At 37.1% G+C, this 288,358-nt stretch overlaps 2 protein-coding genes across 2 annotated transcripts; one reads left to right on the top strand and one right to left on the bottom strand.

Annotated features, from left to right (window-relative positions):
• Window positions 1-51,883: 51,883 nt before the first annotated feature.
• BHLHE22 (basic helix-loop-helix family member e22) lies at window positions 51,884-53,461 on the top strand (the record flags this gene model as incomplete). The annotated part of the gene is made up of 1 exon (XM_081265912.1): window positions 51,884-53,461. The coding sequence occupies exon 1, from the start codon at window positions 52,373-52,375 to the stop codon at window positions 53,459-53,461; it is 1,089 nt and encodes a 362-aa protein (XP_081122038.1). The 5' UTR covers window positions 51,884-52,372.
• Window positions 53,462-65,526: 12,065 nt separating this feature from the next.
• Window positions 65,527-268,562, bottom strand: CYP7B1 (cytochrome P450 family 7 subfamily B member 1). Its single transcript, XM_081265965.1, has 6 exons — window positions 268,262-268,562; window positions 102,997-103,133; window positions 94,007-94,594; window positions 93,333-93,539; window positions 76,943-77,118; window positions 65,527-68,440 (listed from the first exon to the last, which is right to left on the bottom strand). The coding sequence occupies exons 1-6, from the start codon at window positions 268,357-268,359 to the stop codon at window positions 68,153-68,155; spliced, it is 1,494 nt and encodes a 497-aa protein (XP_081122091.1). The 5' UTR covers window positions 268,360-268,562; the 3' UTR covers window positions 65,527-68,152.
• Between the last annotated feature and the right edge of the window lie 19,796 nt (window positions 268,563-288,358).

The raw sequence follows: 288,358 nt of genomic DNA, 5'->3' as shown, positions 1-288,358 counted from the left end.
TGCTGCTGAAATACACTCAACAAAAAGACAGCAAGACTTGCTGCACACAAAAATTAATGACACTTGGTCTTCAGCTATGCTTTTATACAAAGAATAGAAGAAACCAAGAACAACATTCAAAATTATACTTTGAAATTCCTACACCCCATTCAAGTTGATGTGACCATTAATATGCTAGACAACGTAGTAGACACCTGCTGTCAAATTCCTGATCTAGTTCATGTTTCTTTTTTATTGTTGGTATTGTTGTTAAATTCTGACCACACCATTTGTGTATAGGTGCAATTAGTATTATAAATGTCAACACAGACACCAGATATTTATTATAAAGCAATACATCTGTTGCTGACATTAGTGCCACTCCTGGCTCCAAGTTCCCTCAGAGAAGGGCTAGAAAGAGATTGTGACACTTAAAGATCACAGAATAGAGACCCTACATCTGAGAAATACATCTCAACCATGTGGATTGAGACTCATTCCACACACAATTTATCCCACCGAAGCCCTGACATTATTCCAATTCAAAGAATTCAGGATACAAAAGCCTCAAACCAACAGCAAAGGACCCAAAGAAAACAATCAGAGAGGAACCTCAGATCTCCCCACTGGACATATACTCATATAACAAAAAAAAGAAAGAAGTCCCAAAACAAATAAGATAATTACACACAAGAGGACACATGTAAAAAGAAGAATTCATTTAAATTGATGTACAAGTCCAAGATCTCTGAAAACATGAAGAAGCAGGCAAACAAATCTCTCCCCAAACTTCATGATCCCCCACCAAAGAATCCCACTGATAGTGATGTGGATAAGATCCCAGAGAAAGAATAGTTTTTAAAAAACCTGATTACCATAATGTTCAATGAGCTAAAAGAAGATCCAAAGAAGGAATTAAGAGAGCAAATACAGAGATAAAAGACCACTGTAATAAAAAAATAGAAATAGTGAAAAGAAACCCATCAGAACTCCTAGAAATGAAAGACACAACCCATCAGATTTAAAATTTCACTTGAAAGCATCAATAAAGGGTTAGATTCAATCCTTAAAAGATAGAACTTCAGGTCTTGAAGAAAGTGTATATGATTTTGAGTACACAGAATACAATAAAGGGGAAAAATTATAGAACATATCAGATTACACAAGAACACTGGTACAGCTTTTAAGATCAAGCCTGAGAATCATTGGGATAGAAGAGAACATGGAGATACAAACTAGAGGCATAAAGAAAATTTTCAATCAGATAGTTACAGAAAACTTTTCCCATATCAGAAATGAGATAACCACATACAAGAGGTTTATATGACCCTAAATAGACCTATTCAAATGAGAAGCTCTCTAAAACATATAATAACCAAAATATTTAGAACAGAAAATAAATACAGAACATAAAAGTTGCAAGACAGAAACCAAGTCATATTCAGAGGCAAACCAATAAGGCTCACTTTTAATTTCTCAATTCAGACCCTGAATTCAAGGATGGTCTGGAATGAGATATTCCAAGCTCTAAAAGAAAACAACTGCCAGCCAAGATTACTATACACAATAAAGCTCAGCTACAAATCCAAGAAGGAAATAAAAACTTTCCTTGAAAATACTAAAGAATTCATGAGCACTCAGCCAGCACTACAAAGAATAATCAAAGATAAACTAAACACAGAAGAACTAAAAAACAGTTCTCCAAGCTCCCAAACAGAAGCAGTCCAATAGAAGAGTAATCCAGTAAATGAGAATCAAGAGAAAATTAAATATAGAAAATATCAAAATGGCAGAAAGCCAAAACATATCCATATATGTTAGTGGTCTCAACTCCCCAATTAAAAGACACAGAATAGCATGGGTAGGGGGGTGGGCAACAAGACCTAACTACATGCTGTTTACAAGAGACTCATTTTATAGGCAAAGACACCCACAGGACGCAGGTAATAGGATGGGGGAAAATGTTGTATGCATTTGGGCCCTGAAAACAAGCAGGATTAGCTACTCTCATATAATAACAAAGCCTATTTCAAGCAAAAATTAATTAAAAGAGAAAAGAAGGCCACTAAATGCTGGTAAAGGGAACAATCCAGCAAGAATATATAATGATAGTAAACATTTATGACTCAAATATCAGTGCACCAAATTACATTTAAAAAAAATACTCCATGACATTAAATCTCAGATAGAGCCCAACAGAATAGTACTTGGTGATTTCAATACACCCTGATTACCAATAGGTCATCAATATATAAAATCAATAAAGATATCTCCAACCTAAAAAATACTATAAATCAAGTGTACCTATAGATATATAAATAATATGTTATCCCCAAACAGCTGAATTTACCTTCTTCTCAGCAGCACATGAAACTTTTTTCTAAAATAGACCATATTCTAGGCTATAAACCAAATCTTAGCAAATACAAAAATAAAAAAATTATATAATCCCATGTGTCCTATCAGATCAGAATGGCATGAAGCTAGACATTAATAGTAAGAAAAATCACAGCCAACTCATAAATACACAGGAATTGATCAGTACTCTCTTTAATGAAGAATGAATCAAAGAAGAGATGAGAGCAGAAATCAAGATATCTGGGACAAAAGCAGTTCTTAGAGGAAAATTAATAGCATTGAGTATTCTTACATTAAAAAAATAGAGCATTCCCAAATAAATAAGCTTATGCACCTCCTGAAGGGCTTAGAAAGAAAAGAATAAACTAACTCCAAATCCAGCAGAAGACAAGAAATAGTTAAGATGGTAGAATGAGATGGCCATCATTACCCTAGGTACATGTATGACTGCACATATGGTGTGATGCTACATGGTGTACAACCACTGAAATGAAAAGTTGTGTTGTGATTGTGTACAATGAATCAAAATGTATTCTGCTGTCATATATACCTAATTAAAATAAATAAATAATTTTTTAAAAATTATTTTAAAAAAGATAAAGGGAAGATCAGTAATGAAGAAGAAGGTAGAGTGCAAAGATCAGTAAGGGGAGGCAATGCAGAATGCATTCTTAAAAATCAAAACTACATTAGGATTTCATCTTACTCCAATCAGAATGAAAATGGTCAAGAATACAAACAATAATAACTTCTGGTGAGATTATGGGAGGGAAAAAGGTACACTTGTACATTGTTGGTAGGACTTCAGACTAGAACAACTCTGGAAAGAAGTCTAGAGATTCCTCAAGAACCTAGAGATGGAACCACCAAAAACATTAAGATTTTATCTGACCACACACACACACACACACACACACACACACACACACACACACGAGTTCTACTCAGCCATAAAAAGAATGAAATTTATGGCATTTGCTAGTAAATGGATGGAAATGGTGAAAAAATCATTTTAAGTGAAATAAGCAAAAGTCAGATACTCAATGAGATACTCAATGGTTGAGTGTTTTCTCTCATATGCAAAAACTAGAGTAAAATAAAATAAAATGGAGGCAAAGGCTAGAATATCTAAAGATAAAGGGAAGCTCAGTAATATAGAAGAAGGCAGAGTGAAAGGATGGGTAAAGAGAGGCAATGCAGAATGAATTCTTAAAATCATGTTACATGCATACATAAATACACAACAGGGGATTTCAGCTTTATGCATAAGTAAAAAGAACAAATCACCTATAAATAAATAGATGAGCAACAGGAAATCTAGCCGAGTAGAGGAAGGATAACAGGGGAGGGGAGGGAGGATGGTAGGGGAAAGTGGGGAGGGAACGAAAAAATCACAAACTGAAATTGAATTCCATGCATGTATGAGCTTGTCAAGATAAGCCAAATTACTCTGTATAACTATAAATCTCTAATAACAAATTTAAAAATATAAGCTTAAAAATGAGTCTGAATATTCTGAGTGACTCTAATGCACTAATAAAAATGTTTTAAAAGAAAAAAAATAGAGTGCTACCAATCCTTGAACATTCTGTCTACTTTCTGACATATTTACAGAGGGAAGTAAATTAAAATATTATTTCTACTATCACCCCACTCACAGAAGCCAACAATGTAGTGAAAACATCAAATTGAGGGAGAAAAATTTGAGGGTATGAGTGGCATCAGGCAAATGGGAAGGCACTCAAAGTAGAGTTGAGAGGAAAAGGGGAGGAGGGAGCATTGTGGAGAAGCTATAGAAGTCAAGGAGGAAAATGTCTCCTTTCCCCCAAAATACATTAAATAAAAGCTATCCATATGGGATGTGTTAACTCTCCTATGAATTCCTAGTCTTCCTCCTTAACTTGTTTTCTTTCCTTTGTGCTTAGTATTTTAATTCTGATTCAGGCCACAGGACTGAGCTATTTCAAGATCCTGAGATGAGCATTTGTATAAAAGTGACTTCTTAGGAAGTATTTCTAGGCAAGACTAATAGGGGAGTGGAGAAGTGGGACAGGAAGGGAAGAAGGGCAAGCAGGTTTGTAGTACCTGCCCCAGGGAAAACCTTCAAATAAGAGAGGTGACAACTCCAAGTTTTTCTGGCCAAAGGACATGGGAACTTTGCCTCTTGGCTCTTCATAGGACTATCCTTGTCAGGAGAGATTGGATTCAGATTTGTATTCCCTAGCAGTTTTGACTCTCCATGCAGCCAGTCAAAACATGTTCAGGTTGGATAAGAACAGGCTTCAAAGAAGAAATGCAGGTACTCATGATTGGAAGGGAACACACACCAGCACCCAATGTGACAAAAATAGTATTGTCCAAGGGAGGGATGAGTGAAGCACAGACAATGTTTACTATAAGTTTGCTGTAATTGGCTACACGGCATGGGTTCTGTACACAATAAAAATATTAACTTCTCTCATACTTGTTAAATATGTTTTCCCAAGATCATTCTTTCATTTTTAATTCTGATTATGTTATTTCCTGATATGCAGATTGTTTATGTAGAAGAATGTTAATTATAATTTCTTTGCAAAGAATGCACAATATCAATCTTGCTTATGAGTACCTACCAAAAGGTTTATTAATTTTGAAGTTACACTGTGAATACAGTTTTGTACATTCAATATTTTCCACTTTTGGAAATGGCTAGCATTTTTAAAAAATCCTAAGAACCTCCCCAGATTTTAAAATATTTCTCTTGAGAATTTATCTTCAATGTAAGGTGTAGAAAGATGCAAGAGAATGTCACTCTCACCCTAAAAATTTGAAAAATCTAGATAATTTACAAAAGTATACATTTTCTTAAGCTCATTAGCAAGCTGAGGTTACAAGGCAAAAGTAAATTACTTCTGGGAGAGAAATAAAACCAAACACCATCTGCCCTCAGGAGAGGAGGAAAAGATACATTTGAGCTCAGGAAACTATATAGATACAAAGCAAATCACAAGGTAAATAAGAGAAATACATAAAGATTTTGTCAACTTGGGTAAAGAAAGATTTTTTTAAATAAGATACAAAATATAACACAAAAAAGGAAAAAGGAATAAATTGGAATTTGTCAAAAAAAAAAACTTTTAATCTTGGAAAGCCAATAACAAAAAGGACAGGTCAATCACTAGGAGACATTATTTTCAAAATACACACCTGATAAGCGATTTGTACCCAGAATATACAAAGAACAATAAAAAGAACACACAAAAAAAGCAAATCTTTAAAAATGTCCAAAGATGTGGACACTTGATCAGAGAAAAGGTATTACTGATAAATTAGCATGTAAAAGTATACTAAACATTAATAGGTGTTAAGTAAGCAAATCAACATCACAATGACTGCCCAAAAAAGGGGTAACTCAGCTGGGCTGTTCAAATCCTGGATGTTCTGCAGAAAGGTTTTCAGATTGTCCCTTGGAGTGCTTGGTCCGCTATAAGAGTTGTTGTATGCGCCATGCCATTCAAGTTTGATGAGATAAGTTTGTCCTAATAATGTGATTTATGATGAATGCCTGGTTTTGCTCAGGTGGGGTTGGGGTGAAGTGTGGAGACACAATAGCTGTTACTCATAAGCACAGCATGACTGCTTTTGTCATCCCCAGAAAAACTCTGCACACCAGGGCTCAGGTGAACTTATGTGTGTAAATGTCTTCTCATGTGTTGTCATACATCATTTGCTGAAATAATTAAGCACAATCCCCAACACTGTAGAGGGACAGAACAGCTGGAAGCTTGTACTTACTATATTCTTCTAAACTTCATCCCACATTCCTTTTTCTTTTGCTGATTTCAGTCTGTATCTTTTCACTGTAATAAATCATAAGCATGGATATCATCATTTATTTGAGTCTTATGATTCCTTCTAGTAAGTCATTAAGCCTGATACTGGGGAACCAGTATAATGAGATAATACTCCATACCACCTTGAAAGGCCAAAATGAAATAGATCGACACATTAAGATTTGGCCAGGAGTGAAAGCACCTGGAATTTTCCCATATTATTTGTTGGAATGCAAAATGTACATGCAGCCCTTTTGGACAATAGTTTGACAGTTCCTTATAAAGTTTAGTATACTTTTCAGGTGACCAAGAATACCATTTCTATATATTTAGCAGAGAAATGGAAATATATGTCCACAAATACATGCATGCCAATATTTTGTAAAGTTTTACCCCAAATTGACAAACACTTCAAATGTTTAATGCCTGGTGAATGGATTTTTTTAAAAAATGTGAATAGTAGATAGAATACTACTCAGCAACAAAAAAGGAACAGATTACAAATACATGCAACACCATGGATTAATTTTAAACATATTATACCATGTAAATGGAGCAAGTCATGAAAAACTAAATACTCATATGACACCATTTATGCAATATTTGGAAAAGGGCAAAAATTACAGGAATAGAAATCAGATAAATGGTGTCTGAGGATTGGGAGGGGGAGATCTCAAAATGATGTAATGGAATTGGGGACAATGTTATGACTGTATATATTTGCCAAAATATTTAAAAAATGTATTTTTCTAAAAGTAACCCTTGTGAAACATATCCTATAAGACACATTGTCTGGTTGAAAAGATACAGGTAGGTATATATTTAAGTAAGTTCCAAAGGATTGAATCGTTGCCTAAGTTCCATATATCTAGCAACAGTTCACCTAATAAATGCCTAATAATTTGCAAAGAAAAATCTCTCCTAAAAGTATTCCACCATAAAAAAAATATTTCTTAAGTAATTTAACCATTCTCACATTGTCAGTAGTTTGAGTATTTCACTATTATAAATGATGTTTTAAGAACATCCTCATGTATGTTTTCCCACCTTTTCTTGAATTTTTTACATAACCTCTAAGTCTTTCTTTTTGTATATGTGTATATAGATATGTGCCATATATGTGATAATTTATTAAATTTCTACTTTTTAAAGTTTCCTTGGAAAAATAAACTTCTATTTTCTGTGGAACTTACTGCTCTTGCTTTTGGGGGGGAGGGGGGAGTTGGGCTGGCTTTGAACCCCCAAACCTTCTGTCTCAGCCTCCAGAGCCACTGGAATTACAGGCATGCACCACTGCACCAGGCTCTGTCATCACTTTTGATGTAGAAAGCTCTCTCCACTGGGCATGGTGGCACACATCTGTGATCCCAGCTAACAGGGAGGCTGGGGCAGGAGAATCATAAATTCAAGACCAGCCTGGACAATGTAGTAAGACCCTATCTCAACATAAAATACATTTTTAAAGAAGAGCTTGGGATGTAGCTCAATGTTAGAATACTTGCCTAGTATGTAAGAGGCCCTGGGTTCACTCTTCAGCAGAAAGAAAGAAAGAAAGAAAGAAAGAAAGAAAGAAAGAAAGAAAGAAGGAAGGAAGGAAGGAAGGAAGGAAGGAAGGAAGGAAGGAAGGAAGGAAGGAAGGAAGGAGGGAAAAAAACCCTCTTCTTTCAGATATTTTACTTCTGAACTTCCTTGTTTCACTTCGGTTTCTCTTTTGTGATCTTTAAGGACTTGGTTTAAACCAAGTGGCAGGAGGGTGTGGCTGATTTATAATTATTAATTTGTCTGTCTTTCCCTGGAGAGGGTGTAATTCCTATGAGAAAAAAAAAGGGGGTTTTAATCAACTTCTTGTGTTCCTTCTCTCCCCACAGTGTTTGACATAGAATATGGGCTTCACCAGAACACCTTGGCTAAACAAAAAAATGACAGGGGTCTGGAGACCTGAGCCCTATTGCAGCCCCTTGTTGCCACTGGGTAAACAGACCCTACTCACTGTTCAAACAAGCTAAATTCTGCTTTTCAGTGTCTTGAAGTGTAACTCCAAAGGAATGAAGCAACTCTCACCAGAGAAACATTTGAGTAGGTACGTGGTTCTTTGTTCTCTGCCTCCTGTGTTAGTCAACACTCCATTGCAGTGACAAGATATCTGAGAAAATCAACATAGACGTGGAAAGATTTCTTTTGACTCAAAATTTCAGAAGTATCAATCCATGGTCACCTGGCTCCAAGGCTTCTGGGTCTGCGGCAGGAGAGTGTGGTAGAAAAAAAAGAAACACATTTCACAGAAACCAGGAAGTAAAGAAAGAGAAAAGGAGAAAAGGACCAGTGACAAGATTTGTCTCCAAAGGCACAACCCGTGTGACACTTCTCTTCCAAGTAGGCTCATCCTCCTAAAGGTTTTACCACCTCCCCAAATCACCACCAGCTGGAGACTACTCCTTCAATACATAAGCCTTTGGGGAACATTCAAACCAAAACTATGACACTTGTAATGACATTGTAGCACCTCGTTAACTCAGAGAGAAGAGGGTTTCTTTGTTGTAATGCAGTATGGCTAGAGGTTCAGATGATGGGTTCTGTAAACAGAATTCTTGGGATGAAAGGTGACTTTTGCCACTTGCTGGAAAGTTAGTGTCTTCCCCTGTGATATGGAAAACCAGCTACACTCCCTTCACAAGACGAGCTGACATAATGTATGCAAAAATCCCTGCACATACCTAAGGCAAAATAAGGGTGAGATCCTTTTATATTAGCTATCACCTCCCTCCATTGCATCTGTGTTGAGAACTTACATTTCATGGAGAACATGGGGAAGGTGTTTTACCCAGGCTAGTACATTAGGATCAGAGCTTGGGGCAATGTGCATTGCCATGCACACTCACCTTTCTCATTCAACCAAGGCAAGTCTCTTCGTGCTTCTGTACGAAGTCCCCTGTATGGTCCATCCCTCCAGCTCTGAGATTATCCTGTCAGTCATCGATGATTGATAGAAGAGCCTTCTCATCAGGCTTTGCTTTTTGTGCTCTGTCTGCACAAAGATGAGCCATTATTTTTCATCACGGTCCTGTCACCAGTGTCCCCAGTCATCACTTGGTGCTTTGGTATTTGATGAAAGGTCTGAAAACCTGGAGACCACGGTCATTCCAGCTTCATTCAGGCTGTGATTTCTCACCTATTGACAATGGTTCCACTTGGTTGTTGTTCCAGCAGCTGGCTTCCTCCTGCTTTTTTTATTTCACTTGTTTGCTTTACGAATTAGAGAGAGAAAAAAATCTTTCCTCATTTTTTATTTCTGTCATGGGACCAGGAGCTGGGCAGAAGCTGGTTTTCTAATGTATCTTTCTAGATGCACACACATACAAAAAAAAAAAAAAAAAAACAAGAACGCTAAGCACTAAGGGAATCCTAGAATTTGCTTTTAAGATTAAGTACCTGCTGGGATTGTACCTGCTGGGTTTCCAGGCTGTAAATAAATACTAAACTAGTGGTTATTTCACCAGGATTTTAACTACAGTCTCATTTGCTTCGGTGAAATTCTAAGTGAGACTCATTTTTAAAATGACTGGTGAAGAGAGACTTCAAACTCTGTATTCTAAGCAAATGGCATAGCCTCCCAAGGCCATCCACCATCTGCCAGCTATGTGTCTAAATTGCCACCGCTCAAATCCCACTCCAGTAAACAACATTAACCAAAAGGTTCATTTTGCTGAATCATTTTCAAGTCCTGAAAGTGGTCCACACTGACATTCAGTGTGGCAAAGAGGGAAAAACATCATTTTAGAGGAAGGATGACTTCACTTTGAATAGTTGGAAGAAAAGCAGGAGGATTAATAATAAAATTATACTAAATAATGCTTACTGGGAACATATTCCATTCTGGGCCCTGGGTGGGTTTAGTTCCTCATAACATCACCTGATTGAATTCTCAACACAATCCTTCGAGGCGAGTACTCTATCACCTACTTTTGCAGATGACAAAAATGAGAACATTTAGGTAGGTCGGTGACCTACCTAATCTCATACAGATGGTGTTATGAGTTGGATCCAAAATGTCCTGCAAGAGCTCATGTGTTTTCAGGAAATAGTCCGAGAAGGGCAATAGCTGGGTCAAATGGTGGTTCCATTCCCAGCTTTCCCAGGAACCTCCATACTGCTTTCCAAATTGGCCGCACCCGTTTGCAGTCCCACCAGCAGTGTACAAGAGTACCCTTTTCCCCACATCCTCGCCAACACTCGTTGTTGTTTGACTTCGTCATGGCTGCCAATCTTACTGGGGTGAGGTGGTATCTTAGGGTGGTTTTGATTTGCATTTCCTTGACTGCTAGAGATGGTGAGCATTTTTTCATGTACTTGTTGATTGATTGTATGTCGTCCTCTGTGAAGTGTTTGTTCATGTCCTTGGCCCATTTGTTGATTGGGTTGTTTGTTTTCTTATTGTCTAATTTTTTGAGTTCTTTGTATACTCTGGATATTAGGGCTTTTCCTGAAAACCTTAAAAGAGCACACTACAGGGATACTGCCACATCGATGTTCATAGCAGCACAATTCACAATTGCTAGACTGTGGAATCAACCCAGATGCCCTTCAATAGATGAATGGATAAAAAAAATGTGACATTTATACACCATGGAGTATTACGCAGCACTAAAAAATGACAAAATCACGGAATTTGCAGGGAAATGGATGGCACTAGAGCAGATTATGCTTAGTGAAGCTAGCCAATCCCTAAAAAACAAATACCAAATGTCTTCTTTGATATAATGACAGCAACTAAGAACAGAACAGGGAGGAAGAGCAGGAAGAAAAGTTTAACATTAAACAGAGACATGAGGCGGGAGGGAAAGGGAGAAAAAAAGGGAAATCACATGGAAATGGAGGGAGACCCTCATTGTTATACAAAATTATATATAAGAGGTTATGAGGGGAATGGGATAACAATCATGGAGGGTAATGAATTACAGTAGATGGGGTAGAGAGAGAAGATGGGAGGGGAGGGGAGGGGGGATAGTAGAGGATAGGAAAGGTAGCAGAATACAACAGTTACTAATAGGGCATTATGTAAAAATGCGATGTGTAACCGATGTGATTCTGCAATCTGTATTTGGGGTAAAAATGGGAGTTCATAACCCACTTGATTCTAATGTATGAAATATGATTTGTCAAGAGCTTTGTAATGTTGTGAACAACCAATAAAAATAAAAATTAAAAAAAAAATTTTAAAAAAAGGGCTCATGTGTTGAAGGCTAGGTCCCCAGTGTAGCACTGTTCAGAGGCTGTCCCTTTGGGAAGTTATTAGATCATAAGGCCTCTGACCTCATGAATGGATTGCTCCATTGATGGATTCATAACTTCATGGGTTATTGGAAGGTGGCAGAATCTAGGATGTGGGGCCTACCTGAAATAAGTAGGTCAATGGGGCACATCCCTGAAGGTTATATTTTGCCCCCAGCCCCTTCCCCCACCCTCCTTCCTGAACTCCATTAGGTAAAGCTCTGCTCTACCATGTGCTTCCTGCCATCACATTGGATTGGATTCTGCCTCACCACAGACCCCAAAACAACAGAGCCAAGTGACCATGGAATAAAACCTCTGAAACCATGAGCCTGAGGAAAAGCTGACTGGCACAACGATCAATAGTAGAACCAGGATTTGGACTCTGTGCTGTCTAAAACCCAAAACTATGGTATACACCACTGGTCCTCTTAACCAGGACTGGAAAATTATAGTGCCTTAGCTACAAAAGCAGTCTCTGAGGAGCTCATTAAAAAAAGGGAAACCCTCAGCTATATGAGGTGGTGCACCCCTGTAATCCCAGCTACTTAAGAGGCTAAGACAGGAGAATCAAAAGTTAAGGCCAGCCTAAACAACTGAGTGAGAACTTGTCTCAAAATAAAATGACTGGAGATGTAGCTCATAGCATGAGGGCCCTGGGTTCAATCCCAAGATGACAAAAGAAAAAAATGAAAACCTTTGGCTTCATGCTTACAGATGATAATTCAGAGGGTTCAAAATTGGAGCCAATGAATTCTGACAGGAGCACAGTTTAGCTTCTATTATATCATGACTCCTGGACTCTGTGTCTGTATCAAGAATTAACATAAATGCTTGCTAGATTGTTGCTAGACTGAAGAAAGAAAGCTGGGTTTAAGGTTAAAGGCTGTCATCATCTGACTAACCTGTTTGATGGCAAGGCCTCTCAATTTCATACATATAAGACCAGTATGATATGTGCTCCCTATACCGTTCAGGGTCATGGTGGATGTCAGAAACATGGCAAGAAGAGCTATGAAAATGGTAGAACGCCAGATGCACACGTGCCTTGCATTATCACTACCATGTTCTATTTCTCGTTTCCTGTGTTCAGCAGACAACTCAGTACTGTATCCACAACTTGGATTCTGTTTTTCCATTTTTCTGCAAATCTCAACCCCTTGCATTCACATGCTGTGCCTTTTTCTCCACACCCATCCCTGTGGCCCTTCTAAAGTCTATCCTAGAGAAACTGAGGCTGCTTTGTCCTTGAGGTTCACTTCTGTTAAGAGAGGCCCTTGTCCAAAAGTGAATAGGTGTGGGAGCAAGAGAGGCAGCTCACTGGCCCAGATGGGGACAGTTTTGAGGTGTATCCTAGTTTCCAGCCCACAGATCAGGACTCAGTGTGAGTTAGCCTTAGATCAGACCCTCGTGGGGCTTTTCCTCCTCTCTGTGCTACCTTTCCCTCATCCTTCCTGATCTCTCCTTGGAATCATTTGTAATCAAATATTTGTCCTTCAATCTTCTGATTAGCACCTTCTTCTAAGAAACTCAATCTCTAGTTGTTTGCACCAAAGTCTTGGAGAAGGATTCTTCTTCGCAGGATCCATCAGCATGGACGCTGTGGTCACATCCTCTTTGTTTTTCCTTCTCTCCAAGCCTAGTGTCTCTTCAAGTTTGGGGGCTGGAGAGCAGTCCTCAAGTCCTTACCCTGCACTTCAAAATCATTTTCTGCCTTTCAGGCCCTAGGCATTGAGAAAGCTCGATAACAAGACCAGGAAAGATGTGGGCCATTTGCTTGGTGCTGTGCCATTTCTGTTTTCTGGAGTAGTAAATAAAAGGAAGGGAAAAAGGAAAAAATGAATGGGGTTATGCTTATTAAACTTCACAAAATATTATTACCCTCTTCCACACAGTATCACAATTACTTTTGGAGTTTTTATCATTGCTTTCTTTTCACTCGGTGGTCAACATTTTGGGAATGTCGATTCCCAAAAGCTACTTTTGCCTCTATTATCTTTTGTTTGCTTCTATTACTTCTGGGTAGCAATGAAGGGACCCTAAAAAATATGACTTCATGATTTCTGATACTTATCTTCAACTTTTATTCTAGATTGGACAAAATTTATTGGATGCAAGTCAAAACTCCTTTATTACTAAATGAAAGCAAGAATTTCTGTTTTGAATTGTTTTTTTAGTTATACATAGACACAATATCTTTATTTTGTTTGTTTATTTTTATGTGGTGCTGAGGATGTGCCTCACATGTGCAAGGCAAGTGCTCTGACACTGAGCCACAACCCCAGCCCGAAAGCAAGAATTTCTGACCACTAGAAGGATTAAGTTGTTAAGTACCTACATATTTTCCACAGTATAGATATTTCAACTTGGTTTATATATTCAAGCTACAGTAGGAAAATCTCTTAAAAGAAAAAACAGAAGCTGAAACTCAGAGTTACTATATTCTTTTGCTTGAATATTGAATAGCTATAGGCCCAAAATAGCTATAAGGAACTATTTTAAGGAGCATATTGACACAAGGATCCTAAAATGAATGTTACCAACTGCTTCATATCATATATTTAGAAGAGATCTGTTTGTATTGTTCTGTTCTTTTGAATAAAATCTCAATGGTTTTATCTTCTTTTAAACATCAAATAATCTTTATTCTGACAAATGTTCTATTGTCCCAACATTTCGAACCCTAACCACTAGAGTGAGACAAGCCAGTTATTTTCATACCAACAAAACACAAGTGTGGGGGGCCTTGTAGACAACAGAAGAAATTGCTATACACCCCATCTTACTGCCCCGCACTATTTATGTGATAATGAAACAGCTGGTTGAAAATCAAAACATTCATCTCCTCCCACCAGTTGTTTCAGCTGCACATTAATAAACAGTTGGATTGATTGTCTTTTATTTTTGTCTAATATATTCAAGTTTTTAATTAATGACTGAGCCTGTGCATGAGAGGCCAGTGCTCTATCACCGAGCTACCCCCCTATCCCAGATCAGCTTTAAAATGAGCACTTGGGCATGACTTACCGAGCTCCAAAATGGAGCTGCATCTTGACTCTAACATTCAACACTGATGACATAACTGCCACGGCCCCGTTCCCTGAAATTTGGAACAAATTCCAGAGACAATAGCCGGCTGCATCATAAACCCTCATTTGATGGTTTGGACTTAACTCAGAACCATTGGACTCCATAGTGTGGTGAGATTTGGGGGATACCTATACCAATTTATTCTGCTTCCATTTTCCTCTTTACATATGAATATAGGATGAAATATGACTAAAGATATGTGGGTCTAACTAAGGCCAGGAGAACTGTTTTCAACATGTATAAAGCGAATAATCTAAGTAATAAAGAATAGTTATGGGACAGTGAAATGATATTGAAACTGAAGATGGTGTAAAAAAAATAATCTCAAGGAAAACAGATAAAAGTGACATATAGAGACTTCTAATTATTTGAGAGAAATACCCGATCCTTAGGGACAAACGTGAATATGAGCTAGAGAGATGAGAGCTGTGGTTTTCATCATCTCAATGGAAACAAAATCAGGGGAAGAGAACATTTGAACACTTGCCACTCCCAACTTTCACCTAGTAAGTGTGTTAGTAAAATCCACTTTGACTAGTGGCTACTGCTTACTGGACTATAATACAAGTAACATGTTTAGTCTTTTAATAAGATGCTGATGAGTTCCATAAGCGTCTTATTCTATAAAAAGAAGAAAATATTTAGTGTCATTTTCCTCTTCAAAATCCAAGTTTTACAGAAAGAATGATAATGGAGATCCCTTTTCTCAATTTATATTAAAAGTAACATCCTAAAGTTTACCTGGACCTCAGGATATTTTAAAACTCTTGATAGACATTAAAAAACAACTGTACAGGTATTGAACTAACTATGGTTGTTCCACAAATCCTTTTTAAGACCAAAGAATCCAGACTTCAGAAAGCCAATGATGTCAGATGATTATGTGATAATCTCCTTGGCTTTATAGAGCCAGGCTCTCCCTTGAATGGAGAAAGAGGCTTCCCAGAGAAAATTAATGTTACCAATGACAACTCTTCTAGGAAGCGTTAAATTCCAAGACTCTGCAGAGGGCTGAAGATATAGCTTAATGATTAGGCATGTAATTCGCACAGAGAGGTCCTGGGTTCAATCCCTAACACCAAAAAAAAAAATTAAAAATTAAAAAGACTATAAAAAGATTAATTAGCTTGGGAGCTGGTCAGTAGCTTGCTGGGTCAGAGCTGTGTAGTCTGTAGATACCTGAAAAATTTAAAGGAGTACTTTACAATCGGTACTGTTTATGTAAAGGCAAGCTAAGATAAGATTGAGTACAAGGCCAACTGAACCCTCCTGTGTGGGTCTTAGCCTATTTAATTTGTCTCTGTGTTGTATTTTCCTTATGTAACAGTTTAAACATGTTGCCTTCTTGCCTACTTTCTATGACATTTGTTACTACAAGAAAGGGGAAAGCAGCATGTCCCAGGTTCTGTTTATGGGTCACCCCAAATCCATGTACTTGCTGTGCTTCTGGCCTGTGAAGTCCTCCGCACACTCATTGTCTTCCACAGGTCATAAAGCCAGGGTCTCCTGCATTCACTGCAGCTAAATTCTAGATGTTCAGTGCATCTTAACCCTTCCATGTGTCTCTAGAACTTTTGTCTTGTATTGAGATTGGGCAGGATGATGTGGGAAGGACACCAGGAGCTGCTTGGTAATCATGTCTCCAACAAAACTCCAGGAGTCCACTTTGACAGTGGGATATAGAAGTGAGTAGACAAATGCTGCTCCCTATCTGTCCCAGACAGACAGACAGACACATCTGAATATACAGTTTCTTCATTTATCCTTTCCTAAATATATCCCTGGACATTAAGAAATTTGCTTACAATTTAAGCTCAATAACACACTTCTATATTTCTCTCTCTCTCTCTCTCTCTCTCTCTCTCTCTCTCTCTCTCTCCCACCCCCATCCCTACCTCCTCCTGCCTCCTGCTCCCTTAGGAATTGCATTTCCCTAATCAAATGTTGTTAAGCCAGTTTGGACCTCAGATTCTGCTTTACATGGCTTTTTAGGGGAACTAGACAAACACAGTTATCTCAAAAGTCTGTCCTAAGAACATGGAAGAGAAGAAATTAGAGATATAGGCAGGTGGGAAGGAGAAAGGAGAAACAATAATATAATGAAAGCTTTGACTCTGAAGTCAGCCTTCCTGGATTCAAATTCTGGTTCAAGAACTTACTAGCTGTGTGCCCTTGAGCAACTTATTCAGCACTTTATGCATACTTTCCTGATTTTTGAAAACAAAATAACAACAGAACCTGCCCTGCAGGATTATTATAGGGACTGAATGAGTTAATTAATAGAGAAGTACCTGATACACGGTAATAGCTATATTCATGTAAGTATTAATCGTCATCATTATTCATATCATCATTTTAAGGCCATAATGGTGTTGAGAGAATGGGAGAAAATATGAGATTTTATGCCACATCCTTAATTCCAACTCCCATTATAAGAGAAGTTGATGCACTGAGTGGTAGGTGGTATAGCTAAAGATGGTGAAATAGGTTTAGAAAGGTCTAGGAACACCCAGCTTCCTCCAGCACAGCATAGGTAAATTGAGATCTTCATCAAAAAACATTGAGTTCAGTCCCACATGTGATGTGGCTTTCCATAGTATTAGGGGACAGCAAGATGATATGGAGCATCCTGGCTCTGCATGGCCTATGTGTGTTATACAGCAAGTCTAGAAGGGCCACACTAGCAAAAACCAAGGACACAGAGTTGATATAGATGTAGCAATGTGGATACTTATGAGAGAATAGAAGGCCCAGAAGACCCATGAGAGAAGAATTTCAAATTATACAGGACTGCACTAAGACCATGGCCTGAGATCTAAACTATGGGAAGGACTACAGCTTTCAATATGGGCTGACACAGGACAGGATCTGACCTTAGTAGACACCAACTCTGAATACCCAGGGGCTCCAACAAATGAGAGTTTCAGAGTAATATAGCCATTGCTTGGAAAATAGCACACAGCCAGGGCCACCTACCCCTATCCTGACAACAAAGTTATCTCTGCTTTCCCCTGCACACAGATGCCAACTTGCAAAGGAAGAGAAAATTTTCTTTTCTTTATTTCTTTTTTTTTTTTTTTAGAGAGAGAGAATTTTTAATTTTTTTTTTTTTTTTTAGTTTTCAGCGGACACAACATCTTTATTTGTATGTGGTGCTGAGGATCAAACCCAGGCCTCATGCATGCCAGGGGAGCGTGCTACCCCTTGAGCCACATCCCCAGCCCCGGAAGAGAGAATTTTTAAGAAAGAAGACTATTCCTGAAAGGAAGTATATCTTTGAGCTGATTAACTTTTTATTAAAAAGATATAGTATAAACTGGAGGAAGCTGAGATATATTTTCCTGGAAAATTTAAGCCTCTGACCATCTCCCTCCTAATGCCTGATGGCATCCGTGATAGATCATAATGGAAGTGACATTATTTTTACACCTTAGAATTCTGAAAAATAACCAGGGATTTAAAAGCACCATTGCAGAACTCAGGTATGTAGAGTTTCTGACAATAAAACTTTTCAGTGCTTATAATATTGAGTAAAATTGAATTTTAAGATTATTAAACCTTTAAAATTCCCTTTATGTTACTATTATCCCTCTAAGGCTACTTCCATTTATTATTATCATTTTTTTTGCCAAAGGAGAGATTAAAGTGGAAGAGGTGGACACCACCTGATACTTGATATGTCTGAAACCATAAAAGGGGAGGAAGGACCAGTTATATTTATTCAAAATGGCAGCATATTCTGTCTAATCCTCACTGGAGTAAACAGCACATAGTTCTTAAGGTCAAGCAAGTACAGAAGCTCAAGCATGAATAATTAATAAGGATGTACAAGATGTCAGAACTCACGCTCCCTGGATTTGCTAAGATACAGATAAATTGGAATCTGACAAAAACAAATTGTGTTTAATAATCCTTAAAAACGTGATCCCTGAAGCATTCTGCACTGCTTCAGTTGCCCCTTGTCCAACTTCTTCTATCTTAATTTATAGTTGACAACGACTAGTAAGGAAAAAATGCTTAAACTTAGGTAATAAAATCAGTTACAAAAGCACTTACTTTATCACATATTTAATGTGATATATATCATATATACATACATATTATATATATGTATATATATATTTCTATAATTCTATGAAGACATCTAATTTCAGCTGAGAGAGCATCTTCTAGAGTCAACCCGAGCCTCAGAGACATGGAATGAATCATCCTTGCTAACTTTCTTGCTTAAGTGAAAGACATGGGTGATAGAAACTTGCCTTACATAGATCAGGAATATAAACACCCTCTGATACCTTAAAAGCAGAACTTCCAAGTCTGGACATAGTTCTACCCTGGACAAATTAGGTAGCCAAGGAGAAATTATATGGCTATATAATTCTATATACCTCCAAATTTATATCCACCATTTCTCCTTGGAACCTGGAGTATGATTTCAAATCTCTCTATTACTACATGGCAAATATCATTTATCTTGCCTTTCTTAAATTTTCCAAATATTTTCTTCTTTTAAGAATAGATATGCTTAACTTAATTAAGGCTCAATCATATGTATGTCAAAACTAAAGAAGAGAGCTGGGCACAGTGGCACACACCTGTTATTCCAGTGGCTCTAGAGGCTGAGTCAGAAGGATCACGAGTTCAAAGCCAACCTCAGCAAGTCAGTGAGACCCTTTCTCTAATTAAAATACAAAATAGGACTGGGGATGTGGCTCAGTGGTTGAGTGCCCCTGCGTTAAATCCCTGGTACAAACAAAAAAAAAAAAACACAGTGAAGAGAAAGCATGAGTACTGTGAGCTATTTTTAAGGAATATAATAAAACAATCCTCCTCTCAAGACACCCAAAAGGGAAGCAGTAAAGAACTCAAATTGGGTCCAAAATGTTTTAGCAATTCTATGATTTATGCAAAGTTAAATTATGTCCATGTGGGTCATTCATGGTATACTGTGCACCATAAAATAATTCTAATTACATATTTCTTCAGAGCCTTGACAGAATATACAAAAATAAAGTAATAACTTTTTAAATCTCAAGCAGTTCACTTAGAACTTCTTAATATATTAAGAAAAACTGTGAGAATAAAAGTGGAGTAGGAAAGAAGGGGAAAATACATTTTACAAGTTATCAACCATTGAGTATAAACACTGCATTAAAAATAACATTTTCTGATCATGTTGGAACTTCCCATCATGTAGGAAGTGATGTATTATTCACTGAATTGTGTTGGAGCAAATTACCAGTCATTCATATGACATTAGAGTAGTTCATATATTATACAGCACCAAAACAAGGTTGAAGTGAATTACGGATCTAAGTAGAAAAATAAAACCACAAAATATCAACAGGAAGTGGGAGTGGTGATATGTATAATCATGAGTGCAGAAAGCCTTTGTAAGTATTATGCCAAAAGCATAAATCATTTTAAAGAAGATATTGTTAGATTTGCTCATATAAAAGTTAGAATGCATATGTATATCAAAGATCCAAGGTGGAAAAAATTGAAGCAATACATAAAATCATGGGAAAATTATTTGCAATGTATGAGAGTAATAGAATTGAGATACTAAATGCCACCCACAAATTAGAAAAATGAAAAAAAACACAGTAGAAAATTTATAAATAAAATGAATAAACACTACACAAAAGACAAAATCAACAGTCCATACACGTGAGAGAAAATAAAAAAGTGTAAAGCAGCAGTAATTAAGGCAGAGCACACTAAAACAATAATGAGATGTTACTTTTTTATCCATCAAATTGGCAAAGTGTTTTAAAATTAAAATTCCAAAGGCTGACAAGTATTCAGCAACATGGTCCCTCGGAGAAATATAAATTTTGGGCCAATACTTACGCAAAGACCTACAATTGTTCTCACTCCTTTACCCAAGACTCTCAGTCTGGAAATTATCCTAAAGTCAGAGGCATGAGTGGCAATTTAATAATATATGTCTGAGAATCACAGAGCAGCTTGGCTCAGTCACCTTCATTCCAACTCCCTTGTTGCATATTTTTGTCAATAAATGTGGATCCATATAATCAATTTTAATGGCTTCATAATATTGGGTTGAGTGAATGTATGATAACTTACATAGATATTTCCATGATAATAAACATTGAAAATATTTTGAGATTTTTTTTTACAATAGTTTCAGAAAACATGCCAATAAGTACATCCATGTTCATGCTTCCAGCTCGTTGTTTAAGAATAATTTCTAGGGTCAGGGAGTTTTAGCCCAGTGGTGGAGCCCTTGCCTAGCACGCAGGGGGCTCTGGGTTCAATCTTCATTACTACACACACTAAAATAATAATAACAAAATAAATAAAGATTAATTCCTAGATGTAGAATTATTGAGTCAACGTGTGCCCATTTAAAATTCAAATACACAGTTTTGAAAAGTTATAACAATATATTCCCACCAGCAACGTATGGATGCCATTTTTTACATCCTTGCTTAAGAGAATCTTAACAGTCTTTTTAAGTGTTATCTTCCTAATAGATAAATAATAGTATCCATTGCTTTTTTCCTTAAGTTTTATACATAATCAAGCATTATTTGCCCATTTATCTATTCTTATTTTTCCTATTTATTGTTCCTGTTTAAAAAAGATTTTATATCAAGAATATTTTTCTACATTCACCTACAAGTTGTAAATAAATTCTCCCAACATATTTACTTTTTAACTTTATGTTGACTCTTTTAGAATCAAAGTTTCAAATTTCTGTATGGTTGCATCTCTAGACTTTTCCTTTAGGATTTCTATACTCAGTGTCATTCCCAGAGTCTCTCCCACCAAGCACAAGTAATAAAAATATTCACTACATATATGGTTTAAAAGGGTTTTATTGTGGAAAATTTCAAAAATACATAAAATGAAGAAAACTAACATAGACCCATCCTTGAGTCATAATTATCAAACATTTGTTGCTTTTACTATATTTATCCCATTTTTTCTTTGCTAAAATAATTTAGAGCCAATTTTGGACATCATGTGACCTTCATATCATTCACTATGTATCTCTGAACAATTTTCTTTCTAATCCCCAATAATATTTTCATATCTAACAAAAATAGCAATTCTTTGTTTTCTTATATCTCAACCATAATCAAATAGCCTAGTTGAGTAAAAATTGTCTTTTTACAACTGTTGATTTGAATCAGTGTCTAAAAAGGCTTACACACCACTTTGAATTTTATGTCTTCTAGATCTCTTAAATTGAAACCAGATCAATTATACTAAAGAATATTCCTACTCTTCAAGTCTACCTGTCTACTTCCTTGTGATGTCATTTAACTTACTCCTCTATTCCTACAATTCCTATAAATCGATGTTTTAAAAAACACAGAGGAATATAAATTTGGGGGCAATACATAGGCAAAGACCTACAATTGTTGTTACCCCTTTAGGTAAGAAACTCTGTACTTCATTCATAATTTTTTACCTTTTACCTAACATTTTTCCCACCCAGAATACTATTTTGCAGTTGGTTATATCATCTCCTATGATCATCTTAGCTGTGACAGTTTCTTTAATATCTAAAGTTCATTTTGTATGTTTCCTATATTTCATAGGTGTTACTACATATTTCTATTATATAAAAATCAAATAACACCTGATTATACCACTTAATGCTATACTGATGTATAAGTTTAACTCTCATGAGCCAGAGCTCTATGAGATTTCCATGATTTTGTTCTTTTAATTGCAAAATTTCAAAGTAATAATTTGGTACCTAGTTATACAAAGAATTTTTAATTATTTTATTTATTTATTTATGTGATGTCCTGATAGAACCCTGGGCCTCATGTATGTTAGGCAAGCATTCTACCCCACTGAGCTATGTTCCCAAAACTAATTATTTTTTTATGTTTTGCATAATGAATCTATGGGGTTTTGTACAAACTGTGTGTCAGTAATTAGCAATTTTTATGTAATTTTGATGCTCAAATAAAATTAATAGGTTTTTAACTAAGTTTTAATTTCAGAATAGTTTTACATTCATAGAAATATTGCAAATATAATTCAGTTTCCACATAATTCATACCTATTTTCCTATTGTTAAATCTTACATTAATATGGTATATTTGTCATACTTAATGAGCCAATAGCAATACACTGTTATTGAACTCTATACTTCATTCATAATTTTTACCTTTTATCCAACCTCTTTCTGTTTTATCCCACCCAGAATACCATATTGTAGTTGGTTGTATCTCCTTATGATCTTAGCTGTGACAGTTCCTTAGGCATTCATTGATTATTAGTGTCTTTAAATATCTGAAGTTCATTTTGTATATTTCCTGCCCTAGACCAATAATCAAGGTACCCTGGTTTCTTTAGTAGAGAATCAAATGTAGACTGCAAATTAAAAGCAAGTGTGCTCATTGCTGTTGTCATTGTCTTTGGGTTTTCTTCAGTAAACACAGCTTGAAATAAATATTTTTTGAATAGAGTATATTCATGCAGATATTTCCAAAGCTAAGTCTACATTGTAGAATTTTTACTTAAATTATTTCACTTTACTTTTTAATTTCTTTTCTTTTACAATGAAAATCCTGTTTCCAAACAACATAGATATAATTATTTATTAGAATTATTTTGCAATGTATAAAAAGGTTTCAAAATAATAATATCATTACCACTAATGATAATTCAACTATTAAATAGATTTTAAGATTTCTTGCCAGGGCTGGGATTATAGCTCAGTGGTAGAGATTTTGCCTAACATGCACAAGGCTCTGAGTTTGATCCCTACCATCACAAAAAGAAAAAAAGAAAGAAAGAAAAGGAAAAAGAAAAACCACTTTAATGATTTTTTTTAAACTTGGAGTATATTCTCCTAAAAATATATAACCACCAAAATACTTTATTCTAAAATCACTCAAAAGAATGCTTTTCCTCTTCAGTCTGTACATTTTCATTTATTTTTCATTTTTATGGATTGCCTATTTTTATCATTTGTTTATGATTATGTAAGATGTATATTTCTACAGTCATTTTCAATATATAATTAAAAATTAATTTTAAATATGTGCATTTAAAATACACTAAAATATATACATATAATAAAGGATATTATATGTTAGTTTATAGTTAAAATAAAGAACATTGTATTAACAATAGGGACTTTTAAAATAATCTCATTTCCTTCCCTATTTCCTCCATTTTCCCTTCCTTTCTCTTGTAGAGAAGTGTTTTAATTTGGTTTTGTTTATGAAACTATTTTTTTTCCTTTGGCCAACATAACATATGTACATTTGCATATGTGTTTGTTTATGTGTAATTGCATACATGGAATAAAGGGATCTATTCCTTTCTAGTTGTCAAATTTATATTGGTTTTATTATTTCGCAACTTTTATATACTGTAGAACAATGTAAATAAGTCATCATAGACATGCAAAATAAATTAATCTTAGTGTAAAATAAGAGAAAAATTATGAAATAGAATGATGTTAGCCCTGTGGCAGGAGAGGGAGCCCTAGACCCTCTTCCTTCCCCAGAAACCTGATTCAGCAAAAATTCATGGACCAGTTCCCTTTATGTGAAATCCCGAAAAATGTTAAGAGGCTCCTCCTAAACCTTGCATAAAAATAAAACAAACTACAATATAGCCAGTAGGAACAATTAAGGTACCCTCTCACCATAACACCTGTTGTACAATGATACAATTGAGAGGAAACTCTCAGCTCCTGGACTTCTTTCTGGAGAGGAAAGAGAAGATCGGACTTTACATGCACTATTCTGATAATGAGGAGGCAGTGTGAATGACTGACTTTTATCTTTCCTGTCCTTTCCTGTCTTGTATGGCCTGGTAGGACTCAGTATACTTGCCACATCTGGGGAACTGCTGAGAACAAAGGATCTGGATAACATGTTAATACCCTAGATGACCTACAATCCATAAAGCAGAAGCTGATACAGCTCAGTAGCTTCTCCCTCAAAGGGAAAGAAAAGAATCAAGTATAGATCTATCATTCTGGTGTTTTGGAGGGCTTCCCTAGGGACTAGTTTGCATCTTCATCTCAGAGCACTGACAGGATCTGATACTTTAGAGGCCTAGGAGATACTGAAAGGGGGAAAAAAAGTACCAGATCCTAGCATGCCGCTTTGCAGGATCTATGATACAACAGATAAACATCAGAGGGAGCAAGAGATTGTGATTTTGTTAAAAAAAAAAAAAAAAAAAAAAAAAAAAAAAAGAAAGAAAGAAAGAAAGATAGAAAGGAAAATGAAAAGAAAAAGAAAACATATTCACAGAAAAGGTTAGAAATGGCCCTAGAATCTCTAGCCAGGCTGACTGGTGAAAGTCTTTCCCTGTACAAAACTAGACTGTAAAGACTGGGTGAGATGGCAGCTTTTAATATTTATTTTTTTAGTTTTCGGCGGACACAACATCTTTGTTTCTATGTGGTGCTGAGGATCGAACCCGGGCCGCACGCATGCCAGGCGAGCGCGCTACCGCTTGAGCCACATCCCCAGCCCGAGATGGCAGCTTTTTAAAAAATGTGACTATCAAAACAAAGTTATAATGAAAATAAAGAGACAGAGAAAAATGGCCCAATCAAAAGAACACAATAAATTTCCAAAAACAAACCCTAAAGAGGAATAATATTACTCCAAAAAAGAGTGATAAAAACCTAACAAACCTACAGGATGCCATCATGCAAACCATTATACACATTATGGGATGCCAAGAAGGAAAAGAGAAACGGAGTTTATTTAAAGAAATAATGGCTCAAACATCCAAAATCTGGAGAAAGAAATGAATAGCCAGAGTGGAGAATCCTAACAGAACAAAATATAGTAAATCTGAAGAAGTCCACACTGAGATACATTATGACTAAATTGTCAAAATTCAAGACAAAGAGGATTTTGAAAGCAGCAAGAATAAAGTGACTTATCAAGTACAAGGGAAATTCCATAAGACTATCAGGGGATTTTTCAGCAGAAACCTTTAAGCCATCAGGGAATGAAATGATACAGGCCAAGTACTGGAAGAAACAAGCTGCAAACCAAGAATAATTTAACTGGCATCTGAAAATATCTCTCCAAAAATGAAAGGGAAATAGACTTCCATAGGAAAACAAACTCTGAGGATAATCATGATGACTAGACCTAGCTTACAAGAAATGCTCAAGTGAATCCATCAAGTTGAATCAAAAGACACCAATGCAACATATAATATATAAAAGCATAAACTCACAAGTGAATGTAAATATATAGAGTACAGAAAAACTGTAATATTGTAACAGTGATGCATTAATCTTACTTTTAATTCTAGTATAGAAGTTAAAAGACAAAAATCTTAAAAATAACTGGAACTATGAAAATGCATTGATGGATTCACAATATAAATATATGCAGTTTATGATATCAGTAATATAAGTGTGTGGAGGAAACAAGCAGAAGTATAGTATATGCAACTAAATAAATTGTTATTCAGCTTAAAACACATTATTTTTATTGGTGCATTATAATTACATGTAATAGTGGGATTCATTATGAACAAATTGAATGATTTATGCCAGTCCCATGGTAACCACATATGCAAAAAATGCCTGTACAACATACATTAAAAAATAAGAAAGAAATCAAAGTATGTAAATGTAAAAAAATAAAGGAAGTCAAGAGAATAAAAAGGGACAAAGGGCTGTAGGACAGAAAATGATTAACAAACTTGCAATATTCTCTCCATGACAATTAGTTTAAAAGCAAAAAGATAGACTCCGTGATTCAAAAGCTATAGAATAACTAAGTGTGTAAAAACATAAGATCCACTTACCTAATTATGTGCTGTGTGTAAGAGACTCACTTGAGATTAAAAAATACACATAAATCAAAGGGAAGGGATAGAAAAACATTAAGTTCAAATGGTAATTATATAACAAATAAGAGAGATTGGTGATGCCCTTATTTGTAATAAACAAGTAGTCTTTAAGTCAAAAACTCACACAAGAGACAAAAAGAACACTATATAATAATATGTAGATTAATTCACCAGGAAGATATGGCAACTATAAATATGCATATGCACCCAATTTAGAGCACCTAAATATATAAAGCAAGCACTAACAGAACTGAAGGGAAAATAGCAATGAAGAGTTGAAGATTTTAATATCTCCCATTCAATAATGGATGGATCCATCCAGACAGGAGATCAATAATAAAAAGATGACTTGAATAACACTATAGACTAAGTGAACCTAAAACACATGTACAAAACATTCCATCCGACAGCAGCAGAATTCACATTGTTCTCAAGTACACATGGAACATTCTCCATGATAAACTGTATGTTTGGTCAGAACACAGACCTTAAAACATTTAAGAATATTGAAATCATACCATGTATCTTTTCCAGTCACAGTGGAATGAAACTAGAATTTAACAACAGAAAGAAAGGGGGTAAGTTCACAAATATGTGGGGATTTAACAACATACTTGGACAACCAATGGGTCAAAGAAGCAATTAAATAAAATGTCGTGGACTAATAAAAATAAATAAATAAATAGATAGATACATAGATAGATAAACAAGAAACTTAGAACAAATTAAGCCCACTGCTCAGAGAAGGAAGGACATAATAAGATTAGAAGAGAAATAAATTAATAAAGGATATTAACAATAAAAAAACAGGATTTGGATTTTTTTAAGGATAAATATAATTGACAAATCTTTATCCTGCACTAAAAAAAGAGAAAAGATTCAAAATCAGAAATGAAAGAGGTGATGCTACAATTGATGTCGCAAAAATATAAAGTATTTTGGAAGATTATTATGAACAATTATATGCTAACAAATTGGATAACCTAGAGGAAATGAATTATTCCTAGAAATGTACAATCTACTATGACTAAGTCATAAAGCAATAGAAAATCTAAATAGACCATAATTAAGAAAATTGAACCAGTAATCAAATACCTCCCCAAAAGGAAAGTCCAGGACCAGATGGCTTTACTGATGAATATGAAGAAACATTTAAAGAATTAAATCAGTCCTTCTCAAACTCTTGCAAAAAATTGAAGAAGAAGGAATACTTCCAAACTCATTCTATACTACCAATATAACCCTGATACCAAAGCTAGAAAAGGACTTTACAAGACAACAATAGGCTAATATCTCTAAAGAACATAGATACAAAAGCCTTCAACAAATATTAGCAAACTGCATTCAACAGCATGGTAAAAAGGATTATACACCATTACTAAGTAGGATTTATCTCTAGGAGGTAAGGATGATTCAAACTATGAGACAATTTTATACACCACATTAACATAATAGAAGATAAAGATCACATAATCATATCTGCAGATGCATAAAAAGCATTTAACAAAAGCCAAAACCCTTTCATGATGAAAAAGAATTCACTCAACAAACTGGGAATAGAAAAAGATTACTTCATCATAATAAAATCATCTATGAAAACTACACAGTTAACATCATATTCAATGTGGAAAAGCCAAAAACCTTTCTTCTAAGATCAAGAACACGGAAAGAATGCCCATTTCTATTCAAAATAGTACTGGAAGTCCTAGCTAGAACAATTAGACGAGAAAAAGGAAATAAAAAGGATACAATCAAGAAGAAATATTTAAAACTATCTTTCTCAGATGCCATGATCTCATATGTAGAAAACCCTAAAAATTCCCCCCCCCACACACACACACACGCAAAACTTTTAGAACTAATAAGTGAATTCAGTAAAATTGCAGGACACAAAATTGACATTAAAAAAATCAGTTGCATTTCTACACACTAATAATAAGCAACCTAAAAAGAAAATTAAGAAACAATCCCACTAAAATATCATCAAAATGAATGAAATGCTTAGTACTAAACTTAACCAAGAAGGCAAAAAATTGTATGCTGAAAACTAAAATACTGCTAGAAGAGTTGGGCACGGTGGCTCATGCCTATAATCCCAGCTCCTGGGAAAGCTGAGTCAGGAGGACCACAAGTTCAAAGTCAGCCAGTCAGCCTCCATAACTTAGAAAAGATCTAAGCAACTTAGTGAGACCTCGTCTCAAAATAAAAAATAAAAAAGTCTTGGGGATGTGGCTCAGTGGTTAAGTGCCCTTGGGTCCAATATTATATATATATATATTGCAAAAGAATAAATTTAGATTATTATACCACAAAAAATGAACTCAAAATGGATTAAAGATTTAAATGTAAGACTTGAAATTGCAAAATCCCTAGAAGAAAGCATAGGGGAAATTATGACCTCAGTTTGGGCAATGATTTCTTGAACATGACCTTGAAAAACCAGGCAATAAAAGCAATCAGGTAAGCAGGACTGTATTAAGCTAAAAAAGTTTCTGCACAACAACAACAACAACAACAAAACAATCAAAAGAATTAATGTACAACCTGTGAAATAAGAGAATATAATATAAGCCACATATCTAATAAGGGGTTAATATTCAAAATATAAGAGGAACTTCTACAACTAAACAACAAAAATAAAACAAACAAAAGAAAACAAAAACCTAATGAAAAACCAGGCAAAGGACTTGGATAGGCAATTCTCCAAAGAAAACATTTCAAGTGTCCAACAGGTACACAAATAAATGCCCAAGGTCACCAGTCACCAGAGAAACACAAATCAAAATTACAAAGCATCTCATAGGCATTAAGAGAGTCATTTAAATTAAAAAAAATAGAACATAACTACTGTTGGTAAAAATGTAAAGAAACAGAAAACTTTCTGTTCTGTTGGTGTAATGTAAAATGATGCAAATGCTATGGAAAATAGTTCAGAAGTGCCTCAAAAAAAAAAAAAAACTAAAAATAGCACCATCTTTTGTGATGCTGCAATCCTACTTCTGGACATTTATTAAAAGAATTTAAATCAGTATCTCAAAGACATATTTGCACTCACAAGTCCATATTTCCACATTACAATGGCTCATAGGTAGAAAAAAACTAAATGTCCATCAACAGATGCATAAAGAAAGTGTAATACAATAAAATATTATTCAGCCATAATAAAGAATAACATTACATTACATGTTACCACGTTGAAGAACATTGAGGACATCATGCTAAGTGAAATAAGATGATCCCAGAAAGATAAATCCTTCATGATTCCACTTATGTGAGTTTCCTAAAGTATTGAAACTCATTGAAGCAAAAAGCAGAATAGTAGTTGCAAAAGGTTGGGGGAGAGATGGAAAATAGAAATTGATATTCTACCAGTATAGAGTTTCATCCGTGCAAGATGAAAATGTTCTACAGGTCTGCTATACAACATTGTGTCTATAGTTAAAATGCTATACTTCTCACTTAGAAATTCTAACTGAGGATAATCTCGTGTTTTTTTACCATAAAAAGTTATGAAATAAAGTACAAATTCTGCAATGTTAAATTTATATTGAAAATAACAGTATCAAATTCATAATTGTTATTTCTGTTCAAAAGTATATATTTTCTTGCTCTGTTCATTAAAATATATTAAATCAATGAAAATCTGTATACTGCTTTATCATTCTGCTTGTGGCTTTTTGCACTTTGCATTATATGCAAGAAGTTGCCCTATCTTAGCCTACAGATGTTTTATTGAGGTAAATTTACATACCATAGAATTTACCCATGGCAAGTATGCAACTAAAGTGTTTTTAGTAAATTTGTTGAATGTATTAAATTTGTTGAATCAAAATCTACTTTCAGGACATTCTCATCACCCAATAAGGTCCCTTGGTCCCTTTTACAGCTAATCCATTTCTTTATTCGTAGCTCCAGATAACCACTAAATTGTTTTGTCTCTATAGATTTGCCTTTTACATCTGTGTGGTTTTCAACTGCACAGATGAACAATAACTTATTGAATCAGTGCTCTCTTGATAGACATTTATTTCTTATACCATATTGGGATTACAGGTATGCGCCACTAAGCCGAGAGGTAGTTTTATATAAATGCACATATGACATGGCATATAATATTTTCCTCATTAATTCTGAATTTTGAATCATGTTATTTTCCCCCAATTCCAGATTATAAAGGTATTCATGCATTTTTTCTTTGTGTACTTTAACACTATGACAATACCTGATGTTACTGGAACTTTATGTTACTGGAACTTTATGAAACTTAGTAAGAAATTGTCTTTCATGCTGAGGAATATATATCTCATATTTTTAAAGGACCTGTTAACTACAATTTCATCAATTTTTTGAAAATAAAACATAGGTGTTAAATTTTGTCTAATGTGCTTTCTATATTTATGGAGGTGGTTACATTGAACATCTTTGTGTTTCTTCAATGAGCTGCACTTGGATATTTTGTGCTGCTTTTTTAGAGTACTAATGGATTACATTTGCCACTATTTTAAGACTTTTTGAACAATATTAATGTATGATTTGTGTATTGGTTTACTTTTTGCATAATCAGAGTTTGATATAAATGTGATGTTTGTATGATAAATGAATGAGTTTGCCCTTTTTTTCTATCCAGGGCACTTTAAGAAAAACTGGTATTTAAATTTCAAAAGCTTCACACAATGCCCTCTAAAACTATCTAGTAGAGCTGGTCTTTTTTTGTGTGGAGAGAAGTGCTCCATGTTCTATTTTGTCTGCAATAACTAATCTGTTTGGATTTTATCTATTAGGGTCAGTTTGGGTCATTATATCTTCCTAGACAATTTTTATTTTATTTCATTTTTCAGTATTGTTTATTTGCATGTAGTTGTGGAATAGTAATTTATTTTTATTCTAATTTCTTATATATGACAGCAGAATGTATTACAATTCATATTACACATATAGAGCACAATTTTTCATGTCTTTGGTTGTATACAAATTATATTCACACCATTCCTATATTCATACATATACTTAGGGTAATGATGTCCATCTCATTCCACCATCTTTTTTACCCCCTTGCCCTCTCCCTTCCCATCCCTCCCCGTTTCCTATCTAGAGTTCCTGCCTGGCCAGTATTTGCTTATACTATCACTACATAGCCCATCAGGATGAGGGGGGACAGAGTGTCTAAGTAGGATGGGATCATTAACAGGGGCAAAGAGCATATAAAAGAATGGCCAGAAAGGTGAGATTAAAAAGACACTTCAAATTTTTGTTTCATTAGGTATGTCTTTTTGTTCTTCATTAGTTAGGGATTTCTACCAAAAATTCCTTAAAACACTCACAACAAGCATCCTATGATTCACTTTGAAACTGCTTATTACAGGGCTTAAATTTTTGCCAGATTTTGAACTCAATCAATTATTCTTCCCAGTAGAAAATAAAATTTGGACTAAATTCTACTGAAGCTGTCTTCGTGACCAAAGAGATCCTTTATACAAAAAAAAAAAAAAAATCTCACCAGAAGATATTTGGTAACTAATAAAGAGTTATAACAAATATTGCTGTCACTGGCCTAGAATTGATCAGACTACTCATTTATGATTGAATCGTGACATTTTGTACTTCTCTTTATGCCTTCTCATCACCTCCATCACCCCGCCAGTGAAAGTGCTTCATCAGAGTCTAATTAGCTGATTGGACATGCTGGTCATGAAAAGATGAGATTCAGATGGCCAGGAGCAGAAATAAAAGGCATACTTTTTAACTTATCCACTCACTATATATCAGGAACATATTAACTGAAAGCTGCTGACCTAGTGCTACTCTGAGCTATCTTCTGTAACCCATGTGAATGAGGTAACAGATTGTGAAGCACAACTCTTCACCACATGTGACTTGGTACTACATTACTGAAGGCTTGACCCACATAAGGTGTTTACCATGGTGTCACTGAAGGACCTCAACATATAGCTGCTAATGATCTTATCATTATAAACTTCCATTAGCATTGGACCAAAGGGAAGGAATTTAGCACAGATGTAGCTCTGAGTTAAAGTATTTCTCCCTTTGTCCTTCACTCAGATGAGCTATTCATTTAAAAAAAAATACAATTAACTTACCTCCCTGGAATTTTTGATAATTTAGTGATTAATAATGTAAAGTGTTTTGGAAACAGCATGTGAGATTTTTAAAAATGATAAAAGTTGTGTAGCAGTTTCTTTTAAATAGCATTTTCAATACATTTAATTAAATAATACAAAGTTAAATAATAAAGAGCAGAGGAAGAAATAAATTGAAAGACATAGTCCAGGGAGAAGGGCATGTTTTCAGATGAGATTTGAAAAAAAAAGATGCTAAATCAATGGGGCAAACAGATACTAGAAAGCTGTTTTACTTGAGAGAAGATATAGACAAGGTCTCTCCTTAGACAATCTGCTGCATTCCCTGGTCCCTAATTATAACATTAAATGCATCAGCATCTCCAATAACATGAATGTTAATGATGATCATTGCTGAGACACGAAAGAGCGCTTAATTATCCTTTGGGAAAGTAAATGCCATCATTACTGAGAATTGTTGAAGTCATATAAAAGTTGAAAAATGTAATAAGTCCTGGCTAGCTAACAATGAAGATCTCTCTCTCCTTCTACAGTTTATGAAGTTGCTGCTGTACCTGGCCATCTGGGACCTATGTTTCCTGCCACTTTGCTTCTATGGGAGGCTGGTGGCTAGACTATAGTTCGAGAGCTGAAGGGATGTGTGTCATTTCTGGACTAAGATACATAACCAGCAGTTGTGCTTTTACTATGATAATTTGCCTTCCCATAGTCACCTTGGAGCCTAACTGTAGAAAATAGTGGCACCGAAAATGTAGAAGAAGCTTAAGTTCCAGAGTCCCCTCTTGAAGAAGGAAACTTAGGGGAGCTGCCCAAGTAGCCTCATCCACATTGGATAGGGCTTGAGTGAGAAGACCACTGGTATTCTATATTTGTTCATAGTGCCATCATTAGTAATGCATATTTATTTTTAAAGGCATATTTTTTTTACCAAAACACCTAGTTATTAAGAAATAATGTAGATTATGCAAAAAAATGAAATGAAGGGTAGGGGAAGAAACAAAAAGGTCAAAATTTAGCCAGGTGTGGTGGTGCATGCCTGTAATCCCAGCTACATGGAAGGCTGAGGAGGGAGAATGTCAAGTTTGAGGCCAGTCTGGAGCACATAGAGAAACACCATCTCAAAAAAAAAAAAAAAGTAACGTAGCTACAATCTCAGCTGCACATGAGACTGGGCAGGAGGATCACAGAATTGCAAGTTTGAGGCCAGCCTTGGCAATTTAAGGAGACCCTGTCTCAAAGTAAAATAAAAAGAGCTGGGGAGTTATTACCTACTGTGCTCAAGACCCTGGGGTTGATCTCCAATGCAGCAAACACCCCTCTAGTAAGGAGAACACATAAGCAAAATAGAGAAGTGAGAAAGAAATAAAGAAAGTTGCTCGGCATAACTGGAATGAAGAGGTAGGCAAAGGTCGACTCTTAAATAAAGCAGAGAGGTCAAATAAGAAGAAAAAATTTTGTTCTGTGTTGGATTTAGTAACCAGGATATCAAATTATTATAATTGTCTTTTGTCAAAGCAGTTACCAAGGAGTGTTGATATAATGAGTCCAATTGTAGTGGATAGAGAACTAAGTAGGAACTGAAATACAGAAGAGAAATGTACTATACTTTTTCAAGAAACTTGGCATTAAAGGGGAAGATAGGTATTAGGAGGGTAACTAGAGGAAGCCATAGGATGAGGGAAGTCTTTCTTTGTTTTGCTTTATATTGTTGTAGGACTGGATAGATTGGTAGATACCTAAATGCTACTGGAAATGCTACTCAGAAAGGGAGTATGTGAAGTATAGAGATGCACCATGAGAAAGTGAGTGTCTCATGGAGAGACCTGTCTTCAAATGCAGAAAAAGCACCTCTTCCTCTCAGACAACCAGGGGCAAGAACAGGTGCTGCAGCAAATGGAGGAATGGCTACCTGCTCTAACTATGGGGCGTGCAAAGAATTTAGAAACCATGGGCAATCATGTTTCATTCAAAAATAGAAAGATATGGGAATAATGTCAAGACAATGTACAATCAAGTAAGCATGAAAACATGTAAAACTTAGTAAAGCCAAAAGCTGTAAAAGCACAGATATAGAAACAGATGTAGATTCACACAGAAGAATGTAAATGTAGGGGCTGGGGTTGTGGCTCAGTGATAGAGCACTTGCCTAGCAAGTGTGAGGCACTGGGTTCAATCCTCAGAAGCACATAAAAATAAAATGAAGTCATTGTGTCCATCTACAACTTTAAAATTTTTTTACAAAGGATATAAATGTAAAATGTAGTAAAACAATGTATAGAAGGAAAGAAATTTTTTATAGATACTGGAAATATATTTTATACTTATCTTGCAAATATTAATTGGGGGGGGGGGAATTATCACCAAGGGAATACAGTGTGCCAGAAAGCAAGTTATACTCTCTCATTTGAGAATGAACTGTTCACATCACAGTTCCACAAGGTAATATCAACTTTTTTGCTCTGGAGTTTGATTCACAGTTATTAGTTAACAAAGTCATATCTGTCTGACTTAACTTATATTCTCATCACACTTCAAAACTGCTGTTGCTTTGGGAAATGAAAAAGCCTTTGGTCTGGAGACAAATAAACCAGAAAGGACATATTTTACTTCCCATATTATCAACTTTCTGAGAATAAGGCCTGTGTCTTTTTCACTTTTATATCACGTGTACACAACACAGTGCTTAAGTATACTAAAGGTACCTAATAAGTTAGTGTAGCATTGAATTTAATTTAATGCTTCTCCTGATGCCTATTTCAACATTCATAGCAGGATAAAACAAAAGTACTACAAAGACATATGAAAGAAAAAATGTTATTTTAAAGGAAAATATATTAATCAAGAAATGACTATGGTGGAGAAGTAATAGATGGAATAGATGGCATACAGCAGTATAATTGCATACATTATTTGAGTGATTTGTACTTGTTAGTGATAATACAACTTATAGCACTGTCCATGAACAGGATAGCACATTCTTGTTTTAGGTCAGATTCCAATATTTTAAGTGAGTGCACTCAAAAAATCTAAACAGTATATTTTTGTTAATTAACACCTATCAAATATTCCAGAAAGACTGTTTTTCCCAAAACCAATATTGAATTTTAAAATTCCACTTCCATGTTCACACTACAAATAATGATTTTGCTTAAGTTTAATTAACCCCTTTTCAGGATCCATGTGGGAAGCTCAAAGAATTGGCCTTTCAAAATTCAGACACTAATATATACAATTTTAACAACATGGAGTTAAGAGTTTGGAATCAAAATATTGCATATTCTAACAAAAGTTCACAGTTTTAGGTATCAAAGGAAATCATAATATGCATAATGCACAATAAGCAACATTTGCAAACTACACGTATGGTGTGGGTACATCTGGTGTAATATTTAATTTGAATACTATCTTTGTGTTATGTACTCAGCATGTCAAATAGATAGCTTTCTCTATTCCCCCAAATAACAAAATATTTAAGATGCTTCACTCCAAATCTATGATTAACAGAGCTCCAAAAGCAACAATCATAATAAAAAAGAATGGTGTGAGCTAAAGTTAAAATGCTAACATTTATTCTTTTATTTAGGGTTCAGTGTGCAGCTAAGTGATAGAAGGCACTCTTGGTTACATCCCCAGCACCAAAAACAAAAATAATAAAAATATTATTTTATTTATAAAGTATTTTAAAATTAATTTATTGCTCTTTTAAATGGTACAGCTTTAAAAAATAGAATTCAAGTCCAAAAAGAGGGGGGGGGGGAATAATGACTTCAAATTCAGTAAGTTTGAAATTAATCTAATTAACCATAGGTGACTATCAGTCTATTTATTTCTATATGCACAAATGCAGATAAATAATATAGACATAAATGATTATAAAATAAGACTTATTCTGTGTACTTTTTAAAAATATTTGATTTTATTGCACTTAATAACAAAATAAGAGTGAAATATATTCTAACTTTAGATAAAATTTTCACTTCCATCAAAATTAATTAAAATCACAAACAAAAAATTTAGTCGTTGGAATTATGGTCATTTTTAAAATCATATTTCACTTTTAATTATTACTGCTTAACAATATTAAAAGATAAGGAAATGATCATACTTTCTCTTGCCTTTCATTTTATTTTTGTTCATGAACTATTATTTAGGGGCTGTCAAGGTTCACCACAGTTATATTCCGTCCTATTGTAATTCTTCCCCTCCATGTTCAGCCTTAGTTTTAGGTTGAAATGACACTCATGTTCCTTTCTTTTTCCAGGTCTTCCTCATCCCTAAGTTCTGTATTTTAATTCATTGCATAGCTGGCTGAATTTCAGCATCCATTAGTTTTTCTGGGAAGAACTCAACAATACTTAGTTGGTTCATTTTGGAAATGGCTGCCTTCATACTTAATGGATGACTTTGACAGGCATAATATTCTTGGACTACACTTTGTCTGATTTAAGCTTATTTGACTCATTGTCACAGCATCTCAGCACAGTTGTGCAGAAATCTGAGGCCAGCCTGATTTTCCTCCTTTTAGGTGACATCCAAGTTTTTTTCTGAAATGCCTCAATCATCTTTATCTGTGAAGCTTGGTAACTTAAGATACAAATCTAGACTACTCATTCTGTCTTAATCTTCTGTGGAACACGGTGTACTTGTTTACTCTGCAGTTCACTTCTTTATTTCAAGGAAAAAATATTTTAATTGATGTCTTTCAACTATTTCTCTACTTTATTTGTTGGATTCTCAAATTCACAAACACCAATTTTCCTTACGTTGGACACCTCTTTTAAACATATCTGATTCTTTCTAATAACTACAATGTATGTCTTTTTCTTGTAAATTCAGATTTTTCTCCTAATCACTAATATGATTTTCATCTATGTTTCTGTTTCTCAGTTCTTCTGATGTTAATTTTTATGTTGTTTGTAACTTCAAAGAAATAAATTCTGGGCATTCCAATATAATTAAGAAAAAGAAGTTTAGATACAAGTAGTAGACACAAGCCATTATAAATAATAGTAATGTTTATGCTTTTTAAACAAAAATTATTGCTGTTTCTAATGATATAAATATTTCTATGATATAAGTGTGTGTTTTTTTAATCTATTTGTTCCTCAAACACCCTTGTAATGTCAATTTTTGATTAGGTATTCTGAGCCCAGGGGTATTAAAAAGAAAACAAAACTATTCTCCCAAGTTGCTGATCTGATGTGCTCTAATTATCATTTGAATGGTACAAATCAATACCATTATGTACTAATGGTACTAATTATAGACTTAAATATTTTGTACTCAATATTTGTGCTTTTCTCACCAGCCTAGATAAACACTATTTAAACTGGAGTTTTTTTAAATGCTGATTTACTGCCATTTATAGAACTAGGTCTATAAATTCAGGTCTGTATCATCACTAGGTGGCAGTGGCACCATCTAGGGTAGTTCTGACCTCATACAGTAGTTTCATATAGCAGGATGCTTTAATGTCAAAGAAAACATAACTTAAAAAAAAACACTATTTTTTTTCATTGTGAAAAACAATTCTCCTAGGTTTGTGAGGACAACTTGGAGTTACCAAAAATACTGGAATGTCTGGATAATTTTATTTTACTTGAGTCTTTTTTTTTTTTCGTTCTTTCTTTCTTTGCAAAGAAGCAGATAGCTTAAAATAAACTGGACTAGGGTAAATAGATCTTGAAGCAATGAATAACAAAAAGAATGTTATTAGAAAAATCAAATATTACACACAAGGATGTAAACAAGAGTTGAATATTACTTTAAGGTATAAAATCATATTAACCCCCCTATGGAAGTGACAAATCAAAATATCTATTCTCTCTTTTTATGGGTGAGAAAAACTCTGCATAAATGTTATTCTTCCCTATCTTCAATTCAAAACTATGTTAGGGAAAAACATTGAGAAATATGGAACTTTAAAAATATATATTTAACAGTATTTAGGCCAGAGGTAGAGGTTTGAGAGAGGTAAAATATCCTGAGGATTTTTTTAAACACACAATCTTATATCCATTCATTCAGAAAAACTTATATAATTTAGAGAGAAATAATAATCAATAACAATGCTGGCTAATAATAATAATAATATTGCTCCCCAAAATTATTCTGCTATTCCCTTCAGGTCAGGTCAAACCTATTTGTTTCACAGGTTGGAAAACTTGATATAATTTTAGAGGTTAAAAAACTAAGGATCAGAGAAGTGAAAAGACTTTTTTAAATTCATACAATTTAATTAAGCAGAAAAGTGAAATCAGAATCCAGGTCCCACGACTCCATAAAGTTTGTCACAAAAATTCAAGGAAATGCTTATTGTAGCCAGCTAGGCACATAATTTTCTTTTTTCTTTCTGCATGAACATCATGTTTGAATCTGCATCAGACAATGGCCATCCCTTAGTTATTTCTCCTGCTTCTCTGGAATATGAAGGGGCAATCAATGGGGTAATCCGTGTTCCTAGACAAGATTCAAAAAATACAACCATAATTTTTTTCTTTAAGACATAAAATTATGTGCATAATTAATCACAATCAAAAGTTAAAGTAAAATCTCCTTGAAAATAACATACAAACTGCATATGATGAATGTGAAAATTTCAAATATACATTTGCAGACGTGTTAAAAACAAAGATAACAATCAGTAAAACAGAGAAAGCTAAGATACATGAAAGCATTCAATAATCATTTATAAAAATTCTAAATAATTACAAGGACATGAAGTGTTGCAATTATGCATTTGAGCAAAAGGAAAAATCCATAAAATCCACTTTATATTTTAAAATGATATCTTAAGAACATCGATGTAATGACCTATTTTGCAATCAGTGCTTTTGTAATCTCAAATAAATTTACAAGTTTAGAACTGTATGATTATTTTCTAAAGTAAATTCTGTATATGCAATTATAAGGGCAATAGGTTGTATATAGAGTTAAGAAAATTTTTCCTCTGTGTGGTCCCTATTACTGGAAATATACTGAATTAACTAAATACTCTGTACATGTTTATAGTCCATAGAACTAGGTCTATAAATTCAGGTCTGTATCATCACTAGGTGGCAGTGGCACCATCTAGGGTAGTTCTGACCCCATACAGTAGTTTCATATAGCAGGATGCCTTTTCTCCTCCATAACCTCTGAAGTTTCTGAAGAATTAATACATCTCATTCAATTTTTTCTTGTTATTAAAGAGCAACTGAATTCACAAGTAAAACATTAGTTAGATATTTCTTTGAAAAAGAAATAATGTTAGCCTCAAGATTTAAAGAAAGCAAGCCTCATGGATCACCATTGAATATTTGTTGCATTGCTCTCCAATCAAATTGAGTTAAATTGTATTGCGCTAGATGGAATCAAGTTAGCACAGATAGATGCAAGGCAGAAATGTTTAAATAGGTTTTGTCACCACTTACCTTAATTTAGGTTACAAAATTACTCTGACATGCTTCACAGAGGCAGGAGCTTTCCTGATTCTGTTCCTTCAGGTGAGTTTTAAACTCCTTGCTTATTCTGATGGAGATGAAGCATCACATTTTATCTTAATAATGAGTTCTGAAGAAATTTCACCTTGCAGGATTGTTACTCTTCCAAGATAGACTGAAGAAATTCTTGCTACAACCACTGCTGTTTCTTTTATCTCCCAAACCCACCCATGGTTCAAAACTGTCACCTCTGTTATGAGTCACACTCACTGAGAATCAGTGCTTTCTTAGAGACATTGTCAACGGTAAGCCTCTTTAATACTTTCCCTCTTTTGAAGCTTCTTTTAATATGGAAGGTTGCTTTTCCCCACACAATCATTTAAGACATCTTATTAACTTAGTTAACAGTTCTCAGTCTCTCCTTCGAAAAGTTTGACTCTCTTGTCTTCTCTAATCCTTTGAAGTCCACAGAAGAGATTGATTTTTAAACTGCTACAAGCTAACAACCATGTCTTCAGACCTTAACTAGGATCAGATTCTACCAAAAAAAGTCCCTATGTTCATTAAGCAAGGAAAAAAGATCCTTTTCACTCTAGCCTGAGATTATTCTCAACATATCTATTTTCTATACTATAATCTCTTTAAAAAATTAACAAAATAAGCTCACACACTGAAAAGAAGAAAAGCTATAATATCAGAATTGGGAACTAGAAAATACAGGATAAAACCAAAACCAAAAAAAAAAAAAAAAGAAAGAAACAGTGAAGAGCTGCTCTGAACTTAAGTAGTATGCAAATTGCTTTCTTTTAAATGGTAGCATGATAACAAATGATATTTCTGGATCTTGGCACATCAAACTACCCACAGATGAAAGATGACTTAATTGCTTTGACCACAGTCCGAGTCAGAATAGCTCAGTTGGCAAATATAAAAATAGCTTGGTGCTGTTTGCATTTGCATTTGAGCACGGAGTGATTTGATTTTAATGTCCAAAGTCTAGGTGACAAAGCAACCCACAGGTAGTGAAACACACCTTGCAAGAAAGAGATGCAATTCCTGACCATAATGTCTAAAGGTTGCATGGGACACATTGATCTTGTCAGCTATATCCCCGTGCATAGGAAATAACACTGTCAGTGCAGAGCCTTCAAATTCAGATCACAGTATATTGAGAGTTTATGTCTTTAGAGGTTTAGCAGTTAAGCATTCACAGAGATTTGTTGCCTGTGCCATCACCTTTAAATAACCTCCTAAAATTTTTTAATAATTCATTGTTATTCTGAATGCCTAATGTTATTGTTAATAGCTTAAGTTTCTGCTTATAATTTTACCTAACAACGTGTTTCAAATAAATAATCATAGCAGAGTGAGATTTACTATATTTTAGGCTTTACTATGTCGCAGTCCAAATAAAGTAAAAATATACAGAAGAGGAAAAATATGACACAAAGAATAGGAAATTTCCCCAGGCCTTGTATTAAATGTGAGTCTAAAGCAAGTAATAGTAAAACGTGAACAATAGACTCTCCATTTTTTTCCAACCAGCTATGTTTGAAATGATGTTACTTTCATATTTTCTAAACTTTGCAATCTAAACAGCAAACTTAATTCAGAAAAAAGAAACTACCTTAACTGATTACCATGACCAGGATCCCAGACATTTAAATCAAAAGTCACTTGAGTTGGAAAAGGCTTAAGTTTTTTCAATAAATTATTTTTTATAATGACTATAAAAGTTATATAGTACACAGAGGCTAGCTGGAGCTAGATACTTTACTGTACCTGAATTGCAAGGAATACTTTCTGAGATATAAAGCTGACAATCAGACATCTGAGTGTGACTGGAAAATAACAGTCCCTGAAAGATTAAAGTGGGAATGTTAGTAACCTCGAAGGCAAAAACCATTGTTCTTTCACTTTGAAGCAGGAGATAGAATGGAAAAATTCTAATACAATCACATTTAAAGAGATCAAAAGAGTAAAATCATACCTCAAAGCAGAAAGTGAGAATTCTTGCTCTACAAAGTAAATATTGCTTCTGCTATTTACAAAACAGTTCTATGGTCATGCTAAGCATAAAACGGCTTACTTTATAAGGTAAAACTGAGTTACTCTTTATTGAAATTCAATAAACTCACTACTTTTGCAATATGATTACCTTGTGTTTTGAATGTCAGATTTTCTTCAAAAATTTAATGAATAGTAAAGAAGGGCAGATACATATCTGAGCTTATGCAAAAAAAAATATTGCTCATAAATATCATTTTTACTTTAAAACATATTCTTGGCTGAAACAACACATACACAAAAATGGTTTAAGGTGATGAAATTTGGGGTCAAATTATGGACAAGTATTTAAAATTAGGAAAATTACTGTGGATATATTTTTTAACATTTTTATTCTTTTTAGTTATACATGATAGTAGAATGTATTTTGACATATTGTACATACATGGAGTATAACTTCCTGTTCTGTGGTTGTACATGATACTGTGGATATTTTTAAATGGATAAAAGAATGAATACTAATGCCAAGAACTTGGGGAAACATTAACATTTTATTTAATCTTTTATTCTTAAGCTGTTTAAATTGTTAATGAATAAAACTGTACCCAAACCAAGTAAACTATTATTCTTCACTTTTTGTGGAACCATTTAAAGAAATTTGTGAAAAATCCCACCCTTGACCTTCCAATCTCAGGGAAACAGGGTTAACTATTCAGTAAACTTTCAGGTTTTTCCCTGCATGTATCCACCGATCAAAATAATAATAATGATAATAAAATAATAAGGAGTTGGAGTATAATTGTTCATAGATTTGTTTCTTTGTTTTATAAAACCTGTGATGGCAGAACTTTTCATCTGGAGGACCCACCAAGTACTACCTTTATTGTTTTGAATGTTGGATAGAGGCCCTTACTTTTTTAAAAACGAAATATGACTATGTTATTATAGTCTATATATCTTGCTTTTTCAATTTAATTATGTGTCCAAAATGTCTTTCCAGGCATTGTTTATAAAAATCTACCCAGTCTTACTTTGTATTATAAGGGCATATAATTTTATAGAATGGAGGTATTATAATTTAACCATTTGTTTACTGGCAAATATTTAGTATGTTTCATATTTTCTGTCCTTTAAGAAAATCTTTATACATACATCTACTTTATTACTGATCCTGAATATTTTGTTATATCATTTTGGGACATTTATATTTCTTTCATTAATTGACAAATTCTTCTGTTAGACAGAATCTTCTTGTTTTGTAAAAGTTTTTGGTATGTTGGATGTGTTTATTTTCTCTCAGTCTTTCATTTGTTTTTTTGACTTTGTGTATGCTCTTTTAGTTTGTTGTTGTTGTTGTTGTTTGTGTGTGTCTTCTTAAATACGTCAACATTTTCCTTTTTGACTCCTTGGATTTTAACTTACTTAAGAAATACTATCTACTCTTAGTCTATAAACATCAGCTCTACATAAATAGCAACATTATAGTTTCATTATTCTAAATGTATTTCTTAATCAATAATATTGATTTGATTATAGCACTGACTTGACTCAGATTCTAGTTAAAAAGTGAAATAAAATTTAAATATAAGTTATATTCAAACATGTAGAGAATAATAAAACCTGGGACAATAAATTGCTGAGATTCAAAAAGAAAAAATAATTCAGCCAAACCCAAACCTGATTACCTTTCTTGATTAAAAATATTGATAATAAATAAATAAATTAGCAGGGGACAGAAGGCAGGACCTGTGACATATATTGTCTCCATAGTTTTTCATTTAGAAACAAATTCATATTGGCTTCTTCAAGGTAAATACTGTCCACTGAATTGAAAATTGTCTGATGGACCATAAACAAAAGAAATAGTAATAGCATTAATATACTCAACCCTAGGGAAGAAGAAACAAATATCACACTAAGATTGGTCATAGACCCATATTCACAATGTTTTCATATTGATATAGAAGGAAGAAAGAAAATAATATAATCATTACTTTCAAAATGTCACTAAACTGAAAAGTGTGCTCCACACATCTGGAAGTACTATACCAAAGACTTTGAAGGATAGAAACATAAGAGGATGTCCGAGTAAGATTTGAGTTTGAGCCAATTCATGGCCATTTCTCTATCCATGTAGCAGTAAGTTCAGTCAAACCACACTATGTCAACCACTTTGAAACAGAACATAGACAAATTCATTCAGTTTCACACAGCAAATAGAGAGCCAGGTGCTTTAAAAAGAAGATGATAGAGATATTTACAACAGAACGGAAAAGAAGCTCTACTCCTATAACTCCTACTCCCAAGCAGTGAAAGATGCTCTAAAATCTGCCAGTATATGAAAGTTATGATAGAAAAACAATTAATAAAATATAAACCAACAATGATAATGAAAGGCAACTGTTTTAGCTGAAATTGTCAAAGAAGCTTAATAAAGTATTAACATTAAATTCACATACCATTTTAGTGTATACAAAATGCTTTTGCAGTTTCATTTGATTAATACCCAGAGGTAGTCAGGAAAACCATGATTAATAGATCCATTTTCTTCTTGAAGCTAAATAGGATCAAGGATATTGCCAAATGTTATGTAGTTACTTTGCTGTAGATTTGCTATTGCTTCTATAGCAACTTATACCTTGTAAAACAATTCAGAGATGTGCAATCAGATTTGACATATATAAAGATTATAACTCACAAACTCTTTTTTAAAGAAAAGCAGACTGTATCTTTGTGAGGCAAGTATTTTCCCCATACACTATAGATACCAAATGCATTCTTAGGCCTCAAATCTACATATTTACTTCTTTGCTCTCCTTCTTTCCATCCATACTTTCTCCTGACTTGTCCCTGCCCATGAACCTGTTCTTAAACATATGGAAAGCAACTCAAGGGAGTAAGAGCAGTTAAGTGCATGGATCACAAAACAGTCTTTCTGGAGAAAACCTCAACTTCTCATTCATGATAGCAGTGGGAAATACCCGTGACCTAGGAGTTTCTTAATTAGTCATGAGATTTACTTTAATGTTTCCGTGCCACTCACATGGTAATGTCCATTCTCCACGTGGGCTTTGTACTAGTTAGTACACAATGTAGTTTGTCTCTTAACTTTGTAAGATGGCCCCCTTCTGACAGTGAGGATGAAGCATTTCATCAGAGGATGTTATTCATAAGTTAAGATACTCTTGTCAGGATACCTTGTAGTTGTTTGTTTCCTTTTAACAATGCTTTGCTTATCACTGTGTAAATATAGCACAAACATGTGTGCACATGCATGTGTAATTAGTTTTTTTAAGCAGGCAACTCAATCTGATTTCAGCCAGATACATTACTTGAACAGCCAAGTTAAATGTTTCTTAAATATAAGTTAAAATGACTATGTGCAACAATACTGCGTTGCTAAGACAGATCAAATGACCTCATCAAAAATGTTTGAGAAGGTGTCAAACTTATCCATGTTAAATTTTAAAATTTAACTGTGAAAAGCTCTCTGGCTAACCATCTGTTTATCTAGTACCTCCTATATATAATCAAGTTTTTTTTTCAAACAGAAACTCTTACATTGACAGAGTAGATGAGTCCAAATATTTGGTTTAATAGTTCTTCACTTTAATTTATCAAATAAAATTAATCTTTCAATTGAAATGAGGTTTACATTTGTCTGTTTGATCTACAATATTTTTGAAGGATATTCATAATATTTTGTACACTACAAAAAGCATATCTACTTTTATTTGTATTCAAGCAGCTGTCCTATGTGTACATACAATCATAGATGAGAAGTGTTTTCACAGGCATATCATCACTAGTTTTTTTTTTCCTCCAGTGATAAGGACAAAACTCATGACCTCACACATACCAAGCAAGTATTATACCACTCAACTACATCCCCAGCCCCATCTCTAAATTTTGCTGGATTTTAATCTTATTTATAAAAGGGAACAAATCTTTAAAAGCAGTCATACTCCAGAAATATTTTAATTCAAAATGCATTGGGTTTTCATGATTCCATTATTGCAACTAAATTTTTGGAAAATTATTTACTTCCACAATAATACTTCAGGGTCATACAACTTAAATTAGAAATTCTGCAGGATTGTATGATGAGAAGGCTATTAGATAGACAAAGCAAGTGAAGAGCCGGCTGGGGCTGGGGCTTAGTGGTAGAGTACTTGCCTTGCATGCATAAGGCCTTGGGTGTTTAATCTCCAGCATGAAAAAAAAAAAAAAAAGCAGTGTGAAGGGTTATTGAGAAAAATGTGGTTAGGACTACTTACTAATGTTAATTAGTAAAGGGCATTAAGGAAGCAGGATAATTTATGTTCAATGTATCGTCATTTCATATTATTCTCCTTTCTATCATCTATTGTAAATACACATACACAGACCTGCTTTTACATAAAATAGTCATATTTCAAAGAAAAATATTTGGGTGATTAAAATACTTGAGAACCTGGTCAATTTTTACTAGTCAACTAATTTTTTTTTTTTTTTTGTGGTACTGGGGATTGAATCCGTAGATTGGCACATGCAAGGCAAATGCTCTTTCACTGAACTACATCCCAAGCTCACTGATAAGCTAATTCTTGAGTACTGATATTACAGTATCTTTTGCATCAAATGAGTAGTCCAAACATGATTTAAAAGTTAGTCTGTGATTTATTTTCTTCCATCAAATTATGTACTTATAATAAATTAATCATATTTTTTCATAAATTTCCAACACAATAACATATCTGGATCTATAAAATCTATTTGTGTAAATAAGTTTCTTCTTACAAATAATTTGCTTCCAGGATTATTTGACAGCTTTTAATGATCATTAACACCCAGAAAATGTTTGTAGTCATAATTAACTTATCAGAGAAAAAAAATTGAGGTATAAATTACTTATTTTATATTTGTCTAGTTCAAGTTCAGTATTTAAGTATTACCGTGCACATAGATAGTCTCTTCATTGTCAGGAGATGGCGCTGTGGGTTTTAAATCACAAAGCTAAAATTCCCAAATCAGTTGAATTTTTAGTTTGGTTCTTTCTCTATTCGTGCACACCGGGCAAGTCCTAAGAGAGTTCACCTTTTTTGTTAGAATAATTTTAACTTCTAAAAAAAATTGAATGTTTTTCTTCATTCTATGAAGATAAGTTTCCAGGAGAGAGACAAGTGTAACACAAACAAATATGTTACATCAGCCCATAGAGAAGGCAACTAAATGCTGGACTATGTCCCAAGCAACGAAGGCAGGAGTGAATTTTTCATAAACTCTATTCACTAATTTTGCACTATGTTTACCTCATACCTAACACCGTTCTCTGGGCTTTCGGCAGTGGCTGGCTGACTCTGAGTAACTCACTTGCCATGCAGAACAACTAGCCTTCAAAGTTATCAAAATTGGGAGTCTAGGCGGGAACCAAGCGAGCCTTTTGCTGCGGGCTTGGAATCCGTCTTAGCACAGGCGCTTAAAAAAGAAAAAAAAAAATTCTGTTTCTCAGGGGCTGAGGGTTCCTATTTAATGTCTCTTCGAACTAATTGTCGCTAAACAGCAGCAAGGATCAACTTCTTCTCTTTAAAATACATTAACAAAAGGAAATTGTTCTTGAACTTTATATCAACAAGTTCCAACTTTTCCCCTGTGTTAGTCCTTGGAATTGCCAAGCACCTTGGAGCAGTGGTAAGGCTGGGACCCTTGGCTCACTGCCAGGAACGTTCCATCTGGAGCTAGTCTCCTGGCCCCTACATCCTGATTGCCTTCCTCTTTATCAGACCCTCCATACCCCCGATAAGCATGGACCAGTCTCTCTTTTGTAGTGAGCTTTACCGGACTTACAAGTTGGATGGGAAAATACGACAAAATAAAGCTGAAAAATTGACCTCGGGAATGAGATCGGCTTGATTCTTTCCATCACCTGGTAAATCCGCGCTCCTAAACCTGGCAGGGGTGCAGGATGATGAACCCCAGACCCAGCTGCCTCAGACCCTCAAGTTTTAAGCTGACCCAGAAGCCACCAGACTGTGCAGAGTGGGCAAGGCAAAGGCAACTTCAAGGTCAACGTTCCTCTGACTGGGCTTTGAGGACGACCAAGAGTGCCTTGGCCTCCAGACGTGTGGGAGCGTCCCCATTCATTGTGTTGGACGCCGCAGCTGAGAGGCCTCTGAAACCGTACCACCAGCTGGGGAGGTTTCTCACAGAGGATCTCTCCCGGATCTCGGACATTATTAGTCAGACTGGACCTTTTCTGTTGTACTTTTTCAGCCAGAAGACAATCCCCACCGCTCTCGGGGAATTCGCTTTTTCAGAGCATCTCCCAATCTAAAGTTGAGGTTATTTCTGCCAAACTTTGTTTTTATTTTTTAAAGTGTTCTGAAATAGAAAAAATGAGACACACGCACACAAAGTTCTTCTTCTCAGCCACACATAGTTACCCAAATCCAGGCTTCTCCTGTTTTATCTAGATAAGCAATAGACTGTCTATCAGAGCTGTAGAAATAACAAAGAGGAACTCCTGTTTTTGGAATTTCAAGATAGTTTTGTGTTCTGCTCTAATTTTATTTGGGCCCCTATTTCAAATTTCAAGAAAATATTAGGCTGATCACTAGGAAAGTTGATTATAACATAAAAACTTCTTTGGTCTTCACCTTAATTTTCTAATTACAATGCTGCGCTGTTTGATGAATATTTTAGAATCCTTTCAAAGCCGCAGGTGTGTTTCTTTCCACAGCAACAAAACTGTATTCGTCTTTACTCAACGTCCTCTAGTGTATGTATATTTGCTATCCAGCACTCGACCAAAAATGCTGATGTGTTCGCCAACTGGCCTCACTGAGTCAATCAATCCAGTTGGGTGTTCTCCCAAGTGAGTGATCAGAGCTGCCCCACCCTGCTGCGGGCAAAGAGGAGGAATTTTTCACATCTCCTATCCTTCAGTAGTGCATTACTTCGCAGTGCTCCTCTCTGAAACTGTAGAGTCAGTATTTCCCTTCTGATGCTCCACTTTAAGGGGTCATCTATGGGCCAGGAGATTTCGCTGTGGGTGATTTCTTACCCTCATTGCCCTTGCAACAAGGCTTTTATTTAGACTTTCCTTTTGCCACCTTTCCAACTTGCCAATTCTCTCCGTAGCCCTGGCTCTTTCCCCGATTCTTGAGGGAACAAAGTTCAAGCACACGTATTTCTCGATTTCCTGCGGCCAGGGGGCACTAAGTGAGCAGCTGAGGTCACCCCCTCCTTGGAGCCTGAAACCCGCTCGCGGGATCCCACCCAAGTGAGGAGAGGGAGTTCAGACAGTGACTCAGAGTTGGCGACGATTAAACCAGGTAACGAGACACCGGGCAGATGTGTTTTCATTGCCCTGTAAGATAAATGCAGTGTTAAGTGCCTGACAACTTCCCAGAAGCAATCAGCAAAAGTTTACGAGTGCATAAACCTCAAAGACCATTCCCCGGCGGTTGTTATAAGGACCGCTTTTAGAGCTTCTATAAATTCTCTCGCCATTTCCCAAAGCAAAGTTTCTAGTGACTATTAAGCAGCCACCTCCTCCGAGGAGACTAGGGGGATTTTCTTGAACCGCCAAAGAAAGAGGCTTTTGCCTTCTACTGAGTGAAATAAAGTTGCGCAAAAGTTTGTTCCAGAAGTTTGGGAAGAGGAAGGAGGTGGTGGGAAGTCGTGGAGGTGGGATCCGGGAAGGGACAATAGATGCCTTTGGGTGTAGAGTTACTAGATTCTTGCGAAAAAAGCAAGATCCGGTGAGGGTCCGGGGTCTAACACGGGCACGCAGCGCCTTTGCCACACTTGGGCTCTGCAGAGTACAGGACCTCAAGGCACCTACCGCTAACACGGCGCTATCACCAGGCCCGGGGACTGTCGACCCTACGCCCTTCAAGTGGCCACTTCGAGACCCACATGAATCCAGGCGTCCAGAGCAAAGTTTTGGACCACAGGAAAGGGCAGGCTGAATGGACATTTAAGTCTGACATCAGGGGACGTGTAGCCACCCCACCCAAAGCCTTAAAGGTGTTAGCTTCCATCATTCTATAAGTAGCCCGAGAACTTTGAGATGTTAGGATCCTAGGCAAACACGATCCACCTATGTTTATAGAGAAACTTCCTTTATAATCCCAGTGAAAACAAAGCTAATTGAAAAAACAATAACAGTAGCGTGTCTTTAGCTTCCTAAAGAGAGAGGTTAACAGCTGCTAGCGCCGGGGGAGGGAATGAGGGAGGCTAGCCGTGAGCTTGGGACCGCCCTGCACGTAAACTAGCCTTTAGGTCCCCAGCGAGACACGTGGCCAGGCTCAAGCCTTCACAGGCGTGGATTTGGGCCAGGCAATAGAGCCCCTAGCAGTCAGAAGGCTTTCTCAACCTCTGAGTTCCAGTACATCCGAAGGAGCTTAGGTAACCAAGGACTGCGTGGATCTAAGCAGGGGGCTGTGTTTCTGTCCCTGCAAGATGAGATCTCAAGCAATTTTTTTGTAAAGATAGCGCTGGCTGGGCCCTTTTTCATCCTTTCCAGGTGAAAATGCAGACATTTTTGTGTCACCCTCACCCTTCCATTATGAAATAAGGCGCCCAACTGTTCTGATATTACCATTCAAAAACAGGTTCTGTGGTGAACCTCATTTGTGAATCTATTACAGAGATTAATAGATTATTTCTCCTTTTTCAACTAATTCTCAGTGGGGAAATTTAACCATATGGTAAGGAGAGAATTAGAATTTCATCACATTAGAGCAAAATGTAATGAAAAGAGTCCAACACCTGGGGCCAACTCTGAAAGCCACAATTAAAAGGTTTTTAATGAAACCAGAGAAACCAAAAAACTGCACAGCCTTCAGTAATTCTGCCACATAAGAAAGAATTATTGGAGGTGTTGGGAAATATTGTTTTTACTTATGTCATAAGGATGAAAACCAGCTGCTCAATACCATGTGCTCCTAAAGACTCAGCTTTGAAGCAAGAGGACCCAGTGTACCATTTCCCATCTGGAGAGAAGCACTTGTTTTCAGTTCTTCCCTTAACTCACCCTCCAAGAACAACCTAGACAGATCCAGATGTCCCTGAACAGTTAACCTAGATGTGGTAGTTCCAGTTCCGGTTAAATAAATATGCACAAGTGCCCACACTTGGTGTGTGAGAGGATCTAACTCTTGGTATTGACTCTTGTAAAGCAACTGGATTTTAATCTTGAGGAAAGTTTGAGACACCAGTTTCTTCCTGTTTAGAAAATAGTGTGCTTTATAGTTACCATCACCACAGCAGTTATTTGGGTATCATTGTGTAAACACACCGGCTACTCCTTCCTTAAAAAAAAAAAAAATCAAATGGGCTGCATAATAATCAATTTATTCTTCGTTTTGCTTTTTAATTTTTTTTTTCAATCCGGGTAGGAACTGGGCAGTGGAGGGGTGTGGAAAAAAGGAAGAGTGTTGGGGTGGGGGGGACACGATTGCTTTGCTCTCTTACTAGCTGAAAATCTAGAGCGAATTTTGGACAAGCCTGCTGGGACACCACCTTCCCCCTGGAAAGTCCCATTTCCAAATCCAGACCTGAGACATCCGATGAACAGGGGTGGAGTATAATTCTCGCCTGAAAGGGTAATTTAGCACAAGCTGAAACAGCAGTGGTGAGGGAAGGGCAGTGGGGGTGGGGTGCGGTGGGTGGGGGCGTCTGCTTTCCATGGGACTCCCAGGCTTCTCCGCCGATCTACAATTTGCTGAAGGAGCAAAGAACATCCTCGGCTCTAAGTAGGGCTTTTAGTGTGCTCATTGATGAGTGAAAGTCGCCACACATGTCAAGCTAAAGGCAGTTGTTGGGTTACTAACAGGACCCAGCGCCTTGCAAACATATGCGCTAAGCTGTGTATACAGATGGCAGGCAGAATAATGGAGCAGGCGCCTTTTATAAAGCTCTAGCTGCTGCCTGTCTTCAGACCTGGGAAATGAAACTATTCAGACTCGCGGCCAGATAGCGCCTGCGATTGTTTGTTACCGTTTTAATCCTATTAATTAAAACGTTAACCTGATTGGGTAGAAAGCGCTGTCCCAACAGGCGAGTCTTCTTCATAATAACCTACTCAGAGATAATGATGTAAAAGACTCCCCCGTCTGTGGCGGCGGCTGGTTGATGGGTCCGGAAATCTCTTGAAGGTGAATCCAAGCAAGATAAACGGTGCGGAGAGGAGGCGCGGGGCTGGGCTCAGAGCGGCGGCGGCGGCGGCGGCTCCACTCCCTCTGCTCCCACCCTCCCACCATGCGGGGCCGCGGCCCATGGTGAGCCCCAGCAGCCAGCACCATCGGCTGGAGACGAAAAAGAAAAAGAAGAGGAGGCGGCGAGCGCGGGGGAAGGCGAAAAAGAAAAAGAAAGAAGGGGAGAGGGCTGCCGGCAACACCGGGACCGACGCGCGCACCAGCTCCGGAACCCTGCTCGCGCGCGTCTGTGAGGCCGCCTGACTCCCGAGCCGAGGCGGCGGCAGCGGGTGCGGAGGGCCCGGGCTGCACGCCGGCACCGGACCATGGAGCGCGGGCTGCACCTCGGCGCGGCGGCCGCGGGTGAAGACGACCTCTTCCTTCACAAGAGCCTGAGCGCCTCCACCGCCAAGCGCTTGGAGGCGGCTTTCCGCTCCACGCCCCCGGGCATGGACCTGTCCCTAGCGCCGCCGCCTCGGGAACGCCCGGCGTCCTCCTCCTCGTCACCCCTAGGCTGCTTCGAGCCGGCTGACCCCGAGGGGGCAGGGCTGCTGCTGCCGCCGCCTGGAGGAGGTGGCGGAGGTGCGGGAGGTGGCGGCGGCGGGGTGAGTGTCCCCGGGCTGCTCGTGGGCTCAGCCGGCGTTGGGGGCGACCCTAGCTTAAGCAGCCTGCCGGCTGGGGCCGCCCTATGCCTCAAATACGGCGAGAGCGCGAGCCGCGGCTCGATGGCCGAGAGCAGCGGCGGAGAGCAGAGCCCCGACGACGACAGCGACGGCCGCTGCGAGCTGGTGCTCCGGGCCGGAGGCACCGACCCGCGGGCATCCCCAGGCGCCGGAGGTGGCAGCTCCAAGGCGGCAGAGGGCTGCTCCAACGCCCACCTCCACGGAGCCGCCAGTGTCCCCCCGGGGGGCCCCGGCGGCGGCGGGGGTAGCAGCAGCGGTGGCGGTGGCGGCGGCAGCAGCAGCAGCAGCAAGAAATCCAAAGAGCAAAAAGCACTGCGGCTCAATATCAACGCCCGGGAGCGCCGGAGGATGCACGACCTGAACGACGCGCTGGACGAGCTGCGTGCGGTGATCCCCTACGCGCACAGCCCCTCAGTGCGTAAGCTGTCCAAGATCGCCACGCTACTGCTAGCCAAGAACTATATCCTCATGCAGGCTCAGGCCCTGGAAGAGATGAGGCGCCTTGTCGCCTACCTCAATCAGGGCCAGGCCATCTCGGCCGCCTCCCTACCCAGCTCCGCGGCGGCGGCAGCTGCAGCCGCTGCTCTGCACCCAGCACTCGGCGCCTACGAGCAAGCGGCTGGCTACCCGTTTAGCGCTGGGCTACCCCCAGCCGCCTCCTGCCCGGAGAAGTGCGCCCTGTTCAACAGCGTCTCCTCCAGCCTCTGCAAACAGTGCACGGAGAAGCCTTAAACACACCCCCGAAAACCACAAGACCGACCCAAAAGCTAGAGGAAAGCGAAAAGCTGCTCCCCACCCCTTTTATTTTGGTCCTCTCGTAGTTGTGAAACACTTGCTGAGCAAACAAAGCAGAGGCAAGAACTGAGAAGTATCAAAGACAAACGGGACTTTTAGCTTTGACATGCCCAGAATCTCGGTCTTTGGGGTGGGGAGGGAGGGAGGAGGGAGGTGGAGTTGGGAATGGAGTATGGATGTCTATTTTTTTTTTCTCAGAAAAGTGGCAACTTTGGTGGCAGCCTAGACCTCAAGGAAGCAAAGTCTTCCTTAAAGGTGAAAAATAAGTTGAGAAATAGTGCTTGGTTATTAAGCGTTGAGAATATTGAATGGCAAAAATACTAATCCTACTAATAATTGTGAATTTGGCTAGTGCTGAAGGGGAGAGAAGGAGTCCAGGCTTGGGAGACATGTGGAACGGAATATTCATTCAGACAAATCAGAAAGGGCACTTGAAAATAAATTTTGATTCTGAGCCAGGAGAAAAACTTGAAATGTAGACTTATTTAAGTGGGGGGAAAACAGAGAAAGAGACATGTTGCTATGAAAGACTTGTATTTTTTATTGTCTCTGAACTTTAATCCTGTGAAAATGCTCAAAGTTCTGGCGAGAGTGATATAAAAGCAAACTGACTGTGGCTGAAAGAATTGCATTTAAAAATATTTATGTGCACCTTGTTACTTTCTACTCTGCAATGATGTATTAACAATTCATGGTATTTATTTGTTATTCTTCAATGACCCTTCCACATCAACAGTATTTATCATGTGTTAAGGTCATGGGTCTTATGTGCAGATTTTTTTAATGCCTCTAAAATTCTGTTTTATAGATTAACTTATACCGTGTGCCAAGTGTTAAAAGGTTTATTTGCCAACAAGTATGAAGAGAAATATTGATGTATCTGAGTTGCTTAGGTTTATGAAAGGTCACCTGGATATTTTCAGTTGCATCATCCCTGTATTTAAATTGAGCTTTAATAAATTGCTTCAGTCCAAAAATTACAGGAAAGGTGTATTCTTAATTGATGAATGAATTGATCTCTTTTTTTGAAAGGGGACTTATTTGCATTCCAAAAGGGAAATAAACATCACAGCAATAGATCCTATAAGTAAAAACATACTAAGCAAATATTTTTTTCCAGGCTATGCTGTGCTTTTTCTTTTTTTTTTTTTAAAGAGGTCTAATTTAATTGCTTTTAAAATATATGTACATATATAAGTTATTTTAACTGTGGAAAATTATTTAAGTTTAAAGACTGGTTTGTTGTTTTGTCTATGGTGTGAAATCCTTTGTTATTTTTCTAAAAAAAAATTAAAAAAATAAAACTAAGGAAAAGCAAGAAGCTATTTACCCAAAGTGAGCTTTCAGTTTTAGTTTGCATGGCTGTTTGCCTGCATTTCCATCCTATGAAAATCAAGAAAATCTTTTTTTCTTCTTCTTCTTCTTCTTCTTCTTCTTCTTTTTTTTTTAATGGACTCCTGTTATTTTCCACTCCTTGAAGATAAAACAAATTCAGTTTGTCAGGTTGGATGGTGAGTTGGGAGCTGTGATGGATCTGTTGGTGGGTTTGGATGTGTAAAGAATAATATATATTAAATAGGTCAATCAGAATATGACAGCTATGTATGACCATTTGTATGTGTATCTATGTCAGAAAGAATCTTTATTAAAATATTTTGATCAAACATTTTATTATGCTGTGCTTTGTGGAAGGAGCAACACCTCTCTTCTGTGTTACTTTTTTGCTTGAAAGGTAACAGAACAGAAAGGAGTTTTCAGAGAAGGTGGAACTAAAATTTTGGCAGGAATGCACAATTAGGAATAGTCCTAGTTTACTTGTTTACTTGTTAAAAGGACAATTGCTAGGCCTGGCCATGCAAAGAGAGGTGAATGGGGTCAGTGGTGGGACCCAGAAGAGATCCAGAGCTCCTGGCTGCTGGAATGAACTCAGAAGGCCATGCTTTCCCTGGAATTCTTTTCCACTTGAATGACATTGATAACCTTGCCAGAGCCCACCAAAGTGGGTGAAGTTTCTAAAGAGTTTTTATTCAAAATTTCTACTTTCAAATACTTGAAAGCCAAGGAAAAAGAGATGGATTTAGATTTTCTGAACAATGAATCTTAATGTGGTTTTCCACTTTTTTGTGTGTGTGTTAAAAGAGTCAATTGGCTAAGTTGAATTACATGTGTCAACAAATGCCCATAGAGATTTCCAGAGCTTACTGTAGGTGTTGCTGGTTAAAGAGATTTTTTTTTTATATATATTTGGATTGGTTTGGACCTGTATGCTACTGAAGGTTGAAGGATAATCTTGTATTTGGACCTCTATATTGCTCTCAAATGTAGAAGGTGTGATTTGTATTGTAGGGGAGGTTATAGAGTTGGTGGTGATGGTGGTGGTGATATGGTGTTAAGAAGTCATGGTGTTTCCTCTGTAGCCAGTAATGTTAAATGCATTTTTGTCTGTGTAGCCTCAGCTCATAAAGATATCCCTAAATGCCATCAAACTTAGTGGGGGGTGAGGGAGGATATTTTCTGCTCCACTTGCCATCAAAGAAGATTAATCAGAACCTGTAACTTTTCAGAAAACATAACAGCAAAGGGCCTTGAAGCTGGAGCCCTCCCAGTCTGGGAGTGGGGGTAGAGAGAGGGAAGAGAACAGGGCAGCCCCCAGGCAGGAGAAGAACGTCTCTTAGCATTTACCAGACAAAGCCTGGGTGCATCTAATTATGATTATTAAAACAATTTCCATGACGATGTCTAATATTATGTTAATTTGAAAACAACTGTGTATGAAAACTGTCGACTATAATACCTAAATTCATTTAATGAAACACATCGTTAAGGCAATTAAACCTCCTGGATGTGATTAAGAAACATAATTACGACACTGTTCTGCGCCATAATTGGGTGTCTTTAATCAAGGGGTAAAGTGATCAGCAACACAGCCATTAGTTTGTATTGTTCTGGCCCTGCTGTCCATCATTCTGATTAGGAATTAACCACAGCTACCACCAGTCGGATTTTTTTTTCTTTTTGCATATTAACATTGTAGGGGACACATTTGCTGCAAGATTTACTGCTTAATATTTCTCATTATTAAAAGGCCTCCTTGAAATACTTCCTCTACAACCTCTGTACTGTTCGAGTATTATTAGGAATTGGGCAGAATAACAAATCTTGAAATTCAGAAGGAAAAAAAAAAGAAATACTTACCCTTTAATCACTCAGCCTCCAGGTTTAGTCCTGAAGAGACTTGAAATGGATGGGGGTGGGAGCAAGAGAGGTAATTTGAAAATACGTTGAAATGTCAGATGAATAAGCAACTATTAAATGTACCAGAATTAATGGTGTTTATTTTCATTTTAATAATTTCAGACAAATCAACCTTCTTTCTATACCTAAGAGTTTCAGCATGTGGTTGTAGGAATAGTGTGGGACATCTGAAAGAACAGAATGTCTTCCAATTTACTTATGTGGCTCTCCCTACCCGAACCCCAACCTTTTCAAAATTTATGCTGCAGCAGTTTTTGGAGAAAAACAGTGGTTGGAGTGAGAACATTTCCACCCTCCAGACAAAACACCTGAGGCCGCATTTCTTCTGAGGTTTGAGCCCTGAATTTCCGCTTGATCTGGAGAGTTTGGGCCGTACATCTCTGGGCTGGGCCCCAGATGTGAGCACAGCTTGGGCAGCTGGATCAAGACTGGGTGACTGAACACCAGGGGGTCCAGTGTGTTCTTGACGAAGTGCCCTTGGGCCAGAGCAGGCAGTCAGGCCCTTAAGACTGTGGAGAGTGGCAGAGCATAGAGGTTCGCAGGGGAGACTGCTCTGGCACCCACCGCGCCTGGGAACACTTCTACCAGGCGCACCTCGGCGGGCCAATCCCTCAGTTTGGGTTCCTTAGGGAACTAGGAGTGGGCAGATGAATCCCAGGGAAAACTTAAGTTTCACTTGGCTTTTTTAGACCCACTTTGAGTCTCTGGTCAGCTTGACATTGGACACAGAAGCTGCAGCTTTTCATTTACCCAGGACCAACAAATGATCTTCTTCAGAAAGCTCTCTAGTTACCCCTCCTCCGCTCTTCGCGTGGTGCGTCTGTGTGCGCGCGCGCCCGTGTGCGCGCTTTGCAGTGCGCTCTGGACTGCAACTGGCAACCCCTCCAAGACCCTGTTTTAAACCGAAATTCTTCTTCTCGTCGCCCCACTACCCATCCTCACAGCCGACAGTCCCCTAGGGAAAACCGAGTCTCACGGAGTTTCCTTTTTCCACGCACTCTTGGTCACCGCCGCCAGAACCGAACCTTTCTAGGCGACCCCGACCCTGCGTTTGCTCCAGGAAGTGGCATTGACTTTTCCAATGTAATGACTTATGAAAGATATAATCATGTGTTAAATTGAATCCTCCGTTTAACTGTTAATGGTGTGCTGTGGGCACATTTACGTATTAGATGCTATGGTAACTAATTACCACTAGGAAAAAGGATAATACACTTCCCAGACTTTGAAAAATAATGATGGGAGTTCACTTCCCGGCTCGCAGCACATTGTGGCGGCTCTGCCCGGCGGAGCGAGGGAAGAAAGTGGAGATCCGAAAGTGTGCTCCTGGAACGCGGGAGGTAATGAATCCTGGTCAGGCGAGGCTTCTCAAGTCAAACCTTTAATGAAAATGAGATTCAGCTGGGGAATGGGGGGGCGGGGGTGGGGCGTCAACTACACAAAGATGCCTCTACACCAAATTTAACTGCAAAACCTTAACATCAGAAACAAATGAGTTTTCTTTTAATTAAAATGCCGATCAGACTAAATTATCCACGTGCCAAGAAACTTTACATCAATGAACAATTTTGTTGTTGTTTTGTGGGCAAAATAATCTAGCCTGTCTCCTGTGAGCTCTGCGTTGGCATTTGTAACTCGAAAGTCCCAGTATTTGCCAAGCCAAGTGAGCTGCAGGTTGATTTCAGCCCAGCCTTTTAAACCAAACTTCAGGCACAGTACGAGGGAAAAATCAGGAGACAACTTCAGTTGAGGAGTAGAAACAGCTTTCGGGGTGACAGTCTTTTCCGCTGGTCCCTATCTATGGCTCTTCCCGTCTCTCCATGGGTTTACTAGAACCACGGTGCTGTGCGGAATAATCAGGAACTTGTTGGGTCCCAGGATCTGGGCAAGTGTTTGTGCTGGGAGCCCGGCCCAGGTGGAGGAGGGAGACAGCGGCCTTCAAGTGGGCCTGCTAGCCCCAGTAGCAGATAAATTGAAAGATGCCCACCACAGGCATGCCCATCGCACTGTTTTTCGCTCTGCGACTCTAATAGACCAGATCTGCCGCCGCAGGGCACCCCTTCTTCCTAGGCTTCTCTTACGCTGGAATTTCGGGCCACCTCCTGCTGGCGCAATAGCTGTCCACCCTCCAAGTTCCACGGACAAAACGCGAACTTGAGGGGGGCTCTGCCTAGAACTCTTTACCGGTAGTATTGTTAAGGTTAGGCTGTTCTCTGAACCCCGCATCAGGGTGGGTTCAAGCACACCTGTCAGGTTTCTAAAGAGCAGGCGCTGTCACTCAGGACCGGGAGTTCTGCTGAAGTGCTCCAGGTTAAAACCCCCAAACAACTCTTGCTCTCCCACACGGCAGGAAATATTCTTTGCTGGTCTTCCCTGAAGTTTGATTAGGTTAAATTCAGACACTTTTTCTAAATTACTAGCCTTAATATGATCCAGAAGAGTTTTCTGTGCTGTTGCAAAATAATCAGGTACCCTTGAATATGTGTGTGTGTGTGTGTGTGTGTGTGTGTGTGTGTGTGTGTGTGTGAGAGAGAGAGAGAGAGAGAGAGAGAGAGAGAGAGAGAGACTGAGACTCACTTTTCTTTGCTTCCCTTCTTCAGTGTTCCCTAATTTGGGCAATACAGTAACAGATGAGAGAATTTTGGAAGAGAAATGACTGGGTTGGGAAGGTTAGACTGCAAAAAGAAAGAGAAATTTTACAGTTACCCCTTCTCCCCCTTGCTACTTAGATGATGGACAAACCTATCTTACAAGTCACCAGGATGCTTTGATGAGGAGTTGAATTTAATTATGCACAATGTGATATCATTCTCCTTCCAAGCTTGGGAAAGAGTTAATTCTTTCCCAAAGACCATAGTTGCCCTTGTCTTCTCAACCTGATTCAGAGATGCAATAAAATATGAAGCAAATTTATGATCTGTTTCAAGCATTTTATTGCTGTATTTTTAAATTCATATATGCACATATAAGAACTATGATCTGTGAATAATTTGAAATGCTATAGTAGAATGATACATTTAAGATAAAACATAACCATATCTTTATATAATTGTCTCAAATTAAAATAAAAAAGAAAAATAGATTTCTAATGTAGACCAAACTGAAAAACTAATGACAGCCATAAACTGCTAACCAACCATAAATTAACATCTTCATCAAATGCTAAAATGGTATCAGTGGTTATATAAAGCAATTATTATTTCTCCTTATAAGTTTTAGAATAAAGTTCAGGGATATTTAAAGGATCCATTATTTACAAATGTTTCTCAATCTTAGAGATTTCATTTTTTATTAGGAGGATGGTCACAACTCAAATCTGCTGTTAATAGAGGTGTTTAGAGATGAGAATTTAAACATAAAAAAATGTTTCATGGCCTAATCTCCTTTTATACATTTATTCTGCTTTGGAAATTACTAAAGAATTTCAAGCAAGGATTTTTCTGTTGAGTATCCTCATCTACTCTTTAAAAAGAGAAGATAAATAGTATCTTCTTCTGTGAGAGACTCTGATTATGTACCTAAGTAGTTAAAACATTAAATCATGCATTGCAGATTCAAGTAAGTGCAGCTACATTTGCCATGTACAGTTTCTCTGCAGAATTATGGTCAAAATTCAGATGCTACTCTGAGCCTATGCCCTTCATTTGAGAGGAAAAGACATGTATTTATTGAATCCCAATGAATCAGGGAGTGGGGTCAATACATACATACCTGGGTCTTGGAGAAGCATCAGGCATACACTTAAAGTATAGGTTTCTCAAAAGGGGTTTTTAAAAACAATCTATAATTATTCAACAAATTAATCTCTTTGAACAACTTAGAAAATTGTTTTTTTTTTTTTTTACGAAAGCAAAAACTAATTATTTGAACTATGGAGGATATGGGTGGCACACATCCTCACTTTATCTCTGTTACTCAGGTGTTATTTGTTGCCCTACAAGATAGTTATGGTCAATTATCTTTGAAAGTCAAGGATTTATGAAGATCTTCAACTTGTTAAATCCTGGGATCTTTCCTTAGTTTTAACTTTTTGTCAATATTGTTTCATTTTCTCTAAAGATGAAAAGTTTTTATAACTTTTCTGTAAATATAAATTTGTTAAAGGTTTTAAAAAATGAGCATCTAATTGTACAACATGGAGAAAGTATTACTACATGTATACTATTAACTTCATCAAAAATTTAAAAGTGATTTCAGTATCCCATCTAAGGTATAAAACAAAGACACTTATAAAACTTTATACTGCTTAATTCTTAGAATTGTGGGATTGAAGCACTTTTCATTTAAAAAAATTAACAATAAAGCAAAATGTTTTTGTTATCTATCAGGTAATATGATATACATTTTATGTTAACTACAATGGCTAACTCTTAGAAGTAACAGTTATTTGGAGTAAGTGTTCCCTTATAAGCAAATAAAAAATCTACAACTAGTGCATGCTTCCTACTTACAGATGTTTAAATTTGACTCAATAATGAATCACTAGATAGTAATACCTTTACCTGTTATTTCCATTTCTCTAGTTTTCCTACAAGCACAAATTGCTGTAAGAGATATAAAAATGCTTCAAGATTTTATCTCTATGTATTTTCTGTGTAGACTGCAAAATATCATGTCTCACCTTATAAAAATCAACACATTTAGGAGCTGAGAACATAAACTATACTTTAATTAATAATAATAAACAATATCAAATTCTTTTTTTAAAATCCAGCATAACTATCAGTATTTTGCATCTATATCTTGAATAAAAAAATGCACATTACTCACATGATCATGACTAAATCCAGAAAGTTCTGCAAATTTTTATTTATTGTTTTATTAAATAAAATTGAAAGTAAAGATAATGACTTCACAGATTGCCCACTTAATGGGCAATTTACCCTTGTTGATAAATAAATAATATTGAAGTGACTACTTCAAATGAATAGGAGGACCTTCCAGCAGAGATTAGCTCCTATTACCTGCTCACAGAAGTGCCTTCTAACAGAACTCTCACTGTGTGATGTGAGTTCATGTAAAATGTTAGTGACTCACACAAATGTTCTTTAGAAAAGTCAAGTGTCCCAGTGAAATACTATAGGTACAGTTGCTAAAAGAGCCACATTTCATTATTTCACATTCACGTTTTCATCAACTGTATTGTATTACACACTTTATGATTTGCATTTCAGTTTTATGAATAAATTGAATACTGTCCAAATATCACTCAGCTTTATTCATTATCTGTGATAAAGTGAAGAAAACTGCAGAAGACAAAAAGATCACATCTAATGAGATCTCCCATTTCCTGTTGTTTTTGTATGTCTCTTTCTCCACAGAATAATAGTGAGTATTAAGAAAGGTAGCTCAGCCAGCTAAAAATAAACATTATGAAACTTGGTAATATTTTTTGGATCTGTTTTCACCTCACATATAAACAACAATGTTAAAATACAATGAAAAATATTCTGACTATAAAATGCATTTTAAAGACAGCAGCATCGTTTTCCAAATAATTTGCTATTTGTAATAAAATCTTCTGTCACCCAATTTATTCCTAGTAGGGAAATAAGGAGACATAGTCATTAATCTGTGAGTCAAAAGTTGATTTATTGAATTTCTGTTGTAAATAAAAGAACACTAAATATTACATTTGCAAAATAATTGTATTTCTTGCTTAACATTTTAAGTTTACTTTCCTATGATCCACACATATGCCATTTTAAAAATCAAAAGATAATAGTAAACAAATATATCAGGACTATTGCTTTTTATAATTCACAGCACTTTTCTAAAAAACATTTAAAAACATAACCATGGCCAAATTATCACCTATTTAAGACTGCTGAATTGGGTTTTTTTCACCAAATATATTTAACATACCCTAGAAAGTAATAAAAACAAAATAAAATGTTCAAATTTCAATGATCAATGATTTAGAATTACACTCTGCAGTAGAGTAAGTAATAATTGCTTTAGATAAATACTACTGTTTTATGAGACTGCTCATTTTAATTTAAAATAATGCTATAGGGAATGTAATCTTAGCATGCTTTTTCTTAATTGAGTATGTGAATATGAATACCTAATAATGCAGTTCAAGTAAAAAATAGTTTGGCAAATTTAACAGGTTAAAAAAGTGCACATTTTAAGGGCATGAGATAATTATTGACATTCTTTCATACTGAGATCAAAACCTTGATAAACTTTGTGCTTTAGTCTTTGATGGGTTTTTAAGACTCCATTATTAAATTAGAAGATGCTTAACGGAAATATTACTAAAATCATTTTTTTAAATAAAATAAGCACAAATAACCATGTAAATTTTGAGCATGGAAGTTCCTTTGCCTTAGACACGTGACTCAAAACTTAATGACAAAATGGATGTGATAGGATGAAGTGTGCCAGGGAAGATAAAACCAGGGAGACCAAAGTTCACACATACTTTCCCTATCAGCAATCCTGAGTTAGTGATAAATGGCTTTAAGGAAAATATCCTTCAGGGCATTTACCTTCCTCTAACCAGATGACGGCTTCATTATTATTGGTCAGTGATATAAAATGATAACTTGATTATTATTTATTTTCTTTAAAACTAAGGTGAAGCTGTAAAAATAAAAGATGGATTTTTATAATATATAAAATAATTTCAAAAACTTTTGGAGCCTCACTGGCCATTTGGTTTTGTTATTCAATTGGATAATTGAATGCATAGTGTCATATCTAGAATAGAGGAAATGCCCAATGCTTGACTGAATAAATGAATAATGAATTAATTAATGACCAGAAAATTATTCCCTCTACCATAATGATTTTTAAAAGGCACAACATTTTTAAGTATCTCTGTTAAAGTTTGTAATTGTATGTAGCATTGTATTTTTCAAAATAAGTTCATGCATATAACTATGCTTAATTGTTACAATTAAACCAAAATGTCAAAAGGTCTCATTATTGTTATTATTATTTTTTTGCTAATGAGAACACTGAAGTAATGAGAGGCAAAGTAACTTATTGATGATAACAAATTAATTATGACACAACTAGAATACATGTCTTTTTGCTTATTTCTTCATGACATTTTTTTTCTATTCATAAGCACTTTAGTAACTGGATTTAAATCTATCATATGACTCTTTTGCTTTGTTTTGGTTTTACTGTCCATTCCTTTTATATGATCTTTTCTCTGCCATCTTGATTTTTACTTTCTATTCTAAATTCCTTTATATACTTCTATGTATTATTAGAAATTAGAATGCAATATTTTTTTTGTATTTCCTCTACTACAACATCATGAAAGTATACTACTAAGTTGAATTTGAGAATATGGAAGTTTCAGGGGAAAAAATATGAAGGTTTCCACTTCAGGACAGATGGTGGACTAGATGCCCTAGTACAATAGTACAAAGTGAATGAAGTATGCTTTGTGGCAGGTAGGAGATAAACTCCAGGGCTGAAGCTGGGCTCAAGTGTGTGTGTGTGTGTGTGTGTGTGTGTGTGTGTGTGTGTGTGAAATTCAAGACTCTGCAGAGCCAACGCACTTAGTAGGTGAACAGAAAAATACTTTGCAGAGCAAGACTGTGGATATATTTGCCTGTCTCAGCCTTGCGCCTGGGTGAAACGAACAAGCAAATGTCTCTTCTGTATATTCCTAATCATGGGGTTACATTCTACCTGACTTAGGGCTAGAATTCACAACACCTGTGTCATGCTTTGCTTCCTCCCAAATTCTCAAGCTGAAAATTTCAATCAATCCGAGTTTGATGGTAACATCAGCATTTGGACAAAAGCAATAACACATTTTTTTTTTCCTGGAGGAATAAACTTTAAAAGCTTGGGTCTTAAAATAAAAATTTCCAGAGATAAAATTCCAAGGAACATGAGTTTGGTAATTAAGCTATCCCAAGTAAGTTAAAGAAAAATAAACTAGAGAATCAAACACACAAAACACCAATGAATTGGCAATATTAGATACAGAATACAAAGTATGTTTGCTTAATACAGTTAAAGAAATGAAAGAGCATTGAGTATATGATGAAAGAACAAGGTATTATGAAATAAAGAACAAAAGAGAATTATCAGACTAGAAAAAATGTAACTATTAAACTTAGTAAAGGCAATGGAATGGAGAACTTAAAGGTTTACAACTGGACTCAAACTCAACCGTGGAGACCCCACAGATGGGGAAGGGACAGATGGATCTAAGGATAGAGCAAACAAATTTGGAATGTCTTGGGGAGAGTGCAGACTGTCACAGACTAAATGTGTGAGGTGGGCCAGTTGGAGAAGAGTTTGTAGAAGCCCAGAGCTGAGGGTTGCTGGGCATAGTAGGAGGATGGGGCGAGAGAGTTTTGAAGTTCTGCTTTGGCATCTCTCCCACATTAATTGTCTCACTGAACATAGGATCAATCACTGAGTGAACACATCATTAAAATATAGTGAGTGCAATCGGGGGAGGCTGCGACAGAAGGATTTTGAGTTCATGATCAGCCTCAGCAACTTAGTGAGACCCTGTTTCAAAAAATAAAAAGGGCTGGGGATGTGGCTTAGTGGTAAGACAAATACTTGGGTTCAATCCCCAGTAGCAAAATGAAACAAAGCAAAACACACTGAATGTACATTATGGAATACTATGGTGCACTTAACTGCAGTAGAGTAAATGTGAATATATTTTTGAAACCACAAGCCTTTATACAAAAGTTGAGAAGGATATTATTTATAGAGAATGTATTTATGTAAGTTAAAAATATGCCCAAGATATTTACAAATATACACACTAAACACTTTAGAATGCTTGTCTGAGATGAGGGAGGTATGATAAAATGGAATAGATAAAGCCAGAAGGGTGTTGCTTAGACCAACTATAATTGTATACCATGAACTAAAGAGTATAAGAAGTATGATTACCCAAACCTGTAGACCTGAGGTTTAAATATAAAAGAAGAAACAAACTCAATATATGGGTTAACGAGCAGATTAGATATACTATATGGAAAAGAAACTAGAAATCTAAAGAAATTATCTCAAATGTGAGAGACGAAAAATGTGGGGAGAAAAGGCTACACAACCTAGAAGACACAGTGAGAAGATGTAGTATAGCATCTGAGAGGGGTGATCAAGAGAGGGTGGCCGAGTAATACTTCCTACATGAAATACCTCCTTCTCATATTCAAGAAGCAGCATGAGGCATGAAAGAGGCTAAGAACATCAAAAGCAAGCAGAAGAAGTCCAAGTGGTCACAGTTAAGCAGTGAGCCATCAAGTAACCGTTAACCCCTCAAAAACAAGAACAGAAGCCTCAGGAACATGCGACATCTTCAAAGTTCTATGAGGAAATTACTATCAGTTTATGTTTGTGCATCCAGCAACACCAACAACTTTTCAAGAATGAGGACATTTAGCAATCCCACTTCTGGCTGTTTACTCTGCAGATCTGAAATCAGTTTGTTGAAGAGAGATCTGTACTCCTATATTCACTGCAGCACTACTGACAATAGCCAAGACAGGGAATCACCCTATGGATTCATCAAAAGACAAACAGATAAAGAGCATATATAGTATTTTATCATGTACAATGAGGTATATGCACATGATAAAATACTATTCAGCCTTAAAAAAGAAGGAAATCCTGGCATTTGTGAGAACATGGATGAAAGTGAAGAACCTTATGCTAAGTGAAATAAAGCCAGGCATAGAAAGACAAATACCACATGTTCTCACTTATATATAGAATCTAAAATAATCAAACTCACAGAAGCAGAGAATAGAATTGTAGCTACAGAGGCTGAGGGTGGGGAGAATGGGGAGACAATGGTCAAAGGCTGCAAAATCTCAGCTAGTGGGAATACTTTTTCTTTTTGAAATCTATTGCACAGTGTGATAAATATAGCTAATAAAAGAGTATCTCATATGTTTCAAAATTGCTAAGAGAATACAATTCAAATATTCTTAGTACAAAAAATTGTTGAGAATCTGAGGTAATGGATATGTTATCTGTCTTGATTTAATTATCCTATGTTGTATTCAAAGTCGTAACATCATTTTGTATCCCATAAACTTACACAATTACAAATGGTCATTTTCAAGAAAATAAGAAAAAAGAATAAGGGTGAAAATAAACACATCCTCATCCAAGCAAAACCAAACTTCATGGCATTAGATTTTCAATAAAGAAACATTCAGAGCATGTAATTATAAAAGGAGAAAATAATGTTAGATAATCATGTTTGTTTATTAAGTATAACAAGCATTTTATTTAAAAATAAATTTCTCATTTAAAAATAGAAAATTTCTGAACTATTGGATTTTATAATTAATGCAGCATGAATTAACTGAGCTTAATTACCTGTATTGACTGTTTCTATATTGGTTCATTCTTTAGGTCAAATGTCAACTACTTGGTAATCTGATATTAGAAATCTTTGAATTGATGAGATGATGTTGCATTGTGCCATGAAATTATACTGCATTATAAAATGTTATAATTTAAAAGATTACAAGTAAAAAAGTGAGATGTCAAGAACAAATACTAGTATTTAGTTTCTCTGTTTCTGTAATTAAGAAAAGTTCATTGCAATGTTGGCATAGCCCCTGGAGTTTATACAAAGGCCAAATGCTGCAATCAATGCTGTAATGATTTCAACATTTGTGCCTATAATAAACCTAATACTAATGTCTAGGGCAATTTCTGAATATAAAATAGGTTTTGTGTTTTCTTATACATTTAATCTTATCAGTATCTAACTTGAACATGAGAGGTCTTACATAACAGGGAATTTTGTTCTACTGAGACATAGTATACAAAGTAATAAAAGAGCATTTATGGATGATTAAATATTGAAGTGAAGTTGAAGCATTTAATCTACTGCAAAACTCATTTAATGCAAACGTACCCTGGCAATATAGATATTATTGATATTACACTTGAAGGGAACATTTTCATCCAGTGTAGCTCATGGAAATTTAATTTCCTTGTTCTCTGAGAATTTGGAATTTGTTAGACTGTGTCCATTTCCAGTACAATTTTTCAGTGGAACATAAAATGTACTCTTACATATTAGCAAATAAGTTAAGTGATTAAAAAAAAACCCCACACTGCCAAACTGGGTGCTGTGAAGGTAAACTCAATATAACAGGTGAAAATCACAATAAGTAAAAAGTAAAAACAAGTTTTGAACTTATCATGAAGTTGATTTTGATGTCCATTTTATGATATCATTCTGTTTTATTTTTTGATAGACTTTGTAATCAAACACAAACTGGACTAATCTCAGATCAAATATAAATTGGTACTTCTTAAATAAACATAGCAATTGCATTTGCAGAAATTAAACAAACAGATAAGCTTAGGATGTTTAGGTTCATTTAGATAGATTTCTTTTTTTTTTTAGCTTCTCTAAGATTTTGCCCTGTACCTAAATAAAACATCAGATTCTGGATGCTGAACACCAATCATTAAGCGCCTGTGGTCTAGTCCGATAGGCTTTTTGTCAATTATCTCTAAATCAAAATAAGTTACAAATACAATCAACAATAGTTTTATTTCAATAACTGCCAAATATCGACCTGGACATTTGCTGGTACCAAATCCAAACGGCATTATGAAAAACTTCAGTTTTTTGCCTCCTTTGAAAAAGGTGGTTTTCTTCTTACCATCTTCAATAAAGCGATCAAATCTAAACTCCTATAAAGAACAAAACACAATGTCAAAATCAAAATTTTACATGAAATAGTTTGATTTCAGGTCCACAAAATTACTAGCTTTTCCTGCCTCTCTTAAAAGATTCTTTCAATCAGCAACACCAGAAAGTAAAACCTGATTATGTACAAATCATTCATGAATTTCAAAAACAAAACAAAGCCCAAAACTCATATGCTCCTAGGAAATTACTTCCCCATAGTCAAGTGAAGTCCAAACACCATATGATTTCTCTTCCCTATTCACATTTTCTCCTAATGTCTTAGTCAGTCTTCTGTTGCAATTACAGAATATCTGAGAATAAACAATTTATAAAGAAAAGAGGTTTATTTTTGGTTCATGATTCTGGAGACTGAGAAGTTCAAGAGCATGGTGCTGATGAAGGTCTAGTGCTGCTTCATTTCATGGTGGAAAGCAGAAGGGCAACTGGGCAAATTTGGAAAAGGTAGGCTCACTTTATAATAACCCACTGTTTTTTAAAAAAATATTTTGTAGTTATAGATGGACAGAATGCCTTTATTTTATTTGTTTATTTTTATGTGGTGCTAAGGATTGAACCCATGCTCACACATGCTAGGCAAGCACTCTGCCACTGAGCTACAGCCCCAGCCCTAATAACCCAATTTTGAGGTAGCTAGTCCAGTCAGTTCCAAGAAAGACCTTAATCCCTCTTAAGGATACCTCTTATGATCCCCACTGCCAAGATGGCAGACTTCAACATGACGTTTGGAGGCGGACAAACCATATTCAAGCCATAGCACCTAAACCGAGCTTTGTAAGTGTAGAAGCTATATCTCTATTTTTTTCTCTAAGGTGGGTATTGACATATTGGGTCTTGACATATTGGCCCTTGATATACCAATTTTGGGTAGGAGACAGCTGTAGCGCTGTCATTGTTACCATGGAATCAGGAATCCTAGTATTCACAGAAGCTACGTAACTGTGGATCCCTAGTTTTCTTTTTCCTTATCCCTTCCCAATGAGCTACTGATGAATGAGAACTATGAGTTTTGGATCCAGTGTTTATGTTTCAATTAAATAAATTTAAAATAATAAGATTCAGATAAAGGCTAGAAAGAACCTAAGCCACAAAAATCAATTTTGCTTGTTTTTTGATGTTTAAGGAAATTTCTCCTGTGAAATTTCTACTTCAGTGAAATCTCTTTGGGTTAACTCTAGGGTGGCAGACGGTTCTGGTATATTTAATAAATATATTATTTGCTACAGAAAATGGTGAGACTGTTTAATCTAGAGTGTTTGGGCTCACCATCTTAATTTTTCCATGCTACCAAAGGGGTATGGTTCAATCCTCACTTGAGTTTTTTAGAGAGGACTAAATGACCTTATTTCAGCCCATGGTGAATTAAACCATTGATTAAATTAAGTCTTGTGGCCTGCATGAAAATGAACATGTAGTTCCTGTAGTTGGTGTTCATTAATATTCGACCTGTTTGGCACACAAGTTTGATATAAACTACATGACATCAAATGCAAAGAAGTAGGTCAAATAAAAGGCATTTTAGATTATGGTGAAAACTCTATAACACATGGATGGATTCTGAGTCCATCACAGATGATCTTATTTTCTCACTCAATGGCAGTGTGGTTAACATCAGTGAATCATTTCCTTTCATAGCATTGAGTTTACCCTCATCTACCTAGAACACTTATTTGAGCTAGAAAAATTGGGGGTAGTTTCTAGTCTCCTTCAATTTGCATATGCAGTAATAATGACAAAATCCATCAGAATTTTAATAATTGTTTTATTTCCTGACATGCCAGTTCTGGGATGTATCCAAGTAGGATCTAAACCAAAATATCTGTTCATTCCTGAAGGAAGGAACAGTCTGTGTTGACATACACTGTTACTGGAGACACTACTGTATGGAATAAACTCTGCTGGTGGACTTCTAGGGACCAGGCATGCTTGCCTGGACTTAGTCCTGGTGCCTCCTGCTGACCAGTTTAAGAAGACTAGAACTCTTCCCCAGAGCTCCCCAGGGAAGTGAACTTTGCTATGAAATGATTCGTTCAAAACTAACACACAATATGTGTTAATGCAAAAGGAAACCTTAGCATAGGCTATCACTACACAGTGTCCTAATATCACAAATAAACTGGAAACCGTTATGGTTTTTCAGGTTCTTCTTTGTGAAATTTTTCAGCATGCTGCCCTCTGAGAGGCCACAGTGCCCATGACTTTCAGTGAGTATTCATAATCAAGTTCCTCTAGCCTCTAGTCAATCATTAATGACACTCCTCTAGTTTTCTGTTTCCTTCTATTTTATTTCCTCATAATAAACATCTTAGAAATTTCTATTTTGTTGTTTATTCTGTAAAACTAAAATATAAATGACCAAGGTCTTTTACTCTGTGATTATCATCACATGGGTATAAGAAGTATGTTTCTGAGTTAAAATTTATTTTCAGTTTGTTCCACTACTTACGCATGGAGAACCTAACAGAAACTAATTTTAGAAAGGACTTATGGCGTTTGCTAGGGATACAGTTTGGTTTTTAGCCAAAAGGAGAAAGGATATTATAATCTCACTCCTGAGATTTTGGGGTCATAGTGACCGAAACATCGGGTTAAGAAGCATAAGATGGATCCATTCATTTGGGTCCACTTAATCTTAGGATTCATCATGCTGACTTAAATCCTATGCACTGATCATACAAAGCTCAATACTTCATAATTAAAGAGGGTCAGTTAAAAGATGAGAATAGATAAATAATTAGAAAAGGTGTAAGACACTGAAATTCCCCATTGCCCCTTTAACAGAGTCCCCAGTATCACTCATACAGAAGTATGAGGTTTATCTAGGCACCAGTCTTGGTAATCGCAATTCTCTGGCCTCTGTCTGGTTTGGGACAGGGTGTGTGAAGCAATTTGATCAGTGCTATGAAGGAAAAGTCTGTAGGGACATCTAGGAGCATTCTTCTCTTGTAAAAAAAGAAAACCAGAAAAGAAATGGTTCATTATCCTTCTTCCTCAGGGCCTGGTGATTTGTGAACATGGTGTCTGGAACTGCCATAGCTATCCTACCACTAGGCAAGGTGAAGCTAACTCACAGAAGATGCCAGGGTCAAGAAACCCCAGGGCAGTGGAGCTGGGACACTGTCTTATTTATCTCTGTATTTTCAAAGTCTCTAACATCATGTTATTTTCCACAGTCGAGGTTCCACATTTGTTTGTTAAATTAATGAACAAACACAGGAGAGTAAAGTTATATTTCAAAACCAATATTCAAGTTTTTGGAAAAATATGGACATTGAATAAGAAAATCATCATATAGAGAATGAGAAACAGATAAATATTCAGTACTTCCAAGTGGTAGAAATTGTATACTATTGAAGCTCTTGAAATCAAGATTGAATAGAAGATCCTATATTCTGAATAGAGGAGAATTTTTGGTATACATGACAGTGGAAGATTGCATAACATCTTAATTTGTGTTTTCCAAATACTGTGTTTAGTTCAGCTCAACAGATTTTTCCTTCCTTCCTTCCTTCCTTCCTTCCTTCCTTCCTTCCTTCCTTCCTTCCTTCCTTCCTTCCTTCCTTCCTCTCTCTCTTTCTCTTTCTCTCTCTCTCTCTCTCTCTCTCTCTCTCTCTCTCTCTCTCTCTCTCTCTTTCTTTCTTGCATTTCCTGTATAAGAAGCATTGAAGCTACAAAGATTTAAAACATGGTCCTGCTGAGGTAGGTCACCCATGATAGGCTCATGTCTTATATCCAATTTATAAGTTGGGTATAGCAATTGAAATTAGACAAAAGAAATGACTTTGTAGTAATAAACACAACCTGTCAGTGTTTCGAATGGATGACTAAGGGGCCACTGCTTTGCTGCTTTTAGTTATAGCCCTCATGAGGGGAAAGATGACAAAGTATGGAAGTTCCTTTTTATTTCCATGACTTGGGTTCAAGTCAGCTGCAAGATGCAGTCAGCGGCTGCCAGCTTGTGATAGGTTGGTACACCTTTCCCAAACCTGTGTTTTGGGGTCTTCAAGTTGGTAACATCCAATCTACCATGGATGGTAGTATTTACACCATGAAAATGGACAAATATTACAAATCAGAGCCTTTTAACACTTTGATATACAAGGACACAACTGGTTTCGATACTGAAGGTATGAAGTGCCAGTTTACTGGTAATGGAAGAAGCGTTGTCCACACAGAGGATCTGGCTGTGAGAACATGGTTGCATAATAAGGCTCAGCTCCTATACTGTGGACTCTTAGGCAAGGGCCAAGAGGTTACCCTTTATGCCTATCACAGTGCTTTTGAGTAGATGCTCAGTATGTTTGCTTCCTTGAAGTTTACCGATGACACAATCATTATTCCTTGTTGAAATATAGACAAACTTTATTAGAATTATTTCCTCATCTGTCATAACTGGTCTATTCTAAGAACAATAATAATAATAAAAAGAATGTGTATACCACAATTCCTATAATGATTTTGAATTTTCTCAAGGGCTTTCAAATTCATTCATCATTTTTTTATGCCTACAACTCTGAGGAGTACATAGAGTAGAACTACACTAGGTTAGACATGACCTTTCAACTTCAGAGCCTTTTGGGGGCATACTCCAAAGTATTTGGAATTCCACTGTCATTTTACCATGTTTCTTTACCTTTGGAGGCAGTGTGCTGATAATAAAGTACTGTTGTTTTAAATACTTGCTGTGTCTTTCTTATAGCCTAATAGTGTCACCAAGCCTTTATCCTTTAGCATTTCTGGGCCTGGAAATATGAATAAACAGATTTGGTCTTTTCCATAACTCCAGTTCTGGATATCATTGCATTCTGACAGAAAAGAATTATTTGATAACCAGTTACGTGAGTTCTGGCTAGTAACAGATGTATATTTAGAATAGCCCTCAGAAGACCTTAAAAAGCTATTCACTCCTAGCTAACTAATGGAGTATCTAGACTTTGTTGGATAGCATGTCCTCTAGAGAGAGAGAGACAGAGAGGAAGAGTCAAAAGGGGTGTTATTTTGCTCTCACTCTCATTGTAAATTTCACTTGCCAATTTATTTTCCCACACAGGCAAGAATCACCTGAATGCTTAACATAACAGTAAGCTAAGCAACCAATATTCAGGAAAAGAAGAATTATTAACACAAAAGTTACACGTTGGAAGCTTATAGGCCAAATTAGGTCTCAAAATATTTTTTTCTTATCCCATATTATTTTAGACTTCAATTTTCCAAAGTCATTTTCTTTAAAAGAAAAAAAAAAAAAAGAAGGATCAATATGATGTGCCCAAACTAGATCTAAAGGCTTGCAAGAATTGAGGGCTCATTCAGAAGTATCCACTGTTCCCACTGACATACTTTACAGGGTCTCCTCTCACCATAGTTCTTACCACTCTCCAATTGTATTACTATGCTTATGAACAAGTCACTCCCCCCCACCACCCTCGATTTTGGTACTGAGGATTTAACCCAGGGGCATTCTACCATTGAGCTACATCCCCACACCTTTTGTTTTTTATTTCAAGACAGGCTCTCACTAAGTTGCATAGGGCCTCACTAAGTTGCTGAGGCTGGCCTTGAACTTGCAATCCTTGTGCCTCAGCCTCCTGAGTCACTGGGGTTACAGGTGTGCATCACTGTGTCCAGCACAAGTCAGTTCTTTATTTGATCTGTGCTTACTCCCAGTGTATATGTAAATGTGCGCTGTCCTGATTTAAAGTTTTAACTGAAGTATACCTTCAGTGCATTTATGTATCCCATCATCCCCTTCATTATTTAGCTGACATGGACGATGTCCTATGTTGGGGGGGAACTGAAAGAAGTAACTGCCAAAATACTGCAGTATGCACCATAACAAAGTGGGCACATGCCACAGAGCGGGCAACGGCAAATTCTCTGGAATAATGTGGAAATCAGAAACATCATCAAAGAAGATGTGATTAAGGTTATTCTTGTGGAGTGACCTAAAGCCTGCTGGTGGACAGGGAGGGAGGGACACTTCATGAATAAAGAAATGTGGGTATAAAAGCTCTAAAGTGGGAAGGAAGACCTTGGCCTGTTTTGGAAAGCAACATTTTAGAGCCTTTGGGTCTCAGAAATTCTGAAGCCAAGACTAAGTGAGTTGGGAGAAGCTGTGTCTATTAATTCTCTTAGGCCTCTATGTCCTCCAAAGCAGCTACACCTGTATTCAGAGTTAGTTTTCCTACTAGTTTTGGCCCAATAGCAATTGTCTGTTTTCTATATCTAAAACCTGGTCATCTCATTAAAAATTTATAGCTTACAAAAGGCTGGTAGTGATGAATATACATCTCTCATGAGCTTGTGGCCCAGCGTTCTCAGTGAGGAATGGCCATGGATAGGATTTTTCAGAATTTTCTTCTTTACTGTCAGTATGTGTTGTTTTGGGATGCTATGAAGATCTATAGCATCTTCTTCTTGCTATCTTAAGTTGTTACGAACCAAAGGAATAACTTCAGATGTTCTGATGGTGGTAGGTACTTGGTAAATGTTTGTAGAATGAATGATAAGAACTGGACAATCATATAAAAGTGATTCTTAACTGTATCTTACTTTTTTTTTCCCTGTGCTAAGAATTATCAGCATTTCCAAAATTAATTTCAGGGTACTATGGCAAAAATTAGCTAGTTAACTTTAAAATCAGTTAGCATTATTGGCTAATGTTCAATCTAGTAAAGAATAGACACTGCTCCTCAACTCAAGTTACAGCTACTTTAATGATGCTAAGTCAATATTCAAAATATTGCATTTTTGTTCTTGTACTGATTTAGTATGGGCTAAACCCTCATGATTACTATCAAGACTGGGCAGCTTATTATGTAAGATTTGGTCAGTGCCACTGTATTCCACAGGAGAAAATTTCTTAAAACACTTTCCTTTTTTTTTTTTAACTTTGGTTTTTAAATTCCTAAAGTTCTAAATTAAGGTCTTTTTTGTTGTTATTTTATCATGGGGGTTAAAACTGGTAGAAACTGGGAGTACTATAAAGAATGATGCCAAAAATTTAGTAGTAATCTGGTGAATATTTACTGATTGTTTGTTGATAATTTTAATGTAGCAAACTTAGTGACTAGAGGAATAATCACAATGTAAAATGAAAGTAGAAGCTAAGTGAAAAACTATAAATAAAAATGAAACTATTTTAATATTTAGAAACAGGGCTGGGGATGTGGGTCAAGTGGTAGTGCGCTCGCCTGGCATGCGTGCAGCACGGGTTCGATCCTCAGCACCACATACAAACAAAGATGTTGTGTCCGCCGAGAACTAAAAAATAAATATTAAAAAAAATTCTCTCTCTCTTTAAAAAAAATAATACTTAGAAACATTTTTCAGATACTAACTATGTGTTTGTCTTATTTATTAAATAGGTACTTGTGAGTGAAATTTTTTGATATTTACAAATGTGGAGATGAAGCTTGTTGTCTACAGAGTATTCATTTACTTGCTAATATTTTATAACCTATTGGCTATCATCATTCATCTAATGCCTCTTTAGAAATGGGTGGAAATGATACATACATTCCCACACTAAGATATTTGCTATTGCTGATGAAATAAATGCAGATTATGTTAATGTTATTTGAAATCTGATTTCTTTGTGTTAATTTCTAAAATTCAACAATACTATAATTCAGCCTAGCTGCAAAACATGTAACTTAGAAACTAGGATTTAAAAGTGACCCAGTTATGAAGTGCTCAAAAAGAGCACAGAAGTTCCCCTTTGGAAAAAAAATTAAAAAGCATTGTATATACAAAAACAGCTACAGCAACAATTATTTTCATGAAAAGCACAGAAAGAATATGACTGCCTTCAATTTGCATGCAGGTGGTGAATCTCTGAAGTGGTATTAAGGGATGAATCGGGTGGATTAATTTCCAGTCTTTGATATTCATTAACTCCAGCTTCAGAAAAAAAAAATACAAGGAGATGACACAATTACCCTCAGAGCTTCACCAGTGAGCAGCAGCTTTACAATCTCAAGTTCATAATGCCATACTAATTGATCAAGAAGGGGCATATACCTTTAGTGAAAAAGTACATAGGCTTTACTATAACAATGATGGTATTAGTCTTTGGGAGAGTCGACTTTACTTTGCAAATACTTAGCAAAAGAGTCGTCATTATTTATTTGCTTTGCCACCTGTCAAGAGCTAGGCCCTGCATGGTTTTCAGTAATTCTCTGCCAAGCAAAACCTAATTTTGGCCTAAAGGTAATAGCGGCCAAGGTACAATATTCCACTTCATTTAAAGCCAATAACATTTAGTCTGATCACAGTATTTCCAGTTGTACATCACACAACCTTTCAAAGATGGATCCTTCAAAAACACTTTAGTAAAGAAAAAAACTATCTTATTAGAAAGAAAAACACAAGTCATCAAGCTGTCTCAGATCTCTTCTGGAACAAAGTGGCAAGAGGAAGAGAGATCATGAAGAAGAGAGATGTTCTTGCACTAAGAAGAAGCGATGACTGGCTTGATGCTTATTTACCTCTGGAGCTTCAAAGATTTCAGGATCACCATGTAGGACTGGAGGAAAGAGGGCAATCAGGTCTCCCTTTCGCAGGCAGTAGTTGCCGTTCTCTGAACTGAGAGTGAAATCCTCTTGCACAAAACGAATGCTGCTGGAATACGAGTGTAGCCGCAAAACCTCAAGAATGATGCTTTCTGAAGGAAACAAACAGACAAAAGCTTACTGAAACATTGCTGCTTTGAAAGGTGCTTTCACTTAGTAACACTCAATAGCCGTGATTGGAAAAGGAAGGCATTTCTTCAACACATCCATTGAACACCAAAAGGGAGCCAATGGGGGCTGTGGATGGCAAGGGTCAGGAGTGGGGTGGCCTTGCCCCAACATAGCTGAGGGGGACATTTCACAGGTAAGAGGCAGCAGTGCTATGTTCAGGCAGAAAGAATGTTAAGGGGATACACAGCATACCCTTGGAGAGTTAAATCATATTCTACTTACAATACACTCCTAGTGGGTTATTTGTCCAACCTAAAGCCAGGCTAAGCCATTTAATCACCATTTAGGCAGTGAATAGTAAAGTAATTGTAGTAGTACTTTCTGAGACAGTTTAACACTTAATTTCTTTTATGCTAGCTGTAAATAAAATGTGAGTCAGCATTTGCTGGAAAAATTTCAAACAAAAATACTTTAATAAGATTCAGAAGAAAACCATATTTTCCACCGTATCCAGGGAGAATAACAGTCACCATCATCTCCTGGAAGATTCCAGAAGCCGAATGTCCTTGCTTTCCCAGTGGCCTTCACCTTTTGCTCCTAGCACGACAGATTTTATGGCTAATTTCCGGCAATTTATCCTGGCAGTTTGAGGAGGAATTCCTTTGGGAATAATATGCATAATTTGCATAAATCATTCTGATAGCATGCATATCAGCGTGTAGCTCCTGTCTAGGTCTGCATCTCTCCCTTCATAATCAAAACTGACTATGTTTCCACCAGCGTGAATGGGTCTTAGAATATAAAGCTTGATTCTTTCTAATCAGCAATGTGAAAAGAGCTCCAAATGGAGTTTTTTCCCCTTTCACATGATAACAAATGGTTGTGTTTATGACTTGCAATTTAGCAATCACACACACACACACACACACACACACACACACACACACTCGAAGGCCAGTTTCTTATTGTTCAGCAAAACTCTGACACACTGAGTATCCAATTATTAGATTATTAAAGGCAGGACCATCAGGGAGGGCTTGCATCTGGCAAAAATAAAAATAAGTGTTATTTCAGTAAAATTTCAATCTATGCACAGCCTGCAAAGGGATATGAAGTAGCTTTGGGTGCCTTCTCCCAGGAGGTTTTTCCTTAAGCATGCATTTGTCTAAAGAAATGAGGCTGCGGTCAGCTCTGTGTGGGCAGTGTGGTGATTCAATGTGACGTACAGTGAGGCTGTGCATATTCTCTTGGACTGCCTTCGTTATTATAATCAGGCAGAGTCAAATCGGTTTGCTGGTGATGAGGCCAGAAAAGAACTTTGGTTTTGGAACATGGACTCTACTGCAGATAGCCACAAGGCACCTGACACGACGGATTTCAGCTGGCAGGACACCAACAACCAACATTTCTATGGTGAAAAGCAAGGGTCGGCTTCCCATGTACTGCTGCTGGCCCTGTTGGACCAACAATAGCGTAGCATCATTTTAGCTTGTGGTGTGAAATGGTAGCTGACATATGTAGCAGTGCTGTTCACCCAACAAGTCCAGTAGGGGTGTGGGAAGAAGAAAAACAAAAGCAAAATAATGGTGGGGTGGCTGCTGTGACAGGGCAGGCATTTAACAGTCCAAATAACATGGTCACATCCGATTGGCCAGTATGCTCTCAGGGAACATGGCAGCTTGCGCCCACTGCAGTATCACAAATGACAATTGGGCAAGCATATCTTATGCAGAAGTTAATCACAATAATGGAGCTCAAAGTGTGGCTCAGCAGTCAGATCGTAAGTGACAAATCTGTTTTACCTTCCAGTACCAGTTATGTGTGCAAGACGAGGTTGGCTCTTGCTCTGAGCGATCATGCCGATAATCATTAGACGACAAAAGTAATGAGTTGCGTTATTATCAGCAATGGAGAGTCAAGCTTACTGGGCTCTGCAGTACAACATACAGGCACAAAAGCCAGCAGCTTTTCCACCAGCCCCAGCACAAATGCGGGCAGAGCTATATGTTGAGAAGAATGACAACTGCACAATAAAAAAAATTGCAGCCTCTACTTGTAGTTGTCATAGTTGAGCAGACACCAGCCAGTGCCACTGACAGACCAGCTGGGCCCTGGGAGGACTTCCATGCTACACCAGGAGGTACAGTAAATTATCCTGCACGGTAGAGCAACATCTGTTTCTGTGCTAGTGCCGAACAAACAAGGCAATTTAAAACATACCAAGGGATAACCAAGCAACAAATGAACATGACCCTCATTTTTTCCCCCCTTCTCACACACGAGGTGCTAAACTTCATTGTGCAAGCATTCCATGAAAGAGAAGCCAGGTTTTTATTTGATAAGGTGTTGTCAGAGAGATTTTACATATTTCCAAAATGGAAAGAAAAAGCTTATAGTATTGTTATTCTTAGAATCTTCCCCCTTCTATCTTCATTTCTTTTATACCAAAGCTAGCACTCAGTTCTCAATTCGCTCTAGAATTTAAAAAAAAAAAAAACTTTCCATATACTTATAAATATTCAGTCTTTAAACCTAATTTGCTATACTTAGTTCACATGCCTTCAAGCATTTGTCTTCCAATTTCCACTGAATAAATGCGTACTAATGAGAACTAGAGCAAGCTGCTGAGGCAAAGCTGGGTGACTTGGGTCTGGCCTGCCACCAGCTTGTGATAGGCGGGCAAATTGAGTTAAAATGAAAAGTCTTGTCAGCTGAAATTCAACATGGTAGCCAAACAGCAAGCTGTCAATCATCCAGCCAAAACAAGAGACTGCAGGTAATAAAAGGTCATTGTGAATCATTAGTGTACTTGGCTTTCATATGGAAGTTAATTTTAATTAAACATGATCTCTATCTGTAAATGTTTTATAAAACTTATTGTGCATAATGGATTGTTAATTTACACTAACATTTAGCAGGTAATAGGACCTTCTAATTATTAGAATGCATTGTAGAAAAATGGCTATCAAGAATGCAAATATTTGGGGGATAGAATTTACACCAGCCACTGCAAGGTGCTAACAATTACAAGTGTGATTGAGATAAGGCTGCCTGTGTATTATTAAGAACTGAGTTTTACTGACTGGTAATGAACACACAAGGAAAGCGGATTCCAAAAATTCCCACAACCAACTCAAAATTTTAGGTCTGTGCTACCTCCTTCACCTGGCTAGCAAGACTTGTTTCTCTTATCAGGATATAAAACTATTCTGATGAAGTGTCCCTTCTAAGCAAAGAGCTGAGGATGTTTTACAGTACAGCTGGAGAAAAATAGAAAATGAAAGGAAATGCTGGCAGAAAAAGGCATATATACTTTCTCTTTTGCTCTCAGATCTCAACTCTGGCTGGAATAATTGACAAATGACTCTCATCTGCAGATTTAAAGTACTAAAGCAGATCGTGACAATCAATAATGCATGTTACAATGCAAATGCAGATAAGCACATCCGGGTTTCTGCCTCACACTTAGGCCTTGTCTGTATACGTGGAATGAATGTACTGTGACATGGCCAGGCTGTTAATTTGGGTCATCTTAATGATCGGTGCAGGCTGGCATGCCATCTGATTAGCCATGGTGATCACCAGATAGCAGTGATGGCTGGAGTGAAATGAACAGTCAGGCCTTGCTGCAGTCACTGGGGCTGAACACTTAGGCGGCTTAAAGAGATGGTGGAGGGGAAAGGGGAAAGGAAGGGTGGATATGAATACACTGTGTTCCAGGAGGTGTGTTGAAATGGAGTGAGGGTCAAGATGTGTGTGTATCTGTGTGCACGAGTGTCTTGACATATCCTCTTCCAGGAAGATGAGGAGGTAAAAAAGAAATTATGATAACTGATCATATAATTTAAAGCAAAATCACAATTTCTTGGCTCAACAATTGTGTACTTGAATAAAGTTAAAAGTAAATCTGAACTGGTATGAAGTTCTACCTTCCTGTGTGTTGCAGACATAAATTTGGGTTTACTGATAAAATACATAAATGTAAATTCAACATTCATATATTCAACAAATATTTATTAAGTTCCTACTCTGCTCAGAGCACTGAGCCACTGTTGCTGGTGAGGAGAGGGACAGCAATATGACCTTCATGCACATAGCATATAGGGAAGAGTACTCTTGAGATTATACTTAAGACACTATAAAATTTCCTTTTAAATTCATTTAAATTAATAGATGAAGCTTGTATTTATTTATGGCATACAATGTGATGTTTAAAAATATGTATGCACTGGGGAATGGCTAAACTGACCTAATTAACATATGTATTACCTCATATACTTATAACTTATTTGTGATGAGAACACTTAAACTCTATTCTCTTGGCAACTTGATATAGTGCAATTTCTGATTGTATAACTCCAGTGATGACATCCTGAAAGCCCATTTTTAGTGAAAAGTTATGCTTCACATTGAAGTGAAATTTTCTTCCCTTTAATTTGCCTTTCCCTTCATACCTTTATAAAACATAGGTAGAAAAGTCTAATTCCTCTTCCACATAACAACCCTTTGAAAATGTGTAAAGGGGCGGCGGGGAGAGCAATGGAGGCCGCGGGCACCTGAGAGGCGGGTGCACTGCTGGGCTGCTGCTGCGACTGCTGCTGCTGTTGCTGCTGCTGCTGCGGAGGCTCCGCGGGCTGTGCCGCTGCGCCCTCTAGGACCGCGCGTTGCCCGCCAGCCGCTCTGCGAGCCGGGGTGCCAGTTGGGGACCGCAGTTCATGAGAGTAGTGATTCCCAGGCTTCCTCAATGATGTTCCCCATTTTCTGACACCCTTACCACTGAGGGCGAATTTTCCTTTTTACAAGAAGAAAATATTGGTGGAGGATTATCCAACCAGAAAAGGACTTGTGTCTGTTACGACAGTGACTTTTTCCCTTCCCTTCTAATACCTTTCCTCCCAAGCATCAAATAAATTTATAGGAGTAAACAGTAACTCAGCAGTCAAACAGAACAAGAAGTAACATGAGTAGCTTCAAAAAGCAAGGAAGAAAAGGAGTACAAACAATGCAGGACAGCCTAAATATTCAGGAGGACCTAGAGTCATCAGAAAAATGGTCACATAAAGAACTCAAGGAACACCTTAGACAGATGGAATGGAACCTTAAAGAGGATACAAGACAGCAAATACAAGCAGCGAAAGAACACATTGAGAATGAATTACATAAACAGATAAAAGAAGAAGTTAAGCATCTTTATCAGGAGATAGAGATTATAAAAAATAATCAAACAATAATTCTAGAAAGGAAGGAAACGATAAACCAAATTAAAAACTCAATTGAGAGTATCACTAACAGAGTGGAGCAAGTAGAAGCCAGAACATCAGATAATGAAGACAAAATATATCATCTTGAAAAGAGTCTAGCCAACTCAGAAAGGCTGGTAAAAAATCACGAGAAAAACATCCAAGAGTTATGGGATAACATAAAAAAACCAAACTTACGAGTCATCGGGATAGAAAAAGGTACAGAGATTCAAACCAAGGGAATGAGTAACCTGCTGAATGAAATAATTACAGAAAAGTTTCCAGAAATAAAAAAGGAAACAGATATACAAATTGAAGATGCATACAGGACACCGAGCACACAAAATCACAGTAGACCAACGCCAAGACACATTGTTATGAAGATATCCAATATACAGAACAAAGAGAAAATATTAAAAGCTACAAGAGAAAGGAGACAGATTACATTCAGGGGTAAACCAATAAGGTTAACAATGGATTTTTCATCACAGACACTGAAAGCAAGAAGGTCATGGAACAATGTATTTCAAACACTGAAAGACAATGGATGCCAACCAAGAATTCTGTATCCAGCAAAATTAAGCTTCAGGTATGACAACGAAATAAAAATCTTTCATGATAAACAAAAGTTAAAAGAATTTGCAGCTAGAAAACCAGCATTGCAAAGCATTTTGAGCAAAACACTACACGAGGAAGAAATGAAAAACAATAACCAAAACCATCAGTGGGAAGTGCCTCAGTAAAGACAGAGGGCGAGGGGAAAGATAATCATGGAGAAACAAACTAAATTTTTTTAAAAAAAGGATAAATAATCAAACATGGCTGGAAGTACAAACCATATATCAATAGTAACTCTGAATGTTAATGGCTTAAACTCTCCAATAAAGCGACATAGGCTGGTATCATGGATTAAAAAAACAAATCCAACAATATGCTGCCTCCAGGAGACACATCTGATTGGAAAAGACATACACAGACTAAAGGTGAAAGGATGGGAAAAAATATACCTCGCACACGGTTCTCGTAAGCAAGCAGGGGTGGCCATCCTCATATCGAATAAAATCGACTTCAAGACTAAGTTAATCAAAAGGGATAAAGAAGGTCATTATATACTGTTAAAAGGAACCATTCACCAACAAGACATAACAATTATCAATATTTATGCACCAAATAATGGTGCTGCGACATTCATAAAACAAATTCTCCTCAAGTTCAAGAATCAAATAGACCACAACACAATAATTATGGGTGACTTCAACACACCTCTCTCACCATTGGACAGATTCTCCAAACAAAAGTTGAATAAAGAAACTATAGAACTCAATATCACAATCAATAACCTAGACTTAACTGACATATATATAGAATATATCAACCATCATCAAATGGATATACTTTTTTCTCAGCAGCACATGGATCCTTCTCAAAAATAGACCATATATTATGTCATAGGGCAACCCTCAGTAAATATAAAGGGGTGGAGATAATACCATGCATTTTATCTGATCATAACGGAATGAAACTGGAAATCAATGATAAAAGAAGGAAGGAAAAATCCTAAATCACATGGAAAATGAACAATATGTTACTGAATGATCAATGGGTTACAGAAGACATAAAGGAGGAAATCAAAAAATTCTTAGAGATAAATGAAAATACAGACACAACATATCGGAATATATGGGACACAATGAAAGCAGTTTTAAGAGGAAAATTCATCGCCTGGTGGTCATTCCTCAAAAAAAGAAAAAACCAACAAATAAATGAGCTCACACTTCATCTCAAAGCCCTAGAAAAGGAAGAGCAAAACAACAGCAAATGTAGCAGAAGGCAAGAAATAATTAAAATGAGAGCGGAAATCAATGAAATTGAAACAAAAGAAACTACTGAAAAAATTAACAAAACTAAAAGTTGGTTCTTCGAAAAAATAAATAAGATCGACAGACCCCTAGCCATGCTAACGAAGAGAAGAAGAGAGAGAACTCAAATTACTAACATACGGGATGAAAAAGGCAATATCACAAGAGATGCTACAGAAATACAGAAGACAATTAGAAATTATTTTGAAAACCAATATTCCAATAAAATAGAAGATAGTGAACACATCGATAAATTTCTTAAGTCATATGATTTGCCCAGACTGAGTCAGGAGGATACACACAATTTGAACAGACCAATATCAATGGATGAAATTGAAGAAGCCATCAAAAGACTACCAACCAACAAAAGCCCAGGACCAGATGGGTATACAGCGGAGTTTTACAAAACCTTTAAAGAAGAATTAATACCAATACTTTTCAAGTTATTTCAGGAAATAGAAAAAGAGGGAGCTCTTCCAAATTCATTCTATGAGGCCAACATCACCCTGATTCCGAAACCAGACAAAGACACCTCAAAGAAAGAAAACTACAGACCAATATCTCTAATGAACCTAGATGCAAAAATCCTCAATAAAATTCTGGCGAATCGAATACAAAAACACATCAAAAAAAATTGTGCACCATGATCAAGTAGGATTCATCCCTGGGATGCAAGGATAGTTCAATATACGGAAATCAATAAATGTTATTCACCACATCAATAGACTTAAATATAAGAACCATATGATCATCTCGATAGATGCAGAGAAAGCATTTGACAAAGTACAGCATCCCTTTATGTTCAAAACATTAGAAAAACTAGGGATAACAGGAACTTACCTTGACATTGTAAAAGCTATCTATGCTAAGCCTCAGGCTAGCATCATTCTGAATGGACAAAAGTTGGGGGCATTCCCTCTAAAATCTGGAACAAGACAGGGATGCCCTCTATCACCACTTCTATTCAATATAGTTCTTGAAACACTGGCCAGAGCAATTAGACAGACGAAAGAAATTAAAGGCATAAAAATTGGAAAAGAAGAACTTAAATTATCACTATTTGCAGATGACATGATTCTATACCTAGAAGACCCAAAAGGGTCTACAAAGAAACTACTAGAACTAGTAAGTAAATTCAGCAAAGTGGCAGGATAGAAAATCAACACGCATAAATCAAAGGCATTTCTGTATATCAGCAACAAAACTTCTGAAAAGGAAATGAGGAAAAACACTCCATTCACAATATCCTCAAAAAAAATAAAATACTTGGGAATCAACCTAACAAAAGAGGTGAAAGATTTATACAATGAAAACTACAGAACCCTAAAGAGAGAAGTAGAAGAAGATCTTAGAAGAAGGAAAAATATACCCTGTTCATGGATAGGCAGAACTAACATCATCAAAATGACGATATTACCAAAAGTTCTCTATAGGTTTAATGCAATGCCAATCAAAATCCCAACGGCATTTCTTGTAGAAATAGATAAAGCAATCATGAAATTCATATGGAAAAATAAAAGACCCAGAATAGCAAAAGCAATTCTAAGCAGGAAGTGTGAATCAGGCGGTATAGCCATACCAGATTTCAAACTATATTACAGAGCAATAGTGACAAAAACAACATGGTACTGGTACCAAAACAGGCGGGTGGACCAATGGTATAGAATAGAGGACACAGAGACTAATCCACAAAGTTACAACTATCTTATATTTGATAAAGGGGCTAAAAACATGCAATGGAGGAAGGATAGCATCTTCAACAAATGGTGTTGGGAAAACTGGAAATCCACATGCAACAAAATGAAACTGAATCCCTTTCTCTCGCCATGCACAAAAGTTAACTCAAAATGGATCAAGGAGCTTGATATCAAATCAGAGACTCTGCGTCTGATAGAAGAAAAAGTTGGCTCCGATCTACATATTGTGGGGTCGGACTCCAAATTCCTTAATAGGACGCCCATAGCACAAGAGTTAATAACAAGAATCAACAAATGGGACTTAATTAAACTTAAAAGTTTTTTCTCAGCAAGAGAAACAATAAGAGAGGTAAATAGGGAGCCTACATCCTGGGAACACATTTTTACTCCTCACACTTCAGATAGAGCCCTAATATCCAGAGTATACAAGGAACTCAAAAAATTAGACAATAAGATAACAAATAACCCAATCAACAAATGGGCCAAGGACCTGAACAGACACTTCTCAGAGGAGGATATACAATCAATCAACAAGTACATGAAAAAATGCTCACCATCTCTAGCAGTCAGAGAAATGCAAATCAAAACCACCCTAAGATACCATCTCACTCCAGTAAGATTGGCAGCCACTATGAATCAAACAACAAGTGCTGGCAAGGATGTGGAGAAAAGGGTACACTTGTACATTGCTGGTGGGACTGCAAATTGGTGCAGCCAATTTGGAAAGCAGTTTGGAGATTCCTGGGAAAGCTGGGAATGGAACCACCATTTGACCCTGCTATTGCCCTTCTCAGACTATTCCCTGAAAACCTTAAAAGAGCATGCTACAGGGATACTGCCACATCGATGTTCATAGCAGCACAATTCACAATAGCTAGACTGTGGAACCAACCCAGATGCCCTTCAATAGATGAATGGATAAAAAAAAATGTGGCATCTATACACAATGGAGTACTATGCAGCAATAAAAAATGACAAAATCATAGAATTTGCAGGGAAATGGATGGCACTAGAGCAGATTCTGCTTAGTGAAGCTAGCCAATCCCTAAAAAACAAATACCAAATGTCTTCTTTGATATAATGAGAGCAACTATGAACAGAGCAGGGAGGAAGAGTAGGAAGAAAAGTTTAACATTAAACAGAGACATGAGATGGGAGGGAAAGGGAGAGAAAAGGAAAATTGCATGGAAATGAAGGGAGACCCTCATTGCTATACAAAATTACATATAAGAGGTTGTGAGGGGAATGGGAAAATAAACAAGGAGAGAAATGAATTACAGTAGATGGGGTAGAGAGAGAAGATGGGAGGGGAGGGGAGGGGGGATAGTAGGGGATAGGAAAGGTAGCAGAATACAACAATTACTAATAGGGCATTATGTAAAATTGTGGATGTGTAACCGACGTGATTCTGCAATCTGCATTTGGGGTAAAATTGGGGGTTCATAACCCACTTCAATCTAATGTATGAAATATGATATGTCAAGAGCTTTGTAAGGTTGTGAACAACGAATAAAAAAAATTAAAAAAAATAAAAATGTGTAAAGACAACTCTCATGCCATTTTCTAATTGTGTAAAGACAACTATCATGCCGTTCTCTAATTGTGTGTCAGAGATGATATGGTAGTCAGTCTTTTGATGCGCTAGATGAATTCAATTAGCCAATGTGCCTCTTAAAATGTGGCAGAACTGGATGTACTATTTTAATTGAAAAAGTAGAGAGGAATTCTTCTGTGTCCTAAACACCAAACGTTAACTGAAATTTCATGGGAGTAGAAGAGGAACAGATTTTGAAATAATATCTTCCTTCACTGGCTTGTTTTAAGCTTTCTGATATCCCAAGTTATCTGAAGTCCTGGCTGCCCATTAGAGTCACGTGGGATTGTTTAAAATAAATACTCCACCCCTGCCAATGGATTCAGAACCACTGCATTAACTAAAACCTTGAAATTACTGGTTTTGAAAGTTGGCTGTGCGTTTGAATCATATCAGGATTTTATAAGGCCATCAGCCCTCACCCCAAAACAATGAAATTTCTGGGGGCAGGACCAGGACAACTAATTTTTAAAGAAGATGATTCCAATGATCAATCAAGCACGAGAATCATGGCTTTGCACTGGTTTCTTCAAAGCCATACATTTCCTTATCATGTTCTCTTGCAATTTCATTTTAGATCTACATACAACAATCTGCTACTTTAATTCTTTTTTTTTTTAATATAAATTTTCAGGCTTTATTTTATTTTTTTTTTATTGATTATTTAAAGCATTACATAGCTCATGATATATCATCTTTCATACATTAGACTCAAATTGTGTTTTGAACTCCCATTTTCACCCCAAATATAGATTGCAGAATCACATCTGTTACATATTCACATTTTTACATAATGCCATATTAGTGTCTGTTGTATTCTGCTACCTTTCCTAACCCCTACTATCCCCCCTCCCCTCCCCTCCCCTCCCATCTTCCCTCTCTATCTCCCCTGCTGTTGTACTTTAATTCTTATTAAAATTCCCCTCAAATTCTTTCAGCTTCTGTTCCCATCATTCACTATCTTATAGAATCTTTTTAGCTTTGTGCTACAATGAAAAATTGATAAAGATCCAAATCAGTGTATTTTGGTTTTTTTGCTAATGCTTCTTTGTATTACCTATAAAAATCTCACTGCCTACATTGTTAAGTTTCTGAATTCATCCCTTCTCTCCAGCCTAGAAGATCCTTCTTTGTATTACCTATAAAAATCTCACTGCCTACATTGTTAAGTTTCTGATGGCTTCCCTTTTCTCCAGCCTAGAAGATCCTGACTTAAAGTAGAATTTATACCCGGTCAATCTTCCTATCAAAAGAGATAATCTTCAACAAATGTCACAATTGTCTAATTTAGGTAAACTTTTAATTTTTTAAGTATACAAGTATTTTATAATACTGAATGAGCCTTTTCAAAACAATAGTCATAATTGGGACAAGCATACCACACAAGTGTAAGATGCTAATAATAAAGGAAACTCTGGGGAGGTATATAGGAACTCCTTCTACTGTCTAACTTTTCAGTAAATTTAAAACCATTCTAAAATGAAAAGCTTATTTATATTAAAAAATACCCAAAAGATTCTAATGGCAATCTCTAGCTCTGTCCTAACCCTCAAACCCTGATGCATTTGAAAATAAGTAATACATATCTTGTAAAAAATAGAGCTCAAGATCTCTGGTCCATTTCTAGAGAAATTTTTTCTGAGGTTAACAGTGATTATGGTCAGGCAATGAAGTCAAGTAGACCTGGCATCAATTTCTGGATCTGCTCCTGTCTAGTTATATGATTGGGGTTGACTAAATAATATTGTTGAACTATACTACCCAATAGTTAAATAAAAATAGTAATATCTGAGAATCAAGTAAGCTAAATGCATGAGTTACTTAATGTATAGTGAATTATTAATATTATCAGTCTAGGGATGAAAGAAATATCACCTATATTTTCTTATCCTGAAGCTAAAAATTCAAGTAACTCTATAACAATTTGGCCCACATTTCCTGATCATATACACGTGCATATCATGGCTGGCTTCATAGAGTCAAGATACAAAGGATTCCTCTCCCCTCTCAGTTGCAACAATAAAAAGGATTCCAAGGGCTCTGGGATCAGACAGATCTGAGAAGAAAAACGTGGTCATGGTCATGGTCAGAAAACCTAAGTGCAAATCCTTCCTCTCTCTTTTACCACCCCCCACTCCATTAGGCAAGTTATTTAGACCCTGAAAATTTTCTCCTTTATTATAATAATGACAAAATAGCAGTGCCCATATTCACTCAGAGTATCTTGGTGAAGATCACATGAAATAGGTCTATAAAATTGCACTGAAATATTGAAATCATGTATACATTCACTATGATAATGTTTAATGATGATTATTATTTCTTATTAAAGGACCTTTACTTTTTCTAACTGATCTTTCATTTCTGGGTTCCTCCACCCTACTCACCCCAAATGCTCACAAGCAATGGGTTTAAATATCTTTAATAAAATTTTGAGGGGGGAATCAGCTCAGGCTCATAATCCTAGAATTATAATAATTTATGATCTCCTTTAAAAAAAAGCATGACAGGTTTAGCCTAGTTCTTGTTTTACAGAACCTTCTTTTATTCCAATATCCCTCAAAGAGACCACATTTGCAACTTTGCTCAATTTCAGGATATATAATCAAACAAAATCAGGTGACTACAATTTACCCGAGCTGTTGAGGAGTTATAATTTACCCGAGCTGTTGAGGAGTTATAATTCACTTTACCTTATATGTTAACCTAGAATTATTTTTGCTCTTTTTCCAGATGATGCATAGAAAAAAAAATCCCTGTGGGGTAAGGCAGACCTGAATACAATGTTTTGGTTCACAAGTAATTGAAAAGGAAGAAAACAATATCAACTCTGGAGGGATGTCATAGAGGTTAAATATCATTTTGGTGATAACAATAGGTAACATTTATTGAATCTATACTGTGTTTGATTCAACTGTTATTTATATCCAATTTTCAGATAACCTGTGAGATTATTTGAAATTATCAAGATTACTTGCTATCAATTTATCAAAATTTCAATTGTGAGATCTTTGCTTTCCTTGTGTTAATATTTTTCTTATCTTTACCTTTCAGAATCATGTTTTATCCTTTTCTTTTCCTGTATTTGAAACCTGGAGTTCTAAATACTTATACCCAGACTTTTCCTAATGAAAAACACTTAAAAAATTCTTACTTTCCTCACAGAGTTTTTCAACATCCATTCTTTCAGCATCTTTTCCTATTGAGATCTTGACACCAAGTAATAGTTATCTGAAACTTGTTGCATTTATTAAGTTAGTCTACATTTTATTTAAACTTGTAGAATTTTTTACTAAACATTGATAAATAAGAATTTTTAGTGAGGTCATGATAAGTGAGTACCCTTCATTTGATAAGATGAATAAAACAATATAAAACAATATACTGTCATGTTTTCTTTGTCTAAAAGAAAAGAGTAGAATGATTGTGAAAAGTGATTCTCAAGAGCATTGGAAAGAGCTGGGCATGGTGGTACAGGCCTGTAATCTCAGTGGCTTCTGAGGCTAAGGCAGGAGGATCACAAGATCAAAGTCAGCTTCAGCAATTTAGCAAGGCCCTAAGCAACTTAGAGAGACCCTGTTTCCAAAAATAAATAAATAAATAAATAAATAAATACATACATACATACATACATACATACATACATAAAAATGGCTGGGGATGTGCCCCTGGGTTCAATCCCTGGTACCAAAAAATGCATTGGAAAGAAAGCACTGATGTATCACACAGTTCATGCTCCTTTGATAAAGAGTAATACTGTGATCAACCTATGACTAAATGTAGGGTCATCTGTTGTTTAACTGATTCATTAAAAATCTATTTCAATCTCATTAACCTTATATTTGTGAGTAAACTCTTTTCTAGGTGATAATGCACTCCAATGTTTTAAAGTCTCATAATAAACAACACTGGTCTTTGCTGGTGACCAAGTTCACAATGAGCTTTGTAGCTGCTGAAGGCATAATGACCTTTGAACAGGTAGATCTCAACTCACTTGGAACTTTCGTGGTCATTCACTGAGTGATGGTAGGGGAGCTATATATTTATGAGGGCTCCAAGTACAAAAGAGTCCAGGTCCATCTATTGAGTTAAAGGAACCCAAGTTACAACAGTAGAACTTGCAGTTTCTTCTGATCAAATAAATTCAAACATTTCTGTTTTGATACTATGATTTAAAAATATCTTTTTGTTTCAATGACAAGGAATTGAGAACAAAAATAGAGTTGATGAGTTTCAACTGAATTTTTAAGAATTATTATTAGTACAGAAGACAGATACACATTCCCTGAAGTTTATTTGCATGACTTCCCTATATGTATCATCTTATTCATATGATTCTATGGAAATTCCTTGAACATACAGCCAATGCAATCTTAAAATTTTCAAGAAACCGTAAATCTTCTACCCAGAAATACAAATACAATGTATCCAAACAGAGATAACCACCCAGAATTTTACAAAAATATTGTGCATTTCTGGCCAGTTTGCTTTCTGCCACTGCCTCTGACGGATCTCAGCCTGACCAGTGGGAAAAATTTCTACAACACTTGGGCCATTATTCTCAATGCCAATTGGTGGTCAACTATGATCAAGACTGGGAGGGCCTTTATTCTCAGAAGTTACCCTCAAAGAACCTGGGCGAATTTAAAAGATAAAAAGTTGAGACCAATATATGCTAAAATACTGGCCTACATGGTCAAAGGAGTGAAGTGATACAGATATATAAATACTTAATTCTGCATTTGTCCAAAGGGACTTGGAATGTTGTGACCTAAAAGAATATCAGAGAATGAAATGCTAATATGGAGGAAACAGAGAATAACTCATTGATAAGGAGTTTAACTTTGAGAGTGTAAGTTCACTACATAATGATAATGAAGAGTTCTTCCCCAAACCTGTAAAGGTGAATGTGATCTTGGTGAATGTGATCTTGCTGTGATCTAGAGCTTATATTATAGATGTATAGCTTGGGCTGAGGATATAGCTTTGTTGGTAGAGTGTTTGCTTTCAATGCACAAGGCCCTGGGTTCAATCCCCAGCATGACAAACAACAACAACAACAACAAAAACTAGATGTATAGTCCATGTAGAAAACAAAAAGAACTTTGACTTATGGACCCCAACTGTGTTTGAAATGGGTATTCTGTACATCTCATGAATTATCAAATATTTTACAAAATAACAGTGTTTGACATGGGGCAGTTTGTAATTGTTTTTTTCTTCTTCTTTCCCTCCCTTCCTTCATTTTGTCCTCCCTGATTTTTTTTTTTAAAGTATGTTTTAATCATGAACCTACAGTAGAAAGGACATTTAGTACATTTTTGAGAACTACACACTTCTAGCTGTTTAAAATGTCCTAACCTGCGCCTGAAAATGCAGACACACTATTTTAAGGAAGAATAAATATGTTTTGTACACAAGTTGTCCCTCTGAAATACTTTCTTTTTCAATCTCCAAATCCTTTTCTTGTCAAGATAGTGCAGCAGTGTTTGGAAAGAATTAGCACACCAACAGATGCTTAGAACCAAATGACTTAATAGGCATAAACTTTTTTTTTTCCAAATAATTGCAAAGCTTTGGTTTAGCCTTTTGCATACCTTGCATAGTTAATTACCTAGGCCTTAATGTTTACATGCAATGAGAGTATCTACAGCCATAAACTACATAATTTATAATTGATGTAAATGGGTGTTATTATGTCAATTAGGCAGCTGTGTCCTCCACCTCTTGGTAAACAGCTATGAGTGATAAACTGAGTTTGCAGAGAGGTACATCTTTTCTTCATAACAGATAAAAATAAATTACCTAGGCAGACCAGGCTGTCCAATTGTTCTCTGGTGAGGTGGATAGAAAATCCAGATCCTTTCTTTTGACCTGTTGACTGCAGCAAACAGTCAATTTCGTCACGAAGTGCTTCCACAGCTTCTGGGTGCCGGAGAAGATAATACATTGCCCAGAACATGGCTGGAATCGTGTTTGTCACAGAGGCCCAGAGAAAGCCAAAATGATGTGCTGGGAGAAAATAAGTGAAAAGGAAGATTAATAGCGTTTATTACACTGATTAGATTTGCAGTGTGCTAATTAAAAGATGTTAGGACACAGACCCAGCCAAGGATCAGTGCATGCTAATGAGAACCAATAGGCTTCTGAAGTCTAATTTTCTGCTTAATGAGAATAGTTTAAAATGTAATGTGTGTGTGGTGGGGGGACAGGAAGGTGGGGGATGAGATAAAAGGAATAAATGCAGCTTAGTTATACTCTTTCTCATTATCATCATTAAGTATCTTGTTTTACCACCTCAGCAAAAAAAAAAAAAAAAAATCAATTATCACAGAGGGTTGTTTCAGAGTAAAACATTTTATCATTAGCCAATTAGAAAGAGCATAAAAAATTTCAAGGTCGCCATTTTGTCTTTTTATTTCAAAGGTCTACTGTAAATTATTTTACTTTAGGTAAGTAATCATTCAGAAGTTTCTTACCTCCTATTTCAAGGTCCTGAACCAAATATTGCTCCAGGATTTCTTGCCTCCTTTGCACAATTTCTGACTTTTCTTGTGTCTTTGCTAAGTTTTCTGATGTCAGGGAATTTATCAGTTTCTTCTGCAGAGCCTTGACATTTCCTAGAAGCTCAATGGGTATGTCAGAAATTAAGTATGTGAACTTGTCATCATATTTAAAAAGATTATCTTTCAGCTCACTGATAATCTTTTCCTTGTCTCCAGCAGGAATTTTTCCATATATGGCTGTAAACGTGACCTCAAATATTATTGAGCGGCAGAAGGTTAACATTTGTGCTGTGTTCCAATTTGTGGTTTTTAATAGTTCGGGCTCAAACATTTGTTTTAGATCCTGCAACATGTTTTCCAAGAGTATGTCCAAAGATCTGCCTTGCAAAAGTTGATAGGCAACATGAAGGTCATGAGCTAGATCTTCATTTCTCATGGACGTCTTGATGGAGAATGCTTTCTCTGAAAGTTTTCTAGAAAATATATCAAAGCTTAATTGTTTGTGGTTTTTCATTACCAATGGGTACTGGAAAGGGTCCAAAATAAATGTTATGTAGTTCCCTAAAAAAAGAAAAAAAAAAGAAAGGAAAAGGAGGAGGTGGAGGAAGAGGAGAAGAAATTAAGTTTATTTAGTGGCAAAACAAAAATATATATCTTAAGTTTGAAAATATTTTAATCAAAAATAGATTCTTCAAGTTAAGACAAAAAAACTTGATAAGAATTCATTTTATTCAAAGGTCTACCGCATGAAATGTAAGATGGTATTTAAAAAAAAACTCTAAAAGCTTGACGTTAAATATCCTAAATTCTTAGTGATCTTTTACATAATAATAGTACATACTTCCAAATTTATTATTTATTTATTTATTCATTGGTATTGGAAATTGAGCCCAGTGCTGCTCTACCACTAAGCTGCATCTCCAGCTCTCTTTATTTTGAGACAGGATCTCACTAAATCACCTGGCTGGTCTTGAACTTGTGATCCTCCTGTCTCAGTCTCCCACATATCTGGGATTATAGGCATGCATCACCACACTGACTTAATTCCAACTTTTAACTCAAGTATCTAGACATTTTAAATATCCTTTAATCCCTATTCACATAATCCCTTGATGTAAACACTTGTCATTTACTCCCAATAAAACAAACGATACAACAAATTGGTTAGATGCCATTCAATTACTGATTATTTAACTTGGTTGATGTTATCTTAGTTTGATCAGATACAATAATTATACTTAATAATTAATACTCAATAATCAATTATTAATTCAAATAAATGAAAATACCACATGCAGTGGTCACTCAAAAATAAACATCTATGATTTTGGAACATGTTCAGGTCACATATTGAATTGTGATAAGCACTATATCACAGACCAGAATCCATCCATTCATGCACAACATTTATTGAGACCCAGACATTTGGTTATATTCTTTTCCTCTTGAGATATAAAGATATAAAGAAAGCATTGTGTTGTGATGGATAGTGATATAGCAGAGGTGTAAACACAGTGGAAGGGGAGCAGGAAGTGGAATTTGTTCCAGTTTGCTTCCTGTTTTCAGCAAGGGTTTCTTGAGGGAATAATATTTATCTTTTCTACACATCAGTGTTGCCAAAATTTATCTGATTAAAAAACTAGGGGTGATTATTGATAACACTAACTCCTGTAAGATTTCGATTCAGAATGCTCGGAAGAGAGGCTTACAAGTCTCTGTATGACAAGGTCTTCAAGGGATTCTTATAAGGAGGTACCTTTGAGGAACAGTTTGTCTCACAGTCTGTTCCTCAAAACTGGCAAGGACCTTGGAGAGTTCCTAACTCCACCCCTACCGTGATCAGTTGAGCCAGCTTAGGAAGGACAAAAGAGGTAGAGTCAAGGTCATGCTGCCATTTTTAGTGGCTGCCATTTTTAGTTACAGAGCCTGGACAAGAAGTTCTGCTCTATGAACTATGCTTTTCTTCCTGCAGTGCTAGTCTCTTTTCACTAGAGTACTGTTTTTTTTTTTAAAATATTTATTTATTTTTGTTGTAGTTGAACACAATATCTTTATTTTATTTATTTATGTTTATGTGGTGCTGAGGATCGAACCCAGGGCCTCGCATTTGCAAGGCCAATGCTCTACTGCTGAACCACAATCCCAGCCCTTGAGTGCTGTTTTAATATCCCTTCCAATTAGAAATACTGTACAGATAGTATTTAATAGTGACATGTGAGAAAGCCTTTTCTATCTATACAAAAAATAAAAACTTTAATTTCTAATTATTTATTGTCTTCATTACCACCCCACCCCATTTTCTTAGACGAAGAACTTCTCACTTGTTATTTATGGAAACTCAAATGGCATTACAGAAATTAAATTCAATTTGACACAAGATATTTAGGATAAAGTGTTGGGATAATTTTCAACCAAATCCTGGAAACAGGATAAATGTGTTCTTCTTCTTCAATTTTATAGTTTAAGTTTTTAATATACATGAAAACACATGTGTTGTGATTTATTTCTTTAAAAATTAGTCATATGACTTGAATTTTGTTTACTTCATTTCCCCTTGATTCATTTAATAAAGTAAGCCAAATCAGGAATGAGGGTAAAGCTGGAAGTGGCTACTCGTTCTCATAAGATATCAAAGCTGCTGCCTTACACAAAGTGAATTTTCCAACCTCCCTGGGGAGAGCAAAAAGGACTCAACTGGATTTGGGCATACTTTATGACACCTGCTTTACTATGGAAGCTTAATTAAATAAAATTGCCAGCATCTGCCTGACAAATAATTTCTTTTTAAAAAGTCAATTCTTTTAATTTTGCAAAAAATCATAATTTTAGGCACAAAAGTATATTTTCACAGGTGGTAATTCATACTTTTCTGTTTTTATTAAGTGAAAGAATTTTGCTCAATACTGATAGGATTATTTAAAATTATTCCCTAAAATTCAGAGTATATAAAAGGTTTAATTTGTAAAACACACAAACTTTTAGAGATTATTTTGAATTTTTTCCTACCAAATTTCTACATTCATCTAACTCTAAGTGGAAAGACAAAAATATAATCAGATTGTACATTATACACACACACACACACACACACACACACACATCCTCATAAGGTAGAGGATGTATGTATGTTTTTGTTGTCTACAATTCATGAGAAATAGACACATTCTTTCTCTGCCCCTTCTCCCCCATGGGAAGAAAATATGAGGCTCATTTCAAATAAAAGAGATAAATGTTGCCTGTGGAAAAATTGATTCAGTTTAGCAACCAATTATTAATGTATTTTTTAAAAAAGCAATTGTTCATATTAAGATCTTTTGAAAAACCATTACTGACTAGTTTAAATCAATGTGCAGATAAAATTCTCAACTCTCATCTTCTCAAGGCTCTTTTCACCCTAGGATCTGCATTTTCCTCTTTCTCATTCTAATTTTAATTTTCTTCAACATCAAGGCCCTGCTTTTTCACCTTCTATCTTTCTGATTGAGATGAAGATTGCTTTAGAAGTAGATGTTTTGATTTTCTGGATTTTTACTTTTCAAGTGGGTTTGGAAGCACTAATAACCCTGGAGATGGTAACTGGCTTTCCAACTTTTAATCTTCAGTATAAACAATTTAAGCTAAGTTTTCCAAAATTAATATTAATTTAAACCATCTGTCCACCATCTGCTAATGTGAGATGCAAAAACCAGAGTTTCTTTGTGATCTTTAATCAGACAGTTAGGAAAACACATATACATTCATAAAATGAATTTAAATTTCCTAACAAAGGAAATCTTCTGAAAGTTATTTTGAAGGCTATGTATTCTCGGAGCAAAATTAACTTCTGCTCCAGTGTGATTTTATGTAAATGAATGCCAAGTGTCAACAGGCATGTTGCCTAGTTCACAGAGATCATAAGGTAGAGGAATATCCTTTGCCATGTTTTCAAAAGAGAAGAGAATGCTGTCAGCAGTTGATATGAAATATTGATTTAAAGAATTTCAGAGTTTGTCTGAAATATAAATGTCCAAATGGGGCCCATGTCCATCCAAATACAATATTAAATCATTCTTCTGAAAATTAAATTTGAAAGGGCAGATTTTTGACATCTTCCTTGCCCATTATTTCATTCTTGTCCCTTTCACGGAGCTGATGGGGCCGTTTTAGATATTAATTCTAGCATTCCTATATAACCCGTACATGATCCCTTCACTAACTCAACAGTCTTTTCTCTTCCTTCAGGACTAGTCCTCTAGGAGGGGTAAAGCTGCAAGATTCAAAGAACGTCGATAAAACTATTTTAAAACATCTAGCTATTCACCCTAATATATTATATATAGGAAGTTTGACATCTGGATCATTATAAATTAAATTTTGATGTTTTCATGTCTGATATTGGGTGCTATATAGATACATAGCCATGGGAATTCAAAGCAACTATTTGGCTGCTTGGGATAGAAATGCCCAGTAAATAAATATGAGATAAAGTTTAATTTTAAAGAAATTTTCCACAATTATAAACTTTTAATCTCTGTGTTTAGCCAGTTCTTTAATAAATTTTTTAAATTTTAAAACTGAAAGTATTTGTTGGGGGAATGGAATATGAGTCAACTTTTTATTTTATGAGGATAACCACCTTTGCATCCTCTCCCTCTTATTAGGGAGATTTCACTAGCTGTTGACAATGATGTGCAGTGGAACTTCACTGGGGTGACATCTAGGGAAAATGATTCCGCTGCACCACCACACAAAATCAATTAGAGAACTATTTTCTGCGACAGGTCACGAATTTACGTGGTTTCTCATAAAAAGATGTACCTTTTAATTTCTTTATTAAGATGACATCCGTGTCCCTTGAGACTTTTGGGGATGACAATCATTTGCTCATGCTGCAAGAATGTACACTCATGGAAATCACATTATGGGACAAGGGTGGAAGACTTTGTTCTTCATTTTCTAAATGAGATACTTGGCAAACTGATCATTGAAATCATGCACATTAACAGGATTTCTTGACAGGAACTTATTCAGATTCTACTAAGAGCAAAAGGAAAGCAGTGGTACCTATTCAATTGTGGTTGTCTATTATTGAGTTCAAAAATATAACCATGCTTAAATTATTTAGACACTAGAAATTCAGCAAGCTTCTCAGAATTTAAGATTAAGATATCAAGTGTCAACAGAAATTGGTTGTTTTTTGAAAAGTGAATAAAGTTATTCAAATCTGCCACAACTTTCTGCTGAATCATCTTAGTTAACATTTATATCATGTCCTTACAAAAGGAAAGATGAAGTTTTCAGTAATTTTTTGTACCTACTCATTGGAAACATGAACTTACCTTTGTAAAAGTAACAGTAACATTTTTTTTTTAAAAAGTGAAGGATACAATTTTTGGCATCACGAAGCCAAAAATTTACTTACAAATAAAGAAAAAAAAAAGCACCAGCTGTGTCTTAGGGTTTATATCATTGCATTTCATCAGCTCTAAGGTATTAGGAATTTTCCCCATCAAATATTTATTGTGACTCAATCAGCACTGAGCTCTGGACTAAATGTTGGTAATAGAGGACCTAACAAGTCCTCTATAATGAAGGGAGAATCAGCAATAAATTCAGAATGTGTTACATGCTCTGACAGCAGTAATTCCAGGAGTAATTGGACCCTGAAGAAGAGATACCAAGGGTGAGATGGCCACAAAAGGATTGGAGGAGGAAGTACCATGAGACTAAGGCCTCAAAAGATGAGTCTGTGTCAATCAGGTGAGAACAGAATTCTAGCAGAAAGAGTAGCAAGGGAAGACACAGAAGCCCAAAGGCCACAGTATGTGAGGAAGAAAATCCCAACAAGATGGTATATTAATGGTATATTAAGCACAAGGCAAGCAGTAACAAAGGACAGGATTGGAGAAACAGGTGGAGATTGTTAAGTTATATATCACAAGTCCTCTTTTTCTACGATGCATGATTTTTTTTTTAATTGATACAGTTCGTGTGCATCTTTATTTAGTATTTTTTATGTGGTGCGGGGGATTGAACCCAGTGTCTCACCTCACACGTGCTAAGCAAGCTCTCTACCACTGAGCTACAACCCCAGTCTGCATGGATTTTTTTCCATTGCCATTCTTTCTGAAATTTGAGTCTATGTGATTATTGATGGAAGAAATCTGCTGGCTGCCAAGCAAAATAATAAGCTGTGATAAAACTCAGACATCCTGTTCATTGGAAAACTCAACCATATTGATGAGGTTATCTAGTTGAACCCTGAACCATACTGATGAGGTTATCTAATTGAACCCTGTTTGGATTGGATATAAAGTGTCCCCCAAAGCTCCTATGCTAATGTAAGAATAGTCAATGGTTAATTGATCAGATTATGAGAACTGAAACCTAATCATTGACTTAATCCATTGGGTGAATTAATACTTTGAATGAACTAACTAGGTGGGACATGGCTGAAGAAGTAGGTCACTGGGGGCATTCCTTTTGGGTTTTATGTTTTGGTACCTCACTCTACTTCCTGGCTACCATGAGCTGAGCAGCTTTTCTCCACTACACCCTTGCACCATGAAGTTTAGCCTCACCTCAGGCCCAGAGCAATGGAGTTGCTGCCCATGGACTGATCCTCTGAAACCATGAGCAAAAATAAACTTTTCCTCCTCTAAGCTATTTGTATCAGGTATTCCCATTTCAGTGAAAAAAGTTACGATCCTTCCTTCCTTCCTTCCTTCCTTCCTTCCTTCCTTCCTTCCTTCCTTCCTTCCTTCCTTCCTTCCTTTTCTTTCTTTCTTTCTTTCTTTCTTTCTTTCTTTCTTTCTTTCTTTCTTTCCTTCCTTCCTTCCTTCCTTCCTTCCTTCCTTCCTTTTTTTCTTTTCTAAATATTATGTTAAAATGGAAGAACTGAAATGAAGTCACTGTATGTATAAAAAGTCACCTCTGATACTCAGCAAAGTAATTATACAAAGAAGACATTACTGGCTCTCTAGGAAGGAAACATAAAATTTCAAAGCTGGTTAGAGGAAGATATAAGGGATGGAGCTAAGGAGGAGTTCTGTATAGAAATGGTATAGATAAGGGCTATTCAGAATCCATGGAGGAACCAGAAGGCCTGTGTTGAGGAAGCCAATTAGCAATAGAGTGTTTCAGGAAGGAAAAGAGATCAGTGATGTCAATGCAAGTAGAGAGGTCTGGTGATGAGGGTCCACCAATCACCTCAGCACAGCAGAATGTGGGTGGGTTAAGTTTAGGAGGGCTTAAGGAGGTAAGCAACTAGAAATAGCAAATGCAAAATATCTAGATGCAAAAGAGAAAAAAATAGAATGGAAAGTAAGTAGAAGAAGAATATAAGAGAAGTTTAAGCATGGTTATAAGGATAAGGAACCCAAAGGAAAAAAAATGGAGATATGTGTGTGAAAGGAATGGATTACAATGCAGCAGTCCAGAGAAGGCAGGAAGAAAGGACCACAGGATAGGAAGGGATTGTCTTGAACATTCTCTGAAGTTGGGGAAAAGTGGTATGGAGAGTTCTGAAACAGCTACTTGTAATAGGTACATGGAGCTCTGAGGAAGATTATACTTGATATTATCAATTATCTAGTTAAGGAAAGGAAAGAGTGTAAACAGTTAAAAGCTGGGGGCCCCAAAATAGTCTCTTCTTGCCCTCCCTCTGATAATATTCAACCATAAGGTGGAAGGCAAAGGAATGTGGGTAAGTCAGTCTGGAGAGATCAGTCTTTGGGATATAGATAGAAATTAAAATTAAAGAAATAGAATTGCTAGCCTGGGTGATAAACGGATGCTGAAGTCCCTGCACAAAGATGGCCACAGTCATTCCCTCCTGTCTTTCCACAGGAGCTCCTATGAACTGTGACTCTGTGGTTCCCCCAGGAGGAGGCAGAGTCTATTTCCCTGATCTTGAATTTGGGCTACTCTGATTTGTGCTAAGTTACAGAATGTGGTAGAAGTGACATGATATCCTAGACCTCATGATACCCTGCAGCTTCTCGTCTTGCTCTCTTCAAACACTAATTGGCAGGTGAAGAAATTTTCCTGGGGATGAAATATCACATGAAGAAGGAAGCCCAGGCAGCATGAGAGGAGACCATCTTGGACCCTGCAGTCCCACCCAGCAGCCAGGTGACTCAGGCAAGAACAGTTGCTTTGAACCATAAAAATTTTGGAAAGATTTGTTAGGTAGCAATATTTGATCTCAAAAGAGGAGGGGCTAAGACCATTTCAAATACTCTTTTCAACCCTATGATTTGGGGGTGTGTAGGAATCTTACTGTTTGTTTATTAAAGTAAATATTTTTATTAATGTTTGAAGAAGAATGAAAATGACAAATATAATCCAGACTACTCTTTGCTAGGAATCCAAGGGTGGAAGAATGAGTATGTGGAACACTGAGGATTTTTAGGGCAGCAAAACCAAACTGGTAGATGCATGTCATTATGCATTTGTAAAAACCCAAAGAACAACACAGGAGAAGTTTCTAATGTGAAAAGTGAACCTTAAATAATGTACCAATATTAGCTAATCAGTTGCAATGAATGTTCACACTTATACAAGATGTTAATAATGGGGGAAAGTGCAAACAGGGGAGAAAGTGGGTATCTGGAAACTCTTTGAGTTATCTGCTAAATTTTCTGTAAACCTGAAACTGTTCCTCAAAATAAAGGCATTCATAAACAGTTACACTTAAGCTCTTTAAAAAAAAAAAAACCTCTTAAATCTAAGCCAAAACCAAACAAAATGATGAATGAAGGCAGAATTGTGGGTTTTCTCTAGGTACTAACAAGAGAGTCTGTAATTTGTTCTTTTAAGGCGATAAGAACATATTCAAAAACATGGTATAATTTTTCATTAGCTCTTCAATAAAACAATGTTATATGAATATTCCATATTTTGTGTGCAGAACCATATAAAGTCATTAAAGATAACATGAGAAATTAAGCCAAACTCAAGGTAATCATGGAAATGCTTTTTACCTCCAAGGAGAATAGTGAATATGTCACCATGTTGCATTTGGAGAAATTTCATGTACCCTAAGGGATCTTTTTGTAAGTTGAAGGCTACTCCAAAATAAGGAAGCCAGCCTTTTATCAATGGAGGCTCACCAGGTCTCCTATAAATAGAAAAAAAAGAAAGAAAATTAAATCATTCTTATTTTAATACATATGGGTTACTTGTCCAGTCTAGAATTGTACTGCATAGATCACACATCTTCTTTCAACTCTCTTCTTCAATGATTCTTATATAATCATACATGCATTTATTGATCTCCCCCGGTACATGTGGCTCTGGGGTAGGCAGTTTAATTCACAACTTTTATTGAGCAAGTTTGAAAAATTTTGTCTTCAAGGCCTGAACGACTGCTTGACAAGTAAATCACAATCTGTTTTCTGTATTTCATATTAAAGTTCCCATAATTATAAGTAGGCACTTGTAGACTTAAAGAATCTGAGACTAAGAGGTTCTCTAGGAAACCAAATCAAATGTTTGATGTAATTTATTCTATAGGAATAAATTGTCAGTTTGGTATAAGGCTGAAAAACAAATGGTCAACTGCTTGCTTTTTGGTCTTTCATAAGTCATGCTATAAATGCTGTCTGATGAACTTAATAAGACCCAAACTTAGTTTTGATTAACATTTGTGATTTCCTACCCCATGCTTTCTGAGGACTAGGCCTAATTTAACATATGGTTAAACTGCTTGTTGGAAATCAAAAAATAATACGTTTTGAATATTGATCTTTTTGTTTCACATTAGCACAACATGTTTATAAGTGTGACTCCTTCAAACTAAACACACCTCATTCTAAATCCTAACCTGTGCGTAGGCATTTAGGTCTTTCCACAAATATAGAATATAGTTGTTTTAACCAGAAGAAATTTTCAATTATATTCTTATACATAATGGTTTAGGGAATGATGTGTTATAGGATTTGAAGTTTCTCAAATCACTTATATGCACTTAACACACTAAATATGGTGTGTTCTTTAGTAAGAACAAGTGATATTTAAGTATTTATTGTGAGATACTTCACTGATTTGATTGATCAAAAAGTTTCGAACTACATGGTACCTTGGGGGGATTTAGTGCTCCTTCCTTCCTTCCTTCCTTCCTTCCTTCCTTCCTTCCTTCCTTCCTTCCTTCCTCCCTCCCTCCCTTCCTCCCTTCCTCCCTCCCTTCCTTCCTCAAATAAGGGATTTCAATCTGAGAGGTCAACAAACTGGGCTGAAGTCATGAAGCTACTCAATAGCAGTGGGTGCACTGGGATGTAAGTCTTGAACCCCACGGCTACACTCTAGACCTCCAGGAACATTAGTCAGTTAACCTGTGAATCTGGCCAAAAAAAAAAAAAAAAAATCTAAGCAGTTCCCTGCCTGAACTGACAGACACATTCAATAAATTGCACCGCCCCTTGAATCTGAGAGCTCTTGCTGTGCGCTGGGTGTGAGATGTGGGTATTTAGTTGCCAAAGTAGCACTCTTTGTCATCAGATGTCAATTAGATTGAAATTGCAGAATCAGAAGAGAGACACATAATAATCTTGAAAAGTATTTTGAGCTATAGAGAACAATGAAAACCTCAAAATTATTTCCATAACATATATATTTGACATATTCTTTTATGAAGCTTTTTAAATTGAAACTGCAAGTGAATACAATTGTTAAATTTCACTAATGTGCTTTTTTAATCATATGAAGTGTTCTTTAAAATAATATGAATTTAACTACAAGTTTCTTCTTTTTTGATCTATGATCCCAGCAAACCTGCACTTTGAAATTTCTTCCTAGTCATTCATTTGGTGAACCAAATCTGATTGAAAGTAAAAACAAAACAAAACAAAACAAAACAAACAAAAATGCTATTTTTTTTTATCCTAGAAGGGATTAAAACAAATATTCAGAAGAACTCTGATTCTCTAGTCCATCTGTGAGATGACTTATGGTACATGCAACCCATTTTGATTAATCACAAGATATTACTAGCTCAGATCTCATCAAAGACCAAGATTATGATCATACTAGCATGGACTTTTATGGAGCTGGATTAACCCTATCAGAAGCTTTAATTTTCCCACAACCCAACATGGCAGAATTAAGCTTAAAAAATAAATGTCAGCTGTTTCAGGGAGAAAAATTAAAATCTATCACAGTTGTGATAGAAATCAAGAAAAGATCCTGCTTTCTTCTTTTAAAAGCAATTTATCTCCATGATAATTTTAAAAAACATGTTGTTGAAATGTTTCAATACATGTCCTGAGAAGCAGGAAAATAAGAAACATTGCATAGAAATGTAGGTGTTATTCATCATAGTGTTTTTCCTATTATTTTCTCAAATATAGCCTTTAGCAATAAAGACTTGCTTTTTTGGAAAATATAAGAAAATCAAAAAAAATTGTAAAATTTTATATTCAAAGATTATATGATTGGACAGCAGAATCCACATGCTGGAAACTGTCATAGTCCATGTGCTAGCTGTCTCTGACCCTTTTGAATTTGTGAGTCATCTGCTTCACAAAACTTCTTTTCAAAGTATTAACTCTTTTCCTTGGTTTACTTTTACAGTGTTTGGTGGAAGTTTGCTTGAATGTTGCGTTGTGACTACAATTTAGAAAGGGCTTTTTTTCATATTCTAATTTATTGCAACTAATGACATCTTCTATTCTGTCAGTCAGTCAAAAGCCATATTCTTCATGGAGCTTTCGTAGTGGAAGAGCATGGGGCTCAGAAATCCAAGGGAATATTAATTTTCAGAGTTAGGGAAGCACATTAGGAAGCCATTTTATTGCTGCAAAGATGAGAGGGTCATCATTTCTTACAGCTGTGTTTATTTTGGCAGCAGTAAGCTGAACACTATTAAATACCATGTCACAGCAATGCTTAGTTTCAGGAAAAAAATATACTGCTAGTTCAACTTATGATCCATTGAAGACAGATTACAAAAATCTGTCCTCATCAGTATATTTGTAAAATTTGTATAGGGAGGGAAGACATCCCATAATGACCCAGAAAGGCTGTTGACACATGGCAAAGTGCAAATACTGCTATTTGTCTCCCTCATGCACTATAACTTTGAAAATAGAACACTATCCACTACTGAGTGAGGATACAGCCTTAGTTCTTGTTGTGGATAATCAAATCTCAAAACTTTAAAGAAACAGGCTGTAAGGTAATGGTAGGTTAAAAAAAAAAAAATCTACGGCCCATACCCTCTCTCAATCTCACTCAAACAAAACAGACTTCCTCAAATCTTCTAATTGTATTTAAGGAACTACAAGCACACATCAAAGAAATTATGCAAATTAGAGCTTATCAATGTTCTCAACCCTAAATTCTACGAATATACCATTGCATCAGGACTTGCAATTTCTTCCATGAACATGGTAGGACACATCTATAAGTTTATGCAAACTATCAAGTAAAGTTCAAATTTATCTGGGAGTAAAAATTGGAGAAGATCGTAAATACATAGAATGACTACAAAATACAAATGATGTTTAAGACATGTCCCTTTGGTTAAAAAGAAGGACATTAAAATGTAAAGGCATGGACTTATGCTAAATACTTGGTTTCTCATGATATTTGAAATTCATCCTTATGCTACTTTTGTAGGTAAATACATAGGTTAAAAAACATGGCTAATGGCTATTGCATATTGTTCTTCTAGGCATTTTTAAGTAGAAGTGACTGAACTACTCTCACTGAAAATATTCAGTATTTCCTTTCATCACCAAAATATGAGCTCAATGAGAAATTTCAGTTCAGTTACGGAGAAATAAAGTTACAGGAAACCAGGGTTTGGGGTATCAAGGGGAAAAAGAAATAAGAAAGGAACTGGAAGGGCAGGGGACAAAATCATGCAGCTGATTCATGGCAAGCTAGCCTTACGGAGGATTTCCCAGTGCTTACACAAAGACAAACAGATATGAATATGAATGTATCTAATAAAGAAACTCAATTAATAGTTTATTTCCTGGAACAGAAAATACCAGATCCAGATAATCTCACTGGTGAATGCCAATAATCATTTAAGGAAGAAAGATACCTTTTTCTACAATCTCTTCCAGACAAAAGATGAGTAGTCTAATACCAGAACCAGACAAATATTTGCAAACAAGCATTATTAGAAAGGAAAATTAATAACTTTCAAAAAACATAGAGGCAAAAATCATCAACACAATAATAGCCAGTTGAATTCAATATGTATAGAAAGAGTTATATACCACAAACAAGTGGAATTTATTCCAGGTATTCAAGGTTGGCTCAACACTCAAAATGCCATTTCTGTAATCCACTACATCAACTGCATAAACAAATGGAGAGAAATTAGAAGCTTTACTATCAAGATCAGAAACAAGACAAAGATGTCCTTCTCACTATTCCTATTCAACCTAATTCTGGAAGTCCTAGGTAATTCGGTAAGATAAAAAATGATAAAAAATGAAAAATTAAAAGGCAGACAGACTTGGAAGAAAAATAACACTGACTTTGTTCACAAATTACATTATTGTTGATGTAGAAAATCTCAGAGTCAGAAATAACAATAAAAATCCTGAAACTAATAAGCTCTTATAGTCAAATCACAGAATACAGTGTAAGATGAATATACAAAAGTCAAAATTGCTTTTTTTATATACCAGCAATAAACAACTGATATTTAAATTAAAACACAGTACTATCACACTAGAACAAAAAGAAGTGGTATTTTGTTAACCCACTATGAAATTTATACTTAGGTATAAATCTAATAAAATATGTATAAAATCTATATGAAGAGAACAAAAACTCTGATGACAATAAAAACAAGAACATCTAAATAAATTATAAGAAGTCAATGTTCAGGGTACGAAGACTCAAATTTGTCAAGATATCAGTTCTTCCCAATTTGATCTACACAGTCCATGCACTGTCAATTGAAACCCTTGCAGGATTTCTTGTGAATATCAACAAGATGATTCCATGTAGGTGGAGAGTCAAAACATCCAGAACAGCCAATAGAATATGGAAGAAGAAGGAAGTGGGAAGACTTACACTACCTGACTTCCAGGCTTAATATAAAGTTATAGTAATCACGACCGTGTGGTATTAATACAGAACAGAGCAGGGAACCCAGACATAGACCCATATAAATATAATCAACTGATTTTTGACAAAGTAGCAGAGGCAATTCAAGTGAATAAATTATAGTCTTTTCAATAAATGCTATAACAAATGGGTATCTATATGTGAAACTATGAATCTAGACACAGTTTTTATATCTTTATAAAGATGAAGTCAAAATGGAGCAGAGATACAGCTGTGTTTGTCTATTTTGATTATTTAAATGCAAAACTATAAAAATCCTAGAAGATAATAAAAGAAAATGTAGGTAATCTTAGATTTGGTGATTTTCTTTTCTTTTTTTTAGATATAACACTAAAAGTTAAGTAGTTGGCATCATTTTGAGACCAAGCACTCAGAGCTTAGAGAGAAAGGAATTGATTATTTTAATTATAGATATTATGAGCTCTTTAAAAGCCAAATATGACTATAGCCTTTCAAACTAGATATTAAAGGGTCACCAAAGCATCCTAATAGGTTTTAGTTTTCAATGAGGTAAATATTAATGGCTGAAACCCACATAAGTAAAAAGTTCTTTGGAGTCCTCGGTAATTTCTTTTAATAAGAGTTCTAGAAACTAAACAGTGAGGAAAACACTGTGAATCATCTCTATCCTTGATGGTCCATTTTTTTGCTCTGACCTCATAAGGAGCCCTTGCAATGGAATTACAAGCACTGATATAAATTGCTAGTTGAGTTGAGCTTTTTGTACCTTTCTATCTCAGAATGCTGGTTTTCCACAATCTGAGGGACTTTCATCAAACGTAGTTTCTTCCAATTGTGGAGTGTTTGTTTATTTTGTTTATTATTAATGTTTTTATTTTCTTTATTCTTTTGTTTTTCTTACTTATTCCTTTTATTTCTTTTCCTTGTTTTCTTTTTTATTGTTTTTATTTTCTCATTTATTCTCATTGTTTTATTTTGTAAATTTAATTCATTATTGTTTGTTTGGCCTTTTGTTCTGATTTTATTGTAGAATATGTTTTTCAAGTGGGCTTTGGAATTGATTTTCTTTTGAGATGATTTGGATCAAGCTTCTTGCCGGCTTTTTCTAATTTTAAGATGGTCATGAGTCACCTCTTCCCTTAACTCAGCAGTAAGTACACCATGCAGTAGGGCTTCTTTGCCATATCTGCTGAGGAGGAGACTTATATTGCAAAAACTGGCTCCTTGAGACCACTGGTAAGGTTATCTTTGTAAAGATGAAGTTGGCCCAGCACATTCTGATTAGGAAAGAGTTGGCCATGAAGACCATTAAGAAGACTCAGCAGAACTTTACCAGTCTCTGGAGACTATTCTGCAAAATCCAATAACTACCCAAAACCATCAAATTATTTGTAGTGATGGAAACTGAAGAAACACTTCACTGTGTCATGGCATATGATAGTAGAAGAGAGGTGTTCAGTTATTGAGTGGAACATGGCAGAAAGAAGATCCAGTGCAAAATCTACCAGATGGTGTCCTACATGTAAAGTAGTACCGCCGCTGGAAAGGTGTTGTTCATAGGAAACTAAAGGCAGAAACACTGCTTTTGGATGCTGTTACAGTCTGAATATGAAACGTGCCCCCCAAATCTCATTCATTGAATGCCTGTCTTCCAGCTGGTGGTGCTAGTAGGAGGCAGTAGAAACAAGGTGAGAATCAGCTGAAGGAAGGAGGTCACTGGGGATGTGTCCTTGAGGGGTATATCTTGTTCCCAGCCCCTTCCCTCTCTCTCTTTCCCTCTCTCTGCTTCTCAGCCTCCACTAAGTGAGCAGCTCTGCTTCATCACATACTCTCTGCCATGATGTTTGCCTTGCACAGGCCCACAGTAATGGAGCCAGCTGAACACAGACTGAAGCCTGATTTTCCTCCTTTAATTTGATTTTCTCAGAGACAGAAAGCTGGTTAACACAGATTCTTAACATCAATATTGCAGACTTTGTCACCAAGTTTGGCATGTTGTGTGAAGGCACCTTACGCTATCTCAGAACTGTTCCGAGTTGGATAAGGAGGCCCTGTAGTGGATGTGTGGAAACTGAAATCATCCTTTATACACCTGCTGAGGGGAGACCTGCTTTTTGATGGACAGAACTTAAAAGGGCCAAGGGAGCAGCACTGAGTAGACTACACCATATTCCTTTCTATTGGTCCACCGAGTGTGAAAATCTATTCTAGAAACTTCTCAGCCTCAAACCCAGCAAGTGAAATTAGAGCAAATCGTGAAAGTTCCCTGAATGAATGTAGCTCATGAAGATGAGTAGTGAAAGCCTTATGTGAAGCCACTTCCTAACTCCAAGGGCTTGAGTTGATGTCTGTGGACATCACAGTGACAAGGGGGTCGAGAAGTAATGACATGAAGTGAAAGCTGTGAGGGTTGTCCACCCTAAACCTATATCCACAGGCAAGAGGTGGAGATGCATGACATTCATCTCGGAGCCCACCAACATTTACTTTCCAGAGAAATTTGTTCACAATATATTTTTATTTCTATTTATTTTTTTCACAATATAATTTTTAAATGAATAAAACAGAAAATGTCACAGGCATAACCACATAATACCATTTTCCTAAAAAACTATGGGGATATAAATGCAAAGGAAAAGGTATGATATACTTGAAGATATTAATGGTTATTATTTATGGGTGGCAAGATTAAGGGGCTTGGGCCATTAGTATTTTCTACATTGCACACAATATGGGCATGCTGCTTTTGGAGAATAGTAGTCACTTACTGTGTAAAATGACCCTCAGCTTGGGTTGTCTGATGTTTTTTCATGATTAGACTGAAGTTATGACATTGTAGGAAAGAACTGTACAGAAGTGATGTGCCCTTTACAGTGTACTGTTTTTTTATATCATGAGGAAATGATAGTTCAGTGTTTAAAGTAAAATCCATGTAGAAAAGGCATTGCCTTCTGAAAGTGTTAATGGCAAGAAACACACTCTACAAATGATTCAAAGACTGATTTTAATGATGAGCTCAGCATTCCTAAGGTAGGTGAGTAGTAAAAAATCAGACTAAAATCACAATAAGGCCAAGCAGAACCCACCTCCCACCTACCCCCCAGCATTCTGAGATAAAGGGCAGACATTGACAGTCATGTGCTGAAACTGTATAAAGTGTGGATGCACAGTTCTGCCCCATGCACAGTACCCTACTACTTTCAGCAGGAGTCAAATCACCTGCTAATGAGGCAGGCAGAGTCAGTTTCTAGGACATTCATGTTAGAGAAGGACACTTTTCATAGGTCAGGCATGGTACTGGACAATGACAACTGAAATTCCTGATTGTCTCTTTAAAGAACACACAGTATCTATGCCCTTTCAGAACCCACAGCATCTCACCAGCACAGTTAGGGAATAGGTTAATTCTCCCCTTCCCCCAGGCATATGATAAATCACATATTCTTTAGGACTCTCAATTCATATGTTGAACATAAATGATCTGCTTAATACGTGTTTACTGTAAGCATCAGACCTACTATAATCTTTTTTCAGGATGAACATTAATCCAACTCTGCCTAGAAAAATTACACAATTCATTACCATAAGTAATCTCTATTGTACCCTGTGCTTAACCTTCATCTTTTTTGCCAGCCCTATAATCTTGCAAATCCACTGGTGGTATTCGATCAGCATCTGGTGTTCACACAACCTCTGCCTCACAACAAATAAATGAAAAATCCTTGGATAAAAAAAGTCACTTTCCAAGCTATCGATGACTCTCTGCTCTTTAGTGACTTCTGTACCCTTCTAGCAAGGGATCTGTCATGGTAAATAAGGCCTTTCTTTTTGAAAGGTTTTGGCTCCATCAGGATGGCAATTGACTTAAAAATTTATTTAATTTCCTGGTAGCAAAGATCGTCACTGTTCAGGTACTCTTGTTCAAAGTGTTAAATGTAATGGCAATGCAAAAGCAAGCAATGCTGAATGGTCACAAGTTTCTCCACTATTGGCACAGAATCAGAGCAAAACCAATATGAATATGACTAAATATATCTCCACACTCAAAAGTATAACTTTTCTAGCTATCCAGAGCTGAATTTTAAGCTATCAATTCATCTATGCAATTTTGTGATTCAAATAAAGCTTTGTCTATAGAATGTGCCTTGTAAACTCAATGACATTAGCAGATTTATACTAATGCCTTGATCAAGTGAGTGATTTGTAAATGATTTTTTTTTTTTTGGATAAGAAGCCAAGCCACATCAATGTAGGATTTTACTCAGACAAGTGTATGACTGACCTTTCTCCTTGGCCCAAGGGTATATATTTTTAAAAATATCATTTAAAATTTAATTGAGTTCCAAGTCAGTGAATGACCATGCAACTGGAGAATATTTCCTCATGAATTTGACCCTGGGTTTGGGGCATAGTTCAAGCACTCATTGCTGTGCATTATTACAGCCCACGAACTTCTTGGTATAGTCTCACCACACTGAATTATGACTGGAGCCGCACTGTGTGGCTCCAGGCTCTGCTAATACCAGCTTGGTAACTTGGATCCATTTATTTATTTTTGCCTCTGTTTCCTCATCTGAGAAATGGACATGTGACTATACTTTCCTTACATAAGAATTATACAAATTGATGAATGTAAAGAATTGAAAGCAATGATTACACATAATAAGCACTCAAAATTTTAACTTAAATTAATATTAATCATTATCATAACCTCAAAACTGCAACCTATGATCATCTGAAGTACAGAGCTAATCATGGCTTGTCTTCTGACTTTTCTGTCCTCAAAGTTTTCAATATAGTATCAGATTTTTAAAATCTGATTTATATTTCCTTTATTTGCCTAAATTATATTTTATTTTTTTTTTTTATTTTTTTTTTATTTATTTATTTTTTTTTTTATTGGTTGTTCACAACATTACAAAGCTCTTGACATATTATATTTCATACATTAGATTGACATGGGTTATGAACTCCCAATTTTACCCCAAATGCAGATTGCAGAATCACGTCAGTTACACATCCACAATTTTACATAATGCCATATTAGTGACTGTTGTATTCTGCTACCTTTCCTATCCCCTACTATCCCCCCTCCCCTCCCCTCCCATCTTCTCTCTCTACCCCATCTACTGTAATTCATTTCTCTCTTTGTTTATTTTCCCATTCCCCTCACAACCTCTTATATGTAATTATGTTTAGCAATGAGTGTCTCCCTTCATTTCCATGCAATTTCCCTTTTCTCTCCCTTTCCCTCCCATCTCAAGTCTCTGTTTAATGTTACTCTTTTCTTCCTACTCTTCCTCCCTGCTCTGTTCATACTTGCTCTCCTTATATCAAAGAAGACATTTGGTATCTGTTTTTTAGGGTTTGGCTAGCTTCACTAAGCATAATCTGCTCTAATGCCATCCATTTCCCTGAAAATTCTATGATTTTGTCATTTTTTATTGCTGCATAGTACTCCATTGTGTATAGATGCCACATTTTTTTTATCCATTCGTCTATTGAAGGGCATCTGGGTTGGTTCCACAGTCTAGCTATTGTGAATTGTGCTGCTATGAACATCGATGTGGCAGTGTCCCTGTAGCATGCTCTTTTAAGGTCTTCAGGGAATAGTCCGAGAAGGGCAATAGCAGGGTCAAATGGTGGTTCCATTCCCAGCTTTCCCAGGAATCTCCAAACTGCTTTCCAAATTGGCCGCACCAATTTGCAGTCCCACCAGCAATGTACAAGTGTACCCTTTTCTCCACATCCTCGCCAGCACTTGTTGTTGTTTGAATTCATAGTGGCTGCCAATCTTACTGGAGTGAGATGGTATCTTAGGGTGGTTTTGATTTGCATTTCTCTGACTGCTAGAGATGGAGAGCATTTTTTCATGTACTTGTTGATTGATTGTATATCCTCCTCTGAGAAGTGTCTGTTCAGGTCCTTGGCCCATTTGTTGATTGGGTTATTTGTTATCTTATTGTCTAGTTTTTTGAGTTCTTTGTATACTCTGGATATTAGGGCTCTATCTGAAGTGTGAGGAGTAAAAATTCGTTCCCAGGATGTAGGCTCCCTATTTACCTCTCTTATTGTTTCTTTTGCTGAAAAAAAACTTTTAAGTTTAATTAAGTCCCATTTGTTGATTCTAGTTGTTAACTCTTGTGCTATGGGTGTCCTATTAAGGAATTTGGAGCCCGACCCCACAATCTGTAGATCTGAGCCAACTTTATCTTCTATCAGACGCAGAGTTTCTGATTTGATATCAAGCTCCTTGATCCATTTTGAGTTAACTTTTGTGCATGGCGAGAGAAAGGGATTCAGTTTCATTTTGTTGCATATGGATTTCCAGTTTTCCCAACACCATTTGTTGAAGATGCTATCCTTCCTCCATTGCATGCTTATAGCCCCTTTATCAAATATAAGATAGTTGTAACTTTGTGGGTTAGTCTCTGTGTCCTCTATTTTATACCATTGGTCCACCCGCCTGTTTTGGTACCAGTACCATGCTGTTTTTGTCACTATTGCTCTGTAATATAGTTTGAAATCTGGTATCGCTATACCGCCTGATTCACTCTTTCTGCTTAGAATTGCTTTTGCTATTCTGGGTCTTTTATTTTTCCATATGAATTTCATGATTGCTTTATCTATTTCTACAAGAAATGCCGTTGGGATTTTGATTGGCATTGCATTAAATCTATAAAGAACTTTTGGTAATATCGCCATTTTGATGATGTTTGTTCTGCCTATCCATGAACAGGGTATATTTTTCCATCTTCTAAGATCTTCTTCTACTTCTCTCTTTAGGGTTCTGTAGTTTTCATTGTATAAATCTTTCACCTCTTTTGTTAGGTTGATTCCCAAGTATCTTATTTTTTTTGAGGATATTGTGAATGGAGTGTTTTTCCTCATTTCCATTTCAGAAGTTTTGTTGCTGATATACAGAAATGCCTTTGATTTATGCGTGTTGATTTTATATCCTGCCACTTTGCTGAATTCATTTATTAGTTCTAGTAGTTTCTTTGTAGACCCTTTTGGGTCTTCTAGGTATAGAATCATGTCATCTGCAAATAGTGATAATTTAAGTTCTTCTTTTCCAATTTTTATGCCTTTAATTTCTTTCGTCTGTCTAATTGCTCTGGCCAGTGTTTCGAGAACTATATTGAATAGAAGTGGAGATAGAGGGCATCCCTGTCTTGTTCCGGATTTTAGAGGGAATGCCTTCAACTTTTGTCCATTCAGAATGATGCTAGCCTGAGGCTTAGCATAGATAGCTTTTACAATGTCAAGGTAAGTTCCTGTTATCCCTAGTTTTTCTAATGTTTTGAACATAAAGGCATGCTGTACTTTGTCGAATGCTTTCTCTGCATCTATCGAGATGATCATATGGTTCTTATCTTTAAGTCTATTGATGTGGTGAATAACATTTATTGATTTCCGTATATTGAACCATCCTTGCATCCCAGGGATGAATCCTACTTGATCATGGTGCACTATTTTTTTGATGTGTTTTTGTATTCGATTCGCCAGAATTTTATTGAGGATTTTTGCATCTAGGTTCATTAGAGATATTGGTCTGTAGTTTTCTTTCTTTGAGGTGTCTTTGTCTGGTTTCGGGATCAGGGTGATGTTGGCCTCATAGAATGAATTTGGAAGAGCTCCCTCTTTTTCTATTTCCTGAAATAACTTGAAAAGTATTGGTATTAATTCTTCTTTAAAGGTTTTGTAAAACTCCGCTGTATACCCATCCGGTCCTGGGCTTTTCTTGGTTGGTAGTCTTTTGATGGCTTCTTCAATTTCATCTATTGATATTGGTCTGTTCAGATTGTCTATATCCTCCTGACTCAGTCTGGGCAAATCATATGACTTAAGAAATTTATCGATGTCTTCACTATCCTCTATTTTATTGGAATATAGATTTTCAAAATAATTTCTAATTGTCTTCTGTATTTCTGTAGCATCTGTTGTAATATTGCCTTTTTCATCCCGTATGTTAGTAATTTGAGTTCTCTCTCTTCTTCTCTTCGTTAGCATGGCTAAAGGTCTGTCGATCTTATTTATTTTTTCGAAGAACCAACTTTTAGTTTTGTTAATTTTTTCAATAGTTTCTTTTGCTTCAATTTCATTAATTTCCGCTCTGATTTTAATTATTTCTTGCCTTCTGCTACATTTGCTGTTGTTTTGCTCTTCCTTTTCTAGGGCTTTGAGTTGGAGTGTGAGCTCATTTATTTGTTGGTTTCTTCTTTTTTTGAGGAATGACCACCAGGCGATGAACTTTCCTCTTAAAACTGCTTTCATTGTGTCCCATAGATTCCGATATGTTGTGTCTGTATTTTCGTTTATCTCTAAGAATTTTTTGATTTCCTCCTTTATGTCTTCTGTAACCCATTGATCATTCAGTAACATATTGTTCATTTTCCATGTGATGTAGGATTTTTCCTTCCTTCTTTTATCCTTGATTTCCAGTTTCATTCCATTATGATCAGATAAAATGCATGGTATTATCCCCACCCCTTTATATTTACTGAGGTTTGCCCTATGGCATAATATATGGTCTATTTTTGAGAAGGATCCATGTGCTGCTGAGAAGAAAGTATATCCATTTGATGATGGTTGATATATTCTATATAAGTCAGTTAAGTCTAGGTTATTGATTGTGGTATTGAGTTCTATAGTTTCTTTATTTAACTTTTGTTTGGAGGATCTGTCCAATGGTGAGAGAGGTGTGTTGAAGTCTCCCATAATTATTGTGTTGTGGTCTATTTGATTCTTGAATTTGAGGAGAATTTGTTTTGTGAATGTCGCAGCACCATTGTTTGGTGCGTAAATATTGATAATTGTTATGTCTTGTTGGTGAATGGTTCCTTTTAACAGTATATAATGACCTTCTTTATCCCTTTTGATTAACTTAGTCTTGAAGTCGATTTTATTCGATATGAGGATGGCCACCCCTGCTTGCTTACGAGGACCATGTGCGTGGTATGTTTTTTCCCATCCTTTCACCTTCAGCCTGTGTATGTCTTTTCCCATCAGATGTGTCTCCTGGAGGCAGCATATTGTTGGATTTATTTTTTTAATCCATGATACCAGCCTATGTCGCTTTATTGGAGAGTTTAAGCCATTAACATTCAGAGTTACTATTGATATGTGGTTTGAACTTCCATCCATGTTTGATTGTTTATCCTTTTTAAAAAAAAAAAAAAATTTAGTTTGTCTCTCCATGATTGTCTTTCCCCTTGCCCTCTGTCTTTACTGCGGCACTTCCCACTGATGGTTTTGGTTATTGTTTTTCATTTCTTCCTCGTGTAGTGTTTTGCTCAAAATGCTTTGCAATGCTGGTTTTCTGGCTGCAAATTCTTTTAACTTTTGTTTATCATGAAAGATTTTTATTTCGTTGTCATACCTGAAGCTTAATTTTGCTGGATACAGAATTCTTGGTTGGCATCCATTGTCTTTCAGTGTTTGAAATACATTGTTCCATGACCTTCTTGCTTTCAGTGTCTGTGATGAAAAATCCGTGGTTAACCGTATTGGTTTACCCCTAAATGTAATCTGTCTCCTTTCTCTTGTAGCTTTTAATATTTTCTCTTTGTTCTGTATATTGGATATCTTCATAACAATGTGTCTTGGCGTTGGTCTACTGTGATTTTGTGTGCTCGGTGTCCTGTATGCATCTTCAATTTGTATATCTGTTTCCTTTTTTATTTCTGGAAAGTTTTCTGTAATTATTTCCTTCAGTAAGTTTCTCATTCCCTTGGTTTGAATCTCTGTACCTTCTTCTATCCCGATGACTCGCAAGTTCGGTTTCTTAATGTTATCCCATAATTCTTGGATGTTTTTCTCGTGATTTTTTACCAGCCTTTCTGAGTTGGCTAGACTCTTTTCAAGATGGTGTATTTTGTCTTCATTATCTGATGTTCTGGTTTCTACTTGCTCCACTCTGTTAGTGATACTCTCAATTGAGTTTTTAATTTGGTTTATCGTTTCCTTCATTTCTAGAATTATTGTTTGATTATTTTTTATAGACTCTATCTCCTGATAAAGATGCTTAACTTCTTCTTTTATCTGTTTGTGAAATGCATTCTCAATGTGTTCTTTCGCTGCTTGAATTTGCTGTCTTGTATCCTCTTTAAGGTTCCATTCCATCTGTCTTAGGTGTTCCTTGAGTTCTTTATATGACCATTTTTCTGATGACTCTAGGTCCTCCTGAATATTTAGGCTATCCTGCGTTGTTTGTACTCCTTTTCTTCCTTGTTTTTTGAAGCTGCTCATGTTGTTTCTTGTTCTGTTTGACTGCTGAGTTACTGTTTACTCCTATAAATTAGTTTGATGCTTGGGAGGAAAGGTATTTGAAGGGAAGGGAAGAAGTCTCTAAAGAGAATGAGAGTAGGCAGGTAGAATTCAAGAAAAAAGGGGGGATAAGAAAAATGAGAAGACTAAAGAAGAAAAAGAATAGGAACTAAAAAAGAAAAAGATTTAAAAAAAATAATAATAATAATTAAAAAAATTTAAGTTAAAATTAGTAGAAAAAAAAATTTAAAAAATATTTTGTTAAAAAAAATTAATAAAACAACAAGAAAGAAAAAAATGAAAATGAAAGAAAAACCTAAATCAAAAAAAAAAAAAAAGAAAAAAAAAAAAAGGAGAAAAGAAAAAGAAAAAAAAAACCTAATAACTGCAGTCTTAGAGTTTGATTAACTTCTCTTCCAGTAGATGGCGCTGTGCCCACCAGGTCAAGTTTCTCCTGTCAATACGCGGGAACCAATCACTGTGCAGCAGCTCCTCCCAGACTGGGCGAGTCTCCAATCCTGAGTGTCTAGGGCCTCCTCTTGTGTCTAGTCACTTCCCACTTTTTCTCTAGCCAGGCCCCTCTCACCACAATACTGGCTACACGCCAAGTCTGCTGCTCCCGGGAGCCCTGTTTTCATGAACGACTGGAAACACTCTTCCAGTTTGCCATTCCCTCAGACCCTAAGCTTGTAGAGTTTGGGGCTGAGAATCCTCAGCGGCTTTTACTTGCCCTCTGGTATCCACTTCCCGTAGGTGGTGCAAGAGGCCTCAGCAATCAGCCCAGGTGGGAGCGGTATTTCCGCTTGCGAGACCCGCACCACCTCTGATTCCCTCGGGCTGGCTGAAGCACTCACAAAGAGAGCTGGGAGGTGCCCTTAGGGGAGAGCTGGGAGGTGCCCTTAGGGGAGAGCTGGGAGGGGCTCTTAGAGTTTTCCCGATGTGTGGAGAGGCAAGGCTATGGGATCACACACCTGTTTCAACAAAGTTATCTCCGCAGCAGTCTGATGACACGGTTTCCCTTTGCCGGGAGACTAATTCTACGGGTGGGTCCTTCTCTCCCAAGCCCCGTTTCAAACCTGTGGCCACTACTTATGAAGGCTCGGTAGGCATTTACCTTCGTAGGATGAGAAGGGCTGACCCGTTGTTTCAGCGGGATGAATTAATGCCGAGTCATAGCTGTTTGTCTGCGGGAAGCAGGTGACCGGGAGTTTGAATTCAGCGGGCCAGAGCTCAGTGCGTGTTCTCGGATCACTTGGATTTTAAATTGTCGCTCATCTTATCAGCTGTTTCATATAATTCGGCAGCTCAATCGCGCGGTGAAGCGTCTGCTCTGTGGTGCTCTGTGGGAGGCGGCGGCAGCGGCGGCGGCAGCAGCGGCGGCGGCAGCAGCGGCGGCCCCTAAATTATATTTTAGTTTAGAGCTGCCATTTATGATTTACTGGTCAGAAGAATGATGTGCTTCCCTGACAGAAACTATACAATTTCAGGTTTTATTCTCTGAGCGAAAACAGTGAGAGCAAAACAGAATTGGCTGTAAAAACTACCAGGTCTTAGGAGAAAGCCAGTCAAAATGTTTAAACAGACTAGACAATTCTAAAAAAGGGAAATCGATTCAAAATTGAGAGTTATTTCAACTCCTTAATTAAAATAGAAAACCATGCACCTGAATTTGTAATTTCTGAGGTGATCAGTTTCTAATTTATATTACAGATGGGATTTGATTTGATTTCATGGGGAAAAGTATCAATTCCATTAACTCATCATTTCTTAGATTTGATTAGATCATTTGATTTTGAAATGTTTGAGAAAAAAATTAGATCCCACAGTTTTGTGGAAACTAAATTTAACAGAAGACTTTTCCAGAAAGCTTTGTTTGGTAATGGCAATATAGAGATCAATGCCAGTGATGTATAAATGCATAGTCTAGTTATCAAATGATGTCTCATCAATCCAAGCCAATGAATAAGTAACATGTCCAATGTTGCAGGCCAACACTGCACCCCCTTTCTCCACAGAATAGTCTTCACTGGGCTTCTCCAGAAATCTTCACCATGGCTGATTTTAGGACTGTCAGCTAAAGAGTTTCTATAAAAGAGTTCAATGTAGATAAACTTCCAATATTCGTGTTGCCCTGTTTTACTTGGCCACTGGCCGGGAAGAAATCTGCACTCCAGGTGCTGGACGCTCCCTTACTAGTTTTCCACAAACATGTATCCAGTATAGTAGTTTGTAGAAATGTGTAAACAAGGCCTCTGGCCTTGAGCTGGGGCTTCACAGAGATGTCTACATTCCTAAGATAAGAGAAGTGACCAATTGGGCTCCATGATAACAGCTGGCAGGGGGAGGAAAGAAAGGGGAGAAGAAGCTCTCCTCTTCTCAGGTGTTGTCCTTGAAGGGTTAACTTGCCCAGAATATTGAAAGAAATAAGCTGCTTTATGTGAACTTCTGCAAACTGTGAACTTCTGAGCCCCTCCCCTTACATGCTGGGTATAAAGTTCTGAAACTACCTGAACTCGGGGTTCAGGGGATTGATTGATTACAGCAAAAGCTGTGCCCTCTGAACCTGGCTGCAGCCAAATAAAACTGTTTCCTGCTATCTTCGGTGCCTTGCCTCATCTGTCCCTACAACAATACCAACACTAAAATAATTGAGTGCAGCTTCTCAGAATCATAGGAAAGGAAACCCTAGGGTGCTTTGGTTTGCTAAGGTGGGAAGCTAATAAAAAGCCTAAAGACCATATGCTGCTCCTGCTTTATAATATGATAAATCATAACCGTATTTTAATATTGAATAAACTGTTAACATAGCAAAAGATAATAACATCTTTACACTTTTCATACAGCACGCTGTATCAAGCAAGGCAATGTTTTGATCTTGTCATGAAATAGAGGGTTTTTCCAAAGATCAGTCTTAACTTTGGTTGGTGATTTTAAGTCACTTCATAGGTAAAGAATATAACTATATTGGGATATACATCCTTATCAATATTGGAACAAGGAACACAGGTGGCACAACATATTTAAATGTAGAAATCACTAAAATTTGCAAAATCTAAAATTCTATTAGAGATAAACTCTTCCATAGTTTAAGTATCATAATTCCTGCAGTGTCTTGCTCATGATTCTCCATACTATCTGCACCCTCCCACTTATTTTGGAGTATCAATTTTCAAAATTTACACAATTATAATTTAAATAGTGTTTGATTGCTTTGTGTGCTTTGTTTTCTAAGTCCTCCTTACTAATTCTTGCCAGTCTCTTTTAAACTCCTCTAAATTCTCAATGAGGTCAGACAATATGGTCCTGTTATTTTCACGTAGCTCCTTCCTTATTTTCCATCATTCTTTGTTTTGCTCCACTTACTGAAAGATTTTCTTAACTTCATTCCTTCCACAGATTATTTTGTTCTGTTTTTGAATTTCTAATTTACAACTGTTCTTTTGTGCTCTCTGGTTATGTCTTATAGAAACTGCATTCTGTTCTTGTTTTATGAATGTAATTTCTTCTCTTAACTTTCTTTGACTATTAAACATAGTTCTTTGGTATTTTTTTCTCCTATTCCTTGAATTGTCTATTTTCTCCAGTTCCTTGTTGTTGTTGTTGTTTCCTTTTTCTCTTTTGTGATTGAAACTTTTCTCCAAGTCTCATGATCCTCTGCTTCCTTTCACATTTGAAGAAGGTTCTGTGTGTATTGGTAGGGTTGGGCGACTTTACCTTAAACATGGTGGTCGGAAGGGGACCTAGAGATTTGATGAAATGAGCCTCTTTGCTAGTTACATAGATGAGGATGCATTTCCATTTTAATTTCACTTGGGGCTTGGGGATAGAACCTGGTATACAAATATCCGTAAGTATATTTCCTGTAAAAAGTTAAACCGATTTTGAATTTGTCTTTATAGATTTTTGTAAATTGTTGCCAAAGACATCTGGAGTAGGATTTAGAGATAAAATGTTTTTTCGGTTCTTAAAAAATGTATGAAAATAAGAACAGATAGAGAATATTAGGAGAAGTTGGCATTAGAAGTCAGTATAGAGGGAACAATGATGTGTTTTGTAAGTTATGCAAGTTATCTTGTACAATTTCAGGGTGGAATAAGGAATTTATTATTTCATGGTGTTGTTCCAAAATTGCTCCAACGCTCCTATAGATGACATTAACTTCTTTTAGGGGCTGGGACAATTAGGGTAAACTGGCAAAAAGAACTCAGAGTAAAGGAATATACGTTTTTTGGTTTTTTTAAAATGTGTGTGCATGCACATGTATGTGTATTTTAAGTTGGGAGCTGGAAAAAGTGATGCCAAAATCAATAATTTACTAATTCTTTCTACAGACCACCCCTCAGAAGACAGATGTCTTCACTCACAGTAGGATAGAAAGCATTAAATATGCAAGGACTCTAGCGTCTCTCTCCTAGTTCCTCAGACACTTCCTCTTCACTCCTCAGAAATAGCTGGATTCTGACAATCTCATGCATCTACAGAAAGTACTTTTTTTCTCCCATAAAAATAGAACACAGGCTAAGAAAACAAGCCACTGTTAGATTTGTAAAGAACCATTCTACCATTTGGAGAGCTTACAGGTAAATTCTTGAAGCATTTATTTAATGATGGTTAACATCCATTTATCAACTTACTCTGCTTCTTCCCCAGAATTAAAAAGTTCATATTATGTTCACAGGATTTATTTCAAATGATGAGCATGAGAGAAATTAGTGGTTTATTCATATTTAAATAGACAGATGCTGATGGCAGGGAAAGTCCCCTAAAATTTAGTGTAGATATACCCAGAAGTCTCTCAACTGTATAATAAGGAGATAACTGATTTTAAAAAATGGGCAAAATATTTGAATAAACACTTCTTCATGGAAAATATATGAATAACTAAAATGCATATGAAAAGATGTTTAACATCGTCTTTACAGGAATACACATTAAAACTAAAATTTGATACTAGACATTCATTAGAATGGTAAAAATAAAAAAGAATGAGTATATCAAGGGTTGCAAGATTAAGGAGACCTGGAACTCTCATATATTGCTGGTAGGAATACACAATGCTACAATAATTTTGGAAGAGAGTTAAGCAATCGATTTGTAATGTTCAACATACACAAAATATATTACCCACTAATTCCACTCTGAGATATTTCTACCCAAAGGGAACAAAAACATATGTCCACACAGACTTGTATGTGAATGTTCAGAGGATCATCAATCATAAGAGCAAAATACTGGAAGCAAATCAATAGTCATCACTTAGTGAAAGGATAAACAATATTGGCCTATCTACATAGTGAAACACTATTCAACAAAAAAATAAAGAAAAGGTCAGGGATACATACAACAACATTGTTAATCCTCTAAAGCATTATGCTAGGACAAACAAACCAGATATAAGATCTAGAAAAAAGAAAAATAGAAATTAAAAATGAATGAACTTCACAATCTGTAATCATACTACAATAAACCTGCTGAAAAACTGAAAAACTATGAAGCATGTTCTATGGTTAATTTTACATTTAAATTATCAAACTAGTCTATAAATGAGATATATCACTCAAAAATCGTAGTTAAATTTCCATTTTTATGTAGAGAAAAAGTCAGGATCATGCTATAGAACGTCAACATTTTAGACACTGGTGGCAAGAATATTCAGATAAATTAATTTTAGATAAAACATTTGGCAATTTTTGCATCATTCTTATATACAAGAAATACTTTTAGTTTCATGTTTTCCAAACAGAACTCTCTTTTTTAAAAAGGGTTTGCTGAACTACCCATATAATTCTTCAAAAGTCCATAAGTAGAACAAGAAACTGAAACTGAAAGAAACTAGGAAGGTTTGTCTAACTCATTGTGTTCCTTAAAACTAAGGAAATGGAATCAGAAAAGTAAAATAAATTGCCCGAAATCACACACAACAAAGCTGCCAAAAAGATCAGGGGCCAAGACTCCTGATGCACAATTTAATGATTTGTTTTTTTGTGCAACACGCTATCCAAGGAAAGACAGGTACATGCTACAGTGAAGGGTATCTTGACTTTCTGAAATCTGATTTTTCTCTTTTCTGATATGTTTTGCACTTGAAATGAGCCCAGAGGTGATATTCCTATAAAGTAAATAAACATAAGATGTTATCTCCCAGAGGGCAACTTCTGTTTGTGGCTAAATGAGCCAAGATGAAGAAACACTTCAAATAAAAGACTCAGCTGGAATAACACAGCAAAGAGGCTGCTTAGCTTGAAAGGGAGTCTGGCACGTCGCCACTGTGATTCATAAACTATAATGTAATAAACTTGTATGAACAAAAATCTAATTTCCATATTCAACACTGGTTACCTGAATGAGCCATATGAGAGCTAATTTTTGGAAACAACATTAATTCTCTGGAAACAAAATGAGCCACTTGATACCAGCCAGAATGTGGTAGCTAAAGGGTTTTCAAATCCTACATTCCATGGATACCTTTTCTCCATCTCTAGACTCCAAGCGTTATCTCTAGAAACTTCTTAAATTGATTCTTAGCCTAGTTTAAAGTCTGGTTGGTAAAGCGGAATACAAGAATTGGGGCTCTGAAAGAAAAGAAAAGAAAGATGAGGTCATCTGAGTCTCAAAAACTTCAGAATTTCAATGTCACCCATTTGGCTGCATTTTCTTTTTTGGTATCGAAGTGACAAAGAGACTGAAGGATTTGTGACATCAAAATTCTTAGGGACTAAAAACAGCAAATATTTACTCAAAAGTACTCAGGCAACTAATTTGTACTAAAATCTCAATACAGTCAAGCCAACAAGGAATAACAGGACTCCATACTCCTTAAACACAGATCAAAGGAAGTAGCTTAAAAACTGTAGTAGACCCTAATGGTATTCAAAATATCAACTGTTCTTGCCCAAAGGGGCATTCTTCCTTACTGCCCCACTGATGCCAGGCTTAGCCTTGTGACTTTTCTTGACCAGTGAATTGGCACTGACCAGCACAAATTCTAGGATCCAAGATAGGCTTCCTCTTTGCTCTCATTGCCACAAGTCAAAAAATATCCCACATAGAGGAGTCTCCTTATATCTATATCTGAAAGAAGACAAAGACTCACGGTGAACAGAGATTGAACAAGAAATAATCTTGCAGTTTTAAGGGACTGAATTGTTATTGCAGTAGCACCTGCCCAATAATGACTGATAAAAGAGCCAAGCAAAAAGGGTTTTGTTTTGGATAATGAACTGCTTGGCTCTTTGCACATATCTATTGCAAAATAAAAGTGTTGCTCTATAGACTCATTGTTTCAGACCACTGTTTTTGCAAACTCTTTTGATACAATGGATACATTATGATCAAATACACTATACATGTTGAAATAGATGGGTAGGAAGGCATGGCTGCAGGTTAGGAAACAATATTTAACTTGTATTGTGTGTGATATACTATGACATTTTCTCTTCTACTTTAGTTTTTAAATGTTTGTTATACCCCACTAAATTGACTTCAAGTCCTTTATCCTTGATCACTCTGTTTGAATTTAACACCCAGTCTATGCATCTGTTCCTCTTCTCTGTATATCCATTCTGAATATATCCTTGCCAAAAGAATATTGCTACTTAACAGAAATACAATGACACTTTATGACTGTACCTATCCCACCCACGCATAATTATGCTCAGATCTCCAAATGAACATGCAACTCCCACAATGGTTGATAAAAGATCCTACAGGATGTTCTCCTATTTTTTCTGAACATGTCTTTAACACATTATTTAATTTCAGCACTTGTCAAATGATATCTTGCTAGTCCCTTGCTCATTGCTATCTCTGTATCTCTTTAAAGTATAGGACACTTTAATTCACTGTGTTTCATTCTAACATCTGTAGTAATGGGCAAAATTGTAATAATTACTTTTCTTTATAATAATAGCATTTGTATCAACAGGAAGCTATGTTAAAGGTCTTTTAGTGGAAGGCATGAGAATAATTTTTCTTCATTTTATCTAGAAAGCACTATACAATTTTCTCAATATTTAACTTCCCAGAATGCATATTGTGATATCTGATGAATGGGATATGAAGAGTAAACTGATCAGTAATACCATCAATTATGTGCTTTCCAAAGTGACCTGAGTTTTAAAAATATAAGCAATGCCTTATCATAGCCAACAAAAATTTACATCAGCCTTCTGTACCCACATGCTCTAAAATCCATGCAGTTTTTAAATTGTGGTAAAGAAAAACATGTAATATAAAATTTACCATCTTAGCCATTTCTAAGTATGCAGTGCAGTAGTGTTAAGTTATATTCACATTATTTTGCACAAATTTCTACAACATTTATTATGCTGTCCACTGAAACTCTATACATGAATCCCCTCTTTCCTTCCCACCAGCTGTTGAAAACTACCTTTCTAGTTCTATGAATTTGGCCATTTTGGTGTAATCATACACTTGAATGGCTAACATTTAATAAATTGTTAGGTCATTTTGTTTTAAACATACACAGAAGTCCAGGCAAGAAAATTTTAAAAAATGAAATATGTCATTAGTCTGTTTTTAGTATAATGTGGTCAAGATTTTTCCATGTTGTCGAATAATGCAGAATTTCCTACTTTTAAAAGTAGTTGCATAATATTCCTTTATATCCATACACCAACATTTTCTTTATGCATTCATCTATTGATGGACACCTGGGTTGCTTCCACCATTTGGCTATGGTGAATAATGCTACCATGAACATAGTTGTGGATATATCTCCTCAAGTTCCTACTTTGAATTCTTTTGGATATAGACCAGAAGGGGGATTATTGGATTATATGGTTATTCTATTTTAAATATTCTGAGGGTTCTCCATACTATTTCCCTAATGGCTGAACCATTTTGTACAAGCATTTCAATTTCTCTGCATTGACACTATTTTTTATATCTATTCTTTTGACAGTGGCCATCCTTATGGATATGAGGTGATATGTTGTTGTGGCTTTAATTTTTAGTGGTGTTGAGCATCTTTGCAAATGCTTATTGGCTTTTAGTATACATTCTTTGGAGACATGACTATTCAAACTCTGCTGATTTTTAAATTGGGTTATTTCATAATTCTGCTGTTAAATTATAGAAGCTCGTTACATACTCTGGATATTAACTCTTTATCAGATATTGGATTTCCAATTATTTTCTCCCATTCAGTAGGATGCACAACAGGTTTCACTCTGTTGATTGTTTCCTTTGATGTTAAAATTTTATGTATGATATAGTCCCATTTGTCTATTTTCTATTTTGTTGCCCATGCTTGTGCCTGTTTAAAACAAAATTATCTAACAGGTTTTTTTTTAATTTTAAAATAAACAAGGGCATAAGTTTACAGAAACTTCTCTATGATAATACTACTCCCAGATGAAAGATACATATTGCATGCTCTGTATGAGTTAAATTTATTTAGACTGTGTAGTTGTCTTATTAATAAAATGAATCAAATAAATACATAAATGTCTTACTACAAAGTGCCTTACAGTCTAAAATAATTGGAAACAAAGACATAGATCATTCTCATATGGAAATATCGAATTCTTTATGCATCAGGTAAAATCATTTTCTAATATAAGCCTGCAAGGATTTTTAAAAACTTAAATTATAATAGCTTTGAATTTTTTTTTTTTAATTTGAGCCTCTGAGAAAGGTATAATTCAACAACGGAAACTAAGAGCACCAGAAAATTTTCTACATTTGGTCTTCACATTTCCTTTCATCCTTATTTTATAGGGTGTCTTTGAATTCCTACATTGAGCACTGGGGAACTGGATTTAGAAGAAGCCAACGGCCTGTAGACATTTCCACAGTTTTCACTGGGTGTAGAGAATGTAATTATAAATGCAGATTTGCTAGATTAAAACAATATACAAAGGTGTGTTTGAGATGACGAAGAGTAGACAGAGACATCCACAATGGGCTCTGATAATGTGAACTTTGAGAAAATACCACTTGGAGAATGTTTCAGTGTTTGCTTAACATTACCAAAGGTGCATGGTGCTTCTGGAATGGATTCTCTCTTCTAGGCGCCCCTGGCAAGATGTAGCTCACTCTTCCATTATGCAGCTGGAGGATTGAAAGACACTTTCCTCCAAGACTGCTCTGCTCTGCCTAAGACATGGCCTGGCTTAAGACTGAAGCTGTTTCCACAAAAGGATAGGGTTAAAGATAATCTGGGTGATGTAGATGAATATGTTAAGACTCTGGAATTTAAAATAAAATAAATGTTGTAAAGACTTCCTGAGAACCGAGGCTGGTAACTGTGCAGATTGGGAGCACAGATCTACAGTCAGACAGTTTGGGTTTGACTCCATGTTTCTCCCTCTACACAATGTAAAATTTTGGAATAGAGCTCTCTGTGTATCCTGGTAACTGCTGTAGACTGAATGGCCCCAACTCCAAATTCAATGTTGAAACTTTAGCCCTGGTGTGATGGTTTTTGGAGTTGGGACCTTTGGCAATTGATAGATTATAATAGGATTCATATCCTTCTAAAAGAGGCCCCAAAGAATTCCCTCTCCTTTTCTGTCATGAGAGGCCACAGAAAGACAGACAGGCATCTGTGAATCAGAAAGCACTTTCTCAGTAGACAACAGATCTGCTGGTGCCTTGATCTTAGACTTCCAATCCTTCAGGAATGTGAGACATAAACTTCTTTGGTTTATAAACTACTCTATGGTACTTAATAACAGCATGAACTTCCTGCAAAGTGGGGCTAATAATTCTACTTCACTGGAGGATTGTGAGGATTCACTGGTGAATATAAAATATTCAGGAACATTCAAGATTATAAGAAAGGCACTATTTATAATAGCTATTATCGTGAGTCACCTATTATCTAATCTGAAAATCGACAGATAAAAATATTAAGATATAGAGATGCAAACCACTGGCAAACATCCTGAAATGACAAATATCCAAAATGTAAATCTGGGCCTCTTGACTCCAACCTAGCCTTCCAAATCTTTCCAATCTTTCTAAATTATTGATCTTTCCAAACTTTCATCATTCCTATGCAATTGGCAGAAATTTTTAGCTATATCCACACAACACCTGGTACATTATTTTCTTAGTATCTTCTTTAAAACTGGCTCATCCTTTTTAGATAAATAAGTCATTAACGTTTTTACTAAATTCTAGCTTGATATTCTAATATGCTGAAAGCTCTATTTTTTTCTAAATTCTAGCTTGATATCCTAATCTGCTGAAAGCTCTATTCCTTCTAACCCAGCCTCTTGTCTTGGTTAGAAGGAAGATTAGCAAGTGTTAAGGGGGTGGAGACTCATTCCTTGACTTACTCAATATTTCAAGCAAACTTCAAAGGAACTAACATTCTCACAAATGACTCAACATGGAGAGTCGGCCCCAAGTCGCCTCCTGACCACAGAAGTCTCACCACACCCTGGGAAAAGCTGTCTGTACTGTGCTGCTTCCTGGAAAAGGTTCCTGCACAGCAGGTACAGGAAGTGTCTTTGCTGGCCGAGACACTGGGGAAGTTTTTTAGTCACCACTCAATAGAAGTGCTCTAAATAGGATCCTACCATCAGAGAAAACCTTCTACAAGAATTCACTAAAGGGCCTGGGGAGCCCAATCAATCAAGCACAAGCCTTCTGTAGGGTGTTTAAGGTATTTGTTTCTGAATTCCATTTATTGATATCAAGAAGTATCCCTGCTTTATAAAAAAGTGTTGTCACAACTGCAATCTGATTGGAGAAAGTCACTGGATTTTAAGCCACCATAAATATATTGACCTGTAATTGAAAAACTCTCCATAATACAAGCAAAACATGAAGAGGCTCTGTCTCTATCGGTCACACTCCTGCACCTGGAACAGAGTAAACTGCCTTGATGTTCCTTGCTAGTGAAAAAAAAAAAGATTGTTTTTTTTCTTTTGTTACTAGGGGTTCAACCCAGGCGGGATCTACCACTGATAGATATCACCTACCATTTTATATTATTATTATTATATTATCATTATCATTTTTCTGAGACAGGGTCTTGCTAAGTTGTTTAGGGTCTTGCTAAACTGCTGAAGTTGACCTTGAATTTGTAATCCTCCTGCCTCAGCCTCCTTGGTTTCTGGGATTAAAGAGCGCTACTAGCAAAAATTTTAATGACAAAGGAATAGCTTTTATAAAAAAGTAATGTGAAAAATAAAACACTCTGAGATCCATAATATATAAGCATTAGGGACAGAAGGAATCAGATCAAACAAGGATCTGAATAATTTTTGGCAAGATGCTCGCTGTACTTTCCCATGACCTTGATAACTTTGCCATTTTCATTTGTGAAGCCTAGAAATGAAATTGGTTTTCTAGAAAGATGGCTCTAGGTTCTAGTAACTTCCTGTTTAATAAAATACTCTGGCTGATGAGGATCTACTTTTCCTTGGGGGAAGATAACTTTAACATTAGAGGGTTAAAAAGCAGAGGCCCTGTCCAACTTTGGAAGTCGATTCCTCTTTGGTGTTCTGACATTCTTGCATATCTCTATTTGTGTTAGTCAGCTTTATGTCACTACTACCAAAGTACCTGACAAGAACAACTCAGAGGAAGAAACGTTTATTTGGAGCTCCTGGTTTCAGAGTTCTCAGTCTGTGGTTAGGCCTGAGATGAGGCAGAACATCATGGTAGAAAGATATGGTGAAGGAAAGCTGCTCAACTCACATCAGCCAAGAGGAAAAAGAGATAGGAAGGGGCCAGGGTCAGATATAGTTTTAGGGACCACACTCCCAGTGATCTACTTCCTCTAGCCAAGCCCCACTGGCCTACAGTTATCATCAATAGAGCATACAAATTACTAATCCATCAAATGGATTAATCCATTAATAAGCTACTGTCCCCACAATCCAATCATTTTCTAAAAGCCCAACTCTGAATCTTGCCACTTTGGGGAGCATGATTCCAACACATGAGCTTTTGGGGGGACATTACAGATCCAAACCATAACACTACTGTAGAAGACTTCAGTGTAAAAATTATGTGTAATGTGGTAGATATTTTCACTCTTCTTGGACCTACTTTTTGGAAAATAATAATTGCCACTTTTTCAGGCATGAATAGAGCTCCAAAATGCATGTTAAAAGAAGAGATGCCAAAAAACCTTGATTGGGTTTTAAAAATCTGTATTCATTGTAGAAACATTATGAAATGGAGACAAAACATCACCTATCACCAAACTACCCCAAAATAGACATTTACATCTTAACATATATCCTAATTTTTCTACTGATATATACAGGCAGTCCTTGTTTTGCACCGTCATGTGGACCAAAAAGATGACTGTGCATGGTTTAGGGACAAAGCTTGTTGGTACAGTGCTCGCTACCATGTCTGAGGCTCTGGGTTCAATCCCAGTGCCTCATAAGGAAAAGGAAGGAAAAGGAAAAAAAATAAAAGTTGACTGTGCAAGCAAAACTGCAAAGTGATCTGTCTTGGTCTGTTTAGACGGTTATAACAAAAACTGGATGGCATATAAAATTGTTTCTCATAGTTCTGGAGGTGTGGAGTTCTAAAATCAAGGTGCTAGCAGAACAAGGAGTCTGGTCAGGGCCTGTTTTCAGGTTTACAAGTGGTACCTTCTAGCTGTGTTCCTACATGTTAGGAAAGGCAAGGAGTCTCTCTTAAGTTTTTTAAAAGGGGGGGCACCCTATTCATGAGGGCCCTGCCCTATGATTTCATCACTGACCAAAAGATGGGGATCTCCTAATAACATCACCCTGAGGGCTAGGATTTCAATATGTGAAGGGGACACAAACATTCAGACAATAGCATGACCTTATCAATCAGTGCAAAATATTATAATTGCTCTGTGACCTTAAAAGTTATTTTCAAACCATTGGGAAAAAAAAAACTGTTGGCAATAAATACAGAAAGGAAAAAATAATAAAACTCATACTTATTTAGTGTACTGTAGTTTAAAATAATAGAAACATTGAGAAAGTAGTTTTGTTTTTTTTTATTGTTGGTTGTTCAAAACATTACATAGTTCTTGACATATCATATTTCACACTTTGATTCAAGTGGGTTATGAACTCCCATTTTTACCCCGTATACAGATTGCAGAATCACATCAGTTACACTTCCATTGATTTACATATTGCCATACTAGTGTCTGTTGTATTCTGCTGCCTTTCCTATCCTCTACTATCCCCCCTCCCCTCCCCTCCCCTCCCCTCTTCTCTCTCTACCCCCTCTACTGTAATTCATTTCTCCCCCTTGTATTATTTTTCCCTTTCCCCTCACTTCCTCTTGTATGTAATATTGTATAACCATGAGGGTCTCCTTCCATTTCCATGCAATTTCCCTCCTCTCTCCCTTTCCCTCCCACCTCTCATCCCTGTTTAATGTTAATCTTCTTCTCATGCTCTTCGTCCCTACTCTGTTCTTAGTTACTCTCCTTATATCAAAGAAGATATTTGGCATTTGTTTTTTAGGGATTGGCTGGCTTCACTTAGCATAATCTGCTCTAATGCCATCCATTTCCCTCCAAATTCTATGATTTTGTCATTTTTTAATGCAGAGTAATACTCCATTGTGTATAGATGCCACATTTTTAAAATCCATTCATCTATTGAAGAGCATCTAGGTTGGTTCCACAGTCTTGCTATTGTGAATTGTGCTGCTATGAACATCGATGTAGCAGTGTCCCTGTAGCATGCTCTTTTTAGGTCTTTAGGGAATAGACCGAGAAGGTAATATCGCCATTTTGATGATGTTAGTTCTGCCTATCCATGAACAGGGTATATTTTTCCATTTTCTAAGATCTTCTTCTATTTCTCTCTTTAGGGTTCTGTAGTTTTCATTGTATAAGTCTTTCACCTCTTTTGTTAGGTTGGTTCCCAAGTATTTTATTTTTTTTTTGAGGATATTGTGAACGGAGTGTATTTCCTCGTTTCCATTTCAGAGGATTTGTCGCTGATATACAGGAATGCCTTTGATTTATGCGTGTTGATTTTATATCCTGCCACTTTGCTAAATTCATTTATTAGCTCTAATAGTTTCTTTGTAGACCCTTTTGGGTCTGCTAGGTATAGAATTATGTCATCTGCAAATAGTGATAATTTAAGTTCTTCTTTTCCTATTTTTATGCCTTTAATTTCTTTCGTCTGTCTAATTGCTCTGGCCAGTGTTTCGAGAACTATGTTGAACAGAAGTGGTGAGAGAGGGCATCCCTGTCTTGTTCCAGATTTTAGAGGGAATGCCTTCAATTTTTCTCCATTCAGAATGATGCTAGCCTGAGGCTTAGCATAGATTGCTTTTACAATGTTGAGGTATGTTCCTGTTATCCCTAGTTATTCTAGAGTTTTGAACATAAAGGGATGCTGTACTTTGTTGAATGCTTTTTCTGCATCTATCGAGATGATCATATGGTTCTTAATTTTAAGTCTATTGATGTGGTGAATAACATTTATTGATTTCCGTATATTGAACCAGCCTTGCATCCCAGGGATGAATCCTACTTGATCATGATGCACAATTTTTTTGATATGTTTTTGAATCCAACTCACCAGAATTTTATTGAGGATTTTTGCATCTAGGTGCATTAGAGATATTGGTCTGTAGTTTTCTTTCTTTGAAGTGTCTTTGTCTGGTTTAGGAATCAGGGTGATGTTGGCCTCGTAGAATGAATTTGGAAGTTCTCCCTCTTTTTCTATTTCCTGAAATAGCTTGAAAAGTATTGGTATTAGTTCCTCTTTAAAGGTTTTGTAAAACTCTGCTGTATACCCATCCGGTCCTGGGCTTTTCTTAGTTGGTAGTCTTTTGATGGTTTCTTCTATTTCTTCAATTGATATTGGTCTGTTTAGGTTGTCTATATCCTCCTGACTCAATCTGGGCAGATCATATGACTTAAGAAATTTACTGATGCCTTCACTATCTTCTATTTTATTGGAGTATAAGGATTCAAAATAATTTCTGATTATCTTCTGTATTTCTGAAGTGTCTGTTGTGATGTTGCCTTTTTCATCCCATATGCTAGTAATTTGAGTTCTCTCTCTTCTTCTCTTTGTTAGCATGGTAAGGGTCTGTCGATTTTATTTATTTTTTCAAAGAACCAACTTTTAGTTTTGTCAATTTTTTCAATTGTTTCTTTTGTTTCGATTTCATTAATTTCAGCTCTGATCTTAATTATTTCTTGCCTTCTACTTCTTTTGCTGTTATTTTGCTCTTCTTTTTCTAGGATTTTGAGATGAAGTATGAGATCATTTATTTGTTGGTTTTTTTCTTTTTTTAAGGAATGAACTCCAAGCAATGAATTTTCCTCTTAGAACTGCTTTCAATGTGTCCCATAGATTCCGATATGTTGCGTCTGTGTTTTCATTTATCTCTAAGAATTTTTTAATTTCCTCCTTGATGTCTTCTAAAACCCATTGATCATTCAGTAACCTATTGTTCATTCTCCAAGTGATGCATGATTTTTCCTTTCTTGTTTTATCGTTCATTTTCAGTTTCATTCCATTATGATCAGATAAGATGCATGGTATTATCTCTACTCCTTTATATTGTCTAAGAGTTGCCCTGTGACATAATATATGATCTATTTTTGAGAAGGATCCATGTGCTGCTGAGAAAAAAGTGTAACTGCTTGATGTTGGGTGGTATATTCTATATATGTCAATTAAGTCTAGGTTATTAATTGTGTTATTGAGTTCTATAGTTTCCTTATTCAACTTTTGTTTGGAAGATCTGTCCAGTGGTGAGAGAGGTGTGTTGAAGTCTCCCATGATTATTGTATGGTGGTCTATTAGACTCTTGAACTTGAGAAGAGTTTGCTTGATGAACATAGCAGCACCGTTGTTTGGGGCATATATATTTATGATTGTTATGTCTTGTTGGTGTATGGTTCCCTTGAGCAGTATGTAGTGTCCCTCTTTATCCCTTTTGATTAACTTTGGCTTGAAATCTATTTTATTTGATATGAGTATGGACACTCCTGCTTGTTTCCAAAGTCCATATGAGTGATATGATTTTTCCCAACCTTTCACCTTCAGTCTATGTGTATCTTTTCCTATCAAATGCGTCTCCTGTAGGCAGCATATTGTTGGGTCTTGTTTTGTGATCCATTCTACTAGCCTGTGTCTCTTAATTGGTGAGTTTAAGCCATTAACATTTAGGGTTATTATTGAGATATGGTTTGTTCTTCCAGCCATATTTGTTTATTTATGTTACTAAACATGGTTTGTTTTTCTCTTTGATTATCCCCCCCCCCCTTTACTGTCCTACCTCCCACTGTTGGTTTTCATTGTTCTTTTCCATTTCCTCTTCCTAAAATGTTTTGCCAAGGATGTTTTGAAGAGATGGTTTTCTAGCTGCAAATTCTTTTAACTTTTGTTTATCGTGGAAGGTTTTAATTTCATCTTCCATCCTGAAGCTTAATTTCGCTGGATACACGATTCTTGGTTGGAACCCATTTTCTTTCAGAGTTTGAAATATGTTATTCCAGGATCTTCTAGCTTTCAGAGTCTGTGTTGAAAGATCAGCTGTTATCCTGATCAGTTTACCCCTAAATGTAATCTGCTTCCTTTCTCTTGTAGCTTTTAAAATTCTCTCCTAATTCTGTATGCTGGGCATCTTCATTATAATGTGTCTAGGTGTGGATCTCTTATGATTTTGCACATTCGGCGTCCTGTAGGCTTCTAGGATTTGGAATTCTGTCTCATTCTTCAAGTCTGGGAAGTTTTCTAGTATTATTTCATTGAATAGATTGCTCATTCCTTTGGTTTGGACCTCTATACCTTCCTGTATCCCAATGACTCTTAAGTTTGGTCTCTTTATGTTGTCCCATATTTCTTGAATGTTCTGCTCATGGTTCCTTAACAGTCTTACTGAGCTGTCTATGTTCTTTTCAAGTTGAAATACTTTGTCTTCATTGTCTGATGTTCTATCTTCTAAGTGTTCTACTCTGCTGGTAGTATTCTCAATTCAGTTTTTAAGTTGGTTTATTGCTTCCTGAATTTCTAGGATTTCTGTTTGTTTGTTTTTTATTACCTCTATCTCCCTGTATAATTAATCCTTTGCTTCTTGGATTTGTTTATGTAATTCATTGTCAAAGTGTTCTTTCAATGACTGATTTTGCTGTCTAATGTCTTCCTTGAGACTCCAGATCATCTGAAGCGTGTATATCCTGAATTCTTTATCTGACATTCCATCTGTTGCAGCTATTACCTCTTCTAAAGTTGAGTTGATCTGCATTGCTTGTGGTCCTTTCTTTCCTTGTCGTTTCATACTGCTCGCGTTTCTTTCTGCTTGGTGAAACTGTTGTTTTTGAAAATTTCCCCTTATATATTTATATTGCTCTTGTATAGTTGAAAAGTCTCCCTTGCAGGGCGGGCAGTGGCTGTGCTCCTCCTCCAATTGGGGTGATCTGTCTACCACGCCCGCGGACCCCTGGGGCTGTTCTGCCGGTCGGTCGCAGGTGTGCCTACCTTGCAGGCGCGGGCGGCGGCTCTGCTCTGCCCTTACACCAATTGGGGTGATGTGTGTACCATGCCGGGGGGTCGCTGGGCCTGTTCCGGGCGCGGGCGGCGGCTCTGCTCTGCCCTTACACCAATTGGGGTGACGTGTCTACCACGCCGGGGGATCGCTGGGCCTGTTCCGGGCGCGGGAGGCTGCTCTGCTCTGCCCCTACTCCAATTGGTGTGACGTGTCTACCACTCCGGCGGGTCGCTGGGCCTGTTCCGGGCGCGGGAGGCGGCTCTGCTCTGCCCCTACTCCAATTGGTGTGACGTGTCTACCACTCTGGCGGGTCGCTGGGCCTGTTCCGGGCGTGGGCGGCGGCTCTGCTCTACCCGTACTCCAATTGGTGTGACATAACTACCACGACCGCGGGCCACTGGGCCTGTTCAGGGTGTGGGCAGCGGCTCTGCTCTGCCTCTACTCCAATTGGGGTGATGTGACTACCACGCCGGCGGGCCTCTGGGCCTGTTGTGCCGGTCAGTCGCAGGTCTGCCTACCTTGCAGGCGTGGGTGGCGGCTCTGCTCTGCCCCTTCTCCAATTGGGGTGACGTGACTACCATGCCCGCGGGTCGTTGGGTCTGTTCCGGATGTGGGCGGCGGCTCTGCTCTGCCCCTCCTCCAATTGGTGTGACGTGTCTACCACGCCGGCAGGCCGCTGGGCCTGTCCCGCTGGTCGGTCGCAGGTCTGCCTACCTTGTGGGCTCGGGCGGCGGCTCTGCTCGACCCCTACTGCAGTTGGGGTGAAGTGATACCACGCTGGTGGGTCGCTAGGCCTGTTCTGGGCGCAGGCGGCAGTTCTGCTCTGCCCCTACTCCAATTGGTGGGACGTGTCTACCACGCCGGCAGGTCTCTAGGCCTGTTCCAGGCGCAGGCGGCAGCTCTGCTCTGCCCCTACTCCAATTGGTGTGACGTGTCTACCACGCCGGCAGGCCGCTGGGCCTGTCCCGCTGGTCGGTCGCAGGTCTGCCTACCTTGCGGGCTCAGGCGGCGGCTCTGCTCGGCCCCTACTGCAGTTGGGGTGAAGTGATACCACACCGGCGGTTCGCTAGGCCTGTTCCGGGCGTAGGTGGCGGCCCTGCTCTGCCCCTACTCCAATTGCTGTGACGTGTCTACCACGCCAGCAGGCCGCTGGGCCTGTCCCGCTGGTTGGTCGCAGGTCTGCCTACCTTGCGGGCTCGGGTGGCAGCTCTGCTCGGCCCCCTCTGAAGTTGGGGTGAAGCAATACCACGCCGGCGGGTCACTAGGCCCACTCCAAGCGCGGGCGGCGGCCCTGCTCTGCCCGTACTCCCATTGGTGTGACGTGTCTACCACGCTGGCAGGCCGCTGGGCCCGTTCCGCCGATCAGCCGGTGGTCTGCCTACCTTGTGGCCTCGGGCGGTAGCTCTGCTCAGCCCCCACCGCAGTTGGGGTGAAGTGGTATCATGCCGGCGGGTCGCTGGGGCTGTTCCGGACGTGGGCTGCAGCTCTGCTCTGCCCCTCTGGCCCCCACAGCACTCAGCAGGATCCGGACCGAGAAGCAGTCTCCGCGGGTTCCTCAGCCCTGGGTCAGAGCAGTTCCGGGAGCCAGAACCCGGCTGCTCTGGGCTCCGTGCATGCTCTGATAGGAGCAGGCTCCAAGAAGCAGCCTCCACAGGCTCCTTAGCCCTGGGCCAGAGCAGTTCCGGGAGCCAGAATTCGGCCGTCCCGGGCTCCATGTATGTTCTGATAGGAGCAGGCCCCAAGAAGCAGTTTCCGCGGGTTCTTTAGCACTGCGCCTGAGTAATTTGTCTGCGAGACGCAGGCGAATGGCAGCCTGAAATTACCTGTTCTATGGTTGAATGAGCTGCGATCAGTCGAAAACAGGGATGATGACGTCAACTCTCCAAGATGGTGGCCGCTGGCTTCCTCTGTGGTCTGACCAGTGGAGAACTGAACTGGACTGCTTCCTTCCCCCGACTCAAACGCAGAATTCAGCACTGTGTACAGTGATTACACAGCTGGCAGGAGCTCACAGAATCTGCAGCGCTGTATCTTTGCGTGCCGCAGATTCTAGCCGCGGGGCGATTTGCTGAATAAGCGGCGTGACCCACCATGCGGACAAATCGCTCGTGTTTGAGCCCCTGTAGCTGATCCTTGTGCGACGAAAATCCTTCCACTAGGTTTTGGAGCACCCCAGTTTTGCTAGAAATTCCTAACAAGATAGTTTTTAGCTGTTCTAACTCCTCATTCTTCCGAACAGTGACGCGGTACACGGGAATGATGCACTCCCTTTGCCGCCATCTTCCCCCAGTCGAGAAAGTAGTTTTTAACAAAACCTTATCAAGAACACTTAGAAGAGTATTTGTTTCCTTCTTCTTGTCTTACAACTTCTGACACAGAGTGAGCATCTTTTCTACACTTTGGTAAGTTGCTACACTTCTTTTTGAGGTTTCAATAAGTTTCCAGCATTTTATCCTTGATGCTTTCAATGTGAAATATTGCAGAGCTCCTTTGATGGGAGTTGTCTGTTGTCATGTTCCCTGGGAGGTCTTCCTCCATCTCATCACATGCACTTTGTTAATTCAGGCTGGGAAGCTCATCTTCACTAAGCACCCTTGGTCTCTGGAATGGAAGTGGTGTCAACATTCCCATGCTCAGCTGCTGTTCCTTTAACTCTTATATTAGCCTTGAATCTCATTTCCAGAATTATAAATTTTTATTTCTTTGCTGCACTTTCATCATTCTTGATCCGTTTTCCCCTCTCATGTATCCAGTTGGTCCTGTAAAGTTATCGCTGGGAGAAAAAGAGTCGACACAACTGCACACATATACAAACTGAATCTCAGATGTGCATGACTGATCACCAAGAGTTTTGGAGAGAAGCAATGTGATCAGTCATGACTTTGTTGTTAACAGTGATTTGGGGGTTGAAGAGCTAGCAGCAAAGTTTATATTTTATTTTTCACACTAATACACTACAGTGGCTGAAATTTCAACTGTGTTGTAGAACTGGTATTATTTAAGTAAATGGTGGTAACCAAAAAATTTTGCATTTCCAAACAATGCAAAGTGATTGCCTATAATAAAAAAATTACTATATATATACACATCTATGCATTGATGTGTATTTTTTTTTTTTTTTTTTTTTTGGTGCTGGGGATCAAACTCAGGGCCTTGTGCATGCAAGGCAAGCACTCTACCAACTGAGCCATATCCTCAGCCCTTGATGTGTATTTTAATATTGTGCTATTATATATTTCCTTCAATAATTTGCTTTTTGGATTTTACAATATTTCATGGCAATCTTTCTAAACCAGTAAATCTATAACTATAGCATCTTTTAAATTGGGATGTGGAAAGATTAAATAAAATTTTCCTTCTTAAATTTTAGCAAATCATTATGATAAATATCTTTGTACATAGATCACTGTGTACTTGCAACAACTGTTTTAAAAGATTAGAACAATCATGACTACTCATAGTAGAAGAAAGTACTTAGATCATGATATTTTTAGGGTAAGAGAACATAGCAACAAGAGCTGGGTTAAAAGGAAAAGTAGGAGCTCAAACTCTGAGTTTCTGAGTTGAGATACCGTGGATGGGACAGCCTGATAGAGTTATCCAACAAGCAACAATAAATGCACATCTTGAGTTTGTAAGAGATGTAGAGGATTGCTGATTATCAGTGCTTCCTGGTTGTCTTCTGAGCTCCATCTCCCACACCACTTTTAGAATAATCACATTAGGCTAAGCAGAGGGATTTGGGAACTAGGAGTGGGTACTTGTACATTACTGAGCAATACTTTGGAATCTGGATAGTCATTTTAGTTCTTGATTGTGCCATTAAGAGAGACACTAACATGGAAAGTGTGATTCCAACCTAAGCTAAAGCAAGAGGTTGGAAAAAAACACTTTGACAACTGAGACAGTCAAGGAGAGACACAAAAGAGGGCTCCAAATATGTAAGAAGATGTATGAGGACTCTTCTATTTAAATGAGAGCAGAACACCGTCGCCTTAATCTGTAACTTGCAGGATTCAGAGAGGCCTGAAGGATCAGATCTTGATGGGAACTGCTGCTAATATAAGAAGAGGTCACCACAGTGTACATGCACACAGTCTCCCCAGTGTGAGTGAAATCCTTCCAGAGCAGGAAGGGTTAGAACAAATGTCAGAAGTGTCTAGAAATCATAATTATGACAAAATTAAATAGGACTTTGTAGATGTTTGGAATAAAACAGCCAAATCTTCCATAAGGCCAATTTAGTCTCCTTAAAAGTTGGTATCTCTCAGCCCAAGAACTCTGAGATGATTTATTGTCATTTGTTTGCAAGTAAGCCAGTTTTAATTTTCCTTATTTTTCTTTTTTGAGAATTAGAAATGATTTGAACTGCTTTTCTATTATAGTGAAACCAAAGCAGTTGATCTCAGCTATATCCAGATGGTTTGCATTGCTTAGGCTGATTTCTGTTAAACTGTTTAATGTTGTTAATAATCCTTTTAATATATTTAAATTTGTGTGGAGGGTAAAAGGGGACAGATCTGGTACAGATTGAAAGTCATGGCTCCTGGAGAACTTCTGTTGATTTGTCAAATCCCACTAGTGTATCTAGCACTTGTTCCAATTTTGTTGAACTCACAGTAACCCCGTCGTTAAGCTGTGACATTCAACTGCAATGATTCAATACCAGGGACATTCAGGGGATGTGGACCTGACCATTTTGGAAATGAATGTCTTTAATATGAAATACCTACTTTGGAAAAGTGAAGTTAACTATAGCCTTTAAGTCCATAGAGGAAAAAGCACACTGTGAAGAAAAGAATACCAACAGTCAGATTCTCTTCTGCTTCAGTGAATCCCCAAACTGTCAGATTTAATTTTTTTTAGATATGGGGTCTTGCTGTGTTGATCAGGCTGGTCTCAAAGTCCTGGGCTTCAAATGATTGTCCTGCCCCAGACTCCTGAGTAGCTGGGACTACAAGCATGCACTGTGGTTCCTGGCTTTGATATCCATTCTTAGATACCTAATATCTGTACCCTCTCACAAGGAATGGCACTACCTTGCTCCTCAGTTGGTCTCTTTGATTTCTACCCCACTCCTATGAAGATAAAGAGGAAAAATTCAGCTGCATTGATAGATTACTTTTGGGTTAGGCACAGTGATAAACCCTTTTCAAGATCTCATTTTACCTTCATAATGACATGAGAAAGTAGGTTTTCGTACTGTCTTCCTTTTTTTAGACGAGCAAACTAAGGTTTGGAGAAGTTAAGTAATTTGTCAAATCATAAGCAATTACATTCTTCCCATTTGCTATGGTTTGTACATATAGTTTGAGTGTGTGCTCCAAAAGTTCATGTGTTTGAAGCTTGGTCTGCAGTATGGCAGTGTTGAGGTGGTGGAAGTTTTAAGAGGTTAGACCTGGTGCAAGGTATTTAGATCATTGAATGAATATCCTCAAAAGAGATTAATACAGTTCTCTTGTGACCCCAGTTAGTTCTTGCAAGAATGAATCATCACAAAAAGAGTAACCCTGACAAAAAAGAATGATCTCTTTGATTTCCTTTCTCCCCATGTGGACCTCCCTTACATATGATCCTACTATTCTGATGCTAATCCATTATAAGACACTCACCAGAGGTGAATCAGATGGGGTTGCCTGATCTTGGACTTTCAGTTTCCAGAATTGCAAATAAACAAACAAGAAAACCTCCTCCCCCCACCAATATAGTATTCAGCCTCATGTATTTTGTTATAGCCACAGAAAACAAATGACTATATTAAACCAGACTTTGAATGCAAACCATGTCACTTTGTTGATTAAAACCCTTACCAGCTCCATGGAACAAAGTACATAAAGCACAAATTCCTCGGCAAGGCATTTAAACAGGAAAGATCACAGACAAATACTGAACACTTTCTATATCTCCTAAGTTTTACTTATGCAGTTATAAATCTTTACCTCAAGTTTCATCATGGTAGAGGAAGAAATGGAATCTTAGAGAAAATTTCCAAGGTCATAGAAAGATTATGGATTGACAGAAATGGGATCCAAACTGACTGGACCCCAGTCCTGTCTTTTCTCTTATGCCACTTGCCTTTCTTATAGCCTAGTGTTATGGTTTGGATATGAGATGTCTCACAAAAGCTCATGTGTGAGACAATGCAAGCATTTTCAGAGGTAACATGATTAGATTATGAGACCTTTAACTTTACCTCTACCCATGGAAAATTAGGTAATAACTGTAGACAGGTAGGGCAAGACTGGAGGAAGTAGGGTCACTGGGGATGTGTCTTTGGGATATATCTTTTGTCCCTGGTGAGCAGAGCTCTCTCAGCTTCCTGACTACCATGTCCTGAGTTGCTTTCCTCCACTATTCCCTTCCACCATGATGTTCTGCCTTACCTTGGGCCCAAAGATATGGAGTTGGCCATCTAAGGATGGAGAGCTCTGAAAATGTGAGCCAAATTAACTGTTCTTCCTGGACACTGTCCTTATCAGGTCCTTTGGTCACAGAGATGAAAAACCTGGTTAGAACACCTACCCTCTGCTAGGTGTGACTTTCTCTTTGCCGATTCTTTTTCTCTCCTGTATTCTACTCCTATAATTAAGTAATTCTGGAACAAAGGCAACTTTGGAAATATTATCTTCTCAGCGAATACCCTGAATTCACTTTTGTTCTTGTTCAGCCAGCTATCATTTAAGACTCAGCTTAGACAAACCTCTCCTAATGAACTTTTATTTGATCTTCCTTCCTCTATCCTCCCCTTGTTGGAAGATAAAATGACTTCAGTTTCACTGATACTTTGTAAATAGTTATGGGGAGGTTGCTACTTTACTTTATTAGCCATGTTTATTTATAATAAACAGTGAGGAATCATTTATTGATTCATTTTGTTCAACTAATTATTCCTGAATGCTTACTGATGCAGCTTATATTTATCTCTGTTTTCCCAGCTCTTTTAGCACAGGGCTTGACATGTAAATGCTCAAAAAAAAAAAGGCTGTAAGAATGAATGACTAAATAAATGGAGGTTTTGCTCAAGAGCGTGGAGGTCTGAATCAACAGCAGTCATTGCTGAATCAGACTATCATCTCCTGAAATATGGTCTGCCATGATTCACTTTTCCTTTTCTATTTGTGCCAAGGGCTTCCTGAATCTAAACATTTTTGGAAAAGATGTGTTACATAGCCAATTAATCCCTCTAACTCCTGAAAGTTGCAAAGACTAAAGAAACATTTGCTAGGTTATTCTGTTAGAATCCAGAGTGCTCCTTCTCTCTCTCTCTCTCGCTTATCCTGCATCAACCTGCATCCAAACTATAAATAATACACAGTCATGTCTAATAGAAAGGGCAAGGAAAAGGATGAAGACAGCTCTTCTTCCTTTCTCGGAGGACAAGAATGTCATACATGTTCACTCTGATCTCTCATCATCATGCATTGGTCTTGCCTACCCCTGACACCCAGTCTTTCCAGGTAAGCTTCCCAATGCTCCCTGGCTGTCAGCAGCACAGTGCCTGTTCAGACCACTTTGCCCTTTCAAGCATGGTTGGAAATACCATCACCAGTTGGGTGGTTTCAGGATCTACCCAGGACAGGCAGAGAAAGAGCTGCTGGGACTATTCCCCACTTCTGACCCTCAGACGGCACTCCTGCCCTTGCTGGAGGTCAGCCTAGGTGTATGTGCAGGGTAGTAGAGGGTGAGGTTCTGAGGCAGGATTTGAGATCCAATTCATTTACTTAACAATTTAAATAGTCCAGCCAATCAGAGTTCACTACTTTTCATACCATATCATATATATTTACATACACACACACACACACACACACACAAACACACAGAGCTACTGCTTTTGGATCAATTTTAATAACACTAGCTATTATTTATAGAACCCATTTATGTCACACACTCTGCTAAGTGCTTTGAATGGATTATTTAATTTAATCTTTACAGCCACCCTCTGAAGCAGATTTTATCATTATCCTCTTTTACAGAGAGATGGAGGGAGGGAGGGAGAGAGGGAGGGAGAGGAGAGAGAGAGAGAGAGAGAGAGAGAGAGAGAGAGAGAGAGAGAGAGAAGGAGAGAAAGAGAGAGAGGGGAGAGAAAGAGGGAGAGAGGGAACAGCCCAAGACTGAGAAGTAAGAAACAGTCTCCCAATACTCAGCAGGAAGGCTGAAATTTCAAGAAGCTGGTGTGTGACTCCAGTTGGGTAGACTTAAGAGATGGTAAAGCCACACCTTAGTTGGTTATTCCATTCAACTCTTGTCCTCTTTGCTGTTTCAGTGACTTTGGACTGGTGAATGCAGAGACTTAAGAAATGCTCTTAGAAAGGTCTGGGAGTCCTGGGAGGAGGACAGGGCTGAGTTAAGCTTTATTCTCCATGAGTGGTACTTTGCTGTACCTTGCTTTATCTATAAATTCTTGTCTGTCTGAAGGGCACTGAAGCATAAGAAACACTAAGATAGAATATAGAGTTGAAATACTAACAGAACAATGGCATAATTAGTTTGTCCAGAGGAACCTAAGCCAACTGCAATTTGGCTTGGTTATGCATGGAATTAAAATTTGTCTCTGCCGGTCACATTAGCATCACCATAAAAAAAAGCACTCTGACCACGGTTGGCCAGTGAATTGAACCCTGGAAACTTATATAATTATTTTCTATGTGTCCTATATGAAAATGATTCTTGTCCATGGCTGTCAGTGGGATGCACATTAATATTTGTTAATTAATTCAGTAGACATTTATTAAGTGCCTACTATGTTACAGGTATGGGGCAGCTTCTGTGTGCAGTAGCTATGATTTCACCCACTCCTATGAGTCATTATACAGAAGGGGAGATAAAATGAGATGATTAAGAGGGGGGAGATTAAGGCTCTATGAGGTATAAAGTACTCTCTTGTTTTGGAAATTAGGGGTCATGTTCTTAGGAGATGCTCTGGAAAGACTTCAACGGAGAGGACATTTTGCACATAGTGGAAGGGTAGAATTTCAAAAGGCAGAGATGTTGAAAGCATTCAAAGAAAATAGAATGTTTATATGTAATATGCTATATTAACTCAATGAGGCAAATAGTTTGGGCAAGTGACCTTTGAAATTTTTAATATAATACACAGAGAGGTTACACTTTAAGTTCTATTTCTGCAAACAAATCTTCTTTAAATTTTTTCTTTATTTAAACTAGTACATAAATCTATTCTATCTGAAATATTTATATTTCTTTATGGTAAGAATATTCAAAATGCTATATAAATTTTCTACAAATAAATTTGAATGTCTGTTTAAAATGATTTACATTGTTATTATTAGTATTATCAGTATTATTAGATATTGGAAATGTACTCAGGACCTCATACATGCTAAGCATGTGATCTACCACTAACCTACACCTCAGACCTAAAATGATTTATTTCATAAATATATATACTGAAATAAAAAAAGACTTGAAAGATGTACATAATAATGTAAAATTGGTTTTGATTTTTTTTTTTTTTTTTTTGTACCAGGGATTGAACTAGGGCACTTTGCCATTGAGCTACACCCTCAGTCCTTTTTAAATTTTTTAAATTTTGAGACAGGGTCTCGCCAAGTTGTTTAGGGCCTTGCTAAATTTCTGAGACTGACTTAAAACTTGGGTTCCTCCTGCCTCAGCCTCCAGAGCCACTGGAATTACAGGCCTGTGCCCCTGTGTTTTTAAGTCTACTGGAACTATAAATTTTTATTTTCTTTTTTGTGCTTTTCAGAGTTTTTCAAATTTCCAATAATAAAAATACATCTTTTCTATAACCAGTCAAAACACAAGTTACTCTAAATGGCCCTTTGAATGTCCTTTAGAGAAAGAGAGTAAGTGACTTAGTTCACACATTTAACAAATATGAGTCCCACTCACTGTTCTTGTCATTGTGGATACAGAATTGAACCAAGGTCCTCTTATAGAGTCTGCAGTCTACTGAGGAAAACGAAATTAAACAATCTAGATGAATTTTAAAATACAGAATTACAACTTGAGAGGGAGACATGAATAGGGTTCTGTGAGAGAGGGTAATGACAGCATACAATTTAATGGGTGACAGGAGGAAGTTAGGCAGGATGGTTCAGAGCAAGTGGCATTGGGGTCAGTTCCTAAGGGTGAGTAGAATCAGGCTGGGAAGAGTGTGCAGGTGGGTGAGCAAGTGTGCCTGACCTCTGAGATGAATAACAGCTAAGAGCAGGAACCCCCTGAGGGGAGGGAAAATATGTTGAAAGCAACTTGGAGGGACCAGGTGGGGGTGAGGCTCTAGATCCCACTGGAATTTTGCAGGCTCTGTCTCTAACAGCTAACTATAAATCTGTTCTAAAGAATAAGAATATAAGAAGTAGGACCAGGAGGACTCAAGATGATAAGAGAAAGGGGTAAAGAGCTCAGAGGGCCTAGTGAGCTGGACCTGGTATAAATCCCAGGTTCCCCTTTTGTGAAAAGTATGGTGGCCTTAGAGAAGATCCTACCCAGTCTCCTTAAACAACCCCACCCTATTCATCTGTAAAAAGGATGGCACCCAGTCCAATCTGCAGAGGTAGTTGTTAGAATTTAATGAGATAGTGTACTTGAAGAATAGTGCCTAGAGCTAGTTAATATTAATCAGTCAAAAAACTGTTTCTGCTTTTTATCAATTTGGACAAAAAAAAAAAATCCATTCTTCAAGAACACTGTGAAAGTTGATCTGAAGTTCTCACATAAAAATCTTGTGATGCAATGTATATGCTAATTAGCTAGCTTTAGTCATTGTATAAGACATATATGCTTCAAACATCCTGTTGTATGTGACAAATGCATTTTTAATCTATTTAAAATGTTATCTACTAAAAATAAATATATAAATAAATAAATGGATGTAGAAATTCTTTTTCCACTGCTTCTTTCTAGAGATAAAAGCCAAAGTAACATGTATTCCTTTTTAAAGAATGACTATTCATTATGTAACTAAGATGCATAAAAGAGCTTATTTTTAGAACATCAGTTTTGACGAATAAGAAAAATACTTATGTAAATAAAATTAGATATGCTCCCAAACACATGCACACACATACCATTTTTCTCTTTTAAAACTTTGTTTTACGTTAACATCACGAAATTGACTGAACTCAAGCTAAACAAATTTTAAAGCTGGATCTGCTTTTTCATGTTATCACAAATGCATTTTTGGAAGGATATAACCCAGTCAGTCAGTCTTCCTGAGCAAGTGCAAATGGCAGAAGAATCCAATGTGACCAGGAGAATGTATTTGGGTTCTGCAGAATGCTTAGGTTTGATGACACTAATAACTGATTTAATGAAGGAGAATGAACAGAGCGAAAATTGTCTAGTATTCAATTACACATTTGGATTTTCCCTTTCAACGGTGTTGAGTATCACTATTATTTAACATCATGATGAGATGGTTTGCTATGGCCATGATTGGCCTTTAAAAATTACACACAGCACAACATCGAACAACAAATGCTATTGGTTATTAAAAAATAGTTGTGTTAAAGTAGCATTATTTCTTTATTTGGCAAGTTCAAGTAGAACTGTATCCACCTAGCATACTAACTTGTTCTGTGTCTGATGTCTTCGAAGCTCTGCAGGGAGCATCTTCATTCTGTTACCGCCATCAGCTTCTCCCTCAACTTCAAAGTTATCAGGATATTACAGAAAGAAGCCAGGTTTTCATGTGATCAGGGATTACTGACCAAAGCAAATTCACAGTTGATTTGGAAAATATTTTTTTTTAATTAAATACAGCTATTTATTATAAAGGGGCAAAATTTTTGAATGACTGAGTAACAGAAGAAAGAAATAAAAAACAAAGGAAAAAACCCTCCCTATCACTATGTACCAAATTGTGCTAATGGAATTATAGACTTGAAACCAACAAACCAAAAAGCTTTTCAGTGTAAGGTTCCCCTAATAACTAATATGAAATTGTGCAGATTTACACATTGCTTCAGGGGCCACATCTCCCAAAGTCAACCCTCTACTACTACTTGGAACATGTTGGTACAAGAAACTGAGTCAGAAAAAAATCCTGTCCCTATTTTGAACAGAGGGAAGGAGACCCTTAAGAGCCATCACTATTCAAATGCTCCCAGAAAACAACTTAAATTGTTTTAGGGCTTGGTGACAATGGTGACCTTTAAGAAACTGGAGACCTTGAAGCAGATAAAGCAGCTCATTATTATCAGATCCTTTTATACTAACACACACTCCAGTAACTCATTAGTCTACTCACCATGTGACAAGGGACAAGCCTCACCTTTAATTATGCATCCAGTGGACACCTGGCCATTAGGGAATGAAGATAGGACAATATGATTCTTATCTATTCCTGCAAAATATCTGTGATGGAAGAAATCACTGTCTTTCTGTTCCCTAGGGCAGGATGGGGGAAAATGTGTATCTAGTTCTTTTCTTATATTCTAAAGAATTGTTTTATTTGGATCTTGATTAACTGATATAAACACTACATATAGCCTAACACATAGTAGGTAGTTTTCTAAACCTCACTTAACTTTGTTTAAAATGAGAATATACTGACACGTCATCTTGAAGTACTTGAATCAAATTCTCTGTGCATCTCCAAACTCAAATGCTACAGACAATTGCTTAATCTTTCAAAGAATTCTCATAGCACAGGAACAATTTCAGAGGGTAATTCTTTTTCTTTTTTTTTTCCCCCCAAGCAAGGCCAGCCTTCCTGTCAGCGGCAGTGTTTGAGATGTTTGGGGCTTTGCCTTTGATGAATACATGACATGCCACATTCTATGGGCCTGCAGATTCATCACTTTCCAAATTTATAGGGATGTATGCAGTGTGATTTGATAAATTGTTTTGTTTTTCCCTTCATCACTCACACGATATTGGAAGGACGCTCCCTGTATATCTTAGGCATCATCTATCAAAAATAAGGCTTTGGGGAGAACAAATAAAATGCAGTAAAAACTTGTTGAACTGATAACTATATAATATGAATGTGTCATCTCTGGGGGCCACTATATGAGGCTCATATTTTATGTTTTTTAGCAAGTTTACCTATCTGTCTCCCAGCGGTTTAAACTGCATTTTGGTTCAAATGTTTGCAAAGCTTCCCGGTATCTTTGGAAGAGAGTGCTATAAATTAAAATGGTTATTAATCTTACTAAATCTATTCCTTTTTACTGGCATTTACTTAGGAGTTCCGTACTTCTTTATGATGGATTGCTTTGGCAACTTACTCTACAAACTGGTACATGAAATAAGAACCTAGAGAAGCTTGATACTGTTTTGCTTTGTTTTGTTTGTGAAGTAAGGAAAAACCGTCACTAAATTCACTGCCCCCTCCCAACCCCCCAAGAAAAAGGTTGAAGTTGAAAAGCGAATTCTGGAACTCTACAAATGCTGGACCTGCCAATTTTAATCAAGGTGAGAATGAAAATTATTGTATTTGTTAATTCAAGTTGTACTTACACTTCATCATGAGAACCACAAGTATCCTTTAGTTAATCAAATGTCCTCGATTCAAGGTCACTATGGAGGTCCATGAAAATATGTTTGAATCCCAGAAGAAAATTGCTTTATAAGGTCCAAGGCCTAAATTTCTTATCAGATATATAAAGCATAATATTGAATAACTCTGCTAAACAGATTCCATGGTTAAAATGTTCACCTCTTTTTGTAGGCATTAGGTGATCCTCAAAATAATGGATAATGGGATATCTACCTTGCTAGTATACAATGCTCAGATGTATGAAAATCAGAGAAAACGAAACAATACAAAGATAGCAAATTTGCCCTTCTGATAGGACACAATTTCAAAGACAGCTAATTTTCAGGACTGTTGATGTCACAGGGCAAATGGGAATGCCAATTCCCTTATTACTGAGCAAATTGTTCAGTTTTTAGAAAGGATTAAAATTAAGCCAGGTGCCATAGCATGCACAGGACTGTAATCCCAGCAACTTGGGAGGCTGAGGCAGGAATCTTACAAATTTGATACCCACCTCAGCAACTTTGAGAGATCCTGTATCAAAATAAAAAATAAAAAAGACTGGGAATGTAGCTCAGTGGTAAAGGGGCAAAACACCCATGGGTTCAATTCCCAGTACCAATAAATAAATAAATACGAAAGAAAAGAAGAATTGATTATCATACTGATACAGGAAGGTTTTTTAAGGTATACTGATCAGTGAAAAAGTAAGTTTCTCAAATACAAATTAACAGATATGTGAAAGAAAGGAAGTCTAGTAGAGTAGAAGGAGGAGAATGGGAGAGGGGAGGAAAGATAGGAGGAAAACAGGGAGGGGAAAGAGGGGCTCATTAACTGAAATAGAATTCTAGGCATGTATGAGTTTGTTGGGATGAACCCAACTACTGTGTACAACTATAAAGCTCTAATAAAAATGTTTTTAAAAGGCATTTATCAAAATAATAACTAAAATATGAACCAATAATGTAAATGCCTCTCCACTCCATATATATACAAAATCAATGCAAATGTAAAGATTTGGAAAGTTTCATACCAAAATCCCAGTACAGCTCACATGCGGTGGGAGACAGGGAAAGAGGGTGTAAGGTGAAGGACACTTTACATACTCCTGGATCACTAAACTACAAAAAGATATTTCCCATTCTCATGAGCCATCCATGGGCTGTGTGTGTGTGTGTGTGTGGACTATTTCACACAGTAGCCAAATAAAGGGAGGGGTCTGGCACTATGAACTCTGGCAGGGATTGATCACGTGATGCAGGTGAGCCTCCCCCTTTAGCTCTGCGGAAGATCCCACATAGCACCTGAGATGGGTGTGACTTGTCAAGAGGTCAATCAATCTGCTGACCGCAAGACATCGGGAAGCAAGACTCCACCCTCTAATCTAAGCAAGACTCCACCTTATCCCTGCCTCTAATGTCCCCAGTATAAAATAAACCAAACGTTGGCTGGCTCACTCTCTCTTTTCCAGGGCCCTTTTTGTCCCCAGCCTGGAAGCTTGACCTTTAAGGTTAAGGAGCCATCCTGCTCTCTCTCATTCCAAAAGTACTTTCTGTGATGTGTGATTTTTTTTTTTGCCACCTTCTTAGCTTAATGTCGCAGACAGCCCATTTAAACCCCATTTGTCTTGTCAGCGCAGGTCACAGTGGAGTTCCCATATTTCTTATGTGATTATTATTTTAAAGAAAGCATAGAGTTATAAAAATCCTGTGAATGCATTACCTCTCAAACAAACATCATTTTCAAGCAGGCAAAGGCGTCTTTCCATGCCACGGAATTAACAGTTTGCAAACTAATCTGAAGCCTTAGGGATTTCTCCGAGTCTCCTTGAGGGTGAGAAATGAAGGCTGCAGCTGGTGGACTTCAGACCTGTAAGTGTGTATATACCACACAGACACCTCCCTTCCCACTCTAGCCTCCAGCCTTGCCTTTCTGTTGCACAAATTAGAATTAAACACGATTTTGTGTGAGCTTAAGTGTGGCTTAATTATTTCTGTATGTGTCTCCCCACATTGAAGGGCTATTCCAACTCCATTTTGAATTTTTACCCTGCAATGATAACATGATTGGCTCCAGGTCACACCCTCATGGTCAAGCCCAGGGAAGGTTAGGTCTCTCACCTGCCCAGTGCCCTGTACAAGCTGGCCTCTCTGTAACATCAAGGTCTTTTCATCTCACATGTATATCCTGAGAGTCGGATGTAGGAAGCTGCAGAGCCAAAGGCAGGAGCATTCCTTACTTCCCATTTCCTCTGACACATGTATATCCATCTTTTAATACTATGAATATGTACAATCACTTAAAATCTTCTAGGCTCCTCAAGAAGTATAACTTTAAAAAAAATTTTTTTGTAGCTATAGATGGACAGAATATCTTTTGTGTGTGTGTGTGTGTGTGTGTGTGTGTGTGTGTGTGGTGCTGAGGATCAAACCCAGTGCCTCATGCATGCTAGGTAAGCACTCTGCCACTGAGCTATAGCCCCAGCTCCCAAGAAGCCTAACTTTTATAGGGGACTATTATGGTTTGGATATGAGGTTTCTCCCCCTGAACTCCTGTGTTAATGCAGAAATGTTCCAAGGTAAAATAATCAGATTATGAGAGCTGAAACCTAATCAGTCCATTCTAATTTGAATGACAAAATGGTGGTGTGGCTAGAGGAAGTAGATCACTGGGTTTACATTTATTATTATTATTATTATTATTATTGTTATTGTTATTGTTATTATTATTATTAGCTACAAGGAATAGAATCCAGGGGTGCTTTACCACTCAGCCACTTCCCCAGCCTTCCCTTTTTAAAATTTTTTAAAAAAATTTGAAACAGGATTTTACTAAGTTGCTGAGGCTAGCCTTGAAATTGCAATTCTCCTTCCTCTGCCTCCTAAGTCACTGGGATTATAGGCGTGCACTGCTACACCTGGCTTGGGGTTTATATTTTTGTCCCTGATGCCTCACACTTTCTCTGCTTCCTGGCCACCATACACCGAGTGGCTTTCCTCCACCAGCTCTTCTACCATGATGTTCTGCCTTACCTACAGGCGGGAGCAATGGAATCAGTCAACCAAGGACAGAACCTCTGAAACTGGGCCCAAATAAACTTTTCCTTGTCTAAGCTATTCTTCTTGGGTACTTTGGTCATAGCAACAAAAAGCTAATGAACACATCAGTGATCTGAGTAACTATAGAAAACAAGAAAAAGATAGGCTTTCTTTATTTTCCTTAAGATAAAGAGATTGCCAAACAAATTAATAAAATAATATTCATTATGGTCAGTGAAATATTCCACTGAAGTCACTGAATACAAGATAGCTTAAGTAAGTCACCTGCCCCTTCCAATTAAGAGCTGATCAACAGGATCCAAGAGGACAGGGAAGACAGTCTAAGGATGCCTATCCACCTCTTATCCAGCAAGAACTAAACTGCAGTGCGGATCAAAGTGCTCCCAAGGAAGTGGTTCATTGCCACACTCTCCTGCAGAGATGACCCAAACTGAAGACTGTTACAGACCCTGGGAGAGCAAAGAGAAATCATCTCACTGGGCTGTCACTTACTGTCACACAACATAAAATGGCCAGACCCCCAAATGGATCTCTTCTTTGCACTCTAAAGGATCTCCTTTCTCTGAATTCTTAGTCTTAAAAAAAAAATCGGCGTTAGTATCTTATTTTAGCTTTGAATTACACACTGTCCATCATTGTGGCTTAATTATTTCTGTATGTGTCTCCCACACAGACCGAAAGCACAAGAAGAACAGGGTTGTATCTTACACAGGGTATCTTGTATGTCTTACATAAGGAATTAATAGTAGGTGCCAGAAAATACTATTAATAACCTACCATGTGCCAGGCATTCTTCTTAATGCTAGAGACAGAGGCACGGAATGGTAATTTGGCTAGTTGTGGTACCAAGTTATGCAAAGACTTATAGAAGTGTGCTATGCAGATGTTTTGTAGATGTGGCAAATAGCTAGGGACTGCTTAACTTTAGGTAAAGGAGATCACTCTCAATAAAGCAGGTTGACCACATCTAAATAGCTCACAAGGAGCTCAGAAAGGAATAGAGGGTTGGGCATGGTGGTGCATACCTGTAATCCTTGTGGCTCTGAAGCAGGAGGATTAAAAGTTCAAAGCCACCCTCACAACTTAGCAAGATGCTGTCTCAAAATGAAATATAAAAAAGGGTTGGGGATGTGGCTCAGTGGTTAAGCACCCCTGAGTTCAATACCTGGTATGGGGGGAGAAAAAAAAAGAATAGAAGAAGAGAACTGGCAGTCAGAATGGCAACTATTAAGAATACAAACAACAATAAGTGTTGATGAGGATGTGGGGAAAAAGGTACATTCATACATTGCTGATGGGACTGCAAAATGGTACAGCCAATATGGAAAGCAGTATGGAGATTCCTTGGAAAACTGGGAATGGAACCACTTTTTGACCCTGCTATCCCACTCCTTGGTCTATACCCAAAGGACTTAAAAACAACATACTACAGGGACACAGCCACATCAATGTTTATAGCAGCACAAATCACAATAGCTAAACTGTGGAAGCAACCTAGATGCCTTTCAGTAGATGAATGGATAAAGAAACTGTGATATATATACACAGTAGAATATTATTCATCATTAAAAGAGAATAAAATCATGGCATTTGCAGGTAAATGGATGGAGTTGGAGCATATAATGCTAAGTGAAGTTAGCCAATCCCAAAAAACCCAATGCTGAATGTTTTCTCTGATATAAGGAGGCTAATTCATAGTGGGGTCGGGAGGGGGAGCATGGGAGGAATAGACGAACTCTAGATAGGGCAGAGGGATTGGAGGGGAAGGGAGGGGCATGGGGTTAGAAATGATGGTGGAATGAGATGGAGATCATTACCCTAAGTACATGTGTGAAGACACGAATGGTGTGAATATAATTTGTATACAACCAGAGATATGAAAAATTGTACTCTATATATGTAATATGAGTTGTAATGCATTCTGCTGTCATATATAACAATTTAGAAGGGTAAAAAAGAACTGGGAGAGGGGGGAAGGGAGGAAGAAGGGAACCAAATTGTGTTATGTATAAGTACAAATATGTCACAATGTATCCCACTATTGTGCATAATTATAATGCACCAATAAAATAATTAAATTTAGAATAACAAAAATGACTGATTAATGTGTCCTAAGTCATAATTGCATAGGAGTACAAGTCCTGGTGTGGTATTGCACAGTAAGGAGAGTGATGATAGATAATAAAAATGGACTGTGTATTTCAAAATAGAAGGATTCTGAATATTTTCACCATAAAGAAATGATAATATTTGAGGAAATATGTTTACCCTGATTTAAACATTATACAACATATAAAACATGAAAACTTTCACATGGTATGCCATAAATATATACAATTTTTTATGTTTCTATCAGTTAAATATTAAATTAATAAAAAGCAAAACCTAGTTTTCCCTGAGAAAGTACAAATTCTGCTTCAAGTGTGCTGTTACCAATTGGTGCCCAAGAGTTCCCAGCCTGTCAGCCTGTGAATTTTGGATTTGACAACTTCTTGGATCCTGAGAGCCAACTCCTTAAAAGAAACCCTGTACATACAACATACAACACACACATACACAGAGGATACACACATGCGTATGTTTCCTTTTATTTCTCTGTAGACTGACACAAAGAATGAACAGGCTGCTATCGTGAACCTGACAGTCTTCGTGGCGTAAACTAAAAATTTCTTAATCGTATCACTAATCAAGAGAAACAGAGCAAGTGACAAGGCCAAGCAGAAAATAAAGCAAGACAAATATGACCTCACTTGGTTGGAGAGCGACATTTAGTCTGGGTGGTCAGGGCAGGCTTCCTTGAAGCAGTGACATTCAAGCCGAAACAGGAGTTGACATTCTCATTACTGTTTTTGTTCCCTCCATAGATCTTGTATAAAGTAATTTACATAGTATGAGCTCAATAAATTATTTGGAATAAATAATGAATAAATTAATAACATGATCTTAAGGAAGACTGGCCATTCTAATTTCTGGTAACTAAGAAACAAGCCGAGTTTAAGGCCTTAATGAGAAGAATCTCCCCTCCATGCTGAAATTACACCAACCTGGAGATGGAGGCTTTTGTTTCTAACTTGATTAATGAATGCAGGTGACTGATTAACTTGTTTTAAGTATGCAATTGCTTTAACCTGCACTAATTTAAAAACAGTATAGACTTGACATAGTTGGTGGACAATGTACAGAGCACAACAAATATCTCTTCCTGACCCTGTTTTGTCCTTTTCTTATCTCCTAGTTTCCTTCAAAGCCCAAACACATCTCCCACCCTACACTCCCCAGACTTGATGCTTAATAAAGAATACTTCATGGAGAAAAAAATACGGTATCTCATTTTTTAAATTTAAATTTAATTTTTTTTACTATTTTTTAGTTGTAGTTGGACACAATGCCTTTATTTTATTTATTTATTTATTTATTTATTTATTTATTTATTTATTTATTTTAAAGAGAGAGTGAGAGAGGAGAGAGAGAGAGAGAGAGAGAGAGAATTTTTAATATTTATTTTTTAGTTCTCGGCAGACACAACATCTTTGTTGGTATGTGGTGCTGAGGATCGAACCCGGGCCACACGCATGCCAGGCAAGCGCGCTACCGCTTGAGCCACATCCCCAGCCTATTTTATTTATTTTTATGTGGTGCTGAGGATTGAACCCAGGGCCTTGCATGTGCTCAGCGAGCGCTCTCCCCATTTGTCTTATTCCTACCACATGGCCAATCATGTTTGCTATCTTTAATATTGAATGGTGTGGGGATGATGGGGAATGGGGCAGGATAAGATGCTGGTCTCCTTAAAGGTTCAAAGTGTTTCTGGTCACAACATTATGTCTTGAAACAGTGATTACACTAGTTGGGAGGGATAAACTGAATGAGTTAGGCCTATGCTTGAGGTCCTTTAACAAGCTGTCACTCTGGGACCTCTTCTCTTTCTGTCTTAGCTGTGATGCAGAAAGCATGAGCAGAGGCTACTGTTCCAGTAGTTTGTGGAATTTCCAAGCAGAGTATTGTAGGCAGTAGAGGTTGACCAGAATAGGGAGTGTGCACAGAGATAAGAGGTGGCACTAAAGACTTAATTAACACCTTTGATTGGAAATACAGAATACTTTGCCCAACAGGCTTGAACAGAATTTCCACCATAGCAGGGTTGTATGTTTCGGTGGACTTACAGACAATAAACTTGAATTTTTTTTTTTAACCAAAAAAGGGAAAGACTGTGTTAAGTGGAGATAATACTCATTTAGGATCCGGAATCATTGATATATAGAATTAATGTGAACCACAGAGATAACTTAGATCCTAACCCTGATTATTTCAATGATGAGCTTGAGGCTCAAAGAGAAACACGTTTCACCTGGGAAAGATCCACTTTTTTCTCTCATACAGATACTTCTCTTCTCCGGGTGAAGGATACACAAGTCTATTGACAGGTTCTGCAAAGCTTGCCCTAGGCTAGTATACCAAGAAGCAATTTATTAAAAAACTCTATTATTTATTATTGTTGTTGCTATTGTTGTTATTATTATTATTATTATTATTATTATTATTATTGCATTTCTTGCATTAGCCTGCTACGTTCCCAACTATTCCTACTGGTCCAAGTTGTGTACATAATAACAATAACAATAATAATAATACCAGTGGTAGTCATCAACATTTATTGAGGGATCCACTATGTGCAGGAGATTCTACACAGCACTGCACACCTCCTCTCTTCCCCAAAATACCCACACACCTTAAAGACTCATGTTCCCTACTTGAGTATTTGCTCTAGCTTCTTGGCGTTTTCCCACTTTTAGTAGGTGCTGGTATCTTAGATAAGTTTTACGTGGCTGTGCCCCATTCTGGTTTTCTCTACCTTTGTTGTGAGATGAGAGTTTTCTTGAACAACCCTTTCAGCATAATGTGTACTCTTTTTCTAATTCAAAACCTTAATTAGATTTCTCCAGGCCTTCAACAGAGCAGGCACCATGTTCCCCGTTTGAACTTGATTTCAGATGGCTTCCCATCACCCTCACCCTGACTGGGTTCTTTCTCTGCTAGCGACTTTCCACTGTGAACAGAGTAATACATTCACCCACAGATTGCACTTCCCTGCTCTGGTCTTAGTGCCCCTTCTCTCCATGTGGCTGCTGCCTGAACATCGAGCTATTTCCCTGGAGAAAGTCTTAACAATGGGTGTTTGAATCTCTGCAATTCTTCCCATTGTAAGTTGGGAGTGGGAGCCAAGGCAGAGAGCATAACTCAAACCAACCAGTATTTTGAACAGAATTATGACCTGCAGGTAATTCATGATTCTATTAATTGTTTGTTCTTTCCTGCTCTGAGTGAGATATTAGCCACCACTGAGTCTTTAGCCATAATAAACAGGCAGACAAGGTGACAGTGGAAACAGGTCCTTGATTAAAAAATCTATGCCCTGCAAACCTGCAAATTAGATAATCAGAGTAGATGGGAGAGAGTTTCTTAGTGAACGTAACCATTGCCACAGACCTTTCAGAAAATAAAAAGCCACAGGTCTAAAGAAAATGATCTAAGTGATTTCTGCAAAAGTACAAAATAATCTTTAAAACGATGCTGAGAGCTGACAGGTGATATCAGCGGGAACCTTAAAAACAGCATAAAATGTCTGGTCCCCCAAAATGCCAATGGTGAGCATGACAGCTCTTTTTCACCCTTCCTTCGGCTGGCCCCTTTGGAACTGAGCAAGGTTTTAGTACCTTGTTGACAGAGCCAAGAAGTGAATGATCGACACTAATGGGATTTTTAATCTTCAACCTAATTAACTTTGTTAAAATTAAGGCTTACCAGGAAGAATCAGCACAAAGAAATTAATTAAAGCAATGGAATTTTTGCTGGATTTAACAGCTGAGTACCAACTATATCTATAACACACACGGAGGCAGATATTTTAAATTCATTTCCATTTTTCTTTTGTTGCTTTGGTGTTTCTATTTTCAAGATAACTTACGTTCCCAGAGCTGCAAGTGTATACCTCTGTCACTGGCACAGGCCGTGCTGTCCAGTGAAGGGGGGTTTCCTTGTCCCTCAAGGCCACTGTGCCTTTGACCTTATTGGACCTGCACTGCCTGGTGCCTAGCTGGGTGTCTGGCATGTGGCCAGTGTTTGATACATGTTTGTTGAAAGACAGAAAGTGTGAGCAAATAATGATAACCCTAAATAACTGGTGGTAATAAGTAGTGACATTGATATTCCAGCTTATTTTTTTCACTTTGTTTTATTACATGAGAAAAAGCAAAGATAAAGAGAATGGGAACATTTTCTTCCTTGCAGAAACTAAATAAGCGAATGTTTACAACATCCTACAGCACACAGAAGTATCAGGAGACCCAGTTCTAAGTGTACCCACTACAGATTACAATTCAGGTCCGCCTCAAACCTGAAGGACTATTAATGAAAAATAAAGTAACATCTTTGTTTTGGATCACACAGAAATGGACTACTTTGGATGAGTATTTGTATAGCTGTAAATCTCACAAAATATTCTGTGTGGCAATATTTGCAAATTTTATGACATACTGCCTTGACTCCGTATCATTGCACAGTGATCACAATGGAAAGAGTTGTTTTCAGTGATGCTGGTGGTGTTGGTGGTGGGGTGACCATGATGAACAGCATTTATTAAATGAAATGCTGTAAAGCAATGATACTTTCATTCCACTTAGTTTTAAAGGGACAGTTTTCTATAATCTTTTTGATTCCTTTCAACTTGGCATTTGGGGCCATTTTCCATCTATCTTTGCCCAAATTCTGGGACAAATTGTTTCTCCAAGTAAATAAATAAGATTGGTAATTCACAAAGTTTACCATAGTACCATGGGGCTGAGGGACCAGGAACCTGGTGGGAACAAGGAGTGAGGTGAAGATGGTTTCAGAGGGCAATGGTACCCAGGGAAGTAGGGCTTTAGAAAATGAAATAGGGAATGGGATCAACAGTATTCCAAGAGAAGGAATCAGCTCAAAGGAGAAGGCTGTGGCTGGTTGGAGTTGGGTGGAGAATAAAAGGAAGGGTAGAGAGGACATCCAGGTATCTGGAGATGGGCCAGAAAGATCTGGGCCAGACTGGAAGGGGAACATCATTAAAGGTTTATTATTGAGACCAAGACATGGTATTAAAAAAATCACTCTTTCACCAATGTGGATAATAGGCAAGGGTAAGGAAAGACTTGAAAAGTGAAGAGCACAGGAAAGCCTAATCTTGTCACTACAGGGAGAAAGTACAAGAGTCGGGGATGGAGACAGATTCAGAAGCATCCTACCTGCAGCCTGACATGGTCTGGTACCTTCTCATCAAGCCTGCTGGTGGGCACTTGGTCTCCATTAAGGTCCATCCCTATGATTTGGCTCTTCTGGGACTTCAGTTGAACTCTTGAGCCCCCTTCCCACAGTTGGGACACAACGGCTGTTACAATAGCTAATTTCCACAGTACTCCCACTGCCTGAGGCTGGTACACAACCCATGCTTACTCCTTGTCTCTATGTATGGATTAAGTTGTCTCTGTTTGATGTTGGTTGACATTCTGCTACTGGGTCATCCTCTTCAATGGTCTTGTCCTCTCGAATACAGCTGATTCCTGGGTCACAGTTGATTCTAACTGGGCCCATTTCACTTTAGACCAAACCTTGGGTTAGGACATCTGTGATTCTTGACCCCAGCTCAACATTAGAGAAGTTGATTAGACTCACCTGCAGAACTTGAAAGACATGATGCTTGGATCCCACACTGAAAATTTCTCATTCAATTCCTCTGGCAGGAGATGAGCATGGATAGTTTTTAAAGTTCTCCAGGTGATCCTAAAATGTGGGCTGAGAATCACTATTTGATACTTTGCCCTCTATCTAACAGGGTGCCTGCAGCTAGAACTGAAATTTCTAGTCATCGGATTCATCTTCCTTGGCTTCAGCCGGTCCTGATTCCCCAAAGCTCCCCACCCTCATCTGCAGAACAACTAGGAGAAATCTACATAAACATACCTTCACTCCTCATTTTACTACTTCTTTCTTGCTGACCACCAACACCAAATTATGATAAAGCTGGGCCAGTAAACTAGCCAGGGAGACAGGGGGGCCAGGGCTAGAATATGCACAAGGCACAGTGTAAATAAAGGCAAAGAGAATCAACTCAAGAAGTTGCACTAGTAGAGAAGTAATAGAGACATACTCTGGAAATATATGTCAGACTAAACAGTCCCAAGAAAGAGATCAGGGTCTGGATAGGGTGTGGGTAAGTTCACCAAGAACTCCAAAGATCTGCCTGAGGAAAACCCTGGTTCCATGATCAGATAAGACTAGGTCTACAGGTGAGACTAGGTGATCAACTCTGGTGCCAGAGAAAGGACAGAACAGTGAACGTGGTCTACCTTGGGTGTGAATGCAGAGAATTTTAAAACAACCATAAAACTTCTAAAAGCCAGTCTGTATTTTATTATGACCATGCACCAACATTTCCAAATAATGTTAGTGATAAAATACCACACATGCTGAAAGTCCTTTGTTAACCTAAGTTGTAAACCATTATTAGGGATATAAAAATTAGAATTTTTTTCATGAATGTGAAAGTGAAATTTGGGGACCATGTATACAGCCAGCCTTCTTGACATAGCTACTCAACTACAAGCATTATTTTCAAGAGAGGTCTTAACTGTTTGAAAAGGGGCGAATCCACTCTGAATTGTAACTCACTCATCCTAAACCAGCTGTTTTGCATGGTCCTTAGTTTAAGCAGTAGATGCTTAATAAATATGATTGCACAGTGACTACAGTGTGAGGAAATAGAACCTGTGCTGGCATTCTGCCCCCCTGGAGTTTTTACATATGTTTAAAACTTAATGAAACAGTACAAATGCAAGGTGATTTTTTTTGTGGTTGTTATTTAGTAAATGCAAATTTTAGCTCATACATGACAAATTTTACTGATTTTGAATAATATCTATAAAATTGAGATTTCTTCATTAATTAAAAAACTATTAAGAAAATACTTATTAATGACTATCACATAATTATCACTAAATGATTTTGTCATGTAGAAAGAGAACTAAAAATCTACTCTGGGTGCTAAATACATGAGTTACAACACTAGTACACAGGTAGGTGAGATGGGGAGGGTGAGAGAGGAACTGAGAGGAACATGGCAGTTGCTTAGAGCATACACTTGAACTTCCCAGGAATAATCTCAGGGTTACTCATAATATTACATAGCTGGGTCCTGACCAAGGGCCAATGCATTTTCCTGCTGAAGTTTACTAAAAATGACTTGTATACACCACTTCAAGGCCAATTCTTAGAGGTCTATGGTGTTGAATATTCTTCTGTGTGGGTCTCTGGTTGCATGAGAATCATTATTTTATACAGGTTAAACTCAGAGCTCCTGGTGGGGCAGGGAATAACCACTTATTTCCTTCCCTCCCCAGTCCTACTGAAAATCATGATATGGCTTAAGTATAGAGAGAATGAAAAAAACAAATGAATTCAAACAAAATGATGGTCTTCTTTCAAGCCACCTAGTGACTTTCTTAAAAGTTATCCAATTAGTTTATTGTTTATTCTTAGTTTATGTGGATTCTATTGTCAACCATTCATTGATAAATATTTATAGGCTAGGTTGCATGATTTTAAGCACTAGGAATGTAATCAGTGAACAGAACAAAGTACTTTAGTTTCATGAGGAAAGTACTTCCCAATGACTGAACAATGTGACATGGCATCTCTAGAGAGTATACCATGTGTACCTGGCTGTATGTGTCAGAGCAACCTGCAGACCATTCAGGCAATGTGAACTAAATGGCATTCTCCTTTGAATCTCTCTGAGTGACCCAGGTTTTATACAATGCGACACTTTGAAGAACTCTTCACATATTCCTGGTTGAATTGAAATCTTGTCCTATGAAATGCATGGGGTTAGACACATTAGGTCTACACTCAGGGCTCATACATTATCATTAATATTTTATTACCTTGAAGGTAGTAGATTCTCAATAAATACTTATTAAATGAATAAATGATATAAACCCATTATAACTCATTTGTGATGGCATATTAACAATACACACAATTCCCCATAATATATTTTCTTTTGCAACTCGATTTCTCTTGCATTCTTAATTCAGTATTAAATGGTCATTTGCTCCCATTTTCTTTGACTATGCACTACATTAAAATACTGCTTTCTTCCCCCAAGCTTTCAATTTAAATATGCTAGCAGAAATTCCTATTAATACCATTCCAAGTATTTGCACAGAACTGATCCACCATAGCCGTCTGCTAATGATGCATCTGTCATTTTATTGACATCCCTAAACAGCTTTATTCTCTTTTCTAATTAAGAGACAAAACTGGTATTGTCAGCTGATGAACCGACATTTGGGGGCTTTTGTTCCAATGTAAAAGGCAACACATTATGATGTTAAAACAAAAAACGCAGGACTCTTAACAGAAAAAGCCCCTAGACAAAATATATTTGCATGAAAGGTTTGAATTGAACTTGTTATAAGCCTAATAGATATACAATATTTTGAGTTACAGAAGAAATATACACGGTGACAAAATATATTAAAAACAAAAAGCAGTGCTTCCTACCCTAAATGCCCACTAAATCCAAAAGAAAACCTTCTCATGCACACTCACTGAACAATCAAAAATCCTAAGGGGCGGGGAATACTAAACCTTTTAAAGCTGATCAGAATGAAATGCTGGAATATAAATTATCATAGAGGTTGCAGTAATATTTAAATAACAGCTAAATAGGGGCTAAAAGTTCCTGCAGTAAAACTACCAAAAAAAAAAGAGGTAAATACTACATTTTTTTAAGGGCTTAAAAAAGAGCAATGATTTCTTGATGATTACATTAGCCAATTCCCAGTGAAATGACAATTATGGACAAGCACAGGACCAACAGCTCACCAGAATGTTCTCAAGCAAGTGAGGAGGACAGGTCATAAAAGCTCCATCACCATCACATTAAAAATCTAATCTAAAATCATTGCGTGTCAGAAAATTAAGGATTCATCAAAATATTCCCAAAGGTTATGTGCTGAGAGGAATGCATAAGAAGGAACCACACTCCACGATTTCCTTACATAAAAGTGTATCTTAGGATGTACATTTTAGAATAAACTAAATATAAAATCAGGTCTGCCCAATGAGCTCATTGTTATAGAGCAGTCAGCCCACTTTCTGGCACACAGTCAGTGTTTGGTAACGATAAGTTGTTTTTATTATTGTTATTATGACTGTGGTGTCAAAATCAGCTCAATACTTTTTCATGGTTCCCTTCCAAGGTTTAAAGGAACTTCAGAAAGAGTTCTTACAGCTAAAACCCACAATTCCTGCTAATTCTGTTTCTACACTCCTTTTTAGATATTTTTGCTCTGGTTTGGCACACTGATTCCATGTTCCATAGTATATTCCCTCCTGCCATATACTTTAATTCTCTCTGCCTAAATGCTTAAGATAAAGCTTCAGTCCTAAGGACTCGCCTGTATGTCTTGCTTTTATTGCTCATTTCACCACAATTTGTCTTTCGTTTCACTTTCAATGTCAGAGAATATAGATGAAGCCTATCACACATGTAACCCATGGCCATGCTCAAATTTTCTGCTTGTCGAGAAGCAAAGTTTGGGGATATGATGAGCAAATATCATCTCATCGGACCTGCTGTCTGCATGTAATCACTCTGAGACTCTACCTATTGTCCTAAGCCCCTAAAAATACTTAGGCATTAATCCTAATGCCTACAGGAGATCTATGGGGTTCTAGTCTAGCAGGATTTATTTAGCATTGGTTCTTTAGGAAGTCATTGAAACAAAAGACATCACACCTACTGGATTAAAAAATTTCTTCTATGACAACAAGTAAAATGCTGGCTCATCTGTCATGATGTTGTGGACACCATGGGAGGTTACAGCAAGCATTCCCTCCTTTCTCCTTGAATGTAACCTGTACAATGTGACCCTGTCTCCTGGTTTCAGTTCATGGGTCCAGGATGGGCATCTCGCCCACTCTGATCAAGCTGATCCTTTTTTTCTGGAAATTTTGCACAAGCCAAGGTGGGAAACGTGGTGATATCTAGAGCAGAGCAAGACAAAATCTATAGTCAATATGTGGTCACACAGTTGCTGCTAGGGATGACCATTCTAGCCAGAAACAAGTAAAGAGGAAAATACAAATTTGAGTTTCAGAATATTACTGTGATAGTCACATCTGTGGGTACAGGTAGTAGATGTTTTAAAAGGGATCCTATCCATATGTGATGAGAAATTGGAACTCTTGTAAACTTCGAGGAAACTGCTTTTGTTAAACAGAAATGGCATGTGTGTGTGTGAGAAGCAAAGAAATTGTGGTTTCCGGAAAACAAGATAGAATAATGAAAACTGGGCAAGAATGCTTAAAAATATATTTGGTATCACACATATGATGGTCTTTACCTTCTGAGTTTCTAGGTCAGGAGAGGTAGAGCTGGTGATTCATAAACATACTACTTTTATAAACTTTCTGCTAAAATTCAAACTTAGGATGTACGTTTGACAAACTATTTTTCCACATTCATATATTCATTCATTCATTCACTTATTCATTTGACAGTCAGCTTGAGGAATAAAAAGTTGACCAGGAGCTGTCTCTCGTTCGAAGATTGGTTAATAGAGGTTACTTATGGAAGTCAACAGGGATTCCTGTTATCACTACTTGACTGCCCAGTGACCAAGGGTTAAAACAGGGAACAACAAGAAAGTCTCTTGTAAAAGGAAGAGGTATGAGTCTATAAATGCATCTTATCAATAAGCAAACATCTCTTTAACTTGAGCCTCTAGGGCAACTTTCTGACTTCACAAACAAGAAAGGTCCTTGCCTAGGATTTGTGCTAGGTAGGTAGATGGAAACAAGTTTAAAAAAATATTTTTAGTATTTTTTTTGCTTTTGAAAATAATTTTTGTTGCTATTAGTTAAACAAATCTTAAAAAGACTATCTGGACAAAAGAGCCATTTTATCAGATGTAGCTCAGTTGTATTTTTATTAATTAGATATTAGAATGTGTTTTTCAACATTTTTTTCTTGCTAAATTTTAATTCTGCATTTTAAATTTTATTTAATGAAGAACAGGGAATTTTTTTCCCCTTGTCATTTCCCTTGTTAGAGTAGAGTTTATTCTCCATTAGGAAAATCTACCCTGATCCCTTTTTTTCCCAGCTTTATTATTATTATTATTACCATTAGGGATTCAACCCAGAGCCTCATGCATGCTAGGCAGGCCCTCTTCCTCTCTACCCCTGCAACCCTAAACACTTTCTTTTGTCACACCTTCATTCTTGTAGCTGTAGATGGACAGAATGCCTTTATCTTATTTGTTAATTTTTACACGGTGCTGGGGATCGAACCCAGTGCCTCATGCATGCTAGGCAAGCTCTTTGCCACTGGGCTAAAGCCCCAGCCCACTCACACCTTCATTCTTCTCTCCAATATTGTGCATGCTTATTTTAGGCCCTCTAACCAATTAAGCCTTCCTTCCAAATGCATTCTTATTTTCCTGACATGCTTTTCCCAGCTGATGTGCTCCACTGGTCCCTCGTCTTCTCCTGGGAAGGTAACGCGACAGTCCTGCCCAACCCAATTGTGTGACTGGAGGAGAACAGTCTCAACATTTCCACTTTATTTAGATTAAAAATATGAATTCAGACTATGTGTCCTGCAGCATCAGGGTGTTGCTTTATTTATAGAATAAAGTTTCTGTGAACTATATAAATTCACAAGAAAACCATTGCATGGAATCTTCCAATAATAAAAGCTGGAATTAAAGGTGGTAACAGTTACCAGTGACAAAAATTTCAATACTTTAGCCAGAAATACGGTTCCACTGAAGCATAAATTAGATGGCCACAGAAAGACTGAAGATCTTCCTGACCACTACAGGCTTTTACCGTTCTCTAGGTTGAGATCAAAACTTGAAGCAGTAGTCAACAATGTTGTATTAGTGAGAAGGTAGTTTTTAAAATCATCTCTCCATTCCAGTTTTCCATAGGAGTCTTGGTACCCAATTCTCTTCTGCTACACCCTTTACTTACCGCTTAGGTCTGCTCTACCTGTAAATGGCTTTCTCTTAAACTTTTTTGGTTTTTTGTTTCTGGCAGTACTGAAGATTGAACCCAGCGGTGTTTCTGCCTCTGTATATACAGGTTCTTTGGTCTGGAATGCTCTTCTTTCCGACATCCTTGTAATTCAATCTATGCCTGTCACCGTCCAAATGACAAGCTTCGTCTGACTTCCTATCCACACACTCCTTCCACCACCCCATCATCCTCTCCTTTTACCTTGTCATTGGTAATAGTTCTTTCTACTTATAGGACACCGTATTTCTTATCCACTAGAAGGTGACACTCCTTCACTGGCGCTTCCCCAGTGCATAGAACCATGACTAACACAGGGGACGCTCTCAGCAACTACTGTTAAATGATTATGTGATTGGGCTTTCAAACTCCTCATCTAAATATGGAGTATGGACGAGACAGCACAGTGTAAGCAGGGCAGCAGAGTGTGGTGGTTAAAAGCAAATAGTCCAGAACCATATGGGCTGGGGATATAGCTCAGTTGGTAGAGTGCTTGCCTTGCATGCACAAGGCCCAGGGTTCAATCCCCAGCACCACACACACGCACACAAAAGATTATCATAGAACCATGTTGCTTACTAGCCATGTGACACTGAATAAATTTCTTCATCTCTTTTAGCCTCAGTATTCTCATCTGTAAACTGAAGAAGATGACAATACTGACTGTAGGTTGTTACTAGGATTAAATAATTAAATAGATTAATAGATTGTCTAAGAAGCAGAAATTATGCTAAATTACAATTTTTGTAATAAACATGTACTAAATAGATTTATTTTTAAAAAGTGTAAAATCACAATCAGCACTCAAGATATTTTTTTCAGGATTCAGAGAAGATCTCACCCCAACATACCTACAAATGCCACCTTCCCAAGCAATTGCTAGCAGGTGCATAAGAGAGGTACCCAGCAAATGCTTAGTGATGGCTGCCTTGATTTTTGTCTCCTCAATAATCCAGAAATGTGTGATTATAAATATTACTCCTCTACATTTTCTCGAAAGCAGTTATACAAATGACCAGTAAATACACAGAAAGATGTTCAATATAATTAGTCACTAGAGCAATGCAAATCAAAAGCACAACGAGATACCACTTCTGGGCCACTAGGATGGCTATTATCAATAGAATATGACAAGTGTTGTGAAGGACATGCAGAAATAAAAGCCCATTTACCTAGGTGGAAGGGATGTAGAATGGTGAGACTGCTGTGAAAAGCATTCATGCAGACCCTCAAAAAATTTGAACACAGAATTAGCAAAAGACTTATCCATTCTAATTCTAGTTATCCACTCAAGTGAAAAAAGAATATACATGTTCACAAAACTTGTACACAAAAGTTCATATCAACATTATTCACAATAGCCCCACATTCAAACAATCCAGATTTATGTACCTTAATGAATGAATACACAAAATGTGGATATACACACCGTGGAATATTATTCAGTCATCAAAAGGAAGGAAGTGTTGACACATACTACATACAGCATGAAGGGACCTTGAAAATATGATGCTAATGGAAGAAGACAGACACAAATGGCCACATATTATATGATTCCATTCATCTAAAATGCCTACAACAGGCAAATACATATGGACAAAAAGTAGATTAGTGGTTATCTGGGGGTGAGGAGAGGTACAAATGAGAAGTGACTATTAATGGGGCTTCTTTTTAAGATGATGAAAACATTTCAGAATTAGATAGTTTCACAGCCTTGTGAATCTATTGTGAACTGGATAATTTTTATTAAAGAGTGACTTTTATAGTGTGTGGATTATATCTCAATTAAAAACATTTAAATGTCCCAAACAAACCAAAAAAAATATATGATAACATCTAAAAACTATGTGGCATATAACAGGTGCTCAAGAAATGTAATTTTTTTCTTTTAAAAAATTACTCCCAGGATAATTCAGTTTCTCCAAGTTATTTCGCAAGTGTGTATCACTCTGTATAGCTGGGAAAACAGCTCCACCTGCTTTCGACATTGTGAAAGAAGTAATAAATAATGAAAGCCTCTCTAGTTAATTGTCAGTCTTTTCTCTCCTTATAGTATTTCTCCTATGCCCCTGGATCCACCTCTAGTTGTTTGCCAAGATTCTATCCAACATGAAGCAGTGGCTAACTAAAGACGGTTTTATTTGGAAATGGAGACAGAAGGGTTGGTTCACCAAGCATTAATAATACCCTGGAAGTCAGTTTCCCTTCCCAGCCATCTCCTGGAGGGGCAGAGTCCTCCCATAGCACAATACACACAAATACATTTAGAAGCAAATAACGCTGCTCAACCATTGCTCCTTCTGCTTTTAGCGCTGGTAGCCAGCATAAAACTCATTTCCTGACTCAAGGAGCTCCCTGGTGATGTTACGAATGTCTGCACAGAAAACCCAGTACTCAGGCTGGGTCACTGTTCCCGTGAAGACCCTACAAGCCCACTTGCACTCAGTCTCCATCACCTCGCCTAACAGAGCTTTGGAGACTAGAGTGGCTGTAGGGGCTACAATGAACATACAGAGAGCATTTACAACTAGCTTTTGAAGCATGTCCATTCCAAGCCCTTCCTTCTGTCCTTTATTTCTCCTCTTCCCTTCTTTTGTATTCATTTATTTAGCAATAAAAGTTTATTTAATATAGACTATGTACCAGGCACAAGGACAGATGTTGAAGATGTATCAAATTCAAAAAAAAAAAAAACAAAACTATGAAAAGTTGACTTTACGATGCAACCCTCCCTGTAAGTTCTCAGGAGTCCAGCTTTAGCTAAGTGTGCACTTCTTGGATTTTGGTTTCTAGGTGCTGGTGCTTTTAAAAATGTTGACTTTAAACTTGTAGGTGTCTGCCATTAAGTCTGAAGATACTTTCATTTCTTTCCTAATGTTAAATTAATTTTACAAAATAGATGTGTCAACACTTTTTAATCTTTAAAAATGTTTCCAAATATATAGCATATTTTTAGATAAATTGTTAAAAATCTATAAATATCAAATTTTAAAATATAATTTAGATTTATAATGTCCTATGGGAGCTCATTATTAAAAGAAGCGAGGAAGTAAATAGTTACGCAAATATAAAAATACCTATAACTGAACTGTAAAATACGATTTTATTTCTAGGGTTTCCTTATAGAGGACAGGGCATATTGATAACTTAAAATTCCTCACAAATGCACCCACACACATAGGTCGCACTTGATTGAAAGGAAACATGAACACCATTCTACATATTGACACTCAGAAATGTTACTCTCCTTATCCTGAGTAATACAATAAATTCTCTCTTCTGTACTATTACTTATGAATTAGATCTGCCCACATTGAAATAGCCATTGTTGGGCTGGGATTGTGGCTCAGTGGCAGAGTGCTTGCCTCTTGTGTGTGAGGCACTGAGTTCGATCCTCAGCACCACATAAAAATAAATATAAAATAAAATAAAGGTATCTATCTACAAATAAAAAAAAATATTAAAAAAAAGAAATATCCATTGTTTCTGTAGCACATGTGCCACTCCTAACTGGACATGAGACCAGCAAAATATTTGCTGTATTTGATCGTGGGTTTCAACTGGCATTTCTACTTTTTTGAAAATGCCTCAAATAAAGTACAGCTCTGTACCTGCCATGTCAAAACATATACTTCCCTTATGAAAAAGGAGTATTATACCTTGAAATAATACTTTTTTTCTCTAATTCTAACAAAATGCTCAATGCTAGACATTTCTTAAAACAAGAAAATTTTCTGATGCCACCATTTTCCCATGTGTACAACAAAGCATTCTATTAAAAAAATAATGAACAAGCCCAAATATTGTGTATTTGGGGAGGAATGAGAGCTACTCTTATTTGCAACCGCCTTTGAAGTCAAGGACCTATAAAGCCCTTATAATCTCTAATTCTTTCTTCCCGGACCTGCTTAGAAAATGCAACCTAGATGTCCTTCAGTGGATGAATGGATAAAAAAAAAATGTGGCATATATACACAATGGAATTTTACTCAGCATTAAAAAAGAACAAAATCATGGCATTTGCAGGTAAATGGATGGCGTTGGAGAAGATAATGCTAAGCGAAGTTAGCCAATCCCCAAAATACAAACATAGAATGTTTTCTCTGATGTAAGGAGGCTGACCCATAGTCGGGTAGAGAGGGGGAGCATGGGAGGAATAGATGAATTCTAGATAGGGCAGAGGGGTGGGAGGGAAAGGGAGGGGGCAAGATTAGCAAGGATGGTGGAATGTGATGGACATCATTATCCAAAGTACATGTATGAAGAATTGGGTGTCAACATACTTTATATACAAACAGAGATTTTAAAAAATGTGGTATATATGTTTATTAAGAATTGTAAAAGAACAACAACAAAGTACATGTATAAAGGCATAAATTGGAGTGAACATACTTTATATATAGGGATATGAAAAATTGTGCCTTATATGTGTAATAAGAATTGTAATGCTTACCACTGCTGTTGTGTATTTAAAAAAAATTATGGAATCAACCTAGATGCCTGTATATTTACATATATATGTATATGTATATATACAATATGAAATTATTATATATGTTATATGAAATTTACCCATAAGTGAATGGAAATGGAGAATATCATGCTAAATGAAATAAGCCAAACTCAGACACTCAAAGGTCTAATATTTTCTCTAGTATGCAGAAGCCACAGTAAAATAAGGGAAAGAGGGAGGGAAGGTAGGATAACATAAAGATAAAGGGAACATCAGTGATGTAGGAGATGGAGAGGCAGAGTGAAGAGATGGGTAAGGAAAGGGCAAGGCAAAATGAATTCTATGTGGATGCTAACACACTTTAGGGGGGGTGTGTGTGGTGAGGGGGGCGGAGAGAAGTCCATTGGATTAGACAAAGGAGAAAGAAGGGAAGGGGGGATGGGAATAGGAAAGACAATAGAATGAATCAAACATAACTTTCCTATGTTAATATGTGAATAAAGGACCAGTGAAACTCTGCATCATCTACAACCACAAGAATGGAATTCTAATTAGAATAAGTTACACTCCATGTGTGTATAACATGTCAAACTACACTCTACAGTCATGTATATCTTAAAAGAACAAATAAAAAATAAACAAATAAGTAAATAAATCATGTGATGTATGACAGGAAATTTCATCTTTAAGCATAGGTAGAAAGAACCAATCAAATATTAAATTAATAGATCAGTTCAAGGAAGTCTAATAGAGTAGAGGAAGGAGAATGGGAGAGGGGAGGGAGACTGGGAGGGAAAAGTGAGTGTCATGAACTGAAACTGATTTCCATGCATGTCTTGAGTTTGTTGGGATGAACCCAACTACTATGTATAAGTATAAGCTCTAATAAAATAAAATAAATAAGCAAAAAAGAAAGAAAGAAAGAAAGAAAGAAAGAAAGAAAGAAAGAAAGAAAGAAAGAAAATGCTGATCAAAACAAACAAAATCTGAAAGAATAATGTACACTTTGAGGAACATGTATATATTGAACCATGAAGAAATATGTGAGACTTGTTCTATTCGAAAAAATCCATAAAATAAAATTTGAAAAGTGAAAACGGTTTCATTGCAGGCTTATGGTTACAACTGCTTCTCCTGCTCACTCCACTGTGGGATGTGGATACAAATATCCCCAGGCATTTGCTTTTTGCCAGGACATTTTTGTGGCTCAAACATGCACATAAGCAATTAGTTTTGTGCCTTCCAGTAAGAAATGGAACCAAACACTCACAGCATGAAGGGACTACACGGGAGTCGCTGTGCAGGGACTTCACCACACCATTCCCTCTACCAGGCTGATGAAGAATCCTGTGCTATAATCACTCTGGGATGGAGTAACTCACAGGGAAAAAACTCCCATAGGATGGGGGGCAGCTTAATAAGGGCAGTGAGGGGAATCCTATTAATGGTTTACCATCTTTTCAACATTCTATAATAGCATTCAGAGTTTAAAAAAGTCTCAAGAAGTCTAAATTGACATAATCATTTATCAAAAAATTGTACACTTGACCCAAACGTCTGTATTTTCTCATTTACCAATGTAAATGCAAATAATAATGCAATGTAGTTTCAGGACATGAAGCTGGCTTAGTGACCACTGAGTTCTTCAAAAGCTCTGAACAGGAGAAGTCAAATGGACTCTCAACTCCTCGTACCTTAACTCCTGTCTGCTATCAAAGGACACAGAGAAGCCAGGATCCTGCTGTACACACATCCAACAAGGCAGAAATAGAGACCAATACACAGGAACGGTTTTGAGGTGGTGAGAGGTGGTATATGGATGGTCTCCAAAGTCCTTTTCAATCCTAAACTCAATAGGCCTGTTGCCACTCACCACTGCCTGAGACATAGTAGGTCATAACTACCTTCCACTTCAAGGTGTCCTAAGGAGCTAAAAAATCTGCCGCCAGCACCAGCTCAATGGTCATGGGATCATCAAAGCTTTGAGACTGGACAGATCCTAATGCTCACTAATCTAACCACTCACATCTATGGAGAAGTTAAGCAGCAGCTACACTATGGGGTAAGGCCTTAGCAAGCTTCCTGTCTCATTGCCCTCAGGTCACTGCATCTTCTCCACCCACAGCTCCTCAGGACTGACCAGGCTTATCACAGAGTTACTAGGAATATCCACAGGGTATTTCTGACATACCTTCAAGTAATCTAGAAGGTGTACAGTACAGATATCCATGTTCTATTCTAAAGGACTGCAATCAGTCAGTATTAATTGAGTGTTTGTTGTGGGCAAAAGATTATTAGGAAAGAAATTCACAGAACCAGAGAGAAAGGATCACAGAAATGAATATACAGTACACTGACAATAGAGTCCTGCTCAAAAGAGCCACAAGACTGTCCACTTTCCATGGCTCCCAACTCCTTTCTCATTAAGCGGTCGCTGGAAGGCCAATATGATCTCCATGTTCTCTCAATGTCAGTAAGGGGCCACCCTGTAAGGATATACAAACACTTATTATCTCCAAAAGGGTCCAGCCCAATTGTAAATTAACAAATGGACCTTTTCACCCATGTCTATTGTGAGATGGTAAATGTTCATCAATCCAAGAGAAAGGTCACTCTGTATTCACTGATGAACTTAGATACTGTACAACAACATGTTGATCCAAACCCTGGAACATAGACTAGACTCCAGCCTGTTAGTTGCTTCCCTCAACATTGCTGGATCAGTCATCTCTTAAATCAATAGAAAATGGTTAGGAACATTATTTAGTGGAGCAGAAAAAGAACAAAGTTAGATCACACTGAACTGAGAGGGTCACAGCTATAATTTTATAAGGGTAAAAATAAACTCAAACCAGTATTCTACAACTTTCTCTGACTTGATCACACTGTATATACCTTCAAAGAGCAGAAAGGGGAAAAGTTTTCTAAAGCTCTTTCTAAACCCGATATTATAATTATCTGTATTTTTTTGTGAGAGGAGGAGCCCAAATTATATTATTATTATTATTATTATTATTATTATTATTATTATTATTATTATTATTTCTACCCAGCACTGGACCTGGTATGTGCTATATGTTCAATAAATGTTTGTTTGTATGTATGTATAAAGAAATGAACGAGATTCCACAATTCTCCCAAATTGTTCTCAAATCAAAAGTGACTTTTCCAAGAACTAAAGCAGATCTTTCCAGTTTACGAGGGTGAAAAGCAATTTTCCATTACCATTTACATAACTTCATATTTATAGTCAAATTGTTCAAATCTGTCTCCTCAGGGATCTGAGGAGATGGTCAGGACCAGGTCTGCCAAGTGTCACAGCATGGAAACCACCTGCTTCTTTGCTCTCAGGGCAATGACCTTGTGGTCTCATTTGCAATCACTGCTCTCTGAAAGAAGTCTCATTCTGATCACTTATGGAGCATAACCAGGATAATAGGGCACTGTCATGAAGAAATTGAAGGCCTGGCTACGGCTACAGGCAGACAACTGAGTGTCAGACACTTGGGGTATGTGTGCACTTGTGCACATGCATGTGCACGCATGAGGTACATATGGATCTGTGCATGTGTATATGTGCACACACAGAGGTACACACATGTGTATGGGCATGTGTGCGTGTGTGTTGGCAAGGAGGGCACAGCGGGGCTTGGAATTGGGTCTTCAGGGACAGGACTTCCTTCATCCAGACCCACAAGTTCAACACCACAGATCTGCTAAACATCACTGGGCAAGTAAGCTACGTTTTGGAGGTGATGTTTACATGACCTTTTCCTCTTTTAAAAAATAAATTTGATCATGTATATTTGAAGTTTATCCTCTGTCTTTTAGAACAAAAACCAAAACAATCATGAACTTGAAGTTTTGAATGGAATGGAGTGAGGTGAGAAAAGACCATAATAATATAGATGTAAGGGGTTAACAATGAGTCAAGATAATTTAAAAATGAAGGTTTAAGAAAAATGAAGAATCATGCCATATATGCACTCTCCCTCTCTTTTATACACACACACACACACACACACACACACACACGTAACACACCTGATGGTCTCCAAGGCCTGGTTTCTAGTTAATGTGACTTTCCCAGCAACCAACTCTAGAGAGAGAGGCCCTGGTCTTCCCATTTTAAGAAAAGAGAACTGAAGTCTATAGAGATTCACTGAAAGCTGTATGGCTACGAAGAACAATATGATGACCAGATATATTGATTCCCAGTATGTTCATTTAGATAATCTGTTCTCAATATGTGTTGAGGCTGGAAGACAAAATTACCATCAACTCTATTTGAAAGGGGTAAATACAAAGAAAAATAAGGCCATGTGTTCAGTATTCTTCTTCTAGGCTCTATAGATTCTATTCAATATTCTATTGAATATGTCATGAACCTGAAGACCCCTTTAATTGCTTCATCCTTGCCCTAAATTCATAAGAAGAAACATTTAATATTGAATGCTTTTGAGTGTAAGAGGACTAGAAAAATATCATCTGCAATAAAATCAATTATATGCTGAGGATCAAGCATTTTTTTTTTTAGAAAGAGAGAGAGAAGAGAATTTTTTTAATATTTATTTTTCAGTTTTCGGCAGACACAACATCTTTATTTTATTTTTATGTGGTGCTGAGGATCGAACCCAGTGCCCCGCACATGCCAGGCGAGCGCATTACCGCTTGAGCCACATCCCCAGCCCAGGATCAAGCATTTGAAACTTTACTTTCATTAAATCAACACTGACACAAACTCTGCTTTGTAATTTTAAGATAGTTTCACTTTACTCCAACCATAGGCTCAGCCTGGAAACAAATCGTTCAATTATTCCCATGCTTTTGTGTACATGTGTATGAGAGGGAGAATAAGCGAGATCTGATAATTTTGCATTAGTTCTGAAAGGCATACATGTTGAGCATCCCTATTCAAAATGCTTGAGACCAGAATTGTCTCGGATTTTGAAGTTTTTCAGATATTCTAATATTCGCATACATATAATGAGATATCTTGGGGATGGGATCCAAGCCTAAACATAAAAAATTAATTTATATTTTAAATACACATTTTATATATATATATAAAACCTGAAGGTAATTTTATGCATTATTTATACTTTGACCACTCAGATGAGGGCCAGAGTGAAATTTTCTACTTGTAACATCAATTCAGTGCACAAAAAAGATTTGGGAGCCTTTTGAATTTCAGATTTTTGAATGTTCAAGTTGTAGTGCCCAGTCTCTGGTTGGATCAGCAAGGAGATGTGCAGCTAAAACTAAAATCGTTATCAGCCCAGCACAACTCAAAGTACCAGCCTACATACTGTCCACAATGAAATACAAAAAAGTGAGGAAGTATCTACAAACTCCTGCAGTAATTTCACAAAGTAATTTGATGTCTGTTGAGTATCCTCACAAAAAAATCAGGTAGAATTTCAAATGCTTTTTATTTCACTTTTCTAGTCATTTATTTTTATTGTATTCTTAAAAAAGTATTGATCCACAACAAATTGGAAAAGAAATGAAAGAACTGAACCATGCTCACAGGTAGTTTGAGAAGCAACATTGTAGGCCACTTTATCAGGCCGCTGAATCAGGTTTTATTTGGGAGGAAGATAATGGCTTTCTAGAATTTCAAAGGTACCAGTATCTAAATGCAAGAGCAAAAGTTAAATATAAATATGTATCTACACTAACCAACAGAAGTCTCATTCATTCATTATTTCATGCTCTTCTGGCTGATTTCAGAATACAAGGGTAATGGGAAACAGGTACCCCAGCAGTGAATGGAACCTAATGCAGTTAATGTGTAAAAGTGTAAAGTAAGATAAGAAAGCCAAATCCAAGGGCCCTGTTAGGAACTTGAAATTTTTAAAAATGCGATCTCATCAATTATATGCTACTGAGTGAAAACCAGCCACCCTGAGAAAGGAATGGCTGCCTCTGCCCTCCCTCTGCTTCTTGGTAGCTGAGGTGAAATGAGCAGGTGTTTTCAGTTCAGTTCCTCATTTATAAACCAGCTCTATGAAAATACACACACAAAGCCACTTGTTTGGCAGTCTCAGAAGAGGGGCTGAGGACTGACCGGACATGAGACACAATTACCCTCTCACCCTAGAAGAAGTCCCTGCAGGTTAGGGGGGATGTACATCAGTAGGTCAGGATGCAAAGCTCCAGCACAGCTGCTGCTATGTGGGGTGGGTCTGAGGGAGAAGGAGATTTTCACTTCCAAATTAAAAACCAGCCCTAAAATTGAAATGATCGGGTGATCACTAATTTATGTACTTTAATCCCTCATGTTTTTCAGCTTGCTAAATCTCTCATTTTAACGAAGCATTTTAAGTTGTTGCTCTTGAAATTTGTCCAATTCTTTAAAAGGACAATACAAACTATGATGGCAGATTTCTTTTTTAAAAAAATAATAAGGGGCTGATGAAATTAAATTTGATGACCATGGTATTTTGTATGCATATGATGTCGTGGACAGACAATGGATATATTACCACCACTCTCTAACAGCCTAGGATTTCTCTGGTGTTCATGACAATGCAGACTCCCTCTAGTGGCCAATGTCATATATGTACATACACTGGTTTGTTGACAAAAAGGGTAGGTGATCTTTTTTAAATCTTGCTATGTGAAAAGACAATAATATTTTTGATGTACAAATTTTAGATTACTTTGAATTAGGCAATAAATATAAATCTAAGAAAAGGCAAAATGTAGTTCTGTTCTTCCATTATCGAAATGTATACAGCAAGTATGATATTTAGTTATAATCCTTGTCATTTATTCAATACTAATTCATTCTTCTTAGTTTTTAAGGCTACATGTTCAGAACAAAGAAGACCATTACAAAATTTGCTAATAGGGTCATAATTATTCTTTACTAATACCAGCACCTGTTTAGGTGGCTGAGTTTCTGCAGATTGATTATTTCCAAAGTGGGTATGAGGTCCTGCCATGGGACCATTAACACCTGTTGCCTGTGATGAGTGCGCTATTCAACAGGATAAACATTTAACCTTTCTTACTGAAGTTACAGATTCCCCAAACATCAGACCTGAAAGTCCTGGTTAAAGAAGATAATATGGTGGAAACTATAAACTGCAAAACAAAACAAAACAAAAAGTTGGTTATAAATTATTATTTTTGCCATCTACTTCTCAGGCCTTCTTTTTCAGATGAAAAAAATAAAACCCTGAGAACCAGGGTGATCAAATCATTTTTTCATGGACACCAAATTAGTTGGCAGAAAAGGCTATGAGAAGTTAGCTACCCAGACCTACAGGGTTTTTTTGTTTTGGTTGATGTGTGATTGAGGAGAGATTTTTTTAAATCAGTTTTCTTCCTTTAAATTTGTATTTTAGCATCACTTGTGTCTGTGAAGTATTTAGACTGACTTCTAAATGAAAGAGTCTGATTCCTTTTGTCACTTCACTTATATCCTGTTACATTTTATTGATTATTAAAGTACGTTCAGAAGCATTTGTTAACTGACAGAATTAACTCCTAGAAAATTCTTTTACGGAATGAACATGAGAAATTAAAAACTAATTATTACCAAAATATATGCAGATTTCTAGTCTTTATATGCTTTTCCAGTTACTGTGGATTTAAGAGTTAAATTCCGAATTTCTTGTACATTGATGAGATTTTTGTGAAGAACCAATGGTACCAAATTAGTAAAAGTGCTTTAAAAATTGTGGCAAATGCTACAAAAACAAGTTCTTCTTTTAGTTAGCCAAAGTTAAATCACACAGAAAAAAAAAATAATGATTTTTATCTACTGCTTTAGTTCCCTCAATGGTGAAGGAAAATATAAGGAAACCGCCAATCTTTTTGGAGAATGAATGAAAATAGAAGAAAAATCACAAATTCTCTCCACAAGCATGTATCGAGCAGCAGGTTCTGTACTAGGTGCTGGAGAATGCATTATAGCTTCCTCCTGAGAGTTTTGGCATTTGATTTGGACTAGAATTAAAATCTTGTTATAATCATAGCTGTGAGCTCTCATAATTATAGTCACATATAAATACAGTAAGGGGTTGCCAATTCTTGGGAAGGCCAAACACACTCTGAATCATTGAGGTTTTTTTCATGACATGAACATTTCTAAGTCCTCTTATCAATCCAGAGTATAAAGTCTGAGAGAATAGAAAGTGTATTTGGCTTGCCTCCTTCTGTATAGCTAGTACCTCTAATGGTGCCAGGAGCAGTGTAGGCATTCATTACATATTTGTTGAATTAGAACTCCAGGTTGGAGACTGTACGACTCTACCTGGAGAGAGGAGGCCTAAAGCAATGGAAGGGGGACTGAGCTACGGGTATACAGGGATGCTTTATTTCCTTATCTGTGGGATATGCGGGTATTGAAAATAGGTCTAACCAACTAACTGCTATTAGGGGAGGATATTCCTTTTGGTTTCAATTCCCAACTGGGTGAAACCTGATCACATGTGCAATACTTGCCACAGATAATGTAGCAGACCCAAACTGTTTTCTACTTTCCAAGTTGGTAGATTAAAAAAAAAAAAATGCATGTGATCTCAACTACTAACAGAAATGTCAGAAAAGCAGACAAAAGATATCAACATGGACTCCAGAATCAATAAGAAATAAACAAAACATAAGAACAGTTGGCATTATTTACTTTTTTTTTTTTCTTTAAATGCTGACCAAGAGGGTCATGAGACAAGTCTCTCTTAGACTAGATGTTTGCACATATTGGACTTATTGATTGTGACAATATTTTTTGGAAGTCAAGAGTAGAATCCCGTTAGCCCATGTCCCTGTGTCAAACAGAATGTTCCGCTTGAAAAATAAAAATGGCAAAACCCATAAAATTCTATCGTGTTCCAATGCTCAGTGCTTTTGAAAAAAAAAAATTATTTTTTTAAAACTCTAACACATGATGGGTGATAGAAGCTTCTTTTTACTGTCAGAGAGATCAAAGAGAGGTTGAGAAAGAATCCATAGCAGATGCTGCCCAGTGACAAACCTGAAAGAAACAGACAGTGGGGCCAGATGTTGGAGTGACCTTCGGTCTTTGGAGCACATTGGCATGGTGTTGATTTAGATGGCTGTTGGCAGAAGCTTTAGCTCCGGCAGCAGGGGGAAGAAAACCTGAACTATGGAATACCGCCCTACTCTTTCCCCTCACTAGAAAACTCAAAACCACTGGTCAGTAGCGCTGATAGCTGTCAAAGAAGTTGAATTCCCCACACAGTCCTGCCAGTAGGTATCACATCAGAAAGCAGCGAGCTGAGTGAACAGGAACATCTTCAGGCTGTGCCATTTTGCATCCAATCGAACTTCCAACAGCTGTTTCTTGAGTGAATACAGACGCAAAATAATTATATGAAAAGAACAGCACATCCAACAATGTTGGTATTTATTACATGGTCATTGATAGAGACTGTAACTAGGAAAAGATGCTGACGTGTCGGAAACGGAATGACCTGCCAACAGGTCTGATTAGTACCCAGTGAAAGTTCTCTTAAATGGAACTCTGAACCATGAACTCTGAAGATGGCATGAGAAAGTCATTTTTCATCAAGGAGAACTCCTCGAATCAGTACTGCAGACACACACACACAAAGAATACATAATGGTGTGTCGGGGTTTTTAAAGACTCCTGTCACATTATACGATTATTCCATCATTCACTCAATAGGAATTTAAAGGTTTTCTAGTGACCCCAATGTTCATGTTCTCAGTATCATTAAGCCATTTCTAAGTAAGGCAAAGGCTCTCTCATCTGAGGGTCTGACAGAATTTTAAATCTTAGCGTCCTACAATGCTGAAACACAGAACATAAATAGAGACTTGCTTTAGAATATTAGATATGATTGAAGACTGCACAGTTCTTCTGACGCTTTTAGACATTTTGTCACTTTACCTGGAGAAATATACACTGCTTATTCTGAATTGCTGCTGATGTCCAGCACTTGTCAAAACCTCTATCTGTCAAGGCCTTCACAAAGAGTTGCAAAATGACAGATCAGGATGTCTGAGTTGATGGAGCCCCAGGAAAAATGGAACAGATAGAAAATTCATGACTCTAAACTACATCAAAGTGACTTCTGTCAACATCATGTCAAAAGAACTGTTCATTTTTAGAGGTTTTTTTTTTTTAATTACATAAACACTTTTTTGAGTATGAGCTAAGTGTAATGAAAAAATTTTCTTGGTGTACAGTATGATTATCCAAATGTTCCAAAAATATACTTTAGATCATCCAGGAATAAGGAAAATTCTAATAGTAGATACTGTCTGCCAGTTAAAACCAATGACATTCAAGAGAGAATTATGAAGATACTATCTGCCTAAAATAGGACAAACCATCTGGCTATCATGGAACAAAAGTATATTTTTTGCACACATCAAGTTTCTACAACTGGATTAATTTTTTATTCATCTACATTCAGTTTTGATCCATTCTTTTTTTTCTCAGTGTGGCAATTATAAAACATCAGTGTTATTTTCCTAAAATATCTGGCATTATTTTAATTTTTTAAAAAAATCAATGGAAAACCCTTATGATGCATAATTCCCTTAAATTATTGCTTTCAGAAGGAAGTAAAAAAATAAATGGCTTATGATATGCAGTACTGCATACGCTGAACCACTCCATAATCACATTCAAAGAGTCATTCACTGAATGAAATATGAGTTGCATAAATCTGGAAATGACCACTCTCCCATTTTAATTTCCAACACCTTCAGAGAGGATGGCTGGCACCTGGTGCTAGAACCCAGGCAACTTGATTCCCACTGCTCATATGTCACTGAGATAAACAGGATAAGTGACCTTGTGAGAACAAGACCATGCACTGTGCTGTGTGGGTATATTCACTGCAGACGGTGGAGAGAACACACACGTACATGCACTCAGAGGTGTCACACCCGAAGGAAGAATCAAACATGGGCAACTTACATGCTCACCACAACTGACCGTAGCACAGTAACATTGTCAGTCACTTACACTATTCCACTGGCTTTTCCATTAGCTGGGACTGAGCAATTTTGACATCACTCCTTTTGAACAATCACCGTCACAGAGGCCATCCATGATCCCAATAATAGTGGCCACTGATTCAATGCATTTGTCCAGTGGCACAAAGCACCCATGGTCTATGACCAGAAAAGTTTGCTTACCTCCAGAATGACAAAAGTGCTCAAAAATAATAACTACTTCCAGCGCTGGGGGGAGATGCTTGCTTGAAATGGGTCCCACTGCACTGTGTCTGTACCGTGTGGGAAGCACCATCTATTACTACCAAAGTAGGACAAGATCGCCATTTCTTATTACGGGCAGGACTCAATATATTTTGTGTCCTACTTAAGAAAAGATGTTTATTACCTGTAAGTGTACAGAGGTGTGGGCTTCACAGCAGCCGTGATTGGTAATAAGCCTCTTTTTCTCATTTACATTGATAGCAAGCATTAGTGAAGATATATGCATTTCATTTCATGGTTCAGAAAGAACAAAGTATATGTATATGTGATAGCAGTGGGTGGTTAATGAAATGGTCTGACAAACATAAGCTAATACATAATCATACCAGAATGTGAGTGGAACACCTGTTCCTGCTTCACAGACTTCCAATTCTTAAGGAAAAGTTACCATTCCCAAGAAGTGCAGTCACTACTATTTAGATATCAATATGCTCCAAGGAAATTTTAGTCACTTTTTTTTTCTGTTGTTGTTGCAATCACTAAAGGGTGGCTATTTTAATGATATCAAATCTCTTTTGCTTGTGTCCTAAGAGTAATGAAAACTTCACACATGCATGAAGCTCCAGTAATTATTTTAAACTGCCTTCTGTTGTCCCCCTGAGGAACACGGTGGTATTTGTTTGATGCAGTTTAATTAGTGTCAGGGTAATTAATGCTATGCTATCTACATGAGATCAAAACCCTTCCTTTGTAACACTCTGGTAACTAAGAACTAAGAAAAGGAAGCATTTTGAAAACGTCGAGGCACAGTGTTAACCTAGGTTCACCACTAAAACAAACTGCTCATCTCTTTCCTCCATGCCTCGCCCAAATGGCAGTTTCAGTCTCTCCCAGGACAAGAGCAGACCCGTAATGCGTTGGAACCACACTGCCAGTCATAAGACCCAGTGGCTGCGATGGAATTAAATTCTTTTTTTTTTTTATGAGCATAATCAAATTAACTAAAACATTCACGGTCACCAGGCACCTTTTGCTCTAGTTTAATCTTTTAATAATGAAATAGTAAACTTTTGCACTAACAGAGAACTAGAGTCCCTTGTATGCAGGGTGTGATATTACCATGTGCTGATATATTTTTCCAGATAAAAGAATCATTTGCTTTAATGAATGAATGTGATTCTGTTTAAATGCCTGAATAAAATTTGCATTTAATTGTAGGTATAGATAGTCTCTCTGTTTGACAATAATGTTAAGAGAGGAAAGAACAGAGATAGGCAAGGAGAGGAGTTAAATAACACACAAATTCCAGACACACACACACACCGTGCACTACCATAAATCCTTTTTAACTGTTTCTTTGGTAATAAGCAACGGGGTATAAATCTCCCAACACACAAACTCAAGCTGATCACAGGCTTAAGGAAATAGCTCCAGTTATCTTGACTGGATAAATTATTATATCCTTGAGGTTATTCCAGTTTCTAATAAAGCACTGGAGCTAACAAACAAAAATAAAAAGATCAACCATTCTCTTTATTTTATAACAGATGAAATTACAGGCTGCATGGGATCAACACAATGGCATTGAATTTATTTTCACTCTCAAAAATGCACTATGCAATGTTTGTTTTGGAACAAGACTGGTGCTTTAACACAATGAGGAGGACCAGCATTAGAATGATGATAATTTTTATGGTAAGGGGAGGTTTAATGGCACATATCTTAAAAAATAAACATGACTGGTTTTTAAGTCAAACCAAATGGATTTAGCCTATTACATAAGTATACTAAGCATGAAAATTACCTCTGCATCACATAAGACATAAACAAAGAAAAACACCTCCAGAGGGTACAGATGCTAAGTCTATGGTATTTATGAAATTGTGTCAGTATCCATCAGTGGCTGAAATTAAGGTTAACGTTATAAAATGAAATTTCTCTAGCTTAGGCTGGGCGGTGGATCACAACCTAGGAGGGCTTGTGCTGAATGCATCTTCTTGGGTCATTCATTACTGAGTACCTACTGGGATCAGCTGACTCTCAAAATATGTTTTTTCACATCTTCGGTTCTGCTTCCCGTGACTTAGTTGTTTATCAATTAAAGTGATAAATACAAGTGACTTTGATAACACCAGAAACACATTATACAGTAAAGTAACCTCCGGGAACGCTGCAATAAGAACTGCGTGCAAAGTTCAACAACTGTGAAGGAACTATTAAAGAGGACACACAAACAAGTGACCTTGACTGACAAGCGCACTTCATTCCAGCAATAAACAGTGGTGGTGCTGATAACTGTTCATTGGCGCAGAGAGTAATTACCTATCTGTCAGCGTTGCTGGTGTGTGCGAAATAGTATAAATGAAACATACATAATGTACGGCAATAATATCGCGCATGCAGAACCTAATGTATTATCATCATTCTCAGGACCCAGGTTTATGTGGCTGCCACCACTGAGTAAATGCCTTCTAGCCATGATAATTTCATTCTAATCTCTGTTCCATATTATAATTTTCATAGCTAAAAGATACTAAGGAGCAATACGTTTCAATCAAGGGCTAAATAGAACACAACCTGTAACCGGGAATTTTACACACCTATATATTTTTTTTCTTTCAAAAAATTTAGTCAATTTATGAAGAGACTGGAATAAGCTGTAAATTTATGGGTGACAAACCCTGTCTGTGCCAATGTCACCGTGTCTGGAGATGGGCTGGAAGGGGCTTATGAAAGGATTGTCAGCTTTGTCTCCCATTTCTTCTAACAATAAAAAATTCTTTTTAAATACTCCTATTCTGTTCCAAAACAGAAGGTAAGAATGCATTTTTGAACAAAATAAAAAAAAAATAGTTCCTATTGGAAAGCAGAAAAATAATCCAGTTTCTAAGACAAGTTATCTTTTAATTTGCTTGAATTGCTTAACTACATAACAAGAAGCACAGAACAACCTTCTGATCTGGGATACTCTACTCTTCTTATAAAACTGTGCGTCTCCCTCCCGCTATTTATTATTCCTTTAATGCAAATGCAATATGATGACACCTCTCCATTATATTTAAGATCACACAAAAGAAACGAAAACAAAAAGGTAAGAAACTGTTAGGCCACCGTGACCAGTCCCTTATCCCCAGGACGAAATGTTAGAAACATTCCTAGTTAACAGGGTGAACAGCAGAAAGCAACACATCCCAAACTACATAATAGAAACAGCTTTTGGCCAAGCGGCTCTGTCATTTAGACAGAGAGGGGAATAAATGAATATTTAAAAAAATAAATTGGCACATTTGATTGTTTTAACCTATTCCTCCTATCTTTCGTATTTTGGAAACTTTAGGTTAGCATCAATTAATAATGCAAAAGTTTTTTCAGGAAGAGAATTCTAATTGATTTTGTCCAATGTCCCATGTCAAAAATCACAGACACGAGTGATGTAGGCTCTAGAAGAGACTCTTCATTCTTTGGCCTATTGTTTGCTGGTTTCTTGGTTTCCTCAATATTGTGGGTGATAAATGATGTCCTGATAGATCAGGCAAAGAAACAGCTCAAGTTCTTCTGGTTATCCTTTTGCGTTATAAATTCTTCCTTTTATATTTCTATCCAAAAGAGAAATCAATAAGGAAAATTAATCATAAGTTGTTAGGGATATGATGTGTTAGCTCTCTAAGAAACATGTTTATTTTAAAGAGGAGGCAAGGCTCTTTAACAGGAGGAAATACAAATTTTAATTTTTTCGAGTCCCTCAGATGATGACATTAGTAGCTTACCTATCCCACCTGTGCAACAACCATCTTTATTGTCCCATGCCATGCAAGGATTTGAGCCCAACTTCAAGTCATTTGACCAAATCTGGCATTTCAGGATCTTCTACCAAAAAACAATATCTGGACAGTGAATAATGTTTTTTAAGTTCCCTAGATACATCCTAATCATCTCAGTGGGTTCTCACTTGATTCACTTGCTATTATTTACTTGAATAATTTCAGTCTTTCTTAAGGTGTACTATTCCATGTGTTTTCCATGCAAGTTAAGAATATAACATTTATAAGAGCATAGAAAAAATGTCAGGGGGAACTATAACTTTATTTCACTGATTCTAAGAATAATAGCACATGTTTCACATCTTAAACTCTTTGAAAGAGCCTCTTCTAGTCTTTAGAAGCCAGGTAGTAAGATCAGGACAGCTCCAGTATTAAAGAACCAAAGCATGTTAGATATAACTTTTTTAAAAAGTATATTGAAGATTGAACCCAGGGTCTTTCTGCCTGCTAAGGAAGTGCTTTACCATTGAGCTACAGAGCTAGTCCTAGACTCGACTATTGCACTAGATGAAATACAATATTTCATACTATTCTGTCTTTGAGGAATAATCTGTTATATGTTTATCTTAAAATGATCCTTATCAGGAAAACCACATCTTAACAAAATACCCAACAGTACATTTATTTTATATTGACACTACAATATGCCTGTGTAACATGAAACATCTAAGTTAATCGATTAAGTCAACAACTAGTTCATTTAATGGGGGAAAAATGTCAACTAAACTTACCTAATTCTATTGACTATATTAGGACCATAAGGACCTTGCACTGTATGTAATGAGGTATTTATCTCTGTGGCCTAATCAAGAATTAAGTATGATACATTCACTGATGTTTTGCAACCTAGGAATAGGGCAAGGAGCCAGAGGACTCTAAGACATTCCCAAGTCCTGCAAAAGGACAAGTGATCTCTTCCCTCCAGCTCAGAAGCACTGTCTTAGGAGCCAGTATGTCTGATGGGGCATGTTTTACCACTTTGGTGTGTTTGGGTGGTAAAAATAGCAAGACCCAGTGGAGAATGGAATCTAGGTAATTTAAAACAGTTTGGGGAAGGAGGTATCATCTTTCAATAATTTTCTCAGATAACCCCAAGAATATTTATGTACAAAAATAATTAGAATTCAGGTTTGTTTACTGCTTCCCAATATGCCAGAAAATTGATACTGTATTTTACAGTAATTCTCAGTACCTAAAACATCTCTTTTTTTTTCAATGTGTTGTATACATGGATGAACAAATGATTCAATAAGTGAATAAATGGTATTCTCCAAATAAGATTAATTATTTTATAAAAATATATATCCTAATTTGATGTTTCAAAGTCCATGACAAAAAAAACTCTCAAAAAATATTTTATTTATTATATTATTTAGTGTTGTAAGTAATTTTTTGGGGGGAGGGATAATAAAATTATTTAGAATTGATGGTTTTGCATTTAAAGTCCACTTTTAAATTAGAAATTAACTTTTAATATATGGCTAGGTGATGATAATACTGAGGTATGTAAAGCGCAGTTGCCTTCTTATAGGCAATATACTTGATTAATTTTGAACGATTTAACAGTGAAAGATTAATTAAGAATTTCATCCAGTACAGGCCATCTTTCTTTTCCAATTACATTCCTTTAGAGCCATCATAACTGTTTTAATAATTGCATTGAAAATGCTAGAAAGTATCAGGACAGTATAGTGATTCAGGAAGAACAATAAAATTCAGAAACACGGCACTTTAATATTTGAAGCATTAACACTGCAGTGTATATGTAAGCTCCAAACTCCAACAGGTTATTATAACCCCAGAGATCTAAATTGAGCCTTAATTTATTTTTTTTTACTTACATAAGAACTGCTTTCATTAAATATCTATTCAGAAATACTTAACCGGAAAAGTAAAGCACCATTAAGAATACTGCTACCTATATGCTATCAGATTTCTACCTTATAGCATTTGTGAAAGTGATCAGAATTGAAAGAGTTACTCGTGTCAAACCTAACAAAAATAAAAATAAAGCTAGAATGTTATGAAGGAAAGGTCCTCATGCATGATTGCCTGATAACAAAAACTATTCACAGTACTTTATTGGAACTACAATCTTGCATAAAAAATAATTCTGCAGGAATGTCTTTGCCACACCTATCTCGGACTGACACCACCTGTGTTATTCATTCCTTTAGCTAAGCATGTCTTTTTCAACTCTCAAATCACCCTCATTTTGCCTTTAAATACTTTCCTTGTTCAACCTCTTTGAATACATCTCTGGTACATCCATTCTTATTGCAATATTCTGTTAATCCCAAATAAATATTATTATTCTTTGGAGAAGTCCTTCCTTCCTTCCTTCCTTCCTTCCTTCCTTCCTTCCTTCCTCCCTCCCTCCCTCCCTCCCTCCCTCCCTCCCTCCCTCCCTTCCTTCCTTCCTTCCTTCCTTCTTTCCTTCTTTCCTCCCTCTCTCCCTCCCTTCCTTCCTTCCCCAGGAATTGAACCCATAGCCACATCTCCAGCCCTTTTTAATATTTTATTTAGAGACAGGGTCTCACTGCGTTTCTTAGGGCCTCACTAAGTTGTTGAGGCTGAAACTTGTGATTCTCCTGCCTCAGCCACCTGGGCTGCTGTGATTACAGGCATGCTTCACCATGCCTGGCTTCTTGGAGAAGTTTTGAATGTTATTAAGTTCATACATTTCTCTCTGAAAACATATTTGGTAGAATATTCTTTGAAATACAAGTATACCTTTTTTTTAGCTGCAAACTTCATGGTAACTTAAGAAAGCTTTAGAGTGCAAAGGTAAAGATGAAGCTTGAATTCATGGAGTTGATTATAAGGCCCTGAGTGAAATATGCTAATTATGAGTTTAAGGAAGAAAAATTTAAATTTAGGTACTCTTTAAATACTCAAGCTAGGAAGGTAGTTGTTCTCAAAACAATCATTCTTTTCATATACTCCCAGAAAAATTGTTACTACTTTAAGCAAATACTCTCTCATATCACATAACTTTGGTAATCAAAATCCTAATTCTAATGGAATATGAAAATATTTAAGGTAGCCAAGTAATAGCAACATCTCACAGGCACCTAGCAAACCATCAATAAATTATAGCAGAGATTACCACGGATTAAAATTTTTTAAAGGAATTTAGATTGGTATAAAAACACGTCTATGAGGCAGACATTGTAACTGAGCAATTCATCTACTTAATGCCATCTAGTAGCTCACAGAATCAGAATTTGTATGAAAAACCTTGAATGATTCAGCTTTAAACAACAACACATTAGCATGCATTTAGAATCTACACCTGAACAACTCAGAATGCATATGCTATGCAACATATGTGTATACCAAACAAGCCTTCCAGAGAGAAAATGAGCATTTGAGAGTGATACTAAAGTAATACTTTCATCCTTAATGAAGTTCATTTTCATTTAGTTTTGAAGGTCCCTAGAGGGACCCACAAAATGAATATTGGAGCCAACATTATTTCCCAAATTCCAGGGTCTAATATCTATATCAATATGTTTGTATGATTCAAGGCCACATCCCCATGCTAACTAGCAAGTCAATCAGCTTTCTGATTTGTGAACTATATCTCTAGGTGGAAGTTCTTTTCTAGGCAAAAGTACAGGCCAAGCTTACCTAGGGAGATTTAGTACTGAGGAGGTTAGAGTAGACCTATTCTTTTCTTTTGAGTGAACAGAGACTTCACACATCCAATCAGACTACAGAGGTCCAGAAATTCAGGAGATTTGATTACAAACATGACTTGCAATCAGAAGCAAACGACTGGGAGTGTGAGTCACCTGTCATTTGAAATGAAACATTTCTGCAATTACTAATGTGGCAGGCTATATTGGATCAGTTATCATCAAATTATACTAACCAACCATTAAAACATTAACATTTTATTAACTTAAGGTTTTATTTCTTCATTTTTCTGGGACTATAACTTGTTTTCCTAACAACTGAAAATTCAGAATTAAATTCAACATTCTCCCTATCAACATCAATCACTAACTTTGTTCTTGTTTGTTCTTGTTGTTTCTGTGCTGGAGATTGAACCCAGGGCCTAGCATATGCTAGGCAAATGCTCTACCACTGAACTATATCCCCAGATCCCCAACCACTGACTTTGAAATTCTGAAGATGTTATTGGAAACTGTAGACAGGAAATAATAGGTGGCCATTTTTTAAAATAATTTGATGTACAATTTCCAGATATATTTTATGATGCAATCTACATAATTTAAAACAGTTTGGAGAGGAGGTATCATCTTTCAATAAGGGGCAGATATAAAGAAGAACTACACTGGAAATCAGAAGTGCTAGTTTCTTAATTCTAATCTCTTTGGGTTTTCTGTTGTGTCTTTTGCAATGTCAGAAGATGGGAGCAGAGGATCCAACATGGCGGCCAGCGAGGAACCAGCGATTTCAATATCTCCACATTAACGAGATCAGAAAGACCAATTAAAACAGCTACATTCTACCTACGGAGGAACTTCTAGCAAAATCCCGTTAAAAGGAGACCTGCCGGGAATTAGTAAGTTTATTAGAAGTGACAGTTTGTCCCAGACAAGTGAATCTTGGCCGGCCACGCGGGCGCAGAGGTCCAATCCCGCGGCCAGCGGCCGGGAGCCGGGAGCTGGGCGGCGAGAAGTGTCCCTGCCCGACCCGGCAGACGGCCCCCGCCATCCCGGCTCTCCTGGGCCCCCCCCCCTCGCTCTGCGAACGGCCACCCCGCCCGCCCAGCTCTTAGCCACGCGGTCACAGCTGCCCGGCTCTGCAGGCAGCCCCAGGCGGCCCGGCTTGGCAAGAAGGGTCCCCGCCCGGCCGGCAGACGGCCCCCGCCTTCCCGGCTCTTCTGGCGGCCCCGTCCACTCTGCAAACGGCCACCCTGCCCGCCCAGCGCTTAGCCATGCGGCTGCAGCTGCCCGGCTCTACAAGCGGCCCCGGCTGCCTAGCGCAGCAAGAGGTGTCCCCGCCTGGCCCGGCAGATGGCCCGTGCCCTCCCGGCTCTGCTAACGGCCCCGCCCACCCGGCAAACGGCTCCCACCCACCCACCCCCCCGCAAACGGCTCCCACCCCCCCCCCAGACGACATGAAAGGAATCTAACCAAGCCTTTATGAAATAGCGAACTGGGAACAAAAAACAGAGATTGTGTCAGACCAGAGACAAGCCAGTTCCACCCCTCCCTTCGGACACTCCGGCAAGGAGCCAGGGGCCCGCCATAGCAGAGAGGGGAAGTCACCAAAGTTCAGCCAAAGAGATTCCTTCCCAGCGGAATCTACTTTAGCAGGTGTGTGACTCCCACCCACACCAGATACAAACAACCCGGAAACTTCAAAATCTCTCCGTGGGCGTGACCGTAAGGGCCAAGGGACTCTTGACCCCCAACTCCCCCTACTGCCAGTGACGAGGGCATGACTGTAGGGGCAGAGGGAAGCAGAGAAGACTCCCCACCCCCAACTCCCCCAACCATGAACTGAGAGGGTTGACGGTAGGGGCGGAGGGAAACAGAGGACACTCCAGACCCCCAACTCCTCCTACCGCCAGCGGAGTGATCATGATTGTAGGGGCTGAGGGAAGCAGAGGGGATCCTCGACCCCCATCTCCTATTACCACCAGCAGTGACACCAATGGTCTTAGCCGCCAGATTCTGAAGGTGTGCCCACCAAAGGGGTCCGGAAAAATTAAATTATTGACTCCCAGACCACAGCTCCACAGCACTGGGGCTTAGATGAATGACAGAGAGAGTGCTCAGTCGTTAGGGAAATAGAGCACTCGGTGGGGCTAAAAGTGTAACCAAATCCTTGGGGAACTGCCTCCGGTGAGCAGGATCTGGCTGGCTGGCAGGAGGAAGGGGAGGAGGGGCCGTAGAAGTGAAAGGGCTCTGGACCAACAGGATTGAGAGACTCCCAGGAACCGCCTTACAGGGATTGCTGTTGACACATTGAGGGCAAAACTCAGCACGGAGGGCACAGCTTTGCCTACGGGAAGAGAAGAAAATGGATCTCTAACACATTTTATTTCTTATTTCATTTTATTTTTTTCTCTCCCTTTTTCCTCTCTCTCTCCCCTTCCAAGTTTTATTGTTCTTTCCATTCTCCTCTATGCTATCTATCTCCCTCTCCTTCTTTCTTTTCAAGAGCACCTTCCTTTCCCTTCCCCCCAACTTTCATCCCAAACATTACATCCTACATTTCCTGTAACTGTCTAAATGCAAATAGGTGAATGTTTCGAGGCCATCTATAGTGCTCCTCAATACCTAGCTTCTACCAACACCCTGATCCAATCGACGGTTAGTATCCCCCTTCAGTAGAGCAATCTTCTAAAGTAGCCAGGACATACTAATCCTTATACCTGCATAGCACCTAACCTAAAGTCCTAAGAACAAAAAACAAACCACTATATGCATACAAAATCCGGAAGCCCTTTATAAATTGAATGAATCAGCTCTAAAGTACAATAAAGCCCAACATCTATAGGAATAATCTCCCACCACAAAGGAGAGACAACAGAGATAAACAAAGCCAAAACAAATGTATAGGAGAAAGCAGTTACAAAGCAGTAAAACAGAGCTGGAAAGTAACGTGAACAACATGAAAAAACAAGGGAAAAAAGGGTAACAGATAATGCAGGACAACTTAAATCTACAGGAGGACCTAGAAGCATCAGAAACATGGACAGGGAAAGAAATCAAGGCATACTAACTCAGATGGAACGGAATTTTAGAGAAGACATGAGACAGCAAATCCAAGAATTGAAAGTATATTTTGAAAACAAACTAAACAAACAAATTCAAACTGCAAAGAACGAGCTTTACAAGGAGATAGAGATCTTAAAACCAAACAGTAATTTTAGAAATGCAAGAAACCATAAACCAGATTAAAAACACTAACGAGAATATTACAAATAGACTAGATCAAGTAGAAGTCAGAACATCAGATAATGAAGACAAAGTTTATCAATTTGAAAAGAGTATAGTTAACACTGAAAAGATGCTTAAATCTCATGAGCAATCTATCCAAGAGTTATGGGATCTCGTCAAAAAACCAAATTTGAGAGTCATTGGGATAGAAGAAGGCACAGAGGTTCAAACCAAAGGAATGGACAGCATATTAAATGAAATAATCCTAGAAAACTTCCCAGAGATGAAAGATGGATTGCCAAATCCTGGAAGCCTACAGGACCCCAAACATTCAAAACCATAACAGACCAACTCCAAGACATATAATTATGAAGATAGCCAACATACAGAACAAGGAGAGAATATTAAAAGCTACAAGGGAAAAGAGGCAGATTACATTCAGGGGTAAACCAATTAGGTTAACAGCTGATTTTTTATCACAGACTTTGAAAGCAAGAAGATCCTGGAACAATGTATTTCAAATGCTGAAAAATAAAGGTCTCCAACCAAGAATACTGTATCCAGCAAAATTAAGCTTCAGATTTGACAATGAAATTAAAATCTTTCACAATAAACAAAAGGTAAAAGAATCCACAGCCAGAAAACCAGCACTGCAAAGCATTTTGGGCAAAATTCTACAAGAAGAGGAATGGAAAAATAGTGCCCAAAACCAACAGCGGGAGGTATCTCAGTAAAGGGGGAGGAAAAAAACCTAAAAGTAAAAACTAGCCAAACTAAAATAAATAAATAAATAAACATGACTGGAAGTACAAATCATATTTCAATTGTAACCTTAAATGTTAATGGACTAAACTCACCAATCAAGAGACATAGGCTAGTAACCTGGATCAAAAAAACAAACCCAACAATATGCTACCTTCAGGAGACTCATATGATAGGAAAAGACATACACAGGCTGAAGGTGAAAGGTTGGGAAAAATCATACCACTCACATGGCCCTCGGAAGCAAGCAGGAGTGGCCATACTCATATCTAATAAAATCAACTTCAAACCTAAGTTAATCAAAAGGGATAAAGAAGGACACTATATCCTGTTAAAAGGAACTATCCACCAAGAAGACATAACAATTATCAATTTATATGCACCAAATAATGGTGCAGCAACGTTCATAAAACAAACTCTCCTCAAGTTCAAGAGTCAAATTGACCACAACACAATAATTATGGGTGACTTCAACACACCACTCTCACCATTAGACAGATCCTCCAGACAAAAACTGAATAAAGAAACTATAGAACTCAACAGCACAATCAATAACCTAGACTTAACCGACATATATAGAATATATCAACCATCATCAAGTGGATACACGTGCTTCTCAGCAGCACATGGATCTTACTCAAAGATAGACCATATATTATGCCATAGGGCAACTCTTAGTAAATATAAAGGTGTGGAGATAATACCATGCACCATATCTGATCATAATGGAATGAAACTGGAAATCAATGATAAAAGAAGGAAGGAAAAATCCAGCATCACATGGAAAATAAACAATATGGTACTGAATGATCAATGGGTTACAGAAGACATAAAGGAGGAAATCAAAAAATTCTTAGAGATAAACGACAATTCGGACACAACATACCGGAATCTATGGGACACAACGAAAGCAGTTCTACGAGGGAAATTCATTTCCTGGAGTTCATTCCTCAAAAAAAGGAAAAACCAACAAATAAACGAACTCACACTACATCTCAAAACCCTAGAAAAGGAAGAGCAAAACAACAACAAATATAGCAGAAGACAAGAAATAATTAAAATCAGAGCGGAAATCAATGAAATCGAAACAAAAAAAAAGCATTGAAAAAATTGATAAAACTAAAAGTTGGTTCTTTGAAAGAATAAATAAGATCGACAGACCCTTAGCCATGCTAACGAAGAGAAGAAGAGAGAAAACTCAAATTACTAACATACGGGATGAAAAAGGCAATATCACAACAGACACTACAGAAATACAGAAGATAATTAGAAAGTATTTTGAAACCCTATATTCTAATAAAATAGAAGACAGTGAAGACATCGATAAATTTCTTAAGTCTTATGAGCTGCCCAGATTGAGTCAGGAAGACACACACAATTTAAACAGACCAATAACAAAGGAAGAAATAGAAGAAGCAATTAAAAGACTACCAACCAAGAAAAGCCCTGGACTGGATGGGTATACAGCGGAGTTTTACAAAACCTTTAAAGAAGAATTAATACCAATACTTTTCAAGCTATTTCAAGAAATAGAAAAAGAAGGAGCTCTTCCAAATTCATTCTATGAGGCCAACATCACCCTGATCCCAAAACCAGACAAAGACACTTCAAAGAAAGAAAACTACAGACCAATATCTCTAATGAACCTAGATGCAAAAATCCTCAATAAAATCCTGGCGAATCGAATACAAAAGCATATCAAAAAAATTGTGCACCATGATCAAGTAGGATTCATCCCTGGGATGCAAGGTTGGTTCAATATAAGGAAATCAATAAATATTATTCACCACATCAATAGACTTAAAGATAAGAACCATATGATCGTCTCGATAGATGCAGAAAAAGCATTCGACAAAGTACAGCATCCCTTTATGTTCAAAACACTAGAAAAACTGGGGATAACAGGAACTTACCTCAACATTGTAAAAGCTATATATGCTAAGCCTCAGGCTAGCATCATTCTAAATGGAGAAAAACTGAAGGCATTCCAGCTAAAATCTGGAACAAGACAGGGATGCCCTCTCTCACCACTTCTATTTAATTTAGTCCTTGAAATACTAGCCAGAGCAATTAGACAGACAAAAGAAATTAAAGGCATAAAAATAGGAAAAGAAGAACTTAAAATATCACTATTTGCGGATGATATGATCCTATACCTAGAAGACCCAAAAGGGTCTACAAAGAAACTACTAGAACTAATAAATGAATTCAGCAAAGTGGCAGGATATAAAATCAACACACATAAATCAAAGGCATTCCTGTATATCAGCAACAAAACTTCTGAAATGGAAATGAGGAAAACCACCCCATTCACAATATCCTCAAAAAAATAAAATAAAATACTTGGGAATCAACCTAACAAAAGAGGTGAAAGATTTATACAATGAAAACTACAGAACCCTAAAGAGAGAGATAGAAGAAGATCTTAGAAGATGGAAAAATGTACCCCATTCATGGATAGGCAGAACCAACATCATCAAAATGGCAATATTACCCAAAGTTCTCTACAGGTTCAACGCAATGCCAATCAAAATCCCAACGGCATTTCTTGTAGAAATAGATAAAGCTATCATGAAATTCATATGGAAAAACAAAAGACCCAGAATAGCAAAAGCAATTCTAAGCAGGAAGTGTGAATCAGGAAGTATAGCGATACCAGATTTCAAACTATATTACAGAGCAATAGTAACAAAAACAGCATGGTACTGGTACCAAAACAGGCAGGTGGACCAATGGTACAGAATAGAGGACACAGAGACCAATCCACAAAATTACAACTTTCTTATATTTGATAAAGGCGCTAAAAGCATGCAATGGAGAAAGGATAGCATCTTCAACAAATGGTGCTGGGAAAACTGGAAATCCATATGCAACAAAATGAAGCTGAACCCCTTTCTCTCGCCATGCACAAAAGTCAATTCCTTAATAGGACGCCCATAGCCCAAGAGTTATATACAAGAATAAACAAATGGGACTTACTTAAACTAAAAAGTTTTTTCTCAGCAAGAGAAACAATAAGAGAGGTAAACAGGGAACCTACATCCTGGGAACTAATTTTTACTCCTCACACTTCAGATAGAGCCCTAATATCCAGAATATACAAAGAACTCAAAAAATTAGAGAATAAGATAACAAACAACCCTATCAACAAATGGGCCAAGGACCTGAACAGACACTTCTCAGAGGAGGACATACAATCAATCAATAAGTATATGAAAAAATGCTCACCATCTCTAGCAGTCAGAGAAATGCAAATCAAAACCACCCTAAGATACCATCTCACTCCAGTAAGATTGGCAGCCATTATGAAGTCAAACAACAATAAGTGCTGAAGAGGATGTGGGGAAAAGGGTACACTTGTACATTGCTGGTGGGACTGCAAATTGGTGCGGCCAATATGGAAAGCAGTATGGAGATTCCTAGGAAAGCTGGGAATGGAACCACCATTTGACCCAGCTATCGCCCTTCTCGGTCTATTCCCTGAGGACCTTAAAAGAGCATACTATAGGGATACTGCCACATCAATGAACATAGCAGCACAATTCACAATAGCTAGACTTTGGAATCAACCTAGATGCCCTTCAATAGATGAATGGATTAAAAACTGTGGCATTTATACACAATGGAGTATTACGCAGCACTAAAAAATGACAAAATCATGGATTTTGCAGGGAAATGGATGGCATTAGAGCAGATAATGCTAAGTGAAGCTAGCCAATCCTTAAAAAATAAATGTCAAATGTCTTCTTTGATATAAAGAGAGCAACTAAGATCAGAACAGCGAAGAAGAGCACGAGGAAAAGATTAAGATTAAACAGAGATGAGTGGGGTGGGAGAAAGGGAGAGAGAAGGGAAAATGTATTGAAATGGAAGGAGACCCTCATTGTTACACAAAATTACATATAAGAGTTTGTGAGGGGAAAGGGGAAAAAAAACAAGGGAGAGAATTAAACAACAGCAGATGGGATAGAGAGGGAAAATGAGAGGGAAGGGGAGGGGGGTAGTAGGGGATAGGAAAGGTAGCAGAATACAACAGTCATTAATATGCTATTATGTAAAAATGTGGATGTGTAACCGATGTGATTCTGCAACTTGTATTTGGGGTAAAAAAGGGGAGTTCATAACCCACTTGAATCAAATGTATGGAAGACGATATGTCATGAGCTTTGTAATGTTTTGAACAACCAATAAAAAAATATATATATATAAGGAACTCATAGAACTCAATAGTTAAACCCAAATAATTCAATTTTAAAATGGAAAAGAAATTGAAAAGAAATTTCTCAAAGGAAGACACATGTGAAAGGCAGGTACAGAAAAATGTGCTCAACATCACCAATCACCAGAGAAATGCAAAGAAAACCACAATGAGATAGTACCTCAAACCTGTTGGAACTATTGTTGAAAAAAAGACAAATAGTAACAAATATTGGCAAAGATGCAGAAGTAGGAGACCCTGTACTCCTTGATGGGCATGCAAATTAGGGTAACCTTCATGAAAAAGAGTATGGAATTTCTTCAAAAAAGGGAAAAATACTACCTACGAATCAGGAATCCTACTCCTGGGTATTTATCCAAAGGAAATGAAATCATTGTTGGTGAAAGATATTTGTACTCCCAGATTCATTGCAGCATTATCACAACCAAAATGCAGAAATGAACTGAATATTCACTGACACATGAATGGATAAAGAAAATGTGGCGTACGATTTAGCTTTTAAAAAACCAAAATCTTGCCATTTGCAATAACCAGATGAACCAGGTTACAAAAAATAAATAAATAAAAAATACTCATGATCTCACATGCTCACGTGTATATAGAATCTAAAATAGTTAAATTCATAGAAATAGTGTAGAATGATAGTTTCCAGACCTATAAGAAGGGGGAAATGAAGAGATGTTAGGTATAAGGGAATAGAAAGATAAATAAGTTCTGGAGACCTAATGTACAGTATATGTCCAATTATACTGAAAAGTACATTAAACAATGTGTTCTGTAGGAGAATCTTGAAATCTTTTTGGTGAAAATCAAGTTTAATAAAAACAATTGCACATTGTGGACAGTTATCTTAGTTATAGATTTAATTACTTACACTTTTATTTCAATTAATATATATATTCAGCACATAGAATAAATTAACTAAAATTCATGCAAAAATTATTTCAATCATGTTTTATTATGAGTATAATTTTCACATCAAGTACACTTACAGAGTACAGTGCCAACCCATTTGTTTTCTTTGCAAATATCTCAGTTCATGCATTTTACTACTAACAATTTTCCATGTAAAAATTCTATATGCAAGGAGAATTACATACTTGAGTAAAAGACAGTAAAATATATTTTAAAATATTTGTAATGCATTAATAATATTTTTGGTGGAAATGGTTATAATGTAGTCATGCTACATTCAAAGCATAGTTATCTCAACAACAGATAAAATGGAATCTCTGTTTTTCTTTCTGTTTGCTTTGTGTGAGGTTATTTAATCATGGTTCTAATCATTGTAATAAAAAATGTACACAAAATAAAAAAATAAATAAAAAGAAAAAGAAAAAAAAAAGATGGGAGCAAAGGCAAAAGCATAAAGAGGCAAAGGATGTGTCCTTTCCTTCAATGTCTGGTCACGTGTCAGCATGTCTCCATGCCAAGTCATCTGGATTGTGCAACTGATGTTGAACAACAGAGTATCGCTTTGGAGAAGAATCTCACTTAATCTAAATATTTTGACAAAATTATAACAAATTTGAATGAGATCATAGCTTTATCCACTGTTATCCCATTGTGGATACTAGTTCACCCTACTCAACACTACATCCTTGTTACTTTCTCATAATCAGCCAGTACCCCTTTTCTTTGGTACTTTGCAAAATCTAACAAACACTACTTTGATGTACATAAAATCCTTAAGGAAAAAGTCTTTCATGAAAGTCTACAAAGGTATGTTAAGAATATTATTTTGGTTGGTTTTTCTTAGTTGAACATAATATTAGGATTTATTTTGACATAATTATAAAAGCATGGAATATAATTTGTTCTAATTCAGTCCTCAAAAATTCCCCTTCTCCTCTCCACCTTCCCCCTGTTCCCTTTCCTCTGCTAATATTCCTGCTATTTACTTATAATTTTTTTCTTTTAAATTTGTGTCTTGTGGATATATATGATGGCAAGATTCACTGTGGTATATTCATATATGTACCTGGGAAAGCTAGGTCAGATTCATTCCACTGTCTTTCCCTGTCCCATCTCTCCCTCCTTCCCTTCATTCCCCTTTGTCTACTCCCTGATCTTTCTTCTATTTTTTTAATCCCCCCTTATTTTGTATTAGTTTCTGTGTATCAGAGAACACATTTGACATTTTAAGTAATTTTAAGTATGTAAGTATTGGGACATTTTAATTTGTTGCTTGATATGTCACAATATCCGCCCATTTAACTATTTCATAAATACTAATAAAGTTTTCAGGGTGACAGGTGAAACACATATGATAAAATGATAAGATAATTGCAAACTTTCTATAAAAGATAATAAGAGAAGAACTAACAAAAAATGTGTGAACCAAGATAAAAGGGCTAAAGTATTTTGTGTTATTGCAAAACCCTTAAATGAAACCTTCACATTACTCATTATGAGCACAGCTAGGGTTTCTGAAACAATTCCATATGATCACATTTTGATATGTAACGAGGACTCTTAAACTTTTTAATTTTCTGAATTAGTGTTTTATTAGTTAATTCATCACTTTTCAAAATATGGATTTAAAATATTCTGTATTCTTTAATGTATAAGTGCATATAATATACACATTCTGATTCTAATATTCAATAATGAAATAACTAATTATTAAAATCACAGTCATCCATAACAAAATCATTGTAAAAATATTTATATTAGCTTGTCCTTCAATAAAGCCTAAAGACATTTATGAGTGTGTGTGTGTGTGTGTGTGTGTGTGTGTGTGTTGGGGGCTCAGCCTCATTCCACTAGTTTTGTGTATCTAGATGGAGGGATTTTCCCTAGATAACACAACTGGGCTCTTTCTGTTTCAAAAATTGCTTCCTCTTGCGCCTTCCTCAAAGAAGGAATGAATGCTAACTTATCTACTTATGAGTGACAATGTTCTGATGTGCACTGGTCCATATCACTCCAAAGGGTAAAGAAGCAGCAGGGGGATCCGTTTTCTTCCTTACCAGCTCCAGACCAAGGGCAGTAGGGCTGGCCCTGCAATGTATGTGTACTCCAAAGATGCAAACATTTGCTTGGGTGGATCATCACTTCCAGGGATTGTGAAGAAGGAGCAAATGAAGAGACTGTCACATAAGCCCTTTTGTCTGCAACTGTCAACCAGCTTGATCAACAACAAATTTGATATTTTGATTTCTGTCTTGTGCCTCATTTATCACTTTTCTTTTTCTCTTCTTTCTTTCTTTCTTTTTTTTTTTTTGAATAACAGGAGTAGAGGGAGAAAAAAGGAGTGCCATGCACTGATTTCTTCCCATTTCAAAAATACTTGAATGGCCTGTGCATGTGTGTATGTGTGTGTTTGCATGTAGAACTGAATGTCTATTTATATAAATATATGTTCATTCAAGTAGTTCCTTCATAACTACTTGGAATTCACTATAATTAGTGAAATAGTGGTAATTATTAACAAACTGATTATAGAACTTATGAGGCTGTTTATAAAAACTCAGAATATTTTCTATAACCATTACTTTGTGTATTTCACAAACAACGAAATAGTTCTTAAAATATTTAAAATATTAGAGCTAATCTGGGTGGAATAATAATTTATGTTACAACCACAAGAAAAAGCCTAAATGATAATAAACAATGTACAGTCTTTTCAGAGATGAAAAATAAAAATATCAACTTAAAAAGTACTCTCTCTAAAATACTACAGACTATTGAAAAGAAAAAAAAACTAGGCAGCAAAGAGTTCAATTTCTGGTTTGTTTCACTGTGCTGATTTTTATTTCTCATGAGATACTTCATCCCGTATTTCCCCATTTGAGAGCCATTTATTTTAGTCCGAGTATGCCATGCCAGAATATTTGGTTGACATTTTTCCAAAAGGTGCGTCAAGCACCATTCCATCAGATAACAACAGGGGTCAATTCATTTCTCTGAGGGTACTGTTTGTGCAGTAGGCAATCCCAGCAGATTCAATCCCATTGATGGTCCTATTCTCACAATCAGCCCCTATGATTCTGGGATCTCTCCTTCCCTCCTCATCCACCAGTTGTCACCAGCTCCGTCTTTGTAAAACACACACAGGATCAGTTCACTGCTCCTGTGAAACTTTCAGTGGCTTACCATGCTACACAGAAGTCCAAATTCTTTAGAGTGGAGTTTGAAGCTCTCTACTATCCGACCTCAACTACAGTCATCCCTCCATATCCATGAGGGGATGTAACCACAGAACCTTCACCTCAGACATCAAAATCCTTGGGTGCTCAAATCTCACATGCAAAATTATGTAGTATTTGCATAAAATCTCTGCACAACTTTCCACATAAATTAAATGATCTCTAGATTACTTATAATACCTAATACAATGTAATGCTATGTAAGCAATTGTTATACTGTATAGTTGAGGAAACAATGACAAGAAGCAGGCCTGCATTTTCCAGGCAAACAGATTTTTTTTTCTTTTTTCTTTTTGAGAGGTTCTTTTTTTGTTCCAAACACAGTTTTTTAAAAAATATATTTTCAGTCCTTGGTTGTTGGAATTCTCAGATGCAGAAGCTGTGGAAATAGTGGACCAACCAATTAAGTTTTTAAAATGTTCATCCCTGGGGCTGGGGTTGGGGCTCAATGGCAGAGCACTCACCTAGTATGTGTGAGGCACTGGGTTCCATCCTCAGCACTACATAAAAAAATAAATAAACAAAATTTTAAAAATAAATAAACAAAATGAAATGTTCATCCCTGAAATCCAGTTAGACTGAATTGCTGCTTCTCATTCCCTAAACCTGACTTGAATTTTCTTTCTCTCTTTGATCACACCATTGCCCCTGGTCTGACATTGTTTCCAATCTACTTGCTTTGCAAGGCCAAATGCCTCATCTCTTTCATTTGTCCATCCATTACTCATTTGTGGAGTCCATACTGTTTAAACAGCTCCTAGATGCCAGCCTCTGTCAGACACTTCTTCTCCTAAATCTTTCTTACCTTATCAATTCCTCCAACCTTGGAAGCAATTTTTCTTTTCTCTAAATTCTGCTATCACTTTGTACCTCAGTTAGGATGCTTGTTATTTTTAGATTTAGCAAACTTCCCATAAACGAATAAATACATTACAGATCGTGCATTTCCATTCCATTCATATACCACTATAGGCCCATAGTACCTTGCACATATTGGTAACTCAATAAACTTTATGAATGGATAAATTGATTGTTGAGTAACAAATGAAATATGTAAATAAAAACACTTTGTAAAATACAGGTGATACGTAAAATAAATGTTAAACATATAATGTTTTAATAAATAGATAATATATAAAGCACCTTGTAAAATAGTCAAATTAAGCTTTATATTTAAAATTACACAAAACATACAAGCAACCTCCTTTTAAAAGGAAATATCTATAGTAGCTTAAAATAGGAAAACCACAAGATCTCACATATTATAAATAATTTTTCTACCACTGTAACAATATTTTACCATCAGAGCAAACAACACATAAAAGGAACAATTTTACAGATTGCCCATTTCCATCCCACATTTTTTGAGGGGGAAGAGAACTGTGGGACCAACAGGGAGGGAGGAAGGAAAAGTTCTATGTTTTCAAAGTGTTCAAAATTTAAGCCACCATGAGAAGAAAAGAATTCAGGTGCCAGATGGGACTGCGACTGTGGCTCAGAGGGAGAGCGCTGGCCTCGCATGCGTGGGGCACTGGGTTCGATCTTCAGCAGCACATAAAAATAAAATAAAGGTATTGTGTCCACCTATAACTAAAAAAATAAACATGTTTTTAAAAAAAGAATATAGGTGCTAGAAAGACTTCCCTCTAGGACTGTTGATCATATTTTTCTACCAGCTCAGCATAGAGAGGTCTGCTATAACTCTGGAACAGTGGAATCATGCAAACCCAGTTCTTTATTTTTACACAACTCACAGCTGAGTGGAAATTGCTTCACAGCTGCATGGTAAACCTCCTGGCGTCTCTCCTGCTTGGCGGCCCCACTGCCCGAGACTGGTCACTGCAGAGCAGCCCATCACCGCTGCTCTCTGGGAAGGGACAAACGGTGGTGCTACTAAGAGTGTGAGGTGCCAAGGGAAGGCCATCTGCCCGGTGTTGGTTTTGTCATCTGTCATTTTCTGAAATAAGTCCCTGCCTTAGAGAAAGAAGTCAAGGCTTGGAGAAAAATATCCCCTGGGGTGCATCTACAGTGCCCCTTCCAATCTTGTCTCTGACTGGACTTTGAGTTAGTTCTTTGGAAAACTAGTTACATGGGGCATCTGCCTTTCAGTCAGGCAGAGACACTGAGGAGGCACTCTTGAGAGGGTTATTTTAAATTCTAAATATAATATGCTTTCCTCCTAGAAAACTGTGTAGAATTTGATTTGAATTTTCCAAATAAGGCTTTCTCAGAAAGCCATCTACTCAGTCATCAAATCAACAATGCTAATTGCAATTTACAATGTGCAATGTAGCATGTGCTAATAGTCTTATTATAGCACTTTCAATATAGCAGATTAAAAATTATTTCTGTCTTGGTGACTATGTCTCATTTTCATAAATACTTTAAAAATGATTTTATAGCCAATCCTAACTTTTCTGTGCTATCATTATCCTTCACATCACATGGTTCTTTCAAGGATAAGGTAAGTAAAGAACTTCACAAAGCCCCTAACACAGGACCAGCACATAGTGATGATTAAGAAATAAGACTTGGTATCAGCAACCACAGAGGCAGTGACAATGGTAGTAGCAACATTCGTAGTAATTGCTCAAGCCTGACTTTTCTTCTGCAATTAAGAATGAAATTCATACTCTAAAATCCTAAAAATAGGAATTCAGTTTGCATCTACCAAAACAGAACCAAAAAGACTATTGTCTTTTTGATACATCGGTAATCCTTTTAAAAGAAAACTCCTATCTGGAAGTAGCCATTATCAGAAGCACTGAGAATCTGGATCCAGAAAAAGAAACAAGTTGGCCTGCCTAGGGACAAGTTTTCTACCATTAACTTCAGGCTAGAAACATCATGCCATTTTAAGAATAGGACCATATAGAGAGAGAGTTCATTCTGTAATGCATTTTATGTTTTATCACAACTTGCCTTTGTGGTTTGAATTTGCATTTTGAAATAACTTGTTTGTTTGTGATGTGTCTCCAGTTCCAGAACTGGCACATTACAGTCAGTCGTATATATTTGTTGAACAAATTCTTGAACTTTTATAAAAGTGGATACATTTTTCCTCATTTATATACATTTATGTATATACACCTAAATATATGCATACCTACATATATTGCTCCTCATTTATATATATACACACATTTTTCTGTTATTTGCATATATCTCATTATGTAGGAATGCGTGTGTGTGTGTGTGTGTGTGTGTGTGTGTATGTAGTTTTATAATGCAGAAATTTATATAAACAATTTTCTTAAACACTGTAAGGTCCAAAGATAATGTCAAAAAAGAAAATTTGATATGACTACATTTTAATTGAACACTTATAGATATATATGGGAAAAGTAAGATACCAACATTCTACAGCACTTTGTGTATAATTTAATTAGTACATATTACTGCCCAATGATGTTTTATGTTTATCTTCCCTCCTGAACTGTCTGCTCCCTGAGGATTTTTATTTATGTTTTTTAATTATAAGAGAAATTCAATAAAATATTAGTTGAATGAATGAATAGAGAGCTAATTAATGTTAATTAATAAAGAGCATCATCAAACAGATTTTCAGTATGGTATCACTTGACACGTCTGCCAAATGATCTGCTCTTCAGATGCACTCTTACAAAGCCTCAGCACAAATTTCAAATGAATCACACTGATACCAAGAAGCTTAAGGACATGCCAGAAACAAGTCCAAGACTATTAAAGGGAATATGATGAAATCCAGCACCCTAAAACATAAAGTTCTCAATATACAGTATGAAGTTTAAAAAAAAAAGTACCAGGCATGCAAAAAAACTGGAAAACATAGGGGAAAAAATGAATGAATAAAAGCAGACCTCCAAAATGAGAAAGCATGGAATTAGCAGATAAGGATATTAAAATAGCACTTGTTTAAATGTCTCCCATTTATTCAAGAATATAGAAGAAAACATGAACTTAAAAAAATGTGGTAAAAAATTAAAAATTTTTAAAGATGAGTGGCTGGGGTTGTGGCTCAGTGGTATAGTACTCGCCTAGTATGCATGAGGCACTGAGTTCAATCTTCAGCACCACAAAAAAAAAAAAAAATGAAATAAGGATATTGCATCCACCTAAAACTAAAAAATGAACTTTAAAAAATTTAGAGATCAACAATAAAATATCTGCAAGAAAATCACACTCGATTAGAATAATGGAAGACTCAGTTATATGCTGTGGAAGAGAAGATCAGTCAACCTGAAGAAACAGTAATAAAAAGAACCTGAAAGGAAGAAAAAGAGATAAAAGTCTTAAGATATGAAGTCACAATGACCAGTGAGAAAAGTCAACTGTCTAAGCAAAACAAGGAAGCTGAATCCCAAAAGGAGACAAAGAAGGAGACAAAAACATTTTCCAGGAACAATGGCCCCACATTTTCCAAGTGGGCTAAAATTATAAACTTGTGCATCCTTTCTTTTTGCATTATTCTATCTTGTAAAGGTTGCATTATTAATATACAAAAATTCAGCCACATATTTTATAATAATTGAGACGCATGCCTTGTACCAGGACCCATTCTAAATGCTTCACTGATGTTAATTTATGTAATCCTAACCAAGAGAGGGATAGAATATCTTGTTATTCCTATTTTACAGATAAGGACTCTGGCTACCAACAAGATTAGGTGGAATGCTCTAAACCTAGCCCAGCTCCTAAATGAGGCCAAGAAACCACTAAACCACACGGCCTCTGTGCCATCTGGGTAGTGGACAGACATTAACAAGTAAGACTCAGAATCCAGATGGATGTGATCATTTTTGTGCTAAACATGATTTTAAAAAAATCCAATTCAATCTTTTTATTGAAAATATTAATTTACCTCTTATCATTTAGGACCCAACATGACATCAATAAATGCAGGCAAATGCATGAACAAACAGGCCAAGAGATGAGCATGTTTGCCCTCAAATCAGCAGGCCCTGCCATTGAGCCATGGACTACCTCAGTAAGAAAACTATGTATATGGTAGTGGAATGTGCACCTGTGATTTTCTGAAGCTCTATTACAAAAGAAAACCCAGAGAATCCAAACATCAGAGTTGTCAGCAACTTGACTCCCAGTTGGAATCAGAGGGTTCTTGCTGACACATGGAGCCCTGTTTGTCCTTTGTCACATATGTGCTTTCCCTGCAAACTGTCAGTGACTTGTCAGAATTGATCAGCAAGTCGAAGGTCATTCTCAGTGATGGACAGGTCTGGACATGACAGTGTCCCATTTTTCGTTCTGTGTCACATACCGTATGAAAACAGATGTCCCATCACCCTTCTCTCAGGACGAATGGCTATGCACAATGATGATGAGATTTTTTTAAAAGGTTAAATAACCCAACAAGATAAAGTCAACATGGAATCATATTTTAAATAATTGTTTAGAATAATGTTGCAGAAAGAAGCTGGATGAGATAGTGCATGCCTGTAATCCCAGTGACCCAGAAGTCTAAAGCAGAAGGATGGCAAGTCTGAGGGCAGCCTGAGCAACTTACTAAGTCCGTGTGTCAAAATAATAAATTAGAAGGGCTGGGTTGTAGCTCAGTGGTAGAAGACCTCTGCATTCAATCCCTAGTACCCCAAACAATGAAACAGACACGATGTAGAATTCCTTCTTTCTGTGTTATGAGTAAAACTGCCATGCTCCTTAGGCATTTAAATAAATAACCCAAGGTGGGGATGGGAAAAGGAAAGACTGTGGAATGAATCTGACATAACTTTCCTATGTATACTACATGAATAAACCATAGTGAATCTCACCATCAAGTACATCCATAAGAAATTAATTTTAAAAAATAACTATAAGTAAATGGCAGAAAGATCAATAGGGGGAAGGGAGCAGGAGGTGGGGAAAGGGAATGGGAAGGAGAGGAACTAGGATCTGAACTAGAACATGATATGTTCCTTGCTTTTATTATTATGTCAAAGTGGATTCTACTGCCATGCATAACTAAAAGGAAGCCATATAAATAAATAGATAGATAGATAGATAGATAGATAGATAGATAGATAGATAAGTAGCCCGAAATAAATAAATAAATAACCGAAATCCTGATGGCTCCCAAGACTTTCACCAATGAATTGTAGGATAAAATCTCAAACTATCTTTCTTGCTTTCCAAGGTATCTACCTTGAAATTTGGCAGAAACCTGGATTTGTGTTATACTTCAAAGACTCTATTTTTTTAAAAAGTGAACATCGTACTACATTAGTCCCCTCTCATCCACAGTTTCACTTTCTATTATTTCAGTTACTAACAGTCAATTGTGGTCTGAAAATATTTAATGGATAATTTCAGAAAAAAATCATAAATATTAAATTATGCATTATTCTGAGTAGCATGATGAAATCTAATGCCATCCCACTCTGTTTTACCTGGGATCTGAATCATCCCTTTGTCCTGTGTATCCATGCTGTATGTGTTACCCACCCACCCATTAAACACTTGGTGTCATCTTGGTTGTCAGATCAACCAACTGTCCTGGTATCATGGAAGTGCTTATCTGCTAGTAGCCCTTTCCTGGTAGCCAAACACTCTATCATAGTGCCTCTATCATGAATTTCACTTCATCTCATCATACAGACAATGTATCATTTGACATCATCACAAGAAGGGAGAATTCAGTATAAAAGAATATTGTGATAAAGACCACATTCACGCAACTTTTATTATAGTATATTATTAAAATGATTCTGTTTTATTATTGTTAATTTCTCCTTGTATCTAATTTATAAATTAAATTTTATTATAAACGTGTATATAAGAAAAAAATGTAGTATGTATAGGCTGAGTTCTATTTGTGGGTTTTAGGCAGCTCCTGGGTGTCTTGGAATGCATCCCTCATGGATGAGGTAGGGAGGATACTGTATTTAAATTATTCTTTCTAGAAGAGAAAAATTCTTGAAATTTTTTTGATAATATTTGTAAAGTTGTCTGACATCACTGAAATATATTAAAAGACTATAAAATAATGTTTTCAGGAAGGAGATGGAAAATCACTAACTCTGAACATAGGTTTAAACTATATTGTATTGTTGAAGAGTTAAAGGGACATGGGAATAGGGACAAAACAATATCAAAGAGATTTCCTGTTGTTAGTGTTAAGCATTGCATATGACTTTCTAATCATTTTGGCTGAACATTTCAGAATGTTGTGAAAATCCAGCTGTTTATTGAATTGTTAGTTCTTTATCTTTCATAAGAGCCATTGAGATATATTTGCTTAATGAAACAAAATTGAATAACTCCCTTAAATCATATTTATCTCTTCTACCTTTAGGAAATCTCTAAGTACCAAATAACATATGTGGATCCTTGACGGGGTCATCATGCCCATTCTGATGTACATCTCTTAGGGTTTTTCTCTTTGGAAAAAGGAATTTAAAGTAAGATTCTTTATCAAATGATCATAATATTGTAATACAATACTATAACATCTAGAAAGCATAATAATAGCAGTAAAGAGTTAGGAAACTAAAAAAATACATTACATTTACTAATGTAAATATTACTACAAATTACTATATAGATGCAAAGTTCAGATACTCTACCCTTAATCACCATGACTTTGTAAGAGTATTAAAAGTACAACTCAGACCATTTATGTGATACATGAGGATATACTTAGTATATGGATGTTTAAAGGCCTAGATAAACTTTAAACTACTGACCTCAGGAAGTTGCTGGATGTTTTAATCCTGTGGGTATATATGGTATCATGTTTTTAAAACAGATTTCCTATGCTACAGTAGCACCAGAAAGTGTGTATGCCTTTTCAATATCGAAAATTCAAGGTACAAGTTATTAACTATCACTTTGTTAGTCTTTACTTCAAGGATAAATGATATGAATTATGCACTTCAGGGTCCTTAATAGTACCTCCTTAGGACTAAGCATCCAGACCCCTTCCCTAAGTCCTCTATCTCTACTTCTCCTCACAGGAAAGGAGTTCAGTAGCTAAGGGACATGCTTCCCTAGCTCCTTTACCTTTGTGCTCATGGCCCAGGTGCTCAGAAATTGGAATTCTCTGCCTCAACAATGGGGAACCCACTTTGGGGGCATGCACGGGCCTCCTTTTTGGATCTGTCTTCCATGGACCAATCATGCAATCATTATGATCCCTTGTAGGTCTAAGGTTAGCCAATGGAAGCTATTTGGGGTAGATATTTGATTGAACTTCCTGTGGGGCGGAGTAGTTAATTGCAGGTATGGAAGAGAAATAGCATTGCAGAATGGCTGATGCAGGTTAAGAACCACATTTATGTCTGTGCCACATAATCATCAAAGGTAGATTTTGTTGAGGTAACTGGAAATATGAGGTAGATTCCCTCAAATGCCTAAATAACATTCCAGTGGAAAGGCTATTATAGGTGGGGTTACCTCTTCAAGGTCATCAAGGTGCCATCTGTTCTACTACAACAATCATGAGTTAAATTGTCATGGGATGCAGTGACTTCTCCGATGCTAATTTAGTGCATAATTTGGAGGTCCTTAGATTAGATTTTTAACGGGCTTCAGCTGATGACAAGTGGACAAGTGGTTTGACAGATTTTAGGGCAACTATGAGTCTACATCTGACCATATCCACCACTACCACCCCCAAATTTAAATAAAATGGGATTTGTAAGAATAAAAATTTGGACACAGAATATGAACATCATTTGTATGAGCAACCTAAATTTATGACATTTGAGGTGATTTTGTGACTAAAATTCTAAAATCTCTTCCTCCACATATTCAAATATTATTGCACATTCTACAATGATAACTAGTTAAAGTATATTAAGTGGTTAATTCTAAAATTTGTATCATTAAGATCCCCAGAAAGCAAAGCACCTCCTCTTTAAAAGCCAGACTTTCGTGTTAAATCAATAATGAGGGCTGCAGATTCACATATTATTAAGTTAATTGTCTGTCAAGATACTTACAGTGCTGATTTCTAAAAAGAAGTCTAGAATTTTAAAAGCCAAACTGAATTTATCCATAAGGACAGATTGCTGCTTGTCTAAGTGACTTAGTTTGTGTGACAGAGCTACATGCTGCCTTTGGGTTCACAAGTCCTTCAAAGCCAAAGATCCGTGCTAATGGAAACCTTTTCAGCATAAAGCACACAACAATCAGAGTTAAAGTTTTATTTATTGGCTTTGACCGTCTACTTCTGTTATCAACCATAAGGGCCCATACACTTCATCAACCCCTAACAATAGCCGCAAGCTTGGACAATCTGTCTTGCGTCTTCATTGGGTAAGACTTCAATGGAACAGCCTCGATTACAGAGCAGCCCACGCATAAAATGGAAACTCATTAAAATAAACTTTCTCAAAGGGGGAAACTTCAGTTCCAATTGAACTGCACTGTTTTTATTTCAAAGATGAAAGGCCCATTACCCAGCCATACATTCATGTGCTCTTGGCCTAAGTGCTTTCTATTTGAAGACTTTAACTTTGGGTCCCTTCCCATGTCTTTTTGGAGCCTTTAGAAACATAATAGGAATTCAGCCCTTATTGAGCCTGATTGGAACATAGTATCTGTGAACCTCTTAATAATACTTCAGACCTTTATGGTTTAATTTGCAATGGTGTCCCTTTTGTCTGCCTTACTGGCCTTTAATCTAAGGCACAATACACCCACTTTACTTTTATTTGCAGAAAAGCACTGAATAGCTAAGGATTTTTTAATGTGCCCATTAGAAATAGTGATTTTTTTAAAAAAACAACAGGTATGGTCATTTACATAACAGAACGTAGAGCTAATGAATAAAAGAATGATGTCAAAGATAGTTGTTGTCACTTGTTTACATGAAACCTGACTTATAGCTTTGGGCCTGAAAACTTCACCTTGAACTTATATTATGAGGGCAATATCAATGAAAGGAACAACCCAATAAAAAGAAAAAGTCAAGAGACTGGGAAAAATCTCTGTTATATGAAAATATCAACTGACCTATAAAAGAGTAATATAACTGGTATTAGCTGAAGCAAATAATAATATTCTCAGCTTTAATTTTATATGAATGACCATTAAGTGAAATGAACCACAATCATGGTTACTTAGATACACAGAATATTCAGAGAAAATGTTAATACTCTAACCAATGCAGAAAACATCTATCTAATGGTTGTATACACATGCCATCAAAAGGAAATTAAGCTCTTTAAGATCGGCTATGTCATTATATAACTCTGATTCATACATCTTTGTCTGAAACCAAAATGTACAATCATATACACATTTTAAAAGACATTAAGCAAATGTAAATCCCTTGTATCAGGTACCCCCTTTAAATTATACAATTATAAAAGTATATGTGGATGTATTTTAAATTTTATCATAATTAATAACTAGCACAATGGTCTCTGTGTAATAAAAATGCCATATAATTTTTCAGCAGAGTTTGCTAAAAGCTTCTCAATTGTATTTTGAATTTAATCTACTTGTAAATTACTTTGAAAGGTTATTTTTCTTTATGCAAAAATCTATCAAAAATTGAATTCATAAATAAAACATTTTATATGAATAATCATTTGTTTTTCCTACAAACAAAATCTAATATTTTAAAACAAAAGAAGATGAAAATTGCAAAGTCAAAACATAATTACTAGTGACAAACTATAAAAAACAACGAATTCCACCTACTCTCAACTTTCTTGCTTATCTTTGTTTTCATTTTGTTGGGTTGTTTTTGGCTTTTGGTTGTAAGATAGAATATATTAAAATGTTGACATTAATCTTATCAAAAAAACATTAAAGTCCATCATCATTGAAATGATTCAATATCAAACAATTCTGTCATTCACCAAGTTACACAACTAGCTCAAGTACAAGACACACATCTGCCCTGATGAACAGAAAGAACTAAATGAATTCTTGGCTTTGCTCAGCCAGGATCACATAGATACAGGTTTCTGTCTTGTTTTTCATTTATTTTTCTTCATACCTCAATTTCTGTATTTTACTTGGTATTATTTTGTTCTTAACACATCTATTCTATTATTTGGGGGTCTAAATACATTAATATAAAAGAAACAAAATAAGTAAGACTCAGGGAAAACTAAAATAGGTCTATCTCTCTTTAAGAAAACCACCATATAATATAGATGAAGGATGATTAAAAGATTAATATTTGTAATGCATACTATTAGCAATAGGACTTCTTCAGTTACAAGCACTTCTACTGAAATTTATAGCATTAAAAATTTATATTCCTAAGCCTGAAGCAGTGGCTTAGGCCCATAGTCTCAGCTACTCAGAAGGCTAAAGAAGAAGGACCTCAAGTTCAAAGCTACCCTAGGCAACTCAGAGACCCATCTCCAAAAAAAGTATATTACTTCTAATTGTCCTGGTCTATGTCTAATACACAAAATCATATGTCATATAAATGAAAATACCTGCATCTCTAAAGAGATTTCTTACATATGAAAACATTTGCAATAGATCCTATATTTATCACTGATATATATAAGAATATATAATGATAACTTCATTATCATATATATAATTCTGTGGGTATCTACTGCAAATGTTTTCATTTATTGCTATATTCAAATAGGCCAACAGAATTTCAATTACACCAAGAATAAAAATATGATGCATAAAAATATGATTTTTGTTAATAGGAGGCTGCTCAGCCTGAAAAGGTAATTTATGATGAACTTCACATTAACTATAAACCACTTATAATTTTTTAAAATAGCGTAACAGGAGCATAAATGTCATAAGAAGATTAAGTCATCAAAGTTCAGAAAGCATGATTCATTTCTTATTTAGAGAGGCTGGCCAAAGTACCAGATAGCATCCTCTTGCTTTAAAGTGACCACTCTGTAAGTTTTGTTCCCTGAAGATGAAGCTCCTTTTTCACCTTAAGCAGCACAGTTAGTCCATTATTACAACGGAAGGCCCGATGCTGGAAGTCATGGCTCTGTAGGCCGCATTTGCAAATTGAAAAGGAGAGCAGCCAAAGTCTGTCTGGTCTGGGCTTCCCAGACTTTCTATAGTCCATTTGAGAAACTCCCTAAAACACATGCAGTATTAAAAATGTGGCTATAAATATGATCCCCAGTCATTTTAAATTCAAATAAAATTTATTTTAATGTAAACAAACCACATAAATGTGGAATAATTTTAAACAGTGTTAGATGGTAAAATACCTTTTAAAATTTGGACATAAGCCTATCATCTACTAAAGAAAGTCTAACATAATTATAATGCTTATACTTTTGCATTGAAATTATTGTTATGTCACTTAATGAGGTAAGACAGTGGATTTCCCCTTCCATATGACATGTTCAGAGTTGTGCGGTATATGGGCAGTTTATACTTTCATGATTTCATCTCCTGATGCTCTTTCAGGAAAATCGAGATCCTGTAGTAGCCAATTTAACAACAGCAAACAAATGATGACTTCAAGGGTGTGTGGTGTAGAGGGGTTTTTTGTTTCTTTTTTTTTTTTTTTTTTGGTGGGGGGGTGATTTCTTATTTTTTTTTTATTTTTTGCCTTCTTTTTCTTTTTGCCTTAATCCTCTCATTTGGTTTAGAAACATAAGGCCCTGTTCACTTCATTTAAGCCTCACAATGACTGGGAGCCTGATCAATCTGTCTTGTGTCTTCTTAGGGTGAAACTGCAATTGAGCGGAAGCAACAGATGAACAAAGCCCACATTCAAATCTGTAGCTCATTAAAATAACGTTAAAATAGAGTAAAATCTCAATTGTAAGTGAACTGTAGCTGACTTTTTTTTCCCTGCTAAATACATTTGATTAATAAACTATACAATCATTAGCCCTGAATCAGTGGTCTTTAAAGTAAATTTAAATAAATGTCTCCTTCTTTTTAAAAATTTGAACATTTTGAAAATCATTTTGGAAATAAGCTTTCAAGGTAGTGAGATAACTTCACAGCATGCTCCAATGACACATCCCATCAAGACAATCATTCACAGAGATTCTGTAGAATTTATGGTTCTTCCTACAGTGTACAGCGGAACCGTATCCTGGATAAAATCAGTATCCACCAATGGAACCCTTAAAACTCTGAATTTCTATAATTCTCTAATGACACATCATAGAAGCATTTACATAAATAAAGGATTATATTTGACAAGCTATGCAGCAACTTGCTATCCCAATGCCCAATAAGTAAAATTTTTACAACTTTTGTGAATTTTAAGTAACCCAGAATTGCATATACAAGTAAATCTACTATCTTTGGCAATTTGTTTTCCACCTGATCCCATGGGTTCCAATCTGTATCTAACTAGGGCTGAAATGCTTATAAACACATTTAACGCAGAGCTAGAATCTGTGAAAGTCATATGTTAATTGGGAACCCATGTGTCCCTTCTTTTATCTGATGGTTTTCGATAAAAGACATAATCACAGGTCCTAGAAAGTGAGTGCTTAGGCAACCTAGAGATGTTTGTTAAAATTAAAAATTCATATCCTCTTCAACCACGGAATCCCACCTTTAGGAAACCAGGCTTGTAAAAAATAAAAGCACCAATATGAGACCATATGGACCCAAAGATATGGAGGGCAGAATTGTTTTTTAGGGCATAAAAGGAAATAACAATAATGAAACAACAACAAAAAAACCTCGATAACAAAGTATAAAACTGTGCATCACCCATATTATAGAATATCACACTAAGCTTTAAAGTGTATTGAGTTATATCAGTGACCAGGAAATTTTTCCATGGTGTACTCATGAATGAAAAGTAGAGGGCACATTTTTTTTAAAAAAAAATGAACAATAGCAGAATCCCTATACACATGTGTGCACATACTGTTTTATTCCTATTATAATAAGATCATGGAGAAATATTTGAAGGGCCATATAATAGGTTGTTGACATGAGCAAGAAAGGGGGAGGATGATGTTGGGTGACAACCAAAACAATTAGTATTTTTTTCAAAGGTCCTCAATGAAAGCATTGTATTATTCAGGAGTATCTGATTTTTACAATTAGTATATAATATTTACAATAATCAGATCCAAACAATAAAGCTATTTCCACACATAAAAACGCAGAAGAGAAGGCTGAACAAAGCAGGTCTGGTTGGGAGCTTTCCAGGTCGTGCATGACTTTGCTGGTCAATTCCCAGCTTCTCTATATGTTGTTGACAATTTCCAGGGAATCTGTGAATTCCGCTAAGCCTCTATTTTGTACCTCTGTGCCCAGGGAGATAATGGGGAGTGGGCATAAAATAACATCCTGTAAAGACAGAATAGGGAGTGACTACAGCAGATCCTCAATACACTGGGATTCTTAAATGCCTCTCCACGACTCTGGTCCCCAGGTCTAGGAAGGCTGCTTCCTTGGTGCCTGGTTCAAGAGGAAGTAGCTACTAGAAGCCTCTCAAACACAAAACTGCAGGGATTGAGCCAGAAGGATCACAGAAGGAAAGAGGAACACACAGTGAAAGCAGAGAGGAAAAGAGGGATGGAAGGAAAGAAGGCAGGGAGGAGTGACAGTTTTCTTAGATGTCTTCTTGGTGATTAAACTAGAAAAAATGACTAATCCCTTAGTGATGGGAAAGTCTCTGACAGTTCAAAATCTGGGTTCTGATAGTCTACACGGTTCATGTACTGCCTGGCTCGCTGGCCCACTGCAGGCCTACTCTTGAAGTGCCCAGCTCTGCCCGCAGCACCATCCGCGGTCCTGGTGGGTGCCGGGTCAGAGGTGTCAGAGGTGTCAGAGCAACAAAGGAAGCAGACGGTATGTTTCATGGATATCTGGTCCCCACATGAGGATCCGAGTGACATGTTTTAATTAAACTGGCCCACTGGAGTTTAATTAAGGTGTTGTGTTCTTGAGATGAAACTAAAGAAAGATAGATCCCTTTTATGGAACTAGCATGTCGTATAAGAAATCTTTCTCTTTAAGATCTCAAATATTAAAATTAAAAAAAACCTAAAAAATGTTTTTTTGTTTTAATTTCTTTATTCTAATTTGTTATATATGACAGCAGAATGCATTTCAATTCATAGTACACGCATAGAGCACAATTTTTCATGTCTCTGGTGTACACAAAGTAGAGTCACACCATTCATGTCTTCATACATGTACTTAGGGTAATGATGTCCATCTCATTCCACCGTGTTTCCTACCCCCTAAAAATTGTTTTTTAAAATTTATTTTTTAAAGATTTAATCTTCAGCAAGCATGGAAAAAACTGCTAGGATGTGATCAAGGCACAGTATATGAATGTATGGAAATGTCCCAGTGAAATCCAAATATTTGTACAATTAATATGTCTTCATAATTATTTTTAAAATCCCCTCCCTATTTCTTTATATTAACAAAGTTGTTTTGGAAGTTATTTAAAATGACCCATAAGTTACAAGCATCTGAGAAATATACCTCAGAAAGTCCTTCATTTTAATTCAATGAAGTCAGCTTAGTCTCTCCCTTATTCACAAAGGATATATTTCAAGACATCCTATAGATGGCATAAAACATATACACAGGGTAGCACCAAACCCTATGTATACTACGGTTGTTTCTATACCTACATACATAGAATAAAGTTTAATTTATAAGTTAAGCACAGTAAGACATGAACCACACTAATAATAAAGTAGAAGAATTACAACAATATGTTGTAATAAAAGAGAACTCAGAACAGTGCTGCTCAGAATACTGCACAATTTAAAATTTGTGAATTGCTTATTTCTGGAATTTTTCCACTTAATATGATTTGGGCCAGACTGGCATACATGTAACTGAAACTACAGAAAGCACAACCTTGGATAAGAGATAACTACGTATCAATAACCCAGTTAAGGACACAAGTTCCAACAAACAGAATACCATGGGAAAAAGCACTAGGTAGAAAAAGCGTAATCAAAACTCAAGACATGAACCTGGGCGGGCCTCTCTGGAAACTTCTCTGGAATCCCCAATAAAACTGGAGTGCAGAAGAAGCACATCGTCCCTCTCCTCTCTGAGAGGAACCACTCTCTCCCTAGAGAATGTCCCCTTTCCCTTATCTGATCCCTTCAATAAACAATTCCTGTTACTCTGAATGACATGTCTGAAATATTTCTGACTTGTTCACAAGCATCAGGGTTTTAAGAGGGGGGTCTTCATGCTGCCTGTTTCTCGGAAAGCCCCAACTCTACAACATCATAAATCAGCTATACTTCCATGAGATAAATATAATATATGTACATAGACAGCCTGTGTTTAATTCAATACAACAAATCCATTCACTTGTTCATTTACCTATTTGGCAATCATTTTTTGAAGACTTCTGCATTTGCAGTCTCTAACAAACCATCTCCACTTCTCTGAGGATTAATGAGATAATTCACTTAAATCACCTGACTTATACAGTAGGTGCTCAATAAATAACAGGTTTTGTTTTGCAATGAACAAAAAAAGCAACAAACAAGGATTCCTAATCTGGCTGATCTGATTTTTTTTTCCTTCAATCTGATAAACCAGAAAAGATTCGAAACATCCTTATTGGATTTTTATACATCTCTAACTTACAATGATCTTATAGCAGACAATGTCCAATCCTCCTCCCATTCCTTTTTACCTTTTCTGCAGGCACATGCCCCTTGAATTTGTAATCTGCTTCTTTTGATGGGCAGATGACACACTCATGCAGATCTTGGGAGAACAACTCTCAATCTGCTAAAGCCCCTTTGCAGCAGGTACAGAAAGTAGAAAGGGCCTGAGGCTCTATGACCCTCTATATAGATACGGGATTGACAATCAATAATTATGGAGTGAGGAACTTCACCCTTCAACACACAGACATATCATTCATTTTCCAGAATCATTCTACAGGATTAGGCTGAAGGCCATCTTCCAGGGACTTTACTTGAGAAGGATGACTCCCTCACTCCTGCCTAGCTGTCTCTTAACACTTCCCCCTCAGAGTTCCACCTCTGAGGAATCCAACCTAAGGCAACATGCCGCAACAAAGTCTCTTGTAATTTATGTTACTTAATTTGGGACCAAAATTTTCATACTTCATATTTCTTTTAATCATTAAGTGTAATAATTCATCCTTTCTCTTTGCAATCTAGGTTTCCAAATGATATAATTCCAAGCATCCTTTTCTTTCATTGAATTATTTCTCCCCCCCAGCATAAAAAGAAAAAAAAAATATATATACACACACACACACACACACACACACACACACACACACACATATATATATATATATATATATATATATATATATATATATATATATTTGCTGATCACTTGAGATCTTTAATGTATAGATAGCCAAGGAAACGATTTTCATGATAATTCTTGTGAATTAGGTCTTTACTCAATATATACATTGATCATAATAGTAAATGACACAAAGGACCTGAGTCCTTGAAAAGAATAATTATCATGAAGATGCCAACATCAAAGTGACCGCATCTATTTCATTCTTCCAAACTGAAAAAGACTATAGGGAACAGTTGACCAAGTAGAAATCTTTAGGCAAAGATTATGCTAATATACTTGCCCACAGAGCCAGGGAAAGTCAGTCTAGAAAGACCAATGAGAACCAGCTGAAGTCTTTTTAAACTGAAAGACTTAAAACCAGCACTCAAGGTTCACAGCCAGGGCAGTGTGCTTTGCCAATTCTAACACCGAGTTCCAAAAGCATCCTGCATTTCAAAACACAGGAAATTAAGTAAAGATAGTAATGCTTCCATCATACAGTTTCCAGCCTTTGAAGAAGCATACATAATTTGAAATGTATCTGAATATTTAACTGAAGTCTGGAGCAAGAACATTTAAATTAACCTCTTTCATTGTCATCATTATCTCTTCATCCTCTCATTCACCACCACAATGGAAAAGCTATGCTTGCCAGTCATGTGGACAATAGGGTCATAAGTCTTGGGCTTAGCATGCAGTACCTGCTGTGGTACATATTCTTCTGTTAATGAGCATGCATAACTCTTGTCCCTAAGGAACTGTCTGTGCACATAAAAGGATACATAATTTTTATAATGCCAGAAAGAAGTAAATACAGCTCATTGAGTTTTCTATGGGAGAATTTGGAGAGTTTAATTATCATGCACTGCTAGTATCTCCAGGCACTAGCCTGGCTCATTTTCCATGTTTAAGTCTTTTATATCACACAACTGAGTCACCCAGTATATTGTTAGTAAGTAGAAGATGAAAGCACACGTTAGCTCCCCTTGGAGATTTCAGTGGTCAGAGCTTGCAGCAATTCCCAGGTTACTGGAGCCACTTGATTGCTTGAAATGAGCAGAAGTATTAGGTGATCAATCGATCCTTTCCTGTGCTCTGTGAGCCCCTTGCCTTGGTGAGAAAAACACTAAGATATATTACATTTACAATAATTGATATGCAAAAGGCTTTTTTCCCTGGGTAGTTATCTCTTGAGTAGAAGAAAAGTATAAATGGAGGGCTTTGAAAAGCAGCTGACACATACTAAATGTTCAACAAATGTTACTGCTACTGTGATGATTATAATTATGACTATCACTAAGAAAAACACGAAGGAATTATCACACATTTCTACAAAAAAAAAAACAGGAAGACAAGTGAAATTTAACTTGAAGTTTTTACTGAATTTCTGCTATCTTTACAATTCTTTATAATGCAGGTAAGTTATTAAGAGAAAATTTCACAAAGGAATTCTAACTCAGCAAGTCTGAGGCTGAGGAAAAATACAACAAAATCAAGAAGGTGAAAGGCAACAGCAAATTTAAAGAGGCACATTCAGATGGTCCTGTTATTTGATACATCAACGTGCAAAAATTCATCATACACACTCTCATGCATTCACACAAATCACACTCTTACATACATAAGGCACTCTCACACATTCACAGTCTCTCTCTCTCTCTCTCTCTCTCTCTCTCTCTCTCTCTCTCTCTCTCTCTCCCCCCCTCAGGCACACACACACACACACACACACACACACACACACACACACAGGCAGTCCTTGCTTTCCACCATAGTGAAGAACATGACCACTTAAGCTAAAACCATGCAAAGCAATCCTAATCATCAATGGGAAAAGTTATAAATGTTCTGTGACCTTTAAGATTGTTTGCCAAAAGACATTTAAAATCCTGTATGCCAGTTATAAATGTAAGGGAAATAAAAAATTAATAAAAACTAACATTTATTTAGTAATTCTAATACATTTTTAAATTTTTTTATCCCCCTTCCTAAAAACCTTAACCGAGGGTAGATGGAATTTCTCATAATAAAACTTACAATATGGGGTAATCATCTTTTCTATGTCTTGATGAATCACCATATTCTTTTCTAAATTTGGATCAGATTTCAATATTTTATCCTTTCTGTGTCCAATGTTGGGAAATATCTCAAGAGTTACTTCCATGGAAGATCTTGCCAGTGTCACGTACTCGGGGACATCTTCATCCTTTTTTTCTTTTTCTTTTAACTTTTTTTAGTTGAACATCTTTGTTTAGTTATTTATTTATTCATTTTATGTGGTGTGGAGGATTGAACCCAGTGCCTCACAGAGGCAAGGCAAACGCTCTACCACTGAGCCACAACCTCAGCCCCTTCTTCATCCTTTTTATTACAAGCACTTTTCTCATTTTCATTGGTAAATTATCCACCTTCCCTATTTCCCTCTCGCTGTGTGTCCACAGTCTCTAGAAAGGTGAGTGTCAGTTATATCTTCTATATGTTTCATTCTAATGTCTTGTCCAGTTTTATCACTTTTTTTGTTTCTTTGTTGCACGTTTATTTATTTATTTATTTATCTATCTATTTATTTATTTATTGGTGCTATGGACATCACTCAGGGCCTCCCACATGCTAGGCAAGTGCTCTACCTTTGAGCCACACCCCCCAGCCCTTTGCACTATCATCTTTTTTGGTCAGTTGTTCCCTCTTTAGATTTTCCTTTTTTAAAAAAAAAAAATTATAGAAGGAGGTGAGGAGGCAACACAGCTACACACTTTTTTATCTGTGCATGAAATGAGCAGCGCATCTGTGGTGGCCCATCACACCAGACTGAAAGTGAGGTTATGGCCATTGATCAGGATGAATTCTTGTTATTTACCTCATCAGGTGAAGATCTAGGCGCTAAGCTTATCTTTTGTATAATTACTCAGTTAACATACTGTGATAACTACACTCTGGTGACTGGGATTCCTATATCTTGGAACTGTGCAAAGCAAGAACTGGCAGTACTCCCACATGTATGAGCACACGTGTTCGCACACACCATACATGCATATACATACCTTCACATATACACACTCAGAGAGCCATCTCTGATGAGTTTCTCCATTAAGGGCACAGTAAGCCTGCCACAAAAAAATATTTTAAATGAAATAAGTGATTTTAAGAGAGATGTTCCACTACTATAAGATAGATTAACTAGAGATAAACTGGAGATGAAAAAGAGGTTGGGATTCCTTGCAGCTAAATTCCAGACTTCTTTTACACAGAGTTTGATGTCTGCATGGGTAGAATAGGCTGAAAGGATAGCACTTCTCTCCCGCTACATGAGGACTGATTAGGGCCTTATGGGCACTATCTCCCCACAACCCCCCCCCCCAGAAAGCAAAGAAGGATTTGATTTCCAATAGTCCCACAATCATGATGTTGCTCTTCTCCACTAGGCACTGGTACCATTTCCCAGCTCATCCCTAGAAAGCCAGCCTGTGAGCAAAGGCTGCCACAGGCCTGGCAATCATGAAATGCACCTGGAAATTCCCACTCAGTTTGAGGTCACAAGTTAAAAGTCACTTTTTCGGGGAAGCTCAGGCTAAGTGAGCACTACCCCCATTATTCTCTTCCTATTCCATATTCTTGCTTTATAGTATACATGCATGTATACTTAATGTATAACTAACTGTGCTTTCCATGGGATTAGGAAGTGTAGCAAATGATGGACAAATAATAACAATTCTCAAATCAATATTAACTTCAAATTTATTCATTCAATAAAAAATTAGACTGTGTGTTTCATGCTTGGAGCCTGTCTTCGTTTCTTAATGCTGCTACAACAAAACAGCACAATGAAACTGTGTAATTTATAAAGAAGAGAAATCCATTCATTCACAATTCTAGTAGCTGGGTTTCCCACCTACTAGAAGGCTAGTTTGGTGTCTGATGAGGGCCAAAGATCTGCTTCCAAGGTGGTGCAGTGGAGGCTACCACATCCTCACAGTAAAGTTACAAAAAGGCAAAAAGGGTAACAAGAGCCTTTCGCTATAGCAGTAACCCATTCATGATGGCAGGCCCTCATGATATCTCCTAACGGCCACATGTTTAATGTAACTTTACTATTAACTTTTAATAATGTTGCATTGAGGATTTAGTTTGATCATGAATATTGGAGGGGACACAAACATTGAAACCACAGCAGATCCCCAGTACCTGACTCTATTCTTAACACATACCAGATGTCCAACCAGTTATCATTTAATTTGTAATCCTATATATCGTGAGAGAATGGTTCAAAGCATTCGTAGATTGCACTTGAGGGCTACCAGTTAAACACGTCTTTTAATTTGTCAACACAACTTGTAATTTCAGAAAAGCATGAACAGTTGTCTCTATAAACTTTTTATTTTTTACACCTGCATAGGTTACCCACATATGAAGTTGCTCGCTATCACAACTCAAGTCTGGTTTCTGCCAAGAAAAAGAAATGGGGAAAATACTTCAGGGCAATAGGTACTCTAAACCTGTGCTCTATAAACTTAATTCAGTGAACTCCCTTCCTAGAAAAGTTGCATATTTCCTCAATATCTCTATATCTATTTAAAAACGAATACATTATATTATAGAATACTAAAATATGCCACCCCAAAATGTGCTTCTTTGGCAAAAGGGTTATTTCAAGTTGATTAATTTGAAAAACTGAAGACATAAGAAAAACTCCAAAAAATGAATCACAGAAAATTCTTTTTTGTAGGGGAAATTTAGATCCATAAAGGAAATCTCCATTTCTAGAGATGTCTCTTTCTCTGTACCAGGAAAAGGAGGATAAAGTTGAATTGCTTCTCCTTTGTCAAAGGAGAAGGCACTGACTCAAATCTGCATAACTTTTCCTGGTTACCTCCCCATTATGGGTCTCCTCAACACCTTTCTTTCATTGAATATCTACTTCTAGACATATAATATTCAGCCTGCAGAAAAATAGACACATAGAGAAAACCTAGAAAGAAAACAGAGGGAATGAAAGAAGGAACAAAGATAAGAATTACAGCAGAACTCTTATGGTTTGGATATGAAGTGTCCCTTAAAGTACTTATTTGTTGAGGGTTTGGTCCCTAATGCAGCGATGTTCAGAGGTGGGGACTTCTTGAAGTGACTGGATGATGACAACTCTGACATTATTACTGAATTAGTCTGCTGAGGAATTCATAGGTGAATATATTGTTGGGAAGTCATGGAGACTCTAAGAGGTGGACCCCTGTTGTAGGGAGAGGATCCTTGGGGACGATATCTTGTCCCTGTCCCTCACCCCCCCACACACAACACCTATTCTCAGCCACCCTGAAGTAATCAGCTTTGCTCTGCCATCTCTTCTGCCATGATGTTCTTCCTCACCACAGGCCCAGAAACAACGGAGACAGCCAGCTATGGGCTGAAACCTCTGAAACCACGAATCAATCAAGAGTTACATTAACCTGTTTAAAAGTTGGTTTCCTCTGGTATTTTGTAACAGTAACAAAGAGCTGACTAATACAAGAATTATCTTAAATCTAGTAAAAAGAGAGTGGGTTGAAATATTTAAAGGGTTGCAAGGAAGAAACACCAGTTTAGAACTCTGTATCCACCGAAATCATCCTTCAAAGGTGAAAGATATATAAAGATTTTCTCAAACAAACAATAAAGAAAATTCATCACCTGGCAATCTACCTTGCAAGAGATGTTAGAAGGATTTCTCTAGGGATAAAAAAAATTATATATATATATATAAAAAAATGATCTACATTAAAAAAGAAGAGTACCAAAAAGCAGTATCCGAACAGAAAAAATCTGTACTCTTCTCAAGCTTACAAGGAATATTCACTAAGATAGAACAATGTAAATTTCACAAATTTAAAAAGTTGTACAAATTATTCTTGGACTACAATAGAATTAACTAGAAATCAATAACAAAATGAACTACTGGAGAATGAACACATTTCTAAATAATACATGGCTCAGGGAAGGAGTCCTGAGAGAAATCACAAATATTTTGAACTAAAAATACAACTTACACAATTTTTTTGAATACAGTTAAAGTATTACTTAGAGAAAAATTTATAGCACTGAGGGTATGAAGAAACAAAAATATAATCAATAAATAATCTAATACTAATTCAGAAAATTAGAAAAAGATGAACAAATTAAACACAAAACAAGCAGAATAAAATAGTTAATAGATGAAGTTAAAAATAGACAATAGAAAATATCAATAAAACCCAAAGCTGGCACATTGAAAACATCAATAAATTTGATAAATTTTTAGCTGAGCTACACACACACACACACACACACACACTCACTCAGAGAGGGGGCAGGGCAGAGAAACAGAGGACAGAGAAAGAGGAAATACACTTTACCCGTAGCAGAAATGAGAGAGGGGTCATCACTACAGATCCCATGAACAGATAAAGAATAATATAGCAATACTGTGAACAACTCCATTCTCACAATTTGATAATCCAGATGAAATGCACCATTTCTTAAGGGACAAAAATCTACCAAAACTCATAAAAGGGGAAATGGACATTTGAAAAGGTCTATATCCACTATGGAAACCCAACCAATAATTAATAAATTTTCAAAAAGAAAGCACCACCCCATATGATATTGTTAGTGACAATTTTTTTCAGACATTTAAGGAATAAATGATTATTCTCCATGATTTTGTCAAAAACTCTTCCGAATTTATTCTATGAGGCCAGCATTACTCTAACACTAAAGCTAGATAAAGATGTTTAAAATAATGAAAATGACCGAACAATGTCTTATAAAAATAGTGGAATAAAATTTCAATAAAATATTAGCAAGTCAAACCTAACAATGTATAAATATAATTACACACCATGCCAGGTGGGATTTATTCCAGGTTTGCACATTTTATTGTTATCAATTTCAATTTCTAACAACTCCCTAAATCATGTAGCTAAGCTTAATAAAATCTCAATCAGTCAATCAATCAGTAAATGACATGGTCTTTGAATACCAATACATCTTTCATTTTATTAGTTTGGAATAATAATTACTTTTTTCCATATAAAGAAACTGAACTTCCCTATGAACACATTTAGTACATTAACACAGGTTATCAATTTGCTAAATCATTTATCTCACAATATTCTAACACATTTTCCTTATAAACTTAAATTCTTCCTGTTTACATTTCCTGGAAAAATTTACATAATAAACAATCAATACAAGTGGGGAGTTTTATAATAAATTTACTCACAGAAATAACATCATCAAGAATGAGATTAATATGTAATATTAACATCAATTAACAATATTATGGGGTAAAAGACCATTTTGTGAACTGACGCTTCTGTTAATAAGGGTTAAAATTTTAAAATCTTTATACTTCTACATTTACTGTTGAATTCTTTAAAAATAGCATTCATACACTACTTTATTTGGTTGAAACAGGACAGAACAGAGGTAAAGAGAGAGATTCTGGAGACTCACAGACATGGCCAAAACCAAGTTCCTCAATTAACAGTTGCATATCTGAAACTCTTTAAGTCTGTGTTCTCTTATCTATATCAAGCCATAAAAGCCAAAAAACAATGTTTTGAGGATGAAAGAAAAACAACATACATTATAACAAGGCCTTTGCCCTGTATAACATTACAAAATGTTATACAGTTGGGTTGGATTAGGGTCCCTCCATGGGATCTCATTTAATGTTAACCTTATGGCTTGGATATGAGGTACCCCAAAAATCTCATGTGCAAGACAATACAGGAATGTTCACAGGTTAAATGACTGGACTGTGAGAGGATTCAGAGGATTAATCCACTTGGTGGATTAATAATTTGAAAGAACTAGTGTACTGGTTGGTAATTGCAGGCAGGTAGGGGGTGGTTGGAAGAAGGAGAATACCTTTGGGGTTATATTTCCTCCCTGGATCCTCCCTCACTTTCTCTTTGCTTCCAACTGCTATAAACAGAGCAGCTTTATTCTGCCACACCCTTCCACCATGATGTTCTGTTTCATCTTGGGTCCAGAGCAATGGAATTGGTTAATGATGAACTAAACTTCTGAAACCAAGAACTCACATTAAATCAATCCCTCCTCCTCTAAGTTGTTCTGGTCAGGTGAAAAAAAAAAAAAAAGCTGACTGACACAGTTAATTATCTCTGTAAGGTCCCATCTTCAAATATGTTCATATTCTGAGGAGCTTAGGGTTAGGGATTCAACATATGAAATTGGGGGGAACACAATTCAACCTATAATACAAATATATTTCTTATTTTATTAGTTTGGAGTAGCATAATGTTTCTTTCTACGTACAGAAGTTGATTTCCTCATGGGCATATAGTAAGAAAACATTGTTAAGCACAGCATTATGAGTATGATGAGATTATTCGGTGGTGGCTAATGTGTCATTGTGGCACCTCAGTTCATCACTCTTGAAAATTACTTACCTTAGTTATTATTTCTGCAGATAGGAATGGAAAATTTGTCTGAATATTTGCCCATACTAAAAATATAACCTGGAAATTGCTTATGAAATAAATCCTTTTTATTGGCTTTTTTTTTTCATTGTGATTGGACTCATTATCCTCGAGGTACAGAGGAAATACAAGCAACTAGGTGTTAGAAAAATGAAACAGTGTCTGTTTACTAATTTATATATAAAATATTTAAGAAGTTTGAATCAGTGGTTATTTTATAGATATTCCACGAAATACCAAATCATCTGCAAATTTCAGTCACCTAAGTAAAAATCAGATATTTAAAAGAAAAACAATTTCATTGTTTTTTTTTTGTTCACATTACATAGACTTTCCAACTTAGTTATGCATTGAATTTTCCATGATAGAATGTTCCATAAGTCAGTTCTACCCCATGCCACAGCTGCAGTGACACCAAGATAGCTAAATAAATCCCTTGAATTGGGGTACACTGCTAATTAAAGTGTTGCTCAGAGATAATTATCTGAGCAATCAAAATTGTGGATAAATGCAATAAGATCTTCTATTTTATTTTTACTTATTTATTCGTTTGTGGTGTTGGGGATAGAACCCCAGACCTCACATATATTAGGCAAGTCCTCTGTTAGTGAGCCACATCCTCAGCTGTTTTATTTTCTTAAGAAGCACTCAGTCTTTTCCTTTTCCCTACATCTTACAATAAAAAGTAGTCTTTTGCACATATTCACCTTGAGCCTTCTTGTATCTATGTTCTCCAAACCTATCAATTATATTAACTTTATACTGTGGCTTGGATTTCATTGCAGTATGAAGCAAAATTCCATCCACAACCAAATATCTCTACTTAAGGGACTTTTCATTCTTCTAAACTGAACCACAGCAGACTTTTGAAAGTCAATGAACTATATAGATGCATATATTCTTCAGCAAATAATCAGTTTTTAACACATATTTATTAGGGCTCTATAGTATAATGACAATAAGTATAGGTGTAATAATTCCATAACTAAAATTAAATGTATGCATGTTTTAACTGGCTGATCATACAAATAATTATTAAATATAAACACATATGCTTTTGTAGATTTGTAGGAGAGATTCGTTAATTGCTTAATGAAAGATGTCTTTCAGATACTAATGCCTTCATTTAGTTCACCAGATTAAATTTTATATGAGAAGATATTAGCATGCATGCAATGAAGTGACAAGGACAACCAAAAAGCTTAAATGTTAATGGATAAAATATAGCATTCGGGTTATTTAAAAAATGAAACAGTATAATTTTCATTTTGTATGCTTCCATTTGCCTCTGCACAGACAAAAATGTCCTTTTTAATATTCATGCAAATATTGCAATATCAAGAGTGTTTCTACATTTTTCCAAATTGTAAACAAATTATGAAACTTTAAACAGTGTATGAAAAATTCCAGATAAACTAAGATTGTGCATTTTCTACACTGCAGAACTAGTCAGGACTTGACATTTGAAACCAAAGCAAATCACTTTTTTGCTATCGTTTTAAGTCATTAATTTTATGGAGATTCTCTGTAGTTTGCAGAAAGCTGTCATATAAAAATAGCTTTGCCACCATAGAGTTAATATTGACAATTTTTTTTTAAAGAAAATTGCCGCTAATACCAACAGACCTGTGTCTTCATTCCCCCCAGTCCCCTTAAACTGCAGTTCAATCTGGCATCATCTTTTTTCCTCCCCCAGTAGGGTGCAGAGAGCCCTCTAGCTTCCAAACCTGTTTCCTACTGAGGTACATATTGGCTAGCATACAGCTGCTCAGAACAACTATTTGCATCTACAATGGGGTCATCCCACCACGTTCTTTTCAGATCAATATGATTGGTACAAACAATAGTTTGATTTTGATTGCTCTATAGTACGCTTGGGTAGAGCCTCTGAATGCAAGTGAATTGCTTAGAAACAATGGGCTGGTTCATCATCCAAAGCGTCCCTTTGCAAACAGCTGCCTCTGCCACACTCACCCTGACAACGTCCAGAAAAACAGATGGTTTCAGCATTCATGGCCAGTTTAGTGAAAGCCCCTGAGTCAACCATTCAATGCATGTTTTTTAATCTATTTGATATTAAGGGGTATTTCTCTCCATTTAAAAATTCCAAATATCTTCTTTTGCTGGCTCTAAGTTGAATTAAAAAGAAAAAAGAAGTAAGCATTCTGGAGGTGAGAATAAAATCCCCTTCTTAACTCAGTTTAGCCAGGTCTTTTTTTAAAACTGCAGTGTGGACCCTCATGCATGATAAGTGTAGTAATTCCGCAACACAAAAAGGTATATAATAATGGAGCACAGGTCTCTGAGCACTGATGCCCCAAGCTTCTGTTGTGTATTTAAAGGTAGACCTTTAAGGTTACCTAAAATGAAAAGCATTTTTCTCCTGGTTTTGTTTTATCACAAGAAAAATCAGTCCAGGGCATCGCATCAGGAATCACACAAGAGGCACTGTCACTCCTGTGTGCTATCATCACTCATTTATAGAATATATTAAAATATATTTTTGCATTCAGATGGTTACAATGACTCTGAAGACTCATAGTGATCTTAAATGCATGTGTTTTGCTGATTTAAAAGAAAGAAATAACTGTTATATTTGGCATATAATACTAATACCTCAGCATTTCTATAGTAAGCATTAAGGGCAAGAAATTTTTACCTGTTAGGGGAAGAAATATTTTAATTTAAAAACAAATTATTAGAAACAGGAGAATAAACAAGTTTTAGTTATAATTTTTTCATTTGTGTAACTTAAGATACAAGAATTTAGAAAAGAACCCCAAAGTAACTCAATGTTATATATTTTTCCAAACACCCCTGTTTATATAACTCTCTAAGGACACAGAGGAGATTGATGTACATTCTGACATATTTTTGTTAACTGTCTTTTACAGAAGATCTTTAACCCCAATCTACATTTATAAATTCACAAACACATCTGAATAAAAATAAATTTAATTTTTCATAAATTACAATTATAAATTTATGTAAACTATATCAACATATTAATATTAATTTAAATTAACCACACATTATTTATTATAAATATATTTATTTATTATAAATATATTTATTTTATTTATTTTTAAAATTTATATATGACAGCAGAATGCATTACAATTCTTATTACACATATAGAGCACAATTTTTCATATCTCTGGTTGTACACACAATACATTCACACCAGTTTGTGTCTTCATACCTGTACTTTGAATAATAATGATCATCACATTCCACCATCATTTATAACCCCATGCCCCCTCCCTTCCCCTTTAACTCTTTTCCCCTATCTCCCCTAACAAATAAGTGATTTATACCACATAAATATGTAAATATGTACTACTTATATATTAGGTATTATATAATATATAATGCAAATTATAAATATAACATTGTATACATGTATATAAATACATTCTACTAACATTACTGACCTATACAATGAGGATAATAATCTTATCCATTTTATTGGGTTATTAGCTGAAATAAATCAGATAATGCTTATAAGAGCACTTAAGGAATGGCTATTCATTTTTGGGGGCTGGAGGGGATCAGGGATTGAACTCAGGGGCACTCAACCACTGAGCCACATCCCCAGGCCTATTTTGTATTTCATTTAGAGACAGAGTCTCACTGAGTTGTTTAGCACCTCTCTTTTGCGGAGGCTGGCTTTGAATTCAGGATCCTCCTGCCTTAGCTTGACGAGCCGCTGGGATTACAGGTGTGCACCACCACGCCTGGCTATTCATTATTATTATCATCACCATTGTCATTCATTATGGTTACTAGAGAAATATACAGAAAATATAGAGCAGAATCCAACTTGCCCTGGAATAACTAAGGTCATGGTCTGGTCATGATCATGGTCATGGTCTGGTCCATAAGCCCCTGCAGCACTTGGAAACAGCACTTAACAATTTCAGGATCCATTCCTCTTTACACCCAAACTTCTCTTCTGGGAACCCAAGATGATTCCCTGGTCTGCCAAGCATGGCCAGTGTTGATGCAGTTCTCACGCTACCTCCTGGGTTCCTTGATGCGGCCTAGTAACACTTGAGCTTCATAATTTATCACCGTTAGTTATCTTTGCCCCACACCAAAGCATCTGCAGAGGTGCTCTGATGAGGATGAGTAGCAAAACAAAATGCAGTTTTTCACACTAGGTGTGTGGAGACCCTCCCTTATCTCCCAATATCACGTGCAAAAAGACAAACACTCCCCCTTCCTCTGGATTCACATTTCCCCTACTGGCCAATATGTCTCCTCCCCTCTTGTTCTAAGAGTGGTCAGTTCTTGCCACGTCTCCTTTCTCACCTCCTTCTGCAACAAACACTCCACTAAAACTATGATAATCCAGCTGATTACCCAGGACCTCCCTACATGTCAAATCCAGTGAGCACTTCTCTGGTATCTAATTTTGCTGAAGAATCTGCTGATTCTTCACCATTCATTCCCTCATTCATTTACCTATTGGATACTGAATCCTGGGGATCCAACCAAATATTTGTCACTTCCACTTACCTTTCCAGTCACATTCACAGATTTACATTTCTCTATTACCATGTAAAATATTCTTTGCAGCTCTATTGTTTATGCCTGTGTGTAAACACCTCCATTACCTACCCATTCATTCAAGAAAACACTAACTGAGCAATCATTCCTACATGCAAAATTTACCTATGCCCATAAATGTGACCTTCAAACAGACATCTTTTATTCTTCCAACAACTACTATCAAGCACTTATTGTGGGCCAGGCATAGTGCTAGGTTCATTCATTTACTAACAAACGACAGTCTCCAACTTGACAGAGATTTCTGTGTAGTCCTGGGAGAACGTTAAGTACACAGAAAATTATAATACTGAATGACTCAAGAGCTGAAGACACAGAGAAGGTTAACCTAATTGACATAAAGCACGTAGACTTCACATGTATAAAAGCAGAGGGGCAATGTCCTCTGATTAGTATTTTAAAATATTGGTTACAGTACAGAAAACAGATTTGAAAGGGGCAGCAAAAAAAAAAGGTATTCTGTAGTGACCCTGGAAAACAATGATGGCAACCTAGATTAAGGGAGAGGAGACAGGAACAAATGCATTTAAAGTTATTTATAAAATATGTTTGGTGACTTATTTATTGAGCCCTGAAGCTATATATTAAAAAAAAAAAAAATTCTGGAAGCAAGACAGAATACCTGGGGGTCAGGTATGTTTCCGTGGCTGTGTGGCAGTTCTCATAGAAGCATTTTGTAATTTAGGATATGAGTCTGTCTACCGCAGCAGGCCAGAAGAATTCTCTATTTCTTATTAAAATCAGGGTAGAAATGGAAAGAGAAGAAGGAAGAAGTTTGAGGGGGATATATAGTAGAGGAATTCAAAAATCCTCATTACATAGAGTGTTTTTTGACAGCAGGACAGAGGTCCTTTCCAATTTTGTTTACCTGAGACCTAGCACAATGTTGGGCATGAAACCAGATGTTCAGTGTTTCTGGAATGGATAAGGGGATGAAGGAATGGATGCTAAAATGCCCACAGGCCTTGAAGCATGCAGTCTGTGAAAATGCTCCAAGGAAAAGAAAAATGAGCCAGCCCTCTCCTCAGTCCGACCTTCTGTAATTGATATTCTCCTCCAAGCCTCCTGTATTTAGGGGATTGGGGTGCGTAACTATGAGAGAAGGAGTATTAAGCAAGATTTCAAGTCCAAAGAGATGTGAAGTTTCCAGATGGCGGCACTGAGAGGGAACTTTCCTGCTCAGGCATGGCGGGGAGTAAGATCTAGATCTATGGGTGTGAGTCCAGTGGTCTTTTCCTCTCCAGAACGTCTCAACCCCAAACCTTTCACAAGGCTTAAATCAATTCAGATGTTACCAATGACCCCAATTTAAGGACACATCTGAAGTCAAGGGAATGAATTCAACCAATCTTTGCTTCACAGGGGAAAATTAAGCAAAAAAGGAGATACTGTCTCCCACCTTGTTCCAAGTACATTAATAGCCCTAAGCATCTTTGAGAATGATAGATAATGTGCTTCGACTACCTGCCAACAAATAATTCTCTAATTCTTCAATGAGGGGCAGGAGGGAGAATTAAGCCTGTCTGGAGTGTTACCCAGAAGAAATGTAGAGCCTGGGACAGTGGTTCAGTGGCTTAATACTGACCTGAAGTTGCTTTTCTTTCTATCTCAGGTTTACATCCACTTTCTACAACAAATGCTAATTTCTGTCTTTTGCTCTCTCTAGATCCCCCAATTTCTCTAAGACAAAGATGATTTATATCCTGGGACTACTCTCCAGGCACCATGGCTGGGACCCTGCCGTTCAGACATCTCTGATGCCACCTGTCCATCTGTGTGCTTCCCAACCTTCTTTTACAACATGCCAGGATAACACCCTTATGCCAACTGCTTGATCTTCTTGCTTCCTAACATCGACTTCCCACTAATTTCCTGCTGCAGGGATTCGTCCCTTTCCAACTCTGGTCCCGCCGGATCTCTTTTTGTCTGAGTTCCTGGTTGCTTCCTATAACAATATTTTAAATTCTTTTTTAAAAATGTAAGCAATTTAAAATTTAAAAAGTAATGTGTTTTATTGTAGGCAATTTATAAAATAGAGATGAGGAAAAGAAGAAAATGAATGTGATCTGTCGCCTTATCTCTCAGAGATAACCACTGTTGAACATTTTGGTGTGTCTTCTTCATAGACCCACACAACTCACATATTAAGTGGTACTCCAGAACTGGTACAATTCAGTCCTGTAAATCTACCTTTTCACTTAGGAATATTCAATAACATTTTTTCATACCATTAAATATTCCTATATATTTTAATGGATGACTATAACTCCATTTTAGAGATATATCATAAAGCTATGCTAACAAACCTTTGTATTGTTATTTAGATAGTGTTTCACTATTATAATAAATGCTATAGTATATAGCACACCTGTACATACAAAGATGCAATAATTATATCTATATGAATCTTCCAAGCACCTCTATATTTATTTCCCAAGGATTAATTACTAGAATTGGCATTGCTTAGTCAATAGCATGCAGACTTTCAAAGCATATAACTGTCCTTCAGAAAAATCAAAGGAATATATAAGTGACAGTAGATAAGAGTGTTTATTACCAGATGAATCTTTTCAGAATAGTTTTCTCTTTTCCGCCTCAAAAACTTTGTCATCCTAACTATTTACCAGAATCAGGTTTTGCTTCAAATCCTGCATTCACCAGCCTGTGAACCTGGGCATGTTTCTGAACCTCTCTGATCTTTTGACTTCTCTGATAGCACGTAAAACACATATAGGCACACAGTCACTCACAATGAAAGCTCATTTTCTCCTTTCCTGTGTCACATACCAGTCGACATGTAAATATAATCATTGCCACCCCATTTTGTTATTTATCATTTTATGTGCATGCTTGCTCTAAAAGACAAAATGACAAATAAACAAAAAAACCCACCACCATGATCTGCTTTCCAGGGAGGTACTGTGATGACAAGCTAAGCCACCTATAGAATTAGAAAGCAATATCACTCATTGCCAGCAGATGCCACTACCTGATCCATGATCTATATCAGAAATGTTTAAGTACGAAGTTCCAAGTCTTGTAAGCAAATCAGTGGTCTGGTTTGATCACCAGTGCTACACATCTGAGATGATGCAAAAACTGTGCAGAGGAAGCTTACTTGTAAACAGGACAGTATACTTTGGAATATATTTTCATAACTAAATGTCTTGCCCAACTTTCTATTAAAATACATTGTGTGTATTGTATGCATGTATAGGCACAAATCAAGTTAAATACTAAAGTTCCCCCAAGAGATTTATATTAATTATGAGCTGCTCTCCAATGTATCTCTGCCTCCTGCTGAGTTCTAATGACTTTAAAATATGCTAGTAATGAGCAAAGACATATGGGATATTATGTCGAGCTGAGGTAGGTGGTAAGAGATACAGAATGAGATTCAAGGAGAGAATATTTTTTTCTAATCTACTCTGTGTGAAATTACCTAATACAGTATTAGAAAGGAAACTGCATAATCTGATGCTTTTCTTAATATATGTGAGTCTACATATCTGTCCGAAACATTGACTGCATGTGCAAATATTCATATATAATGTTTTTATCATTTCTCTTGCAATACGGGAAAGATGTACAATCCCAGAAACTTCTATACTTTCTTTAATGGTATCCAGAGAAGTCTTGTTACTTAAGTAACCTACTCAAGTACGTTTACTCAGGGATTACAAAAGCTCTGGCTAATTTACATGCGTGTACTACTTTCATTACACATTCAAAGGATGAGAAGAAAATTGAGAGAACCTACAGCTAGCACACACACATGATTAACAATCTGGAGAAGTTAAAAGAGAGTGCGAAAAGTAAGTTAGAAGATAAATTATTAAGATTTTCTAACATTTGAAATGTTATGCTCCTCTGAAAATTGAAAGAGAAGATTTTTTTTAATTTAAAATATACCAGAATTAAATAGTTATCTCTAAATGGTCAACACTTTTAAAAAATGAAAACGATGGACCCAGATTTGGAAAGATTGACAGGAATTTCTCACAAAAATGGTAATTTTTCAAAAACAACAACAAAAATAAATGCCTAATGCCCACTATCACACTCTTTGGATGCCAAGTTTGAGCATGTGGGGACTAAGCTCTAGTCAAAAGGCAATCAGCTGGGCATGTCTGAGGAACAAAGAGGCCATTATGACCTGTTCCTTGCACATAGAGAAGGGAAAGAGTGGGAGGAGGCTTCTGCAAGGGCCCTGTGGCCCAGGCTGGGACAAGGGCTCTCTTCTGAGAAAAACAGGAATCCAAGAAGAGTCTGAAATAGGAGTGGCATAAAGAACTTAAATTACAAAATGCCTGTCAAAAAGTGCCAAGGATCATGACTGTTATTTTAGTATCAGAATATTTGGGCAAACTTGATGCATTACCTTCATAAATTTGTTTCTAAATATCTAAATATTCTAAATATCGAAAGTCTCAGTGCTTGGCAATGTGTTGTCATTGGAGTTATGTTAGCCCTGACAGTCATGCGAAGCACTCAAAAAGACAATTTGTAAAACTTAACACAAGGTTTAAGGTCATTTGATTGACAGGAGTCAAGTCAGCTCTGAAGGGCTAAAGAAAGTAAGACAAGCAAAGGTGTCTGAAGGTGAGAAGCAGAGGTTTGTTAGGGTCAGTGGAGATGGAAGTGCAGATATACAGGTCTAATATGTCCAGGGAGTCACCTGACATTTGTCTCGGTAATGAAAGGCCTCTGTAGACATTCAAGTGGCGTGACTGAGTGATGTGACCATATTCCAGGAGGAGTGAAATATTCCAAGGAAAGTTCAAGAAAGGACTAGAGACCGGAGGACCAAGCCTCGGAGGAAGGCTTATATTTTTGTAGGGAGTCTCAGAATGACAAAAGGGGTCAAGAAAGACAGTGAGCAGCAGCACTGCAAAAACCAGAGAAGTAGTTTCAATGGGAAATGGGAAAACCCACTCCCACTAGTGGTGATGGTTTCAAGGTTCAGAAGCAGCTCCAGGGAATGGAGATTCTGTGAGATATACAGGGAGGTGAGATGGGAAAGAGCAGACCTGGGACTTGGTTTATAGTCATGTGTCCCTCATAGCATGCCATCTGCTAGGCATATGGATGTGCTTATGTGTCCATGTGCATGTATGTGTGGGCCTGTGTACATCATGCTTTAACACAGATGACATGTTTTAACACATAACTTTTTGCAATTTTTATGACAACACTTTTGCTATGTTTTAACAGAAATGATTACTTTTTGCTGGGGGAGGAGCATGGCAAAAGTCCTTAATGATTCTGTGTGAAGTCCTTTATATAAATACAATCTATTTCTCCTGTTTTGTTATATCACTGTCCTCGGTTTCCCTCTCCCTTTGCTCTATTATCCTCCCCTATTGTTAACCAGGGACTGGCAAACATTCCTCTGTAAGTTTCTGGAGAGTAAATAAACTGAGGGCCACAAGGCAAAAGCAACTGTATTACGGAGCTTGATGGGGAACAAAATTTTCACTGATTGCTCATGATGAAATTTAAAATATAATAATAATAATGATGATAGTGGAATGCAGTTCTTTATTTCATAATACAGGTTTAATTATTAGTCCTGGAATTAATGAAATGAACGGAATGAAACTATTTGCAGGAAAAGGGCTGGCATTTCACTTAATGGAAGTTCAAACTCAATGTTCTTAATCATCAAATTAGACATGAACCTTGACCTGTAAAAATCATTCCTGGCTTACACATTGAACAAAAACAGGCAGAGGTGGTGGGCTGGAGGCGCAGTGGAGATGGAGGTGCAGATATACAGGCCTAACAGGTCCAGGGAGTCATCTGACATTTGTCAGACAGATTAATTTGCCCCATTCAACAGTCACATCATTCACCCACCCTGTGTGCTTGATACCTGCTGGCTCTGGAGCAGGCAACAGAGAAGGAAGCATCGGATTTCCATGGTAGTGCCCTTGATCTGTATTTCCCTTCATGTCCAAATTTTACTGCTTTTACATTTTGTACTTATGTAACGGGAAGCACTCTTCCTTGGCTGTGATGTGTAGGGGAGTTCCATTTGCGTAGCAGGAAGATTAAGCATGCGTCAGCTATAAAGCCACTATAAGAGGGCATACAAAACACGCTACTGTTGTCCAGATAGTCACCACCAAACAACACTGGCTCCCCAATGGCCACCAACAGAAAAACGAAACCATACAGGAATTGGCTAAAGTAAACATAATGCGCCCAACCCAGAGTCCTTTTCACTCCCCTGTGTGGCCAGTAAGAAAGCAGATGAGACTTGGCACATGACAGTGGATCATAGGGAATAAAGTAAGGTGATCCCTGTGTGCAGCTGTTCTCAACATAGTCACCATCCTGGAAGAGCCCAGTACTCAACTGGGAACACACCATTGTGCACTAGACCTTGCGAATGCCTTCTTTAGCATAGAGATAGTCCTGGAGAATCCAGACCTATTTGCCTTCATGTGGGAAAGCAGACAATGAACATTCCCTATGTTACCTCAAGTGTCTCTCCCTCACCTCACTGTGTGTCACAAAATGGTAAAGAACATGGACCCCACATTCCCTGGTCAAACATTTACATAATGGTCACATCTGATACTCCTTCAGTGCTTGCCAAGGCTCCCCCCACACTTTTGACTATAAGGGAAAGGATGGGCCATAAAAACCCTGGGAATGTGCAGGGTCCTGGCTTCTCAGTGAAGTTCTATGTTGTTGCTTTTGAAGTAAGACAAAGGTCATACCTTAGGCTGTGATAAAGTTCAAGACTTTTCACTTCCCAAACAGTAAAGCAAGTAACAGAATTTGTGGGGCTCCTGGGTTACTGGGAGGGCTGGATCCAACAACAGCTGGATTTTAACAGCATTTGAAAAAAATGAATGTCCTGCTAAAGCAAGTCCTAAGGACTGAGAGTAACTTCAGGCAAGGGTGGGTTGCCCATCTGGCTCAGCTGTGGTGACCCCTAAATAACATGTGTTGAAGGGCTACAGTATGGCACTGGACTGACTAGCATACTGAGACATTTACCAGCCCAAAGGAACAGCAAAACAGGCACAGCTTGAGACACTGGACACATCAAATCCCTCGGAGCTTATTGTCCATGTCACTCCAGGTAGCTCTGGATGGGGGTTATGGTAGCAAATTAAGGGGCATAAGACCCCCAGCAGATTCTGATCACAGTTATGGGAGGGGATGGAAGAAGGTTACAGCTTTTGGGAAAAACAACTGTGGGCCACTTATGCTGTCCTTCTTGCCACAGAGCCCATTACCAGAGAAGCACCCATCAAAGGGTGAAAATAAGATGGCTGGAGAAAGCCCCGGCAGAGGAAGTTGATATTTGGCTACAATGAAAATTAAAATATGCCAAAGACAATGTGGGTGGACGTGACCTACTGGGGGGGACCCAGGAAGATGTCTGATGTTGTTGCATGCCAGAACTGCCTTGCCTGTTCTTAGCATTACCCCAAACAACAGGATGCTTCAGAGAGATATAGCAAACGAGGTGATACAGCTCTTCAGCAATGGCAAATGGACGGCACCGGCCCTCTCCCACTATCATAAGGGGCCCAAAGTGCTTTGACTTGTGTGGACACGGTTTCTGGCTTGAGGCAAGCCTTTCCCAACAAAAGAGCCAATCATAAGGCAACTATTAAATGGGTCTGGTCTATCTGAGTGACACGTCTAGCAGACCACAGGTGATCAAGGTGACCAAGGAACCCATTTCCTAAGCCACAACATACAACAGTGGGTTCAACACCAAGACATTACTATGGATTTTCCACCTGCCACACGATCCAACAACAGCTGGATTTTAACAACAGTTGAAAAAATGAATGTCCTGCTGAAACAAGCCCTAAGGACCGAGAGTAACTTCAGGCAGGAGTGGGTTGCCCATCTGCCTAAGGCACTGAGGATACTAAAGGAGAAATCCAGTTATCAGCAGCCTGCAGTCATTTCTATGTCATCTCACCTAGGACGGACAGTGTTAAGGTTATAGAGAAAGGACACATCCACTGAACTTATTCTCAGTCAGCTTGGAGCAAAGTAGCAACTACTTTGTTGCTGGCTCCTCAAGACCACATCAGAGACAAAGAACATTAGTTTGCCACGGACTGTACAAGTAAATCCCAGAGAGAGGAATAATAGAAATCCACGGGGGTAGTCAAAAGGAAATGAAGGGAAAGGAATGGGGAGGGGAATAGGAAAGACAGTAGAATTAACTGAACGTATCTTTCCTAGCCTTGTATCTGTGTACACGACCAAGGTAACACCACATGATGTACAACCAGAGTGGGATCCCAAACAGAAGAAGTTATACTGTATGTATGTATATTCTGCCAAAATACATTCTAATGTCATGTATAACTAACTAAAAATATAAAAATATTTAACAAATAAAAAAAGAAAAACAAAGGACCAATTAAAAAAAAGAAAGAAAGAACATGATAATGAAGGAAATGGAGAGGGAAAAATGGCCACTTCCTTTGTCTCCCATCTTTAAATATCAAAACAGAGTAACCTTGGTTGGGAAGTAAAAGCACTACTTATAAAAACATCTAGAAAAATCCACCTGAGCAGTGGCATGCAACCTATCCTTCACATACTCTCCCTGCTTGTAGGCTAGGTGTGGCTCTCCATTGTATCCAGGCCTGTCACTACCGAGGAGCACATCAGTAACAAAATGTCCAAACCTTCTTCATTGAGTTCTCCAAGTTCTTTCTTTGGAACTGGTAAAGAATATGCTTGGGGCATTTGTGGCCTTGGGGTTGAACACACATAAAAACTTACACACAGTATTTCCTGTAGAATATCGGTGAAGTACAGTTGAATCTGGGTATTTTGTCATCCTAACATGGTATAAGAGACTTCTATACACATTTTTCCCCCAATTTTGAATTTGTCCTTTTTTTCTTTATAATCTCATATTGTCTTATGGTTATAGAGACTGTTAGGAGATATAAAGATATACTTGCAGGAAAAATATCAGAATCAGCGTCATTGATGGGACCCCCCCTTTAAGGTCACAATTAGATCTAAGTCTCAACATGCAAATTACACCTGAGGACAAGAACACACTAACAGGGTTCTCCACATTAAGGTGGAAGCAAACATCCAACCATGTTTTAGGCTCAGGGTTCATTTCGGAAGCTGACTTTATGGGTGCTGGGATAGGGTGAAGAACTAATATGGAGTAGAGAGAGAATAGAGAGGGGAGCTGCTAGCTTTGCATTCTACTGCCAGTGGCAAACAGAGATTCTGCTAAATTCCGAGGAAACAGAAATGTTGAAACCAGGCCCCTCACAATGTGCTCCAGCGTGGCTTCTGTATCATGAAATTTAGCTTGGAAGGCACCTCAGAGACCATGAAATCCACAACCTTATTTCCTAAGTGTAAACGAGAACCCCAAGACCCAGAGACATTGACAGTCATTTTCTCTGTAACTTTGAGCATGCAGTTTAATCTTTATGTTTCTGATGACTAGAGAAATTGTGGCCTTTCAGCACTTGTGGGGGGGGAAAAATTCAGTGCAGTTTCTAAGAACTTTCAACTTGAGTTTTTGCTTACGCAGACAGCTTAGATTCATAGACTCTGGAAGGCCACTCTGAGTCAGAAGTGCCCTGGGGATTTCCAGTACTTAATGTGGAGACCCACCAGGTCTCCAGTTGACTCACTTGAGGGATGTTGACAAGTCTGAGTCCCAGAAGTGAGTTCATATCATAGAGTTCCCGGGTAAGAGCTCAAGTGCTGCCCAAACACGAGCCAAGCCATTCTATCTTTGCCAGTCCAACAGCCTGCAAAATGAAAAGAATATGGGCTTCGGAATCAGCCAGAGGCATGTTTGGATTTCGGCTCATCTGCTCTGTGGGAGTGGCCTCTGGCAATCCAGACCGGCTTTCCAGGCTCGGCTCGTTCTTCATCACAGTGTGTTAAGATGGAGTGATATCATGGGCTTGGAGTCCAGCATGGAGCTGGCACATAATATATTCAATAAAACAGGATTGTTAATGTCCAATGTGCTTATGTGCTCTCATAGATTAAAAACAAGAGAGGGAAAGTGGAGGAAGAAGCAAAGACTAGATTCCATTAGTATTTCCCTAGCACGCACGTAGTCGTGTGTACGTGGCTTACTGAGTCCTTCCAGGCCTAGGGGCATTATGGAGGTCAACGGTGGTCAGGGCCCTATGGAATACTTCTTCAAGATCGTCTTGTTCCCACTACTCACACCACCACACTGAGCTAACCCAGTTCAGTACAGGCTTTTACCAGCTTCCCTCAGGTGAAACTTGACTATACCTCATCCCTGATCTGCAGTGTTGGCTTCTGGCTTTCCACCCCTGGGCTTCTTCAATACTCCAACATAGGATATGCCCCCCAAATCCCTGAACACTCACACATGAACCACCCAGTAGTGGGGGTTGAGTTAACACCCACAGGACTGCCTCCATATAAATACCTCTATATAAATGCTCCTTCCCCTACTACACCCCCATACGGACACAGTACTTCATTTCATTAAGCTTCCCAGGTCATTCCAGACTTAGCACCAGTGTGTACCACCTCTGTAATGACTCTTGCATGGGTTGTCTCCCATCGTCATCCTTTGCTCCTGCTCCCTGGAGTCACATTCCCAATTAAACTACCTAGGGCATACAGGAGCCTCTGCCCCCGACTCTTCCTTCAGGAGAATATAGACTAAGACACCACCTATTCTTATGGTTACCTAGAATGACAGCCTTGTGGAGCTGAAAGGGACATGAGTGAGCATCTATTTCAGGGATAAGAAATAAGAGACAGGGGTGCTGCCTCCTCCCCTCACTTCTGTAACATAGGTCACAAAGTGAATGAGATGCTCTTTCCCATGATTCTAGGTACAGTCTCAGTGTCCTCTCTATGCAGCTATGAATAACCTCCAGCACCTGCAGCTGACGGTTGAGAGGAAATTCATTGGCCACCTGAAGTCCAACAGACTGGGTACAAGTTTCCAGTAGTTATCAGCTACGTGGCCTGCAAACATCTTTCCAAACTTCTAAACCTCGGTTTTCTCATCTACAAAATGGGGATAATAATTTGTTTCATATTATTATTAAACACATTTAATATTCCTCATATTCATTTACTTATTTAACACTTCATAATAGAATATACTAGAGTATCTAACAAGATATTTGGTTCATAGTAAATACACAGTACATGCAATTCTGTTCTCCTTTTGTTTTAAAATAACAAAAAAACAGGCAAAGGAGAGACACAGCTAATCACTGTTTAAACTTGGTAAGTTCACTTCTTCAGATTTTACATCTGTAAAAAAGCATATAATAATGATATCTCATTACTCATGATAGTTAGGATCAAATGAAATGATGTATGGAACATAGTGCTGTTTTCAGTAGTAATACTAGGAATATTGTTCTATTTCAAATGAAAAATTCCAGGGCCAGCTGAGTTGAAAAGATCAGTGTCACCCAGCTGGTAAAGGCAGAGCCCTCAGGCCCTGCTCCTTCTATCAGACTGTCCCCACCTGGGACATGAGCCAATCTGACCACCATCAACAGAGGACAAGCCCAAGGCAGGGTCTGTGGGTGAGCAAATACTGACTCAGAAGCTCACCAAACACCCCAGAGTCCTGTTGCACTTTGGGAAGAAAGGAAGAGGGAGGTAAAAAACACTTAGGGTGACCTGCTCAGACTGGTCAGCCCTGGACCCAGTGATGGAGAAAGAACTGATCACAGAAATATTGATCTGCTGCAGCTCACCAAAATGAAAGATGTATTCTTGAATGTCACAAACCAATGATCACATCAGAGTAGAAACATTAAGTCTAATGGTACAGCTACACGGGAGGTCTGCAGTCTGTTCATTTCTGAATTAATAGATCCTCCCTCTAAACCAAAATTGAGCTCCTACACATCTACTATCACTTTTCTCATTTCTAGTGGATGGACTTGATGCTGTTTATGATCACAAATATTTTTAAATATCTACACTTTTTACACGATTCTCAAAAATAAATTCCAGTGTGTTCTCTCTATAAGCTGCATCAAAATGTATCCGAAAACCACAACTGGCCAGAAAGAAAGAGCAATCATATGTCAAATCATAAGAACTAGCAAATACAAAACTTGATACATAAATTATTTATAGGAAAATATGTGGGAAATTATCAAGCTATGAGTGTGAGATGTTAGACTTTTGTGAAAATGGAAATTCTGACCTGGAATGGGATCTTAGAGATCCATGAAATACAAAATTCTTTATTTTATAAACAAGGAGACTGAAGCTCAGAGTCATCAAAACATTTGTGTTTTAAGATAAATAATTAATTAGCGAGAAAGCTATTGCTGCTTGAAAGTCCAAGGTCTTGAACCCATGTCACCAAATTTCTTAAATATTCTCTCCACTCTATCATAGCTGAGTATTATGGGCAACATTTATTATTTTTGAAAAAACAAAATTTCCAATAGGAGTTCACAATTTTATTATCAGTATTTTATGCCCAGAAGAGAACCAATATTTCTAAGATATTTTAGATGATAATTTTTAAAGCTAAAATGTCAAAGTGACATTTCTGAAGTCAAAATTCATAATCACAATTACTGTCATATAAAAACAGAAGCATAGACCAATGGAACAGCATAAAGAATTCAGAAATAAACCCAATTAACCTTAAATAAGAGCCAATAATACACAATGGGAAAAGAATAAGCTCTTCAATAGGGTTGGTAAAACTGGATATCTATACACAAAATGACCACATTGGACTGTTATTTTACACTGTACATGCAAATCAGTGTAAACATAGAGCTAAAAAAAAAGTACAAATGCTTAGAATAAAATAGAGAAAAGGCTTCTTGACATTGGTCTTGGCAATGATGTTTCAGGTATAATATCAAATGCACAGTCAACAAAAACAAAATCAAAACAAGTAGAATTACAAAAAACTGAAAAGCTTTTGAACAGCAAAAGAAATCATCCATGAAACAAAAAGGCAACCAACCTATGGAAAGGTAGAGCGTATTTACAAAACACACATCCAATAAGGAATTAATACCGAAAATAGACAAGGAACTCGTCTGATTCAGTAACAGCAGCAGCAACATCAAAAAACCCAAATGACTCAATTTTTAAGATGGCAAAAGGACTTCAATTCATTTATATCAAAGACATAAAAATGGACAACATGAATATGAAAAGGTGCTTAAAATCACCAACCATCAGGGAAATATCAACCAAAACCACAATAAGCGATCCCCCCACACCTGTTAGAATGGCTATTATCAAAAGACAAAAGATAACAAGTGCTGGCAAGGGTATAGAGAAAAGGGAACGCTGGTACACAGTCGGTGGCAATGTAAATTGGTGCAGCTGCTGTGCAAAACACTATGGCGCTTCCTCGAAAAGTTAAAAACACAACTACCAAATGATCCAGCAACCCGGCTTGTGCATATATACCCAGATGAAATAAAATCAGTATCTCAAAGAGATGTCTGGATGCCAGTGTTCACTGAAGTACTGCTCGTAATAAATAGACTATGGAAACAATAACATAGCATGCATCCTCTCAAAAGAAGGAAATCTTTCCATTTGTGACAACATGAATGAACTTGGAGGACATTATGCTAAGTGAAATAAGCCAGGTAGAGAAAGACAAATATTGCATAACATCAATTCTAGGTAGAATCTAAAAAGGTCAAACTTAAGAGAATATAGTAAAATGGTGGTTGATACAGGCTGGATGTCAGAGAATTGGGGAGATGCTAGTCAGAGGGTACAAAGTATAAGATGAGTAAATTCTGGAGATCTAATGTCAGGCTTATCAACTATAATTCATAATAATGGATTGCATACTTGAAATTTATTAAGGGTATATCTTAAATGACTTTATACAAAAAGAAAATGATTAACTTGTAAGGTGATGGGTATGTTCATAAACTTGGTCATAAGAAAGATTACCCTGCCAGGCACAGTGGCACACGCCTGTAATCCCAGTGGCTAGAGAGGCTGAAACAGGAGGATTGCAAGTTCAAAGCCAGCCTCAGCAAAAAGCAAGATGCTAAGCAATTCAATGAGACCCTGTCTCTAAATTAAATACAAAATAGGGCTGGGGATGTGGCTCAGGGGTCAAGTGCTCCTGAATTCAATCCCTGGTGCCAAAAAAAGGAGGGGGAAAAAAAAGAAAAGAAAGAAAGATTACCCAGGTCCTCATAACATTATTTGGTATATCTTAAATATATACAGTTTTTTATTTGTGAGTCATTATCTCAGTAAAGTTGAGGGGAAATTATCTTAAAATGAACAATCATTTCCTGAAAAGGACTGAAAATATCAAAAACCATGTATAAGTAACTACAGATGTGTCAATCCGGAAAAAAAAGACTTAAAATTATCAAACTAAAAGAGAGTCTAATCAGTTCCACAATGGTGGGAACATTCTTTGGGAAAATATGTCTGCTCTCTGCTGACCCCCAAAAGCCCTACTTAGTGGCATGTGTTTTATACCAGAATGCACATAAACTGGAATATATTTAGGAGTTGGTCTATTTCTAGTCACACAAGTTTTGTTTCCTAAATAAGACTTCAGATTACCATTTTGGTTTGTTCCCCAAAATTTCAGCACTCCATATGGTTGAAGATGTAGTCCCATCTTCTTAACAAGACCTTGTGTGAACTGTGTACAATACTGTCTTCAAACCGTTCACTCCTATGCATATTCCATGGTGAGGAGAAATGTAGGGTTTATAAGGGAAGCAGGAAATGAGAAAGGCGGGCCTGTTCCAAAGTTGGGATTTCTGAACTGCTTTCCAAATTTTCAAATGTGAAAATTTCTTTAGTTTGCTAAAACTGTTATAAATGATAGCACAGAACATACACATTGAGCTTATGGAAAGTCACACAGTATGGTAGTTATCCTAATTAGGGCTCAAAAACATACCATAGTAGCTTTCCTAGTGCACTAATAACAATTTTATGGTTGTGATTTTATCTTATCTAAAACAAGTATAAAGTTTCTGCATCTGAAAAGGGAAATAATGGATTATTAAAATTATTTTTGATGTAACACAAGAATAAAACAGCCCATGTATGAGAGCTTCTCTAGATTTTTTTCTGACTTATCTCCAGTTGTAGGCTTAACGATTAACTTTACTTGTATTAGCCAAATAACCAACCCTAGAATTTCTACAACACTGACAATAATTTTCATGCAAGGAGATTAAAACCATGGATTATTAAAATATGAATGAAATTAGCTTGAGAAAATAAAATACATAAGTAAGTAATAATAACAGGTTACTTCACTAATTTTTCATGCATTTAAACATTGGTTAAATTATGAAATTATCCAGGTCTACCAACTATTTGCCAAAGCATAAATCTGCATAGATTAAGGCATACATTTTAATAGTTTGTATAGCTTTTGAGAGGAAACCATTTTTCATGGCCATTATTCATGAAAGTTCAAATCTTTCCAAAAACCTTTAAATAACTGCTTTATGCACTCATCTTATGAATAAGATTAACCTAAAGATCGTGTAGTATTTATCCTCCCAGAATAGCTCCTCTACCTATTTCATTATTCTTTGTCATAACAATTGATGAATAATTTCTTTTAGGTATTTCTTTTCTTTATTGGTTCTTTTTTCATTAGGTATTTCTTAATTAGTAGAGAGGCAGGCACACATAAATAAAGCACAAAAATTTAAAACAGAGGAGGTGAGTAAAGAGGTATTATTTGTATTTCAAGGAGCAAGTCTTTTATAATTGGCATTTGTGATACATTTCCAATATTTAAAATTGATTCTCACTTTTTTCTATAATAATTTTCCGAGAGGCTGCTTTTTTAAAGTCATGTTTAATTTAATGATTATATACAATCAAGTTGAGGTATTCATATATAACGTGAGAAAGAGACCATTCACTGAAAGCTTTCTGTGTGCCTGAAACTATACTAAGCACTTAACATATGCTATTTAATTTACTTCTCAGAGCTGAACTATGAGATGGGTCTTATCATTCTCAATTTACTTATGAAAAAAACTAAGGTCCAGAGTAGCTAAGTAATTTGTCTGAGATTATATGTTGGGAGGTAACTAAGCTTGAATTCTAAGCTTCCTCTAATTGTAGGCATAATCAAATGCTTACCTTGAAAATTAAGAAAACATACCTAGTAGGGTACAATAGCCTGAATTTATAGTCCCAGCTATTCAGAAAGCTGAGGCAGGAGGAGCAGTTGAGCCCAGCCTGGGCCACTTAGGGACTTGAGACCCTATCTCAAAAACCAAACGAAACCACCTCCACCACCAAACTAAACCATACCAAAACAAAACAAAGCCCTCAATAAAATATTCACCCACCTTAGACTGATTCTAATTCCTGGATTTTCCAATATAAACTGAAAGCTATACAAAATTAGTTGCATAGAATTATTATTTACAACCTGTTTTTTACAGATCAACTGATCATACATCTTGGCAACAAATATTATATATATTAAAATCTAAAATATTGTTTTGATGTTCATGATCATCACATTCTGTTAAAAATGCCCTTTTGGTGTAAATCATTATTAAATTATTACAATCATTAGTAGCACACAATTGACCTAGAAAAATGAATGCATTGCACATTTTTACCTAAAAAGCAAAATGTATTGCCAGAGGCTCGGAAAGCTGAGACAGGAGGACTACAAGTTCAAAGCCAGCCTCAGCAACTCAGCGAGGCCCTAAACAACTTAGCAAGAATCTGTCTCAAAATAAAAAGGACTGGGTATGTGGATCACTGGTTAAGTGCCTTGATTCAATTCCCAGTACCAAAAAAAAAAAAAAAAAGTAAAATGTATTGGAATATAATCCCTTGATGATATCTACAGGAGGGGATGGTATTATGACGTGACTAGAGTTGTGACCAACACAAATATTTGAATCTTCATTTTTTTCCCCTAGCCAAGAGATTTTTACACTTTGAGACAATGATGAGATTCAATGAGAGCTGGAAGACTATAAAAGAGGAAGGAGGAAAATTCCTTGGCACAAAAGCATGTTTTCAGACTATCACTGTTAGAAAAAAATAAAGTCAGTGAAAGTTGAGAGATCTGAAACTAATGACCTCACACTGTCCTCTGCACATTCTCCTAGGGATGCACAAGCTCCAGTTTGTATTCCATGTTTCTAATGAATTTTTACTCCATCTTAAATCTCAATTCCCCATTAAGTTTTAATCGTTCAACCTTTCATAAAAAGAATTAAATATTAACACTTGAGTGTGCTCCATCCATTACATTTCATAGCAATGTCACCTGCTGGCCTGAGTTTTATCATCTTACTCTTCCTGTATTTGCAGCCTTTTCTTCTACTCTTCCAAGGAAAACTGATGTATTCTCCCCTCCCTCAATGTGATCCTCTCTTCCTCATCTCCATGCCTTGGCCAAGGCCTCCACCTTCATTTCACACTCCAACTAAGCAAACATGGGAACCCCCTCTTGTCCCTGAAGACTAGGTTCATCCCCCAAACACTAGGTCATTTTCCTCCAGCCTTACCAGAAAATTCAGCCAAGAGTAACACCAGCAAGTCCCAATGTTCTTACCATTCCTTTTTATCTTTATTACTTACTACTCATTTTTTTTTTTTTTTTTTTTTTGCTTTTTGGTAGTGCTGGGGATTGAACTGAGGGCCATGCCCATACTAGGTAAGCATTCTACCAACTGAGCTATATCCCCATCCCTATTTACTACTCTTAATAGCATTTTATATGTGTGTAGATGTGAACAAAAATTTTCCCTTTTCACTACAACATACTGGGAAGCAAATTATTCATGTTTTCTCCCTGCCACCAGGCAATACTCCAATAACAAGGGATGGGGGGGAGCCACATAAATAATAGGTAAGAACAACAATGTGACTTAAAACCAAAAAGATAGGGCTGGGGTTGTGGCTCAGTGGTAGAGCGCTCACCTAGCATGTGCGAGGCCCTGGGTTCGATCCTCAGCACCACATAAAAATAAATAAATAAAATAAAACTATTATGTCTGACTACAACTAAAACATAAAATTTTTTTAAAAAAAAAAAGATAGAACACCCTAAGTCTCAAAAATAGTTTTTGGAAAAAAATGAAACTGTGGTTTCAGTTATAGGGTATTAGAGTAGAAATGGATCTTCCAGTACCAGTACAACCCCTCATTTACGGATGGAAATTCTAAGGCACAAAGAGAAACTTCCTTTGAATTTCAGAGCTGGGAAGTAGAGGACACAACTGAGCAGGCTTTGCTGACACAAAGATGGAAGCTCTTTCCAGTATCTTCTATTGCCCTACACTGAGTGCTTATTAAAAGGGACATGCTTTACACATGGATTATTTAGGGAGCCTTAATTTGCAATAAAGTGTTCATCTACCATAAAGAATAAAACTATTAAGCCATAAATCAAAAACCAATATACTCACCATAATAAACATTAAATAAACAATAACACAAATAAAAATCCACAGTGACTTCCTCAAGAGTGGCAGCCATGCCTTCTCACTGCTCAGATGGTGCCCTGCACACCACGGTCATGAAACTACCAGGGTAGGTGAATCCTCAGTGTGGAGCCATAACAGATTCCTCAGTCCTCACCAACTGTAATCAGAATCTTGAGATTGAGATATAGTTATCATTTTTTAAAAAATCAATATGCTTAATAATAATTCTGATACAGTACGAGAATTAAGAATCACTTGATTAAAGATTAAAGTTCTGTTAATTAGCTCCCCACCTCTTCTTTTCTTCATATTTTCTGCCCAAGTTGGCAGAATTCTTTCAGCCTCAAAACACAAGACACTAACTCAATGCAAAGGAGAATGTGCTCAGGTCAGGAGCGACACCAGCCTCGGGCATGAGCAGAGTTTGATCTCAGCAACTTTTAGATTCCTTGACCTTTTCTAAGTTCCTGTCCTATTCAATGTCCTCTCCTGTCCATTTCCAAGTTTAAATTCCATGGTCGATTATCATAACCACTATGTGGTTGTCTCCCGTCACTATCTTTTCCTCTTGCTCGCACACGGAGATCAAAGACAAAACCATAACTCCATTGGCATGAGGTTCTCCCTTCTCCTGCTTAGACTGAGCATCATAAATGGAGAAAAATATACAATCCTGCCGACAGGTCTTACTTTAACTTAACAACAATAAACCTTGGGTAAAGCTGTATTTTGTCCAGCAACCAGACAAATCCATTCACCTACCCCCATTCCTGGTTCCCTCAACATTGGGCAAAGGGTTATTCATTATTGCCAAGTCACATCTTTATAACTTCAAGACCTTAGATGAACAGGATCTATTCTAGCAATTTCAGCTTGAAAATTTCCAAAGTAAAATGCTTTTAGGTCACATACTACCCTTCAGTCAATTACTTAAACCCAGAAGACATCATCTTGAGAAAGGACAGCAGAAACCATTTCATGCATCATGGGGGGAAATGTGACATCTGAGAGAATTACTCTGAGCTAGCAGCTAACCAATTTATTTCATTTAGCTACTCCAAAGTCATGAAGGTAGGACTGTCCGCACACCGAACTGCCAAAGAGATCACTATGACGGGATATATCATAGACACTGAGTGTTCAACATATCCATCAAAGCTTAGGGACAAGGATAAAGAAAATATCACCTTCCTTCTCCTTTCCTCACACATCCAATCCAATACCAAGTCCAACAGTTCTTACTCCTAAGATTTTCTCCAATCTGGCCCCACTATCAAAATTTGTTTTTCTGTGGTTTATCTCTGTGCTTATCACCCAGAACATTAAAGAATGGAATTGCTGGAAATAGCCTTGAATCACATCATTATTACAACTTTCTTCCACAGACCCAAGAAATCCAGTAGAATGTGATCTTCTAGGCCTTTCATTATTGGTGGAAACACCCCATCCATGGAACACATTGAAAAAAGTGTAGTGGCCATGGTCTGTACAACCCAAAGACTCCATTCACCTGCAGTGGGGTCTCCAAGGCCCATGCTTTTGAAAACACAAAGAGTTCAAGTGCATGGTACCTCTAGAGATGAAAATAAGGGAGGCAAGTTTCATACATAGAAATGGAGAATTTTGCTAAAGAAAAGCACTGATCTGAATTAATTTTGGTAGAAAAACAAAGTCTAAAGACTTTACATTTGAGTTATTTCTCTTAAGGAGTAATTACCATTTCAAGGTTAAAATATGTGCTCTTTTTTGGAACTGGATATTTAAGCCATGTATTATTGCCTATAAATATATCAGAGTCACAAATGCTTTGGTCAAGTCTACCCTCCTTCAGTTGACTGATGATTTCATATGTTCTAGGAATATTTTTGTCTTTTGGCATGATGCTCTAGACCATATGGTACAACACACTGACAAGCAAAAAGGGTAGGACTAGTTTGAAACATATACACATATATATTTATATATATGAGTATACATGTATATGTATACATACATACACATACATATATACATGTACATACACACTGCATATAAGTAAAAGAAGTAGCATGTAAGGCTACAAAGAAACAGAAGGACAGAGTTACATATTCTGTGTACAATACAGTGCTGATATTCTTTGCCCATGTGAAAAACGTTATTCAAAATCCAAAACAAGACTAAAAGTTCATATTAGACATATACCGGTAACCACCATGCTTTGCCATAGCAAATATTTGAACTGTGTGTAATACTTTCTCATTCAATATTTAATGTTGCTTATCTAGGTAAAAGAAGTAGCATGTGAGACTGTTATTATCATAAGAGCAGCAATGACATGTGCAATAGTTTGCATGATCCATCTAGGAAGAATTGTTAAAACAGAAAACACACTAATCTCTCTTTAGCCAGGTACAGTGGTGCACACCTATAATCCCAGCAGCTCAAGAGGCTGAGGCAGGAGGACTGTCCCTTCAAAGACAGCCTAAGCAACTGAGAGAGGCCCTACTCAACTTAGTGAGCAACCTGTCTCAATTTTTTTTTAAAGGGCTGTGGCTGTGGCTATGTGGTTAAGCCCCTCTGGGTTCAATTCTTGGTACCCAAATAAATAAATATCTTTAATTAATTCCCAGAGTGTGAAAACATCCTTCCCCTTTGATTCTAGGTCCCTTCATGTGGTCTTCGTTTATAAAACGGTGGGTCTGAAACAAATTTTACAAATTTTCAGGAGGATTAAGATGTGACTCTAAACCTGGCCACACTATCTTTGTGTCACATGGCAGGTTCCTGCATCATCTGTCCTGCTCTCCACTGGATCTGAATGTAGAGCAGTCAGGACACTCAGAGAGCCCCAATCCTCTGCTGGGCTAGTAACAATGGGTGTAAAAGCCAGTATGCAGGATAGGGAGAAAGAGATCCGTGTTTGTTCATGATCCATCAGCCGCAGCTGATATGCAGTCTAGTGGGAGAGAAAGGCAGCAGACTATTTTTTTTCTGTCTTTATTCTTAGACTTATTATAGTCTTTGTTCAAAAAGGTCAAATGTATATATTCATATGTTAGTTAAGTTTCTACTAGAAATGCTTAAAAGTTGCATTGGACCTTAATATGTTCATTTTTACCAAAGGGGAAATGTATATGTAAGAACGTTGTTGTAAGAAGAGCTAAAAAAGAATAAGAAGAAGAAGAAAAAGAAAACTGCGTTAAGAGGTTGGACTTGAAGTCAAATACTATGAATTTGAACTGAAACTGTAGTAACAGCCTAGCTGTACGATGTTGGGAACATTATTAAAATGAGATTTACTTTCTACTTCTAATAAAATGAGGACTATTATTGTGACAGAAACATAAAGCACTTGCTTTATTTCTGGTACACATATACGAAATGCTCGAAAGGGTTAGTGGTCAATATTATAAGTCAAAACAAAATCTATAGTACCATATACTCAAAATACAAAAATAGAAACTAGAGTCAACAATATTGGCATAGCTAACTTTACAGTGATATCTGTCATCCCAGGATGTCAATTACTTACATCCTACCTGCAAAGGAAAGTATTACCAAAATGCAACACCACAACACTAATTCCTCACTGGATGTGATCCAACAACAAGCCATTTGGCTTCCTGAGATAGATACAATGGGTTGTGTGTTCAGAATTCTGAGGCACAGTTAGTAAAAAACATTGCTTTCCACCAGAAAAACTTTGCTTTTTTTAATTTTTTTTTTCTGTTTGACAGAAAACTTGGTCTCTTTAAAAGTTCTGAGCTCTCCTCCCACCTGTTTAAGTGTACTTAGGACCAAACATATATATGACTTGTATATGATTATCAAAAATGGTCTCAGCCCTTTCACAAATGAGTTCTGTTTTGTTAAATAAAGTACACTGTCCACCTACGCTGGGGAGTGGAACTTTACGGTTATACAAATCCAGTACCTAAATCTGAAAGTTAATAATATATATTTTTTAACTCTGAATTTTCAAAAACAGGAATTTTGTGGGTTAATTCCACTCCAAAGCTATTAATCTTTCCACTACTGCATTCAATCAGGTTTATACCTCCAATTATAAATATTGGTATAAGCACTTGGTCAAGTAGTATTCACTTTTTAATTGAAGTAGCAGAAAATTTGATATGTTTGATATTAGGTATCATTTTTTGTATGCATTTATATAATTTGATATCAATATTTACAACCCTAAAATACTCATATTGGAAAAAAGTTAACAATTACTGCATCAAAATGCCTGTTCATTCACTCATCCATCCTTCATTCTTTTTACAAATATTCACTGGGCACCTACTCAGTGCTAGATATTGTGCTAGGTGACAAATCAAATAAATCTTCTGAAGTTTCTTCTTCATTAATATTAACTATTTAGGATGAAGTTGTAAGGCGAAATGACAATGAATTTAAATCGTAATTCGGTTACACTTTTGTTAAAAATTCTATTAATTTTTATATTCGGCAATTATAGAACTAATTAATCCTTTTCATTATTCTATAGACAAAAAAATCCCATCCCAAATACTTCTGTTAAAAAAAAAAGCCAAAGCCATAAAAATGAGTACTTTAGCTATAAAAATGCATGATATAATTGATGCCATCTTCTCTTATTCAGCAAAGTAGCTTTCTAAATTTCTGTCTTTGCCTTTCACAGAACAGTAACCTGGAGTACTTTCAGTGGGACTTTGCCTTGATAAAGCACAAAAATATTCTCCTACAAGCAGCTATTAATCTTCCCTCTACAGCTTATGGCTCTGTCTGTTCCACCCTTTTGGGGGGACACCAGTGAAGCACAACTCCCCTTTCCCCAATTCCCTCAAATCCTCAAATTCATCAAAGTCTTCTCCTCCAGGCTGCAGCTGGTATAAGTAGTGTATGATAGAAGGTAGTATAAGTGTATGATAGAAGCCATCTTCCTGAAAAAATCATGGGTCTCAAAGCCTATATCCTATGACCTATTTTCAAAACATTTTTAAGATTCATGGAGCTAGACACATAACAATCCCTCCAAACCTAATTATGAATTGATGGATCAAAAAAGAGACATGGATGATGTCTCAGAAGGAAGTCAAGTCTTCCTCTAGGGGTTTGGAAGTGAGGTATCTCCCAAAAGCTCACATTTGAGACAACTAAGAAAGTTCAAAGAAGGAATGATTGGGTTGTGAGAGACTTCACCCAATCAGTGAATGAATCCGCAAATAGGGATTAACTGAGTGCTAACCCAAGTGGAAGGGTGTGGCTGCAGGAGGTGGGAATTGGAGGCAGGCGTGGTTTGGGAGTATATAATTTGTATCTGTAAAGAGGAGTCTTTCTCATTCTGCTTCCAGATCTTCATGTGAGCTGGTTCCCTCTGCCACACTCTTCCACCATGATGTTCTGCCTCATCTCGAGCCGTGAGGAATGGAGCAGGCCTTCTATGGACAAAGACTTTTGAAATTATGACCTCAAACTTTTCCTCCCCATACAATTATGCTGGTTGGGTCCTTTAGTCACAGTAGCAAAATAGCTGACTAAAACAGATAAAAAGTCCATGATGACTCATGAAATCCGTGAACAAAAATCCTCAAGTTATTATGTTAGCATAGTATTTAATGTGCAGAGTTTTTATAAATGTTTACTTTCGGGCTGGGGATGTGGCTCAAGTGGTAGCGCGCTCGCCTGGCATGCGTGCGGCCCGGGTTCGATCCTCAGCACCACATACCAACAAAGATGTTGTGTCTGCCGAGAACTAAAAAAATAAATATTAAAAAAAATAAAAAATAAAAAAATAAATGTTTACTTTCTAACCTGCTCCTCATGGGCAACCAGCAGTCAGAAAAAAACTCAATTTTTCTCTTTTTTTTATGAGTCTTCTTGTGAAAGTTAGTGTAGTATAATGCAAAAAAGTGCACGGGGGTGGGGGTATAGATATATCTATAATGTTAGTTTCCATAAATGCTGTAGCAAATTACCATAAATTTAGTGATTTAACACAAATTTATTATCTGACGGTTCTATAGGCCAGAAAACTGACTTGGGTCTCTTTGGGCTAAATTCTTGGTATTAGTGTGGCTGTTACTTTCTGAAATCTCTAGAGGAAAATCAATTCTTTGTCTTTTCTAGTTTCTAGAAGCTTCCCCTATTCTTTGGTCATAAACTTATTCATATTTTATTTAACTTCAAAACCAACAACATACTCAAGACCTTACATTCAATCCCCAGAACACCCCCCCCCAAAAAAACAAAGCCAGCAAAAGTCAAGTCTTCCTCAAGTCACACCACTCTGACTTCTCTTCCAGTTTTAATGACCCTTGTGATTGCGCTGGGCCCACCCAATAATCCAAGATAATCCCCATTTTAGGATTATCTGATTGGCAACTTTCAGTCCTTCTGCAACATTAATTCCCCTTTGCCATGTAACCTAACCTATCCACAGTTCTGAGAATTAAGATGTGAATATATCTGGGGTTGAGGGGCTTTATTCTGTCTACCACAGCTCTAATGAACCTACAACCAAAAACCCAGAATAGCACTATAGTTTAAGCAAATTAATTAGTCTCCTATGGTTTTAGTTTTTGTCTTTTGAAAATAACTTAATAAGAACTATTTCTTGAATGGGAGTGAAAATTACATGAGACAAAATAAGGAAAACATCTAGGTCCAGCGCCTCGAACACAGTTTAACAGGGGTTCACTTGATGCTCTGACTATACCCCTTGTGGCTTTGAGACTTAAGTGTTGTGTTTTTCCTTTTCCCCAGTCTTCTTTTCCCTAAAATTATCCTCCCTGATCTTCTTTTCCATAAACAACTTCTCCCTGATCTTCTTTTCCTTAACCATCTCCTGCCTAATCTCTCCTCCCTAATCTCATTTTTCTCTGAATCACCTCTATAAAAGCCCCCTGTTCCTGTGAGGTAGAATCACAGCTTTGGGGACAGGAGTTCTCTGTGTTTCTCCTTTGCTAGCAAAGCAATCAAACTTTTTCCTTTTTCTCAAGACCTTGTCTTCATTATTGGATGGGCATCGAGGACAAGGACCAAGCTTTTGGTTACAACAGTAGCACCTCAATATTGTTCATTTCCATTTTCCTTGCCACCTTCTCAAAAATCATCCTTGCACTGAGTGGAGCTGAGTTTGGGATCTAGGCTCACTTTAGTTCCATGGTCCTGTTCTTTGCCTTACACAGCACTGCTTTCTGCAAAATAAAATAAATAAATAAAAATACTGCTTTCTCCATGCTGAAAGACTGAACAATGGATGATTTCACATACACAAATTGCCTTCTACGGTCTGCATGTCTGTGTCCCCTCAAACTTCACATGTTGAAATCCTGACTTCTAAGGTGATGGTATTAGAGGGTGGGACCTGTGGGAAGTAACTAGGTCATGAGAGTGGAGCCCTCAGGAATGGGATTAATGCCCCCATAAGAGACCCAAGAGGGCTTCTTTGTCCCTTCTACCTTGTGAGGACACAGTGAAAAGATAGTTATATATGAGAATGGGCCCTCACCAGACATAAATCTCCTGGAACCTTGGTCGTGAACTTGATCTCCAGAACTAAGAGAAGTAAATTTCTGTTGTTTAAAAACCAATTTTTAAGCTGGAGATGTGGCTTAAGCAGTAGCACGCTCGCCTGGCATGCATGGGGCGCTGGGTTCCATCCTCAGCACCACATAAAAATAAAATAAAGATGTTGTGTCCACCGAAAACTAAAAAAATAAATAAATATTAAAAAATTCTCTCTCTCTCTTTAAAAAAAAAAAAAATGACACTTTGTTATAGCAACCCCAATGGCTAAGAAATTGTTCCACATGCCATATAAGCAAACACTCAAAGATTTTATTCCAACAGGGATAAAAGATTTATGCCAATCCAACAAAACTTCTGAATTGATTTTCTCCTATAACAAACAGATGACATTTTTAAAGCCTCCATAGGACTTTTCAGTAGAATGTGATTATACAATTGAGTAATGTTGAGAAATGTGGACCCAGTGGCAGTACCAAATATCCTATAATCCATTAAATAAACATTTGATGACACACAAAATAAATTCAACCACAAAATGTTTGTTTAACAGAGTCCTCCCCTCCCTCTGTTACACAATAGGAATATTCTCACAAGACTTTTTTTTTTTTTTTTTGCTTTTGCTTTTTTTAAGTTGCAAAGTAAAATAGCAAAGCAAGTCAAAACCCATTTGGATTGGTAATAAGACCAACCTTGGGCTTCATCAGGTAAAGTACTGAACAGTGTACAAATTGCTTCATGAAGAACAACCCAGGTGCCAGGAGAGTGTTCTGACACCTCTGTAAAAACACAAAAATCTACCTGCTAACTTGAGCACACTCTTGAGTAGTAAATGGCTTTGCTCTCAGCTGTCCATGTCTTTTTTTTTTCTATATTTTGTTATGAGAAAAGGGAGAGAAAGAAAAAAAAATCTACTAATAAGGGCAGCCCAGTTCTTTACACTTGCATAGCAGTGGAACAATGCCATGGCTCCAGAGCCCCATGGGTCCTGTTTGAGGGTAATCAAGTACAGTGGGTCCTCTAAATCCACAGGTTCCACATCTGTGAATTCAACCAACCACAGATTGAAAATGTTTGGAAAAAGCTGCTTTTGTACTGAACAGGTATAGACTTTTTTTCTTGTCATTATTTACTAAACAGTACAGTATAACAACGGTTTCTATTGTATCCAGTATTAAAATTAATCTAGAAATGATTCAAGGTACATGGGAACTACATCATTTTATACAAGACACGTGAGCACTGTGGATTTTAGAATCCCAGGAGTTCCTGAAACCAGTAGATACTGAGTGATGACTAATGAGAAAGAGAAATTATTTTTTTGTGTGAAACAGTAATATCAACAAATCAAATTTCAAAACAATGCATGATCTGTATAACCTTAACATGTCACAACTCATCTTACTTGGACTAAAGCTACCTTAACAGCATTTTAATCTTATTTCTTACCACTGACAGCAATTTTGGGATATGAGTATGTATGTGTTGGGGGAGAGGGGTGAAAGAAAACCCTGTGACTGCTCCCCACAAACAGTAACTAGGAGAAAAAGATCTCTGGATAGTGCCATGGAAATCTACTGCACAAGTCAATTCTCTTCTAGGCTTTCAAACCCAGATAGCATATGATATTTGAACATTCTAGACTTTATCACATGGCCAGGTCACTTTATTACAAATGGCAAGATCATCCCTGCTTCCAAATAAGACTTTGCTCAGTAAAGAGAGGGCTGAACAAGAGTTCAAAAGAACACCTTATTCAAACCTTAGTCCTGACTGCAAGCCACCACAAACTTTTCTTGTCATTCATCTACAAAGAGATACATGTAAGAATCCTTTAGACCTGTTTGACAGAACACTTTTATGTCTGCTAGATCCAATAATAAAGAAAATGACCTTGAGTTGGTAACACCTTTTACATTCCATTTTATGAATTCTCTTTTTTAATTAATTTAACAAAGAAGCAGTCCTTGACAGATGCAAATTAAAAGAAAAAAAATGAAAAAGACTAGTCCTTCATTACAGCTAGCTTGAGGAACACTGCAATAGAAAATCCTCAGAACAGGTAAACAGAAGCAGCTCAAAGACATTTGCTGGTGGAAATTATTTACTATGGCTCAAGGTTACTTTTACCATGTTCAGAAGGTAACTGATAATGCACGCAGAGACAGCCGGACTCAGAGGAAAACCAAACAGACACAGAAACTGAAAAAGAACCAATACTTAATCAGTTCTTTGAAAATTCTGTAACCTATACAGTCCACTACTATACCCCACATTGACAGCACTTGCAACAGTTGAGAATCACTGAGAGAAAACATTTTCAGTTTACCTTTTTGCCATTAGATTTCTATGGTAGGCAGTTGATTATAGTCTCAATGGCTACCGGATAACAATTCAAAGCAGAATTCCCTGGATACCTTGGTTCCTCTAAAGTATCCACATAACAACTTCCATTTATTAAGCACCCAATATTCTGGAACATTGGTAGGTGTTTGATTAGTATGTTTCAAAGAGGTGAAATATTTGTTCAGGGTCTCAAAATGAGTAACAGATGGAGCCTGAATACAAGGAAAAAAAAATGAGATGTGGGAAATAAAGTAATCTTATACACAATTTTCATTAAAAACTGTTAAAATTAGGGGAAAAAAGATCTTTGGGGGAATCACAATTCGATCCACAACAGTATCATTTTTTAAAACTAATTTAAAAACATAAATTCTTCCTAAGTGAGCCTTTTTGACCCAAGATAGACCATACTCAGATTCTCATACACAGATAAATTTTGATGACTTTGATAATGAGATCTTGACTTTTGAGCTGATAAGCTTTAATGATAGTTTGGAATATGAGTTGGTGTTGTAAATGGGCTGAGACTTTAGGGGATACTGGGATGGGTTGAATATGTTTTGCATATGTGCCTCTTTAGGGATCAGAGGAAAGACTATGTTGGGCAGAATGTATGATTAAGTTAAGGATCTGGGGAAATATTCCTGAATTATCTATATAGGCCCAATGTAATCACGAGGATCCTTATGAGAAAGGCAGGAGTATCAGAATAAGGAAGAAAGATTTGAATTCAGGTGAACCGTGGGAACTGGAAGAAACAAGGAAATGTTTTTTTTATTCTCCCCTAGTTCCACCAAAGGAATGCAGCCTCGGCACTCTGAATTTAGGCTAGGAAGACCTATTTTGCATCTAACATCCAGAATGGTTAGATTAAAAAAAAAATCTGTATTATCACCCCCTTCCTATCATTTTCTTTAACTAATTTCACCTACTCATTATAAACCTCTGGATTCTGTCTAAAGTGTCCCATTTTTTGAAAACCCCATATAACTTAGTCTGCTCGGCTAGTAGCACTTTTATTTAGAAGACTTGACCATCTTATATTTATTTTTTTAGTTTTTATTTTTGAGAAAAAGAGAGAGAGATTTGGAAACTAGGTTTACTTAAACCTATTACTAAATCTATCACTAGTAAACAGAGACTTTTGAAATGTAGCTAATTGTTGAATAAAAACATATCCAATGAAATATTAACGACCTGCTGTAAATGAATTGGGTTTCCAAGTGCCCCTCAAATCTGAGTCAGAAATCAGCCAAGCACCGTGGTTCAAGAGCAGGAGGCTGAGGTAGGAGGACTGCAAGTTCAAAGCCAGCCTCAGCAACTTAGCGAGGGCCTAAGCTACTCAATGAGACACTGTCTCTAAATAAAAAATAAAATGGGCTGGGGATGTGATGTGGCTCCGTGGTTGAGTGCCCCTGTGTTTACTCCCTGGGACCAAAAAAAAAGCTACCACTACCATCTACCTATAATGTTAGTTCTTCCAAAGGAAACAAGTATTGACATATTGAAGAAGAATTTATCAAAGTTTTATTTTAAATACATATTTTTTTTTTTTATTTTATAAAAGACACACTTTTGGGGGGTTGTTTTTGCTGTTGGTTTTGGTATTGGAAATTGAACCCAGGAGCATTTTACCTCTGAGCTACATCCCAGACCTTTTTATTTTTTATTGAGACAGGATCTCACTAAGCAGCTGAAGATCCTGCAAAGTTGCTGAGACTGGCCTTGAACTTGCACTCCTTCTGCCTCAGCCTCCCAAATCACTGGGATTACAAGTGTGCTCCACCTCACCCAGCTAGAAATGCCCATTTTAAAAAGGCAATGTAAAAGTGCCTGTTAGAATTAAAAAGAAAAGAAAATCATCCACACAAACACATTACTTAGATATAACCACTGTTGAACCTCAGATATTAAAATTTCATACCAGAAATGGTGAAGCTTGAATTAACCTAACATTTCCAGAGATGACTAAATATTTTTTTTTAATTTTATATTCACTGAAGGAAAAAGATAACGAAGGAATGAAAACTCTGAAAGAACAGACCACGTTGAATGAGGTCCACCGTAAAAACATCACCCAAAGCAAAAAGTTACAATGTGTCTTGAGGTTTCAGAGTATGAAGTGGCTGGAAATCAAGGAGAAAAATCTAAACCAAGAGGGGAACAACCAAAAAATTTGCATATGAACACCACTTATTAAAAAATCCCTGGCCAACCCTGGAGGAGTGCATCTGCAGGTAAGATTACAAAGAACTCAGAGGAAGGAATTTGCCTGGAGGCCAAGCTAAAAGCTATCCATCCCCAGGGAGACAGATTTCAGTGTTTGAGTTGCTATAACAAAAAACCATAAATTGGATGGTTTACAAACAAGGGAAAGTTCTGTCCTAGTTTTAGAGGCTGGGAAGTCCAAGATCAAGGCACCAGCAGATTCAGTGTCTGGTGAGGGCCTGTTTTCTGATTCTCAGGTGGCCACCTTCTTGCTTTGCTATCAGGAACCCAAGCCCTCATTTTCTAATATTATCACTTCCAGGGGCAACATTTCTTTTATTTATTTACTTATTTATTTTTAGCAAGCAAGAAGTAGGTTTATTGAAAAGAGACAGAGATGCAGAGACAGACTTCTCTGAAGAGACGGGTCCCCAGAACTAGGAATCCAGTGGGGGAATTCTGGCCTGTTCTTTTTGTGGTCTCTGGAATTTCCTCCCTTCCTTATCTCCTCCCCTGTCCATGTACTGCTCACTCTTAACGATGGGTGCCCCCTGGGTCCACATGTCTGTTTTTTCTATTAGATCCCCTGCTTAGGAGCATGACTATGGAAGTGTCTGTCTGACTGAGTCCCCCACTTGTGTGAGGGGCAAGATTTCAACATGAGATTTAGAGGGACATAAACATTCAGATCATGGCCCCATCAAAGAAGGCAGTCATAGTCAGTATCTCCACAGACTCCCTTTGATAAAGGATAAAACCAAGCTTTCACAAGTTCAGGATAATCAGACAGAAATGTGTCTGCATGCCAAAAGAAAATTCAATACTTCATAGGAAGATAATGATCCAGGATCTAGAAGGATCATGCTTACAGTCCAATATACTAGCCTTATCAAACATTGGTGAGGATGTAAGGCAACTGAAATGCTCATACATGACTGATGGAAAAGTTTACAAAAAAATAAGGTGCAATTACTTTAGGAAAGTAGCAATTTCCCAAAGTGAATGTAGGTGGAAAAGCCTTTACCTTAAGGCACATTAATCTTTTTCTAGGTGCTAAATGTACATATTACACACACAATTTTAAAATATTGATGTGATTTTAAAATGCTTATAAGCATAAAAAAAGAAAAACAATCCACAAAAACATATTACCTACAAATAACCACCGTTGAATGTCTGATATAGAATTTGTATACCAGAAATGGTGAAGTTTGGATTCATCTAACATTTCCACAGATAAGCAAATATAAAAAAATATATATATGTATATTCAGTGAAGAACAAACAAAAGAAATCAAAGGATGGAGGGATGAAAATTCTTAAAGAACTGCCCCATGCTGAATGACAAAATTATGTATATAATTTCCCCATCTCAGGAAATGACACCACCATTCACCCACCTGAAAAAATAAAACTTGTAAGCTTCATGGTTGATTCCTCTCTCTCCCTTACCCACCATTAGCAAATCCTGTTGACTCTACTGTCAAAACTACATCCTGATTCTAGCCACTTCCCATCAACCCCATAGTGACAACCCGATGACGTCTCCCCAGAAAAGTACTACAGTGGCTTCTGTGGTTGACAGTGTCAACAGTCATTTTCTCAACAGGGGAAAAGAATGGCACAAAAGAAAATCAAAGTGGCCAGGCATGGTGGCTTATGCCTGTGGTCCCAGCAACTAGGAAGGCATAAGTGGGAGGGTCACTTAAACCCAGGAGTCCAGGCCAAGCTGGGCAACAGAGTGAGACCCTGTCTTGGGAAGAAAGGGAGCGAGAGAAGATGGAGGGAAGGATGGAGGGATGGAAGGATGGACAGAAAAGAAGGATGAAAGAGGGAGGGAAGGAACTCAGAATGCTCAGCAAGAAGAGTCAGAATCAACGATAGGTAGACAATAAATACCTTCTGAGCTGGTTTTCACCTTTTGTTTTTCATTTTACTAATTTTATATAACATTGAAATTTTTACATCAGAACATCCAACGTTCCTATGATATGCTATATTACATACTTTTTACACATAATTGTTTGAATAATAAAAATGGAATGAGAATAAAAATGTATATATAAAATCTCTTTAAAGTAAGTAGATGAGCTGGGTACAGTGGCCCGTGCCTATAATCCCAGCAGCTCAGGAGGCTGAGGCAGGAGTATTGCAAGTTCAAAGCTAGCCTCAGCAACTTAGTGAGGGCCTAGGCAACTCAGTGAGACCCTGTCTCCAAGTAAAATATTTTTAAAAGGCTGGGGATGTGGCTCAGTGGTTAAGCGCCACTGGGTTTAGTCCTTGGCACCAAATAAATAAAATAAAATAAAGTAATTTAATTATAAGGAAAAACAGTGGTGAATATTTTTTATCATGTTGTGATGTAAAAGTGCTTTCTAAACAAGAAGGTATGTCTAGAAATTCTCAAATGAATATGAATTATAATAGTAAAAATAACTGTAGCAGGTACGAAAGTATGTGAAAAATCATTAATGATCAGATGAAGAACACAAGAGAAAAACAAGTTATAGAAGAACAAAGAGCTTATCCTTTAAAGATATCCAAACTTCCTTTTTTGAGGAAGTAAAAGATAAATTTTATCTTCTGTAGTATGAGACTGATAAAATTAGAATGATTTAAATTATTAGTATTAGCATGTAGGGAAGTTTACATTTATATAGATGATTAGAAGTAACATAAACTGGGACTTAGGGAAATTTGACAACATCTATTAAAATATAAAGCTCATATACATTTTTGATAACAACTCCACAGTCCTACATAAATATTTTCACATGAGCCCAAAGATATCCATTTTTGTGTATGTGTGTGTGTGTGAGAGAGACTGATCTCTCTACAATCATTACAAATAATGATTTTTATAAACTGACATAGAAAGGTGTATAAAATATATCATAAAGTAGAAAAAGTTGCAACAGAGAATATTCTACTTTTGTTGTTAACACATATTCATTCATATTAGTATAAGCATAAAAAAATTGGTAAGAATATATAAGGGACTCCCAATCATGGTCTCCCCTCTTAGTGGAGACTTCAGACATTTTCCGAGAGCATTAAACTTCCAAACACCAGAAACAGCAGCACTAAAGAACAGGATTCTCTAGGTACTGGGTCAAATGGAGCTAACGTATATTCTGAAATGCAGTGTATCAAACTTTTTAAATAGAGTCTCTCTGGTATGAAGAAGTTAGCAGTTGATGACATGAATATCTCAGCAAAATAATTTTTAGCCATGCAGAGTAAGAGGGATCTATTTTCAAAATGCTGGGGAGAAAGTTTACCTGCCCTTTTGCCTTCCCAACTATTCCCCCAAGTTCCACATTCTTACCCCAATGACCATCAATGTCCAGTAAGTCCTAGTCAGCTTGTCTGTTCCTGCCCTGCATGTAAAGTGGGAGTAGAACAAATAGCCTTCTTGTCTACCACCTTCTCTTTTAATAAAAAGATATCTAGAATTATATCTTCACTGGCTTTGGTTTATACTGCAAATAGAGAAAGTGGAACCTCCACTGAATCACATAACACTGAAGTTAAAGTGTCCTAATCATCCTTGGCTCTAAAGCAAGAGAACAGCCACTGGAAAAGAGGCCTCTCACTGGGAGAAGGTATTGCACATTCCAGAAATAACCAGAAAATTCGAATGGCAGGAAAAGCAAGTACTCTTATCTGGAGTATTCACTTGAAGCCATTCTAGAAATGTCTATGGATAATTATACCCTGTACAATAGTGCCATTTTTCCAAAAATTGCTGAGAAACAAACTATCACATGTACATATACATGTATACATTGATACATATATCTGTAAATATGTATGTTAAAAATATCAATTGCATCCCCCCCAAAACTTACCTGCTTGGTTTTCAAAAGTCACAAAAACTAGGATTGGGGTTGCAGCTTCATGGTAGAGGGCTTGCCTAGCATGTGCAAGGCCCTGAGTTGGATTCCCTGAACCACATTAAAAATAAAAATAAAAACTAAAAAAGCACGAAAACTGTACTAGTATGGAGGGACGGGGGAGACAGAGGAAAAAGGAAGTTAAATTCCACGTGAATGATTTTTTTCTACTTCCCTGTTTCAAATCAGTTAAAGAAATGACACACTTCTAGGCTGTGGTATTTTTCTTGTTCTAATAAAAATAAAGCAATGGTATATTCATACTATTAACGCAACTACTCCTCAAAAAAATTCCCATCCGTTAAGTGCTACGATTCCATTTTTGCAGACAAGGTACATTCAGGTAAACCGAGGCACAGATACCCAGATTTCATTGTCCCTCCCACCCACCAACATTTTCTTGAAACATTCATTTCAAGTGAATGAAATGCAATAAATAAATAAACAAACAAACAAACAAACAAATCCCTTCCAGAAACGCTCTATGAATTCTAGGCCATAAAGCAGCAATTCAGAAACGTGGCACAAAAATGTGCCTGTGCGAAAGCCACTCGCGATGCACAACGCACACTGCAAACGTTGGGATTACAACAACCTAAGCTGGAGCAGCAAATTGAATTCGGTCCCAGAGCTTCAACACGTATGCCTACGTACGAGAAAGAGAGGAAGCCTTTGTTATTACACACGCTCCCAAAGAACGCCAGTGGCCCCGAGCAACTTCGATCTACTCTGGAAATCATGGAGGGGTCTCCTTTCTCCATCGGGGTCGCGCGCGGGCCGCGGGGGCCCAAGGCGCATGCGTGTCCCCAAAGGCCCGGGCGCTTACCTGATGCGCCTGGAGCGCAGGCACAGGGCAAGGAGTAACAGAGCTACCGCCACCGCCAGGCCCGGGAGGCTGAGCGGCTCCACCGAGAAGTAGCCCATTCTGGAGGACAGGTCTCTCGCCTTCCAGTGCGCGCGGGGCCGCGATGGGCAGCCCGGGGGGACCAGCGCAGGCGGCGACTCTGCACACTGCGACCGCTTTTCTGAGCGGCGCCCCCAGGTCCGGGAGGGAGAAGCTGGCCTGCCCGCGGCGCCTACAGGAATGTCACCGCGGGTCTCGGAGGCTGAATTACAAAGTTAGTGGACTCCCCTCCCCCCCGCCCACCCCTCAACCACGTGCACCGCCCCGCTGTGTCACCCCCTCCCGCCCGGCCTCTTCTGGAAAACTGCGTCTCTGCTCCTTGGGGCAGGAAGAAGAGCCAACCGAGGGGGGGTAAGGAATTAGGAAGGCCTGGAGGAGGGGGATTTCTCCTCTGAGTTGGAAGTCGCACCCAGCGGGAGGAGCGATTGTCCCTGCTCCTGTGAGGGTTGGAAAGTTGGCCTCTGCGCTTTGACGCAGGCGAAGTCTTCAGAGACCCCCTGGGAGCTGGGCCAGCCGCCGGTACCTGCTAAGTGCACCAGGTGGTTTCATGTTCACCTCCTTCTTAACACCCTCTTTGCTCACACGTTTTTGTTGAGAGCCTACTGTATCCAAAGGCCCCTAGAGCCAGCTTGTAAGAGGAGTGATGGTGAACAGCACAGTTGAGAGCCATAAGCCCCACAGGTTGTACTAACAAAGAATAAGGAGGAAACTTGGAAAATATCTATTCCTGAGTAATGATCATCCACCAGATATTTTACACACATAAACTTTCCTTCACAAATTGTGATACAAGTTTTTAAAGTAGTATTTTGTAGGAAATACAGTGAAGCTCAGTCTGTCTGTATAACTCATCCTGGTTTCAGTAGATAAATTCTTACCCTTCTAAACTTGACCTTTTTTTTTTTTTTTTTTTTTTTTCTGGGAATTGAACCCATGGGTGCTTACCAATGAGCCACATCTCTAATCCTTTTGGGGATTTTATTTAGACCCAGGGTTTCACCAAGTTGCTTAAGGTCTTGCTAAGTTGCTGAGTCTGGCTTTGAACTTGCGATTCTCCTGCCTCAACCTCCCGAGCTGCTAGGATTACAGGAGTAGGCCGTGGCCCCAGACCCCCTTGGTCTATTTTGAAATATCTGTGACCTTTGCATCATGCAAGACTTTATCTCCATTCTTCTCAGAATTATCACACAATAGCTTGAAAACTCATCTCCTGTGATCTTGGACTTTCCTAATCTGACAGCCCCTAAAACGCTGACTGGCTTTTACTTTACCCAGAACTCTTTTTGATAAAGTCATAAATCTTCCACCCGTGATGAGATGCTGCCACAATTTGTCTCCATGGTACAACTGCCCTGGCTAGTACAATAGGATACATACTAAAGCTGGAGCCGTTGTGTTGCTCAGTGTGAACCCATTCACACTTTTGTTTAGGATGTTCCCTCTGCCTGAAAAATGGTCATGTCTCCTAAATTCTAATCTTCTACCTACCTCTCAAGGCCAAGTTCAAGTCCCACTTGCTTCTAGAAATTGTCCCCAACTCATTTTTGTAATTCATCTTTTCTGCCCATACTTCTGACACTCTGCTGTTACCTTTCTTTCCATCATGTGTTTCTACTACACCTACATTATTTCTAAGTCTGTTTTTCCTGCTATAAAGATAGAGCTCAAGAACCATCTTAGCTGATATAATTATGTCCCAAATATTTCATCCAATATTATTTGTAGTACATTTGAAATTCAAGCTTATCTCCAGGTCCTTATATTTGCTAAATCTAAAATCTGGCAGACCTACGTTAATTCCAACACAAGGGTTCATAAGGCACCCAGGTATAGCAACTGCAAAATTCTAGCTGACCACCAGTTCTCTTAAGTAATCAGCCACTGTTCTTTCAACGTTGGTTGGTTGCTAATATTCATGTACCTTCAACACACTAATCAGATCAACAATGGAATCTAAAGGAATCATCATGGGCTGGCCCTTAAGACTTTGAGATGTCTGTATAAGAAATGTCTTCAGTACCAGAGGATAACTGGCCTAATCTTATCATTTCTCCTCAGAAAGTATTGATTGTGAAACACACTGAGAAAGAAAATAGAAACAAAAGCAGACGTAAAAGCAGAGGGAATAAAGGGAGAAGATGATGCATAAGAGTCTCTCAGGTAATAGCCATGAGTATCAGGATGGTGGGTCTGTACTGCAGAGCCTCACCCCAGCAGTCCAGGTGACCCCCATTTACCAGGTGATTGACATGGTGTTATGGTTTGGATGTGATTGTTCCCCATGCATTTTTGTGTTGGAGGCTTGGTCTTCAGTGTGGTGGTGGAACCTTTGAGAGGTGGAGCCTAATGGGTCAGGGACAGAGTTGATGAGGTCATTGTAGGCACTGTCCTTAGTTCTCAGGGGGACCCTGGTTCTTTTAAAAGTGACTCATTATAAAAGAGCAGGCCTCACCCTCCCTGAATTCATCTCTGGCTTCCTATCTTTCCATGTGGTTTTTTTTTTTTTTTTTTCCTTCTGTCATGTGTTCCTGCCATAATGCCATCTACTATGACATGGTGTAGCCAAGGGGAGTCTCACTAGAGGCTGAATCAGTGGGACCTCATGTTGGAATCTCTAAAGCTGTGAGCTACACAAATCCCTTTTCTTTATAAAGTATGTAAAATATCTAATCTCAGGTATTTTGTTCTAGAAACAAAAATTGAACTAATACCAATAGCTTCTTTGTTTTCTTTTGTCATCTTCCTCCCCCCCCCCCCCACCCAGTGGTAGAGATTGAATAGGTTGAACATAAGGCCTCTTAGGCAAGTGCTCTACCACAGAGCCACACTCCCATCCCCCTTTGTTCTCTTTTTAATATAGCATTCAGGCTTGAACTCTAACCTTACTTCTCTCTAGGGCTTCTTTTTTGATTCTCAAGAGACTGTTTGAGCCAGATGTGGTGGTGCACACCTGTAATGCCAGTGACTCAGGAGGCTGAAGCAGGAGGATTGCAAATTCAAGACCAGCCTCAGCAACTTACAAAGGCCCTAGACAATTTATGAAGATTCCATCTCAAAATAAAAAATAAAAATGCCTGTGGAGGTGACTGGCTCAGTGGTTAAGCACTCTTGGGTTCAATTTTTAGTACCAAAAAAAAAAAAAAAAAAAAAGAAGAAGAAGAAGAAGAGGAGGAGGAGAAAGAGAGAGATTGTTTGAAATTTTAACCTACATTTCAACCTGGTCATCCTAATTCTCCTGCTCAGACTCTGAAAACACTATTACACTGAACTGAAACCTCCTAGTTCACCTACTTAGTCAACAACTTTTGTTAAATGCAAACTGTATCTATGGCGCTGCACTTGGTCTGTTGGACCTGTACAAATGAACGCAGTAACACTTCCTTCAAAAAGCTAAGATGCAGAGGATTAAGGGATTAATTTGGATAAAGTAAGAAAAGAAACTAGTTGGCATAAGATTGTGAAGTGATGGTGGGGGGAATTTAAGAACAAGCACCCATATGGCTTCAATCTTGTGAGTTCCTGTGAAGCAAATGATGTGCAAGGGAAAAGGGCTTCAGTTGTTGGAAAACATTAGAAAGTATCACTGTGGGGAATGGCAAAGTGGAATTCCACATATTTCTTTCCCAATATCCCTAAATCAGAGTTGAGTGCTGAAGCCTGAAAGGGCCTGTCATCTTTGACATAAAATACAGACTAAGTTTTGAATCATATCAAAGCATAATACTTTATAACTAAAAGCAATGACTGCTGCTCTCCTCCCCTGACCATGAGTTCTATCATAACCAGCTCTGATTTTCTAACCCCTTCTGTTAAAATGAAGACCTCCACTACAAGTAGAAAAAAACAACAACAAAAAAAGAAGTGGAAGAAGGAAAAGAAGATGAGCTGCATGTTTTATATACCTTGTTTTTTTCTAACACTCAAAATAAGTCTTTGATATAGATATTGTACGGATTGATTATCCCTTATCTAAAATGCTTGGTGCCAGTCATGTTTTAGATTTCAGATTTTTCATATTTTATAATATTTGCATATACATAATGAGATTAATAAGGGAATGAGACCCAAGACTAAACACTAAATCCATTTAGTTTTCATATACATCTTAAACACATAGCCTAAGGTAACTTTGTGCAATGTTTTTAGTATGCCTGTGTTTTGACTGTGACTTGTCACATGAGATCAGGGGTGGAATTTTCCACTTAAGGCATCATGTAAGAGTCCACATTTTTTTTTTTTTTTTTTTTTTTGGTGGTGCTGGGAATTGATCCCGGAGTCTTGTACATGTGAGGCAAGCATTCTACCAACTGAGCTATATCCCCAGCCCAATATTTTTGATTTTCACATTAGGGATACTCAACCTAAATTTTCTTTCACATAAAAACAAGATCGGTTACTCAGCTACTATTTCTGACATGAAGTGGCCCCTCTTTCATTGTACCATTTTGCTCTCTGTAAAGCTTTCTTTCACTAACCCTGTACTATACCTTTTCAACCATTCTTTAGTTTTTATGGATCCAGTTTTTACTTTGAGTTGTCCATCACTGATGTACCCCATGGGGAGAATTGAGCTTCTCTTTTGTAGGTTGGCCTTCTTTGGCCTTGGGTACCTCCGAGTATAGTTTTTCCATCCAAAAGAAATGGTAGGAGGGGCTGAGGCTGTAGCTCAGTGGTAAAGTGCTTGCCTCGTATGTGTGAGGCACTGGGTTCAATCCTCAGCACCACATAAACATCTACAACTAAATAAATATTTGAAAAAAATAAATAATGATATGAAATTACCTTCCTCATAGGTTTATAAGATTTAAATTGTGAAGAGTAGGTATATAACAATGGAAATGCCTGAAGCTTCTACCTTTTTGTCAGTTCAGCAACTTCTGCTTCATTGGCATAGGGCATAAGTAGAAATGAGTTCAGAAGACAAATTCAACCTACTGAGGTGTTAGCTTATTGATGTATTACTTCTGCCCTTTGCAAAATGTGTCATTTTTTTCTTTCCTGAATGCTGGTATTCAGGGTCTGATTTCAGCTGAGATAGCAATAATCATATATCCTGAGATTGATACAAGCCTGAAAGTTATTGTTTAATTTGGCACATAGTAAATGGTGAGGCATTGCAGATGTAAGCACCAAATCTGGCTAAAAATATATCAGAACACAATGTTACTGATTAATATGTCATTCTTTGCAATTTAAACTGTTGTTCCTTTTTTCTCTTCATTTTCTTTTCTTCTATGAAACTACTTTGCAGTATTAATCTAACACTCAGTCTAGTGCAGGATACACATAGACATGGTAGGCAAAGATCTTATTAAGTAAAATCCTGTTGAATGAGCAAAGTGACCCAACAATAGAGAGTGTAGTTCCATTTAAATCTTTATATATATATATAAAGTACGATTTTAGGTAAGACCTGAATATAATTATTTTGAAGCAGCTTTAAAATTGGTGGAACAGATGGCTCTGATTATCTCCAAAAGGAAGGGAAGGATTGGAGAGTTTTGTCATTTCTTGTTTAACAGTTTTGGCATTGCTTATACACACTTAACGTTTTGAATACTCTGGTTTATAAATTCTCAATCTCGTGCTAAACCTTATTTCATTCTCACATTCTCATCTGACCCTACTTCCCATGCCAACTCTCAAGACTCAGTCTCTTTGTCTGTGACTCATACTGGCTCTTTCAACATTTCATTTCCCGATTATCCCTGAACCCAGATTTCCCAGGACAGAAAGTACAAGGCTGTCCCAGAATTTCTTTTAACGAGAACCATTCCTTCCGCCCCCAGTCCCTAGCCAGTCCTGTTCACTAAGGGAACATTTTATAAACTCAAAAGCATTTTCTTTTGAATTGGACCAGGCTGGTTCTCTGAGGACCTAAGCAATGTAGAAAGAAAGATTCTCTAAAGATGAATAAGGTTATTTGGGAATAGCAGAGTTTTGCCAGGGAAGTGTGGATACTGTAGCAACTATGAGCATGATCATAGGTTGAATCAAGGGGGAGAGGATTACATAAGCTATTTGGAGTGATAGCATCTGATTATAGGGATCAATAACAAAGAAGGCATCCATCTCAGATCAAACAGACAGTTATTGGGGAGAAGTCCCCAGAAGTTGTTTCTATGTAGGATTGCAGGGGCCTTTGTGTAAGGTTGTGGTTCTGGCAGAGTCTTTTGTGAATAGTTAACTGTTATCAGTCAATCATGCATGAGATCCCCTTCTTTACAATTTCCCGGCTTTATTTACTTTTTAAAATTATATTTTGGCAAAAAGTAACCCCATTTTAATTCTGATAATATTCACAGATAACTATCCAAAGAATCTTCAATATTTTGTTTCCCAGTCTTCCTGGGCCAGGATAGATATCTTATGCTTCCCCCTGGCAAAGTTCAGTCTCTCTGGTTCTACACTGCCTCCAGAATTTTCTTCATACCTCCCGCCTTTGAAATGCAAAGCAGTTCAACTCATATCTCATTTGAGCAAGCAATTGGGGTGTCCCATGCCAAGTAACTATCAAAAATTTCATCTAAATAATGAGCATCCAATATTTTCAAAATATAATAACCATCATTAACAGAACAACAATTTAAAATGGTTTTTAAAAGAGACAGGAATCATTTTCTTTTTCAGGAATGTACCTAGATGTTAAGGAAATGAGGGGAGAGTGATGTTCTCTCCAACCATCCTCACAGAACCCCTAACTATAGTGACAATCAGAGCATATATGAATGGACAGATATCAGCATGTTTCCCTTCTACATCAATAGTTTTATTTCTAGACATGGTATGCCTTTTCTTCACCTGTCTCTTCCCTCTTTATGGACTAGCTTTTCAGTCTAGAAAGGCAGAGGAGCTAATTTAGGCTTTTCAGAATTTCTTCTTCCTGCCTTTGGGTGTTTGAGGACCTCAAATTTCTTTATCCTTTCCCTTGTCTCTTTGTTTTTGTTTCTCCTTTACCAGTTCTGAACCATCTGGAAATCTCTTCCTCATCTAGATCCTTACTGCCAGTCTCAGCAAGGATCTCAGCAAGGCCTCTAGCACTTACATACCCCACACCCTTGCAGCAAAGTCAAACATAATGTTTTAAGGATCTTCTGGAACTCACACAGATATTAGAGTTTATATTAGAATTCTACCCTCTACTTTTTTCTGCATCTCTGTATCTTTGAATCAATAATCATTTTTTTTTTTATATGTACGTGTATGTGCGCTGGGGATTGGATCCAGGGCTCAAGCACTCTACCACTGAGCCACATCCCCAACCTACCCTTTGACCCAGCTATCCCGCTCCTCAGCTTATACCCAAAAGACTTAAAATCAGCATACTACAAGGACACAGCCATATCAATGTTGATAGCAGCACAATTCACAATAGCTAAACCGTGAACCAACCCAGATGCCCCTCAGTAGATGAATGGATAGGGAAACTGTGGTATATATACACAATAGAACATTACTCAGCATTAAAAGAGAATAAAATCATGGCATTTGCAGGTAAATGGATGGAGTTAGAGAATAAATATAATGCTAAGTGTATTACTCTAATCCCGAAAAACCAAGACTGAATGTTTTCTTTGATATGAGATGCTGACTCATAATGGCAATGGTGGGGAGCATGGGAGGAATGGAGGAACTTTAGATAGGGCAAAGGGGAGAGAGGGAAAGGAGGGGGCAAGGGGGTACGAATCATGGGAAGGAAAAGGAGGGGGAAAAGGGGAAGGAATGATGGTGGAATGAGTTAGACATCATTACCCTAAGAACATGTATGAAGACACAAACGGTGTGAAAATACTTTGTGTACAATCAGTGACTTGAAAAATTGTGCTCTATATGTATAATATGAAATGAATTGTATTCTGCCATCGTGTATAACGAAAATAATAAATAAATAATAAAAAAGTATGAAAAAATGTACTTATTTTGACTTTGATGAAGCATTTTCTCATTTGACCATTTAATAATCCAGTGAGCTGAATATTATCGTCAATTTATTCATATACCCTGTAGCCTCCCTAACAACAGGCACCATGTGTGTCTGTCTGTTTAGAATTAGGGTTCATTGTAATGAATCAAGTATCTTTTCACCAGAATACCACCTTCTGTAAGTAGAGACTGCCTGTCGAGTTCACTACTGTATCCTTACACAGGGAATTCACTGTATTTGGCACTTACATATGTATTGTGTACACAGATCAATCAATCAATACTAAATAAAATAAACAGACAAGTAAATGAACCATTCACTATTTATTAATCACTTATTACATGTCAGTTACTATTCCATGCTTTTGGGGGCATTTTTTTTATATAAACCTCACAACAACCCTGGTGTGCAGATAATTTTATAATCTCCATTTCAGTACGAAAAAGCAGGCACAGAAAGATTAATAACTTGCAGTTGTATAATCTCCATCTCTAATACCATGGCCATCTTGTTCATAAACCTATTGATCAAGGACTGAAATAACTGAGGAAAGAAACTAATCATTAAGATCTTATTCTTTGGGTAGCATTCACATGTGACAAAAAAAAATGTTGACATTTTGAGAAATCTATCTACATATCCCTTCCCTAGTCCTCCTTGTCAACAATTCTCCAATCATTTTTCTTCTACATACATGACCATACAACTTAACTGTTAACCATTACCCATCAATTCCTGTAGTTACATATATCTGGCCGTCATTCTTTCCAGGCAGAGAAAATCATCGGGTACATTGCCTGAAGTTCTGTCTACTGGAAGGACTTCCCTTCACACCTATTCTTGAGGGTCACCTTGAATGCAGCTGTAGTACTGCATCTCTCCCTTTTGTGTGGTACTGAACTGCCACACAGTATTCTCTATAAAGGAATATGAATTGCTTTTTCTTTTTAAGTCAATAGATCAGAGGAAATAGTGATGATTCGAAAAAGCAAAGGTATTACAGCAGATGTGAACCTTGAGAGTTTGAGCTATTTGTTCATGAAAATTATTTAGATCTTTAAAAGCTTCCTTTTCCCCCATCTAGGCGATCCAGCTCTTTTAGAAATTATCGAATCAGTCTACAGTAATTTTACTTGTTGCCATTAAATTCTTCTGTGCCTGCAACCACTTAGACATGCAAGTTCTCTCTGGGTGGTGCTAGGTAATTTAAGTAGTGTTTTTCCACTGCACTTCATGGACTAACAGTGCCCCATTTGCTATTGGCAGCAGATTCATTAGTGTCTTTAAATCTCGTTAGGGAACTAATTCTAGAATCCTAGTACTAAGATCTTGTACTCTGGAATTACTTTTGGTAACAATAATTGTGTTAGGAAGCAGAGTCATGATTCATATTATGAAAATAAGAGATTTTTATAGGAAATTTGGAGAATCAAATGCCTGAATCCGTATGTCAGGTGGACATGTTGGATTTTGCAGAGAACTCATGGAACAGAGCACATTTAATAGCCAACCTGGACTGTGGAGGGGGAGTTAGGGGAGAGCACTGGGAAGCCATGACTTTATGAGTTTTAGATTTCTGTGGTGACCTGGCTAACAGTTGGAAAGATGACCTGGGCAAGAAGTGGAACAGAGTAAAGGAAAACTGGGGAAACACTGGTATGGAAGGAAATTTAGATGATTAGAGTCAAGTAGACCCTTCCAGTTTCATCACTTACTAATGTGATCTTATAAAGATTAATTAATTTTTTGAAACTGCATTTCTCTAGCTTCATATGTGGATAAAATATCTATGTTTAAGGGCTGCTTTCGTGCCTTTTAACATTTTTTGGTAACTCTATTTTCCTGTCTAATTTTAGGATGATGATAAACTCTTTCCATCATAAATTAGAATTAGTTTCAAAACATGATCTCTGACATATTTTAACTATTTGATAGCAAAATTGTAATAATATTATTTTCAATGTCTCTCTCCAATCCAGGTGCTATAGCAACTTTTTTGCCCATCACCATCAATTTAAAAAATACATGAATAAGCTCTTCTCTAACAGCCAGAAATTTTACATTGTTCCATTTTCTCCTTGAACTCATATTTCCATTCCATTTCTCCCACAAAATTTTATCCTAACATAATATATTTTTATGCTTGAAGGTCTTTTATTGATAACATTTTATATCTTTCTGTAATAAAAATAGGTATATAAATTGAAATTAATTTTTTATATTCTGTATGACCATGAGACCTGTTATCTTTGTTATCTGAACTAAGATATTATTACACAATTACTATTGGCACATTATTAAATAAAGAAACTTATATGTATTATAGAAATAGATAATTAAAACTAAAAAGTTAAGTTTAAATAGAAAAGCACATTTTGAAAATGTGTGTTATACATGTGTGTTTGTGTGTATGCATGTGCCTGTATGTGTGTGTGTCTTCCTCCCCTGACAGTGAGAAAGTTTGATTCCATCATCATCAATGTATTTACTTCTTTGATCAATCCTACCTATATGTAACCAACTTCCTATCTCTACCACTTTCATGGCCCCATTCCCACAGCCTCCTCACTCTTTTGAGGTTCTGACATTCTCCACAGGGCCAGTGTGTAAATGCCTTTACTCTGCTTTTTTATCTTCTGATTCTGAGATAGGTAGGTAGGTAGATAGATAGATAGACAGACAGACATACAAATAGCACATGGAGCTTGTCTTTGTCTTGTGTTGCTGTATAGAATGCCTGAGATTGGATAATTTATAAAGGATAGAAATTTATTTCTTATAATTCTGGAAGCAGGGAAGCCTAAGATAGAGGGGCCCACATCTAGAGAGAGCCTTCTTGCTGCATCATCCCCTTGCAGAAGATGAAGAACAAGAGAACACGGGTTGGGGAAAGAAGGGAAGTGAACTGATTCTTTTCTCAGGAACCCACTCCCACAATAATGGCATTAATCCATTCATAAAGCCAGAGCCCTCATGACCTAATTAAGTCTTAAAGATCTCACCTCTCAACACTGTCCCACTAGGCATTAAGTTTCCAACACACAAACTTTGGAGGATAAATTCAAACCATAGCAGAGCTTCCTACTGAGATTCTCATCTATTAAAATAACCTAGGAACCTTCAGTATTTCCTAATAACACACTTTGGTTGCTTTTTTCTCAGTATCTTCCTTAGCATTAATGATTTCTTTGACAAGAGTTGGCAGGATGATGAAGTTATATGTCTTTAAAAGAAAATTGTTACCACTGCTCACCTGACTGCACAAACATATCTCATTTTAAAATATCTCAAAAAAAAACAAAAATAAAATAAAATAAAATATCTCAACACAAGGAAAATGCACCATTTCTTATCTCCTACCTTGTTCAGAACAGGGTAGCATACACATGACTCTTATCTTTTGTTATAAGTTTGGTTGTGGCATGGAAAAACTGGAAAATAAAATCAATTGACCTTGACCCCAGACCTATTCTCAGGCAAACTGGTTTTAGGAAAAGGTAACAGTTGAAAATGTAAAAACAGATTTTCTTAAATCTTTCAGTGCTTACTAAGTTCTTGGAAAAATCTTCATGGCACACATACCTAGTTTAGAAATTATTGGTGTAGGTGCTTGAAAAATTAAGTAGCAATAAATTTTAGTGAATTGATGACTGTGAAAAAATAAAATAATTCATGCAGATAATCCAATAATGTCTACAGGTTACAGTGAGATGAAATATGTTTAAGTGTCATTCATTAATGAGAATGAGTAAGAATTGAGTGTGAATTACACTTTTGTAATAACAACCTGTAGTAGAAACTACAAAAGCCACTTGAAAATTATCTTAAATTTTGGCTTGTGTAAATCCAACTTTTCATATTTATACGCTCATCTCTGTCATGTTGTTTTTGGTGTTTAATATAAAGTAACCCAACTATTTCAATTTAATGTGTAAATTGCTCTCAATCTAAAAGGCAAACAGTATTTCAGGAATTAGGGTGTACGTATTCACCTACACAGTTTCATCATTCAGCAAATAGTTGAATACCTACAAGAGCTAAGTACAGAGCCAGGCACAGGCTCAGGGAGTGTCGTAGTGGGCAAAATTTATATAGAGTCGCTGCACCCATGGAGATGCAGTCTAGAATCTGATAGGAAACAAAAAAAACTATGATTTAAACAAGAATATGAGATCCACATTCAGAATACAGATTAATTTGCCAAAATGAGAGGCTGGATCAAGATTGTCAGTGTGGCTATCAGCAACAGAAATTTGAGGACCCATTTTTTTGAGGTGACATCATTGGATCATCCAATAACAAACAGTTTCTGCATCTGTTGGTCTTTTCCCTGATTGAAATCCCTCTGAAGGTGGTTACGATGATGAAGAAGCTTGGATCATGGCTCCAACTCTGGGAATAAGTATCTCCCCAATAAACATAAGGAATGAAGTTCCTTGATGGGAGAAAAAGTGTTCTTTAGTGGGAGAAAAAAGAAAGATAACTGAGGGTAGGTATGTCTGCTACAGTTTTTATCCATGAACCAAAATCTATCTGGTTCATCTTGTTACGAAAATGTCAACTCTTTTTTTATTAGTTTTGTGATTAGAGTCCTTGGGCAAAACCCACAGCTCCAGTGACCCCAACAGATCAGGCTCAGACATTCATCAAAATATGCCAATGTAGTACCAAAGAGGTGAGCAGTGGTGAAGGGCAGAAAAGGAACTCTTAATCAGTATGGCCATGCTGGTAAGAACAGGTATAGGGGTACAGTGGCCAACGATCTGTGTTCAGGTGGCTGACAGAACTTGGAGGTTTTTTAGGAAAAGGGAACAAAGCCAAGGTTTGGAGACTTATATGACTTGGGAGTTTGCATAGATGGCGATGTACATCTTTTTTTTTAATATTAATTTTTTTAGTTTTTCGGCGGACACAACATCTTTATTTGTATGTGGTGCTGAGGATCGAACCTGGGCCACATGCATGCCAGGCAAGCGCGCTACCGCCTGAGGCACATCCCCAGCCTCAATGTACATCATTTTGGTTTTGCCGTGGTCTGCCTGATCATTATCTCAGGACTGATTCTGTGAAGCTTTGGAAAGGTTCAGAGGGCAATTTAAATCTCATAAGATTTGGTCATGTTTAGGGAGGCAGCCTGGGTTCCATCATGGGGTGATTGCTCCCATTTAGGAGGGCAGCCCCATCATGGGGTGGTCTGGTACTTGGGAGTAGTTTTGGTCCCTTGTCATAAAGAGACTTTACCAACCAGGTCTGTCGTTCTTGAAAAACAAGGTAATTGCAGAAGAAAATGACTCAGTGAAAAGAAAAGAAAAAGAATGTTACAAAGGCAGAGAAGAAATGGAGTCAGAGAGGAATAAATTGGAGTTGGTTAAGGCCAGTGACTGGGCCTTCCTTCAGTTTCAAATTTTAAACTCTGATTTAACCCTTACAATGTTTCTCTTCCCTTCCCTCTCCCTCCTCCCCTCCCCCACTCCTCTTCTTTTCTCCCTTTTCTGTCCCTCACAAAAGAGCTAGCCATTGCCCAGCTTTTCTTGAGAAAAACCACAACCCATAATCATCTTTACATAAGATTTATTTAAAAACCAGAGATGTAGTATTTTTTATGATTAAAATGTTTTTCATATGTATAAGTACATTGCTATGTGATGCACACATAAACACTATTCACATTGTGCAGCACATAACTTAGGGAAGCTGCTCAATCACAATAGCCACCTGCAATTTGTAGCCTCTACTCTCCTAGCTTCAAAATATTTAGGGTGAAGGAAATGTTCCATAGTAAGTGTAGACGTTTAAAAGGGAAAGGTACCCAAAGGAATCAGTGGGACCCACCATATAAAATACTGGTTTCCTTTTACTGCACACTCTAGATATGCACTGTTTTATAATCTTTTTTAATGCACGGAGTGAATAAGTTTTACAATAATATTAAATAATATTAAAAGCTAAAAACTTAAAATATTAAAAGTTTTTAGCTTTTAATTTTTTTTCTGTTAATAACCATTTCAGTCATTCTGGAGCCTCAGTTTTTGACCTCAATATGGAATCTGTGTACTCATATTGTACTTTCAATATTTATCAATAATTACAAATTTCAGATATTTAACTGCTGTGACATTCCTTGGTTTGAGGCTCACATTTGAAACCCTGGTTTGTTCTCTCTGTCCATGGTATCTTAATATGCATGGTGTGTCTCTCCTGGTTGGTGGCCAAATTTCCCTCAGGCTTGACTTTTATCTTCCCATGGCAAGTCTACCCTTATTTGCAGTCACGTGGGCATATGGTCAGGCCTCAGTCCAGCTGCTCTAGAACATGCCTGTCCCTTGGGGCCACCAACTCCTCACAGTGTGCATCAGTCTCAGTTGTCCTTGGTGGTACATGCCTCTCTGATTGTCATCCAGAGGTTCCTCTTTATAGAAGACCTTTGGACTCAGAAATCTCATTTTTGTTTAATAGCCTTTTAATGATGTGCTATTTAAAATTTGCCAGTGTTTTAGCTTGCCTTTTTTTTTCTAACATAATTTCTTGTGACTGTGATTGAAAGAATTTTGAAATCAACCATTTCAGAAAACTAACAAACATCGGGAACCTCTTTTCCATCAAAACATAAAGCAATTTTAAAAATGTATTATATTCTACATATACATGTACATGTGTTTAAGTATAAAATATAATTAATTCAAATCTTTGAAATTATGCTCCCTCAAACATGTAAGTTGTGCAATTATTTATGTTACATAGTCTACATTTTAATTCAGACCATTCTGAACTTTCACAATTCGGCGAAAACCCTATCAAGTTGTTTTCATAAGATATGGTTTAAGACAATCAGACCAAAAGTTTATAGGAAATAACATCTCATGATGACACATAAGGCTTTCAGGTTCTTAAACTCCATGAGTTCTTCATACACCAGAACTAGGAGTGTATTACTGGATATTTTCTTGGTGAACCCCCTCTCCTTCTGTCTGTCTCAGTCTGTTTGGGGCTGCTACAACAGAACACCAAAGATTGGATAATTTATAGAGAACCGAAATTTATTTCTTATAGTTATGGAGGCTGAGAAGTCCCAGATCAAAGCCCTGGAAAGTTTGGTGTCTGGCAGGGGCCCTGTCTTCAATTTCCCAGATAATACTTTTAATGCTGCATCCTCCAGAGTAGAGAAACTCTGTTCTTCACATGACAGAATAGCAAAAACAGAGAATATGCTCCTGAAAGCCCCCGTTAGGGCTGGGGATATAGCTCAATGGTAGAGTGCTTGCCTGGCAGGCACAAAGCCCTGGGTTCAATCTCCATTCCACCCAAAACAAAACAAAAACTGAAAGTCCCCTTTAAAGGCACTAAATTCAGCTGTGGGGCCAGAACTCTCCTGGGCTAATCACCCCTTAGACGTCCCACCTCTTAGTACCAGTTACACTGGCAATCGAATTTCAACATGATTTTTAGAGGGGACACACAGTCAAACCTCAGTGTTCCCCCACTGCCTACTGCTCAGCATTCCCAGAGGATCCCAGGATAGAAGGGTCAAAGTTTAGAGCATGACTTTTAATATGATGTCAGTGACCAAAGAGTACTTGGAAGTTATTCTTCTGTAACAGCAGAGCACAACCCAGAGAATGTTTGACTTCTGGGGGTAAATGTGTAAAACTTGAGATATGCCAATGAAATTCATTGAGGGCTTTCTGGATTTGAGGCAAACATTTTGGTTAATGCTTTGTAGAAAGAAATCATTCTCAAAGTATGTTTCACTTTTCCCCTTCATTTTTGTTGAATTCTGCATTTCTGTCAAAAATTAAAATTAAAAAAAAAAATGAGCATGACATGTAACTTGTCTCCAGATCATTGGTTCTCACATTGCCATATTACTGTACAGTCATGCACCAAATAATATTGTTTTGTTCAATGATGGGCCACATATATGACAGTGATCCTGCAACACTATCCTGGAGCTGAAAAATCCCTGTTGCCTAGTGACATCATAGCCACGGTAATAATATAGAACAAAGAAACCATCTAAGTTTGTGTCAGTACATGTCATGATGAACACACAATGAGGAACTCACCTAATGATGCATTTCTCAGAATGTGTCCCCATTATTAAGCAATGAATGATATATTCTAATGGACCGAAGAGTTGTTATTTTATATGTCCTAAATACTAATCCTCTGTTGGAAGAGTAGCTGGCAAAATTTTCTCTAGTTCTGTAGGATTTCTCTTCATGCTCTTATTTCCTTTGTTGTGCAGAAGGCTTTTTAATTTGATGCCATTCCATTTATTAATTCTTGGTTTTATTTCCTGAGCTTTATGGGTCTTATTAAGGAAGTCAAAACCTGCCTATGTGTTAGAGAGTTTTGAGCCTGTTTTCTTCTAGAATTTGTAAAATTTCTGCTCTAGTTCCTAGGTCATTGAACCACTTTGCATTAACTTTTGTATAGATTAAGACATAAGGGTCTAATTTTATTTTATTTTTTTTTAATATGAGAAGCTAATATTCCCAGCAACATTTAATTAAAAGGCTATCTTTTCTTCAGCATGTTTTTGGCACCTTAAAGACCAGATGACCATATCTGTTCTGTATGGGCATGTCCATATCTTCTGCTCTATTCTGTTGGCTACATATCTATTCTTGTGACAGTACCATGCAGTATTTGTTACTATGGCTCTGTTGAATCCCACTCTTATATATAATTACAATGTACCAACAAAATTATATTTTTTCATTTTTAACATTTTTGTTGAGTTATTAATTGCACATACTAATGGGTTCAGTGTGATATTTTCATAATGCATACAATGTTCCCTGGTCAAATCCACCCACCCTTTTGTATTTAAAAAAATTAATGATACGATATCAATGTCTACACTTCAATTTTTAAGATGCATTTACAAAGTAAGTCATGATCGATGTCACTATGGCTTCTTGGTTGTTGAGAAAGCATTTATTTGCCCTCTGTATGTCTTTGTCTCCTCCCTTTACTTTTTGGTTTGAACCTTTAAGGAAATTTACCCAAATTTTGTTAAGAGTAATTGTCAGGAACTTACCAGTGCCTCAGGGTGCATGGAGTGACCCTTGTCACTTATGTCTCTGGGAGAGGCCAGCTTGGGGCCCAGGCCAGAACAATAGCCATAGTAACATTATTTTAAACAGCAGGGTGGGGGCCGACTATTGTTATTCAGAGTTTATTAAAATTATGATAAAAAGTGGTTGTCACTTGATAGTGAAATTGTGATTTTTTTTCAGTTTTTTAATTAACTTTTTGCATTTTGCAACTGTCCTCAGTGAGTTTACATTTCTTTTAAAAATAATTTAAAAGATAATTTTAAAAATTAAGAAAATTAATTCAATGTATGTATCAAGATTAATATTGAATTTCTCTCCTAAGAGTTAAAGAGGAAGAAACATTTTAGGAGTTGGCATATTCAGAATAAGAAAAATTAGAAGGAAATATACCAAAATACTAATGGTTGGTGAGGGGGTTTAAGGTAATGGTTAAAGTGTATTTTATACTTCTCTGCATTTTTCAAAATTTCCATTGTTAGTGTGAATCAAATTTATCGTTAAGAGAAAATCATCCTTAAGTGCTTTTCTGAGGACCATCTGCCTCTCTGGGTCACTGATTCTGCTTTTATTAATCCCGTGGTTCCTTTCTCTTTACATCACAGAAACAAGTAAAAAACCTGAAGCTGTTACTATACCATGTTGCTATACTAAAACAAAGTGCAGGGGGGAAAAATAGCATTGCAGACATCACTTAGGAATGTAGAAAAACTACTATGTAAAGTTACTCATACCAGGGAGAGACCTTGCCAGCCTGCTTATTCATCCCACTCCTTTACTGAAAACAAAAATTTCCCCCAAAGCCTAGAATTTCACATTTCAAATTCCAATTTCAAAAATGGGAGTAGTTATCATTTATTTGAATAAGGTTAATCATTTTGTTGCTTTTTCTAATAATACCTAAATCATTTTGGCTCACAGACACTGTAGTGACCTAAGTGTGGGGAGGGATGGGGGACTATTTTAGAGCATGGAATATTCCAAGGAAGGTAAGGTCAACCTGGATGGAGCTCTGCAAAAGAAGGCTCTGTGTGGCTTGGGAGCAGAGAGTGTGCACTAGGCCCTTAGAAGCGAAGGAGGTGGCCTAAGGAAGTCTAAGTGGATAATAGAATAAAGAAGGCACACATCCCAAGCTTCATGATGGTCTATCAGCTGACATAGCTTCAAGGGCAGAAGAGAGAGGTAAGTTGTATGTGGCTACAAGGTGGGATTTCAGAAACACCAAGAAGGTCCAGATAAGCACTCTTCCAAATTCCTTCATGCCTGTTTGCTGATACTTGAATTGTTACTAACCAAAATATAATAGAGATTGAGTATCTCATGACTGAAATGCCTAGGACCAAAACTGTTTCAGATTTCACATATTTTTGGAATATTTGCATACACGTAATGAGATATGTTGCGAAGGGGACCCAAATCTAAAGGCAGTGCTCATTCGTGTTTCAGATATACCTCTTCATATAATCTGAATGTAACTTTATACCATAGTTTTAGAATATCTCAACGAAGCTCTTATTAAATGTCCTCCTGGCCTCGTGCTCCCGAAGATATACATAATCATAAAAGTCTTAGGGAGAATAAATAAGTTCATAGTAAGTTAAGAAGTTCAAAGTTCCAGAAAGCAATTTAAGCATGTATTTGGAAGACATAGGGGAGAATATGCAAAGGGGCAAAGTCAAAATATCTAGAAAGCAGTGATGACTAGAGACCTGACTCAGACCCTTAAAGCTAAGAAAGAGGATACTCCCAGGAAGGTGGCAGAGCAGATCTAGGCAGTAACCTCTGACCCCTTCACAGCCCAGAAAGGAGGCAGTGAACAAACAGCTGATCAGAGAGGCAGGGGACAGAGTAAATATTCTAAAGTTCAATATTGGACAGTTTGAGACTTAGAGGGACTTAGGGTTTGGTTATTGGAGCAGAAAATAAAGACAGAATTCCCTGATCCCAAATTCTGAGCAGGGTGGGCCGGGCGATAACAAAGAGAGAAAGAGGTTGAAGAAAAGCACACAAGCTTACATCCTTAACAACAGCTGGAAAGAAAACCAGACCAAGTTAAAATGTGACAGGAACAACAAAGACAGTAAAGGAAATAAAAAAATTTAATTCAAATTGTGGACTAAAAGCCTTGCTGGGCATGGCAGCCATTTTGTAGAGTTCAAATTAGTCAGCCTTCCTAGAAGAAATTAAATCAACAGAGCTTCTCTCCACCTTCAGATAGCACACATAAAATCAGAAGGAATACCTCTGAAAACAGTTGTCTCAGTAATCCATCTATAAGGAACTTGTAGATGGATCACTGCTGTAGATGGATCACTGCTAGCTGAAAGTTACTGAAACTCTCTCCCCTCATCAGGGACAAGAAGAGTTGGGTGGAGCCGACTCCAGAGCTAATCACTTCCTGGGAATCTTAGCACTAACCAAGCCCTCAACTCCATGGTTTCCCAGGCAAAGTTGCACCAACTGACATCCTATCTCTATCACAATTCCTGACAAAACCCCTGTGAACAACACCAGCCAGCATATAGGCTTCTGTGCCATAGATGGCCCATAGAGAGCCTGCATCTCCAGCCTATGGTTGCAGATGGGCCAAGGTTCTTGGGTAGCATGACTCCCAGGAGATCACAGCAAAGGGTAGTGTATGCCCATAATTCAAGACTGTGGTCAGGAAGAGCTCAGATGCAAGCAGAAAGACAGATTATCTACCTCAATTACAGGGCTGGTGCTAAGGTTATCTACACTGGCATGGTTGGATGCTTTTATGCCACAGATGGTCCTTGGAGAGAGTGCACCCATGGTCCCCATGTTGCAGGCAGCCACCAGGTGCTTAGATAGCATTAATCCAGGAGAGACCCAGTGGTGGGAGTGGGCATCTGCATTCATAACTGCAGACAGTGGGAATTCAGACAGGTGGGCCAACTGTCTCTATGTCCCAGTCATAGGGACAATAATCCATAAGGGACCCAGTGATCTACATCAGTCAGGGGGGAGGATTCTGCACCACAGAACACCCAAATAAATAATCTAATGTTACATCAT

The sequence above is a fragment of the Spermophilus citellus genome (genome assembly GCF_964194105.1).
Source record: "Spermophilus citellus genome assembly, chromosome: 14".
In the NCBI taxonomy this organism is placed as follows: Eukaryota; Metazoa; Chordata; class Mammalia; order Rodentia; family Sciuridae; genus Spermophilus; species Spermophilus citellus.
This window is presented reverse-complemented; position numbering and strand designations above follow the sequence as displayed.

Bases quoted from the DNA above. Each gene is read 5' to 3' on its own strand.
- CYP7B1 (XM_081265965.1), bottom strand. From the start codon at position 268,359: ATGGGCTACTTCTCGGTGGAGCCGCTCAGCCTCCCGGGCCTGGCGGTG. The intron at 94,595-102,996 runs GTAAAAAGCATT...TTCTTTTTTTAG, and splicing joins ATTCACTATTCTCCTTGGAG to GGAACTACATAACATTTATT. The intron at 93,540-94,006 runs GTAAGAAACTTC...ATTTTCTCCCAG, and splicing joins TCAGGACCTTGAAATAGGAG to CACATCATTTTGGCTTTCTC.